Source organism: Homo sapiens, chromosome 10 (genome assembly GCF_000001405.40).
Source record: "Homo sapiens chromosome 10, GRCh38.p14 Primary Assembly".
Classification (NCBI taxonomy): domain Eukaryota; kingdom Metazoa; phylum Chordata; class Mammalia; order Primates; family Hominidae; genus Homo; species Homo sapiens.
Window position 1 is genome coordinate 46,481,426 of NC_000010.11, and position 256,847 is coordinate 46,738,272.

Here is a 256,847-nt window from a genome sequence, read left to right on the forward strand (position 1 = left end):
ATTTTTAAAAATGAAACATTTTTGTTTGCCTTTTGAATAAACTACCAAAAAAAGAAGGGAAAGACGAGACAGATTGTTTGGAAAGCTAAGTCTTCCCTCCATCAATGAGTAAAGGTTTATGCCTTTTATATTTTTGAGTCATCATTTTGGCTAAATGAATGACTTATGTTGACCTGGGATTCTATTTCATAATATTAAGTGTTTTAAACCTTAATAACATATTTGATAAGCTTCCCAAAATCAAATTTCAGCTTCAAAATTGTCTTTTCTGACCTCTAACTTTGAGGTGCTACAGAGGGCCCCTGAAGCATCCAAAAGAGAGGTTAACAGGATTATTTGACATGTTAAATTACATGAGAAGCATTGTCAAAATAAAAACTAATGTTTAACCTTCTTCAGGCTATATTTTAGTGAATGATATTAATATATGTTCCAAAATTATATGGGGTTTCTAAAATTCTAATATGTCTGAGTATATGCTATCAATCATAGTTATTATGTTAAGTTATTGTAAACCACAGAAATAACCAAATTTTCTTGTCAATTCTGTTTTTAACTACGCCTATTTAAAGTCATTTCCACAGTTATTTGCTTACTGCTGATGCTGTAAGATCTTGGTGTGTGTGTATATGTGTTTAGATGTGTTTACACATATGTACATGTATTGTGTTTTATGTTGTGTCTACATGGCAAAATCTGGCATAGCTGGCCAAAAATTCCTTAAAGAATTCTATTTAGATAAATGAGCACTCATATAAAATATACAGCAATGAACAAAAATTTTTTTCGTTCACATGACTTAAGTAAATATTGGATATATTAATTGGCTTCAAAATTGTTGATAACATAAAATTAGAAATGTCCCAAAATTGTCAACATATATTTTTTGCCTGGGTGAACTGATTAGACAGTTTATTTGCTTCTGTTAGATCCTTTAAGGTTATAAAGCTGTGAACCCAGCCTAAAACAGAATGATTTTTGTGCAATTCTTTGATAAGTAAGATTATTTTAATATTGTTGATTCAATAAAAACAGCTATAGCTTGTGAGTTATCAACCAAATACCCATTTATTTAACTTTAAGGCTCCTACTTAGGTAAACACTTGATATTAACAGGCTACCAAGTTGGCTAATAAAAGAACTTAATGACTAGCTCTAATACCTCAATTTTCATAGTAAACTCTAGATATAGTTGTTAAAAAAAATTAGATGATTATACATATAAACTCTAGATATAATTGTTAAAAAGATTAGGTGACTATAAATAGAATAAACATTTATAAATAAACTTTTCATGTAATCTAAAATCTTAAAGTTATGGTAAATTAAATAATAGGTACTCATTAAATGTCCGGTTCATATCCAAATAAGAAAAAACCAACAAATTGCTAAATAAATGCAAGTTTGTTCTTGGCTTCTTCAATTTTATAATAATACTAAATATATTTAGGTTTATTAATCAAAATATAAGTAATATGAAAAAAATAATTTATTTGAGAAAGACTCTTATGTGGTAAATTGTTGTCCTAAAGCAAAACGACTAGTTATTTAAGAAACAGGATGTATAGAAAAAAGCAAAAAAAACAAGTATGTCAACTATGGTCCAAGTAAGTCATAAAAAGGTTCATAAAGGGGGAAGTTATGAAATAAATTTTGTGTATGATCAAGTTGTTTATAATTAGAAGGGAATTATTTATAAATGTTTCTAAAGATTAAAATTTGATACTAAAAATACACTAATACTAAACCAAAAAAATGTGGCCCCCTATTTAGAACAACAAAGTTTTTTTGAAGTATTGGTCTGCTCTTAATAAAATTGCAAAAGGGTTTTATTTTTAATTCTAAAATCTGTTTTTTTTTAACAACAATCTTCTAAACTGCAGCCAGTGTCAGTATCTGCCACATTTCCTGAGATCTAATTAATTTCCCTAGTTTTGGCTTAAAAATATGGTCCTCTTTATTTACAATGGTAATTCATTCCTTGAGGTAAAGTTTTCCTTTTGAAATTTCTCAAATTTTTGTCTCAGAAGTTCAACTTCTGCTGTACCTTGCAGCACATGACTTGCAGCAAAAGATCCTTGCCTTCTGAACTTTCTCCCCTTGAAAAGGTGTATTTTTTGCTTGGCTGGGGTGATAATTCTCTCCTTCAACCTTTTTTGTCAACTCTTACATCTTTTTTTTTTCCCGCTAGTTCTACCTCTGCTATTATGGTCTGATGCTGAAGTGTTTCTCTTAAAAGCCTAGAAAAGCAATGTTTTCCTCCAGTATAATTTGATTCTATACTCTTGGCTTTTCTCAATATGTCTGAATTGTACCATTGTAACCAGGAAGCTTTTCCATGCTGTTACTAAGAGCCATGTATTTTCTTTCTCAAGAAAACTAGTTTTCTTGTTTACATTCTTCTATAATATAGTGTATACTCACAATCTTGGACATATTCTTCCTGTGTAGGATTAAAATCAAGTATATTTTTCATTAGGTTCAACTTCCAGGTTATATTAGTGAGATTCTGGTAAGGAGAAACAGTCATTCTGCAGATTTTCTTTTTAACTTTTTGGTTACTGAGCCAAAAAAAAAAAAAAAACCATTTTATCAAGATAATTTATTGTGTTGTCTTTATTAGGTTTTTGATTACTTAGAAAAACTGATATTGAAAAAGGTTAAGGTGTTTACATCCATGTAACTTTCTATATTGCTTCTGAAACCTCGACTATCACTTTAGTTAAGTGAATGACTATTATTTTTCAGTGATCTGTGATTCTGTTTCAATCAAATATTTTAAGTTTTTTACATCATTGACAAACTTCCCCAAAATCAAATCCTAACCTAAGTCTTCATGACCTAGAATTAACCTTGGGATTTTTCTAATTTGGTCCCTGGAAAGTCTCAAGAGATATACCTCTCATCTTGTAGATGGGGATATTAAATGGTTACTGTTATTTGGTAAATCATACAAAAAACATTGTCAAATGATAAGTGATACTAGATCTTCTTTTAGTTGCATTTATTGGTATGTTGTTGATATGAAAGTTCTGAAAATTCTGTAAATTTATAAAAATATCAGATGAGAAAAAAAGAAAAAAGTATAAACAAATTTATAGAAATATGTCTTAGTCATAATTCTGGTTATCTTAAAATGCTATATATAATAGAAATAACGAAATTTCCTTGTTGATTATAAACTTTCGTCAGATTTTTAACTATGGCTATTCTAAGTTTTTGTCATCCACAGTTTTGAATTCTTCTCTAAAAACATTTACAATCAGATTAATGGAAAAGATTCTAATAAATACTCTTAAATACAGGTTTCTGTTAACTTTAAGATCAATAGACTAAATAAAAATATCCAGATCTCTACTAAATAAATTGATGGGTTCATGAAACTAGTAATCAAGATCAATCAGGACAAAAATTAATTACATGAATTAAGTAATTGATAAAGATATTTTTGGCCAGGCATGGTGGCTCACGCCCAGCACTTTGGGAGGCCGAGATGGGTGGATCACGACGTCAGGAGATCAAGACCATCCTGGCTAACACAGTGAAACCCCATCTCTACTAAAAATACAAAAAATTAGCCAGGCGTGGTGGTGGGCACCTGTAGTCCCACCTATTTGGGAGGCTGAGGCAGGAGAATGGTGTGAACCCAGGAGGCGGAGCTTGCAGTGAGCTGAGATCGTGCCACTGCACTCCGGCCTGGGCAACAGAGGAACACTGGTGGTGAGCACCTGTAATTCCAGTTACTCAGGAGGCTGAGGCAGGAGAATAGTTTGAACCCAGGAGGCGGAGGTTATAATGAGCTGAGATCATGCCACTGCACTTCAGCCTGGGTGACCAAACGAGACTCTATCTCAAAAAAAAATAATATTTTTATAACTTTTATTTAAAACATTGTTGATTCTTGTCTTAAATATTTTGTTCTCCAGATTTAAGGAAAAAATTTCTCTTTATCTATAATTTACAGCAATTTGATAAAGTATACTTTTTTAAACAAAGATAAAAGCATTTGGTGTTTTCTCCTTACTTGATTCTTCCAGAATTCAAAAACTATTTGTGAGTATTCTTATGGCAATATGATTATTTGCCTAAGTGCAATGAAAATCCATTCTCTTCAGCGGGGCACAATGGCTCGTGCCTGTAATCCCAGCACTTTGGGAGGCCAAGGCAGGCGGATCACCTGAGGTCAGGAGCTCAAGACCCACCTGGCCAACATGGCAAAACTCCATCTATACTAAAAAAAAATACAAAAATTAGCTGATCATTGTGGTTCACACTTGTAATCCCAGCTACTCGGGAGGCTGAGGCACAGGAATTGATTGAACCTGAGAGGCAGAGATTGCAGTGAGCCAAGATCATGCCACTGCCACTGCATTCCTGGGAGAGTGAGCCTGGGAGACAGAGCGAGACCACATCTAAAAAAAAAAAAAAAAAAAAAAAAAAAATCCATTCTCTTTCTATAGCAGAATATAATTGATTATATTACCAAGGCTTTGACTAAAATGTCATATTTGAAGAATGCACAAAATGCCTGACTTCAAGGGTTACCAGCCTTACAATGAGTACATTAAAATTGTCATTTCCTGGCACAGGAACCTTAAAACTGTAAGCAAAATCTAAAGTCTGCCTCAGTTTGGCTTCCCAGTCTCAAAGTTTTAAATCTGAGGTTCTTACGTGATCAATGTTAAAAATTTTAAAACCTGTGTTTCTAAAGTTATAATATGCCTCTTAATAAATGATAACTCTACATTGTGTTTGAGTTCTTGCTATTTACCTATAGACTAGTATAGACCTAAATTCTTCTGGGTTCCTCTAATCCAACTTTCCCTCATAAAATTACCAAAACATGAACTGTTCTATTTCTAAAGCTGAAAGTAGACAAATTTTAAGGAACATGTCTCATGACTGATGTATGTGCCACACAGAAAGTTCACCAAAAGGCCTGATGCCATAACCAGAGGCATTCAAACTGCACACCAGAATGAGAAATTGATGTTTTTCATGGGATAGACAGCTTTTCCCAAGACAGTATGGTTGATCAGCAATGGTTTTGGAGAAAGATCTTGATCAAAAGGGAGCCATAAGAAAGAAGATTATGCAAATTGGGCCATTCCTATTACACCTGACTAAATCCAAATTGAAGGGCCCGGCGGGGAAAATTACTTGAGGCACATAGCACCTGCTCCAAGAATTACATTTTTCACAAGCTCAACTGCTGAAGCTTCCTGTTGTAACCTGAAACCAGTTTTATCTAACAGCTACTAAAACAATCTGCTGTGACTCTACCCACCACCATCCCTCACTAGTCAGAGCCACCAGCTCTCCAAAACTTTACTAATGCAAAATAACTTTCTTTCAAATGATACATAACATTTATCCTTTTTGTAAAACCTCCCATCTTTTCTTTGTTCTTTGAACAGACCTAAGACTACCCACTCTGTGTGTATGCCCCAATTTGCAATTCTTGCTTCCAAATAAAATGTTTTAAATTTAGACATTCATCTCTAATCTTTTATTTTATCTTTTATTTGACATTGACAAGCTCAAAGCTCCCTCCATTCCATTTCTCTGACATCTCTAGTGTGCCATCCTCACCTGCTTGCAGAGCTGGCTATAGGCAGTGGGAAGCAGGACAGCAGGGAGAAGGCACGCCCTTAGTTCATCAGCAGCACACAGACCCCCCACTCACATTCATTGGACAGAATTTAGCCACGTGGCCATATCAACCTGCATGTAGTCCAGCCTTGTACTCTGAAAGAAGAGGAAACTGGAATCTGGTAGACCACTAGCAGCCTTTCTATCTTTTTGCACTGAATTCTGGAGTATCCCTTGCCTTGTTCTTCTACATCACTAATTCTCTATGTATGTTATCATGATACTAATCCTAATCATTAAGTTATTTAGTTTATTTTGACAATCATATCTTTCATTGCCAAGATCTAATTATTTCATTTCTATAATCACTTGTTCTTGATATACTTTCATTCCTCTTGAGATATTTCCTTCTTCTAAAATCTCTTCTTCAGGCTGGGCACAGTGGATCACGCCTGTAATCCCAGCACTTTGGGAGGCCGAGTCAGGCAGATCACTTGAGATCAGGAGTTTGAGACCAGCCTGGCCAACATGGTGAAACCCCGTCTCTACTGCAAATACAAAAATTAGCCGGGCATGGTGGTGCTGCGCCTATAATCCCAGCTACTCGGGAGGCTGAGGTAGGACAATCGCTTGAACCCGGGAGACAGAGGTTGCAGTGAGCCGAGATCGCGCCACTGAACTCCAGCCTGGGCGCCAGAGAGAGATTTCATCTCAAAAAGTAAAAATAAATAAATAAATAAATAAATAAATAAAATCTCTTCATTCAATTAACTCTATTTCCTTGGTGCTGGTATTCAATTGTGACTTTTTTCACAATTGTTTATGTCTTGTTTGAATACTTGTCTTTGACCTAAGGTTCTCTGAGATCCTTCAGTGAGCATTATCTTTGTTACCTGCAAGCAGTGAAGGCTGTCTCCAGGGCTGGGGAGGTGGAGAGAATTCTACTGGGCTGAGTGTGCCAGTAGTTAGTGTTCTATGCATGGGAGGTCCCCAGTGCTTCTGGGGCTACCTTCACACTCCTACTCAAGTGCCCGCTCCCAAAGTTGCCTGCTGCTGGGTGAAGGAGGACAGAGCCAACAATCTCAACTCTGGTTCCTGTCAATGAAAGAAAAAAATCAGGCTTTTCGATAATTAAAGTTAGTTTTATTCAGAAGTCTCACTGAGGATTGCAACCCAGGAGAGCCTTTCACAGAACTTCTGCTAGACTGCTCCAAAGCAATGTGGCAGCCCACAGCTTCTATACTGGCAGTGGAGGTTTTGCATGTGCTCAGAAGTTACATTAGAGCAGAATCTCCTCAATGTTTGGGTGCACCTGGTTATAGATTATAGAAGCATAATCTCTAATCCTCTTGAACATTGTCTTATGTACAAGAAGAGGCAAAAGCTAGGATCATTGAACTTATCTTTTTCTTAAAATGTAGTGATTTAGGCAAGAGAGATGGCAGCCTGTGCTCTATCCTGCTTATCATCTTCAGGGCATTCTTCTGGAGGGCTGCACTCAGCCACTGAGTCAGGGGCTTCGTAAAATTCTGCTGGCAAGGAGAATGAACAAATGTGGTTTCGTATGTGTAGTATTTTGTCTCATATTCCCAAGAGGTTTGCCTGCTGTGGCTCCAGGGCCCTCTGCTCCTTCTACGTGCCTCTTCCCTGCTGGAAGCACTCCATAAGCCCCCCACACTTTCTCACTGGTCCTCCACTGCACACAGTGTGGGTTATAGTTTCCTCTGCTCACCAAATCCCTTCTTTCATCCTTCGAGGAGTCCTTGTATTTTCTGGACCATTAAGAGTAATGTGACAGGATTCTGGGGATGCAGGGAAAGAGATGAGTCATGAGTCCGGGATGCCTCTCAAGTCCATCTCACCGCCACCCCATAATATTGTTCAGAACAACATTCCTACTTCCAGCCAGAAGCCATGGCAAATATTTGGTGCAATTTTGAGAAGGAATCAGAGGCAAAGAAAACAGCTCCTTGGTGTCAGCTCCACTATGACTGCTGGTCAATGCATAGCAATTGGCAGAAGCACACCTTCTGTGAGGTTAAAGCTAAGGTGGGCAAGTGTGCCATCAGAAGGACATTGTAACACTGTGCCTTTATCCAAGAGTGATAGTGCCTCCCCTCTTAGAGAGAGCATCAGAAAAACAATTTAGAAATGTGTAACGCTGGCAATTCCAGTCTCCAGGCCTATTCGGAGGCTCCTTCTTCCCCTCACTGTTCACTCCTTGTGCTAGGATCTCTGTATTTCCCTTCCAATGCCTTTAGGTCTGGTTTCTGGCACTCCAGTCCTAGATTGAGCACAGGATGGGTCTAAGGAGCACCTTTGCTATCACACAGGGCATGGAAACCCGTTTCTTGGGGTGTCCCTCCAAACACTCCTGGTTCTCCCCGGTCGCACCATCTCCTCCCCAATGGCCGGTGCTCCCCAGTCACATTGTCTTCTCCCCGCAGTCCTCCGTCCCCAGGAGCATCCCGGGGCTTCCAAATGCCAATTTCACGTGCAGGTACTGTACTCACTTATCTTGCTGACTATGCCAAATTAAGTGTGTGTGTGTTTATGTGATATATCATGTGGGGTATGTGTGTGGCACATGTGAGTATGGTGTATGTGCGGTGTGTATGTGGTATATTGTGTGGAAGTGTGTGTGTTGTGTGGTATGTGTGACGTATTATGTAGAGTGTGTGTGGTATGTGTGGTGTGTGAGGTGTGTAGTGCGTGCTGTGTTATGTGGTGTGTGTGATGTGTGTATGCTGTGTGTGTATTTTGTGTGTGTGTTGTATTGTGTAGGGTATGTGAGTGGCATGTGTTTCACGTGTGGTGTACTGTTTGGGGTGTGTGTATGCTGTATGTGGTGTGTTTGTGCTGTATTGTGTGGTATGTGTATAGGGTGTACTGTATGGGGTGTTAGTATGTGTGTCTGTATGCGATGTGTGTGGTGTGTGGGGGGTGTATTCTGTGGTGTGTGTGGTGTGTGTAGTGTGTGGTGTGTGTAGTGTGTGTGTGTGGTGCAGTGTGTGTGGTGCATTGTGTGATGTGCATGTGTGGTGTGTGAGGGGGGTATATTCTGTGGTGTGTGTGTGGTGTATATGGTGTGTGTGGCGTGTGTAGTGTGTGTGTGGTCCAGTGTGTGGTGCAGTGTTTGGCATGTGTGTGGTGTGTGTGTGGTGTATTCTGTGGTGTGTGATGTGTGTGGTGAAATGGGTGGTGTGTGTGTGTGGTGTGTGGCGTCTGTGTGTGATGTGTGTTCTGTGTGTGTGTTTGAGTGGAGAGATCCTTCAACCTGAAGGATCCTGAGCCTTTCTCTTCAGGACAGGTGAGGACACCTTAGCTGGTGGCTGTGTTTCCTGCGCTGGGGAGTCAGCCGAGCGGAGCCCCACCATGGCTAGGTGTTACATATGTTCAGTATCACCTCTGACTTCAAAAAAGCGAGCACCCCCATTTCCAGGAATCGCCTGGGAACCGTTTCAAAGGAGTCGTGCCAGCCAGGACAGAGAGCTGGGAAGCGGGACCACAGGAGCAACTCTGAACAGTCATTGGATGCGCTCTCCAACCAGCTGCTCTGCTCACCTCAAAGCACACACCAAAGAGAGGGAGAGGCTCTGAGCCCATGCGGGTGAATCAGGGTGAGCCACGCAAATCTGCTGGCCCCTGGCAGTCATGGCAGATGCTGCCAGGAGGCCTCCCTCATTACTCGGAGTAGGCTTGAAGTCATGCTTTCCAGTGTGAGGTGCGCGAGCCAAGCAAAGGAGGAGGCCTGGTCAGGAGGGGGGAGTTCCCTGTGACAATGGAATGAAAAGGCTGCTGCAGGGCCCAGCTGGCCCTGGGCACGGTGTGGGGAGGGGAATCCGCAAACCAGGCAGAGCCCTCCAGCCCAGGGCGTTAGTTGTTGACCCATCTTTCCTCCCCACCACCAGACTGGGAGTCCTCATCCTTTGCGCTTTGCAGTTTAGGAAGCAATCTCTGAAGAGCACAAACCTATTTAACAATGATAAAACTTCGGCTTTAAAGGGCTGATGTGGCACACTGGCACTAGAGCCAGGACACATGAGGGAGATCTCTCTTCTCCTGCTCAGCAGCTGGCCTCCCTTCTGAGGGCCCACCTCGGACTGACTGGAGGACACCACTTGGAATGGCAAAGATGGGGGCAATGCAAAGGCCACAAGGATGGCTTCATAGACAGGATGTGGACTTGGCATTGGGCAGACCTGGATTTAAATTCCAGCTCTGCCTCAGTCTGTTTTCCATTAAATGAAGATACTTGTGCAAGGGTTCTGTGAGAATTCCAGTGGCTGAAGTGTGAAGCATTCCCCACTCAGGGTTGCACAGCTGGGACTGGGTGAACACTGTTAGTACCCTCACCCTGTGTGCTGCAGCTGCATCAGGGCCAGCTGCCCTTCTCACAAGCACCTATGCACAGATAGCCCCCATTTCACCCCAAAGGACAACTATTCAGAGAATTACCATCCATCAAGCCAGGGCACTCCAATCAGAGGAAGGTGTCACTTCCTGGTAGGACAACTAGAAGGGCAGGAGCTATTCACTGAGCATAAGAGGAAGGCATGGTACAGGTGGGGCATTTGTGGAGAGCAAGACAGGGAGCAGAGAAGTTTCTGGCAACATGCTGCTCCCAGAGGAATAGGGCTGCCACACCTGGTACCAGGAAACTGGGGAATGGCCACAGCTCAGCTCTGCCACTCAAGAACCCCACTTGCCACCTGCATAGGAAAAGACAACATTGTGGCCACAGAAGGGTGAGGGGCCCCACAGAACTGGGGATGCCAGGACACTTGGTCCATGGGAAGCTGCCTTTTGCTCTGGCCTGTGCCTGGAAGCAAAACCATCATCCATAACTCCATCTAAGGATTCTTAGAGCAGATACTAGCTGGACCACAAGGGGCAGCCCAAACCTTTCTGTTCCATCCCATGGCCTGGCCCTTGCTGGCCCACAGCTCACAGAATCTGCTGGGGCTCCCCAGCTCAGGCAGTACAATACTCTGTTGACCATACGCTGACAGGTCAGGCACTGCTCTTCCTAGTTGGACCTGATACTAGTCATGATTCACTCACCTATGCAGAAGCCTGTGCATGCAACAAGGCTTAGCCCTTCTCCCATGGAGATGAACCTTTTGTTCCTCCCTCCTGCTTTCACCACCCCCACCCTACCCAAAGAAGAGGAAGAAAACAGAGTAGCTTTGGCAACCTTTTCTACCCCTCTCCCAGGCAAGAAAAGCAGAAGAACAACCTGAAGAACCAGGCTTCTCTCCTATATCCTCCATCTCGCCTTCAGCCTGCATCCCTTCTTACTACCCTCTCTCCATTATAATTTGCTCTCTGTACATTTTAAATCAATCAAATTAGCAAAATAAATCATGAAAACCCTATACATTTATAAACATAGTAATATGTGATGCTCATAAGATGCAAGGAGATGGGTACTTTCATAGTGTTGATAGTAGGAATATAAACTGAAAATGCTTTTTTTGGTAAGGCAATTTAGCCATTTATATCAAAACATTAAAAATGTTCATCCCTCAGACCCAGGCATTCAGTCTCAGCAATGTATCCTAGAGAAATCTAAAATACAAAAGTCACAAAGCTCAATGCAAGAAAATGTTATCATCTTGCTAATTACAAAAGTGGAAAATTGAAAACAATTTCAATTTACAATATATGGAACTGGTTAAGTAAATATAGCAATGGGATACAACATTGGACAGGCTCTAAAACAGTGTTTAACCAGAATTATTAAACATTCATTTTGTAGTATGAAGTGACTATAGCAATGTAATACAACATTGGGTAGACTCTAACATGGTGTTTATTCAGAATTTGTTTTGTTTTGTTTTGAGACAGGGTCTCACTCTGTTGCCCAGGCTAGAGTGCCATGGCATGATCATGGCTCACTGCAGCCTTGACTTCCCCAGGCTCAGGCAATCCTCCTGCCTCAGTCTTCTGAGTAGCTGGGACTGCAGGCATGCACCACCAATCCTGTCTGTTTTTTTTTTTTTTTTTTTTCTATTTATTTGTAGAGATGGGATTTCACCATGTTTCTCAGGCTGGTCTTGAACTCCTGAGTTCAAGTGACCCGCCTGCTTTGGCCTCCCAAAGTGCTGACATTACTGGCATGAGCCACTGTGCCTGGCCTATTCAAAATTCTAAATGTTTACTTTGTAGTGTAAAATACATGTGGTAAATTTATTTTAATATGGATCCTATAAAATTTCATATACAGTATCAATCTCAAAGACATTTAAAGGTTTTTGTTTCAAATAATAGGAAATTGAATGAAAAGGAATAAAGCAAAATGTTGACTGGTTGTCATCAAGTAATAACTGTGTATTATTTATTTTCATTCATATATTCCTAAATTTTCTAAAAGGTTTATACTGTTTTGAATTTTTTTTAATCTTTAAGGAAATCAACTTTTATAGCTTAGAGTGGGTAAATTTTAATTAATATGTTCCTTTTGTCAGGAATATTTGCAATCTAAACACACTTTAAACTTTGGCTTTTCTCTTGTACCACCCTGTTGCCATTTACCAAACTATAGTATTCACAGCCTATATGTTTATTATTGCTTCAGTCCTCATTGATTGTATCCTATGGACTATGCACCTATTTAATCCTCATACAGAGTATACTCTGTAAAGTATGCTGTCTGACACTGAAAGTCAGAAAGTTTGAGTTGCTTGCTCAGGACACCAAAGGTCATCAGCAGAGGCTGCTTGATACTGTCAGTACTTTTCAGATAGTCACTCTATCAGGGCTTTAGTCCACAGTGCTCCTGTGGATGCTAACCCTACCTGGGATTGCTCTCCTTTTCCTTGAGCCCTCCTGTCTTAGGCTGTTTTGTGTTGCTATAACAGAATACCATACCCTGGGTAATTTATAAAGAGAAGAAATTTATTTGGCTCACAATTATGGAGGCTGTGAAGTCCAAGAGCATGGCACCAGCATCTCTGCTTTCATGTTGCATCATCCCATGATAGAAGGTGGAAGGGCAAGCAAGCACATGAAACAGAGAAGGGAGGGGGCCGAACTTGATCCTTTTATCAGAAACCCACTCCTACAATAACAGCATTAATCCATTCATGCAGGCAGAGCCCTCATGAGCTAATCACCCCTCAAAGCACCCTCCTCTTAATATCATCGCAATGGCAATTAAATTACAACATGAGTTTTGGAGGCAATGCTCAAGCCATAGCACTTCTCAAGAAGGGCACCAGCAGAATATGCTTGTGATCGCTCTGAATCTCCATCAGGTCATAGCATGGAATGAAGGTATCTGGTTTACTCAAGCATCCCTCCCACGGCCTGAGGTCCCAAGATTGGATTTTCTGTTCCCATCATTGGAAAGCAGAGGAATCCTTGTGGAAGTGCATCTGCCTTCACAGGACCACACCAGGAGCAGGAATTGTAAAATCCACCTCTGCTCTCCCAAGAGAGAAGGAGAGGGAGGGAAGGAGCACATTTGGCAACTGAGAGCATGCAACAGAAACCATTCCTTGGAGATCCTATGGGGCAAGCAATGGAAGGGACACTAATTTCCATCTGGAAAAGATATGGCCAGAGCTCTGACTTCAAACTCTGGAAGGAAGGTGGGGGCTGACCCCTATTGAGGATCTTCTGGGCACCAGATGCTGGACTGGGTATTTAATTCTAGTCAATTTATTGAGGGAATGAGACTCCAAAAGGTGAAATACCTTACCCACAGTCATGCAGCTGGTAGGTGACAGAGATGGAGCTGAACCCAGACTCTTCCTCTTATCCAGTCACATACCGAGACCCTGCATTGCCGTTGGAAGCTATTTGCCTTTCTTCTCAGCACTCTGGGTGTCGTTTGCGTGCTCTCTCTCTCTCTTTCTCTCAGTAACTTCAGACTAGAGAATGGGGTACCAAGGTCACTGATAAGGAAGCCCAGGGCCTGGGGGTAAATTTTAGTGAGTCGGCAGTCCTCAATACTCAGACAGATCATCTTCTTCATGATGATGAAGCACCATCAGGAGCTTACCATTTGGAGAGATAGGATGGCTTAACCCTGAATCTGTGCCTGACTGGGGTCTCATACCCTGGGGATTTTATAGTGTAAGCTCAGGAAAGGGATTCTGATGCCTGAGCAGAGAGAATGCCCTAATTAAGAATGACGGCCAGTTTGGACAATCTCCCTGAATCCCACCGACAAAAGAAACAATGGCTTCCCAATGACATGGGTCTCAAGATGGACTTGGGCAGAGCAGGAACATGCAGGGGGGTTGGTGGTCTTCCAGGAGGCAGGGATAAAGCCCCCAGCAGGAGGAAGGGCCCCCCAAGGCTCTCCTTCCTATCTCTATCTCTGGTCAGTATGAGACTGAGTCATTCACTTAGCTAAGGACCAGACAATTAAAGCACAGGAACAGATCCAAGCAGATGTATAAATCTATTATATGGTGAAGTCATACTATAGGTCAGTGAGGAAAGGATGAGTTCCTTAAAAAATATATTGACACATCTGGTTATCCATTTTTAAAGAAAATAAAGTTAAATTCCTATCACATACCATGTACAAAATTTCCAGATAGATTGAATAGCTAAATGTAAATAAATAAATAAATACACACACACACACACACACACACACACACACACACACATATATATTATATTATAAGAAAATGTTGTGTAACCTTACAATGAGGATTTCTACTTAAATAAAATAGGAAACCTAGGCGAGGTGTAATGGCTCATGCTTGTTATCCCAGCATCACTTGAGCTCACAAGTTTGAGACCAGTCTAGGCAACGTGGCAAAACTCCATCTCAAAAAAAAAAATTAGCCAGGCATGGTGGTGTGTGCCTGTAGTATCAGCTATTCGGGAGACTGAAGTGGGAGGATGGCTTGAGCCCAGGAAGTGGCGGTTGCAGTGAGCCAAGATCCCACCACTGCATTCCAGCCTGGGCAATAGAGCCAGACCTTGTCTCGAAAAACAAACAAACAAAACAAAACAAAACAAAACAAAAAACAGGAACTCTAGAGCCCATAAAGAGAAAAACTAACTTGATAAATTTGGTTACATAAACTTTTTAAACTCCTGATTTTGTAAGCCATTAAACAGTTTTTTACTAGACTAGAAGAAAATAATTGCAATACTTAAAATAGACAAAAGGTTTATATCCCTGATATGAAAAGTTTATGAAATTAATAATAAAAAGACGACTATAAAACAGATAAAGGACACAAAGGGCAATTAACAGAAGAGATTATACAAATGAACAATAGCATGTTACAAGACAACAGTGTTGGGATAATGCAAATTAAAATTCATCAGTTTAGCAAATGTTTAAAATGTTGGTACCAGTAGTCTAATTTTGATGACACTATAAATTGCTACAATGATTTTGAGAATTAACCTGACAGTTACTGCTGACATTTTAATCTGGATGCCCTTGGATGCCACTTCTGGAAAAGGCCAGGGATCATAATCAAAACATTAAGTTACTCTTACATCACAAGCATGCCCTGATCAGAACAGACACTGACCACAATAACCAACAAGACTGTAGCATACTTAAAAATAGATGTATACGAGTATGCTCCTTGTACAATTGTTTATGTTAGCAAACAAACAAGCAAACCTGGAAACAATCCAAAGTTTCATCTATAGGGAGAAGAATAACTAAATTATGAAGGATCATCAATCTGGAACCACTGCAGCTCTTTAAAAAAGAAAAAGAAGGTAAAACTACTATTATTGCCCTGGCAGGATATCCACTATAGCTGTAAAAAAAAAAAAAAAAAAAAAAAAGTTTAGAAAATAAAAATAAACAAAGGAAGTAATTCAATTGTAGCTCTTCAAACTGAGATGGTAATAACAGCAATTACTTAAGTACAGTGTAATTATGTCTTCCTGGGGGTTGGTTACATCTTGGCAAAGTTTATCACAGCAAGAATTGGTTTTGGCTTCTGGGGTTGGAGCCTTAGATTGGAGATAGAAAAAAAACCTCAAAGGAAGCATTCCTGTCCAGAAGGTAAAGTGATTCCCACCCCCCTCTTCCCTGCTACAAAAGGTCATGGCTTTGGGGGGCACTGAGGTCTGGCATCAACCCTTAAGTTTATTTTTCCCATAAGGAAAAGCACAGGAGTCTCATGCTAGCACTTTAGAGAACCAAGCATGTGGATCTACAGTTCCAGGGAAGTCCCTGACTCGGGGACACCCTTCTCCTGAAATCCCCACACTCAGTCAGGGCCCTGTCATGTGTTCCCATGGCCCCCAGTTCTCTTCTTGGTGGCACATACCACACGGGTCATTTATGTTAGGATATGTACCTCTTTTTCCCTCCATGAGACTCTCAGGGGGTCACCATCATCCCCAGCACCTAGACAGTGCCCAGAGCTTTGCATATACAGGGTAAATATTTACCACGAATAAATGAAATTAGTAAGGGGCTACAAGAACCCAAGATGATTGAAGAGATATACCAAGAAATGATCAAATGACAGCCAGAGTGTCAGTCACTCAGCTGGTTCCAAATGCCTAATAAAAATTAACTCCCTCTGTCCTTACCACAGCCCTATGAGGTGGCCACACTTATTGTGCTCACTTTATGATGGGGAAACAGGAGCATAGAAGTTGGGCAACTTTCCAAAGTCACACCGTGAGCGATTCCACAACAAGGGGTTGAACCCAGGCTGTCTGGGTCCAGAGGTCTTGTTCTTAACCACAGTGGGCTGCTGCCTCTTCTCCCTAAGCTAGTGCATCCTGGAGGTCCTCAGAATGACTTGAACTGGCCAGAGGGTAAACGTCTGCTGAAGGAATGAATGGGCAATGAATTTCTAGGAACCTGGGGCCCTGGGGTCTGGGAAGGCCGTTGCCTCCCCAAGGGAATGACACAGGGCCAGTCTGCTCTCCTTCTGTGTGGGCCCCTGGACACTGGTCTGGCATTGTCCAGACACCAAAGCACATCCGCATAGCATGCATCAAACAAATGGTGACCTGCTAATGAGGAAATGGCTAAAACAGGAAGCCATGACCAGAGTACATGCTTCATGCCTCCAGCCCCGCATTGGGTAATGGAAGGGCAATTACTTCTCCACCTCTTCACCTATACAGGGCAGACTTGCCTAGAAGTTCAGAGTCCTTCCTGCCAATTTGGCATCCTTTCTTCCAGAGTGTTCCCAGGCTAGGTGGGGATGGGAAAAGCCACAAGGAGCACAGCAGGATGATAGAGATGTGGCCAATGGGCAATGCTGGCACTGCCACCCTGGCCAGAAGAGCTCACTGTGGGACACTTTCTCATTGTTTACTAGGGAAGAGGAGGTTGGTTTGGAATTCATTTTGATTTGTTGTTGTAAATTCTCTTTGCTGTCCCAATTTAAACAAAAAAGAAAATGGAGAAGGGGAGTTTTTAATCAAATGGATTTTCACTTGGGTTTTATCATGAACCTGGAACTGCTTTGAAAGCTGAAGCCAGCTGGGCTTCTGGGTCGGGTGGGGACTTGGAGAGCTTTTCTGTCTAGCTGGAGGATTGTAAATGCACCAATCAGTGCTCTGTGTCTAGCTAGAGGATTGTAAATGCATCAATCAGCATTCTGTAAAAATGGACCAATTGGCACTCTGTAAAATGGACCAATCAGCAGCACTCTGTAAAACGGACCAATCAGCAGGACATGGGCGGGGCCAAACAAGGGAATAAAAGCTGGCCACCTGCTCCAGCAGTGGCAACCAGTCCCTTTCTGCACTGTGGGTGTTTTGTTCTTTTGCTCTTCATAATGAATCTTGCTGCTGCTCAGTGTTTGGGTCCGCGCCACGTTTAAGAGCTGTAACACTCAAGGGGAGGGTCTGCATCTTCACTCCTGAAGTCAGGGAGACCATGAACGCACCTGAAGGAGCAAATTCCAGACGCCCACCTTTAAGAGCTGTAACACTCACTGTGAGGTCCACAGCTTCATTCTTGAAGTCACCAAGACCGAGAACCCACCAGAAGGAATAAATTCCTGACACAGCTTGATTTTGTCTTTGGTGAGAATTAAGAAGGGTCACATCCACTGATGACCAGTTGGGGGATAGATTTACACTGGCTATGCCCAGTGGTACTCAAAGAGCCACAATTACTCTCACTGTGGAGCTTCCTTCAGTGACACCAGAGACCAGGAAGGGAGCTACCTAGGAGACCTCAGCCTGTGGAAATCAAACTGTGGTGTGAGCCCTCCTGTTAGCGAGCAGTGGTGCTGGCTGCCTTCTCACACTGCCACTTGGCAACCAGAATACAGGGACTTCACCGTGAGTTTGAGCTAAAACTTGCCTGCTAGTGAATCTTAGCATAGGTAATTTTGGGTTAGGAGAATTTTGGTTTCTCTGATGACTTGGTTGACATCTTTGAGATTCAGCAAGCCCCAATTCAGATTAGACTTAAAACTTATCAGTGCAAGTCAGACAGCAGTGATTACTCTGCTTGTTGAGACCTAGGGACATCCGTTTGAATTCAGTCCGCACCCCATGGACGAGCCCAGCTCAATGCCAGGAAGTTTATGAATTCCTGGGGCCTTCTAGTCTCATGGTTACATCTGCTGCCAAAAACCAGATCCTATGAAGTTAGTTCAGTTTAGTGATCTTCTCACCAAGCTGCAGGGGCCATCCTGTTTTGTACCATGGTGATGAGGCACAGAGCACACCCTCTTTTTACCTTCAAAGAAAGAAGCCAGACATTGATACAGGTTACTGTGTATGCAGCAGACTATCCTGAAGGTTTAGGGAGACAGAGTATTGATATCTCAGATCTGCAAACAACAGAACAGCCCCTTGGGGATCACTATGATCCAGGCAGAAGGCAGAATTTGTTTTTTAATCAAATCACCAATTAATGACTGAAAACAGTATCTCCTGGAACAAGAAATTATTATTCCTCTAGGCTTGAAACAATATGAAACAGAGGAAAGTTATTTGCAAAAATTGGCTGAATGTGCAAATTATGCTTCCACGTGAATAGCAAAGTAATTAAAACCATTTTCAGAAAGTGAACTACTTTCTTAAAACAGCATGCCGAAAGTGGTCCAGAGTTCAAGATTTTGAAAACAAAAACAAAGTTGGTACTTGAATTCACAGATTGAAGCTAACTAGAAGTCAAAGAAAAGACACACTGGATTATGAGAAGGAGCAGGGATCACAGCCAGGTGCAGAACAAAGTCTGAGCGTGCCTGACCTTCCCTGGAGGTTCCGCCCATGTCACCTGCCCACTGGGTGTTTCCTGTTTTGACCATGCATTCCTTAGACCTTCTGTTGTTAAAATTTTTTCTCCTTGAGAACTTTAACTGGCCAGAAATTAGAATCCAATTTTGAAAATACCAAGCTACTTTCATTATGACACTGCAGTTAAGCAAATATTACCCAAATTTGGACAGCCTTGTCCAAATTTGTTTTATATTGTTTTATATTTAGCAATATAAAGCAAAGTGTCCCATTTAAAAATTGGTAAAACCTTATAATCAATATGCATTAAAAATTTTTAGTATCACATCATTATTAATGGCAAAAATTTCCATTTATAAATAACAGAACTTTTGTTGATTGTATTTATTCTTCCATCCTGGGATTTGGGGTTTTTTCAATTTTGTTTTTTAAGTTTGTTTTTAATTTTTTTTTTTTAATTCAGAAAGAGACCTTGTTGCCACCCTCTGCATACTCAGAAAGGAACCCCAGTCCGTGCAGAAAGGGGCCACGGACAGTGGCTGTCCACCCAGGATGGGCCCAAGAAAGGAGTCGATGTCCTGAAACAGTCCCTGCCCCTTTCCTGAGTGTTGGGGGATGGTGGGAACGACGACCATGTAGCTCCTAACAAAGGGCGTCTGCCTCTGGGGGTGTCCTGGGGCGTGGCTTACTGAGGGCTTACTGAATTTTAAAAATTCAGATTTCAGCCAGGCACGGTAGCTCACACCTGTAATCCCAGCACTTTGGGAGGCCAAGGTGGGCGGATCACCTGAGGTCAGGAGTTTGAAACCAGCCTGGTCAACATAGTGAAACCCCATCTCTACTAAAAATACAAAAAAATTAGTTGGGTGTGGTGGCATATAATTGCTGTAATCCCAGCTACTCGAGAGGCTGAGGCAGGAGAATCGCTTGAACCTGGGAGGCAGAGGTTGCAGTGAGCCGAGATTGCATCATTGCAGTTCAGCTGGGCGACAAGAGCAAGACTCTGTCTCAAAAAAAAAAAAAAAAAAAAAAAAAATTCAGATGTCCAGCTTTTCATGAAAAAATCCAAAGTTCTGGTCACACGCTGGACAACAATAGCCATAGGTGAGCACCTGCTGCCCTGGGAACAGGCACGTGCCCTCCAGGTGGTGAATGACCCACTTCTCTCACCAGCTTCAATTGTGTCCATCTAGGACATTTGGAACTCTTCCAGGCTGCTGCACTCACCAATGGCACCTTCCTGGCCTCATGGGCATTTGAGTTTGTACTCCTGGCCAGGACCTAATGCTGCAGACCAGATAACTTCCTGGGTTCTTGCCCTAAAGGAGGAGCTGAAGCCATAAGCGCAGACCTCTAATGTGGCTCAGAGACACTGTGGAGAGAGGGCAGTCCAGGCCCAGGGTCTTGACGGTCCCGCCCCTGGACTTATTAGGCCCCCTCTGCATAGCTCATAGTGGCAGTGATACCAGACGTCACCTAAACCTTCCCACTCCTGCGGCACCCACTACCATTCAGCCTCAGGGCCATCCTAACCTTAACTCCAGGCTCCTCTCTCACATGGGACTATTCCAGCTCTGACTTTAGCTCCCATGAAGAACTGGCTCCCGAGTCCTGGCTCCCCATCCAGGACCCAGGTTCCAGTCCTCTCAATGGGCTCTCCCTGATAGAGGTCACCTTGGGTCTGGTGGCCTACCCCATTTCTTACAACATACACCCCACACCAGCCTTGGGCCAGCCACCTCCTTTGTGCCCCAGAATGGCTGTCAGGGAAGACCCTGCCTGTGTGCCCCAACCTGTGGGCAAGGCAAGGCCTAGGGCTCTGCCCACCAGGAATAACAGACCCAGCTAGGGAAAGGCAGGCTTTGAGATGCACGTGTGATGTTGACCCTCCCCCCGGGTCACCCCAATACCCGTCTGCCTGATTCTCTGTTGCCCCACAGGGTCCCAGAGAGTGCTGAGCTGCACATTTGACAGGCTATGTGCCCATGGGTCCAATGTGTCCATGGATGACCTGAATTCCAAGGCCATCAGGAAAAGCCTATTGTGTTGGGCCCCCAGGAAGCCAAGCCAGGCTGGCTACCCTGGGATCTTCAGAGGAGAGCAGCCTAGCTTGTACAGATCCCCTCCATGGGCCAGGCCCTAGAAATTTCACACAAAAAAATTATCCTTTTTTACAGCAACTCATGAGAGAGACCATGAGGATACCATTTTACAGATGAGAAAACTGAGAGTGAAGGAGGTGATGCAACCAATGAGTGACAGAACATGGACATGAAACATGTCTTGGCAACTCCAGTACCCAAGATTTCTCCATGTCAGCTGTCAGCCTGCCTGGCTCACAAAACCTTCATCCCCAGTGTAGAAAGGACTGATAGACAAGTTAGGGGCTTCTCTCTCACAGGGCCCTTGTGTGTGCCCACCCTTCACACACATACACCCATTCACACATACATACATACATCTGCACACACAAACACCTATGGGGTCCACACACATGCACACAAATACACGCACAAACACCCTGCATATCCACACATACACACAGGCATATTCACACATATATACGTGCACCTGCATACAAACACACACATAGACACAAACACCCATAAATATCCACACACACACAAACATGCACATACACACAAATACTCATACACAAACACCCTACATGTTCACACATACAAACTCCTGCACTCACACAAACACCTTCCATATCCACACATCCATACATATATATTCACACACACACACACACGCATGCTCACACACACGAGCAGAGCACTGGACCAGGAGCAGGAGCTGGGACTCTCGTCCCAGATCTCCCATCACACTTCTCAAGCCTTGGCTTCCTCATCTGTGAGATGGGGTTGTGCCGCCTGCTTCCCAGAGTGTTGCACAAGCAAACATGCATGACAGCCCAGGAAGTGAGAAGGGTGTATAGGAGGAAAGGGTCCTGATTTTTGGCAGAAGTTGCCCAGGGAGTAGTGAGTGCTCCACACCTTTGTATGTGCTGTACCTTCTCTCTGGAGCTCTTTTCTCTTCTTCTCTGGCTGGTGAACTCATCCTCACCTTCCAGCTCCAACAACCACACTTTGTGTTCCTGATGTCTCCCTGTAGTGGAATTCCTCCACCATCCTCAGTGTCCCCAGCTCCTGTGTGAGACAGGACTTCCTACACTGGAGTGGGACACGTGAATGAGGCTGCATGGCTCTTCGGAGCCGGATGAGTCCCGACTTCTCCTGCCACAACCCAAGTCCCTTCACAGACCCACAGCACAGTCTCTCAGAGGTATCTTTTAAGGCCAGACCCTGGCCTTCCCTTTGACAGCACTGATGCAAAGCTCCTGATGTGACTAGGAGTTTAAGAACCCCCTAAGTGCCCCTAGCTGCCTGGTATAGACCTGCCAGCCTCTGCCCATCCTGCTTCATCTGCTCTGACCTTTTGCTCTCTGGTGGAGTCCTTGCCATGATGGCCTGGGCCCAGTCTGGTCTGGCCTAGGGAGGCGCTTTTCTGCCCAGGCATCAGGGCCTGTCCTCACGCAGAGTTCAGAACACACAGAGGCACCCCATCACTCTCGAGGTAGGCCTCACACCTCGCAAGTCAGCCTCAAAAAAGCAAGTATGAGGCAGGATCCCCTTTCTGGCTTTGGGTAGGGGCTGCAGTTCCTCTTGCCATGTGGAAGCTTCTTAAATATTGTACTACAATATTTAAAAATATTCCCTTTGTTCTACATACCATTAATAGATCAACTCTTCTACAGCTCTGCAATCACTTCTGACTTGGCAAAGCTGAGCCTGAGCTCAGGGAAGGGCTCTGGCTTCAGCCTTGTGAAGCAGAAAGATCGTGGACTCTCGCACAGGACCCCTGTTTACATTTCTCTCAAGCACAGCCTCACCTTCTCAGTCCTGCTCCAAAAACACCACACAACTTCCAGTTCTGAGAATGCACCCTGTTCTCTCAGCCCTGGGCTTTCCACATGCTAACCCCTTCTCAGAACCTCCCTTCCTTCACTTCGATACCTAACTGATTTCTATTCTCCTTCAAAACCCCATTCTAACATCACCTCTTCTGGGAAGCTTCTCTGACTTCTCTGAGGCCCTCCCAGGCTATCATTTCCTTCCTGATAATGGCTCCTTATAGCACTGGCCACTTATATGGAAGTGGTGCATTTGAGTCTCTCCCACTGCACCATGGGTTTTCAATGGAAGAGTGTGTGTATCATTCCTCTTTGTAATCCCAGCTCTGTCATCACAAGATGGAATTCAAGCATGTACCTGGTAGTTGATCAAGCTCTATATTCATAGAGCCCAAACCCAAACCTAAACCAAGAAGAAAGAAGAAAATAATAGAGGCTAGTCTAGAAATAACATAGACCAGGCTAATTCCTTAATAATAAAGACAATAGAGAAAATACTTCCCCAACCCTTGCTAATGCCAATGGGAAAAAAATAGAGAAATCTTTAAAAACCAAAATTGGTTATTTGAAAAGATTAACAAAATTGGCAAATCTTTAACTATACTGACCAGAAAAAAGAAAGATTAAAATCAGAAATGAAAAAGAAGATATTACCTCTAACCTTCAAAAATAAAAAATTATAAGTGAATGCTATGAACAATTATATGTCAATAAATTAAATGACTTAGATGAACTGGAGAAATTCCTAGAAAAACACAGAAACCAAACCTGACTAAAGAAGAAATAGAAAGTCTAAAGAAACCTTTAACAACTAAAGAGATGAAATTAGTAATCCAACAACTAACTGCAAAAAGAAAGCCAAGCCCCAATGGCTTCATTGGTGAAATTAAACATTTAAAGAATAATTTGCGTTTTAAAAATATTTGCATTTAAAGGAGCTTTTAAAGAAAAATTATTATCAATTCTTCACAAACTTGCAAAAAGTTAGGCATAAACACTTCCCAACTCATTCTATGGGGCCATTACTATTCTGATACTGAAATTAGACAAAGACATCACAAAAAAAGAACACTACTAATACCTCTTATGAATATGGATACAATAATAACAAAATACTAGCAAACTAAATTCAGCAACATATAAAAAGGATTATACACAATGATCAAGTGCAGTTTGTCCCAGGAATGCAGGGTTGGTTTAACATCCAAAAAATCATCAACGTAATACCATATTATTAATTGTTCTATTAATACTATATTAATAGAATAAAAGATCAAAACCTCATAATCATCTCAATAGATACAGAAAAAAATGACAAAATACAAAACTCCTTCATAGTAAAAACACTCAGAAAGAATAAAAGAGAATTTCCTCAACCTAATAAAGCGTATATACTAAAAAAGCAGCAACAACAAAAAAAACATAGATAACATCACATTTAATGGGAAAGACAACATGCTTTCCTTCTAAGATCACAAAAGAAACAAGGATGTCTACTCACCACTTCCATTCAACATCATACTGAAGGTTCCAACTATTGCAATTATATAAGGGAAAAAAAGGCACCCAGATAGGAAAGAAAGATGTAAAATGGTCTCAATTGGCAGATGACACGATTTTTCTATGTAGAAAATCCTAAGCAATTCACAAAAAAATTAAAATATGTAAATGAATTCAGCAAGATTTTAGCACATGAGATCAGTTTGCAAAAATCAATTCTGTTTCTATACACTGTCAATGAACAAGACAAAAATGAAATTAGAAAAATAATTCCATTTACAATAACATCAAAAAATACTTAGGAATAAAGATAACAAAAGAAATCCAAATGGTATATTCCGAAAAATATAAAACATTGTTGAAAGAGGTCTTAAAAGATCAAAATAAATGAAAATACATATCATGTTTTTGGACCAGAAGACTTATTGTTAAAGATAGAAATATCCCAGAGTTAATCTATAAGTTCAATGCAATCTCTATCAAAATCCCAGATGACTTCTTTGCAGAAATTGACAAGGCAATCCTCAAATTTATATGGAAAATCAAGGAATGCAGAATAGCCAAAATAATCTTGAAAAAAGAAAAACGAAGCTGGAGTACTCACGTTTTCCACATTCAAAACTTACTAGAAAGCTACAGTAATCTAAACAGTGTGATACTAGCATAAGAACAGATCAATAAAATAGAACTGAGAGTCCAGAAATAAATCCATGATCTATCTACATACATCTATTGTCAATTAACTTTTTTTTTGAGATGGAGGCTTGCTCTATGGCCCAGGCTGGAGTGCAGTGGTGCTATCTCAGCTCACTGCAACCTCCACCTCCCTGGCTCAAGCAATTCTCTTGCCTCAGCCTCCTAAGTAGCTGGAATTACAGACACACACCACCACACCTGGCTAATTTTTGTATTTTTAGTAGATACGGGGTTTTGCCATGTTGCCCAGCTGGTCTCAAACTCCTGAGCTAAAAGTGATCCGCCTGCCTTGGCCTCCCAAAATGCTGGGATTACATGCATGTGAGCCACCAGGCCCAACTGTATTGTCAATTAATTTTTAACAAGAGTGCCAAGACCATTCAATGGGGGAAATAATAATCAAATAATCTCTTCAACAAATGGTGCTGGAACAACTGGATATCCACATGCAAAAGAATGAAGTTGGACTCCCATCTTACACCATATAGAAAAATTAACTTAAAGCGGGTCAACAACCTACATATAAGAGCTAAAGCCATAAAACTCTTAGAAGAAAACATAGGAGTATATCTTCATAATTTTAGCTTTAGCAATAGAGTCTTAGATATGATACCAGAAGCATGAACAACAAAAGAAGAACTAGATAAATTAGACTTCATAAAAATAGTAAACTTTCGAACATCAAAGAAAATTACCAACAAAGTAAAATCATACATCTAATAAAGGTCTGGTATCCAAAGCATTTAAAGAACTCTTACAGCTCATCAGCAAAAACACACAACTCAATTTTAAAATGGGCAAAGACTTGAATAGACATTTCTCCAAAGAAAATATACAAATGCCAACAAGCACATGAAAAGACACTCAATATTTTTATTAATTAGGGAAATGCAAATCAAAATTGCAATGAGGTACCAATTCACACCCACTGTATATATATGTAATAGGTGGATGGATATATATAATATTTATATATAATTATTTATAATATGTATATATAATAATGTTATTATATGATAAATTATATAATACATATATAATTTATTGATTTGAGACAGGCTCTTGCCATGTTATCCAGGCTGGAGTGCAGTGACACCATCACAGCTCACAGTGGCCTGAACCTCCCAGGATCAAGTGATCCTCCACCTCAGCTTCCTGAGCAGCTAAGAGGTACTACAGGCAGGCATAACCATGCCCTACTAATTTCTTAATTTTTTTGTAGAGACAGGATCTCACTATGTTGCCCAGGCTGGTCTCAAATTCCTGGCCTCAAGCTATCCTCCCAAAGTGCTGGCATTAGAGGCATGAGCCACTGCACCTGACTTAGGATGGATATATTTTTTTCAATGGAAAATAACAAGGGCTAACAAGAATGTAGAAAAATTGGAACCCTCAGACATTGTTGGTGAGAATGTAAAATGGCACAACTGCTGAGAAAAGTTTGGTGATTTCTCAAAAACTTAAATATAGAATTATGGTATGATCAAGCAATTCCACTCCTAGGTATATACCCAGAAGAACTGACACTGACTACTCAAACAAGTACATGTATCTTTATAGCAGCACTATGAACAATAGCCAAAAGGTGGAAACAACCCAAATTTCCATAACAAATGAATGGATAAACAAATTGTGATATACAATGGAATAATAGCCATAAAAAGGAATGATGTACTGATACATGCTGGAACATGGATGAGCTACCAATTTACAGGAAACACAGAGGACAGGGGACATGTTGAATAGCACCATGAGAGTGCAGTCAGCAAAATCCAGACTATTGGAAACTCTACAGATCAAATGACCTGGGTCTTGGGAGGGGGTAGGAAAACCTGTGTATTAACCAACTTTTAAAAGATGTATTTTTATAAAATAAGTGAGATTTAATTATAGGGTGTAGGGATATACATGTGGGTAATAATTAGACTATGAAGCAAAGGAAAGGAGTGTCTACTGTAAGTCAAGGTAGTGGTGACTTTGGAGAAGAGAGTGAGGAGGTGCCTCTGGACAAAGTTCTGTTTCTTAGTCTAGGTGGTGGTTACAAAGCTTTACTCTTGTAAAAATCCATTAAGCCATGCATTTGTTTTATGTGGCTTCTTATAGCTTTGTTTATTTGCAAATAATAACCTGGTTCAGAGATTCTGATTCACAGGGTGTGGGGCAGAGTTCAGGAATGCTTTTAAATTTTCCCGTGTTGTGTGCGCACACACACACACGCATACATATATATCTGTCTTCCACACCAGGCTGGTGCCTGTTTGAGGAAGGTCTGTGGCTTGCCTCAATTTGGACTTCCCAACCTCCAGAACTATAAGAAATAAATTTCTGTTCTTTATGAATTACCCAGCCTCAGGTATTCTTTTATAGCAACACAAAACAAACCAAGACAGCTTCTATCTCTCTCCTACTGACCTATGAGCAGGGCATGCTTTGTTTCTGTCTTTGCATTCAGCACCTAGCACACAGTAAGTGCTCTGTAAATGCTGATGAGGCTGGGCTGATACACAGGTGGACTGACAGTGGGCATACCAGACAAGATCCAGTGGCCCCTGAAGCAGTCAACTCACCCACAGCAATGCTGGAGGGCTATGAACTTCCCAATCTCACTGAGGACCACAGGAGCATTCCACCTCTACTGGGCAGTAAAATCCAGAACGCCGGCTGCAGACATTCCACTTAGAGTCATGCCAACATCCTCTCTGGGCCCCACTAGCTTAAGACAGAGCCACAGACACAGGCGTCCAGAATTAAGAGTCCATCTCAGCCCTGAGGCTGATTTCTCACTACACACTGACCCTGAGAAAAACTTCAGGGACTGCAAAAGGCAGCCAGAAACACTGGGAGAAGGGAGGGAAGAAAGCGCCTCTGAAATAGACAGAAACACTAATGCACCACCAGTGCCTCTTTCAGACATAAGCCAGTCCAGCTCCCCATGGGCAGGCCCAGGATCACACAGGACACTACAAACCAGGTCTCTGCCCAAGAACCAGGCTGTAGGGGCCACCAGAGCCTCACTGGAACAGGTTAATGCAGAATACAGTCATGTACGTCCAAACGGAGCTACAGGCCTTCCCCGTTAAAGACAGTGCCCTCCCCGGGGTAGAAAGGAAAACAATACTCCTTATCAGCATGACCATTGTATGTTAAGTCTTGTGATGCATGTTTGCAAGTTACTCCAAGTAACTATGGATCTTGTCCCCAACTCAGGCCAGCCAGCTGACAGGCCCTGAAGTCAGCAGCTACAGTTGGCTGATTCTGAACCCAGTGATGCCTGCTGTTTGCAGGGAATGAGATACTTACTTAATTATCTCAAATTTAAACACTCTTATATGTTTCCTTAATTTAAAAACCATACACACACAGAAGTGAGGACATCTAAAAATGGGATCTGCGTTACTGATGTGTAAGCCAGAAAAAAAGAGGAGTTCTCAAATACACTCTGAGCTGGACTTCACAGCTACGCCAGTTCCTCAAGTGGTTCGTGGAGGTGAGCGGCAGATGCAGGCCAGTCTTAGAATGTGAAAAATCTGAGAGCTATAAGACAATTCAAAAACAGACAATAAGTCAAATCCCATTGAATTGTGTTATTTTAAATATAAAGAAAGAAATGTACAAACATTTAACAGAAAATTAGATTCCCCCTGTCCCCACAAATCAAATCCAAAATTACCCATGTGAAAACTTCACGGCATTATCCACTTTCCACCAAGGCCTCCACGTGCTCGTTCTCTGGCCAGGCCTTGGTAGTGTGGACTGGTCACCATGTAAGGACAGCCTTCTGTGAGCTGCAGACCAAGGGAGGTGGCCTGGCAGCCTGTTGGAGGCCAGGCAAGGATAAAATTTACTATCAATCCTTTTTTTTTTTTTTTTGAGATGGAGTCTTGCTCTGTTGCCCAGGCTGGAGTGCAGTGGTGTGATCTCGGCTCACTGCAACCTCTGCCTCCTGGGTCAAGCAATTCTCCTGCCTCAGCCTCCCAAGTAGCTGGGACTACAGGTGCATGCCACCACACCCAGCTAATTTTTGTGTATTTTTAGTAGAGACAGGGTTTCACCATGTTGGCCAGGATGGTCTCAATCTCTTGACCTCGTGATCTGCCCACCTTGGCCTCCCAAAGTGCTGGGATTACAGGCATGAGCCACCATGCCCAGCCATCAATCCCTTTTTATGTATAAGAAATAGGCTCAGAGAGGCCAGATGGCATGGCCCAGTTTGCACAGTAAGGTGATTGCCTGTCACGGCCAAATAGCCACCACGTCCGGATAATCCATGGCCACTGGTTTCTGTGAGGTGGTGGAGAGGCGGCCTCAGCCTGAGCCCTCTGGATCGTGGGCAACGGGTGGTGTGAGGAAACTGTCCAGCAGTGATCTACTGTCCCTGCACTCCCACACTGCAGGGCCAGGGGTGCATCTGCATCCCACGCGGGGAATGCCTGGGCATGAGGCTTCAAGAAGCACTTAGCAGGAATGCACCGGGTGCTCAGAGGAGCCGCTGTCCTGGCAGGCTTTGCTGTCCACATTTGCCCCTTTGCACGGAGCCTGCTGTCCCTGAAGTGCTCTGACCTGTCCACAGGAAACCAGGTCAGGCACAAAATAACCACCCTTGTCTCAAAGCAAGGGCCCTAATGCCTCCATTCCTTCAATGCCTTTTCCTTCAGCCAAGGTCCCCTGCAGTCTTGTCCTGGGCACTGAACTGGGTGCTGGGGATGGGCTGGATTATGAGGAAGGAAGGTCTCTGCTCTCAAGAAGAAGTGGGTCCCCCATCCTAGGGCAGAAGGCACTGCCATCCTGAGTCAGCTTATCGCAGCTCAGATTTCACTCCCTCTGTGCTGGGCCCTGGGAATGGGGAGATGACACTGCCATGGCCCTGCCCTCAGGGGCTCCCCATCACGTGGGGAAGCCAGACACAAAGGTAAATTTGGGAGGAAGCCCCCAATGCCTCATAAGCTATCAAAAACCAGAGTCCACAGCAATGGGAAAAACAAGGCAAGGAAGGTAACCTGCAAAGAAACGAGGGCTGGGGAGGCAACACGCAAACAGCCAGAGGAGACTGTGAGGAGGCCCCCCACAGACTCATCACCTCAAAGCGGAGCCCCAGGAATGAACAGTCAGCTCTAGGACGTGCTAAATGCCCCAGGAGAGGCACGAACCAGGGGACCACTGACACCACTCGGCCTTCGGAGGTGAGAGGCGGCTTCCCAGAGGAGGGCATATTGGCTGAGCAGGATTTCCTCAGGTAGACACAGGGGGAAACCAAGCATCGCAACTGAAGGCCAGGTAACACAGATCTGCCGAAAGAGACATCATGATTTTCAAACAAGCAAACGAAAGGGATTCATTCTATTCTGCAACTGTCAGGCATACTCAGACCAAGAGTAATCTTTCAAATAAACCCCAGAAAATGAAATCACGTATGCCATGTTCTAGCCCCGCAGTGGAAAGTGGTTTAGCCTCTGGTCCCGGAGTCTTGCCTGTCTCTTCTCCCACCCACCTCCCCTGCCTCTCTCCCCTTCCCAGCTGCCCAGAAGGTGACTAACTGCATGTCCACTTTTTTTTCTGCTGATTCTTCCCATTTCTGATATTAAGTAGCACTTTCTCTGCAAGCAAAGCTACACTGATATAATACAGATGAAACTGGGAAAGTCCAGGCTAAATTTCAGGATACGTATACAGAAATGCGTTGAGATACAGCACCTCACTCAGCAACCATGCCTTATAGATAGTGCTAAGCTTCAGTCGCATCACAGAACTTTCTACCCTGCATGAGTTCTCTGACCTGGCTGTGAGCTTCTTGTGGGTGGGGTCTCAGTCATTCCCAAGCAGCCAGATGTGTCTCAGTGCCTGGCATACAGAAGGCATATGATAAATGTTTGCTGAATGAGTAATTCACAAGTAGGTCCATTGTTATAAATGAATGTTTTGGAAACACAAGCTGTCACTGAGTTCCACGTGTCGTGTTCTGCTTTCGAATGACCTGCCCTGAATATATCTCACATGCAGTCTTGCATATGCCTGATTCAGACTTTTGCTCACAGCTACGGGGAGGTGTTGAGCTCTGCATGGGCCAGCAGATCCAGGCAGAAAGACTTCCATGTCTGTACAGCAGCATTTGTTCATTGCTCCAATGGTTTATTTTCCCCTGGTTTTATTAAAATAGTGAAAAACACTAAAGTGGAAGGGCTTACACTCAAGAGCAACACAATTGGAATGACAGCATGGGTTTTCAGGGGTGCCCAAAGAAGTCCTTCCCCTCTGTTGTATGTCCCTAGGTCTTAAGCCACTACACTGAATTCATGTGTGAAGGAAAGGAACAAAATTCAAGGGTGTGTATGAAATGCTAGCAATATAGCCTTGAATGCTGTACCTGGATGTAGAGCAGGAAGCAAGGCTTGTACCGTCTCTTCCTTACCTCTCTGAGAAGGGACCCCACCCCAAATTGATCTGCTCTGGCTCCGACACACCCCCTACATACGACCCACTCTGTGGAGGCAATAGGGAAGTCCTGCTCTGTGTCTGAAAATGTCAAAGACAGCTTATTCCTGGGAAGCCATCAAATACGCCCTGCTCTGCTGTATATATTATTCAAGTACTCAGTAAACCCTTTGTTTCTGGAGAGCAAAGGCCACTGGCAGCCCAACCTCTGCCCAGACAAGGAGGGGACAGGCAGGGAGCTGGCAAGGGCACACAGGATCATGGCCAGAGGGTGAGCTCAGTGCCCAGAATCTGTCCCCATAGGAGCACAGGGTCCCCAGGCTTTCAATTCTCCAGACTTCGTTTCCCAGCCTATAAAATGCGTACAAAACTGACATCCTCTCGGGATGTTAAGATTCGATGATATTACAAATGTGAAAGCACTTTGGAACCCATAAACTGCTGTATCAATACTGGTTGATCGTGCTCTTATTAAGATTATTCTATTAATAACCCATCTCAAATTACATATCTGTAGACAGTGCGTTTGTGCATCTATTGGGCCAGCTGCTCTCCAGGCCGGGAAGCCAGAAAGATCTCATGGAGGAGCTGGTCCTCCTACTTCCTTCCCTTGCTAAGGCCAAACCTGCCCGAATGAGCTTCATCTAGAGGGCACCTCTCAGGCTCAGCACCTGGAGCAGCCCTCCATGTGGACAGCCGGGCCTGTCCAGCCCAACCAGAGGGGGCCGTGGATTTTGTCCATGGCTGTTTCCCAGACTCCATGGCAGTGATTTAGATGCCCCTGCCCCCTGGCCGCACGCTGGAACATGTGCACCTGGTTTCTCCCGGCACTGACCTACTTATCCATCAGTTACTCAACTGTCTACTGACGTGTTTATTGAGCATGTCCCAAAGGCCAGGTACCAGACCACTTGCTGCATGTGACATGCAGACACATATGGAACCAGGCCAGCCCTTGAACAATCACGACAAGTGTCCCAAGTGCTACAAAAGAGAAGGAAGGGATGATGTTGCAGAAAGTGGGGAGGGAGGGGCAGTGCTAACCTGCTCTGGGGTCTCTCTCGAAATTTCCTTTTGTTTGTCCTGCTGACCTTTCTATGCATGCTTTTACTCTGAAGTCACACCTTTTCTTAACCTGTAGAAAATTCTCGGTCATGTCATTCTACCACTCCTTCTACTGTATCTTCTCTACCATTCTCTCCACATTTTCTCCTTCAGAACATTGGTTGTTAAAACTCAGCCATTTTTTAAGTTCTCTTCCATAGTTTCATCTCCTTCTATCTGTGAGCTGCTTTTAGTTTTCCATTCGCAAATTGTATCTTTGACTAGCTCATCTATTGATTTAATTATCATAGTTTTTATACCTAGATTTCTACTCAGTTTTTTTTCAGAGCCAATCTGTTCTTAATTTATACCTTCCTGGGTTTATTTTATAATTACTTTTTATGAATGCTATTTCTTCTTCTTTGTGGGTCTTAAGATGCTTAAGGCTTTTTGGTTTTGAGATTTTTCTCATATTTCCATTTATTTGGCAGTGAATTCATCTCCTATTATTAGTTTTGTAACCTTTCTTAGAATTAGTTTTTTCACATGCTTCAAAATGTTCGCTTGCAATAGGAATTCTGTGTTTTGTTCTTCCCACTGCATTAACCTCCCAGACCCACCCGCACCCTCCCAGGATTTTGTCATTGCTCCCATCTGGCCTTCTAGAGTACCCAGTCCCAAATGAGGCTTGCTCTGACAGCTCCGAGGTTCTGAAATGCCAAAACGGAGGAGTTAGCCAGTCCAGTCATTGGCCCAGGGCCTGGCCCAGGAACTACCTTTGAGCCTCCCTTTGCCCCCTTTTGCCCTCTTAGGCATGCAGGTCTTGCTAGCCTTAGCCCTGGTAGCAGTTCCAGTATTTTGCAGCCACCTGTCACAGGTGGCTGGATCTGCCCTCGCTCCCAGTTCCCATAGCCCCTGACGCAAGTGAGATGCTTTGGGCTCTCAGGTCCTTTGCCCATGTCAGAGCCCAGAGGTGTGGTCTCACTATGCTGTGGAACCCCAGCTGACAGAACCACTCACTGCCCAGGGATCCTCAGGGAGGTTGAGAAGGGAAAGCAGATTGCTTTAAAGGCCGCCGTTATAAAGCCATAGCCAAAGCAGCTGTGGCCTGTGAAATGGACCTACGAGAAACACAGCAAGAGAGAAGGTGTGAAAACCAGGAGCGCCTCTCAGTCCCTGCATGAGGAAGCAATGTGACTGTTTGATGGCCCTGAGTTATGTGGGGGTCATACAGGCCCCTTAGCTATATCATCATTCCAACAGCACAAAGACATGAAAAAACCTACAGTTTGCAAGCAGCTGCCCCAGAGACAGACTGGCAACACCATGAGGCCAAATCATACAATTGCACAGAGAAGGCAGCCCTTCTGTGTGCCTGTGCAGCCTTCCTCCCTCAACTGGCATTGCACCTAGGGCAGGCCCTATGTCCAAAGTGAGCAGTGATATCAGGGTTACTTGCCCAGGTCACTGACCAGTAAACGACATGTATGTGTCACCGGTCAGTTGCTATTGGTATAAACACTTCTTCTGTAATATATATGGCCTAGTATCCATTTGGGATGGTTCCAAACCATAAGTTGGGGTTCTCCAGGTTTGGAATGGTGCATTTCAGAAGGTAAAAATACCAGAAATTAGACTACAAGAAAATGATGTGTTAGAGAGGAGTGTGGGGTAAGGAGACTAACAGCAGAGAGGCAGGCAAGATTCAACATTTTGAGATTTATTTTGTGTTATTGGCAAGCCTTCATAGGCTTTTTAGCAGGGTACTAACAAGGAAATATTTAGGAAGAAAACTGGTAGCCACATGGATGAGCTGTTGGAGAGAAAGAGACTAGAGACAGTGTCTGGAGTCAGGCCAGCCCCAGGTTCCAGTTTTATACTCCTCTGTAGGTGCTTTTGTTCCAACCTTGGTCCAGATTCACTCCTAAATTCATCAGGGTTTCCACTCCTTGAAGTCAAAGAGGTCTAATGAACACAGCACTTTATGCATATTACCTTTCTCAGCCATCAAATCATTACAAATTAGAACTTGGAACTGGAGAGAGCAAGTTACTTGCCTAAGGACACAGCTATTAGACAGGTGTATGGGCTTCCCAAGTGATGCACCAATCCTCCCTCTCCCCAAGCAGGATGCAGAGGGCAGCAAGGGAGGGGTTCCAAATGGGTGATGTGGTGCTCTCGCAGCAACCCAAGGCTCAGGTTCAGCTCTAGCCCTCAGTACTGAGCTAAAACTGGCCAGGTGCAGTGGCTCATGCTTGTAATCCCGTCACTTTGGGAGGCCGAGTTGGGCAGATCACTTAAAGGTCAGGAATTTGAGACCAGCCTGGCCAACATGGTAAAACCCCATCTCTACTAAAAATACAAAAAAAAAATTAGCCAGGTGTGGTGGTGTGCACCCATAGTCCCAGCTACTCAGGAGGCTGAGGTGGGAGAATTGCTTGAACCTGGGAGGCGGAGGTTGCAGTGAGCCAAGATCACACCACTGCACTCCAGCCTAGGCAACAAAGTGAGACCTTGTCTCAAAAAAAAAAAAAAAAAAAAAAAGAAAAGAAAATAAAAAGAAAAAAGACAGTACTGAGCTAAAACTGAAGACAGTTAGGGAGGCCCTGGTCATCCTCTCACCCCTTCTCCCTTCATGTCCATTCACCCCCAGCCCCAAGCCCAGCCAGTGGTCACTGGGGCCACACGTCCCCATCTTTGTGCTTTGCACATGGGTCCTCTGACCCAGCTGCCTCCCACCTGGATCTGCCTGAAGAACTCTTCAATATACAGCTTCTGTTATCAGACGCTCATTTCGGGGGGACAGCTGCCACAAGTGTGGCCTCTGCAGCCAGAGATCCAAGTTCAAATCCTGATTCTGCCTCTAGTGAGCTGTGTGATCACAGTCAAGTTATTTCACTTCTCTGAATCTCAGCTTTTCATCTGCAAAAGCTGTCCCAAGGTCATTTTAATAAATGCATACAATAGCTGCTGCGAAGCGCTCAGTATTGCTGAGAACTACTGGCGTCTATAAAGTTCTGAGTCAGGGTTAACAGCTGTGGCATGTATGGTAATTGTTTGCTTGCGAATCATCCTTCCCCTCAGCTGCCTGTGAGTTCCTCAGGGAGAGGAGCCATCTTTGATTCAGGGCTATGTTCCAGTGCCTGAAATAAGGCATACCTCGGAAATGCTTGTTAAACAAAGGAAGGAACGTGAGAGTGAATGATGACAACTCTCTTTGCCAAACATTCTACCAGTGACTCCTTTGCGAAAACTGGCTGCAGGATGGTGATTTTGATTTGCTGTAAACCTAGTGCCAATTGCTTCCATCTGAGCTTTAGATAGGTGAAGAGCCTCCCCTCGCCCCGGGAGTGTCACATCTATAGCCAGGGCACCGTGGATAATCCATTAACACGGATTCCCTCTCTGCAGCCTCAATGACCCTGTCAGTTCCCAGCTGCTAAGAGGTTGCCTCAGCCATGACCTGGGACCATGACCATCATACCTGATTCACCTGGACCTCCCACTTGGACACCCTACCTGGACACCCCACCTGGGAATCCTACCTGGACATCCCACCTGGACATTCCACCTGGACATCCCACCTGGACATCCCACCTGAACATCACAGCTTTTGCCTTCCTGGCTTCAGAAAACCTAAAGCCAAGCCTGGCCACACCCTGGGAGTAGCAGAGCTTTGGCCTCACAGAAGCAGCAGATGTGGAGCCAAACTTTACTGTGGCCTGAGGACCTGGCTTTGAACCTAGCTCTGCTAACTGACTTTATCACCTTGGGCAACTTACTTAGCCTTTGGGGACTTGATGTCCATTTATCTAAAATGGAAATAGTGCTAGCTATCGCTTCTTGAGCACTCATCAAATTGACAGGGAAAGGCCTCATTGTTATTTCTATTCAGCATCGCCTTCTCAGGAGCATGGGTCCAGGTTTCTGGAGGATACCTGAGGACCAGGAGCCCTGATGTGTGGGCCGCACGCCCACGTCCCTGCCCAGACAGGCCTCCCCTCACATTGCAATTTCAGTCCTTGGCTGAAATTCAGTCCCTTGGCTATTATACTGCTCCCAGGTGGGGAGGAGTTGAGAGTTAGAGACAGGAAAGACCAAGAAGAGGAAGGTGGGAGAAGACTCCTCTCTGTGTTTATAAAAATGCTTTTGGATGCCTGCTAGCATCAGAAAGATTTTAGCTGCCAATTAACAAACAGTGGCCACAGCTGAAGGTGACAAGATGTTCCTTGCATCTTAAGCTGATGCTACTGTTTGCAAGACATGAGCCTTACATTATGTCAAAAGGTGTTTACTGAATGAATGGATGAATGGATCCATCAGCTCACAGGATTAATTAAGATTTTCATCATCTGAATGTGAAATTATGTCCATGTGCAGAGCCTCCATTCCTGCCCAGCGGCTTCATCACAGCCAGGTCCCTGTCTCTCCTGGGTCCCCTCAATGGCTCTCCTTCCTCCCAGGTGTCTGGGGAAGGACAGCAGCAGTAATCCAGGGACAGCCTTTATAGCGGATGAAGCACTCTGCCAGACACCGCTGCCCTATCTCTATAGGATTCTCATCTCCACTGGGAGAAAAATACTTACTATTATAAGCTGCCTCAAATTATTTCCAACACCACTAAGGAACTCATGGTAAAATATAAACTCAATAAAGAGCTGGGTATGGCTCTTACCCTGAGGATAGGGTGCAGCTGCGAGCTGACTGTTCTGAGCTCTGCCTTAGAACAGAGTGGCAGTGTTTCCTAGTGCCCAGGTGACTCTCTCTGCTGGGCCTGCTGTGGCTCAGCCCTAGATCCAACAAAGAGAGGGCAGGAGCACAGCCTAGGCCTTCTTCTGGCATCCCAGCTCACTGTGGGTTGCAACTCACCAGTGGGTGTGAAATCCATCACGACTGAGACCAGTAAGTTTTTAATGAAATGAAATACAAAAAAAAAAAAAGTTAGAGTTTGTATATGCGTGCATACTGTGTCACACCGTAATTTGTTTTTTTTTTGTTGTTGTTTTTTAATTTTATTATTATTATACTTTAAGTTTTAGGATACATGTGCACAACGTGCAGGTTTGTTACATATGTATACATGTGCCATGTTGGTGTGCTGCACCCATTAACTCGTCATTTAGCATTAGGTATATCTCCTAATGCTATCCCTCCCCCCACCCCACAGCAGTCCCCAGTGTGTGATGTTCCCCTTCCTGTGTCCAACTGTTCGCACTGTTCAATTCCCACCTATGAGTGAGAACATGCGGTGTTTGGTTTTTTGTCCTTGCAATAGTTTGCTGAGAATGATGGTTTCCAGCTTCATCCATGTCCCTACAAAGGACATGAACTCATCATTTTTTATGGCTGCATAGTATCCCATGGTGTATATGTGCCACATTTTCTTAATCCAGTCTATCATTGTTGTACATTTGGGTTGGTTCCAAGTCTTTGCTATTGTGAATAGTGCCGCAATAAGCATACATGTGCATGTGTCTTTATAGCAGCATGATTTATAATCCTTTGGGTATATAGCCAGTAATGGGATGGCTGGGTCAAATGGTATTTCCAGTTCTAGATTCCTGAGGAATCGCCACACTGACTTCCACAAGGGTTGAACTAGTTTACAGTCCCACCAACAGTGTAAAAGTGTTCCTATTTCTCCACAACCTCTCCAGCACCTGTTGTCTCCTGACTTTTTAATGATCGCCATTCTAACTGGTGTGAGATGGTATCTCATTGTGGTTTTGATTTGCATTTCTCTGATGGCCAGTGATGATGAGCATTTTTTCATGTGTTTTTTGGCTGCATAAATGTCTTCTTTTGAGAAGTGTCTGTTCATATCCTTCGCCCACTTTTTGATGGGGTTGTTTGTTTTTTCTTGTAAATTTGTTTGAGTCATAATTTGTTTTTTGTTGTTGTTTTGCTATTTTTTGAGACAGAGTCTCTGTTGCCCAGGCTGGAGTGCAATGGCACAATCTCAGCTCACTGCAACTTCTGCCTCCCAGGTTCAAGTGATTGTCCTGCCTCAGTCACCCGAGTAGCTGGGATTAGAGGCACCCACCACCACACCCAGCTAATTTTTGTATTTTTAGTGGAGATGGGGTTTCACCATGTTGGTGAGACGAGTCTCAAACTCCTGACCTCAGGTGATCCACCCGCCTCAGCCTCCCAAAGTGCTGGGATTACAGGCGTGAGCCGCCATGCCTGACAGGTAATTTGTATTTCTAACTGTAGATTGTAGTCAAAGTTTGAACGGGTCAGCCATGCGCACAATGCCAGCCTGCCTACAAATGTAGACTGGGGCCTTTGACTCATGCCTGTAATCACAATATTTTGGGATGTCGAGGCAGGCAGATCACCTGAGGTCAGGAGTTCAAGACCAGTCTGGCCAACATGGTGAAACCCCATCTCTACTAAAAGTACACAAATTAGCTGGATGTGTTGGTCCACACCAGTAATCCCAGCTACTCAAAGGCTGAGGCACAAGAATCACTTGAACCCGGGAGGTGGAGGTTGCAGTGAATCAAGATCATGCCATTGCACTGCAGCCTGGGCGACAGTGTGAGACTCTGTCCCAAAAAAAAGAAAAAAAAAGAGTAGGTTGGGAAGCCAGTAACTAGGAACAGGCTCCATTTAATCCATCACAAAAAGAGGATTTGAGCAGAGAAGGCAAAGACAAACCCTTGGGCAGGCAGCATCTGCTCTGCTGGACAAGCTGTTTTCAACCATACCTAATGATGGAAGCAGGGACTACATTGTCCAAAGCAAGGATCTTGGGACCCAGTGGGGGCTCAACGCAGCAAAGGGCTGCTGATATGCTCATCTAAGATCCTGATGGGTGCCCGTTTCTTACAGAACTGTGTGCTCACAGCTGTGCTCAGTGGGCCACATGGTCCTGCCCGTCTGGCCAGCCCATCTTGGTTCCACTGTGTTCCTGGAGTCCTTACTGCTAGGCTCTGGCTGATGCTAGCCCCTGTGATGGGCTGCCCGCCCCACATTTCCCCTGGCTGGTCTCCACTCTCTCGGCTACTCCCTGCTCTGTCCCATAAAAGCACTCAAGGCAGCCTTCTCATCTAGATCATTCTTTAGGCCTGGAGTTCTTTAATCTGAGGGCTTTTGCACACCCTGAATTGGATGCAAAAGGGGGTATTTGTCCCATGTGTGTTTTTCTGGGAAAAGGACTCACAATTTTACCAGACTCTCAAAAGCATCTGTGCCCTCAGCAAAAGCCCCAAGCCCTGCCTCAGGAAGCCTGATCTGCTCAGGCTGGGTGACTATCTGTCCGTGTCTGTCCCCCCCAAAGTGGCGTTCAGCAACTGATGCTGGGGCAAACTGCCCTGCCATCTGCCAGAATGTAAAGCATCAGCTGTGTGGAGGATGGGCGGGGGGCTGGACCCCAGCCAGGCCCTTTCAAAGGCACTAGGGGTTTGGCTCTAGCATGCATCCCTGTTGTGGGTGGCAAAAACCACTACCGGGAGTCAGGCTGAGCTGGCTTAAATCCCAGTTCTGTCTCTGGCTCATTCTGCCTCCATAGGCACCTGTTTAACCTCTGTGAGGCTCTGATTTCTCATCTAGAAAATGCCGATAAGAAGATGTACCTTCCAGGATTATTGTGGCAATTAAATGAGATACTGTAAGAACAGCCACTTTACCGCCTATAAATGCTATTTTTTTTAATTGACTCAGTGAAAAACATTTTACCATTTTAAATACCCTCAACCCCTGAAGCACTGCAGCTCTTAGCTCTATGACCTCAGGAAAATTACTTATTTCTGTCAACTGTCCTACTTCTGACAAATGGGGATGGCTTCATGTTGGTGTTCGCAAGATGACAAGTCAACACGTAGGAAGCACTTGAAGCAGGGCCTGGGTCCTTGTACAGTCTTGCACTGTTATTTCTGCAAGAAAGGAGTGGCAGGTGAAGAGTCCCTCCCTTAGACTGTGCCTAGGAGCAAAATTGCCATTTCTGTCTGTCTTAGTCCATTTTTTGTTGCTATAAAGGAATACCTGAGGCTGAATACTTTATAAACAAAGGAGGTTTCTTTGGCTCACAGTTCTGCTGGGTGGAAGGTTCAAGACTGGGCCTCTGGTGAGGGCCTCAGGCTGCTTCCACTCATGGCAGAAGGTGAGGGGGAGCCGGTGTGTGTAGAGATTGCATGGTGAGAGAGGAAACAAGAGGGAAAGAGAGTGGTGCCTAGCTCTTTAACACCAGCTCTCACAGGAGCTAATAGAGTGAGAACTCACTCACTACCTCTAGGACAGCACCAAGCCATTCATGAGGAACTTGGCCCCATGACCCAAGCACCTCTCAATTAGGCCCCACCTCCAACAGTAGGGTTCAGTTGTTCTTCCTGCCTCCTGAGATGGAGTCTTGCTCTGTCGCCAGGCTGGAGTGCAGTGGCGTGATCTTGGCTCACTGTAACCTCCGCCTCCCGGGTTCAAGCGATTCTTCTGCCTCAGCCTCCCGAGTAGCTGGGACTACAGGCATGTGCTACCACGGCTGGCTAATTTTTGTATTTTCAGTAGAGACGGGGTTTCACCATGTTGGCCAGGATGGCCTCGATCTTCTGACCTCGTGATCCGCCCACCTCAGCCTCCCAAAGTCCTGGGATTACAGACATAAGCTATTGCGCCTGGCCTAGGGGTTCACATTTCAACATGAGGTTTGAGGGGACAGACATTCAAACTATAGCACTCTCTCTCCTTGCCTCTCCTTGCCGATGGGCCACCAGAAATCTCTCTTCCCTTCTTCACCAAACACTGCTCCACCTAGACAGTGGTGCAGTTGCCAGAAGGCACATGTTGCCTAGCACAGAACCTCCCATTCTGTCCGTTTTATTGGCACTGTGGGCTCAAATGCTAATGAAACACATGGCAAGACCTCGAATTCAGTCCCCATTTGGTTGGTGAGGAAGAGGCCCTACTCACTGACTTTGCATTCATCACCTCTGACCCCATCACGACCTCTGAGACAGAGCCAAGAAGCCCATTTTATAGATGAAGAAACCAAGCCTGAGTGGGGTAAGCACTTGCCCAAGGTTACACAGCTGGCAAAGGGCAGTGAGGTCTGCCTAGACCTCACTTGCTCCTCCATGCCATGAAGCTCTCTTATTCACCTCTTTGTTAGCAAATGTCTTAAAAGCATTTGAAGTGCCTGAAATGTCAAAATCCAGCTGGCATCCCCATTAGGGAGGGCTCATCCACTGAGTGGACAGATTATGGTGACAGGTACCTGCCCCGGTCTTCCCACACACCCCAGCAAGGGGTCATATGTACTCTCTTCCACAGATTGCACCTCCCGAGTTTTCTCTCTCTCACACCTCCCTTCTCACCACCATACCCTTGACCCAGTAATTTCTCAGACCCTACATGTCTCCACCAGCCCACGTGCCCATTAGACTCAAGGAGAGGAAACGGCAGAGGTTCAACCTAGCAAGCCCAAGCTCTGGGTTTTCTGGCTTTCCCTGAGTGATTGTGGCAGGGGGTGGGTCACTGAAGGTTATCAGCATATCACTGGCTTGACCCTGGGTGGGAGGCAGGGAGGGCTTCCCGCTTTGAGGCGCCCCACCCCCACCCCTGTGAACAGGGTAATTATGGATAGACTGGGCTGAGTGATGGCCTGGGGTCTCGGGCATCTGCAGGCTGCCCCCAGGCTGAAGCATGCCTGCCAGTGGCTTTTAGGCCCATATGAGCTGGAGGGTCCTTCCTTCCTTCCCAGGCTCACAGAACCCCTGTGGGGCTGCTGTGAGTCCTGTGAGGCCACCCACTAAGCTGCCACCCCAGCCAGGCAGCCTTGGTAGGAACAGCCCAGACCAAAGGGAGATTGGAGCCAGGAAATTCCACGGTGGTGGGACTGGCCTGCTGTATGCACAGATTCAGGCTCTAGGAGGCCCTGGGAAGGGAAGGGCCCTGCCCACACCCACAGTCCCTCAGGGCACCCCCTGGCTAGGCTTGTGTTTCCCCCCTAAGAAGACCTTTACAGAGCCCAGGCTGGAGTCCTGGACGTGGGTGCAGGAAGGGAACTCAGAGCTTCCAGGCGGGGCTGGCAGCCACACCTCTGCTGCTCCTCTGCCAGGCCCTGGCATGGCAGAGCCAGCCTGGGCGGGGAACGGCAAGAGGAGCAGGAAGCAGAGAGAGGGTTTCTGTGGGGGTGTAACCGCCCAAGGGGTTCTCCTCACCTGCTGCCCAGATAGCCGATTTATCATGACAGGAGAATTGTAATAGAGAAAGACTAATTCATGCAGAGCCAGCTGTATGAGAGACCAGAGTTTTATGATTACTCAAATTTTTAAGTCTCCCTGAAAATTCTGAGACTCAGGTTTTTAAGGATAATTTGGTGGGTAGGGAGTCGGAAAGTGGGGAGTGCTGATTGGTGGAGTCAGAAATAAAATCATAGAGTGTCAAAGTGGGATTATTTTGCTGTCTTCATTCGGTTCCTGGGTGGCATCGCAGAACTGGTTGAGCCAGAGTACCGGTCTGGGTGCCTGCTGGTGCATTGGAACACAGGGTCTGCAAAATAGCTCTAGCATTAATCTGAGTTTTTACAACAGTGACGTTAGCCCCAGGAGCAGTTTGGGGAGGTTCCAAATCTTGCAGCCCCTGGCTGCGTGACTCCTAAACCGTAATTTCTAATATTGTGACTAATTTGTTAGTCCTTCAAAGGCAGACTGGTCCCCAGGCAAGAAGCCAAGAAGCGGGGTTGTTTCAGGAAAGGGCTCTTATCATTTTTGTTGCAAAGTAAAACTATAAACTAAATTTCTCCCAAAATTAGTTCTACCTACCCCCAGGAATGAACAAGGATCGCTTGGAGGTTAGAAGCAAGATGGAGTCCGTTAGGTCGGATCTCTTTCACTGCCATCATTTTCTCACTGTTATAATTTTTGCAAAGTCATTTTCAGGGGGAGGAGGAGTTTCAGTGCTGGGGCTTGGAATGGCCTGGCATCCTGCCCCAAGGAGCCCAGGAACCCACCTCGGGCTGCAATGGGATCAGAGCTGGTTCAGGGGTAAGGGTCATGTCCAGAACACCCTGGGACTGGCATGGAAAGCCCTGGAGGAATGGCAGCAAGGGCCATGCGTCAGAGGCCCATATCTGGCCACCCATTTTACTCAACATGGGGCCAGAGTCCTGAGGGCAGTGACTTGCTAAGACCACACAGAAAGAATGGGGGTGAGTGGGAGGAGTAGTGTCTTCCAGATTGAGCCTGCGGACCAGAGGCAGCCTGAGGGTGTGAAAGGGCCGTGGCCAAAGAGCACTAACCCTGCTCAAAGGTGGCCCTCTTTGGGCCGGGTCTCACCAGCAGCCAGTGAGCGCTGTGGTTTCCAAGCAAGCTATTCGGAGTGCAAGCCGTCTGAGGAGGCCCCACATCCAAACACAGACACAGGCATGAGCGCGTGTGTGCATTCACACACACACATGAGCACGCCCATGCACACCCCGCACCATGCACACACACATACACACATTTCAACCAGAAGAATTTCTCTTTTCTCTCTTCTGTATCAGATTTTGATGACTGAAGCCAATAAAATTGCTTTTTTAAAAAGGCAGTGGCCACAGAAGAATGGGCACCTTTGGGAGTCAGAAGCCACTGCAACTCCATGTCAGGGCACTTACAGCTCTAAGATTGCTGAGGTCAGGAAGTGGCGAGCCGGGTTCACATACCACACACATAACTCACACCCTCTATACTACACATACCCCACACACAAACACACATCACACACACAACCACACACAATACATACACCCCACACACACACATCACACACACAGCCACACATATCACACACAACCACACACATCACATACACATAATTGCACATGATACACACACCCCACACACAAACACACACATCGCACACACAACCACACATGCCACACACACAACCACACACATCGCATACACACAATCACACACAATACACATACCCCACATACAAACACACATATCACACAACCACACACCTCACACCACATACACACCACATACATCACATACCACACACACCACATATAACCATACACATCACATACATCACACAACTGCATACAACCACACACAATACACAACCACACATATCACATACATCACAGTCACATACACACAACCACACAAAATACACACACCCCCACACAAACACACAACCACACATATCACACAACCACACACACTACACACCACCCATACAACCACACACATCGCATACACACAACCACACAGACCACACACAACCACACACATCATACAACCACACACACAACCACACAACCACACACGACATGCACACCACACATATACCACACAAACCACACAGAACCATACACATCTTATTCATCACACATCAATCACACACTACACACAACCACACACACTACACACACCCTACACACAAATCCAAAACCACACACATCATAAAACCACACATACCACACACCACACAACCACACACATCACATACATACAACACACATATACCACACACACCACATACAACCACACACATCACATAATCGCATACAATAACACACTGCACACAACCATACACAATACACACACTCCACATACCTCACACACAAATTCACAACCACATACGTCACACACACAACCACACACACCACAACCACACACATCACATTCATCATACATCACACAATCACACACAACCACACACCACACACAGTGCACACACCCCACACACACATCACATACACACAACCACACATGCCATACACATCACACAAACCACACACAACACCACACCCCACACACACCACACACACACACACCACATGAACACACAGCATCACAACTGCACACATCACACATACCAAACACATCCACACCACACACATACAACCATATACACCACACACATAATACATACCACATACAACACACACATGTGCACACACATCACAATCACACACACAACTGCACACACACACCACCACTCACAGTTCCCCCTAAACATTGCTCTTCCCCACTCCCCTGCCTTTGCACACGCTGTTCCCTCTGATGGGAAGCCCTTCCGTGGGGCTGTGACACCTCCCACCCCAGGATCAGTGACCCCTGTCTGCCCCACCCCTCCCTGAGATTCCCATGTAACTATGAGGGGGTTCCCAGGCAGCCCGGAAACTGGCACTTTTTCAAAGCTCTCAGGTGATTGTAATGCACAGCAGAGTTGAGAGCAACTGCACTAGACCTGTGCTGTCTCCAGTGGCTGCTGAGCCTTGGAAGCCGGGCTGGTCCCACTGAGACGTGCTGTGAGTGCCGGGTGCATGCCAGACCTCGAAGACGGAGCATGAAGAGAAATGCAAAATATCTCAGTCATATACAAATTAAACTTTGAAATGGTAACATTTTAGATATATTGGGTTAAGTAAAATATATTATGAAAATTAATTTCACCTGTTTCCTTTTGCTTTTTAATGAGGCTATTAGCAAATTTAGAATTGCTGTGTATACCTGGTCCGGGGGCTTGGCGGTGACAAGGTCTCAGGGTGTTCAGGGCTCCAAGGCCATTTGCCAAAATGCTTTGCCTCAGTCTGTCCTGAAAACACAGTGCCTCTGACTGCAGCGTCTCCTTGTCCATCAGAGGATCCCTGCGCTGGGAGGATCCGAAAGGACTGCTCCTTTGTCCCTGGGGTCACTGGGCAGGTCTAGGCCTACCCAGCTGACTGCCGACCACACACATCACACATACCACACACACACAACCACATACATCATACACATGCACACACACGTCACACAGCCCTCGATGGGGGGAGAAGGCAGGTCGCTGGAGCTGATGCCCTGCAAGCCCAAGCCTTGGGACTGGAGCTGAGCCCGGGCTCAGGGCTATGTCCAGATGGTGAAGGAACCTCGGTGGGCAGCAGGGAGGAGGAGGATGGAGTGGGGCCTGACTATCGCCTCTCTATAGTGCCTACAGAGGACCTGAGGCTTGTGAGAGTCAAAGCTGAGAGCAAGGGGCTGCGGCACACAGCAAGGATGGGCTAAGCCCTGGACTGGCTGTGGCCGGAGACAGGTCCAACCTGAATTCCTCACCCTCAGTGTGTCTGCCTCTCCAGGGAGCCCCTCACAAAGGTTCCTTCATTAGATCTTCGCAGCCCCCTCTGAGTTTGGGATTCCTGTCTCCGCATCATAGATGGACCCACTAGGGCCAAGGGTTGGAAAGTGCTCTGTCTGAGAGAAGCGGAAGTTTTCAAACCCAGTCTGGCATATCTTCAAAAGCTGGGGACTTGATCCCCCTTCTTGGCAAAACAGAGTCAAGAACTGGGCCCACTGGGTGATGGGCGATAGGGTCATGGATCCACCCTCTCTAGTTTTCTGTCCATTTGGATGTTTTCACCACAAAAAGGTTTGCAATGCTTTCTCTGGTGGGAAGAAGCTCCCATCCCCAACTCAGAACGTTCTGGACCGGGCTGGATTGAGGGGAGTCGCACTAACCTCAGCCACCAGGGCAGGAACCACAGGGAAGCTAGTGGTTCAGAGACCACCAGCCCTTTCCTCCAGCTCCCGGTCCTCAGCCTGGAGTTGGCCTGAGAGTGGCCCAGGACCAGGCCCCCTGGCAGCCCAAGTGTCCCGACCAGGCCTGGGACACAAAACTCCAGGAGCTGGTACCTTCTCATGTCCTGGTGGGGGGGGGGCATGGCTTCATGGGGGTCCTGACCTCTCACACTAATCCGCAGAGGCAAAGCTGTCCCCAGGCCAGCCAGCACATGGGAGAGACTGTCCCCACGCTGAGCCCCTTCCACCTGGCTGCATCGGGGCCCTTGCAGGCATTGATCTCCCAAAGGCAACGAAAGGGGCCTAATTCTGGCACCCTCTGTACCCTCAGGCTGCCCAGGCTCAGAGTCTGTGCCCGCCCAAGCTCAGAGCCTGCCCTGCAGCTGCAGGGTGACCCTGCTGGGTTGTCCAGGGCGAGGTGCACAGCACTTGTCTGAGGCCTTCTGGGTTCCGAATGAATACCTATGACCCTTTCTTCCTCTCATCTAGATTGAGTCATTTAGTACTCACCTGGTCTACTCGTCTCCATCAGAAGCCCCCCACAAACCCCCTCCCCACCTTTATGTGCTGTCCGGCCTCCAGTGGGTACCTGACCAACATCTAATTAGATGACTGAGTGGAGATGACATGGTATCAGAGTCCCCTCCGTGGGGCCTGCCATGGGTGTTTGGCCCACAGTGCAGTCTCAGACAACAGGGGACAGTGCAATGGGACAATTCAATGCCACCTCTGAGGACATGCTTGGGTGGGCTGTGGCAGAATCAGGGACTTTGTTTTCTTTCAACCCAAAATCCTGTGAGGATGCAATCAAGAAATGGTCACACCTGGGCATGAGGTTTCATTTTTTTTTTTTTCCTAATTTTTAGATTTAGAAATCTATGCATTTAAAGAGCAAACTGTCTAACAAGTTGTTGATGATTGCCACCTGTGACTTTAACAAGCACAGTCCATTCTGTTAATACTTGTTTTGAAAACAGAAATTTGTTCCCATGAGATTGAGTTACAGTATTAGGGAACAATTTGAGCATGATGTGAATTTCACACTTGCTTATGTGCAATGTGGTCTACAAGAAACTCTAGGTGAGCACAGAAAGTTGTACCCAACTGAACCGAGCCAAAATACACCCAGATGGATGCCTCAAATGCCCACAGCTCCGCATCCACCTCGTGTGTTATGAGCTGCATCCATCCACATCTGGTGTTACAGCTCCATGTCTGGTAACACACACGTCCACACACAAACTCCAGGGCTTTTTCAAGATCAAGTGTCATATTTATTGCAATATACATGCTTTTCTTAACCATCAAACGTGCAAAACTCAATGACTATTTTTATTAAGTTCCTATCTTTTTGTTTCTTATGGGCTACTGACAAAATTTTGGAGTGTTGTGCGGTTAACCCCACTTTTCCCATAAGCCCAGTGGTTTTTATTATGTGATTTTTGCATAGAGCACTGGTTTTTTAGGAACACATATATTGTGTTATAGCAGAACTAACTATGCATTCCTAAAATCTTCTTCCTATGCTTTTTTTGTTTTTTCCCTCTTACCAGCATTTTATTTTGAAAAATTTCAGGCCGGACATGGTGGCTCATGCCTATAATCCCAGCACTTTGGGAGACCGAGGTGGGCGAATCATTTGAAGTCAGGAGCTCCAGACCAGCCTGGCCAACATGGTGATACTCCCGTCTCTACTAAAAATACAAAAATTATCTGGGCGTGGTGGTGGGCGCCTGTAATCCCAGCTACTCAGGAGGCTGAGGCAGGAAAATTTGTTGAACCCGGGGAGCAGAGGTTGCAGTGAGCTGTGATCACACCATTGCACTACACACTGGGTGACAGAACAAGACTGTCTCAAAAAAAGGAAAAAGAAAAATTTCAGGTCTGTGATCAACACTATTTCCCTTCACTTACATTCATCAAATCCATCTATTGTTAGCGTACTGTGATTTAAGCCTTTCATTCTCACCAATGTTTTGTAGTTTTCAGTCTACAAGTCCTACACATATTTGTCAGATTTATCTCCAAGTATTTCACATTTTTTGATGCGATTGTAAATGAGGGTTTTTTTTTTCACCGAGCTTTTTAACTGTAGAGTCATGATTCACAAGCAGTTGTAAGCAATGATACAGAGAGGCCCACTGTACCCTGTACCCAGTTTTCCCCAGTGTAACATCTTGCAACACTGTATGACCACATCACAACCAGGGTGTTGACATGGATACAGTCAGGATACAGAGTGCTCCGTCACCGCGGGATCCCTCCCGCAGCGCTTTTACAGCCACATCTGCTTAACCCCTGGCAACCACTAATGTGCTCTCCATTTCTAAAATTTTGTTTCAAGAGTGTTACATCAATGGAATCACACAAAGATAGCTTTCTGAGATTGTCTGTTTTCACTCAGCAGAATGACCTGGAGATCCATCCGCATTCTGAGACAACAGTTCCTTCCTTTTGACTACTGAGCAGCATTTTGGGGCATGGATGTACCATGCTGGTCTAACCTTTAACTATCCAGCTATTGAAGGACAACTAGGCTGTTTCCAGTCTTTCTGGGGATGGTTTTAGCTCAGTCTTGAGCACTCTATTCCCCTGTTCTCTCTCCTATGCAGTTTTTCTCTTTGTTGTTGTTTTTTTGTTTTGTTTTGTTTTGTTTTTTGAAACAGAGTCTCGCTCTGTCGCCCAGACTGGAGTGCAGTGACGCCATCTCAGCTCACTGAAACCTCAGCCCCTGGGGTTCAAGCAATCCTCCTGCCTCAGCCACCCTAGTAGCTGGGATTATAGGCGGGCGCTACGACGCCTGACTATTTTTTGTATTTTTAGCAGAGACGGGGTTTCTCCATGTTGTCGAGGCTAGTCTCCAACTCCTGACCTCAGGTGATCCATGCACCTCCCATGCAGTTTTATCCAGGCTCTGCCTTACTCGGTGACAAGGTTTGGGGCAGAAACTTCAGAAAGAGCTCCACTGGTAATGGTTGCTTATTTTTATTCTCTTGGGTAATTGGAAGATTATAGTGTTCTGTGTCTTCTAGTTATGTTGCAGGTGTGAGTATTGTATGGTTTTATTTGTTCTTCCTGTTGATCTGTATAATTACATACTTTGCTTTCTGAAAAGTATATTAAGATATAAGTGTATGATAAAATTTACTCTTTTTAGTGTACAATTCTATGAGTTTTGACAAACGCAACCATGTTACCATCACAGTAAAAATATAGGACACTTTCACTCCCCAAATCCATCTGAGCCTCTTTGTAGTCAGCCTTTCCCTTACTCTCCAGCCCTTGGCAAGCTCTCCTTTATTTCCTATCCCAATAGTTTTCCCTTTTCCAGAATTCACACAGATGGAATAATTCAGATACGCAGCTGTTGAGTCTGGCTTCTTTCACGTAGCAGAATGCATTTGAGATTTATCCATCATATATATATATATATATATATATATATATATATATATATATATAATTAGTTCATTGTTTTTTATTGATAAGCATTCTATTACATAAATATACCAGAGTTTGTTCAAGGGCTTTGGGGTTGTTTACAGGTTTCGGTGATAATAAATAAAGCTACTGTAAACATTGGTGGATAGGCTTGTGTGCAAACATAATTTTTCACTTCTCTTGGGTAAGTACCTAGCAGTATGTTTGGTAAGTCATGTGGTAAATATTTGTTTGACTTTATAAGAAGCTTCCACAGAGTTTGACAAAGTGGTGATCCCATCTTGTATTCCTACCAGCAGTGTACAAGAGTTCTTAGTTGGTACTGAGAACCCTCAAGGCAGTTGGTACTGTTAGGGTTTTTTTAAGCCACTCCATTTTGTATGCATTGGTCTGATCTTATGGTTTTAATTTGCATTTCCCTGATAACTAAGCATGTTGGGCATTTTTTCACATAACTATTGGCCAGTCATATACCTCCTTTGATGAAGCATCTGTTCAAATATTTTCCCATTTTTAAATTGGGTTGCTTGTTTTCTTATTGTTAAGTTTTGAGAGATCTTCATATATCCTTAATACAAGTTATTTATCAGATATGTGTTTTGAAAATATTTTCTTCCACTCTATGGTTTGTCTTTTCATTTCCTTAACTGTGTCTTTCAAATAGTAGAAGTTTTGGATTTTGTTTTTCAGACAGGGTCTTGGTCAGTTGCCCAGGCTGGAGTACAGTGGCACAATCATGGCTCACTGCAGCCTTGACCTCTTGGACTCAAGTGATCCTCCCACCTCAGCCTCCTGCCTCAGCCACCTACGTTGCTAGGACTGCAAGCACATGCCACCACACAAGGTTAATTTTTTTATTTTTTATTTTTATAAGGATAGGGTCTCTCTATGTTGCCTAGGCTGGTCTCAAACTCCTGGGCTCAAGCAATCCTCCTGCCTTGGCCTCCCCAAGTGCTGGAATTACAGGCGTAAGCCACTGTGCCCAGCTTAGAAGTTTCTAATTTTAAAGACAGCCAGTTTAAACCTACAGAATGGGAGAAAATTTTTGCAATCTACTCATCTGACAAAGGGCTAATATCCAGAATCTATAAAGAACTCAAACAAATTTACAAGAAAAAAACAACCCCATCAAAAAGTGGGCAAAGGATATGAACAGACACTTCTCAAAAAAAGACATTTATGCAGCCAACAGACACATGAAAAAATGCTCATCATCACTGGCCATCAGAGAAATGCAAATCAAAACCACCACACCAGTTAGAATGGCGATCATTAAAAAGTCAGGAAACAACAGGTGCTGGAGAGGTTGTGGAGAAATAGGAACACTTTTACACTGTTGGTGGGACTGTAAACTGGTTCAACCATTGTGGAAGACAGTGTGGCGATTCCTCAGGGATCTAGAACTAGAATTACCATTTGACCCAGCCATCCCATTACTGGCTATATACCCAAAGAATTAGAAATCATGCTGCTATAAAGACACATGCACACGTATGTTTACTGCGGCACTACTCACAATAGCAAAGACTTGGAACCAACCCAAATGTCCAACAATGATAGACTGGATTAAGAAAATGTGGCACATATACACCATGGAATGCTATGCAGCCATAAAAAATGATGAGTTCATGTCCTTTGTAGGGACATGGATGAAGCTGGAAACCATCATTCTCAGCAAACAATCGCAAGGACAAAAAACCAAACATCGCATGTTCTCACTCGTAGGTGGGAACTGAACAATGAGAACACTTGGACACAGGAAGGGGGACGTCACACACCAGGGCCTGTTGTGGGATGAGGTAGGGGAGGGATAGCATTAGGAGATATATCTAATGTAAATGACGAGTTAATGGGTGCAGCACATCAACATGGCACATGTATACATATGTAACTAACCTGCACATTGTGCTCATGTACCCTAGAACTTAAAGTATAATAATAATTAAAAAAAAAAAGATAGCCAGTTTATTCACTTTTCTCTTGTAGGCCATGCTTTTGTGTCACATCTAAGAGATATTTGCCCAACCCTGGTCACACATTTTCTTCTTTGTTTGTATCTGTTAGTTTTCAATTTTACATTTAGGCCTGTGATCCATTTTGGGTTCATTTTTATATATGCTGCGAAGTATGAATCAAGATAAATCTTTTTTGTATATGACAGATGATTAAGTAAAGAAAATATATTTTATAGATGTGTGTGTGTGTGTGTACACATACACCGTGGAATACTATTCAGCCATAAGAAAGAATGAAATAATGGCTTTTGCACCAACATGGATGGAACTGGAGGCCATTACCTTAAGGCAATAACTCAGAAGCAGAAAGTCAAATACTGCTTGTCCTCACTTACAAGTGAGAGCTAAATAATGTGTGTACATGGACATACGGCATGGCATAATAGACAGTGGAGACTCAGAAGGGCAGCAGGGTGGGAGCAGGGCGAGGGATGAGAAGTTACTTACAGGGTTCAGTGCACTCTGTTCGGGTCATGGCCACCCTAAAAGCCAAGACTTCACACTATGCAATACATCCATGTACCAAAAGTGCACTTGGACCCCCTAAATTTATACAAAGAAAACAAATAAATAGGCTGGGCGTGGTAGCTCATGCCTGTAATCTCAGCGCTTTGGGAGGCCAAGGTGGGCGGATCACTTGAGGTCAAGAGTTTGAGACCAGCCTGGCCAACATGGTGTAATCCTGTCTCTACTAAAAGTACAAAAATTAGCCAGGCGTGGTGGTGCACGCCTATAATCCCAGCTACTTGGGAGGCTGAGGCAGGAGAATTGCTTGAACCTGGGAGGCGGAGGTTGCAGTGAGCAGAGATTGCGCCACTGCACTCCAGTCTGGGCAACAGAACAAGACATGCCTCAAAATAAATAAATAAATAAATAAATAAATAAATAAGTTGTTTGCATATGGGTATTCTATTTTTCTAGCACCATTTGTTAGCAAGATTATCTTCATTGAATTGCTTTTGCATCTTTGTTGAAAATCAATTGGCTGTGCATGTGTGGATCTGCTTCCGAATTTTCTATTCTGTTCCATTGATCTATGTCTATTCTTTACCAATACCACACTTAGTTGATTACTGTAGCTTTATAGTACATCTTAAAATCAGGCAATGTGTCTGCTGTTAGTTCCTCACCCCTGGCTGGTGGCTGTTTCACCTTTTAAAAGTCTGTGTCCCACAGTGACTCAGGCCCTCCTGAGGGCCAAGTTCTAGGCATTCAGCCTGGCAGAGACTTAAGACAAGACCACAGCCCTTTGCCCCTTTAACTAAGCATTGCCTGGGAGCCTTGCATTTCCCATCCTAGATATAAGCAATGTGGGAAGACAGACATGAGAGAGACAGTGCCCCTATCATTGGGAAGCTCACAATGGAGTAAAGGAGAAAAGATGAGTACTAAATAAGTCTTAAGAAAGAACGAAGAAAAGTGCCATAAACATTCTGCACCAAGGACTCAGAAGCTGTGGGAGGTGCTGTGTCCATCCTCCCTGCCTGTGCCTCCTGCTTCACGTCGGCTGCCTACCACTGTCAGTGCTGCATGGGGCCCAGGCCTGCGGATGCAAAGTTTCTTTCTCAATCTCTCTCTCTTTCTCTCTCTTCACTGTCTCTCTGCCTCTCTTTCTTCTGTTCCCCTCTCTCTCTCCTCTGTCTCTTTCTCTCCTCTGTCTCTCTGTTCTCTCTCTCTCTCTCCTCTCTCTCTCCCCTTTGTCTCTCCTTGTCTCTCTCTTTGTGTCTTTCTCTCTCTCTCTCTCCCTGCCCCACATCTCACTCATGCTGAGTCAAATCGCCTCGGCTTTCCCTCCTAGTCCTCCTGTTTCTCCTCTTTCTCCTCCCCATCAAGGGGATATCATGGTCTTTCTATGCACCCTAATTTGATTCAGGTCTCCCCGGGCTAAAACCCATCCAGGAGTGCCTTTAGCAACAGGGCAATGTCTGACTTTTCCCTGATGGTCCATGCTTTCCCCCGGGGCTCTTCCTCACCTCTCCAGCCTTCCTGCTTGGCCCGATGCAACAAAATTGTGCAGGAGCAACTGCTCCCTCTTCCTGAAATGCCTCCCCGCCCCTGCTCAGGTTCCTCCATCAGTCTGGACCTGAGCACCACCCTGACCATAGCACCCTCCACTCTGTAGGTGCTTGCAGGTTTTGATACTGGAGCACAGGCCGGGCGCAGTCACTCAAGCCTGTAATCCCAACACTTTGGGAGGACAAGGTGGGTGGATCACCTGAGGTTAGGAGTTCAAGACCAGCCTGGCCAATGTGGCGAAACTCCGTCTCTAGCAAAAATACAAAAATTAGCCACGCATGGTGGCGGGCACCTGTAATCTCAGCTACTTGGGAGGCTGAGGCAGAATAATCACTTGAACCTGGGAGGCGGAGGTTGCAGTGAGCCAAGGTAGCGCCACTACACTCCAGCCTGGGCAACAGAGTGAGACTCCATCTCAAAAAAAAAAAAGATACTAGGGAGCAAAGGCCACCCTGCCCCTGCCACACAGGAGGTACTCAGCCTCTTGGGACTACTTCCCTGACCCCCAATTCCCCAGGGAAGCTTAGCTGCTCCCACCTCAGGCTCCCATCACAGTTCTCAATCTTCACATTTGTTGGCCGTTGGGGTGTCTGCTCCACCTGAGCTTCAGGAAGACCAGAACAAGGTCTTTTGGCCGGTCTTCGTCAGCACAGGGCACGGCACAGAGTCGGCCTCAGGCATGTTTGCTAGGTGAGTGAATGAATGAATGATACTGGAGTAGTGGGCTTCTGCCTCACCTAGGGGTTCTGTTAAAATGCAGACTCTGATTCGGGGGCTCAGAGTGTGCTGAGATTCTGCCTTTCCATCAACTTGCAGGTGGTGCTGAGTCCCTGGGTACATGGAGGAGCAAAGACATGAACCTTTCCCTGCTCCTGGCAACTGGCTCCATCCTACTCCCTATGGGCTTCATGAACTTGCCTGTGGTTGGGGATACTTCCTGCCCTTATGGGCCCCAGAACCCCTATCTCTTAAAAAGGGAAATTTCCCTGGACATCTCTCAGTTGCTGTCCACCCTGTGAAATGAACCCAGGAAGCTATGGTTAGGTACCCTAGCCCGGTCTGGCCCAAATGCAAGTGTTCTGGCGGTGAACACTTAGCATAGGGTTTGGAGAGTCCCTCTCGGTGATGTGCTAAAGCAACCTATATGGCACCACCTCACCAGGGGGCACCGAGGCAAGCAGGATTCCCAGAAGTCACAGACCCGAAGAGAGAAAAAGAACCAGTCCCTGGGCTTGACATGAGACAAAGGAGACCAGAATGGACACACGGCAGCCACTCTCCTATCAAGTTTTCCACATCACCTTCATCCCCTCATTTCAGCCATACCAACAACCCAGCAAGGCAGAGGCAGCAGGCCTCCCATTTGCCTTACAATGGAGGGACTAAGCCCAGAGAGGTGTGAGCACCTCACTAGCATCATCTAGCAGTGAGTAGGGTAGGCACAATGGTACCTGGCTCTGAATGCCTGGTCTAGGTTCTGTCCCTCACATGGCACTGGGTTAAGAGACATCCTGAGACATGCAGGGATACCCTTGGGAGTTTGGAGGAGCTTCAGGCACCATGCATAGCCAATAAATCAGAATAAACAACTAGTCAGGAAAATCAAATGCTTGGATTTTATTATTAAAATATTTTCAAAGCTGATGAAATTGGAAAATGACGAACCGAGACCTGACTCTATTGCTCATCCCCAAGTTAAGAGAGCCAGCTTTCAGCTCACCTGCTGGGCAACTTGACAGAAAGAATGCACACACACACACACACACACACACACACACTCACACACATACCTCCCCTCCTAGACCTTCCAAGCAGGGAGTCTCGCCCGAGTAACACATACCCTTTACTCGCATTCTTCCCTTGATTTATCAGGAGAGAATGGTCAGAACTTAACAGAAAAAAAAGGACCCAGGCTCTTGGGTTCTGAGAGGGGATGGGGTGAGGCTGTCTGTCATGATGACCTTGACCTTTTCCTTCCTGCACCTCCAGATTCCCTCTCCCCTTCTTTAAGAGTGGAGGAGGTGGTACCTAGGGGCCAGGACCCTCCATTTCAGTCTGTACAAACCACTAATTCCTTCTGTGCCCTTAGGCAAGTCACTCGCCCTGCCTGGTCAATAAAGTCTCCTTCTTTACTGAAAAATACATCAGCTTGCCTCATGTGGATGTCCTGAGACATAAATGACAGATGGGAAATGAGGGGCTTTGTAAGATTTAAAATGCTGTGTCCCTGAGAAGGATGTTGCACTGGTTTGGAGCCAGGATCTGATAAACAGGAGACAAATGAAACACTGGAATAAAAAAATACTTGTAACTTATATGAAAAAAATAAACGTATGTTATTAATATACAAAGAGCTCTAACCAATCAATAAGAAAAAATCCTGGGAAATTGATATGAACATAGGCAGATCAGAAATGAAGAAATTCAAGTGCTTATGAACATATTGGAGAATAATAATAGCTTACATTTACTTGGCCCTTATTTTGAGCCAGGAACTGTGCTGGCACTTTACATGAATGATGCCATTAAATCCTCCAATCCAATTAATAAGGTAAAGACCCATTACCATCCTCATTCTATAGATGAAGAAACTGAGGTCCAGGGAGGTTCAGCAACTTTCCCAGCATCACACAGCTTGAGAGTGCCAGAACAGGAATTCTCACTCACGCAGTCCGGCAGACCACAACCTCACTCACAGGGAACAGATTGCAAATCACAATAACTAGGAAGACATTGTTCCTTCACTTATCAAATTAGCCAAAATATTAAAGTTCGATTAACAATCAAATATTGGCGTGGGTATGAGAAAATATGCGTTTTCATGTATTATTGGTGCAATCTTTCTGGGGAGCAATTTGCCAATACCGGTAGATATTTTACATGTACCACTTGATGAAAAATTTATCCTACAGATATACTCACACCTGAACATAAAACTATACATACAAGGATATTTATTTTTATATGAGAAAAAGGAACTCTCATTCATTGCTAGTAGGAATACGAAATTGTACAGAGATAGTTTGGCAGTTTCTTATGAAGCTAAACATAGTCTTACAGCAATGTTGCCCTGCGTATTTAACCAACTGAAGTAAACATATGTCCACATCAAAACCTGCACATGAATATTTATAGTAGTTTTATTCATAATAGTCAAAACCTGAAAGCAACCAAGATGCCCTTTGGTAGATGAATAAATGGCAGTATGCCCAGACAACAGAACATTTTTCAGCACTAAAAAGAAATGAGTTCTCAAGCTATGAAAATACATGGAGGAAGCTTAAATCCATATTGCTAGGTGAAAGAAGCCTGTCTGAAAAGGCTACATGCTACATGAAGCCAACTCTGTGACATTCAGGAAAACTATAGAGACAGTAAAAAGATCAGTGGTTGCCAGGAGTCCTGGGGAAGGTAAGAGGGGTGAATGGACGGAGCACAGGGGATTTTTAGGTGGTCCAACTATTCTGTATGCTACTGGAGTGGGAGATACACCACATGGATTTTCAAAATCCAGAGAAGTGTCCAACACAAAGAGTAAACTTTAAACCATGAACTTTAGGAAACAGTAATGCATCAATATTGGTGCATTAATTGTAACAAATGTACCATGTTGTACACTATGCAAGCTCATAATAGGAGAAAGTGTATGAGAGTGAGAAAGTGTAGGGGAACTCTGTATTTTCTGCATACTTTTTCTCTTAATTAAATCTCATCTAAGAAATAAATCTATTAAGTTAAAAAAAATGTGAGGTGTAACATAAAGTCCAGAAAAAGAAGTCTGGTTTAATTTTAAAAGGCACTTGTATACTATGCCATACAATATGCCCAGGAAGAAAATAAAGAAAATATTGTTATATGTGGCAGTATTATCTACAAGACATATCTTAATTTTTTTTTTCTTTTTTTGGCAGAGTCTCGCTCTGTTGCCCAGGCTGGAGTGCAGCGGCACAATCTCAGCTCATTGCAACCACCACCTCCTGGGTTCAAGCGATTCTCCTGACTGTAGCTGGGATTACAGGCACCCGCCACCACGCCCAGCTAATTTTTGTATCTTTAGTAGCGACAGGATTTCACCATGTTGGCCTGGCTAGTCTGGAACTCTTGACCTCAGGTGATCCTCCCACCTCAGCCTCCCAAAGTGCTGGAATTACACGCATGAGCCACCATGCCTGGCCTATCTTAAAGAATTAATACAGAATAGTATCTAAGTGGGATCTCACTTGTATGGAATATTCAGAGGTCTGAGCTTGTGATTACCAAGGAAGTTTGTGGAAGGCCCATGGAAATTATTAACATCTTCAGTGGTAATCTGCGGGAATTCCAGACAAGGGCGAGGATCAGACCTTCAGTTTACACAGTATTTGAAATTCCTATCATGAATAAAACAAAAGGCCGAGGTCTGTACTGTTTTAAATTCTTATCATAAGTACGTATTACTTTCATTTTTGAAAAGACAAACAAAATGACCGCCCTGGAGTCACACAGACTGGAGTGTGAATTCCAGCAACTGAATTCCAGAGTTGAAATGCAGCAGCCATCGTGGGGCTAAGGACAGCCTTCACTACGCTCTAAAGATGGCACAGCACAAATATGGAAAGAACCTGAATCCATGTCCACACTGAGCCACACAGCCCACCCAGAAGCCAGTTACCTCCTAAATTCTTCAGTGGGAAGGTGAACATTCTATAATAATTGTTTAGCTAACTTTCAGTTCAAAATTAACTTACTTGTAGCTGAAAGTGTCCTAAGGAAGACAGCAGCTCAGAGAGGCCTTGTGCGCATGGAAGGAAAGAGGAATGGGTGTTCAAGATACAGCCACTTCCTTGACCCTCTCCCCAAGAAGAAGGGAAGCCCAGCCCTTTGCGGGTGTCATGGGGTAAAGCCCCAAACTGAGGTTCAGCCTGGGAGGCTACGTCGGTTCTTGGCTTCACCCAGGAAGGAATTCAAGAGCCAGCCAACAGAGTAAAGTGAAAGCAAGTTTATTAGGGTGGATCACTTGAGGCCAGGAGTTCAAGAGCTGCCTGGCCAACATGGTTAAACTCCATCTCTACTAAAAATACAAAAATTAGCCAGGCCTGGTGGTGCACACCTGTAGTCCTAGCTACTCGGGAGGCTGAGGCTGAGGCAGGAGAATCGCTTGAACCCAGAGGCTGAGGTTGCAGTGAGCGAGATTGTGCCACTTGCACTCCAGCCTGCAAGACTCCGTCTCAACAACAACAACAACAACAAAATGATGAAGGCAGACCAAAGGTTTGCACCACCATATTTGCACAGAGGCTCAGAGGCACAGCTTAGGGGGGAAAGAGAGGAAGTCCTCTTCATCCAGCCCCTCGTGAGGATGAGCTGCATCTGGAGTCGAAGAGGTAAGTGGGGCCTGTCTTCCATTCCTAAGGCCGTGGTGTCCCCTGCCTGAGCCCCACCCTTCCCACCTTCTCCATCTCTGTCCTTTCTGGAAGCTTCCGCCCTGCTGTCCAGGTTGGCCCGAGCGCCCGAAGATGAAGAAGGGTGGGGGATGCGCAGGGACGGTCCTGTCGGTGAGGGTGGGACTGTCCTCGGGGCCTTGGGAGCCCTCCCCCGCCCCGCCCCGCCCCGCCCCACGGCGACTCCTCCCTCCCGAATCCCCTCAGGCTCCGAGGGTCCCGGCTTGGAGCGAAATGCCCACCAGGAGGCGTCGGGTCCTGTCACGGGCCGCGCCGCCCAGGACCACGCCTGGCCCGGGACCCACGCCAGTCCGGGGACACACACCTAGCCGCAAACCAGACCGCGGGATCAGCCGCAAGCCACCCTCTCCAGCGCCGCCCTGCACCGCAGATCAGGGTAGGAGATTAGAGTAGGAACGCGGAGGGGTGGGGGAGGGGTGGGCGAGGGGTGGGGGAGGGGTGGGGTGGGCGGAGGGGCCTATCTGCTCCCAGTCCCTATGACACAGGGACTAAGAGTACCTAAAGCCCTGGGAGAGGAGGAGGAAAGGTCAGGCAGGGACTAGGCGCAAAATTTAAGGCAACACTAAGTGATTCGGTAACCAAGATAAATCATATTTTAATTATTTTAAAGCAGTGTTTTAAAATAAAAACTAATGAAAAAATGATAAAATATCAAAAATTTCAATAAAGCAGCATCCGACTTCCTGCCCAGCTGTCCTACGGTATCCCAGGTGCCAGCCCCCTGTGTCCACACCCCTGCTGGTTCCTGCCCCACCCCTTCCCCCAGCCCAGGAGGCTTCCACCCCTTCAAGAATTGAAATCTTCACAAGAAGCCCTTGCCCATCTCCCTGAATACCCCCAACTCTGAAGAGAAAAAAAATCAAACCAAAGAGTTTTCCTCAAGAGTTGCAGGCTGGGCTTACAAAAGCCACAAAGCTTGTGTACAAAATGACACCCTTGGCCACCATCTCCCAGTCTGTTGACTGCTAAAAATGAGAAGTGAACAGAGAGAAGGCCAGGCAGAAGGCTGCAGGGCAGGGGCCAGGTGGGCAGCAACAGGGAACAAATCTGAGTGGAGGGGAGAATTCTACCCCTCCCAGGGTTCCAGCCCCAACAGAGGCTCCCTGCTTGGGCCTTGCTCAGGCCTGGGAGGGTGATATGCTTTGGCTGTGTCCCCACCCAAAATCTCATCTTGAATTGTAATCCCTATAATCCCCATGTGACAAGGGAGAGATCAGGTGGAGGTGATGGAATCGTGGGGGCGGTTCCCCCATGCTGTTCTTGTGATAGTAAGTTCTCACGAGATCTGATGGTTTTATAAGTGTTTGGTAGTTCCTTCTGCATTCATTTTCCTTCCTGCTGCCTTGTGAAGAAGGTGCCTTGCTTCTCCTTCGCTGTCTGCCATGATTGTAAGTTTCCTGAGGCTTCCTGTAAGTTTCCTGAGGCTCCCCGGGCCACGTGGAACTGTGAGTCAATTAAACCTCTTTCCTTTATAAATTACCCAGTCTCAGGCAGTTCTTTATAGCAGCATGAAAATGGACTAATATGGAGGGGTCAAAGACAGAAATCTCCTCCTCCAGTCCCTAGCCTTGGCTCTTGGACACGAATCCAGTTCCTGACAGCAGAGAAGCATACAGGTGGGACAGTGCAGTGTGTCCCCACAGGGGCTCAGGCCACACCCCAACCCAATTACAAGCCATGCAAGAAGATTCTGAAAACATGGATGAGGAGATGGCCTGCCTAAAGCCAGCAGATGGGTGCCACCCACCTGATGTACCTCTCTAGCAGCCTAGCCAGCCAGCCACCAACAAGGGCCACCAAAAGTTAGGACTGATGGGGTGCCCTTCCAGCCCGACCAAAGTCCTTCCATTCACCCAGCAGGGCCACTGACAACTGATTTCTCATTCTGGGCAAAAGCAATGGAAACTTGGCACAGCAACCCCAGGGAGACCTCCCTCTGTAAGGAGATGCTCAGATGTTTTGGTTTGTGTCCAAAGAGGGGAAGGACAGGTGGAGAGAAAGGGCCTAGACCCATGTAAATCACAAATGCCAAGACCCAGACACAGCCACAGCTGGGGGCCTGGTGGGGGGAATGGCCAAGACCGCAAGAAGAGAGACTACTGTATGGAGCCAGAAGGCGAAGGCAAGTAAATCCTTGGCACAAAGCAGGAGGAGGCAGGAACAAGTACAATGGACAGTGGGGAGGCAGACAGGTTCTGAATAACCCAGAACAAAGAGAACATGAAACCACAAAAGAAGAACAGATTAAAGAGAAATGGGGGATGGGGATGACAGAGCACCCAGGGCAGCGGGTGCAGGACCAGCAGAGGTCCCCCGACTGTCCTTGGCTGTGTGCACACAGAGGTGCTGCAGTCCTGGGGCCATGTTCATAGGATGCAGAGAAAGCACACTCTGTCTTTTCTCAGGAAAGCTGCAGGGAAATGAAAAGCTCCAGGCAGGACAGACTGGGCGATGACTGCATGGCTAAAAGCGCACACCTTAAAACTAGACACACTCCCCTGCCCTGAGCCCCAGATGTCAATGGACATATTCCCACAATTTTCACATTCCCTCCCAATAAAGTAGGGCCATGAAAGATGAATTTTAGGATATCCACTTGGGGAGCTCGTATTTTGGGGCCAGACCTTCCTCCTTGCTGGGCTATCTCGGGCTTGGAGTGGGAGAAGCCAGGCAGGAGTCCTGGAGAGTGACCGCACAAGTGAGCAAAGGCGGCATTCACCCAACTCTTGGGACAAGGCAGTCAGACCCCACCACCCATCCCCAATCCTATGGGCCCACGTCACTTTGGTTTCGCTTGTTTTTTTTTTTAGTAAACATCAGCTTTCCTCAGGTGTTCTTCTGCTTTATTATTCCCGTGTAGCCACAGCAACAGAACTGGCCCCATGTCTCTCAATCAGGGAGGTCCCCAGCCAGCTTTGGAAAGACACCCATCAAAAAGAGTGAGCAAACCTAAAGAAGGGTTCAATAGGGAAGGTACCAGCGGCCGGCTGCAGAGGGGCTCCATTCCCCTGACCCTCAGTCACTTCCCAGAAACCACACAGAGGAGCCCGGGTGTGCCAGAAACAGCCTTTCATAATACAAGATGGACAGGAAAGAGGCCAAGGGCAGGCAGTTCCCAATCTCCACAAGGGCAAGAAGGTAGAGTCCATACTTCTTTCTTGTCTTTTTCTTTTTTTGAAACAGGGTCTGGCTCCGTCATCCAGGCTGGAGCACAGTGGCACTATCTCGGCTCACTGCAACCTCCACCTCCTGGGCTCAAGCCATCTTCCCACCTCAACCCCCTGAGTAGCTGAGGCTACAGATGCACACCACCATGCCCAGCTAATTTTTGTATTTTTTGTAGAGATGGGATTTCTCCATGCTGCCCAAGCTGGTTTCGAACTCCTGAGCTCAAGCAGTCAGCCCACCTCAGCCTCCCAAAGTGCTGGGATTACAGGCATGAGCCACTGTACCAGGCTGAGTCCACACTTCTAAGCTTGCTGTTGCTCTCAGACTTGCAGAACAACCTATTAAACAGAAGTAGGTAAAAGTTGAGAAAGGGAAGTGGCCACCACAGAACCAGTTCTGCTGAGAACGAGGACTCGAGTCAGGCTATGCTACCCTCCTTCCATGGCCATGGGAAAAAGGGGTGTGTGCTGTTGGTGTGAGAGATCTGGATCTTAACAGATCAGACTTAAACTAATTTGCCCATGATGACCGTGTGGATTTGGAGGGACCTGGGAATCTCACAGACCTATGGGATGTCCCAGTGATATGTCCTGGGCTTCATACCAGCCCTGCCCTGCCTGACAAGTTGGATGAAAACTGATAAAGGACTTGTCATAGCTTCAGATGGCAAAACCAGGCCAGGCCAGAATGAAAAAGGAGAAGGAATTTAACATGGGCAAATGCCAAGCTCTGCATTTAACTAACCAAGGCTGCTTGGCGTGAACAAAACTGAGACAGAGCAATGCATGGAGAAAAGGGTTGGGCATTTGTGGGCTACAAGCTTGGCATGACATGGATGCAAATGTCAATGGGTGCACCCCCAGATGCCTGTGACTCCCTCTGGTGGTTTCTGTGCACAACTTCCCCCAAAATAGGCCCTACGACTCCAGCAGAAACCTACCCTGGGGCTCCTAGAGCTTCCTAGCCTGCCTGCCAGAGAGCAGAAGTGCCTGGAGGCTACATCTTCACCCCTGGGTAGTCCTTACTCTGAGGTGGGACTGCATCCAGGGCTCCCCTTTAGGGTCTGACTTGGACTGAAATCACACCCTGCCTTGCCTTCTGCCCCTCCCTTAACTTGCTCTCCCCTCCCTAATAACTCCAGCATCCTCATCTCAGCAGAAGCTTCTGGGGAACCCAGCCCAAGATGAGTGGTGAGGGCTAGGGTAGCCCTCCTCAATGCACTCTGGGAACTACATTTTCAGAAGCCCCAGCCAGAGGGCCAAGTCCCAGGCAGGGTGCAAAGCTGTGGGGCGAGGAACCTGGAAAGAGGCTCTGAACAAGGGACTTTTAAGGAAGTGGGATGTGGGCTGTGATCACAGCCAAGCTGGCAGGGTAAGAGGTGGCCCCTGAATGTGGCTATGAGAGGGGTGCCCAACACTACCAGCCTGTGTGCTGAGCACTAACTCAGTGCCAGGCACTACTTGGGTTATTCTATTTAATCTCCACACCAAGCATGTGAAGGAGGCACCATTGTCATCCCCATCTTACAGATGAGGAAGATGATCAAGGCTTGTAACTTGCCCAAGATCACATGGCTATAGGTGTGGATCCTATATATCCAGATTCAAACTCCAGCTTTAGCCCACTAAGCTACGGTGGCCAACCCCAGCCCAAAGTGTTGGGACCTGCGTGTAGAAGACCCCTTCAGCCCTTGTAAAGTTAGGATCTAGCATGTCTAAGGGGACAGAGACCCAATCCAGGTGACACAGGAGGTAAGATCACAGTGGAACAGGCCATCCCTGCTTTTCCACCACCACCAGCACTGTGACCTCAGACCAGCTCTACTCTATGAGTTTCTTGTGACAGTGATGGCAGCCTGGGGCCAGACAAGGGATGCGTGTCTTGTGTCCTGGACACAAGACAGGCAGGCCCAGAGGGGACAAGCTATATGAAGAGAGGCTTCAGCTGTCGGGGGTCCTGAATGCCATGGAAGGAGAGCAGGTGGGCAGAAGCAGGGAGCCCCTGGAGCAGACAGAGGGGGGATTCCTGCTGAGGCAAGGGGCTCTAGGACTCCAGGGTTTATGCTCCAAAGAACAGAATTTACCAGGACAAAATAAACAAGACCAGTCAGGACCGATGCCCCATCCCTGCTGGGGTCTGGCAAAGCTCTCACCTCCAAATTTGTATCTGTTTTGAATTCAAAGCCAAACAAACACATCAACAGTGAACTCCAACACCTCCCAGAGCAGGGCCTGAAAGGGACCCAGAAAGTCTGGCCAGAAATCTAGAGTCCAAGGGGAGGAGATCTGTAAACTAAACCGCTGGCCATGCTCTGGGGCCCTAAACCACTGCAGGCATCAGGGCTGTTCCAGGAGAGGGCACAGCAAAGGGGGTTGGGAGGGGTCTCCAGTTCCAATCAGAAATGAGGCTGCAGTCACTTCAGGTAGACCTGTCAGCAGCAGCTGTGCAACTGGGCTAGGGAGACAAGGATCGTGGTTTAGCCAGGAGAATCATCTGGGGCCCCAGCCAAGACACAGGTGTTGGATTTCAGCACCGCTCTGCAAATACTCATCTCAGTGACGATGAGGTGAGTGGGAGCTTGGCTGAGCCCAGCCCGGCCTGCCATCCTGGCAAGCCAGGGCAGCATGGAGGTAGCACAGAGTGGCACCCAGCCAGCGTGAATGCATAAGAATCTGCACGTGACACAGAAGAAAGTCTCTTCATGAAGTAGGTTTCACTGGTCCCAGCCAAACCCTGTGGCAGGTGGCCCTTTCTGCACCTGCTGAACATGCCATTCACCTTGACCCAGGTAGTGGCCTCACCCTCCTCTTGCTCAAACTGGAAACCTCAGCATCCTGAAATGCCTCCTCCCCAAATCCATTGCACACATGTGTGCCTGTGTATGCGTGTGTGTGCACGTGTATGAACCCAGCCCCCAGCTGCCCACTCCATTGCCCCTAAACAGGCCCCTCCTTGGTGTCACCTGGCACATCTCCACTGGAAGCCAAATGGATATTTCTAAACTGAAATCTGGTCCCACCTCAGAACCCCTTCCACAGTTCCCTTAAAGTTCCTTTCCTCATTTACATCAGGATCTTCACAATGGGGACCCCTGGTCACCTCCCAACCCAACAAACGCTCCAAATGAGCCGCCACTGCAGAAACTCATTATGGCCCAGGCAGGACAGGCACATCCAAGTATCTGACCAGGCTGTTCCATCTGCCAGGCAGGTCCTGCCCTCTCTCCACCCACCTGTCTAACCCCTGCATCCTCAAGACCCTACTTAGCTATGGCCCTGTGTGAAAGGTCCCTCCCCATGCACCCACAGCCATTTGTTCTCTCTCATGTGGCCCTAACAGGCTGGGGTTCCTGGAGACTCCATGGGGAGCCAGGCATGAAGATGGCATATACCCATGTGTCACTCCCCAGAACGTGAGCTGCCTGCCCTGGCACCATACACAAAGGGACTGACAGCCCCAGAATCCCAAGGGGTGCACCTATGCATATGGGAAAGGCATGTTTACGGGTGAGAATGGTCCATCGTTGGGCTTCAGGAGGCATCTGACCTGACGCACGCCTTTGTCACTTTGTCCTTGTGGCCTGTTGAAATGCCACTCCTGCTTTACAAATTCACCAACTGTTGCATGAGTCATTTCCACCTCAATGAGTACCAGGTCCTTGAGGATGGGGAAAAGTAAGCCACCACTGTGGGGGTCCTGGGCTCCTAGGTGCAGAAGAGGCTCCAGAAACAGGCCAGGTCGTGGGCCATGACCCCACACTAGCCCTCTGGTCCCTCACACGGGTGGATTGGGGGGCTGTGTCACGGGATCTTAGGATCTTCAAGACAAAGACCCAGGACAAGAACACAAGCCCACTCCCATTCTTCACAGGCCTCGAGAAATCTTTGGGCAATGAAGTCAGACTGTGCCAAAGCCCATGTTTCTGTCTCTCCAAGGCCCCTGGCCCCCACTGCCTAGCCTAGGTCAGGTCATGTGGGCAAGCGAGCCCCCACAGCCTCACAGCCCCTACCCCAGGGCCAGGGCAAACTCCTGCCCTGTCCCCCTCCATTCCTGCCCTCCCTCCTTCCACAAACTGCACCAGCTGGGGAGAAATCCTTCAGCCGACAGAATGAGGTGAAAATAGTGCAATTTTAGGCTTTGTAACTGAGATTAGGGCAGGTGGCCACCCATTCTCCCCTTCCTCAGGCCAGCCTCTGACACAATGACCCTGGAAGCCTGGCAGCCCTCCGTAATGGTCAGCATCCTCCCCTGCCATCCCCAACCCACACCATGAGCTCAGCCAGGGCAGGGGCAGCCTCTGTCTCATTCACCACAGAATCCACAGAACCCAGCACAGAGTATGAGCTCAGTAAATTCTCCTCATACATGACTGCACTGACTGGACCGGGCACATGCTACAGGGCAACACCCACGGCTCAGCTGGCCCTGGCTTTGGATCTCAGTCCCACCTCTTCAAGCTGTCCAGCGTGGGGCACATCGGCTACAGCCTTGCCAAATGAAGGCTTGCCAGGATGAAGAGGTGAAGACAGGACAAGCACAGTATGTGGCACACAGGAGGCCTCTGATAACATCAGTCCCCTTCCCTAAAGACCTGGGCAGTCCCTGTCACTGGGGCCTCACATTTCATGTCGAGAATTCACTATTTCTCAGCACTGATTTCAAATAAAGCCACCAAGAGTCTGACGAGGCAACATGGCAGAGTTCTGAGGGTGGAGTGAACAAAAGGTCATTTTTTACAGAAAACTCAGGATCTCCCCTCTGCACAGTGCTAAAGCCCTGTCTCAAAGTTCAGAGCCCGGAAGGTGCAGAGATGTGGCCCTTGGAAATCAAGCCCTTAAGAAAACAGCCCAGCTGTGTAGGGCCGGAAGCCCCAGGCTGCAGTCCTGTGGTCTGGAGGCAGCCAATATTCAGGTGAGAGATGTGCCCAGCTGCCGGTGGGTCCAGGGGGCACGGAGCCCCCACCGTCCCTGGCCCAGGTCTAGGACTAAGTCAGTGGGCCCAGGCCAGCTCCAAGGGCCACAGCTCCTCACTCGGGGGCCGCGCCGGAGCAGCCGCAGCAGCTGGGGCGCCGCAGGGACTGCATGACAGCCCGCAGTGGCCCCCTCCGGCCCTCCACAGACAGGCTGTCCTCGCTGGCGGGCGCCCGCTGCAGCTGCTCAAACTGCATCTCCAGGTGCTTCTGGATGGCCACACCGAGCACCTCCAGGTCCACCGCAGCTCCGTACACCTCCCATGTCATGCCCTCAGCATCCCATCGCACATCCCGCACAGGGGACGGCACCTCCTCCAGGCTGGACCCCAGAGTTACCTCTGGGAACACATGCAGGGCTGCAGGCGCTTCCAGGGACGGACTGGTGGCCACAGCCTTGCAGGCCGCCACTGGGGCCGCCTGCACACCAGCATCCTGGGCTGACAGCGGGGATGCCTCTGCAGGGGCCAAGTCATTGGCTGAGGTCATGGTCCACACATCTTTGGTCCTAGAGCCAGGCTCTGGGACTAACCCAGCGGGACCCCAAAGGTGGGCACAGCAATGGGAATGCCCAGGGAGCCCCCCAGACAACCTACAGTGGATCTTCACCCCATGCTGAGCCTGCAGCCCAGACTCGCTCACTGACGCCACTAGTTTGGGAAAGGCCAGGATCCCTGTGGCAGGTAGGGCATGGCAGCAGCCACCAGCCCTCACCTCCCTCATGCCACAGAGTAGAGCAGCTGGGGGCAGAGCATGGCAGGTGGTGGTAGCCAGCTGTTCAGCAGCTTTGGGCTCAGCCTGGGCACTGCTGCTGTGGGCAGTTGTGTCCCCCAGGTCTAGTGGTGGCACTGACAACTGACTCGCCCCCAGCATCCAGGCTGAGTTAGAAGTCTCATCCTCAGGAGCCAGGTCCCTTTCCAGGCCTGCAGGGGCCTGGCCACCCTGGCCAGAAGTACCACCTGGCTGCAGCTGAGCCCTGTGGACAGGGCTGCTGCCAAGGGCTGAGCAGCTGAGACTGGCCTTCCGAGCACCACTGTGTCCCCGCATCTGGGTGCTACGGACCAGGTCTGAATGGCTCCTCTGCATAGCAGCAGCACTAGGGGCCCGCAGGCGACACAGGTCACTGCCGCCCATGGTGGACACATTGCCCACAGTGCTGCTCCACCAGTGGCCTCCAGCACTGGGTCGCGCCTTGGGGCCAGAGGCCCGTGCTGGCTTCATGCTCTCAGGCGGGTTCCCCTCTTCCTCCGGGGCCTGGGGTCTGGTGCTGGCCTCGCCCAGCTGGGCCTGCCACACGGTGCTGCTGGCAGTCTTGCGGAGCTCTGGCCTCTGTTCCCGGCCTTCACCCAGCAGGCTGGAAGAGCTCTGGGACAGGGGCTGAAGGCGGGGGCTCAGGGGTGCCCAGGGACCCGGCTCGGGGCGGCTGGAGCTCATGGCTGCCTGCAGAAGAGAGAAAGGGAGGGAGTGGAGTTGAGTTGGGTGGCAGCACCTAAGCCGATTCTACTATGAACTCCCACAGTGCTAGGTTCACCAGGGAGCCACCTTCAGTCCCAGCCTGCCTGACTGGTCAGAACCATATGCAAGGCAGTGAGTGACAAGACACCAGACACTTCAAATCAAGGTCATCTCACATTAGACACAAGGATGACACTGCAAATTATCTCATCATCAGTCTCAAGCAGTTAGAATCTGCCCTAGGGTGGGGTCCTGGAGGCCGCCACTCTATCAGCTCTCAACTCTTTACTGGCTGGTTTGTGTGGGAGGGGAAGGGAGAGAGCCAAATCTGCTGGGGCTTTGGGGGTGAAACTGCAGCCCTAGGGGGTGGGGCTGTGGGATAACAGCTCTTGGTCAACCAGCACGGAAGCACTATGGCCTCTTAACGGGCACAGCTGGACAGGCCAATACTGGGCTACTTCCTCCTGGGACTGGCAGTATCCAACTCACTGTGGACAGGGTCTCCTTGGTACAGAGTGGGAGCTCAGAGAAAGTTCACAGGACGAGGGAGCAATGACCAGAGGACACTGAGAATCACCCTGGGCTTCCACAACCACCCCCATCCTCCTTGGCCTAGCCTTGCTGAGCTGGCATGTCTCTGGGGTTCCCTGACTCCTACCTCTAGCTCCAGGGGCAAGGAGAGGCCCCATGCATCAGCTTTTTCCATGAGGGACTCATTCAGCATCTGGTCATTGATTCCACAGCATCTCCTGAGCCCCTACTGCGTGCCCAGCTGTAGGGCTAGGGAACATGGGATTCATTCAGACCTTTCTGTACCCCTGGGGACGGTGCAGCAGTGAGATAAGATGCCCACCCAGTACCATCAATCAGACCTATCCTGCCTGACATTTAATCCCCTCTTGCCCAGTGTACCTGCATCCTCATTGTCCCCCACCCTCCGTACCATCGCTGTCACTTCCCCCAGCCATAAAGACCACCCTGGACCTGGCAGCTGCAGCCTAGAGCCAGTTCTGGCCCTTTCCACTTCTGCATCTCTTCCTGGGGCCCCTTTCCCGACCCTCCAGCCAGGCAGCCTTCATCCCTGACTGAGCATTGGGCCTGCATGGAACAGTTTGGCCAACTGTCAGCCTCCCCACAGGCCTGAAGTTGGCAAAGCCTGGCCTGTGGCCTGCTCCCCTCTGGCTGTCCAACACCCAGCACTGACCTGATGTGTCGTCGGCACTCAGAGGATTATCTGCTGTGTGCCTGACCAAGAGAACAAGCAAATACAAGAACACACCCACAGAGGAGGGCACTGAGTGCCAAAAATGGGGTCTGAGGGAGGGCACCACCAAGGCAGGAGAGCTCACGGAGGGTGAGAGATGAGAAAAGGCTTCCTGGAGGACCAGCCACGTAAGTCAGGCCTGGAGTGAGAGAAGCAAGAAGGTGTTCAGGTGGAGAGCGGAGTGGGCAGGAGGAAAGAGGCCATGTGTCCAGAGCATATGAGGGGAGCAGTGGGGTCAAAGTGTCTGGGCCACCTCGGCCCTGGCCACAGCAGTGAATTAGGGAGATCACTCTGGGACTCCTTGCCAGGCAGGAGAGGTGGGAGAAACAGGGTGGGGACAGGAGGCAGCAGCTGCATTTGGGCAATCCCAGCCCTGCCCTCCCAGCCTAGGCTGATAAAGACTTCCAGGCAACAACCTCCCCGACCAGGTGAGCAAGGCTACCCGAGAGGAAATTCGGGAAGGGCTGTGGGACTCGGTTTCTGTGTAATTACAAATGTCCTGGCAGCCCAGCACTCAGGAGATGGCTGGTGGCTGCTGAGCCACAGTGAGGATGATACTGGTGCTGTAGTCCCTGAGACTCCAGCTCTGCACAACTTCCTGCGATGATGGAAAGATTCTACCCTGTGCTGTCCAATAGGTAGGCACCAATGGCATGTGGGTACCAAGCACTCAGCAGGGGGCTACTGCAACTGAGACACTGAATGTTTAAGTTTTATTTGAATCTAACTGGCCACATGAGGCTAATGGCTACCGTACAGGACTGTGCAGCTCTGAACACAGCCCCGGCCTGGTAAGGATGTCCCATCCCAGCTGCTTCACGGGGCTGAAGCCAGACTTGTCCCTGGGAGGATCAGGAAGAGGAGGAGTAGCCAAGAGAGAAATCTGACCCAGACCCTGCCCTCAATGAGCTCTAAGATGGACATACAAACAAAGGAGGGCAATAAAGCCCGTAACAGCGATGATAATAACAGCTGCCAGGGCCTGATCACTCGCCAAGGGCCAGACACGTGCCACATCCTTTGCATACATTGTCTCATATAACTGTGCAAGCAACCTCTTGAGACAGTCATTATCTCCATTCTACAGACAGGAGAATTCCATAAGCTCAGAGAGGCTCAGTGACCCCCAAGGGCACACACCTGTGGGGCAGCTGAGCTCCTCTCCCCTTCGAGCACTGAGCAGGCCTATGCCTCGCAGCTCTCACCCTTTTTACTGATCTGGCCTGGCCCTGCCAATCGTGCTCATGACATGCCATGGAACAAGTCACTGAGTGGATCTCCACCTGCCCAACATGCTTCTTAGCAGCTCCTGAGGCTGCAAGAATGAGGAGGGCAGGAGGTGTTCCTCCTGACTGGGACAGCTGTGGTCACTGCCAGCCCCTGGCAGGGAGACAACCACTCAGTTGCAGGTCCAAGACCCCAGGGAGGCCCCATCTGGACATCCACACAGCCTCTGGCCAAACCCCACCACCCTCCCAGGGAGGGGGGCCATAAACAGCCAGGCCAGCAGCCTCTGGCCCCTGAGGAGACAGGTGGAATGAGGTCCTCAGACCCCCACCAAGACCCACTGAGAAGCCATGAGCAATGAGCATCCCACTGTGCCTGTCTCACCAGAGGGCTGCCCAGCACCCAGGGCTAGTCATCACCCAGAGACCCCCGTGTGGGCTATGTATCTATTGGTTCCCTTCCCCATTCCCCCTCCACAAGTGGCAGGTGACAAAACTGAGGCCTGGAGCAGCTCAGAAATGTCAAAGAACACACAGCTGAAAGTGGCTAATTCAGAACCCCAATGGATTGGCCTGGCTAACTACAACCTGGCCTTCCCAGCTCAGAAGGAAGGAAGGGCTCTGAGGGGAGTACTGGGGGAAAGAGGCTTCCACACTGCCTGTCACAGTGCTGTGGACTGGGCCAGAGGAGGGGCCTCCCAGGGAGCCAGGGGTGAGGAGGAAGGGGCAGGGCTCTGCTTCCAATGGGGGCTCTTCCCCTTCCTGTGCATGTACTCACAGGTGGACCCCTAACTTCTTTGAGCCTCAGTTTCTTCAATCTGCAAAACAGAAATAAATCCCCACCCTGCAGGGTTGTTGTGAAGACCAAATGTGACAGCATGTGCACTGTCTGCAATAGTGTTTGTTAACAATAATCTTCTCTTTCCCCTCCCATCAAGAGCAGCTTAAGTTCATGGTATAACAAGTATTAGTACTGGGGGCCAGAGAGGCCCTTTTCAGAAGCCATCAAGACACCCCAAAGGTTAGCCTCCTCTAGCTTCCCATCCTCGCTACCTTCATCCCATCCTAGGACCAGGTCACCATCAGTGTCCCCAGTCTCCCTATCACCAAACTAGGTTTCCCAGAGCCTATTTTAAATGTTAACCTAGGAGGCTACGCATGCATACAAGTCTAGAGTCTGCACTTTAAATGCCCAGAATGGCACACCCACCCTGCCTTTATAACAACACAGAAGGTTCTGGTTTTGCCCTAAAGGGACCCTCGGAAGATCTTTTAGGACAAGATAAAGAACAGGCATACAGAAGTATCCAAGACCTCTAGTATTCTTTGAACGATACCTTAATGTTCTCTCTCCTGCCCCATTTGATGCCGAAGTTGCTATGGTTGTGGCCGATGTCCCGTGGCCAATGCCAGGCTGTCCTGCTGCCTCAGGTTCCACCTGTCAGCAACTGGAAGATCAACCACCTATGTAGCAATCAACCAATGTCATTTTGAGTAAAAGCCCCCAGTTCTCAGACACTTCCAGACTAGCCCAAACATAGAGACCTTTGAGTCAACGTACAGAGTCCAGCTCCCGCCATGCTGCCACAGCAGAGGAGCCCAGGCCTTTGGGATATGCCCAGGGGACTACCAAGACCACCACAAGTGGGCTCCATCTCAGACAACACTGTGGCATCCATCTAAGTCCCCTCTTGGTTTTGTTCGTTCGTTTGTTTGTGAGACAGAGTCTCGCTCTGTCTCCCAGGCTCGAGTACAATGGCTCAGTCTCGGCTCACTGCAACCTCTGCCTCCTGGGTTCACGTGATTCTCTTGTCTTAGTCTCCCGGCAGCTGGGATTACAGGCGTGCACCTCGGCGCCCAGCTAATTTTTGTATTTTTAGTAGAGATGGGGTTTTCGCCATGTTGGCCAGGCTGGTCTCGAACTCCTGACCTTAGGTGATCCACCTGCCTCGGCCTCCCAAAGTGCTGGGATTACAGGCATGAGCCACAGCGCCTGGCCCAAGTCCCCTCTAGTTAAGTGGCAAGCATTTGGATGATGACTTATGTGTCCGGCAAAACCAAAACAGGAAAAGCAAACCTATATGATCAGGCAGGAAAACTGGTTCTATGTTAAAATATGGACCTTACCTCTCAAGGACCAGGCAGGAATGCACACAGCACAAACCCCCATTGCACAGTGGGGATACAGCACCCTCCAGGAGGTGGTTTAATCCACCCCAGAGTGAACGGGGCCTGATAGGAACACTCAGGGCCAACTCTGGGCAAAGCAGCAGGCAGCATTCCTAAAGGGAGGGTTTGGAGGAGACAAAACCTGCCCTTCACAATGAACGTGCCTTAAGGGCTACATGCCCCGGGTCACAAGCTGTGCCAGGAAAGGGTTCTGGGGTAACTGTGGGGTCAGTGGCCCCATGGATGAGGCTCTGCTCACCAGGAAGAGGCCTAGGCGCCCAACAGCCCCTGAGCTTCCTCCCCTGGGGAGGATTTGCCCACAATCCCTGGGGGGCACCTAGGTGGAGAGGGTGCCCCGGCCTAGAAGCAGCCTAGGCGGCCGGTGTGTCCCTATCTGCACGCTCACAAGCACTCATGCCCCAGCCTGGGACACACAGGCCCGTATGCAGTAACAGCGTCTACCCAGCTGCACTCTGCACGCCAAGCACAGGCCGCCCCTGCTGCGGGGCCAAAGGCCTGAAAGCACCGCACCACGCAGCCTCGCCCAGAATAGCTCCCCTCCCGCCCCTCCTGCACAAAGCCCACCCGGACTTAGGGAGAAGGGGGCTCAATACGGGCCCGAAACGAGGCTACAGACCTTCTCAGGAGCAAAGGCAGCGACTGCAGGCAAATGGGGCTGTGGGCCGGGGTAATGATGCGGGACAGGAGAAGCCAAAGGGCAGCAAGGCTGGGGGCGGGGTAGGCGGCGCAGTAGGCTGAGGGAGGGGAAAAGGAAGAAGGGGAGAGGGAGGAGCGATGGCAGCAGGGGTGGAGGCCGAAGGAGACAGGGTCCCGGACAGACTTGTGAAAATGGGAGGATGGGCAGAGGAGACGTAGAAGAGGGGACAGGACAGGACAATGAGAGGCGGAGCGCGGGGAGTGCGATGCGGCCACCGGGGGCTCTGGGCGCTGGGCAGGGGCCAGGATGCCGGGGGTCTGAGCGCAGGCAGCGGGAAGGAGTGGGTTCTGAGGCTCAGCAAGGGGGAGGTGCCGCCCACCACGCCCCCCGCCCCAACGGGAGCGCGCGGAGCCAGCCTCTCACCCTCTCGCCCGCCGGGGCCGCGCAGGCGGGGGAAGCGCTGCTCCTGCGGCCGCCACAGGTGCCAGGTGCCGCGGCCCAAGATGGAGCCAGAGCCGACCTGGCCTGGGCGCGAGACGCCGCCCGCCGCCGTCGGCCCGGCCCGCGGAGCAAGCGCCGGGTACAGGGAGGGGCCAGCGGGGCAGCTGGCACCGGGGCGGCGGGAGGGGCGGCGGGCGGAGACCTCGCTCACCTGGGCCCGTGCCACTCTGGAGCCTGCCACCGCCCCGCCGCGGCCCGGGATCTGCGTCCGCGCGCCCCCACCCCTCCTTCCCGACCCCTCCTCAGGCCGGGTCCCCACTGTCCTCGGTCTTTTCGGCCCCGCCCGCACCACGACCGCCTGTTCTCCAGGCTGCCCAGCGAACCCCCAAGACTCCCACTTCCCCGACGCAACCCCACCGTCCCGGGTGTATAGGCGCAGCTCCCCACGATTCTCCGGCCCCAGACCCAGCCCCTCAAGTCCACCTCCTCGTAGCCCCACCCCCTCGCTCCAGTGCCCCTCGCTCCAGTTCCCCCTCCGCACCACGCCCCGCATTGAGGTCTCCGCGCCGGCGGCTACCCCTTTCCTCTCGCCTTCTCCATCCTAGCTCCGCCTCTCACAATTCTCTGGCTCCAGATCCCGCCCACGAGACCCCGTTTCCTATAGGGCCCTTTCGTCTGGGATACCAGGCCTGGTCTCCACTAGCCTCGGACTTTCCAGCCCCAGGTCCCAAATCCTGGACCCACCGTCCCATCCTCTGAGCTCCACTCTCATGGACCCCAAACCTCACTCCAGTCCTTTGAACTCCATGATCCTGGCCTGGCCTGGCCCCCGGAGCCCTCCATTGCCCCTCAAGAGCCCAGCCTGGTAGACTCCTTCCCTAGGGTTGCATCTCCAGCCCCGCCCCTGAAGACTGGTAATCTACCACCCCTTTCCCTGCCCACGTGCCCCTACCCAGCCCGACTTGAGGCCTTCAGTCTCCCAGCCGCGGACCCCAACAGCGGGCGAGGGCAGTGACCGTGCGGGGATGAGCCACCTCCACTGGAGCCCGCCTTCTTCTCCGCAATTCCCCGCAGCACCACAGCGCCTTCCCGGTCCCGTGACGCCGGGGGCCAGCCCAGGCCCTGGGATCGCCAGGTTCCACACTATGAGGCTGAGGACCTGGGCCTACGGTTCCCTCAATATCCCCCAGTTTCCACAACCGCTGGCCAGCTTCAGGGCGCAGGACAGGCAGCCCCGGCCTCCCGCCACTCGCAATAGATTCCTGCTGTCCACCCAGGGCCACGTGGTATGAGGCACCTGTACTATCTCTGGGCCCCAGTATCACATAATTGGGTCCCAATGTTGGCACTTCTCCGTTGTCCCCTGTGCCGGGACCCCCAACTTGTTGGCCCAGCCCTGTGCTGAGAGGCCTGCGTTCCTCCCTTCCAGTGCCCAGGAGCCAACAGTATCTCTAATTCTCCCCGTTTGGGTAGCAAAGGACCTCAGTCTGCCCAGAGAGACTCAGACTGCCCCAGGTAGCCCTCTCCAGCGAGGTCTGAGAGCAGCTCTCAGATTCTGGCAGATGGCTGCCTTTGGCCAAATGCCCACAGGGGTGTCGACGTCAGACCCCAGGCTTGGGCCTCACCATCACACACTGCCTGGTAGGGGGATCCTGCTTAAAGGAGGCAAATAGGGGATTTGTTTGCCGAGGCCACTACCCACTTCTGCCCCTGTCCAGGAATTAGGACCTCTGCTTCCACATCTTAGGCATCTTACTCATATTCCCTCTTTAGTGAAGTCAGCTGAGCCCCAAGAAGGGATGGACTGCTTGTGGTTACACTGAGAGTTGGTGCCAGATCCAGGCCCCAAACCTGGGGCTCTCAGCTCCCAGGACATCTCAAGAACCAAGAACCTCACTGTGTGTTTCAAGGAAGCCTTCTTGGGGCTGGGTGTCAGGAGATGTCTGCCATGCAATCTACCTGTGAACACAGCTGGCTGGCCCTCACCCCAGGGCATCACTCCTTGTCCAACTGGCCCCCTTCTTCCATTCATGCCCTGGCAAGGAGGCTCCCCTGGCTGTGGCAGCTGTCCAGGGAGAACCCAGCATGGGGAGTCACACTTAAATTCCAATCTCAACTCCCCCACATATTCACTGGCTGTGCAACCCCACACCCAAGCAAAACTGTTCATCTCTCTGGGCATCAGTTTCCTCATCTGCAGAGTGGTAGTAATTATACCTACCTAACAGGGCTGGGGGAAGAGGGTGTTTGTGAACGTGTCCCGTGGAGTGTTATCGCTGCTATCAGTCACTTGATCAAATATTTACTGAGCTCCTCCTGGGTCAGGTCCTGGAGGTACAAGCTGCACTGCATGGGGGAAGGAAGGGATGGATATGTGTAGATTGCTTTGGTAGAGAGCAGCTCAGGCCTGAGGACCACATGGGCCAACTACCATTTGCTGAGACTCTGAACCCTGACAGAAGAGGAATGAGTGTGGGGTGCACTCAGGGGTCCAGCGGGGGCACACTGGGATGTTTGAGGCACCACGTGGACAGGTGGGTTGCACATTACAGGATTGGAGGGGTTTTTCTGTTTGTTTTTGTTCCTTGAGATGGAATTTCACTCTTGTCACCCAGGCTAGAGTGCAATAGCGTGATCTCGACTCACTGCAACCTCCGCCTCCCGGGTTCAAGAGATTCTTCCGCCTCAGCCTCTTGAATAGCTGGGATTACAGGTGCCCATCACCATGCCCAGCTAATTTTTGTATTTTTGCTAGAGGTGGGGTTTCACCATGTTGGCCAGGTCTCGAACTCCTGATCTCAGGTGATCCGCCCCCTCTGCCTCCCAAGATGCTGGGACTACAGGCGTGAACCACCATGCCCAGCCAAGGACCGGAGTTTTTCAGAAGTCTGGGTGTCATGGACATGGGGTGGTTGCTGAAGTCACAGGGGTGGATAAGGTCTTCAGGGAAAGAGTAGAGTGAGGAGAGGGCTTAGGACCCATTTGTGAGTCACCAGGTGACAAAGGATGGAGGAGCACCCAGAAAAGATAGTGGGAAACTGGGACATCATGGTGACACAGGGCACTTGGAGCAAGCTCCTTCAGTGAGGTGGCAGAGGCAGAAGCCACTGGCGTGGGTTGGGGGATGAGCTGGAGGAGAGAACCAGAGATGGTGCATGTGCAGATGCCTCTTTTAAACACAGCCATAAAGGGGAGAAGAAAGGTGTCACTTGGGAAGGAATGTAGGGTCAAGAGAGGCATTTTTTTAATGCTATTTTTTTTTGTTTGCTTGCTTGTTTTATTATCTGCATCCTGTAGTAGGTTTCTTTTATTTCAAACAACAGAAAGCAAGTCTGGTTAAGTTAAGCAAAAAGGGATGGCCAGGCGCAGTGGCTCACACCTGTAATCCCAGCACTTTGGGAGGCCAAGGCAGGTGGATCACTTGAGACCAGGAGTTCAAGACCAGCCTGGCCAACATGGTGAAACCCCATCTCTACTAAAAATACAAAAAATGAGCCGGGTATGGTGGCGTCTGCCTGTAATCTCAGCTACTTGAGAGGCTAAGACAAGAGAATCAGGACACTTGAACTTGGGAGGCGGAGGTTGCAGTGAGTCAAGATCGCACCGCCATTGCACTCCAGTCTAGACAACAGAGCAAGACTCTATCTCAAAAAAAAAAAAAAAAAAATTAGCTGGGCAGGGTGGCATGTTTCTGTAGTCCCCCTGTTCCCAAGGCTGAGGCAGGAGGATAGCTTGTAGCCGAGAGGTGGCGGTTGCAGTGAGCAGAAATTGTGCCACTGCACTACAGCTTAGCAACAGAGCGGGAGTCTGTCTCAAAAAAAAAAAAAAAAAAAAAAAAAAAAAGTTAAGCAAAAGGGGATATGTCAAAAGATCGCAGGGATCTCCAGATGCTAATGCTTTCAGCCATGTTCTTCAAGGCAGGAGCCAGGTGACTCCAGATCCCAACAGGAGGAACCACTTGCTCCCCAGTGCCACCTCCACAGAAAGGATTCCTGTCCATGGTCCTTGGTGTGTCTCTCAGCTCAAGATTCAAAATCCCAGTGGAGTGGCAGTTTGTTTGGCCGAGCTATGGCCACATGCCCTCTGCCCTTGGATCGACATACCTGGAGGAATACCTGGCCCAATGCCTCTCTAGGATCACCCACTGCCCCACCGAGACTGCTCACAAGACAGTTTTCCCCAGCAGGGAGGTTGAAGCCTGAGTGACCAGAAACAAGTATCCACTGCACATTGTAACGAACTGAGCACATTTGACTGCTAGGGAGAAGTACCCATTGAGAAGGAGTGGACAGGAGATACAGGAGCCAGAATTGCTACTGGCAATAAGGTCCTCAATGGGCTGAGATTCAGGAGTTCAATAGGAGGAAAGAGGTGACTTCTTTATGTAATAGCAGAGCAAGAAGAAATGATGGGGGTAGTACTGAGGTACCGTAGTCTCTCTCCTCTTGGGAAAGAAAGTTGCTGGCAACCTTAAATCTACATCCTCACATCTCTGGATCTAAACAACCCACAAATCAAGTCTTACTGCCCCTACTTGACAATCCTGGACCAGAGAGAGAGCTCTTCAATTGACCAGCCTGTGTCACTGCTCTTCCCAAAATGGTGGGGCCCTGCAGTAGGGCTGACAGTGGGTCACAGAGACTAGTGAAGAGTGGTTCCCCAAAGGAAAGGGCAAGACACTGTTGCCAGACTAAGGGAACCTGATACTGAGCTGTCCCAAAGCACAAATTACCGCTGGGGACAGCCTCTGTGCAAGCTTTGAGGAAATGCTAAGTTGGGATGTATCAATGCCTAAGGAAGAGAGAGCTTTGATTCAGTTAAACAGCATCTGCTTTTCTAGCAAAATATCTCTAGGGTACAAGAGACCCCTCTAGCCAAAAGAGCCATAAATGAAAAGGCTGTCTTTTTGTCTGACAAAAAGACACTGACTCCCTGGGACTTAGCATATAATAGATGTTTGCTGGCTGGCTGGCTGGCTGGATGAATGAATGAATGAATGGAAGGCAGTTGATTCAGAAATGCCTATTACTACCTCAATTTAGTTCCACAGACATTTTCCTGAGTCCCTAATAATAATTATCAGCTGCAAGCTGACAATATAGGCTAAATCAGAGGTGCCTTGGCCCCAAAGCCTACATGATGGGGGATTCAGGGGACCTGAGACAGATGCCCAAAGGACAATTAGGTCACAAGGATTGAAGGGAATAGAAGGGGCTGGAGTGCTCAGAGGAGAGGCATTGTAGTAGACATCTGTTGCTTTTTCAGCTCCCCACAATCCAGCCCCCATTTCATTTGGGGGATCATCCCGAGACAGAGACTGCTAATTGTCCCCCAATACTTATTGTCCCCTTCTATAGTAATAGAATTCCTCTAACTGAGTACATAACTGCCCAGAATAATGACCACATTTCCCAGGCATCGTGCACCCAACATGCTGTAGATTAGGTTCTCAGCAGTGAGATGTTAGCAGAAGTAATTTTTGCAATTTCTCGGTCATGCACTTCAGAAGAAATGTGCCTCGCCCCTTTCCCTCTCCCCTGGTAGGAATGAAGTCATGGTGTGAAGCCAGTTTATATCAATCAGATGAAGCTAAAACCCTAAGGATGTCAGAGTGACAAAAGAGAAGGAGCCTGTGTCCCAACACACTGTGGTTGCCTATCAGCCCTGGACTAGCTCTAACTAGGTTTTCCATGAAAGAGAAATTAACCTCCAGTCTATTTCAGTCACTATTTGGGGTGAGTGCTCTCTTGCAGAAGGAAAGCCTGTATACTAATTATTAGTGCTGTATACTAATTATTAGTAAAGGCTGTATACTAATTATTACCAAGAAGGGCTGTGTTGCTGGTAACAAAACTGAAAACATATTTTAAATGCTATACATAAATATGATGATCTGGAAACCCTGTTTATGCCATGCCATAGCAGTCGATCAACTGATTCCTGCAATACCTTGCAAAGTCAGCTCTTGCTCTAAAGGAAACAGTTGGAAATTTCAGAATGCAGGTGTTTGCTGGATGCTTCTTGCCACTCTCAACAGAGTCCTACATGACCCAGAAGAACGTGGACAGAGCTAGCCCGAGGAAGGCAGATACTGAAGAGAATACAGCAGTGCTGAAAGAAGCTCCCTTTGCCTATGGGCTATAACCTCAGTTTAAAAAGTTTTCAGACCTAAAAAAAAAAACTATTGCTTGTTAAAAACTCCATATTTGATAGCTTGATTCTTATATCTTGAAAGATTTTTAAAGTAGAGTGTAAATATAACTGATGTTATGAAATTCTGTTTCATGTTCTGTAGAGCAGTTATATATCATAATGTAGGCAGAAATCAGCCATCATATCATATCATATCATATCATATCATATCATATCATATCACATCATAATGTAGGCAGAAATCCGCCATCATATAATTGTGAGCAGAAATCAGCCATCATATAATTGTGAGCAGAAAAATACCTAATTGGATTCTGTAAATGGGTATATTTTGAATTATGCTGTACAGTGCTTGCCCAAAAAAATACTGTGCCTGAAAATGGCATCAATTTATTAATAAAAAATATGATTTAAGTGATTTTCTAACAACATTTCAAAGGCACCTTTATGGTTCTCAAAGTGTTGCCATATAATAATATTCCTTTAGAATAAAATTATATTTATTTAAAAAAATAAAGAGAAAAATCTATTGCTTCTGTACCACAAACTGAGGCAGATATAGAATAATTTTCTGAAGAAGCAGGATTAGCAGGAGACGAGACTATGGACCCTAGTCTTTCTCAAACACTTGATTACGTTTCTCAACCTGACAATGACAGCCGCTCGGCCACAAAGACCAGATCAAGGAAGCTGCCTTCCAGTCCAAGTTGAGTGTTTTCGCTGGTCTCAGGTTGAGAGGGAGGTGAATAGATATAACATACAGGCTGATAAATAAAAGGCCACCATTTTTAGGCTTAAATACTGCTAATCTAAAGGAGGTTGAGCATCACTAAACCAAAAACCCAGAAATCCAAAATGCTCTAAAATCCAAAACTTCTTGAGCACACATGATGCTCATTGGAGCATTTCAGATTTTGGATTTTCAGATTAGGGATGTTCAGCCAGGATAATGCAAATATTCCAAAATCTGAAATATGAAACACTCTGGCCCCGAGCATTTCAGATAAGGGATACCCAACCTGTACTTGCCCCAGAGGATAACTAGCCACAAATAGGCAGAAAGCCAACTGAGATTTTAAGGGGCATGTGTTACCAAAGAACCATGAGTCTGGCTGGTACAAGTCTGCATTTTTGACTCCTTAAATCAACCGACCCCTACCCACCAAACCTGCACCTGCAAAAAGTGGGCTGCAAAAGCTATGCAGCCCAGGCCCAGTGTGGTGGCATGTGCCTGTAGTCCCTGCTGCTCTGAAGGCTGAAGTGGGAGGATTGCCTGAGCCCCAGGCACTCGAGTCCAGCCTGGGCAACACAGCAAGACCTTCTCTCTAAAAAAAAATGTTTAAGCTGTATAGCCCTAAGAGGGATACACCGTTTGATGCCCTTTAGTTGTGCCATGGAAGGCAGTGGACAAAGAGGGGACCACCAAGGTCCAAAGATGTCTATCCCAGGGAATACTCCTGGAGAGAGGCGCTGTCATCCAAGGACTCTGCTCCACTCCCTGGGAGCCTTCACAATTTCTGCCCACCAGGATTTGGTGGGTGTGTTTTTCCCTCTTCTGGATGAGGTTTCCCACCATGTTTATCTTATTTTTACTGGCTGTTGCATATTGGGTGTAAGGAGGCAGGCAATGTATGTAAGGGTTCCGGGGCAACACACCATAAAGAACTGCATCCAGAAGCCTGGTGTGGTGGCTCACACCTGTAAACCCAGCACTTCGGGAGGCCAAGATGGGAGGATTGCTTGAGCCCGGGAGTTCGAGACCAGCCTGGGCAACATAGTGAGAACTTGTCTAAAAAAACAAAAATAAAACAAAAACCACATCAGATCTGATGGTGCAGGCTGTCCCTCCACAGGTCCCAGGCTTGGAGCTGGACATAGGCACTGGATGCAACTTTAGGGTTGTCTCCCCTGGGGAGGGGACACATGGAAATTTGACTGGCCAATGGGACAGGCTGGGGCTGAGATTGCTAATTGCCCCCGATCACACTCATCTCCTATGTTTAAAGAATTCTTGTTTTTTATCTGGAGATACGGAAATCCAGAAAAAAAATACTGTATTTCCTCACTTCCTAGAAGCTATATTTGGCCAAGTAACTGACCAGCAGCATTGAAGTAGGGAGAGGTGACACTTTTAACCAGAGGGGCGAGCCCTCCTCTTCCGCCTTTTCCGTTTCCACTGGCTAGGCAGTGGAGGTGATGGTGAAACATCTCACATCACAATACCTAGGGATAGAGAAGCAACAAGATGGGGAAAAAAAAACCTGGGCTCCCAGGCTGCTTACCTGCAGGCAGGTGAGGGAGAAAGAAACTTCTATCTTGCTTAAGCCAATCTTATTTGAAGTCTCTCTTCCAGCAGTTCAACATATATTCCACAAAGATATTACTCACACTCTACCTCCTCTACGCTCATGTGGGTCTTAGAGGAGGGGTGTATGCTAGGCCTCAGCCAATCACTGTATCAGTTTCCTGGCCAGAGATTGTTCAGGATAAGTGTGTACCCCACTTAGATCCAATGATAAATACTTTATCTGGGAATCTGGAGAAAGAAACTCATTCTATTCCCCAAGGGAATGTGGCGATGAAGCCACCATCTTACATGAAGCCGGATACTGGAGCCGCCCAGAGAAGGACAAAGTGAGGATGTGCAGAAGCAAGTTCCCGAGAACATCCCGGGAGCCTTGACCTCAGTGAGGACTAAGGCTAGTCTCATCCCTTGACATCTCAATTAAGGAAGACAATACATTTCCTTTTTTAAAAACCAATTTGCATTATATTTCCATCCTTTGCTACCAAAAGTGTCCTTAGTGATACGCTGGTCACCGTGGGAGGGTTACAGAGGCAACATGGAAGGGGGATGTCTGCTTTGGTCTCAGACCACCTGCAACTTGTTTGGGGGAAAAAATGGGTTTGTTATAAGGATGCATGAGGATTTGAACCAGAATTGAAAAGTCCTCAGGAATAGGCGAGACAACTTCAGAAATAGCCATTGCTCCCTCTCTTCATGGAGCTTCCTAGACAGGTTTCCTCCTGACTGTGCTCTGCCAGCTCTTTCCACCAACTGGCGCCCTCTCCTGATGCTGAATTTCTGCTGCTTTGAAACTGAGTTGCCACCACGCCAGCTCCTCCTAGTGGCACCTCTTCACATATCCTTCATGCTTCTTCCCTTGCAGCTGGCTGTCTCGCTCCTGCCCTGTTTCTCAACTTCCAATTTAAAAAAGAGAAATTGGATAGACATAGGTCATCTTTAATGCCAGAGGAAAACTCACAAATCCTGACCAGCCTGATTCAGAGCCTGAGTCAGGTGTTTGCTTGCTCTTGTCCAACTGTTACATGATCTAAAATAGGGCCACCTGCTGGCTGTCTCCTCCTCTAGGGCTGCGGGCATGGCAGGTACCACCACTGATGTGTCTTGTATGCCTACACAGAATTATTGTATTAGGCAATACTCTTCTGACTTCAAGAGGCAGAAACCCAACTCAAATTGGCTTAAGCACCAAAGGGACTTTTCACTGTTTCTTGTAAGTCAACAGTCCAGGGTAACCGGGCTTGGCCAGAGCCCCTAGCTTAAATGATGTCATCAGAACTGGCACCTCTCTCTTTTAGCCAGGCTCTCCCTACATAGTGGGTCTTGGGAACTCCTGGATTATGTTTATGTCCTCACAGCTCTAAGTCCATGGACAAGAGTTTAAGGAACAAGGACAGTGCCAAGTTAACTGTACTAGCCATTACTGTTTTGTTTTGTTTTGTTTTGTTTTGTTTTTGAGACTGAGGCTCGCTCTATTGCCCAGGCTGGAGTGCAGTGGCGCAATCTCGGCTCACTGCAACCTCTGCCTCCCAGGTTCAAGTGATTCTCCTGCCTCAGCCTCCTGAGTAGCTGGGATTACAGGCCCCCACCATCACGCCTGGCTGATTTTTGTATTTTTAGTAGAGACAGGGTTTCACCATGTTGGCCAGGCTGGTCTCAAACTCTTGACCTCAAAAGATCTGCCCACCTCGGCCTCCCAAACTGCTGGGATTACAGGTGTGAGCCCAGCTGCCATTACTGTTATTATGGCTCCCAAAAGTTGCCCACAAATTCCAGGTTCAAGTCATAGTAAACTAAGGTAGGCCACTGCCCAGCTCCTAACCACTCACTGAGGCCTGCAGCATGTGATGCTCTGACTGGCCAGGTCTGGATCAAATCTAGCTCTGGAGTTAAAAGAGAAATGGGACCACTGAATTTTGTCACCAGAAGCAGCAAGAATAGATGCTGAGCAGGCAAAAACAACAAATGTCCTCTGCAATCTGCAGCATTGGTTGTTGAATGTTACACATACCCCTCTTGACATAAACACAGCTGTTAAAATATTCTTTCTCAAGATAAGGCAGTTATACCATATACCACCAAAACCCTACTCACTCCCACTGCAACAGAAGACAGCGCAGAACTCAGGTTCTCAACCAGTTGCTGCATTCAGGTTCAGAACCCCTGGAGGATGTGCTGTCCTCTCCGAACTGTGGTAAGTGAAGCTCTGAGGACATAGATAGCAGGACCCAACGGGCCTCTTCCATGTGCCTCCACCGGGGTGAGTAAATTCCAATCAGTCCCCAATGAGTCTGGCTTATTTCACTCAAGATTCAAGTTTCAGAATGAAAGCATCTGACTGGCCCAGTTTGCATCATGCACCCACCCGCTGACCAGGGGAGTGCAGAGCACAGTGCATCTGTTGGAGGCGGGAACATGGTTTCTGTTACTATGAGCGAGAAGTAAGGATGCTGGGCTAACGTGGGAAATCCTCGCTGAGTGGATTTCTCTGCCTCGATAATGACATGGACACTGCTGATGAGCTAGCTGGTGGGTGTGGCTGGGTCACCAGGCTCATATGTGGCAGCCAGGCAGCTCCAGATAGGAGGGGGTCCCCAGTGTCTGGGAGCTGTGGACTCCCAATTCTTGTCTTGAGGCCCACTGGCACAGTCCTCACTTTGGAGAAATTGGGGCACTGTTTATGCCAGTTCAGGCTTAGGCCCTGGCTCCTCCCTGGTCTGATCATGACCTTGCTTGAGGACTATGTGTGGACACTGCTGATTGCCGACCTGTGTCAGGATAGTCTGGGTTATGTTGCAATAGCGACCTCACAAAAATAGCAGTGGATTAACTAAACACAAGTCTATTTCCCACCCTTGCTCTATGCCTATCACAGGTTTGGCAAGAGGGCTCTGTTCATCGTGGAGGACTCTTGGCATTTGCTTTTACAGTCATCACATCAATGGAAAAGAACTTGGGGAACAATGTACCAACTGTCTTTTTTTAAACTTTTATTTCAGAATCAGAGGGTACATGTGCAGGTTGTTACAAAAGTATATTTTGAGGCTGAGGTTTGGAGGACAAATGAATCCATCACTCAAGAGGAGCATAGTACACAATAGGCAGTTTTTAATCGACTCTTGACCCCCCTCCCTCCCTCTCTTCTCTTGTATTCCCCAGTGTCTGTTGTTCCCATTTTTATGACCATGTGTACCCAATGTTTAGCTCTCATTTAACAAGTGAGAACATGCAGTATATAGTTTTCTGTTCCTATGTTAAGTCACTTAGGATAATGGTTTCTAGCTGCATCCATATTGCTGCAAAGGACAGGTCTTCCTTCTTTTTGTGGCTGTGTAGTAGTCCATGATGTATATGCACAACATTCTTTCTATCCAACCCACTATTGATGGGCACCTGGGTTGATTCCATGTCTTTGCTACCATGAATAGCGCAGTGATGAACATATGGGTGCATGTGTCTTTTTATGCACCAACTTTTAAAGCTTCCACTAGAAAGTGATACATCTCACTTCTGCTCCCATTTCATTGATCAAAGTAAGTTACACATCCTTAACTAACCCCAAGGGTTGTACCATCTGCCTAGAAGAAAGAAAACCAAATATAGTGGCCAAATACCCACTTCACTAATGACAACCACTACCCAATTTCTCTCTCCTCTTCTTCCAAAACAGAGCACCAGTTTTGACTGGGATGACAATTGTCTAGCTAAATATATTTACTTTTCCTTGTAACTTCCTTGTATCTGGGGTTAGTTACACGTGACCTTGTTCTAACCAATGAGATGTAAGAGGGAATCACTAGGTAGGGGTTTCTTGGAAAGCTAGATGTGATGCCTTGAGACGCAGCAGCCATACTGTGAACTTAAGGACAGAAACCACACACTCCAGAAGGTGAAGGAGGATGATGAGGGAGCCTGGGATCTTGATGAAACCCTTAAGCATCTGTGCCACCCTGGGCTGCTGATCTCTGGGGTGCTGGCTACATAACAACAATAAACCCCTATCTGATCCACTGATGGTCAGGTGTTCTGGTATTTCATCCAAACACGTTCCTTACTATTTACCTGCTCTGTATTTGAGGTTTCTCAGTCTTCGGTCTTTCATGTACAGATGATTTATGGTGCAATGGGAAGAACTTTGAATCATTCGACACTGGATTCAAATCTGGGGTTGACCGATTTCTAGTTGTGTGACCTTGGGCGAGTTGCCGAACCTCTTCCAGCTTTAGTTTTCTCATCTGTAAAATTGGAATTGAAATCCCGTGGCATTGACAGCCATTTCTTATGTCCTCTTCCTTCAACCAGTCTCCCATTATAGGACTGAAAAGGTCAGATACTCACTTTCTTGGTCTCCTTGAAACCAGCATGGCTGTGTGTGGGTCTCGCCAGTGAGCAACAAGGTATGGAGGGTCAGTGTGCCGGAGGCTTTCTGATAAGATGAGGGATGTGAGTGAGGAAATAAACACTTTCCCTATCAGATTCCTTTCCTTCTTTTCCTGCCTTTGAACTTGGTGTTAGAAGACACCAAGCCATCTCGAAACTTGAAGGTGGCAGAGCAGGTGACACATCCAAGGAACCTGGATCTTAGATGATGATGTTGAGCTGCCAAGTCAAATCTGAGGCTACCCAACCACAAATGTCTTGCTAAGTAACACCATTTCTCCCCATTCCAAGGAAGGCCTTTTTTTTTTCACATTCTGACACCACTGTCACTTCTCATATCTGATTTGATAGTAAAGAATGGCTTCATGGTTTGGCAGCAAGTTTTGCTTATACAAAGAAAGTGGTGCAAAACAGTGGTGCATTTCACAATCAATGACATCTTAGAGCTAATGAAATAAGAAAGCAAATCTTCTTATGGTGTAAGCCCTATTTAGGCTTATTTAGTCAGATTTAGTCAGATTTACTGTAAATTGTAACCAAAAGATTTCCTAAGTGATAAAAGTACCTGCCATAGGCCAGGCATGGTGGCTTATGCCTGTAATCCCAGCACTTGGGAGGCCGAGGCAGGCAGATCACCTGAGGTCAGGAGTTCAAGATCAGCCTGGCCAACATGGTAAAACCACATCTCTACTAAAAATACAAAAATTAGCCAGGCATGGTGGTGGGCACCTGTAATCGCAGCTACTCAGGAGGCTGAGGCAAGAAAATCTCTTGAACCTGGGAGGCAGAGGTTGCAGTGAGCTGAGATCGTGCCATTGCACTCCAGCCCGGGCAACAAGAGCGAAACTCCATCTAACAACAACAACAACAAAAAAAAAAACCTGCCATAGATGGTGGTTGTAAAGAATAAATAATTTTTTAAAAAGAATGAATGAATAAAACAACGTAAGTAAAGTATTTGGTGTAGATTATTTATTTGGTCAGCATTTCAAAATCCTTATATAAATTATTTTGTTCTACTATGTCCAAATGTAAACACACATGTGTGTGTGCAAACCCAAGAAAGGTGTATGTCCCTAAAATAAGGCCAGGTACAAATTTGGGCCACAGACGGCCCAAAGCAGGTGGGCAATCTTGTATCATTGAAGACTTGTGATTGCAAATGGCAGATACCTACTCAAGCTGGCATTAAGTACACATCGGAATTTGTGGGCTCACCTAAGTGAAAAACCAGGTGGTGTTCTAGCTTCATGCCTTGTCTCATTCACCCATCACCAGCATCCAGTATCTCTCTCCCTCTCTTTCTCTGGGTACGACCTATTCAGCTGACCCTGTCCTCAGACCAGCTTTTTTCTCATCATTTGAGATTCTCTCATTAAATTCAAGACCCTCGGGAAGAACCCTTGCCTCTGTCCAGCATTGTCAGAAAAATCAGCCTTGCAGCTCATTGGCTCTGTGTTTCCCTGAACCAATCTCTGCAGCCAGGAGGAGGGACCTGTGGAGGAATCAAGCCCAGCTGGAAGAAGAAGAGGGTGGAGTCAACCACACCCAAGAGGAGGGAAGGGCTTTCCCAGAGGGCACTTTTGACTGGGGCACCACTGCAACAAAAGAAGGATAAAGTATGCTGTGTGAAAACCTCAGATGTCCCCCACAAGCCTTCTCTCTTTCCCCTAAACCCACTACCCCTTAGCACTTTATTCCTCCCACAGCAGCAGAGGCTGGTCCAGAGAAGACCAAGGCCAGCCAGTAAGGAAAAGTGACAAGATCATCCACCTTCAGCCACAACTTTGAGGCATGTGGAGAGGGGACAAGGGGTGTGGCCCTGCCAGCTCACAGCTCTAGTCTCACCAAAGGAATCAAAAGAGAGTGACAGTGTTTTGCTCAGCTTTTGCTGCTTACAGAGTCTCTATGGCATCATCCAGAAGCATTTATTTTTCCCTTCCATGTCTGTGGGTTGGCTGGGGTCTGCTGGCTCAGGCTGAACTCCTTGATCTCAGGCTCCAGGTGGGGTTTGGACCTGCACCACAGAGCACTCATTGGCCTGGAGCCAGCTCTCCCTGGGCCATGCTCATCTCACCGCCTTGGCTAAAGCACAGGAGAGCAAGGCCAGCCGCACGGTGCAGTTCCAGCCTCTGCCGCATCATCTCTGCCAACTTTCCAGTGGCCCAAGCAGGTCATGTGGCCATGCTCAAAGTCAAATCATGGGGAAGCATGTGTCCCACTGATATGGTTTGGAAGTTTTTTCCCCTCCAAATCTCATGTTGAAATGTGGCTTCCAATGTTGCAGGTGGGGCCTGGTGGGAGGTATTTGGATCATGGGAGCAGATCCCTCATGAATGGCTTGGTGCCTCCTTTTAGTAATGAGTGAGTTATTGCTCTGAGTTCAGGCAAGATCTGGTAGTTTAAAAAAGTGGGCATCCCTTTTCTTGTTCCCTTTCTTGCCACTTGACACACTTGCTCCCCTTCCACCTTCTGCCATGAGTAGAAGCTTCCTGAGGCCTCACCAGAAGCAGATGCTGGCACCATGCTTCCTTTACAGCCTGCAGAACTGTAAGCCAATTAAACCTCTTTTCTTTATAAATTACCCAGTCTCAGGAATTCCTTTATAAGCAATATAAACAGTCTAATGCACCCACCATGTTGCAAGGCTGTGGGAGTACAATACCAGTACAGGGAAGAGAGAACTTGAGACCAATCGTTTAATTGACCACAGAAGGTAACCAAAGAACAGCCTTCCCACAGGCTCAGCACTTTTAACTGATTTTTTTATGGAAGTGAAACCTCAGCCTTGAGCACTAAAGCCCAGTAAAATGGTCTCGTTCAAGATCTTGGGATCTATTTGAGGGAACAAAGGAGGACATGTGAGAGCCCCGAGCTCCCTATGGAGGCCACACTTGGAAGGAGCAGGTATTCAGCAGAGATCATTCCCTTCTAGCCACTGTCCCCGCAGTCCCAAGACAGTCATCAGAAAGGCCACCTAGGTAATAATCAAATCTGCAAACTTGAGTTAAGTCTCCCCATCTCCCATGGTGAGGGCCAGCCACAGACAGCCTCTGCCCTTGGAGAGGGTGCCATGGTCAGCCTCCTCTCTCCTCTCTCACTGCCCGTAGCAGACTTCTGAGGTAAGAGCATGAGCAGAGGAAGGGAAGGGGATTTGGAAAGTTCTGTCTTGACGGTCTCGTAAGATGCCTTACCTCTCCAGATCTGGAAGAGGTTTCATGCTCAAATGGGCCCTTTGAAAGGAACCCTCGATCCTTCACCCCTGACACCCACTCCAGAACCAGAGTGCCCTTGACCTGAGCAAATGAATCAGAAGCCACTTGCTCCCTCCTCTACCCCTAGAAAGTTCACCTCCTACTTCCTTCCACTGTGCTACATATGCCCTCTGGGTAGGGCCTGTGGTCAGGACTGAGATGATCACACACCGGCTCTTTCATTCACATGGCCAATGTCTGGTTGTGGGAAATATGTACACATTCCACATCCTGACAAGTCCCCAGGCACATGTCAGTGACAATTCCCCATCACACTCTGAGCCACACTCGCACTACCAGTGGCGTGTCATGTGCCCAAGATCCACAAACCTTTGGCTGGCATCTGAGGGAGCCTGGCTGCTTCCCAACACAGCAGCTGCCTACTGTCTTCATCAGAACCAAGAAGCCACAATTGCCTGTGCACCTCCACCAGCAGTCCGTCTGCCTCCCAAACTCCAGGGGACAGAAAGCAAGCTCTCAGAGCAGAGTTGAATCCCCAACTCTCTGGGCTGGAGGGGAGGCTGTCCTCTGCTCCACCTGCCCCCTCTCTACCTGAGCACAGCCCCCTCCCCGAGCACACCCCCCTCCCCAGCCCTGGCCAGCCGTAGGAGGTGGGAGTCCACATCACAGCCCCAGCCCTCAAGAAAGGAATCTGGCAAATCCCCTCCCTCCCTCACTCTCTCAGCCCTTCCTCTCACTGGGGGACAGTTGTCCAGCAGGTTCTCAGCCACCTTTGGAAATCTGCGTCTTAGTCTGTCACCACTCTTTGGAGTTTGATAGCTAATTTCTTCATGTCTTAACCGACACATCAATTTAGCATATTAATACATCAAAAAACAAAGTCTTTCCGCCCTCTTATGGCTCATTGGATGCATGCCTGGTGACTGAGCACATTGCTGTTCCTGAAAAAAAAAAATGTGGGTCAGTTGTTAGCACAGAAGCTGGCGGAGGGGCAGGAGTGAGCCATGGAGGCTGAGCAGTAAATTAATTGTTGTTTGCCACAAATGGCCCTTGCTGAAAAGACCCCATCCCTAAGGGGGGTCAAAAAACTTTAGGACAGCTGAGTGCCCAGAGGTGACGATTGAGGAAGGACAAGCCTTGCCTCAGTTCCTGACTTCTGCTCCATGCTGAGGGGCAGCCTTGGTGGTCAAGAGACTGAAGCTGGAACAGCTGATGCCAACGCCGGCTCAGCTCCTTGCTAACACAGTGGCCTTGGCGGGCTCACTCCCCTCTGCCGCCCTCTCTCTCCACCCCTCCAGGGGCAGGGGCTGCATGCAGCAGGATGCAGGGGCTGCCAGGACAACATAGGTCCCCACCTCAGCACCTGTGCTGGCTCCATCCTCTCTGGCTCCTCCACGTGGGGCTTTCCATGGCCCCAGACTTAGCTCCTTCTGCTCAACAACTCCTGCCAGAAAGGAGGTGTCTCTTCCCCAGTACATCCCACAAAATTCCAGTGTTGATCCTGATTAGCCTCTCGCGGGGGCAGGGGGTGGGGTCACAGGGACATCCCTGAACCTATCACTGCAGCCAGAAATGAACTAGGCTGAGCAGCCAGGCCTGGGTCATGGACAAAGCGCTAGAATAGGGGTGAGTAGGGGAGTGCCAGGTACTGTGTGGACAGGGAAGGGGAAGGAAGTTGTTCCCTCCAGAGGGAAGGCAGAGTTCTGGTGCTGGTTGAGAGGAGGCAGGGGAGCAGGCCTGCCAGGCAGGGGAGCAGCAGGGCAGGAAGCAGAAACCACGCCCAGGGGCAGGAGCGAGCCACAGGCCCAAGCCCACCCTGCCAGTCGGAGTGACTGTCTGCAGGAGGAGACACAATTTGGAGCCAGCATGTTTCAGTGGGGGACGAGAAGTTCTGATCCAACAAGGAAAGATACTCCCTCCAAGCTCCTCAAAAGAAGGGGCTGGAGGAAATTAAGTCTGAGGCCGCCATAGCAGAACCAAAGAGCAGACAGGATGCTGGCAGGGGAACCCTCCCCCTCCTCACAAAGAAGGACCTGGGCTGACCTGGTGCAATTTGCATGAATTGAGAAACACAGTCTTCCACATGCTTCTCAGCGTGGCCTTTATCCTGCTATGGCCTCTGTGTTCCTCAGTGATGAGAGATGACACTTCCTTAGACAGGGATGATTCTTAAGGTTAATTGAAAGTGGCCTTTCTCGTAATCATCTGCTGCAATGAATTATTAATCACCTGCAGGCATTTGCAGGTCTTTAAACTCTTGGACTTCCTGCAGCCCTCCTTGGAAGTGCTTTTGCCATGGAAATAAAACTTCCGCTTGGCCATGAAAGACAGAACCCATGTCTGCTGCTGTTTCCAGGCTTCCCAGCTCCACAGACACGGGGAAGAACAAGGTCTGAAAACAGGAAGCAGAGCCAGAGCTGCTGCCAGACCCTGGATGCCTTTCTGTTCTGGGGAGCTGGCTCCAGGCCAGCCAGGTCTCAGAGCCCCCGGGCAGTGGATGGAGGGGAGGCTGCCCAAAGTGCCTGTGGCTCTTTGCCTGATTCACGGTCAGCGCCACAGGAGAGGGTCTCCTGGGTCCTTGCCCTACAGCTGCTCACTGGTGAAGAAGGAACGAGGGAGCCAGGTGCCAGGCCTAGATCCACCACTTAGTGGGTGGGCCAGGAAACCTCTTTGATTCAGTTTCCTCATCTGAGGAGGAGGTCATGACCCTGCAGGGCAGACATGAGGCAGGGCTCCATGGGATCGTGTACATCAGGCCTGCATCTCAATGCTCAGAACATCAGGAGCAGCAAGAAGGATGAGCTCCCTCCTGCCACCTGCTTTTATCTTCCCGTGGAGGAAGATTGACTCAAAACTCAGTGGGCTGGCTGGCAGTGTAAGGATTTTGCAGATAGAGCTGACAACGTGATTTTGCAGACCCCAGAAGCTGGTCTGCAGGACCAGGGCAGGGAGCTCCTGTTGGGCCCTAAATTGTGAGCCCAGGATGTGTATGATGCATGGACAATGTGGGCAGAAGCTGGGGCAGCTCATCCCAATGGCAAGAGCCCTTCATCTGCCATTCAGCACAGCCTCAGCCCTGGAGGTGGATAGTGGCGATGCCAAGCTGAATAAGACACGGCCCCCTGCCTTCATGGAGGCCCTCGGCTGCCAGGAAGAGTGAGGCAGCAGTCTCAGGCACAGAGTCCCATATTCGGCATGGTAGCTGCAAGGACCATGAGGACAAGGAGGGGATGATGAAGGGTTTCACAGAAGGCAAGATGCTGGGGGTTCATCTTGAAACATGAGCAGTGGAGAAGGAGGGTGGGAGGGGCATTGAGTATTTCAGACAGGGAGAGAGCAGCATGGTGGGAGAGCCCAGTGCATACGCAGAGCCGTGGAAGTAGCTGCATCAGTCTGGGCACAAGCACTGCATAGAGATGGGTGGTGGGGGGGATGAGAATGGGAGGGGAGCCTGGAAGACAACAGCTGGGAAGGGGAGTGGGTGCAGCATGGAATCTGAAGAGCTGAGAGGAGGCCCATGCAGAGCTCCAGATGAGAGGTGATGGAGGGCTGGGCAAGGTTTTTTGCCATGATAGAGATGGACAGAGGAGGAACAGCTGTCAGGACTTGGTGACACAGAGAAAGATGGGGACTTTGGAAAAGCACAGCATGGGGGTCGAGAGATGGCAGCTCTGGGCCTGGCACTCAGGAAGTGCCAGAAGGGATTCCCTTTTCAAAAAACATCCCACTACCCAACTCCACCCCCAGAACAGCCTGAGTACAGCTCGGGCGCAATCATGGAGGCAGCTGGTGTGGATGCCATGCCCCATTGGGGTGGTCAGGTGGGGGTGCATGGCAGCTGGGGGAAGGGGTCAAGATAGCTGACGGGTTCCATGTAGGGGTCCCCTGAGCCTTGCTAGCTGCCTGAGTCCAGTGTTGAGGCACACTGAACTCTAGACAGAGGAAGGGGAAATGTAAGCCACCCCTCCCAGGGTACTGCATGGACAACATGGTCCACACAATGGTCCTAGAGATATCAAGTCCTCATCCCCAACCCCGTGACTACATAGCAAAAGGGGCTTTGCAGGTGTGATTAAGTTAATGATCTTGAGATGGGGGTGGTGGTTATCCTGGATTATCTGATGAGCCTCTTATAGAGAAACGCCACACTCTGAGATGAATTCAGAAGTCCTTTATTAGCCGGCAACCGAGAGACGGCTAGTGCTCAAAATTCTCTCGGCCCTGAAGAAAGGGCTAGATTTTCTTTTATACTTTGGTTTAGAAAGGGGAGGAGGAGCCTAGCTGAAGCACTCTTACAGAAGCAAAACAGGCAAAAAGTTAAAAGACAAATGGTTACAGGAAAACAAACAGTTCCAGGTGCAGGGGTTTTAAATCCATCACAAGGCGATAGATGCGGGGGCTTTGGGTACCATCAACCGGACACAAATGTGGGGGCTTAGGGTACTATCAACTGGGCAAATTCCTGGGAACTGCGGATATAGCTTGCCACAGTATCTTATCCATTAATTGCATTCTTTGATGTGCTGGGAGTCAGCTTGCACAAGTTAAGTCCTTGAGGAAGGGGGGTGGGTAAGGGGCTGCAAGTGAAGGAGCCAAAATGGAGTGTGTCTGGCTCTCTCAGCTAAGGGACAGTCAATTCAGGTTAAAACAAGGTAGGGTATCACACTTACAAGAGGGAGGCAGAAAGAGTTGATGTGAAATGACCTGGAGTGGGAGAGGTTAGAAAAGGCTGTGCTGCCGGCTTTGAAGACAAAGGAAAGGGCCACTAGCTAGCAGCCTCTAGGAGCTGGAAACGCTGGGAAACAGCTCCCTTGCCTCCAGAAGGCACAGGCCCTGCCAACCCAGTTTAGATTCCCGACCCCCCGAACTGTGAGATAACATGCATGTGGCTTAAACTACTCAATCTGTGGTACTTTGTTGCAGGGGCAACAACAAACATACAGACATCTAACTCAGACCCGAGGCCTTGGGTGGGACCCAGGCCCCATTTCCTGAGACACCTGCTCCCACAGCGACCTGGGGTAAGCAGAAGTGGGGGAGGATTCTCCAGACACCCCAGACTGTCTCCAAGTAGAGCGGAGATCTCGCCAGTTAAGCGCACAGCTGAGGACAGTTACTGGGTGAAGTGGCCTGGGTCTCCGCCTTCTCATGCCCCCACCGCCCAGACCCTAGAAGGGGAGTGGCTGCGGCCTCTGCACCCTGGCGCTGAGGGCTCCCAGACCCGGCCCAGTGGGGCACCCCAGTTCACCACCCTCCTCGCCTTAGGTGAGCCAAAGCCCAGGCAGGGTGGAGCCTCACGCACACTGACTGCCCCCTAGGACAGGCACAGGTGACGCGGGGGTGTGGGACCCAGGCTATGACTCTGGACATAACCTTCAAGGCTGTAAAACGAGAAGGTCCATCCCCCCAAAACACGCACTCCCCCACAACCACCCCCTCCCCCCCCCCACACACACACACTCCCCTGCACCACAGATACACACATTCCTTTCGCTCCCCACTCAGACGCCTCGAGGCCTCGGCGGGGGAACCATAGGGGCGCGACCAGGGCGCGCCGAGGTGTGACCAGAGAGGACACGCAGCGACCTTACTCCCGCCTTTCCCGCAAGGCGCGTTCGCCAGCCTGGACTAGTGGGCACGGGCCCTGCGTTCTAATAATCACCATAATAATAGGCGCTGGGTGTACAGAGGGGACCCAGGCGACGCTGGCCTCCATCCGATAACCACCGTAACAGGGGCTGGGCCGCGCCGCTCCTCCGCTCTAAGTGCTCTTTACATGCTTCTTAAGTTACCGGCAGGCCAGCCGCCCTTACGAGAGCCCCTCACGGACATTAACCCAATTGAGAAGACTGAACCCAGCTTACGAACGTTAAGTTGTCCCAAATCGCAGGGCTGGCGAGTGAGGAGCCTGAATTGGAACCCAGGAGCTTCTGGAACCCGCTCCAGAATTGCGCTCTCGACCGGTTTGTCCGCTGAGAGCGAACGGGTGCGCGAGCGCCGCATCCCTGCCCAAGGCCATCAGGCAGGCAGCGCTGGGGCCGGGGACCCGCGCGGAGACTCCACCCCGGGATCCGGGAAGGCTCCCCCGAGCCGGGGTCGGAGCTGCGGCTGGAGGGGCCTCGGCTTGAGGAGGATCTGGGAGGGCGGGGGCTCAGTCCTGGCCACCAGGTGTGAGGGGTCGGGTGCGGAGCCCTGTGTCAGACGCGGCGGTGAAGGCTGTAGCCCTGCTCTCCGGGATGGGGGTGGTACTCTCACCCCACCCTGCCCCAAGCCGCAGGGAGCCCCTGGCGCCCCTGGCGCCCGGGACCCGCCCTGGCTGGAGCCCTGCGGTTTCCGGGAGCTCACGGTCGGCTCTGCGCCCCTCCACCGCCGGGCCTGGGCCTGGGCCAGGGACGGGCTGGGGCGGGACTGCGGCCTCGGGGCGCTGGGTCCCTGCCCCTGCCGTGCACTGCGCGGCTCCCCGCGCCGCAGCTGGGCACCAGCAGCACCACGGACCGCCCCTGTGCTCGCCCGACGGCGCCCCGCGGCGCTTTAAGAGACGGCCTGGCAGCCCAGCCCCAGCCGCCCAGACCGGCGAGACCAGCCTGCGGGAGCAGCCCCATGGCGGGTAAGCGAGCCTCGCCTCCCCAGCCCAGCCCCGGCCCCTCTGCGACCCTTCCAGCACTTGCCTCCGCCCCGCCGCCCCCGCTGGGGTGCAGCGCCTGCCCTGCCCGGCCTCGGCGCGCTCTTGGAGGGGCACTGGGATGGAGTAGACGCTGAGGCCCGCTCTTCGCGGTCAGTTGCGGCTTAGGAGGTGTGGGGGGTCCGGCCTTCTCACCACCCCACCCAGTGCAGATCCCTGAGACCTGAATGCCCCGCGGCCGCACGTCACCCTAAGGGAGGCACCTTTTTGGCCCGCCCCAGGTGGCCAGCGGTTGGAACCCAGCGTCTGAGCACCCCCGGGGCGAAGCCTCCTAGGTCCCGCAAATGCGGACGTGTGAGGGCCAGCAGCAACGGGGTCTTGCCCCCTTTTCCTCCCCACCTCGTCCACCGCGTCGCACCAACTCCCCTAAGCGCGTGCTCACCTTGATAGAGGGCTAGGGGAGGGAGCGGGTGTTAGAGAAGAGTCCAGCCTTGCAGCAGGTTCCAGGGCCCCAGAGGGTAGAGGTTTGATTGCAGACCAGGGGGAAGGTACCTTTCAGGGCTTTCCTTAACTGACTGCGTCCACACCCCAGCTCCCCTCCTGGCCTCAACAGGAGCCCAGGGGATATGGAGGTTCTGGTGAGGGCAGGTTTGATTTCTACTCAGAAGCGCAAGGAAATGGCTTCTTTAAGCCAGAATCCCAAGGGCAGGGCCAGCTGTTTTCCAAGGAAAACTAGAAGGTTCTGCCCAGGGCTCTCAGACCCTGGGGTAAACGGCTTCTCCTCTGAGAGCTGGCGGAACCTAGCCAGCAGCATCCCTCCCGGAACCCATCCCCAGCAGGCCTGCTCCTATCACTCCTGAGATCAAACCCAGAGGCAGGGTTGCTGCCCTAGTTCTGCCCCAGCAGGCCAGGGCTGTGAGGGAGAGTGGCTTTCCCAGGCAGGCATCATAGTACTGGTGGTCTCTGCCCCCAGAGCAGCTGGCCCTGGTGATTGGGGGCACCATCGGGGGGCTGCTGCTGCTGCTGTTGATCGGGGCAAGCTGCTGTCTGTGGAGAAGGTTCTGTGCCACCCTCACCTATGAGGAGCTGCCTGGGACACCAGCCATGGCCACCACAGCTGCCTCCAGTGGGCAGCGGGACAGGCCCTGCCAGCCGCATGCTAGGACCCAACTGAGCAGGTGAGGCAGGATGTGGGGCCAAGTGCGCCCCTGGAATTTCCCTCAGGGTGGGGTCGAAAAGGAAAGTTCTGTTTATGGGGGTGCCTCTTCTATGCTGCTTCGGTGCTGGGAGCTATCACAAAGAAACCCCAGAAACCTCACATCAGCTATTAGGCAGGTGTTATGAAACCCATGTTCCAGGTGAGGAATCTGAGGCTCAGTGCACATAAGCAACAGGTCCAGAGAACACAATTAGTAAGTGGCAGAACAGGAATCCAAACCCAGACTGGCTGACACTGTCAGGTGCTGTGTTCCTTCTTCAAATCCCACTGCTGTGTGTGTGTGTGTGTGTGTGTGTGTGTGTGTGTGTGCGTGTGTGTGTGTGTGTGTTGCCTGGTATGGGCCCAGAAAATGGTGCCCTGGCCTCCTCCTGGCTCCCGATGGCTTTTCTTCCTCCAGCCCCTGGTGCTCAACCGTCCTGGCTGAGCGCTCTGAGACCACACCATTGACTTGCCACCTACATGTTGTCTCCCTGACTCTGGACAGGCCACCAGCTGTGCCATTCGTGGTGCCCCCAACCCTTCAAGGCCGAGATTGGGTGCCCCTGCACAGTGGAGAGTGGGCCGATGCCCCATGGGACCCCTGCCCGGCATCAGAGCTGCTGCCTCACACCTCCAGCGGCGGCCTTGGTGAGTGTCCTTGCCAGGGCTGCCCAGAGGTCAGGGTCTGCTCGGGTGGCCCCATCTGCTTTCACCAGCTTGGCTCCGGAACACAACCTGAACCAGCCAGGGATGCCAGGGACCACCCAGGGACCACTCTTTCTGGGTGCTTTCATTTATGAAGTGCTTGCTGCACCCCATGAGGGTAAGATATGGCCTTGGGTGCTGATTTGGAGTGAGACCTCACCATGACTCTGAGGGGGAGGAATTATCACCCCATTTTACATAGTCTTAACTGAGGCTGTAAGCAACAGATTGGAATTGGAACCCAGGCACGCCATGTACAGAACTTGTGCTGGGTCCCACTCTAGGATGATGGGTTGGTTGACCAAGAGGACAGAATGGTAGGGGCTGCAAACACAGCTTTCTGCCACCTCTTTGCCCTGAAGATCTACCAAGAGACCATCACAGGAACCACCCAATAATCACCTTGGCCCTTCTAATTTGAAGAGGAAGAAGAAAGGCAATGTTTTATCGCTGAGTCATTCCCTAGACGCCATGGAAGGGGGCTAGGCCAGGTGATGGGCACTGTGTCCTTGAAACAGGTCCTGACCTCCAAGGATGGGGGCCAATCCCAGGGGGCAGGACTCTGCTGGATCCCCAGCCTGGCCATGCAATGCCTTCATGGTGAGAAGGCTTCTTGGAGGAGCTGCACCAGAGAGAGGGGATGTGTTTAGCCTGGTGAGGAGAGTGGGGCAGATGTGGTCAGGCTAGCTGAGGCTCAGCAGAGACGGATGGGCCAGGATGGGGATGGGTGCCCAGAGCTTGCCACTGTCTCCCATGCCCCTGCCTTCCTCTGGCCTGCCAGCCCTCCCACCCTCTGTCATAGGAGATGCATGTATGGTGGGGGCCATCAACCCAGAGCTGTACAAGTTCCCGGAGGACAAAAGTGAGACCGACTTCCCCGACGGCTGCCTGGGGCGGCTGTGGTTCTCGGTGGAATATGAGCAGGAGGCTGAGCGGCTGCTGGTGGGCTTGATCAAGGCACAGCACCTGCAAGCCCCCTCGGAGACCTGCAGCCCCCTGGTGAAGCTCTACCTGCTGCCCGATGAGCGGCGCTTCCTCCAATCCAAGACCAAACGCAAAACCTCCAACCCGCAGTTTGACGAGCACTTCATCTTTCAGGTACAGCCTCTGGAGCAGGCAGGGTCTGGTGCCCTCCGCGTTGCTGGGAAGGTGCAGACCTACAGGAGAGCCCAGCCTCCTGTACCAGCCAGGGCTCTGCAGCCCCCGGGACCCTTGATGCCACCAGCTCTGCTTTACCTAGTCTGCTAGGTTAAGGCCTATAGGAGCTGATCCCTGATAGAGGGGCAGGGGAGAGATTTGGTGAGTGGTGACCAGAAGCCTGGGCTTCCCTGTCCTGACTACCTGGAAGAGAGTGGGTGAAAACACAATTTTAGAGCAACTACTGAATGCCAGGCCCTGGCCTATGGGGCTCAGGGGAATTATCCCAAAGGCCTGAAGCACTATGGGGTTTCTGGCAAGTTTATCTAAGGAAGGCAAAAGACAGGCCTCAGCGTGAATGCAGAAGCTTCCTGTGCTGTCAGAGGCCAGCGCGGGGCCCGAGTGCCCTCACAGGGTAGGTGTGGTGCCTTGCTGCACTCTGGGCTGGCCGGCTTAGGGTCTGGAGGTGGAGAGTCTATTGGGGCACCGAGCCAGTTTCACAGGGGCCTGGGAGCCTTAGCAGGTGACTGGGGGCCCTTAGGGGAAGGAGTCATCGAGACCTGCCAAGAGGCCTTGGACAAACATGTTCTCAAGAGCTGGGTGGCAAGCTAGCCAAGAGGTGAGGTTCAGCCAGTCAGCTTTCAGGAGGAGTGTGACTGCGGAGGCCAGGGCCATCACTTGTGCCTTCCGCCCTGGCTGAGAGCTGGGAAGAGGGGTGCCATCGGGCCTGGTCCCGGGCCGTCTTTCTGAGGCCAGGGCTGTGAGAATTCACAGGTGAATCGCTCTTCTCAAGACATCAGAATCCAAGGCTGCAGCCTTGCTGACGTGCGACACGTCATGCTTGCAGGCTAATTTTTCTTAGCTCATCACTTCCCCACTCTATCTCGCCCCAGCTTGATCCAATCCCTCTGTGGAAAAGGGAGAAGGGGAAAGAAAAGAAAATCAATATTAATGGGCCATCTGCTGGAGGTCAGACACTGTGATTGGGGTTTTACAACCAGAGAGGAAGACCCATAATCCCCATTTCACAGGCGAGGAGGCCAAATCTCAGGGAGGAGAGAGCTGGCATGCCCAGCTCTGACAGCAGAGACAGGCCGGTGCCCTGGGCTCCTGGGCCTTTGCTACAGTGCAGGGTGGTGGCGGAGCCACACTCACCGTGCAGCCATGTCACTTGGTGCTCCGGTTAAACGGCAGATTCCAATTCATGAATCTGGGCTGGGGCCCAAGATCCTGCATTTCTAACAGGGCTCCAAGTGGTGGTAGACGCTACAGGTCCTCGGACCACACTCTGTGTACCAAGGTCCTGGCACCTACCCCCACTTTCCAGGGGTACACGGCTCTGCTGCTGAGAAGGGTCCCCTGAAAATGCCTAGGTTTGGGGGATGTGGGTCCCTGGTTGAGACACCCGTTCCCAAAAGCACCCATGTCCAGAATAACAAGTCACACCATCCCATCCCCTACCCCCACGCCTGACTCTGGCTGGTGTCCTTGTCCCCCCCAGGTGTCCAGCAAGACCATCACCCAGAGGGTGCTGAAGTTCTCCGTCTACCACGTGGACAGGCAGAGGAAGCACCAGCTCCTGGGCCAGGTGCTCTTCCCCTTGAAGAATGAGACCCTAGTGGGGGACTGCCGGCGTGTCATCTGGAGAGACCTGGAGGCCGAGAGCCTGGAGGTATGGTCAAGGTCACCATGCCTATGCCACTGAGCATCAGCTGGCAGGTGTGCACAGGGCCCAGCACCTGCTGGCGGCATCAGCCCTCAGCATCCTGCACACCACCCTACAACAGTGACTCAGGGAGGAGGGCCCAGGCCCCAAGCAGCATGGGACAGGTGGGAACGGACCTGCCCCTGGGCAGGGAGGGCCTGCTTGAGGTCCTGTTGTCACACTGGCCATCAGACCCCCTGGAGCAACCTGAAATATCCACATTTGGATTCTTATCTAGGTTAGACAGCTGTGAGAGATGACACCACAAATGGTCCAGCCCAGGGAAATGTTTCCTCCAGCCCACCACCCCCAGGAAGGCCCCAGCTGGCTCAGACCTGGGTGTGACTCCTTAGCTCTGGTCCACAGGACTGCACAAGCCCCTTAAACTCTCCAGACCACAGTTGCCCCATCCTTAAAATGGCAGTGGAACTCAAAGGGGACCATGCGGGTGTGTCGCATGGACCGCTAGGAGGAAGCGGGAGGCTCTCTGGGGGTTCTGTGACCCCTTCAGCACTTGCCAGAGTAACAGGGTGGGGTGCTTCCATCTTGGCCTCCCCAGCCCCCCTCGGAGTTTGGCGACCTCCAGTTCTGCCTCAGCTACAACGACTACCTGAGCCGCCTGACGGTGGTTGTGCTGCGTGCCAAGGGCCTCCGGCTCCAGGAGGACAGAGGCATTGTCAGTGAGTTCCTCCCTTTCCTCCTGGGGAAGGTCCCACCCACCGAGCTTACAGCCTGGGGCTACAGTCCAACCTCATCCCTGACCATCCAGTTTCTGCTTGCATACACCTATCATGGAGCGCTCACTACCTCACAAGACGTGCTGTCCCTCGGTCGACAGTTCTGGTGCAGGAAGCCTCTTCCTGTGTTGAACCCAAAGCTGCATCTCCTTGGCCTCCCCTACGGAGGGTTCTAACCCAGCCGCAATACCAGGCCCTGCCCCTCCTGTTTCCCGAGGCAGCGTCTTGGCTCTTTGAACTGTCCTGCCTGCCTCCACCTCCACCTTTCCATCAGCGGCATGGGTCCAGTTCCTCCAGGGTGAGGCCCGCACCTCCCTCCCCACAGGGGAAGAGCCCCCGACTCAATGGGCACTGATGCTTGGCCTCCCAGAATACAGGAGCTGCAGAAGGGGAGGCCTTGGTTCACCCCACATGTCCCACCCCATTTGGGCTCACCCCACACATCCCACCCATCCCAGTGAGGTGGTGGTCAGCCACCTGTTTGTGTTCACATCTGGGGTCACCGTAAGCCAGGCAGGATCCAGACCTTCCACTGTGACTCTGACCCTCACCCACCAAATCTTAGCCCTCTGTACAAGGTGTTTAAGGGGCCCCAGGGGGCCTGGGGGCCCAGTGAGCAGCCCCCCAACAGGGAGGGACAGGCTTGCGGTGCTAGGCTCTGGTAAACCAGGGCCTGCAGGAGCCGTGGGTACTTTCCTGATGCAAAGAGGAAGGAAAAGGAAGGGAGCGGAGCCCCGCCTGGGCCGCAGGGCAGTGCACTCCTCAGCCGGCTTCCTCTGGTCACGCCGGCGGGGCCGCAGCACTGTGTGAGGGGTGGGGCCCTGGCACCTAGCTTGGGCACGTGCCCTCCTAGCCGGACCTCCCACAGGCAGGGGCTCTGCTCCCACCTGCCTCTGCCAGCCCACTAGTGCTCACCGTTCCCTAGGTGTGTTTGTCAAAGTGTCTCTGATGAACCACAACAAGTTTGTCAAGTGCAAGAAGACTTCAGCTGTGCTGGGCTCCATCAACCCTGTGTACAATGAGACCTTCAGCTTCAAGGCCGATGCCACCGAGCTGGATACCGCTAGCCTCAGCCTGACTGTGGTGCAGAACATGGAAGGGGACAGTAAGGCCACACCCTACCCTGGGCTGCTGGGATGGGGACCACGAGGGGCTGCCGAGTGTTCAGGCAGAGTGAGTGCCTCCTGTCCTGACCTCAGAAGGAGCTGTACGAGCTCCCTCCCTGGTTAAGGAAACTAGTGCTCAGAAAGGCTGAAATATTGCCCAAGGCCTGGGTTTCAGGCCCAGCTTTAGTCCAGTTGAGCTCTGTCTGTGGCACCCTAGAAACAGGTTAAGCAGCCGGGCATGCTGGCTCACATCTGTAATCCCAGCACCTTGGGAGGCCAAGGTGGGTGGATCACTTGAGCTCAGGAGTTCAAGACCAGCCTGGCCAACATGGTGAAACGCTCATCTCTACTAAAAATACAATAATTAGCTGGGCGTGGTGGCACACCCCTGTAATCCCAGCTACTTGGGAGGTTGAGGTGGGAGGATCTCTTGAACCCAGGAGGCGAGGCTGCTGAATCTGTCAAAAAAAAAAAAAAAAAAAAAAGGGCCGGGCACGGTGGCTCACACCTGTAATCCCAGCACTTTGGAAGGCCGAGGTAGGCAGATCACGAGGTCAGGAGATCGAGACCGTCCTGGCTAACACAGTGAAACCACGTCTCTACTAAAAATACAAAAAATTAGCTGGGTGTGGTGGCTGGTGCCTGTAGTCCCAGCTACTTGGGAGGCTGAGGCAGGAGAATGGCATGAGCCTGGGAGGCGGAGCTTGCAGTGAGCCGAGATCGCACCACTGCATTCCAGCCTGGGCAACAGAGCGAGACTTCGTCTCAAAAAAAAAAAAAGAGGTTGGCTGGGTGCGGTGGCTCACGCCTATAATCCTAGCACTTTGGGAGACCGAGAGGGGTGGATCACGACGTCAAGAGATCAAGACCATCCTGGCCAACATAGTAAAATTCCGTCTGTACTAAAAATACAAAAGTTAGCTAGGCGTGGTGGTGCACGCCTGTAGGCCCAACTACTCGGGAGGCTGAAGCAGAAGAATCACTTGAACCCGGGAGGCAGAGGTTGCAGTGAGCCAAGATCTTGCAACTGCACTCCAGCCTGTCCACAGAGCGAGACTCTGTCAAAAAAAAAAAAAAGAAAAGAAAAGAAAAAGAAAGAGGTTAAGCAATGGCCTCTGCTGCCCTCTCCTGGAGCAAATCACCCGAGAGAGTGGGAGGGGCCAGGCCTGCCACCAGCCCAGGGACCTGGTGCTCTGACCTTCCTCGTGCCCTCCAGATGAGACTTTGGGGTTCTGGGCGAGTTCTGTCAGCCAGCTCCCACACTGCCCCACACCCCAGCACCCACTGCCACTCTGGGGAAACAGAGCCATCAGGCCGTGGCTGGCCACATGGCCTGGACTTAAGACCCTTCTCCACGGTGGCCAGTGAATGTTACTGCTGAATGTACTCTCGGATGGCCGAGGCCTTCTTTCTAGAGGGGCCCTTTCCTCCCTCAGCTCTTTGGCATAAGGTAGACTTAATACGGCCCCACAGAAGGGTGTGGGGCAGAGCTGGTGGCCCTCAAGGAGAGAGTCTTTCAGGGCTCTCCTTCCTCCCAATCTCCCAGGGGGAGAAGCAGCCCTTCCAGCTGCAGAGCAAAGGCAGGGCCCCTTTGGGGCCTGTCAGCTCCCACTCAGAGAGGAGGGGAGTTGCTACTTCCTCCTGGGGAGGAGGAGGGAGGAAAGGAGGTCACTGGGGACGGGGCTTCTGTGCTCAGGAGCACACCGGTGCTCTCCCTCCCCTGCAGAGAGCCAGCAGCTGGGCCGAGTGGTGGTGGGCCCCTACATGTACACCCGCGGCAGAGAGCTGGAGCACTGGGACGAGATGCTCAGCAAGCCCAAGGAGCTGGTGAAGCGCTGGCATGCGCTCTGCCGCACCACGGAGCCCTGACCCTTCGCCCAGCACCGCGGTTCCGCTTTGGGAGCCGACCATCCTCGCAGTTGCATGTGACAGCCACAGCCACACGCATGGACGTTTCATCCAACAGCTCCCCGAGCTGCCAGCCAGCCCGAGCCAGGAGGACGTGAGTGCTGATATGCAGGAGAGAAGAGGGGACAAAGAAGCCCTGGCCCGGTCAGCGGCTCTGGCCATACAGCCTTCCGACACACTCCCTCCTCCTTATCTGCGGGGCTGCCTGGGCTCGGAATCCCGGCTCCTGGTCCTCACAGCCCTGATTTGGACCAGAATCTCAGATGCTCAGAAGAAAGATCCTGTTTAGTGATGACCCAGCTCTACCTGCTGAATGGACCTGCAGGGTAAACTTGGGTGCCTCCATCTGGGAAAGCTGATGATGTGTTCATGCAGTCGATGACCCTCACTGCTTTTTCAGCCAGGGTTTCTCTGCCTTCTGCCTGGCAGAGAAAACACACTGCTATGGGGAAAATCACAGGGAGGGCGCTGTGACCAGCGCACTCAGGCACCAAGTGTCGGCATGGCTCACTGTGCTGGGTGAAGGCCTCCCCGAGCATTAGGTCCTCCACGGGGCTGTGTCAAATGCCCTCCCACATTGTGTCAAGTCTGCCCATGGCCCACCCTCCCCACAGTCCAAAACCACACAGCCCTGGTTCTCCAGCTGTTCTGCTGCTGTTTCTGTGCTCTCCCTGATTAAGAGCATTCAGTTCCTGGGCTCTCCCTTTGAGCAGGAAATGGTGAAAGCATGTGGCTATGGTATAGCCCACAGGGCTGAGATTGCTGTGTTGCAGTATTGATGTAAAATTTGTTAAGAAGGAAGTACCCACAGATCACTGCCATCAACTCCCCAGAAGTTGCACTCAAGCTAGTGAGCAGCCCTTGTGCTTGTCACAGTTACTGTAACAGGTAGTGTGTATTTGCACCTGGCATCGTGCAGCCTGCACGTCAACACGTTGTTTTGTGTAACTAGAACAGCACATGGAACCACTATCTCTTTCTCTTTTTTCCTTCTTTTTCTTTTTTTTTTTTTTATTTTAATTTTTTGAGACGGAGTTTCCCTCTTGTCACCCAGGCTGGAGTGCAATGGCGTGATCTCGGCTCACTGCACCCTCCACCTCCCAGGTTCAAGCGATTCTCCTGCCTCAGCCTCCCAAGTAGCTGGGATTACTGGCGCCCGCCACCATGCCTGGCTAATTTTTTTTATTTTTAGTAGAGACGGAATTTTACCATGTTGGCTAGGCTGGTCTCAAATTCCTGGCCTCAGGTGATCCACCTGCCTCAGCCTCCCAAAGTGCTGGGATTACAGGCATGAGTCACCGCACCCAGCCCGACCAGTATCTTTTTCTTATGCAGTGAAACAACTTTAGCAAAAGAGGCAATGAATGTTATACTGAGTTTCTACCTCTTTAACTCCACCTCCAATTTCTGTCAATCTACAAACACAAGTGTCGCCTCGCAGTGTTTCGTATGAACAGAATATCTTGTGTTTGCTTTTTGTCACTTATTTCACTTGCACATTTTTTGTTTGTTTGTTTGTTTGTTTGTTTGTTTTTTGAGATGGAGTCTTGCTCTGTCGCCCAGGCTGGAGTGCGGTGGCGCGATCTAGGCTTACTGCAAGCTCCGCCTCCCGGGTTTACTTACACCACTGTCCTGCCTCAGCCTCCGGAGTAGCTGGGACTACAGACACCTGCCACCACGCCCTGCTAATTTTTTGTATTTTCAAGTAGAGACGGGGTTTCACTGTGTTAGCCAGGATGGTCTCGATCTCCTGACCTCATGATCTACCCGCCTCGGCCTCCCAAAGTGCTGGGATTACAGGCGTGAGCCACCACGCCCGGCCCACTTGCACATTTTCAAAGTAGTCCGCAAAGCTGTAGTTTCTAATAGCTTCATAGCTCACATGTAATAGGGGTTCTCTGTGTGTTTATAGAGCAGGCTACTACAGTGGAACTGTTTCTGTTTCATCTGACATCCGGATAGATGCCAGCCACCCCCACATTCCAAGGTGAGATTTCTGACTAGCAGTGACTTTTCTAGGGCCGCTTGGAAAAGTTGATAAGTATCCTTTTCTGCAGGACAGAGTAGACTGGTATCTCTGACTCATCCCTGAAAAATCTAAATGGCAAGAGACTAGCTGGCTCTCTGCTCTGATGGGGAGGAGGTTGTTGTTTGGGCTGTTCTCTACAGACATAGTCAGGGCAAAAAGCATACGCATGCTTCCCATGGACCAGAGAAACCTGGCCTGGGTTGTCTCAAATCCTGTCCACAAGGCAACTCCAGAAGAAAGAAGCCCTTTACATTTCCATAAAACACTTTAGAATCAGCTAGTCAATTTCCACAAAATAAAGTGCTAGAATTTGATTGGATTTAATTGATTATGTAGAACAATTTGGGGGCCATTTGACATCATTAAAATATTCAATCTTCCTATTCATTAACATGGTATATCTCTTCACTTTAAGTCTTTTGTATGTTTCTCAGAACTATTTTTGTGGTTTTCAGTAAAGTGTTCTTGCACATCCTTCAATAGATTTATTCTTAGACGTTTTATATTTGTTTATGGCTAGTATATACAGATTCTGTTGCTACAAAACTATGTTGACCTTGTTATCCAGTGAGAGGCTTTGTGACATTCATTTAAATTGTAATAATTTGCAGATTATTTTTGTATAATCATGTCCTCTGTGAATGACAGTTTTATTTCTTCCTTTCTTAATCTTTATGCCTTATTTAGCTCTTGCCAAACTGCAGTGGCTGAGCAATTGGACAAGATAAAGAAATAAAAGTGATCCAGATCATAAAGAAAGAAGTAAAACTATATCTGCACATGACATAATCTTGTCTATGGAAAATCCTAAGGAATCCACACACAAAAAAACTACTAGAGCTAATAAGTTTGGCAAGGTTGCAAGATATAAAATTGGTATACAAATTGCAGTGGCTAGGACCTCCAGCAGAATGCTGACTATAAGTAGTGATAGTGGGTATTCTTGTCTCATCCTCAATCTCAGGGGTGGTGGGTGTGGCATGTGGAGAGTTGTCAATATTCACCATGAAGTTTGATGGTTGTTATAGGATTTTTAATGTACTCATTAACATATATTCTCAAGCTGTTAAAAAGATTTTTTTAATTACAAATAAGGTTAAATTTCTCTCAAATACTTACTCTGCACCTTTTGAAATAATTTTATTTTTCTCCTTTATTCTTTGGATGTGATGACTTATACTAATTGACTGTTGAATGTCAAACCAAACTTAACATTCTTGTAATAGAAACCAGCAGGGTGTGTACACTTTTGTGTGTGTGCGCAGGTTTATACACATAAACACAACAATACTTGGACTTATTTATTTAAAATTTAGATTTATTAGAGGGAGCATGGCCATAAAATAAAATAAAATAAAATTTAGATTTAAGTCGAGCTCAGTGGCTCACATCTATTATCCCCGCACTTTGGAAGGCCAAGGCAGGTAGATTGTCTAAGCTCAGGAATTTGAGACCAACGTGGTGAAACTCGGTCTCTACAAAAACCACAAAAATTAGCCAGGTATGGTGTCACATGCCTGTTGTCCCAGCTACTTGGAGGGCTGGGGCAGGAGTATTGCGTGAGCCCGGGAGGTTAAGGCTGAAGTGAGTCATGTTCACGCCACTGCACTACAGCTTGGATAACAAAGCGAGACTCTGTCTCCAAAAATAAAATAAGTAAATAAATAAATAAATAAAATTTAGATCAATTTGCTGTTATATTTTTATATAAACTATGTTTATGACATAAGTATAAACAAAAAAATAAAATAAGTAAATAAATAAATAAAATTTAGATTAATTTGCTGTTATATTTTTATATAAGCTATGTTTATGACAGACTTTCCTATAATATTCTTATCATAATGTTCTTGCACTTGAAAGAATGTGCATTCTGCAGTTGTGTGCAGGTGTTATGTGTATTTCAACTGGGTCAAGTTTGTTAATCAGGTTGGTCAAATTATCTACATCTTTACTGATATTTTTGTCTGTTTTTCTATAAATTACTGAGAGAGGATAAAGCCTGCCACTGTTATTATGAATTTGTTTATTTCTCCTTTGAGTTTTGTTAGTTTTTGTTTTATGCATTTAGAGGTTGTGTTATTAGGCTCATACCCATTTAAAATTGACGTTTTCTGGTAGAGTGAACCTTTATTATGTGAAATGGCTTTCTCTACCACTCACAATGGTATTTTTTTCACTTTCCCCCTTATTTTTGAATTTTCAATGTTCTTATAATGATGTCATGTCTCTTGAATAGAGTTGTTTTAATCAAGTCTGTCAAATTTTGTCTTTTGTGTATTTCGTGAATTTACATTTATTGTAATTACTGATATAGTTGTGTTCATAAATACCATCTTACTACTTGTTTCCATTTGTCTTACCCATTTTTGTTTTTATTTTTTCTTTTCTGTTGCTTTCTTTCTGATTATTTTTTTAATTCCGTTTCCCCCCCTACCATTGGTTCTACTTACACATTCTTTTATAATTTCTTTAGTGGTTTCCTCCACAGATTACAACTTCTGTACATTATTATAATCTAATACAAATTTTACTTTTTATTGTTTCCCAGACAATGCTATGATCTCACAATACTCAATCTCTATTTACCTCCATTCTACTCTTGCATGTATATTATTATTACTCATTTTAATTTCACATATATTTTACACCTAACGAGACATTATTATTATTGCTATGTGCAGTCAATATTCATTTGTATTCACCCACATATTCACTCTGTTTTTTTTTATTATTTCCTGCATTTCTGTGATTCTATCATAGATCAGTTTTCTTCTACCTGAAGAATTCCCTTTAGTATTTTTTGTGTATGCACATCTGCTGGCAGCAAATTTTCTCAGGTTTTTTTGTGTTTTTTTGTTTGCTTGTTTTTGAGACAGGGTCTCACTCTGTCGCCCAGGCTGGAGTGCAGTGGCATGATCATGGTTCACTGTAGCCTCAACCTCCTAGGTTCAAGCAGTCCTCCCACCTCAGCCTCCCGAGTAGCGGGACTACAGGCAGGCACCACCATACCTGGCTAATTCTTTTGTATTTTTTGTAGAGAAGGGATTTCACCATGTTGCTCAGGCTGGTCTCAAACTCCAGAGCTCAAACAGTCTGCCTGCTTTGACCTCCCAAAGGACTGGGATTACAGGCCACCTCACCCAGCCTTTCTCAGTTTTTGAATAGAAACATCTATTTCAAATTCATTTTTAAGTATATTTTGTGAATATAGGATTACAGGTTGACACTTTTTTCTTTGAGGAACTTCAGAATGGCACTCCATTATCTTCTCACTTCCATCATTTCTGTTGACAAGTGATTTTCAGTGCTATTGTTTCTCCTTTGAGAGTAATGTGTCAGTAACATGCACTGGCTCACGCCCGTCATCCCAGCACCCTTGAGCCCAGGAGTTCAAAACCAGCCCAGGCAACAGAGCAAGATCCCCCCCCTCTACAAAAGAAAATGACAGGAGGGAGGCAGGAAGGAGGAGAGAGGGAGGGAGGGGAAAAGAAAAAAGAAAAGAAGAAATGTGTCCCTCCTACCTGCCTCTAGCTGCTTTTACTGTTTTTTCCTTGTCTTTCATTTGCAGCAGTTTAAGTATAGTGTGCCTGGGTTGGGTGCGGTGGCTCACGCCTATAATCCCAGCAGTTTGGGAGGCCAAGGCCAGTGGATCACCTGAGGTCAGAAGTTTGAGACCAACCTGGCCAACATGGTGAAACCCCGTCTCCACTAAAAAATCCAAAAATTAGCCAGGCATGGTGGCGCGTGCCTGTAATCCCAGCTATTCGGGAGACTGAGGCAGGAGAATCGCTTGACCTTGGGGAGGCGGAGGTTGCAGTGAGCTGAGATCGCGCGCCACCGTACTCCAGCCTGGGTGACAAAGAAAAACTCCGTCTCAAAAAATAATAATAAAAAAAAAGTATAGTGTGCCTGGATGCAGTTTTGTTTTTATTTATCCTGCTTGGGGATCATAAAGCTTTATCAGTTTTGGAAAGTTCTCAGGCTATATTTATTTAACTGTTCCTTCTGCCCCATCTTCCTCCCTTCTAAGACTCCAGTTACATATGTGTTAGGCCTGTTCACCACCTCCCACAAGTATCTTATGTTCTTTGCTGTATTTTCCATACTCTTTGTCTCTGTTCTTCAGCTTAGAGTTTTTATTCTGTCCTATATTACAGTTCAAAGAATGTTCCTTCTGCTAAATCTAATTGTAGTTAACCCATATGCTAAGTAGTTAATTTCAATTATTGTATTTTTAAGTTTTAAATTTCCATTTCATTCTTTCTTATAGATTCCAGTTCTTTGATGAAAGTCTCTATTCCACCCATCAAGTCTGTGTCTGATAACACCAATATCTGGGTCATTAGTGGCTCCGTTTTGTTGTGTCTGTTTTCCCCTCCTTCCTGTTTTGTGGTGTGTTTGATCACTTATTGTTGAATGCTAACCATTATAATAAATTTTAGTGGCTCCAGGAAACATGATCTGAAAACAATGTCTGTCTCAAGGGAGGGTTTACCATGTCATCTGATAGACAGAGTGGGAAGATTTTACCTTAATCCAATGGTACCGAACTGACTAGAGTCTATGTTGCAGTTTTTGGAAGGCTTCATCTCCATCTCTGGTTTGCCCGTCTATCTAGAGTGTGGTCCTCCAAGGATTCCAACTGAGTGTCTGATGTGATTATTAGGCTTCTTTTCCTTGGTGGGTCCTGAACTCCAACTTTTATCTCATTAATATGACACTGCCAAAACCTGCTGCTTTTCATAGCCTTTCTGCATAGCTTAACTCAGCAGATGCCTCAAGGGGAAAGTGTTCCTTTTCTGTGTCTCCCTTCTACATGATATCTCGGCCCCTTCAGTTCCAGCTGCCTTGACAACCTCAGTCTCCATTTCTTGTCTCTCCAGCTGAAGACGACTCTGCTGCCTTTGCTGCCTCTTAGCTATGGCCGTCTGCCCAAATGCTCGGCCTCTTAGCTAAAATCAGCACGTTTCCTGAAGGGAAAAGTAGTTCACAGAGGGCCAGCTTGCCTCCTTGTGTTTTTCTTCTTTTGAGATTATGACCCTTCAAATGTTTGTTAACTGGGAAGCTTTCCAAAAACTTTTTAAAAAAGTTTTCTGTGTTTTATTCAGCCTTTCCAGTTGTTCTTGGAATGAGTGTTGGTCTGCCTCAAGCAGAAAAAAAATTCTCAGAATTCTTTTCTCAGAAAAAGGATTCTCAGCAGAGAGTGATTTTATACAGGGAATGGGATTAAACAATTCTTGGGAAAGCTGGTGAAGCCAACGAGGGAACAGTTACTTTTATCAGTGTGCAATTTTTTTGCTATAATGGTGCATAACAACTAATCACAACATGTCAATGCCATACTTAAATAAGCACTCATTTCTAACACATCTGTGGGTTGGCTGGAGGTGGTCTGAGCTAGGGTAGGCAACTCACTTTTTTTTTTTTTTTTAGGGTTTCACTCTTGTTGCCCAGGCTGGAGTGCAGTGGCGCCATCTCAGCTCACTGCAACCTCCGCCTCCCAGGTTCAAGTGATTCTCCTGCCTCAGTCTCCTGAGTAGCTGGGATTACAGGCATGCGCTACCACGCCCGGCTAATTTTGTCTGCCTTCCTTCCTTTCTTTCCTTTCTTTCTTTCAACGGAGTTTTGCTCTTGTTGCCCAGGCTGGAGTGCAATGGCGTGATCTCGGCTCACCGCAACCTCTGCCTCCCAGGTTCAAGCGATTCTCCTGCCTCAGCCTCCCAAGTAGCTGGGATTACAGGCATGTGCCACCACGCCCGGCTACTTTTGTATTTTTAGTAGAAACGGGGTTTCTCCATGTTGGCCAGGCTGATCTCGAACTCCCGACCTCAGGTAATCCGCCTGCCTCGGCCTCCCAAAGTGCTGAGATTACAGGCGTGAGCCACTGCGCCAGGCCTAATTTTGTATTTTTTAGTAGAAACGGGGGTTTCTCCATGTTGGTCAGGCTCGTCTCGAACTCCGGACCTCAGGTGATCTGCCTGTCTCGGCCTCCCAAAGTGCTGGGATTACAGGTGTGAGCCACTGCGCTGGGCCTGGCAACTCACTTTCAAGCTGGCTGGGCTTGGCTCCTCACATTTGTGCATTCTGAACACAGGCTGCAGGGACAGCTGCTACCCCCAGGGAAAGCTCTTTTCATGGTGAAGGCAGAAGCATAAAAAGGCAAGCTGCATTGTGCAGATGCATATCTGTGTCTCTCCTTATGTTATGTCATCCAATATCCCATTGGCCAAAGCACGTCACATAGCCAAGCTCCAAATCAAGGGTCAGAGAAGTAAATGATATCTTTTTCCTGAGGGGAACTGCAACACTACAGGGCAATGGACACAGCCACAGGGAGGGGTGAAGAATTCAGGTGGACAACGCAATGAACCATGCTGATGTTTCCTGGAGCTGGGATCTTCAGGAATTTGTGCTTCGCTGTGCCCATCCAGTCACCAAGGAGGAACCCCCCTACTGCAGAGCTGCTTTTGGGCCTCGATGCCATTGTTGCCAAACTGACATTCCATGATGAAAATGGACTGTAATTTGTACAGCTATTTGCCAGTTACGTTTTTTCTATTTTGCACTGTGGAAATCTTTGCCCAAATTACTGCAAGAGTCTCGAGCATCCTGCTGTCATAAGTGCAGAGTCAAAGGAAGAAAACGATGATTTTTTAAACCATCTTTCTGCTTTCTAGTCTCACCTGAGTGCCTCACATTTGGCAGAATCAACCTGGAATCCTGCTCATAAGACTATCAGGGAAATATAATTCCCAGACTTCCATTTCCAGAAAAATGTAATAAATACTTTTAAAGGGGATGGAGATGGTACCGTGTGCTAACCCCACTCTGAGACAAACCTGGGTCACAGGAACCATAGGGAAGATGTCTGCAGTAGAAGGGGACCTCGAAGTACTCAAGTACTTGGCTCACAACAGCACTATTCACATAAAGCCTGGCCTGCCCCTTGGTGACCTCCTTCCCTTACGCCTCTAGACTCTACTAGGTGATCAGAAATCCCTGCAAGCTAGTTGGGGAGGGAAGAGTGAAAGTGAAAAATGGAGAGGAAACACTGCTACCCGCCCAATGCCTGGAGCCAAATGCAAGCCTGGGCCAGACTTGGGGGAGGAATCAAGAGGAAGCTTAAACTTAAAATGAAATCGAAAGTTTAGACTCCTACATGGGATTGGACATTTTAAATGCTGAACAGAGCCTATTTTTATAGCTAGAAGTTACAGGACACATTTTTGGTTAACTGAGAATGATCCAAAAATCATGTGAATTTTGTGATCCAGAAAGTCACAGAACATGCCCTAGATTTTATCCCAGGGGCAGGGAGGAGTGACCTGCAGAGTAAGTTTGAATTGGTAAATAGAAAACAAGAATAAAATAGTTTGCTGTTTACATTCCATAAGCCTGGCTCTTTCAACATCATGGGTATATTTCTTGGTTGAATTTAGTATGCCACTATGACGCCGGATTGTGATATTTGCCTAGGATGTTTTGTCCTAACATTTAGTATGGAATCATTTGCCCAAATCACCTGCCCCTCTCCACTTGTAGCTTTATTTCAAGATGTATGTTTCTCAAAGTGGAGTGACTGCCAGAGTGGGAGAAAGGAGCTAGCCCTTACCGCTGTAGTAGGTCTTTGTACATCAGCTTGGTAAATCTGCAAGGCCCCCCCCTTCCCCCTCCCCCCAACCCCCCCTTCCCCCCTCCCCCCCAACCCCCCCCCACCAGGAGCCTTCCCCACGTGTGGACAAGAGAGATGGGAGGATCCGGGAGGATGTGCTGTTTCTCAGGGTCCCACAGCTAGAAGGTGATGGAGCTAAAATTTAAATCAGATTCCAAATGTCTAAAAATACTGTCATTATCACATATTACCAGAGACACCTCAAAAAAGACAGAGACGCCCTGCAGGGCCGCAACATTCCCGCAGCCTGGTAGGGTCTGTTGGGGGCCCCATGCCTGTGAGAGCCGCTCCTGTCGGTGCAGCACCGGGGAGGCTGTGCATTCAACGAGTCCTTCCTCCCTTCTCCTTTCATTCCATTGCTGCCTTCCTTCCTCCCTTCCCCCTCCGCTCCTTCCCCTAGACCTTCCTTCCGCCCTCCCTACCCCCCGCACGTCTCTCCCTACCGTCCTTCTTTCTGTGTGAATTATCTGTTCATCTCCATTGCTGCAGTACCGTCTGGCAAATCATCTGCTTGGATCCTCCTGGCTTTTTGAGAATCGGCTGGCATCAGGGTGCTGACTGACAAACTTCCCGGGGTCTGGGCACTGTGGGGACGGAGCCTGCAGACGGCGGTGTCCCCGCTAGGAGAGCCGTGGGGACGTGATTAACAGGTCAGGCCGGGCCGCGAGGTGGCGGAGGGGCCGCGCTTGCGGGCGTGGGGCGCTGGCAGAGCGCGATCCGCGGCCTGTGGCCCGCAGCCGGACCCGAGCGACAGCCTCCCGCAGCGTGTCTCCAGCGCCCTCTACTGTTCAGCATCCTCCCTGCCGCGAGGGGAGCCGCGGAAGGGGATTCTGGCTGTGCCCACAGAGCAGGTATTAAAGGATGGATTTGGAGGTGCGAGGCCATACATTGACAACCGGTATACCATGCGTCCCAAAACCTTCCCTTGTGTCCCCTTCCAAACACTACCTCTCCCTCCCCACCAAAATAACCAACGACCTGATTTTTATGGCAAACACTGCTTTTACCACCTAACCATGCAACTTCTCTCTCTCTCTCTCTCTCTCTCACACACACACACACACACACACACACACACACACACACACACACATATATATATATATATATATATATATGAAGCCTGTTGTGATTTTGATTGGGATTGCATTGAGATTTTTTTCTTTTTCCATTTCTTTTTTTTTTTTTTTTGAGACAGAGTCTTGCTCTGTCGCCCAGGCTGGAGTGCAGTGGCCTGATCTTGGCTCACTGCAAGCTCCGCCTCCCGGGTTCATGCCATTCTCCTGCCTCAGCCTCCCGAGTAGCTGGGACTACAGGCGCCCGCCACCACGCCCGGCTAATTTTTTGTATTTTTTTTTTTTTTTTTTTTTTTAGTAGAGACAGGGTTTCACCGTGTTAACCAGGATGGTCTCGATCTCCTGACCTCGTGATCTGCCCGCCTCAGCCTCCCAAAGTGCTGGGATTACAGGCGTGAGCCACTGCGCCCGGGGTTGCATTGAGTTTATAAGTCAATTCAGGGGAGAATTGACATCTTTAAAATACTGGGTCATCTAATCAGTTCACATGGTATGTACTTCTGTTTATTTACCTCTTCTCTCATTTCTCTAAATAATATTTAAAGTGTCATGGACATCTTTCATTAAATTTTTCCCCAGACATTTGAATTTTTATGCTACCATAAATGGTATTGTTTTAAAATGTTTTATTTTCTAACTCTTGCTGGTATACAGAAATAAAATTGGTTTTCCTATTTTGACCATTTATTCAGTCATGCTAAACTCACTAATTCTAATAACTTGTCTCTGGATTCTTTTGAGTTGTTAATATACATACATAGTTTTGTATCTTAGGTCCAATCTTAGTATTTTTATTTCAACTTTTTTGCCTTATTACTCTTGTTAGGAATACCAGGAAAGTATTGAATACAAGTGATGATAATGGACATCTTCGTCTTATTTCTGTTCTCAGAAATGTTTCCACATTTCATTATTAAGGAAAATATTTACCATAGTTGTAGCTCCTTGAGATAAACAGTGTTAAAATTTTTTGGCCACTCTCCATTGATTTAATGTATAGTTTTCTAAAAATGAAATATTTTACATACTGTTTCTGAGTAAGATTTTTTACCCAATGCGCTGTAAACACCAAAATCATATATTTTTATATAGTTTTACTTGGCTTACCTTGTTTTTTTGCTTTAACTTGAAAAATATTTCCCTGTTAGGCCAGGCGCAGTGGCTCACGCCTGTAATCCCAGCACTTTGGGAGAGCGAGGCGAGAGGCTCACCTAAGCCTGGGAGTCTGAGACCAGTCTGGCCAACATGGAAAAACCCCATCTCTATTAAAAATACAAAATTAGCCAGGCATGGAGGTGCATGCCTGTAATCCCAGCTACTCGGGAGGCTGAGGCAGAAGAATTGCTTGAACCTGAGAGGTGGAGGTTGCGGTGAGCCAAGATCGTGCCATTGCACTCCAGCCTGGGCAACAAGAGCAAAACTCTGTCTCAAAAAAAAAAAAAATCCCTGTTTATTCTTTTTTTATAATCGTTTTATTGAGATATAATTCACATATACGATTCATCCATTTAAAATGTATAATTCGATGGTTATTGGAATATTTACATTTCTGTTTAATTCCCTCAATTAATTTTTACATCAACTTGTCAACTTGTATAGGCCATCCCTCAGGGACTTTGTTTATTGTTGAATTAACTCTGTATAGTACATCTTCCCAAACAGCAGGAGCACAGTAGAGTGTTCCACTACTTCTTGTCTCCTTTTATTTCCCTCATGATATTTAAATCATTTCCTTTCAATAAATTAAGCTCTTAAAGTTTTTGGTTTTATCTGTGAGCATGATTATTTTTATTTAGAATTATGTATTACTGTTATATGGTAATATAATTTTGTAAATTTGTTATGTGTAATTAATATATTACTAGCATATTTTTTATTTCCTGGGATTATTTTTCTTAATATATATTCTAGTTATTCAAAATAGTGACATTTTAATTTATTTAAGACTTCTTGTTACGATTACATACGTATTTTTATTCTCAAATCATATAGCCAGCATTTCTACTGCTGAACAAAATGCTTTGAAATATCAATAATACATATATCTGACTTTTATCTAGAATACATATGTCTGATCAGTAAAAAGACAAACAACCCAATAAGATAAATGTGCAGATGACTTGAGAGACACTTCACAAATGAAGGTATACAAATGGCCAATGAGCACATGAAAAGTTGTGCATCATTAGTCATCAGTGAAAGAGAAACCAAAACCAGGAGGTTCCACTTTACAGCCTCTAGAATGGCTACAGTGAAAATGACTGACATCTCAAATGTTGACAAGGATGTACAACAACTGGAAGCCTCCATTTTGGCTGCGGAGAGTGTAAAATTGCACAACTTTGGAGCACTGTTTGGCAGATTCTTCTCAAGTTAAATATATACCTATCCAATAAACTGACAATCTCAGTCCTAGCTATTTAAATCCCTGCCCCAACAAAAACTTATGTCCACAACAAGACTTGTTTTAAAAATGTTTTTAGCAGCTTTATTCATAATAGTTCGAAACTGGAAAGAACTCAAATGACCTTCAACAGGCGAATGGATAATATATTCACACATTGATATATTACTGAACAATAAAAAAGAATAAACTGCTGATTCACATAAAAATATGGATAAGCCTGAAAAACATTCTTAGGTTAAAAAAAGCCAGTTACAAAGGAATATATACTGTATGATTTCATTTACATGAAGTCCAAACAAAGATCAAACTAGTGTATAGTGATAGAAATCAGAATAGTGGTTGGCCATCATGGATGGAGGAGACTGACTGGAAGTGGGGATGAATGAAAATTCTAGGGTGATGGAAATGCTCCATATCTTGTTTGGGGTTCAGTTACATGAATGTATATATTTGTCAAAACTCTAAATTGTACACTTAAGACCTGTGCATTTAACTATACGTTTTCATGCAATTTTTTTTTAAATTCCAAGAAAAAGGATCTGATTGACCCAATTTGAGCCAGGCATCCTACTGCCTTGCATAATCAGTTTTTGCCAAGGAATCCAAACAAGCAGTATAGACGTGACCTAGAGAAGGGGCACCAGAATGGGCTTGGCTCCCACCCACAAAGTTCCAATATCTCCTACATGATGTCAGTTTTGGGGACCAAAACCATATCATCTTTTTCTATTATTTGGATGTGATCTTTTTATTTATGTATGTTTGTTGTTGGTTTTATTTTTTTAGAGACAGGGTCTCGCTTTGTCATCCAGGCTGGAGTGTAGTGGCAGATCATAGCTCACTGCAGCCTCAAACTCCCGGGCTCAAGTGATCTTCCTGCCTCAGCCTCCTGAGTAGTGTGTCACCATGCCTGGCTAATTTTTTTTTTTTTTTTTTTTTTAGTGTTTTATAGAGACAAGATCTTGCTATGTTGTCCAGGCTGGTCTCCAATTCCTGGCCTCAAGCAATCCTCCCATCTCAGGCTCCCAAGGTACAGGGATTACGGGAGTGAGCCACCACACCAGAACTGATCTTTCTAACACAGGGAAATTGTATTCTTTAGAAGTGGAGGAATATTTCCTAGTAATTTGATCAAGTAAAAATAATTATAATAAAGAAGGTAAAATCAAGCCCTAATTCCCCATGTAGGGGAATAATATCATTTTGGTAAGATTCTTCCAGACAGTATGATTAGGATGTTACATAAATCAAACTGTGCTATATACAGTATGCAGAGAAGGAAATTCCTTAGCTTGTCTAAAGTCTGATAGTGTGAAGAATTTGCTGACCTGCTCTCCATGCCTGTCTGAGCACGAGTGAAGTGAATCAGAGAGAGATTGCAAGATGGAGAAAGGAGGTACAGTTGGAGAGAGTGGAGGGGGCAGGAAAGACCAGACAGAGCTGCATCTCCCATGAAAACAACTGTGTACATAAGATAGAGTGAGTACATAGAGTACATAGAAGAGTGAGCTCTGAAAGAACTCTCACATGGACCCCAGAAAGAGGAGTACTCAACGCCTGCTGCACAGAAGGCATCAGCAGTTAAGTACTGGCTAGAAAAGCGGAGTCCATCAAAGGAGAGGACCACAGTGGTAGCTGCCTGGTAAGTACCACTGTCCCCTTTCCTTCTTTTCTCCCTCCCCAGCTCATGGAGGAGCTAGGCCTCAGGAAGCTGGGAAGGAATGGGGAGAATTCACCTCGGTGCCAGTTCACGCCCTCCCTCCAGCTCCAACAGCTGGAGTCAAAGGAAAGGAAGGGTGCACCTATCTCCTCCCCATTCCAAGTCCCTTTAGTGACTAGCTGGACATGCTCTGGAGAAGAGCAAAATGAGGTTAGAATTTAAACAATACCAGACTTTCTAAAACACAATGCCTGGGAAGTTATGTGAGGCATGTGAGACATGAGGGGATGGAAAAGGGATTCAACAGAGCATAGTTGAAATCAATGATTTAAAAAAACAAAAAAACTGGCTGATGGCTCATACCTGTAATCCAAGCTCTTTAGGAGGCTGAGGCAGGTGGATTGCTTGAGCCCAGGAGTTCCAGACCAGCCTGGGCAACATGGCAAAACTCCATCTCTACAAAAAATACAAAAATTAACCAGGTGTGGTGGCACATGCCTGTAGCCCCAGTTACCAAGGAGGCTGAGGTGGGAGGATAGCTTGAGCCTGAGAGGCAGAGGTTGCAGTGAGCTGAGATCATACCACTGCACTCCAGCCTGGGCAACAGAGTGAGACCCTGTATCAAAAAAAAAAAAATTTCCATAGTTAATACCCTTTAAATGTGGACTGCTAAATAAAGCTAAAGCTAAGGAACATTAAAGAATACTTTATTAATTGAAAAAGCATGCTCTTCTTAAATAGTAAGCCTTAACCACTGAAAACATGTCCAAATGATCCATAAATTCAAAGCAATCTCATTAAAAATATCAATGGGATAAAAATGATTCTAAACTTATCTCAAGAACAGATGGCATGCCCACTAGGATGGCTATAATCAAAAAGTCAGATAATAATAAAAAGTGCTGGTGAGGATGTGGAGAAATCAGAACTCCAATGCATTCTCATGGGAATGTAAAATAGTGCACCTGCATTAGAAAAGTTTGGCAGTTCCTCAAATGGTTAAACCATACAACCCAGCAATTCCACTCCTGGGTACATACCCAAGAGAAATGAAAATATACATCCACACAAAGACTTGCACACAAATGTTCATGATAGTATAATTAAAAATAACCAAAAAGTGGGAAAAACTCAGTTGGCCATCAACTGATGAATAGATACATAAAATGCGGTATATCCATACAATGGAATATTATTTGGCAATAAAAACAATGAAGTAGTGATACATGCTACATGTGTGAACCTTGAAAACACTATACCAAGTGAAAGAAATCAGTTACAAAGGACCACATATTGTATGATTCCATTCATGTGAAATGTCAGAATAGTGAAATCTATACAGCCACTAAGTAGAAGAGTGGTTACCTAGGGTTGGGGGAAAGGGGGTGGGTATGGAGGAGCGACTGTTAGCTCCTCTTAAGGAAGAGCTGTGGGGTGGTATAGTTAATGTAACTATGGATGATTCTTTTGGGGGTGATGAAATGTTCCAAAATTGAGTGTGCTGATGGTCACACACTCTGAATATACTAAAAAACACTGCAACATATACTCTTAATGGGGAATAAAAAAGAACAGATGGGCAAAGATGTCTGAGAAAAACAATTTTAATGAAGAAAAATATAGGGGTACTTTTCCTATCAGATGTAAAGTTATAATAATTCTAACTGTATGGTTCTGGCTCAGCAATAAATATAGAACAATGAAACAGACCAGAAAGTCCACAGGTAATGCTAGCAGGAATAATAATTTCATATTATAATAAAGATCACATCTATGTCACTGATGGGAAAGAAAGAAATCAATAGTGTTGGGACAACCAGCTGACCATTTTAGGAAAATGAATCAGTTAGATCCATTCATACCATGCACTAAATTTTAGATAATTAAAGATTTAAATACAAATATAACAATCATAAATGTTTCAAAAAATTTTTTGAAGAAAATGTGTATAATCTTATAGTAGAAAAGAAGCTATCTAGGCATGCCATAAAATCTAGAAACAATAAAGAAAAAGATTGATGGGTTGATCCACGTAAATATTTATGATTTCTGCATGTCAAACATATATAACAAGCTTGGGAAAAATGTCTGCAACACATGTTAAAAATTACTAACTTTATAAGGAGAACATACTAATTTAATAAAAGGCTTCTCCCACATAAAAATGGTCTAAGGTAAAATATGAAAAAGCAAACTGCAAATGACTGATAAGCATATGAAGCAAATGTACAATCACTTTAGCAATAAAATAATTCAATTAAGGCTGGGAACAGTGGTTCACACCTGTAGTCTCAGTACTTTGGGAGGCTGAGGCAGGCAGATCACTTGAGGCCAGAAGTTCAAGACTAGCCTGGCCAACATGGCAAAATCCTGTCTCTACTAAAAATACAAAAACTAGCTGGGCATGGTGGTGCACACCTGTAATCCCAGCTACTCAGGAGGCTGAGGCAGGAGAATCGCTTGAACCCAGGAGGCAGATGTTGCAGTGAGCCAAGATCGCACCACTGCACTCCAGCCAGGGTGACAGAGTGAAACTGTGTCTCAAAAAAAAAGAAAAAGAAAAAAGAAAAAGAAAACCTCAAAAAAAAAATTCCAATTAAAACAGATAACCTTTTTTAAACCTAACAACTAGTCTTTCACTTATGCCATTCAGTTTAGAGAGAGTGTGGAAAACTTCTGATAGGAATATATTTCAGGATAACCTTTCTGAGAACATTTTAAAAGTAGGATTCAAGAGCACACACAAATGATGGAATCCTGTGTAGTTGATATGATTTAATCTATGTTGATTGATTTGGAAAGACGTATATGGCAAATTGTGGAGTAAAAAAAGTACACACTAGATACTGGCCTATATGGAATGGTCCCATTTATGTAAAATTGTGTATGTGCATGCACAGATCTGTCTTCTATCAGGGTATCTGGAAAATGTTCAACAAAATAGTAACAATGGTTATCTGTTTTGTTTTGTTTTTTCAGAGACAGGGTCTTGCTCTATTGCCCAGGCTGGAGTACAGTGGTGCAATCATAGCTCACTGTAGCCTCTAACTCCTGGGCTCATGCCACACAATCCTCCTGCCTCAGCCTCCTGAGTAGCTGGGACTACAGGCATGTACCACCCTGCGTGGCTCTCGTTATCTGTTGATACTGGAATTTCTGCTTTTTTCCTGGTACAGATACATACATACAAGTACTTTGACCCCAAAATTCTATTTTCTTAGAATAAATTCCCAGAAGGAATGAAAGATGTGTGCAAAGACTATCAATGAGAATGTTGGCCAGACGTGGTAGTCTACACCTGTAATCCCAGCACTTTGGGAGGCTGAGGCAAAGGGGATCACTTGAGGCCAGGAGTTTAGACCAGCCTGGGCAACATGGCAAAAACATGTCTCTACAAAAAATACAAAAAGTATCCAGGTATGGAGGCATATGCCTGTAGTCCCAGCTACTCATAGGAGGCTGAGGCAGGAGGATCACTTGAGCCCAGGGAGGCTGAGGCTGCAGTGAGCCATGATCACACCACTACACTCCAACCTGGTTAACAGAATGTCTCTAAAAATAAAATAAAATAAGATGTAGATACATGCAGGAGGCTGAGGTGATGGATCACTTGAGCCCAGGAGTTTGAGTCCAGCCTGGGCAACATTGAAAGACTATATATTTTAAAGTAGACACATGTACAAAATCATACATGCATAAAACAACCGAAGGAATATCTATTAAAATGTTGGCAGCAATTAGCTTTGGTTGGTAGAATAACAGAAGGGTTACTTTTCTCACTTTCATTCATCCATATTTTCCAAAGTTTTAAAAAAAAAGAAACGGCCTGGTGCAGTGGCTCACGCCTATAGTCCTAGCACTTTGGGAGGCCAAGGCAAGAGGGTCGGTTGAGCCCAGGAGCTCAAGACCAGCCTGGGCAATGTAGGGAGACCCTGTCTCTACAAAAAATAAAAAATCAGTTGTTGTGGTCTGCACTTATAGTCCCAGCTACCAGGGAGGCTGAGGTGGAAGGATTGCTTGCGCCCAGGAGGTAGAGGCTACAGTGAGCCATAATTGTGCCACTGTACTCCAGCCTGGGTGACAGAGCAAGACTGTCTCTCAAAAAAGGCAAAACAAAACAAAACAAAAAACAAGGAACATGCGTTTTTGTTTAAAGGAAAACATTTTTTTTTTAAGTTTATAATTTTTTTTTTTTTTAAACAGAGTCTCACTCTGTCACCCAGGCTAGAGTGAACTGGCGTGATCTCAGCTCACTGCAAGCTCCACCTCCCAGGTTCAAGCAATTCTCCTGCCTCAGCCTCCCAAGTAGCTGGGATTACAGGTGTGCACCACCACGCCTGGCTAACTTTTGTATTTTTAGTAGAGATGAGGTTTCACCATGTTGGCCAGGCTGGTCTCAAACTCCTGACCTCAAGTGATCTGCCCGCCTCAGCCTCCCAGAGTGCTGGGATTATAGGCGTGAGCCACTGTGCCTGGCCTTAAGTTTATAATTTCTTAACATGGTGTTTAATTAAGCCTATTCACAAATATTCTTAAATAACACACCAAAATAATTTACTTATACTCTAATAGGAAAGATTCTACATTAGGATGCAGAATCTGAAGGAAACAATCTTCAATTTCTTGACTTAGACATTCTTGGTAACAGACCCACACAGTAATTAGGTAGCACTTATGTATTGTGATATTACCTGGGGTGTTTATAAGCTCATCCTTTAATAAGCTAGACTAAGTGCAGTAAATCAGCTCACTCTGCAACCAACCAGTCCCACCTCCTAACTGCTCCTGAACTGCAAAGACCAAAAGCCTCAGAGAAGACATATTTCCCAAACTTTCTTGCAGCTAAAGCTCTCAGCGTGAATCATGTTCCATCAATGAAACACACACACATGTGCAATATGGAAGATGAGTGAAATCCAGGCTATCTTCCTGAAGCTACTGTTCCTGGCAAGTGTAGCTGTGGGGACTGAGTTTTGGGCAGCAGCAAATAACTCCCAGCTTCCATGTGCTTGAGAGTCAGTTGCCGGGATGCCAGCAGCTGCATCCTCAGTCTAAGATTGCAGCCAATGATGATGTTTTCATGAATCCACCGTTCACGTGGCAGCCTCCTGGAGCTCAGACTGATGCCTGCTCCTCCAGCCTTCCAATACCTTTGCAAACACCTGAATTCCACATTAATCTCTCTCTGTTTAGAATACCCAGAGTGGCTTGTGTTTCCTGGGCTGAACCCTGCCTGGTAAGTCCATTTTAACAGGCTTCTAGATCTTTCCTCAAAAACTGTAAAGCTGATGATTGTTTTGAAAAAAATCACGATTTCTTAACAACGTGGAAGCAGAGAGGTCACCTTTAGCAAATGTATGCCTTAAGTGGGTAGAATTCACTTCTTAATAACAAATCAGGTTCAAGACCTCCAAAGACATAATGACAATTAATTGGCAAACCTCATCCCCTCTCACACATTTCTCCCCTGTTGACATTAAATCAAGGGCCAGAATTAAGCTACTGATAAAGACGAACACTTTATTCTAATTGTTCTATGATTCATGACCTGTGTTCCAACACCTAGAAACCCATCAGGATACAAATATATCACTTAAAATAAGGCACATAGGGATGGTTAGTTTTTCTGTCTCATTCTATATTGTTCTGAGAAATTACAGATATTTTCTTCTAAGAAAGGCATGATCAACTATTCAAGTTTTGCTGAATCTAAGGTAATGTCAGAATACTCTTAAACAACTTACGGCCTCAGATCCCAGTAGTTTAGAATTCTAGGGACGATGTAAATTCATAATCACTGTGAAAATGTTATCCTATCAAAACTCTGTAGAAACATCTATGCTTTTGCAATAACAGCGTAAAAGACCTCTTCTGATGAGAGAGAGAGAGAGGGAGAGGGAGAGAGAAAGAAAAAAGAAAGAAAGAAAGAAAGAAAGAAAGAAAGAGAGAGAGAGAAAAAGAAAGAAAAAGAAAAGAAAGAAAGAAAGAAAGAAAGAAAGAAAGAAAGAAAAATTAGGGAGTTGGGGTAACCAGGTAATTTAGGCCAATGGATTCAACTGTGCCTTAAGCTGGTACTACCCTCATTTATGTGAGTCAATCAAGTCCCCCTTTTTTGCTCAAGCTACTCTGAGTTGGGTTTTTATCACTTGCAACCAAGAGTCATGACTAACAAACCCATCCTACTGTTACCTCTTTTGCCTTGGCTCTGTATTCCACACAGATTTAATCCTGGCGCTGATATAATTTTGTTTAAATATTTCTTCACCAGCTTGCCTGTGAACTTACAGAAGGCAGACATTTGTGTCTTTGCATTTCCAGTGCCTAGCACATGGTAGACATTCAGCGAACGTCTGCAGGGTGGATCATGCACCCAATGTTGTCAACTCATTTGATGATCAGCCCCCTTTCCCCCAACCAAAAAAAAAAAAAAAGATGTAAAATGAAACAGCACAGATCTTACTAGTGGGGAGAAAGGTGAATGCCTCTAACGCTGTTAGAAAAAGGATACCTCTGGGGAAACTAAGTGACTAACAAATAAAAATGATTCTCTAAAAATAGGAGAGCTGTCCCTGCAAGCTGAACTAACAGAAGATGAAGAATGAGGTCTCCCTGAAATGCCCACCATAAGACTGCCAGATATGGGACTGCTGGATGACACTCTGGCTACCCCACTGAGTTTTATGAAAACATAACAGAATAAAGACACTTACTTGTCAACTCAGGTAAAGAATACACACAGAAGGTGTCTTAGTCCGTTCTGGGTGCTATAACAAAATAACAGACTGGGCAATTTATAAGTAACAGAAACTTATTTTTTACAGTTTGAAGGCTGGGATGATCAAGGTGCCAGAAAATTGAGAATCTAGTGAGGGCTTGCTCTCTGCTTCAAAGATGACACCTTCTGGCTGTATCCTGTGGCAGAAGGGGACAAAGAAGCTCCCTCGGGCCACTTTCGTAAGGGCACTGATCCCATTCACAAGGGCAGAGCCCTCATGATCTAATCACCTCCCAGATGCCCCACTTCTGAATGCCATCAGAGATGAGGTTTCAACGTAAGAATTTTGGGAGGACACATTCAGACCATAGCAGGAGCAATGGGCTGATCCTGATCCCACTTAAATAGCTCATAACTTCTGTAGATAGCTCAGATTCCTCAGGACTGGAGGAAACAGTTCCCAACCTAAATAAGGGCTCCTGGAAATATGTGTTAATTAATGAAATACATACCAACAACTGTGAAGAGATGTTGGTGTGATCTGTTGACTCACCTGAAATGGTTTAAAGATTTCTTCCCAATAGGATGTGAAGAGCCATCTCTTCCTGGGGATTATGTTCTGGTTGATGTAGGGATTAGGTCTCCACTTGAGGACGAAGTGGGGAAGGGCACACTTAAGCGAACAGCTCTCTTGGTTGGCCTATATTGACTGGGCAGATTTTATATCAGAATTCCAAATCTCTGCCTAGTGTGGTTATAGTTGAGAGAGCACAGATTAGAAGGCGTCAACTACAGGCTCAAGTTTCATCACCCATTCAACGAATCATTGAAGGGAGCCAATGATTTTGTTTGAATTCCAGTCTCTCTAGATACAAAATGGAGTCAATTCTTTCTGTACCCACCTTATTAGTTGCTAGACAAAACTTTGGCAATCATTTGCTCTAATTCCCTTATCTACCCCACAAAGAAACTCATCAGTTAAAGCCTTGTTCTTACCTTTCTTGGTCACAGAACCCTCTGAGGATTTGTTGAAAGCTATGGATCCTTCTCCACAGAAACATGCATTTGTGTGTGTGTGCTCCCACAAAGGCATTTTGGCATATTATTTTTGAAAGAATCACAAAACTCTTGTGGTTCGTTCTTAGGGAAGCCAAGTTAAAAAACAACAACCACCTCTGAACCAAAGGAATTTTTAAAAACATACACAGGGTAAAAGAAGCTTGTTCATGTCATCATGAATTTATTTTCAGGCAATATGACAATCTATTAACACTCAGCATACTCTGAGCTTACAGAATAAGTACCACGCCATACTTCCTCATTAATGACTATCATTTTACATGAGCTTCTTCCACAATCACAATGAGAGAACAGATTGCTACATGTTTGCTGGTAAATACATTCAGTAAGGCACTCAAATCCTAGACACGAACTAACCACAGAACGCTCTTCCCTGCTTTAATAAATTGAAACATGATCTCATTTCCTTCACTTTCAATACTTTTTATAGAAAGACACGCTTGTCTTGAACTTGTCTAAACATAGGTTTATATAAACTAATCCATTATCATTATAGTTATAATCAAGGAAATGATTTCACATTGACGGTTTTTTAGGTAGGGATAAGCGAAAGCACTGCAGCAGTTTCTGAAGGAGTGTCTTCTCTGTGGTTCCCCATACTTAGTACGATGCCTGGAATGTAGCAGGGACTAAATACAGTGAACAAATGGGCAAACCTTTAATTCCCAGGGATCTGCTACATATTGCCTTGACTGGTAGATCATTTCTCCAGAAGAAAGGAAGAAACCAAAAGACAAAAACAATCTTTTTAAACCTCACAGGATTTTCTTAGAAAAAAGTTTTAATTTATCTAGTGCAATTCTCTTTGTAAAATATATTTCATAAAAAATCCAAAGCAAAAGCCCTGTCATTCATTTATTTCAAAAGACAAATCATTTCAGTACTTCTTCCTTGAAATGCCTGCAATTTCTTCCTCTGGCCTCAGAGACGGGCATTGGCTCCATGCTTTACCATGTCAGGATAAAAATCCAGGAGGGAGAAATCTTGTTGTAATGGATAGCTGTTTTCATCTAACACAAAAAGGCTCTGAATCTTCAATACACAAGGTTCTGCGCTGACTGCCAACAAGGAGTGGAACAGGTCTGCCACAACCATCCCATAGGTGATCTCTGAGGAAGGAACTGCAGAAGACGAAAACACAGAGCTCTCAAGATCGCTGCTAGCTTGACAGGAGCACACACATTGAATGGTTTCATTGTTTCTTTTGGTTCCTCAAGTCTCAAACCCATTTTAAATTTCTCCTCCCGGCCAGTAGCGGTGGCTCACACCTGTAATCCCAGCACTCTGGGAGACGGAGGTGGCTGGATTACTTGAGGTCAGGAGTTCGAGACATGCCTGGCCAACACAGTAAAACCCTGTCTCTACTAAAAATACAAAAATTAGCCGGGAGTGGTGGCACATGCCTGTAATCCCAGCTACTCGGGAAGCTGAGGCAGGAGATTTGCTTGAACCCAGGAGGTAGAGGTTGCAATGAGCTGAGATTGTGCCACTGCACTCCAGCCTGGGCAACAGAGCAAGACTCTGCCTCTAAATAAATAAACAGGTAAGTAAACTACTCTTTCTATACCTTCTCTTTCTAGTTACAAGCTATTGAGGCACTCCAGAGTGACGGCATGTGATCCCCCTGACACAAGAAACAGGCCCAGATAACACACCGTTCAGACCGACAGCAGTTCTGGTTATGCTGCAGTACATCAGACGAGTGCTCTTATCCATCCACAGTTCTTATCACAGTTACTTATGCATATATTCATTTTTTATATAAAAGAATCTTGAATCGGTCACTTAAATATTGAATCTCAATAATAAAAAATACTAAAAGTATAGCTAAATGTGTTATTTTATTTTGCATTTGTCCTACACTCTTCCCCTCACTTTTTTAGGACATGTAATCAAGACATTTGGGAGGTTGTTCAATACCAGAATGACAGAGCACCATCGACCATGCTCAGACCGTACTAACCCCTTGACAATTATCACAGTCTTTCTTGGATGGGGACTACAGAGTCCTGGAGGACCAATGACATATTTTGGGGGGTATGATAATTCTCTACAATAACTTTTAAATTTTGTATTTTCACTGCAATAAACTAAAACATAACCAATATTAGTAATAGTCTGCATGGTCTGATGACCACTTTATGACCAATGACATTTTGACTTATGATCACAATCTAATTAATGCCAAGAAGTACAACTTTAATTGTCTCAAGAATGGACAAAACACTGAAGTATATGTGATATGAGAATTATGCTTCTCTAAGAGATAAAGACTAATTTACATTATGCAAAAAAGAAGAGATAGGCCGGACACGGCAGCTCACGCCTGTAATCCCAGCACTTTGGGAGACCGAGGCAGGCAGATCACCTGAGGTTGGGAGTTCAAGACCAGCCTGACTAACATAGAGAAACCCCATATCTACTAAAAATACAAAATTAGCCGGGCATGGTGGCACAAGCCTGTAATCCCAGCTACTTGGGAAACTGAGGCAGGAGACTTGCTTGAATCCAGGAGGCAGAGGTTATGGTGAACTGAGATCGCGCCACAGCACTCCAGTCTAGGCAACAAGAGCAAAACTCCATCTCAAAAAAAAAAAGAAGAGATAACACTGAAAATATATAAGTAACATTAAGAAAAGGAATGAAAATAGCCAAAAGAATAAAAATGAAATAAAGAAAATGGGGGAAAAAACGGAGAGAGGCTTCTAATTAAGATGTAGAAAGCTGGAAAAAGTGGCTCCTACCCTAACAGTTACTGGAAAAAACTGAATAAATATAAAATCATCATTTTCTTGAATACACATGAGAACCAAGGTTGTAAAACAGCCAAAAAGACTGAAACATAAGGAGACAGGTGCCTCCAGGGAGATGGAACAGGAGCACAGGTTCCCTTGGGGCAGGCCTTGGGAAGAAGACAGGTCCTCCATACAGGCAGGAAAGAAGAATGTGATTAATTTTTATTAATAAATTAATTGCAAAAAGCCAATGAACTGCCAGTGTCAGCAACATAAGGAACATCTGCATCCTCATAGGCTCTTCCACATAGTACGTCTCACCTCCACCAGGTGCTCATAAGACTGGGGGCAGGGCAAGACATCAGAGAAAGCTTCCAACTACAAAACACAAAGCACCATCTGGCCTCCCCTTTAAGGAACAAAAGCCTTCAATTGCTGGAGGAGGGACACCAAATCCTGTTGCCCCAGGGTACAGGTGAGGAACCAGTACAGATGGGGGAAAGAAAAAAGAAAAAAAAAAACCTCCATCCTGGGGGAGGACTGAAAAACCACCCTGGGTCAAGACCATTAGTGGTCCCCTACTGCTGGGGCAGGGCCAGGACCACACAAGACCCACTAAAGGCACAAGACAGAGCTCAGCTGCCATGCCACATAAGGGACAGGGCTACCAAGAAAGCGCCATGTGCAACATCCGTATAAGACTGGGGCTGGACCAGAATCAAAGAGGAACAACCCTGCTCCCACCCACCAGGTTAGGATGCACCAAATAACAACCAACAAAAGCTTGTGCAACTTGGGGAGGTGCAAGAATATGGAAAGAAACTTTCTCTGAGGCCCAGGTGCAGAGTGGAGGGCTATGCTGATGGTGGAGCAGGAATACTGGGGAACCACTTCCCACCATAAGCACAAGATAATTTGAAACCAGTGGTGACCTGAAGGTAACCAGAGAAACAACAAAACCTGAATCCAACTCAACTTATGACAAGGCTGACCATCCTGCTCACCCCTCACCTCCAGTAAAGGACCAGAAGAGGCATGCCTGTTTCCAGGTACAACTACTATTTACCTCAGTTTGTACTGTTCTACTTAATATATGCAACGTTCAGCATTCAACCCAAAATTACTAGACACCCCCAACTAAAAAAAAACACGAAAAACAATCTACTATTGAAAGATAAAGCAATCACAGAACCAGATTAGCTCATCAGCTTAGAGGATCTGAGGCTAATGAGAACAGGAATGGAGTTTGAATACCTGACAAATATATTATCTTTGCTTTATTCTTAGCCACTGACAACTAAGACATCATGGTTGAAGATCTTGCAAATCCATTCCACTGACACTGGACTATCTTCATATATATTATGTCATACACTCATTGACTTCATTCTTATAAAACTAGAGTTAAGTAAAATAGTTTTTGCTTACCAACAGGAAATGTAGGTTAAGAAGAAATTAGGTGCCTCCCACTGTTCATGTACTAACAGGTGTAAAGCAAGTCAACCTTCTAACTTACATAGGCTTATATTTCACTTAAGCTAAATTATCCTTCTGTTTTCATATGGACAGAAAAGCTCTTAATTTAAAGTAGAGTGCTCTTTCTGTTCCGATATACCATTTATACTCCTGAATAAAACAACTTCTTGATGGCACACTGATATATTGCCTATCACTCTGTTGAGGCAGTGTGCAGAAATGTTGAGAAGAATCTTCTCTATCAGTTTTGATTCTACACGGATGTAAACATTATGTCTTCCATCAACGGCAGTCATTAACGCTGGCCTACAGAAGAGTAAACAACACACGACCTTCAAAAAGATTTTCAAATAAAAGAAATGTTTAAATGAAAAATAATTCCAAAAAGCACTTGGTTTTTAATGCAGGATTAATTTTAATGCTTAAAACAACTCTAGGATGTTCTGTGACATCCTAGAAGGAAAAAAAGGTTTTTTTTTCCCCAAGAGCTTCAAATGATAAATTACTACATTTTATTTATTCTATATCCATTTTTAAATTTCAGATACTAATATAAAAATATATTAAACTGTTTTATAAATTGTTTTTAGAAATGAAAATAAAAATAATAATCACATATTTCACAATCACAATTTCAAGTTACTTTTTTCAACTGAATTCTTTCCTATCAGAAATAAACTGTTTTGCATATCAATAAAACTGGATTAACAATTTTCAGTGCATCCTACATCTTAATGCTATGTAGCTGATAAAAAGAATGAAGAACATTTGCAAGTGCTATTAGGGAAGGAGCACCAGGATAGACTCTAGGGAACAACAATATGAACAATATTCTTCTGTCCACATGCTTCTAAAGAAAGGGATACACATGTGCTGGGATGAACATAATAAATCACTGGAAGGACATACAAAAAACCTTCTCACCAGCATGGAAGCAGCACTGGTGGGAGAGGGTTGGATGGTGAAGGAGACTTTCACTCTTTGTTTTATAACCTCCTATGTAGTGTGCATTTTAACCATGGCATGTGGTACCTATTTTATAACTACATTGATTTTTAAAAAATAAATTGAGAACAGAATTCAGAAACAGGCTCATTAGCGGGGGAATTTAATGTAACAGAGCTAAAACATAACTACTGATTTTCCCCCTAAAAACCCACTTCCCCCTTTATTCACACGATGACTCTATGTTCCTTCCTCTTTTCACTCTACACTCTTTCCTCAGCCTCTCTCTCCCTCCATTATTTATTTCAACAAATACAAACTGAGTATCTATCATGGACTGTGGTAAGTGCTGGGTACCCACTAGTGAAAAAGACAAATCTGGTTCCGTCACTCAAGGAACGTAAAACTGTAGAGGGATAGGAAGAAATTGGGCATGCGCGGTGGCTCATGCCTGTAATCCCAGCGCTTTGGGATGCCAAGGTGAGGAGGACTGCTTGAGGCCAGGAGTTTGAGACCAGCCTGGGCAACACAACGAGACCTCATCTCTACAAAAAGAAGAAGAAAGAAAATAAGCTTTTCAACAGTGGTGCCAAGATGACTAAACAGGGATGGAACAGTCTTTTCAAAAATTCACGCTGGGACAACTAGATATCCACATGCCAAAAAATAAAATTATACCCCTTCCTTATCCCATATACAAAACTTAACTCAAAGTAGATAATAAACCTAAATGTAGGAGGTAAAACTACTAAACTCTTAGAAGAAAATACGGGAGCAAATCTCCATAACCTTGGCTTAGAAATGACACCTTTCTTAGATATGACCCGAAAGCACATGCAACAAAAAGAAAAACGGAATAAGAAGTACTGGCAAGAATATGGGGAAATTACAACCCTCATATTGCTGATGAGAATGTAAAATTGTGCAGCAATTTTGGAAAACAGCCTGGTAGTTCCTCAAAAGGTTAAACAGACAGTTACCATATGACCCAGCAATTCCACCACTCCTAGATATATACCCAAGAGAAATGAACACACATATCCACACAAAAACTTGTACACAAATGTTCACAGCAGCATCATTCATAATAGCCAAAGAGTAGAAACAACCCAATTGTCCATCAACTGATGAATGGATAAATAAAATGTGGTATGTGCATACAATAAAATATTATTTTGCAATAAAAAGGAATGAAGTAGTGATACATGCTACAACATGGATGGACCTTGAAAACATCATGCTAAGTGAAGCCAGTCACAAAAGATCACATATTATATAATATTTATATAAAATATCTAGAACAGGCAAATCTATAGAGACAGAAAGCAGATTCGTAGTTGCCATGGGTTGAGGGGCATGGGGAATGGAGAGTGACTGCTAATGAGTATGAGGCTTTGTAAAGGGCTGGGTAATGAAAATGTCCTAACTGGTTGTGGTGATAGCTACACAGCCCTTGGAATATACTACCGCCATTGAATTGTACATTTCAGAAGATTAATTTGATGGTATATGAATTTTAACTTCAGTAAAAATGTTTTTTAGAAAAGACAGTATGCAAATACAAATTACAGTAAGCACACCCAGGCTACTATAACAGAAAATAAAGAAGGGTGGTTAGGAGAGGCCTCTCTGATAAAGCAGCATTTAATCTAAGACATGAAGAAACCAGCCTTGTGGAGTCAGAGGGAAGACATTCGAGAACATCCTAAGGAGAAAAATCAAAATGTCTGAAGAACTGAAAGAAGGCCACGTGGCTAGAGTGCTGGACAACAGGGGAGTGGCAGCAGATGAGACTGCAGAGGAAACAAGCATAAGGAGATGACTGATGGGTGAAGCAAAGGGTAATCACACTGCCAACGGGTGGAGAATAAAGGGGAGGAGGCAAGGCCAGGAGGAGCCCCACCAAGAGACTGCTGGTGTGCTGGTTTGCGCAACAGGTAGTAGGGACTCAGATGAGGCCTGAGTGATTCCAGACCAGCAGGCACTGACTTTCCATTTTGGTTTCACAGTAATTGAGGTTCAGCTAGGGGAAGGTAAACAGGGATGCCACATGCCCCGCAGCATGTGGGATATGGTACATAATGAGAAACTGTCCTGAGAAAAATGTCAACAATGCCCCTGCTGGGATACACTGGACTAAGATGTTAGCAGTGGAGATGGAAAAAAGTGGATGAATTTGTGATATAGTTCTGAATGAAAATTCCTAGGACTTGCTAATAGATTAGATAGGGGAGGTAGGGAAGAGAAAATGATGCAACGATTGTGCCCAGGTTTCCAGCCTAAATAATTGGGTAGATGGTGTGCCATTTTCCAGAAAGTATAAAAACGAAGAGAACTAGATTTGAGTGTGGTTTTAGGAAAAACAAGAGTCTATTGTGGGTATGTTTAAATGTGAGATGGACATCAAGCAAAGAATTTGATACCTGACTACTGGAGCCTGGAGGAGAAAATCAGGGTGAAGATGTTAAGTACAAATACGAAAACAGCTGTGATCATCCAGGCAGAATGTACAGAAAGAATAAGAGGAAGGACACAGACGAGAGCATTTAAAGAGGGGGTAGAAAAGGCTGAGAAAGAAGGGCCTGAGAGACAGGTTAGAAAGCAAGGAGGAGGCTGTTTCAAGAAGGAGGAAGTGGACTGACATGCTGAATATAACTGAGAGCAGTTAGAGCGAGGAAAGAAGTATCCATGCCTCAGGCAACATCAAAAGTGTAACTTTGACAAAAGCAGCTTCTGCAGCATGGTAGGAGTAGAATGGAATAACTGAAGTGAAACTGAAGACATAATAGGGGAGAGAGAGTATATTTACAACTCTTTAACAAAGTTTGGCTGGGTATAAAACAGAATAGAAAAACGAAGGGATAAGAGGGAGATGTAATGTTAATGGATGATTTTGTTTGTTTTTTAATAAGAGAAATATGGGACTGTCTTTATAGGCTAGTAAGAATAATCCATTATGAGAGGTAATCACTGAAGATTAAGAAGGAAAAACAAAACAGGGTGCAGAAACCAAGGAAAAGTTCAATCACCACAGATAACCTTATAAGCCTAGCCCAGACTTCTCTTGCAAATTGCATTTCTTTACATCTAACCACTTTCCAACTTGTTACCTCTCAGGAACTCAAGCTCAATATGATCAAGATTTCTCCCAAGGTTACTTGTTTTAATAAATAATCTTATTGTTCACCCAACTGTCAATGATTTGCAATGTACCTGTGCTCTCTCTTTACCTACCAATCACTACATCTTGCAAACTATTTTCTGACCATTCTCAAATCTGTCCACTTCTTTTTATTCCTACCGCTTCCTCTCTAGTCAAGCCACCATCATCTCCTCTCCAAAATAAGGCAACAGCCTCTTACCGCTTCTCTGCACTAGCTTCATTCTAATCCACTCTCCAACGCACAGCTAAACTCACTTCTGATGAACAGAATTTGGTAGAAGTGATGCCACATGACTTCTGAGTCTAGGTCACAAAAAGGCTGGCTTCCACCTGGAACTCTCTTTCTTGCCTTTCCTGCTCTGAGGAAATGAGCTGCCACTTTGTGAGAACATTCAGGCAGCCCGTGGAGACACCCAAGTGAAGAGGAACTCAACTTGCCAGCCATATGAATGAGCCACTTTGGAAATGAATCCTCCAGCCCCAGTCAAGCCTTCAGATGACTGCAGCCCCAGCCTACACCTTGACTACAACCTCTTGAGAGACCCAAACATTTCCTAGTGCTGCCTAAATAGGAGCCTTAATTGTGGTTTGACCTGCTGGGGTTTTTTGCTTCCAGTACAGAAAAATAAATGTATTTCTTGTATTCCAAAAATGTAAATCTGAATATTCTGTAGAAACATTGTTAAAAATGGTATTTGAGTTTTATGATAGCTTGAAGAGCAGGAACTATGCTATCTACATGTTAATTTAATAAATGTCTGTGGCCTCGTATGAGACTCCATTGCAATATCTAATGTTGCTTCCATTGGAAAATCAGCTCCAAGTTACAACCAATGTAAAATATGATCAACCCACTCATAGTTTGGGACTGTTGTGCCACACAAATGTTCATTAAGTGTTTCTTAAATGGACTACCAAGCTTCTTGGGCACAATAAGTCTACTTAGATCAACTAGTATAACATCCACAGTACACATGTGATATGTGAACATACGTGGATTCCTAATAAATATTTGACTGAGTCTTAGAAAAATAATCAATGAGAGTTTTCTCTTATTCAGTTTGCTGATTGATTTATGTAGATGATTTTGGAGTCACATACTTGATAACTTGAAGGGAGTTTGTTAATTTCAATATTTTCTTTCCAAGGAAACCACATAATCTGGACTCTAATAATTTAAAGGCTTTTAGGCTGGGCTTGGTGGCTCACACCTGTAATTCCAGCACTTTGGGAGGCTGAGACGGGTGGATCACCTGAGGTCAGGAGTTCGAGACCAGCCTGACCAACATGGAGAAACCCTGTCTCTATAAAAATACAAAATTAGCCAGGCGTGGTGGCACATGCCTGTAATCCCAGCTACTTGGGAGGCTGAGACAGAAGAATCACTTGAACCTGGGAGGCAGAGGTTGCGATGAGCTGAGATCGCACCAGTGCACTCCAGCCTGGGCAACAAGAGCGAAACTCTGTCTCAAAAAAATAAAAAAAAAGGCTTTTAAATAAATAAAAAATAATAATTCTTGCCTTAACATGACCATTCAACATTCTAGTAAGACAACAAACTAGCACTACATCTTTAATGTGGTATAGTTTAGGAAGAGATCTTAAATACCCCATACTAGTTATGCCATAATCAGGTGATACTGATCTGTGAAGTCCTTCTCTTGAACAGTCATTTTGTAAACTAAAGATTCAAAGGCCCTCCTCCCCATAAGGAATAGTATTGAGCAACATTTTTGTCCAATAAATGCTTATGTTGAATAGAAACATTTGGAATGATATAAATAAGTCACCTATACATACTTTTGAGGGGCCTTAACTATTAATAAATCAATGTTGTTTGTTACATACCATGCATTTTTTGTTTTGATTTTGAGACAGGGTCTCACTCTGTTGCACAAGCTAGAGTGCAGTGGTGCAAACATAGCTCACTGTAACAATCGATCTCCTGGGCTCAAACAATCCTCCCGCCTCAGCCTCCCAAGTAGCTGGGACTACAGGCCTATGTCACCATGCCCAGCTTTTTTTTTTTTTTTTTGGTAGAGATGGGGTTTCCCTGTGTTTCCCAGGCTGGTCTTGAACCCCTGGGCTCCAGCGATCCCCCCACCACAGCCTCCCAAAGTGCTGGGATTACAGGCATGAGCCACCACACCCAGCCTACCATACATCTTAATTCAATCTTCTTTTCCACAAAAGCAACTTTCACAGTAATAGCAAAATTCATTCACTTATTTATAACAAACATAATATCTGTAAAGAGAAATAAGGTTTACAAATTAAGCTTCTATAACTTTTCTTGAAGTATGCCATGATAACATGTGGAATATATCTGAATTTAGTTTTTAGATACCGCAATATTTAGAAATAATCATAAGGAGCATAAAACACTGAGTGCTATTTTGTAAACACATGTAATTTATAAGGTAAAGAGAAAAATGTCTGAGCTTTTGACTACCTATTATTCAAAAAACAATGTGTTTTTCACTGAGCTGATTAGCAGTTTTACCATATAACATTTATTTGCTAGCTTTAATTTCTAAGGTAAAGGTGGGAAAACAGCTTAAATGTCTTACTAGCTTCCACAACAACTCAGAGGTGACATCATATGGTACTTTTAGCCTTTAAATTCTAATTATATGTTAAGGTGGGAAAATGAGTTATTTATGAGCATTTAGATTTTGGTTAAAAAGTAAACCAAGGAAAATGTTTCTTTGGTACAGCTGTTTGAAGACAATAAAATCTCCCAATTACTGCTTTAAGAAATTCCTATCTTTAAGAAATTCCTATAACGATTCCTGGGTAATTTTTGCTACCATAAATAGCTATCTATCACTCAGGGAAAATTTTGTTCTCTTCGACTAGCTCTAGTTAATTCTTTTTAGAAAGTAAGAGTTTACAGACTAGTTTTTCCAGATCTATAATAATTATTTTCCATCAAATTGGCTTGCTTAGTTGCCTTACCTATAATATATTTTCTTCATAGTAAATGGCAAGCAGCTAAAACATTGTTTGTAGATCCTGTTCTCATCTGTTTCTAGTTCCAATCCACATTTTGCACAGCCAGTATATATGATGTTGGGAAGAGAAGAAAAAATACTCTTCAGAGAACTGTGAGCATTTAGAGCTATCTTCTGAGCTGCTGTAAGAGGAAATGCCAGCTCTGAAATCTGGGCTTTAATTAGAACCACTCCTACAAACAACAAACAGATATGTTATAAATTATTGGGCCAAAATTATAACTTTAATTTACAAACATGGCTAATTTTATAGTTGATTTACAGTCACTTGTAGTAAAAGGATACACTGAGGTCTTGTTCTTCGTCTTCTTTACTATTTTCCTAGAATCTAAGGGCAGGGAGGTCTGGCTGCAACTGAGAGCAGGTTTACTTGGCTAATTTGGCTGAACATGTGATGTTTCCTTCCTTCCCCATCCTCTGGAATCAGGCAAAATAAGTTCAATACCTCCTTTAGAAGAAATCCCTTCGAATACTTGAAACTAGCTAACATGCCCTCTCTCCTTGCCCTGTCTTCTTTTAAACTGATCATGGTGAAAAGCCAGATAGGGGCCGGGCACAGTGGCTCACACCTGTAATCCCAGCACTTTGGGAGGCCGACGCGGGCAGATCACGAGGTCAGGAGATCGAGACCATCCTGGCTAACATGGTGAAACCCTGTCTCTACTAAAAATACAAAAAATTAGCCGGGCGCGGTGGCTGGCGCCTGTAGTCTCAGCTACTCGGGAGGCTGAGGCAGGAGAATGGCTTGAACCCAGGAGGCAGAGCTTATAGTGAGCCAAGATCACACCACTGCACACCGGCCTGGGCGAAAGAGCGAGACTCCGTCTCAAAAAAAAAAAAAAAAAAAAGCCAAATAGGAGGTGAACTTTTCTTCTTCTCTCTACGTAAAAATATCAATAGCCTGTTCTCTTTTAAACTTTTTTCCAACTTTCCGCTCACCATTATCATCTATATACTCTGGCTGTGGGTTATAAAAAGTTCTCATTTATTAATCGTTTCTCAGGTGACTCACAAGAAACCTCAAGCATATTCATAATTCACTGCTAATGGCTCATCCATTCACCAGTAAACAAATACTGAAAGTCTACTATCTCCCAGACATTATTTTTTCCTAATTTACTTTTGTCTTACTGTGTACTGGTGAGGTCTATGAGTTTTCTTGAGCATTATTCTCCCTTTCTCCATAGTCAATTTAAAGGCTTCTTTAAGCCTTAAGCCTTCAAATTTGTTCTTCTTCATCCACTTAGAAGTAAGAACACTCCAGGTCAAGAACTAATCACTCTAGTCTCCTACTGTTTTCTGGTTATCTCTTTCAGAGTCCAGTTAATGATGAGTCTTCTGTTCTTAACTTCATTTGCTTTAGTCTTTCAATGCCCAAAGACGGTTTCATCATCTCTTCCAATTGTGTCACATATCCCTACATGAGTTAGCAGGAGTGCGTAGCGATCGAATATGTAACAAACTGTAGAAGATTCAATACCACATCTTTCCAAAGACATGTTAAATCACTACAAAATTATTATTTTTTGTTGTTTTGAGACAGTCTCACTCTGTCGTCCAGGCTAGAGTGCAGTGGTGCAATCTTGACTCACTGCAGTCTCAACCTCCCTGGGCACAAGTGATCCTCCCACCTCAGCTTCCTGAGTAGCTGGGACTACAGGCACACACCACCACACCTGGCTAATTTTTGTATTTTTTTGTGGAGATGGGGATTTGCCATGTTGACCAGGCTGGTCTCCAACTCCTGGGCTCAAGTGATCCACTCTTCTTGGCCTCCCAGAATGCTGGGATTACAGGCTTGAGCCAATGTGTCTGGCCTAAAAAAATATGTAAAAAAAAAATTTCGATTTTTATTTTAGATTCAGAGGGTAGATGTGCAGGTTTGTTACATGGGCATATCATCACCCAAGTAGTCTCCTGTAGTAGGCAGAGTACCCAACAGTTAGTTTTTCAACCCTTGCTCTCCTCCCTCCACTCAAAAAGTCTTTTTTTTTTTTTTTTTTTTGAGACAGAGTATTGCTCTGTCACCCAGTCTGCACTGCAGTGGTGCAATCTCGGCTCACTGCAACCTCTGCCTCCTGCGTTCAAGCAATTTTCCTGCCTCAGCCTCCCAAGTAGCTGGGACTACAGGCACCCGACATCATGCCTGGCTAAGTTTTGTATTTTTAGTAGAGGCAGGGTTTCACCACGTTGGCCAGGCTGGTCTCAAACTCCTGACCTCAAATGATCCACCCACCTCGGCCTCCCAAAGTGCTGGAATTATAGGCATGAGCCACCCTGCCCAGCCTAAAAAATTCGTAATAATTCAATAATTTTAAAAGAATGTTCACATAATCCTATCATTTTGTAAATTTACACAACTCTTGAAAAGAATTAAAAGGTCACGCTGAATGTGGACTTTGCTTTCAAGGGGGTCACTCCGGCTGAGCACTGAAATTCTGCTGGCGGTAAGATGAGGTACTGGGTAAGCGTCTTCATTTCTTTACAAGGACTCAGGCCTAGCCTCATCCCCCTCTGGCTTTTGTTGAGCAAGCAGACCCTTCTAGGAAATGCTCCCATGCTGATCTCTCTTTCTCCTTTTATTTAACTATAAAATAGGTTAGGGAAAAGTTGCTTGTGTTTTCATATTCTCTCTCCATTTTTGTCTTAAAAACACATACACTATGACAGAAACTATGAATTCAGCCCTCATAGCTGAACATAAAGAGAATGAAAAAGGCTAAACAGGCCTCTGTGAACAAAGCCTCTGAAGGACTGATTTTAATGGCACAGTTTTGGCATGGCTTGCTAATGAGGAGCACACCTCCAGGACTTCCAAGAACATGCACAATTCCTGGCTGCGTCCTCAAACAAGTGGGGCTATAGCCTGAGAATCTTTCATCATCAGCGTGGTGGCCTCCTATTTTGTTGTTGTCCATGATGTTATTTATTTTTATTTTTAAACCTAATTCTAGACTTCAATCCCAGCAGATAACTGTTTTGTGTAAGCAGTAAATAACAGAGTTGACTTCTCCATGGCACCAAACTAAACGTCTCTGCAAAGTAAGGTAGCCCCTCAACTGTGTCTGGCATTCCTTCCTGTGGTGACCACCTCTATATGTCTGTGAAGTTGGAGAAGCAGAGCACGGGAGGGGCACATAAATATAAAACTGGCTTAGGAACTTACATGATGCTATAACATTACCAAGATTTTACCAGTTAGTATAAATCTAGAGTCTTTTATGACCATAGGCAACTTCCATTTTTGAAAATAGTATGAAATTTTTATAGTATAAAAGCTTATAAATTTTCTATCATCTGTGTTTACCTTCCAGAAATATTATTAATTTAAACTATCTGCTGGTATTAGTAAATGTTTCAGTGTAGAACTAAGAATAAGGAGTTCTTCTCTGAGAATGAAATCTCTGTATTCAATTAAAAGTTGGGTTTTTTGAGAGGTATTGTCTTTGTTTTCTGCCTGTATTCTCCTTAGCATAGTTTTATGATATAACAATGCTAACCTTCAATCATATATTGGAAAACATATTTACACATATATGTGAATTAACCCAACTAGTAACATTTTAATCTGGCATTTGGCCAAGATAAAGTAAGGATCTGAATTTCTGCTCCCACTTGTCATATAATAAAAAATAGGTATTTGCTCTTTGTCCCTGGTTCCTAGCACATAGTTCCTAAAACTACTGGAATCTAGTTCAGATATTTGCAAAGATTTATATTTCACTTTTATATAGACTTATACATTTTTACCACAAGTGGTAGCCTTTTTGCTTATATTAAAACTAGCAGTGGGCTGGGTGTGGTGGCTCATGCCTGTAATTCCAGCACTTTGGGAGTCCAAGGCAAGAGGATCACTTGAGTCCAGGAGTTTGAGACCAGACTGGGCAACATAGGGAGACTCTGTCTCTGCCAAAATAATAAATAAATAAATAGCTGGGTGTGGTGGCATGCACTGATGGTATGCACTAGCCTTCCCTTCCCTCCTCAGCTACCCGAAAGGCTGAGCGGGGAGAATCACTTAAACCTGGGAGGTGGAGACTGCAGTGAGCTGTGTTCACACCACTGTATTCCAGCCTGAGCAACAGAGCAAGACTCTGTTTCAAAAGAAATAAAAATAGCAGAATTTATGTATATAAAAATCTTACCTGAACACTTATCCTCTAGGTGGGTTGCTAAGTCTGATATCTTCACAAAGGAGGGTGCACTTTTTTGAAATTTTGCTTTAAATGTAATTGCCCTTATATCATCATCAAACAAGCACTCACAGGATGACCAAGGCGTTGTATGCAATTCTAGGTTTTCTAGTGTGTAATTGCGCTGAACAAAAAGATATTTAAATTCCCAAATATAACCTTAAACAAAAACAGTAAAAACAAAAGTCACCAAAAAGGAAAAAAAAATCTAGGCTTAGTATCAGATTAAATAGATTGATCTGATTAAGTCAGTTGAATACTAATCTTTTATCACTAAAGAATTTGGGTAAACAGAGACAAAATATGAATGGTGCATTAAGACAACAGAAGCATGCTAGAGATTATTATTATTATTTTTTTTTTCCAAGACAGAGTCTCGCTCTGTTGCCCAGGCTGGAGAGCAGTGGTGTGATCTCGGCTCACTGAAACCTCCACCTCCCAGGTTCAAGTGATTCTCCTGCCTCGGCCTCCTGAGTAGCTGGGATTACAGGTGCGTGCCACCACTCCCGGCTAATTTTTGTATTTTTAGTAGAGACAGGGTTTCGCCATGTTGGTCAGGCTGGTCTTGAACTCCTGACCTCATGATCCGCCCACCTCGGCCTCCCACAGTGCTGGGATTACAGGCATAAGCCTCCGCGCCGGGCCACCAGAGATAATTTTAATAAAATATTTTCTAAAGATTCCTTGCCCTCCTGAACGGTCATCATTTATAATAACCAACTGCTTTCTGTAAAGAAAATTCTCATGTATCTATCTATAGGCAAAGTTTTGTTTTGTTTTGTTAAAGAAAGGACACTGAAATGAACCCAAGTCTAATATTTCACTCATATTTCAATACTTTAGTTATCTTAGTTAACTTTTCTAGAACAAAAAGCATTTAGACACAATAGTACTTATTTTTAACTCTCAGTAACAATTTTTTTTTTTTTTTGAGACGGAGTCTCGCTCTGTTGCCCAGGCTGGAGCACAGTGGCGCAATCTCGGCTCACTGCAAGCTCCACGTCCCGGGTTCAAGCCATTCTCCTGCCTCAGCCTCCGGAGTAGCTGGGACTACAGGCGCCTGCCACCACGCCCGGCTAATTTTTTTTGCATTTTTAGTAGAGACGGGGTTTCACTGTGTTAGCCAGGATGGTCTCCATCTCCTGACCTCGTGATCCGCCCGCCTCGGCTTCCCAAAGTGCTGGGATTACAGGCGGGAGCCACCGCGCCGGCCACAATTCTAATACTTAAAGCCACAGTAACACAGACCTTGTTACTGTTATATTCTCTATTAGTAAATTCAACTTATCTGTATTATCATATTCTGTATTAGTAAATTCAACTTCAAAACTATAATAAAACAAAAGAGGGTTTCTTAGCACTCATTTTTCTGATAACATCAGCTGTCTTTTTAGTTTCTCACTTCAGGCCATAAATCTAATTTACTACACCTGCTCATCTCCTTAGTTTCTTTCACTAAAGATTTTTTTTTTTTTTTTGGTGGAAAATCATCAAACATCTCAGTAAATCTGTAAAGACAGAACATCACTAGCTAGAACTAAAGCATATATTCCAAGTTACTGCTTAAAACCAATCACTAAAATAGCTTTCTTGTCTTATTACAAAATACCTGATTAGAAAAGTAAGCTAAGAGAAGCCAAGTAAATAAACATATAGCAGCCATAATCTCAACACCCTAAATAAGCAGTTAACATTTTAGCGGACAACCAGTTGTTTGGGATTTTATTTATTGGGATTGACTTAATAAGTCAAATATAGTTTTATATGTATGTATTATTCTACATTGCTTTTAAATATTACATAATATGCCATTGTCCAGATACACCAAAATCTTAAAAATTATTACAGCAAACCTCTATTTTGAGGGACTCTGGTTGTTTTTTATTTTTCACAATTATACATGATACCATGATAAACCCATTTTCAGCTACATCTTTATACATAGTTATGATAAGTTCCTAGAGCTAAAATTATTGGGCTAAAAGTACCCCCAATTTGTTCATATTAATTGTCAGTTATCCTCAAGAAAGGTTCTGCCAGTTTGCATTTCCAATAGCTGATGACAGTAGCTGTTTTCCCATATCTTCTCAATCAATTTCTTAAAAGAAAAATAATCTATCATCATTACTTTGTGTGTTTTCAATTACTTGTAAGAACAATTTTTCCATATATTTATTGGCCATTTTTATTTCTTCTTTGGGGACTTGCCTACTCATATCCTTTCCCCATTTAACTCTATAGATATGTGTCTTTTGCTTACTGCATTATTGTCTGACAATGTAATTTTTTTTCTGTTTTTTTTTTGTTGCCTTTCAATTTTGTACATGGTGGTTTTTATGTATAATAGTTTTTGTTCCTGGATTTTATTTACCCTACCAACCTTTGCATTACAAATAATTTTGCCTATATTTTCTTCTACTATTCATTGTTTCATTATTTTTGTATTTGAATCTCTAATGTATCTGAAATTTATATTGGCACAAATATAAAGTATAAATTTAATTCTATTTTTTCTCACATTGTTAGCTAGATTTTCCAAACATTAACTATTCTTTTATTTTAAAAAGCATAAGGTTTTAATTTTATTTTTAATTATAAAATAAAATACATTTATTGTGAAATATTTAAACAGTAAAGATGAGGGAGGTAACAGGTGAAACAAGACTGACCATGTTTTAATAAGCTGGCTAATAGGTACCGAAGTTCATTATGCTGGCCGGGTGCGGTGGCTGGCTCATGCCTATAATCCCAGCACTTTGGGAGGCTGAGGCGGGTGAATCACCTGAGATCAGGAGTTTGAGACCAGCCTGGCCAACATGGTGAAACCTCGTCTCTACTAAAAATACAAAAATAAGCTGGGCATGATGGCACATGCCTGTAATTCCAGTTACTTGGGAGGCTGAGGCAGGAGAATAACTTGAACCCAGGAGGTGGAGGTTGCAGTGAGCAGAGATCATGCCACTACATTCCAGCCTGGGTGACAAGAATGAAACTCTGTCTCAAACAAACAAAAAAAAAAAGTGCCTTATGCTTAGTATTCTCTCTACTTTTGTATATGCTTGAAGGCTTTTATAATAAAAGTTTTTAAAAGTAAATGCAGATGCTCACACACATATGAAATTCAAACTAAAGGTATAAAGAAAAAAATTAAAGCACATATAATACTACTATACAGAAATAACTACGGCTAGCATTTTGCTATACATGCATATTTCCAGGTTTTCAAATGCACATATGTACTTATAGATACATTTTTATTAAAATGAGATACTATCATATATAAAGGGTTTTCTTGAAAATTTTTGTGTATTAACTTATATAAACATAAAAATATTTATTATATGATAACATAATATATTTTCTATACATGAAGTTTTACAATCCAATTTTTTTTATTTTTTATTTTTTTTTAAGATGAGAACTTGGACTCCTGGGCTCAAGCAATCCACCCACCTCAGCCTCCCAAGGTACTGGGTTAACAGGAGTGAGCCACCACACCTGGCCTATAATCTACTTTTTAAACTAAATAATACATTACATATATCTTTCTAAGCTAATGAACATACACATTTTTGGTAGTGAATATCTTTATGTATTCACCCAGATCACAAATGATTCCCTTAACTGTTTTCCCATCCACTGAAATAAGCTCAAGCTCTCATATTTGTATTGCGTGACCCTGTCTTCCTGATCACAGTTTTTTGAATCAAATTTACTCTGGGCAATCAGATTCTCTTTGCTGGGAATTTGGAAATGGGGTTGGTCTCTTGAAAAGAAAAGTAAAATCAGGAAAATAGAATTACTTAAGTAATCCTTCAAAATTGGTATTTTTATCTTAAAAAGACTGATGTGAGGTATTGAAGTAGATGTTAAAACTTTAAAATGATGGTTACAAATAAGGGGGGCTGGATGAATGAATGTACAAAGAACAACAACATCTTAATTCCTGGATTCATACGTTTTCAATACTAACCTAAACACCATAGAGTCACCTAGAGACAACTGTAATTTCTCTTCTATTAACCAAAAAACTATTAATTTTAAAAGAATATTCACATTAAACATGGAGCAATCTGCTCTGTTACAGCTCCACTATACCTGTGACCTACATTCTTGTGTAGCATGCACTAGACTCATGTTCTCAGCCAGGCTATGGTGGTCAATGATCATAGTTAGTCTATCACTGATACATGTTTGTCAGCTTGCTCAACCAAACAAACATCTGTCCCTGTTTGATCTTAACATAAAAGTCCAAAGTTAGACTTATCTCAAATCCTAGTCATAGCTATTAATGATTAAGAGAGACAATGTGATAGATCCTATCTACAAATAACTATTTGGAAGGCAGAAGTTTGGAGAGACATTAACTCTTTCAGGTAAAAAATAATAATATACTGAATCAATCTCTAAATTAATTTAGCAGGGAAAAATAACTCATAAGCCACAAATGAAACTGTCTTTGATTGTTACAACTAAAGGATCTCACAATAGCAAAGGGAAGACACTATACTATTTTAATGAAACATCAATTCCATTTAATTCAATATACCAGAAATAATTTATGCTTTAAAGAAAAATGTAATCATGGGTCATATTTTAACACTGAACATTCTAGGGATGGCTAACAGTGCATGCTTTTAAAACAACTATAATAAAAATATGAAACTGTAATTTATTGAACATTAATTGTGACTTGAAAGAGTTAAGGTAACTCCCTTGACATCTGCCTTATAATCATAGCATTTATTTATCAGAGTACTCTGGCTGAAAAAAAATTGTAGAAGCTTCTCCAGAATTAAATGTTTAAAGAACATTATTTGAAGGAGGTAAGATCTTCACTAAAAAGGTAAAGTAGTATATCTGGGAATAAATTTAAGCCTTTATTTCACCACCATTAATTAATGAAGACTTATTAGATAAATGAATTGCTACAAGAGGTACAAAATTTTAACAGAAGAAATTTGCAGAAGAATATTCAATCATGATCACTTGTATTTCAAATGCTGTCTCGTCTCTTAAGATTTTCTCCATCTTGGGCTCATAAACATTAATCATTTACCGAAATATAAATAGGTTAAATGCTTTTTGGTGTATTTACCTTTTTTCCTTTGAAGTTGAGGGTACCAGGCTGCTCCAGGACCCCATAATACAAGCGCATAATGTTGATCTTGGGCCTGTTCCACTGTTAACATAACTTTTTTCTGCTTCTGTCCTCTATAACTGTATACTGCCTCTGGAAAAGGAAAATGAGTATCTTAGTTGGCATTACTCTATCACACATGATACCATACTTTAATAGCTGATGATACATATATAGTGATAACCAAATGGTACACTAAGATGGTCTTGTATCTTAATTTTTTCATAATCTAAAATTAAGGAGGCAGTCAAAATGTTTACCTGTCAGTATAGGAAATCAACAACTCTTAGTACTGCGTGGACTAACACATCAGGTTGAAGGTGCTCCAATTCTACAAAGTCTATACTGTTCACCCTCTGAGGCTGTCTCGGAGGAAGATCTCTGAGGTAGGAATGTTTTGAGGACACATATGCCAGTAAGTCTTGAAGTACAACGTCACTAACTACGCTGGAATCTAAGGAAAAAAAACATGCATACAGACAAAAGATGGCAACATTATATTTTTCTTGACAAATAATATTTTTTAGAACTGTATTTTATGTTGTAAAGTATGATTAGATATAAAATATAGTTTTGTTTTCTCTAAAACATGTACAATAGCTAAGTCTTGAATCAGTTTAGATGTAAAAATAAACTTGATATTTTTAATCAATGGAAATGGAATTATTTACTATCCCCAAAAAACTTGTGCTGTTCCCATACTTCTTTACTTTGTTAATAATATCATTTTCTATCAATTAACCAAACACAAAATTTCTGTTCTTTTTTGACTCCACCACCCTGTAACAGCCAATTGGTTCCCCAATCCCTGGAGTCTGATTTGATCCTGCTTTCCCAACTATCCTAGCCTCTGCCGTTCTTCCTCAAGCCCCTTCTGAAACAGGCTCAGAGCCACCTCACTGGTTCTCTCCCTGAGTGTGCCTTACTCTTTCCACACGAGGCCTCCGTCCTCACCAATTTCCAGCTGCAAGGCTGTCTTCTTGTCCTACCCAATACCACATAGAATGATGACCACTATAGATTCACAGTGCTGCTTTTTTCCCTGAGCTCAGAGAGCTTTTAAGCATGTGCTACATTGTAATATTTTTCAAGTGTTGGATTGGTTATTTAATTCTTCAGTTACTATGTCTTTTAAATGTTTTTCTCTTTCCTGTCTCATTTTTTTTCTCACTTTTTATTAAGGTATAGTTTCTGTACAATAACATGCATATATTTTAAATGTACAGGCTGATGAGTTTTGCTGATTAAATTTTAATTTCTCTGAAGGTAAGAGAAGTATGCTTGAGTATGTGATTGATTGCCGACCAAAATAAGATATTGGCAATAAACACTTAAGTACTTTTTAGAAAGCAGACTTCATAAACTGATTTGTGATTCTTCTTTCCTTCCTTTAGACAGTAAAAGAAAAGGGATGTAACAGGTGAAACAAGACTGACCATGTTTTAATAAGCTGGCTAATAGGTACTTAAGTTCATTATGCTTTGTATTCTCTACTTTTGTATATGTTTGAAGGCTTTTACAATAAAAGTTTTTAAAAGTAAATGCAGATGCTCACACACACATAAAATTCAAACTAAAGTTACAAAGAAAAAATTAAAACCACACGTAATACTACCAGACTGAATTCTTCTTTCACAGTATTTCCAGCAAATCTGGAATCAGAAGAGTTGTATTCAAATTCTGGTTTTGTCAATAATGAGCTCTGTGAACTTGTACATAACTTCTCTGGGCTTCGTTTTTCATGAACAAGATAGAGCTTTTGGGGAACAAAAACATCTCTGACATCAAATTATATATTTGTCCCTGATTCATAAAAATTTACGTGGAAACACATGGTTATTTAGATTCCAAAAAAAGTCTACCTCATGGAAACACTGTGTTGATCTTTGACTTATATATTTAATAATATTCAAGATAAATTTATATTCCTGTCACATTATCAGAACTAGGTTTGTAAAACATGTAACACCTCACTATAAAGATGAAAGTACAGAAGTCTTTTCTTTTCAACTTTTACTTTAGATTCGGGTGTACATGTGCAGGTCTGTTACCTGGGAATACTGCGTGATACTGAACTTTGGGGTACAAGTGATCCTGTCACCCAGGTACTGAGCACAGTACCCAACAGGTAGTTTTTCAACCCTCTCCCTCTAGTAGTCCCCAGTGTGTATTGTTGCCACCTCTATGTCCATGAGTAGCCAGTGTTTAGCTCCCACTTATAAGTGAGAATACACGTTATTTGGTTTCCTGTTCCTCCCTCAATTCACTTAGGATAATTGCTTCCAACTGCATCTGTGTTGCTGCAATTTATTTATTTATTTATTTATTTTTTTGAGACAAGGTGTCACTCTGTTGCCCAGGCTGGAATGCAGTGGCACAATCTCAGCTCACTGTAAACTCCACCTCCTGGGCTCAGGTGATCCTCCCACTTCAGCCTCCCAAATAGCTGGGGCCACAGGTGTGCACCACCACACCTAGCTAATTTTTTTGTATTTTTTGTAGAGACAGGGTTTTGCCACCTTGCCCAGGCTGGTCTCAAACTCCTGGACTCAAGCAATCTGCCTGCCTCAGCCTGTCAAAGTGTGGGAATTACAGGCATGAGCCACCGCACCATCCTGATTTCATTCCTTTTTATGGCTGCGTAGAATTCCATGGTGTATATGTACCACATTTTCTTTATTCAATCCTCCACTGATGGCCACCTAGGTTGATTGCATGACTTTGCTACTGTGAATAGTGCTACAATGAATATTCAAGTGCTTATGTCTTTTTGGTAGAACAATTTGTTTTCTTTTGGATATATACCTAGTAATGGAATTGCTGGGTCAAATCATAGTTCAGTTTTAACTTCTTTGAGAAAACCCCAAACTGTTTTCAACAGCGGCTGAACTAATTTACATTCCCACCAACAGTGTACAAGCATTTCCTTTTCTACACAGCCTACCAACATCTGTCGTTTTTTGACTTTTTAATAATAGTTGTTCTGGGGCTGGGAGTGGTGGCTCACACATGTAATTCCAGCACTTTGGGAGGCTAAGACAAGAGGATCGCTTGAGCTCAGGAATTCAAGGCCAGCTTGGGCAACATGACACAACCTGGTCTCTACAAAAAATACAAAAATTAGCTGGGCATGGGGGCATGCACCTGTAGTCCCAGCTATTCAGGAGGCTGAGGTAGAAGAATCTCTTGAGCCTGGGAGATTGAGGCTGCAGTGAGCTATGATCAGACCACTGCACTCCAGCCTGGGTAACAGTGAGATCCTGTCTCTAAAAAATAAATTTTAAAAAAGTATTATTAGGTCCCACTTTTCAATTTTTGGTTTTGTTGCAATTGCTCGAGGGCTTCATCATAATTATTTCCCAGAAGTCCTTTCCAAAAACACAATATATTGATCAGAAATAAGAATCCTCTCATGAGTTGTAACCACTTGCAAAATCAAAACCAAATTGGTAAAATGAGTAACCAAATTGGTTTACTCTTTTTTTTTGTTTTGTTTTTTTGTTTTTTTGAGGTTTGCAGCTATTTTATTTGCAAGTATACATTTAACACAATGAAATAAACACTGATATATTGAAGCCTAGTTAATAGTAGTGTAACAATATGCATCATTTTGATGATTACATTATTTTAAACAACAAACTACACTGAAAAATTAATGCCAATAAAATTCTTGGTCATAATATTAAGAAATACAATATATAAATTGAAAATATGATTGCTTAAAATTTGAAAATGGAAGTGAACTCATTTGGACAGACTCAGAGTTAACATAATCTGAAGGGAGGGGAGCTCTGACCCAAATGATATCTTTCAGGTTAACAGAAGAAAAAAGAAGCATAGTTTATCTCCAAGGAGAACGGGCAGTTTGCTTCTTCAGCTAGAATATATTCCCAGTGTCCTCGGGCTTTGCAGCAGAATCACATCACCGAGCATGAAGACTTGCCTTGTGAAGCTGCCCCGTCCATTTTTTCTGCCTCCAAAATCATCCTTCGAAAAACATCAACAGCAGTCTGATTTTCTTTAGCAGAAGATTCCAAAAAAGCTGCATTCCAAGATTCTGCCAAAGCTTTCCCTTCTTCATAACTGATCACCCTTTCCATATGCAGGTCTTTCTTATTTCCAACCAACATAATAGGTATTTGTACTTTCCCCACCATATCCAACAATTTGCCATGGATAACTTTAATCACTTCAAAACTTTTGATTGATGTAACAGAATACACAAGAATATAGCCATTAATATCTATGGAGTATGTCTGAGGAAAGATAGAATATTCATCTTGCCCGGCTGTGTCTACAAGTTAAAGATGATATTCTTGTCCATTTACTGTGATCAACTTTGTAAAAGTGTTTTCTATGGTTGGATCGTAGGAGTCCACAAATTGGCCTTCAACAAATTGAATCGTCAATGAGGATTTCCCCACAGACCGGTAGCCCAGGATCGCGATCTTCCGGGACTTTGACTGCGGCATCTTGGCGGCCTCCTCAGCCCCGGCCCAACCACATCAACCGCGGCGGCGGCGGCTCCTGCTGCTGTGATCGGCGGCGGCCGCGCCGGGAGAGAGCGGCATACAGAGCAGGGGCGGCGGCGGGCGCGGCTGCCTCTCGCTCGCTAGCTCGTGCGCTCCCAACCGCCCGGAACCGACCGCGCGGCGGCGCCCCTCCCCCCCACAACACGCCCACGTGACCGGCCGGCGTCAGCACCGCCCCTCTTCGCGCCGTGGCCCGCCGCCTCCGCCCCCCGAAATACGCGGGGGGTGCGTCGGGGCGACGTTTTACTTTAAAGGCAAAAAAAGGGGACGCCGCGATGCCCCCAGAAAAGTCACGACTGAAACTCGCTGCGTCATGACCCGGTTTACTCTTTCAGAAGAAAAACAACTGCAATATTCTCAAAATGTCCACTGGTAGCCATTTCCCTACATCAATAAAAAAACTTTAGAATATACTTTATTTAGCTACTAACCTGTAAAAAATAAAGCACCATAAATTCCTGTGTATGTGTAAAAACAAAGATTGTGAAGTAACTTCTAAAGATTATCTAATTAGTTCAAGATTTTTCACATCATTCTACAAAAACCTGAAACTCTCTAGGGGATTCATAGAATATTCTCCATCCAGAATTTTGTCATAAGAGTTTTATGAAATTACTGAACTATTACTTGAATCTAGATCATCCTTAAAACCAGAGATATCTACATTTCCCAAATCTCTTGCAAAGCATTTGCATACCATGTTATTTTCATTATTTCAAAACATTCCTTCCCCTTCTATTCTATCAACATCTACAAGATATGCTGAATTTTACTTAGAAGCCATTTAGCTATCATTCATACACACACACTTTCCAAAATGTAACACCTTCAAATATACATAATAAAAGACTAAACTTGTATCTTTTACAGAAATCTCAAAATTAAAATTTAACTGACTTCAACTGGGCAAAACCACACCATCTCAGTTACTATAGGTTCATACTAAGTCTTGATAGCTGATAGGGTAAATTATTCTTCCCTGCTTTTCTTCTTAAAATGCCCTGCTGTTTTCAACCACTTACTCTTCTACATAAATATCATACAATCTTATCAAATTACATGAAAATCTTATTGGTCTTTAACTCATTGCCTCAAGAGATCCTCCTACCTTGGCCTCCCAAAGTGCTGGCATTACAGGCATGAGCCACTGCGCCCTTGAAATCTTACGAGGATTTTTATTGAACATGCGCTGAATTTACAAATCAACTTGAAAAGAACTGAAATCTTCACAATGTTAAATCTTCCAATTAATGAATAAAGTATATGTTTATTTCATTCTTTGTTAGTTTTTCTTCATTTAAAAATTTTTCCTTTTTTAGGTCTTGCACATACTTTGCTACATTTATTACTATTAGTACAAAATAATATTGTTGTCAATGGCAGCTTCCTTTGTTATTGTTAGTCGCTCTACTCTAGAAATGTGATTGACTTTTGTATGTTAATCTTATATCCAGCTACTTTGCTAAATTTTCACATTATTTCTAATAATTTGTTTGTAGTTTTCAGAGGGAAAAGGTATGTAAACCATCTATAATAATGGCAGTTTTATTTCTACCTTTCCAATCTTTACATATCTATTTTTCCATGTTTATTGCACTGGTTAATAACTCTAATATGGTGTTGAAGAAAAGTAGTAATAGTAGTATCCTAGTCATATTCCTGAATTTTAAAAGGAATGCTTCTAATATTTTTCCAATTAGGATGATAATTGTTCTGGGTTTTCTAAAGACACTCTTTATGAAGTTAAGGAAAATTTTATTCTATTCCTAATGAACAGGTGTTGAATTTTATCAAAAGCTTTCTTTGTACCTATTGAGATGATCGTATACAGCTCTTTTAAAAACTCTGTTTTGAACTAATGTAAGACTTACAAAAAAGTTGCAAAAATAGTACAGAGTTCCCTTATATTCCTCACTATGTCAACTAATGTGGGCATCTCACATATTATAAGTTATCTTAAACAGGAAACTAACGTTAATTAAATATTGTTAATTAAAATGTAGATGTTATTTAAATTTTACCAATTCTCCTATTAATATGCTTTTTCTATGTAGGATTTCATCCAAGATCCCACCTCACATTTAGTTGTTATTTCTCTTTGGTCTCCTCTAGTCTATAAGAGTTTCTCAGTCTTTTCTTTTTCATTACCTTGACACTTATGAAGAATCCTGATCAATTATTTAGTAGAACGTCCTTCCCTTTGGGTTTCTCCAGTGTTTTATGATTGGAATGAAGTTATGCATTTTTGGCAATTCCACAAAAAATATGGTGGATCCTTCTCAATGGATAATATCAAAGAATTTATGATACCATACATCTTATTACTGGTGATATTTACCCCAATCACTCAGTTAACTTGGTGTCTGAAGAGTTTTCTTATAAATTTATTATTTTCCCTCTAGTAAGCTGGTATCCTGGGGAGATACTTTGAGACTATGCAATGCTCTCTCTCCTCAGACTTTCACCTACTAATTTTAGCATCTATCAGTGCATTTGTGTCCGTGCAGTATTTATGATTGTGATCTCTGCCTGATGGTAATTCTCTATTTTTGTGTTTTGTATTTTTTTTTTTTCTTGAGACAGAGTCTCACTCTGTTGCCCAGGCTGAAGTGCAGTGGCATGATCACGGCTCACTGCAGCCTCAACCTCCTGGGATCAATCAATCCTCCCACCTCAGCCTCCCGAATAGCTGGGACCATAGGGGCACACCTCCAAACCTGGTTAATTTTTCTATTTTTTGTAGAGATGGGGTTTTGCCATGTTGCCCAGGCTGGTCTCGAACTCCTGGGCTCAAGCCATCCACCTGCCTCAGCCTCCCAAAGTGCTGGGATTATAGGCATGAACCACTGAGCATGGCCAGTAATTCTCTATTTTTTTTTCTTTTCTCTCAGATTTATTAATTGGAATTCCATTGGAAGGAAGAGCTTTCTCTTCCCCTCTGGTTAGTTAATGAAATAAATATATCTTTATATCAATAAGGATTTGTAAAGATTTTAATCTATGGGTTCTAATCCAATACTATCATTATTTTCTTACTCAAATTGCTTCAGCTTTAGCCAGTAGGTGTTCCTTCAGGTTGGCTCTTGCATTATTTCAACATGTCTTGTCTGGCACCACTAGACTTCCAGGCTTATCCTGAATTTGCCCTGACCCAGTCCTGTAATCAACCACTTTTAGCAGAGCTGGTTCCTTTCATTAGAGAACTATGTTGGCCAGGCACAATGGCTCACACCTGTAATCCCAGCATTTTGGGAGGCCAAGATGGGTGGACTGCTGAAGCCCAGGAGTCCGAGACCAGCCAGAGCAACATGGTGAAATCCAGTCTCTACAAGAAATACAAAAATTAGCCAGGCGTGGTAGTGCACACCTATGGTACCGGCTACTTGGAAGGCTGAAGTGGGAGGCTGGCTTGAGCCCAGGAGGCGGAAGTTGGAGTAAGCCGAGATCGCACCACTGTACTCTAGCCTGGGCAACAGAGCCAGACCCTGTCTCAAAAAAAACGAGAGGCCGGGCACGGTGGCTCACACGTGCAATCTCAGCACTTTGGGAGGCCAAAGTGGGCAGATCATTTGAGGTCAGGAGTTCAAGACCAGCCTGGCCAACATGGTGAAACCCCATCTCTACTAAAAATACAAAAATTATCTGGGCGTGGTGGCACGTACCTGTAGTCCCAGCTACTTGGGAGGCTGAAGCAGGAGAATTGCTCGAACCCAGGAGGCAGAGGTTGCAGTGAGCCAAGATCACGCCACTGCACTCCAGCCTGGGTGACAGAACAAGAGTCCATCTCAAAAAAAAAAAAAAAAAAAGAAAAGAAAAGAAAAGAAAATGTTTACAGATGAAGATCTGGGCACCAGGTATGCTCATTATTACTGAGGAGTAACTGCATCTGTGCTGTGCTCGCTCAATGGACAGAACTAGGAGATGTTTATGTATGTGTACTATCCCACCCATATACACATGCCTATATTTCTGTATCCATTTATCTATATTAAAAATCCTCAGTTTATAACGATACCTCTGGTTCGTTTTAACCTTCCCTTGTTTATAATTTCTTTCTCCAACAGTGAGAAATCCAGCTTTCCTTATCTGCAATCTATGTACTCATTTGTTCATTCTAGTATGTACATAAGGTTATTGCTAAGCCATTCGCCTTTGAGAAACATATTTCTAACTAGATTGCAGCATTTATGTACAGTCCTTTCTGTCATTAGCCTTATAGAATCCAGTCAATATACTCTTTTCCACAGCTACTTAGGTTTGTTCTTTTCTTCCCCACCCCCTTCTATGTAGTTATTTTATTCATTTGTAACAATATTAGGTTCATTTGTAACAATAATACATTCATTTGTTAGTGTCACTTCCTCCTGACCCCTGCTATCCTGTTCCCATTCCCCACTTTCTTCCACCCCTCTCCTACGTGCCCCCTGTAGGTGACCAATCTCTTTAGTTTCTGGTTTATCCTTCCTGCATTTTCTTTCCACAAATAAACAGAGGTATTTTCTTATTCCTCCATTCCTTCTTACAGGAGGGACAGCATACTACATATAGTTTTGGGGGGTTTATGTTTTCACATAACAGTATGTCCTGGGAATCACTCCATATCAGTTTGTAGAGATCTTTTTCATTCTTTTTGTACAGCTGCATAGTACATAGTGTTCCACTATGTGAATGCACCATAACTTAGTGAATCATTCTCCTATATATTTTGCAATTATAAACAATACTGCAATGAATAACCTTCTGATATGTATTTTCATATTGTTGGAGGTGTAGCTTCAGGGTAGATTCCTAGAAGTGGGATTGCTAGGTTGAAAGCTAAGTACATATGTAATTTTGTTAGATATTGCCAAATATCCCTTCAAAAGGGTTGTAGCAATTTGCATTCCTACCACCAATGTATAAGAGGGCACATTACCTCACAGTTGCGCCAACAGAATGTGATTTTTTTTTTTAATTTTGCCAATCTGATAGGTGAGAAATGGTATCTCCATGTAGTTTTAATTTGAATTTCTCTAATAAGTTATATTTGATAGCCATTTTTATATCTTTTTTTGAAAATTGACTGTTCATCTCTTTTTCACATTTTCCCTTTTGCCAGGCTAGAGTGCAGTGGCATGAATACAGCTCACTGCAGCCTCGACCTCCTGGGCTCAAACAATCCTCCTGCCTCAGCCTCCTACGTAGCTGGGACCATAGGCATGCACCACCACACCTGGCTAATTTTTTGACTTTTTGTAGAGACAGGGTCTCACTATGTTGCCCAGGCTGGACTCAAACTCCTGAGCTCAAGTGATTCTCCCACCTCAGCTTTCCAAAATGCTATGATTACCAGTGTGAACAACCACACCCAGACTTTGTCACTCAAGGTTTAAAAGTTCTTTATATATTAGGGATATTAGCCTTTTGTTGTATGTTACAAATATTTTCTCCAAGTTTGTCAGTTGTCTTTTGACTTTGTTTATAGTGTTTTGGTTATGCAAAATTTATTTTTCTGTAGTAAAATGTATCAGTTTATCTTCTACTGCCCCTGGATTCTGAGTAATATTAAGAAAAAGCCTTTCCCTACACCAAGATTACAGAGGATTCATTCAGGTTTCCTTCTTGTTGTTGCATGATTTTATTTTTTACATTTAGACTATTAATCCATATGGTGTTTATTACTGTTTGTTGTGAGATATGTGTCCAATTTTCCCTTTTTTCCAAATGGCTACCCAGTTGTCTCAGCACCATTTATTAAGAAGTTAGCTTTTATCTCACTGATTCCAGATACTATCTTTGTCATATATTAAATTGCTATATGTAGGTGGGTCTAATTCTAATCTTCTTACTCTGTTCCACTGGTCTACTTGTCTATTCATGCATCAGTACTTCACTGTTTTAATTACAGAGGCTTTATAGTATGTTTTAACATCTGGTAAAGCTAGTTCCCCTCCTCTGTAGTTTTCCTTTGTCAGTCTTTTCCTAGCTATTCTTGCATGTCTGTTTTCCCATATGAGCTTTAGTATCAACTTTTATATGCCACAACATATATATTTTCATTGGAACTACATTGAATTTACATATTAACTTAGGAAGAACTGACATCATTATAATGTTGAGTCATCCTATCCAAGAACAGGGAATGTCTTTCCATTTATTCATGTCTTCATTTCTTTCTGGAGTGTTTAAATTTTTTCCTCATATAGGCTTTGCATATTTCTTGTTAACTGTATTTTGAACTATCTTCTTTATTACTATAGTAAATGAGTTTTTCACTATCATTATGCCCTCTGTTTATTATTTGTGTATATTGTCTAATTACTATTATTATTATTTTTTTTTTGAGACAGGGCCTTGCTCTGTTGCCCAGGCTGGAGTACAGTGGTGCAATCACAGCTCACTGCAACCTCATCCCCCAGCCTGGGCTCAAGCAATCCTTTTACCTCAGCCTCCCAAACAGCTGGGACCACAGGTGTGTGCCACCACACCCAGCATTTTTTTCTTTTTCTTTTTCCTTTCCTTTTTCTTTTTTGTAGCCCAGGCTGGTCTTGAATTCCTGGGCTCAAGCTGTCCACCCACTTTCATCTCCCAAAGGGCTAGAATTACAGACGCAAACCACTGCACTCAGCCTAATGATATTTTTTAACATTAATTTTGCATCCTGTTATATCATTGAATTATCTTATTGTTTAAATTTGTTTTAACTTTGATTCCCTGGAGTTTTCAGGTATGTTATCAGAGCATTTGTAAATAGAGATAATTTTCATTCTTCTTTATCCATTCAAATGTTCAAATGCCTCTTCTTTCTTTTTTTTTTTTTTTTTTTTTTTTTTGGAGAGACAGAATCTCGCTCTGTCCCTCAGGCTGCAGTGCAGTGTACAGGTGCTCACTGCAACCTCCACCTCCTAGGTTCAGGCAATTCTCATGCCTCAGCCTCCTGAGTAGCTGGGACCACAGGCATGCACCACCACACCTGGCTAATTTTTCATCTTTTTAGTACAGACAGGGTTTTGCTATGTTGGCCAGGCTGGTCCCAAACTCCTGGCCTCAAGTGATCCGCCCACTTTGGCCTCTCAAAGTGCTGGGATTACAGGCGTGAGCCACCGCACCAGACCAGATGCCTCTTCTTGTCTAAGTGCATTAGCTGATAATTCTAGTATAAGATGAATAGTTGCAGAGATAGTGGACATCCTTATCTTTTTCCTGGTTTTAATGACAATGCCTCGAGTGCTTTTCTATTAAATAAGACATTGGCATTAGGACTAAGTATCTATTTTATTGATATAGTATTAATCATATTATAATGCTGTATTGATGCTATATTTATTTATTTAAGAAAAAAATTTTTTTTGAGACAAGGTCTGACTCTGGTCACCCAGGCAGAAGTGCTGTGGTACTATCATGGCTCACTGCAGCCTCAACTTTCTTTCCCACTTAAGCCTCCCCAGTAGCTGTAACTACAGGTGTGCACCACTACACCTGGCTAATTTTTCCATATTTGTAGTAGAGATGAGGTTTCACCATATCATCCAGGCTGGTGTCGAGCTCCTGGGCCCAAGTAATCCTCCTGCCTCAGCCACCCAGAGTGCTGGGATTACAGGCATAAGCCACTGTGCCAGGCTGATACTATATTTATTGATACTGAAAGGGAAAGTATCCTAGTATATTACTAGTTAACAGTATTATACAAATGTTGATTTCCTGTTGTTGATATTGTACTAAAGTTATATAAGATATCACCATTGGGAGAAGCTAGAAGAAGAGTTCATGGGACTTTATGTATTATTTTTGCAATCCCCTGTGATTCTATAATTATACAGATAATATTTATTTTAAAAACTTTTAAATTTGAAATATTATCTGTATGCTAATAACTCTAAAATTTGCCTCTTAATTTTAAACCTGTCTTCTGAGTCCTGAACTTTGTTTCCAGTTCTTATATGACATCTCCACTTGAATATCTCAAAGATATCTAAAACTTAACATGCCTTGAAACATAGCCCTTTTCCCCACAAACCAGTTCCCTCTCAGTCTTTCCCAATAAAGGCTACCTAGTTACTTAAACCAGTAATCCAGTAGCAGTAGATTGTCCCTCTTACCTGATCCCCAGACCCACATCATCAGAAAATCCTATTAACTCTATTTACAAATATATCTCGGCTCTTTAGCTCCACTGGCCTCCCATTATCTCTCAACTGCAGCTATTGTAACAACTTCCTAACCCTGATTCTACTCCATGATCAATCCTTCTCAACTAGAACCATGGCATTCTGTATCTTAACCCTTTGTTAGTTTCCTTCATAGCACTCATTATCACCTGCAAATATTTTACTTATATGTCTGTTTCATTCATTTTTTTTGGTCTGTCTTCCACATGAGAACATAAGCTCCAGGAGGACAGGCACCATTGTACCCCCAGTGTACAGTAAACACAGTGCCTGAAACAATGTCAACACATAATAAATATATATTGGATAGATGAAGAACTCTATTTGAGTTGTCTATGAAATATGTCAGAGTTGGTTTTCTGCTGATGGGCCACCCTAGTATATAATGAAACCTTGCCCATCCCAAACACAGTTCTTGTTATTCTAATTGTTGCTCTTCCCTTCTACTTGCTCTGCCTTTCTTTAAGAATTCAAAGATTGGAATTCCATGCTCTATCTTCCATATACATCCTATAACTTTCCTATTATTCCAGTTATCTTCTTGTATAATCAGTATATTTCTCTAGCTATTTTCTTGTATGATATTTCAGCATTTTATCAAATATATTTTGCTAGCTTATTATTTCTCCCTCTAATATTACTATGTTACTACTACATTATGTGCAGGTTCAACATCTTATATTCATTTTCTCACTTAATCTTCATAACAACCCTATAAGGTATATATGTATTTTTATCTCCATTTCAAAGAAAAGGAGATAAAGGTATAGTGAAGTGAAATAACTTGCCTAAAGACAAAGACTGGAAGTAAGAGGGCCAGGATTCAAATCCTGGTCTATCTGAGTCCAGTGACCAAAACCACAAGTTTATACTGTTTCCCTTACTTTGTTTTCTTTCTTTTTTTTTATGTTATTTTATTTCCTAGAGGAGGAGATAGCTGCTAGTTTCCTCATTAAACAGCTTCTTTTAAAGAAGAGAAAACTGGACATTAAAGAAGAAAAATAGCTTTTCTTAGCAGTGGTAGACAGGAGAATAAGGATTCAAACCACAGCTGTCTGAATACGAGACCAATACATTTTTATTACCTCAAGGATTCTTAATCAGAGGCTCAGAAGTTCCACAGAAGAACTTCAGAGGTCCACGGAATGCTTTAGAATTATAAGCAAAATTTTGTGCCTATCTACATAAGTCCAGTTTTCTGGAGAAATGGTCTATAGATTCTCAAAGAGGTCTCTGACTCCCTAAAAGGTGAAGAACCACCACTATACTGACAGCCTAAGAAAACGAAACATGAGACCCAATACTTCTTAAAATAAATGTGATTTACAATGTACAAGTTCATTTCTTAAAATTCTATTTTCATTCTTACTAATGAAAAGAAACCAATACTCTCCAACTGTTTAGAAAACATTTTGTAAAAGAACCATTTTAACCCTAATCTTTCCTAGTATGTTTTTATACTTTAAACACTAATACATTACTTCATTTAAAATGTGCCTTACATTCTTCAGGCTGAATAGATGAATAACTCCCAAGATTTAATAACTGACTGCTAAATGTTGATTGTAGTACTGTCTCACCAATCCATTGGTCCTCATGAATAACAACATCTAGAGAGAGAAAAAACATTCTGATCATGCCATAAATTCCTTCACAATGTGGTTAACCTACTAGTCACAGCAAAATATTATGCATGCCTCCCATATACCAAGCAACTAGAGATCAAATAGGTTAAATAACCTGCCTAAGGGCACGAAATGACAAAACAGCAAATCTAAAATCTAAATCTAGGTAAATTAACAAAATTTCTTCTTTATATTCAAATGATAGCAGTATGGAAGTCCACTGCTCTATATAAAAAAGGTTTAATAGTTTTTATTTACATAAGGAAAATGTTATCATGTATATTTCTGATACATCAAAAATAATTTTTTTTAGGACCAGAAGGCAAAGTAGTGGTTCCAAAGCCGTAGTGCCTAGGAGAGTAATAATATTCAGTATGCACTGGTCCCTTCTACTATAAATATATCTGAATATAACACACTTGATTATTTTTCCCTAAATAGCACGATAATTATCTTCCACATAAGTTAAAAGTGAAAGACTTTGGAGGTAGGGAACATTTTCCAATTGGAAAGAGAGAGCTGTATATCTAAGACGGATAGAGTAGAATCAGGTAGAACTAAACATACCAACAGGTAGAAACAATTGTAGGTAGAGCAAAACATGTGAGCTGTAAAGAGAAAGAGGGGAAGGGAGCTATCTCTAAGGCAGGATCTAATCAGCATACAGTGTCAGAGGTATAAACATATATTAACAATAGTGAAATAATTTAGAGATAATAGGAAAGAAAACCAAGGATGTATAAATTCCAAGTGATTACTTACAGATTTAGATTCCAGACCCTTTCCTCAGCTTTTGAACCTTTTATCTACAACTGCCTAATGGAAATTCCCACCTGGATATTCCATTGGCTCCCCAAACTCAGCAATGTCCAAATCTGCTTTTCCTTTCATAGCGCCCAACTCATTTATTGATGCTATGCTGCTAATCAAGTAAACTAAAATCTGAAGTCATCTTGCCTCTCCCTTCCCACTCCTTGCCACCAGCTCCCACCTACCCCTCTGCTGCTTAAATGTGCCCATGCCCCACCACTACTACTGTTTTACATTACACATTCCTTTCCCTCCCAACAGGTGCTTGTCCCGCCTGCAACCCATTTCTTACAATGCTAATGAGTCATTTATCAGAGCAGTAATGAGTTCAGGCGAGTGATATATCAGAGCATTAATGAGTTCAGGTGACTTACTAAAAAACAGTGGTTCCCCACTGCCTAGCCAGGAAGAGCTAGTACAGCATTCAAGACTTTTCATGATCCAACATTCAGGATGCATGTTCTTCAGAAAAAAGGAACAGACAAGAAATTTCAAGGAGAGCATTCTGAAAGCTAGGACTGTGAAGCCTATGTTGGATTAGTGACATGGTAATCACTAGTGGTGCATGGAGGGGATGGGTAGCCCACCCTGGCCTCCTGGCTCCTTCCTACCCTCTCACTGACATGCCCCAGCTCCTAGTCCTTATTCTGTTTGTCCTTTAAACACTGTGGTTTCCCAATGTTAAGCCTCCCATCTTCTTCTAATTCTAGTCAGTAGTCTCCCTTAGGTAATCCTTATTTTTGGCATCTCTTCATTCTATTGCTAGAAGTTATAATAGCAAACTGTCTACTGTGTTGGTATTCAACAAGGTCTGGAATACATCTGTTACTTCAAATTTTTCAGTATGGGCCGAGCGCGCTGGCTCACACCTGTAATCCCAGAACTTTGGGAGGCCGAGGTGGGCAGATCACAAGGTCAGGAGTTCGAGACCAGCCCGGCCAATATGGTGAAACCCTGCCTCTACTAAAAATACAAAAATTAGTCAGGCGTGGTGGCGGGCTCCTGTAGTCCCAGCTACTTGGGAGGCTGAGGCAGGAGAATCACTTGAACCCAGGAGGCAGAGGTTGCAGTGAGCCGAGATCACGCCACTGCACTCCAGCCTGGGCAACAGAGCAAGACTCCATCTCAAAAAAAAAAAAAAAAAAAGGAAGATTTCTGTTTGGGGGTATATATCAATAGGTAGTATAAACTACCCAAGCTATCCAACTAAGTTCACTGCCTCATTAGGACAACAGAAAAGTGTAGATTTCTTTTTTTTCCCAACATTTCCATCTGTTCCACACAAAAGAAACTTATTCAGAAATCGGTGAACTAGATCCTCTTTTTCTTAAAAAGACAAAAAAAATCTGATTTTTTAAAAAAATGTTCATAGAAATCATCTAAATGTCTTATAATAGGAAAATGGTTAAGTAAATTGCATTACAGCCACCAGAGAGAATGTTACCTAGTCGTTAACAACTATAGAGATGTTAGGAAAAAATACAGAGATTGCAGAGTTGAGTTTACACCTACCTAGGAAAAAGGAAAAGGCCCCTGAGAGGTCCCTGCTGACATTAATTGCCTCGGTAAAATGACCATGGTCCAGGATCCAGCCCTCTTTTACAGTCTGGGAAACTTAATTTTGTTAACACTCCAAAACTAGATTTCAGCTCTGCAACATAAGCTCATACTAAATCAATTAATGAAACAAATTAAAGAAAAAAAAACATTTTTTTTTCATTTACAATAATTGCCCCAAAAAAACAGTATTTCAGCCTGTTCTCATGCTGTGGGCAGCTCTACAACTAGAAAGCCAAATCACAAGCAAAGAGGTATTCAGCAAGCACTGAATCAGAACAGAGGGAGTTAGGTGAATTGAACCTCCAATAATATAATCACATATAAATAATATTAGCTAATACTGCCAGTGGGATGTGGCTATGCTAAGCCTGTTCATTACAATTTTGTGTTTACTTCTTTATAAAAGATTGTACTCGGCCGGGCGCGGTGGCTCACGCCTGTAATCCCAGCACTTTGGGAGGCCGAGGCGGGCAGATCACGAGGTGAGGATATCGAGACCATCCTGGCTAACACAGTGAAACCCTGTCTCTACTAAAAGTACAAAAAAATTAGCCGCGCGCGGTGGCAGGCGCCTGTAGTCCCAGCTATTCGGGAGGCTGAGGCAGGAAAACGGCGTGAACCCGGGAGGCGGAGCTTGCAGTGAGCAGACATCGCGCCACTGCACTCCAGCCTGGGTGCCAGAGCCAGACTCCGTCTCAAAAAAAAAAAAAAAAAGATTGTACTTGACAATCCTACAGGAACACCAAGTACATTAGCTAAGGTTCTCATTCCTCCTGTAAACTATTTGGTAGGACTATCAATATTGCTTCGAAGTTTTCTTTTTCTAAATACCGCCTCTGTATCACATTCTTTCTTTAGATATTTTATTAAGCTTAATCAACTTCCTCCTGCTCTAATACACCATGTGTCAATTTTAAATCAACAAAGAACACGTAACACAATGTTAGATGTGTTCGATGAAAACATATTCTGGCCAGGCACGGTGGCTCACACTTGTAATCCTAGCATTTTGGGAGGGCGAGGTGGGCGGATCACCTGAGGACAGGAGTTCGAAACCAGCCCGGCCAACATGGTGAAACCCCGTCTCTATAAAAATACAAAAATTAGCCAGGCATGGTGGCTTGCACCTGTAATCTCAGCTACTCGAAAGGCTGAGGCAGGAGAATCACCTGCACCCAGGAGGCGGAGGTTGCAGTGAGTCAAGATTGTGCCACTGCGCTCCAGCCTGGGTGACAGAGCAAGACTGTCTCAAAAAAAAAAAAAAAAATTAAATATTCTCTCTGGGTGCAGCGGCATGCGTGCCTGTAGTCCTGGCTACTTGGGAGACTGAGGCAGGAGGCTCACTTGAGCCCAGGAGTTCAGAGTTGTAGCCGATCAGGTGTTTGCACTAAGCTTGCCATCAATATAGTGACCTCCTGGGAGTGGAGGACCACAGGTTCCCTAAGGAGGGGTGAACTGGTCCAGGTTGGAAACAAGGGCATGTTAAAAATACCATGGGCACGGTAGCTCACGCCTGTAATCCTAGCACTTTGGGAGGCTGCGGCAGGAGGATCAATTGAGCCCAGGAGTTGGAGATCAGACTGGGTAATGCAGTGAGATCCTGTCCTTATTAAACAAACAAACAAAAAATTAAAAATAACAATTCAAAAATTCTCATGCTGATCAGTAATGGGATTGTGCCCGTGAGTACCCACTGCACTTGGCAACATAGCAAGACTCTGTCTCTTAAAAATAAATAAATTAAAAATTAAAAAAACAAAATGTTCTTTATGGTTACAACTATATAGTAAGAGTATAAATTCTGGAGTCTAGGAGAAACTATAGCTTTGCCACTTCCTAGATGTATGACATTGGACAAGTTACTTTACTTCTCTGGGCTTCAGCTTCCTCAACTGAAAAGTGGGGATAAAAATCAGTACCTTCCTCATATACTTGTTGTAATGAAATATGCATGTAAAATCTAAAACAGGGTCTCACAAACTAAGCTCCCAATAAATATGAGCTTCTATGTGTGATATATACACACATGCACACACATTTTAAGGAGAACAGAGAAAATAACTGGAAGGCAACACTCTCGAACTCTATTGGTGGTTATATGAAGTTGGTATAATACCAGTTTTTTCCTTTCCATATTTCCAAGTGTAATTAATATAATTTTGATAATAAAATAAGGCAACAGAAATCAATAACTGTTCCCACAGTAAAAACACAATGTGCACAGCATTATTAGACATTAGGTAAAGAAGCAGAAAGGTCTAACTCTGTTGCTCGGGCTAGAGTGCAGTGGCCCAATCAAAGCTCACTGCAGCCTCAACCTCCTGGGCTCAAGCAATCCTCTCATGTCAGCCTCCTGGGTATCTGGGACTACAGGCACGCAAAACTTAATTTATTTTTTGTAGAGACGGGTTCTGTGTTGCCAAGGCTGGTCTCAAATTCCTGGCCTCAAGCAATCTTCCTGCCTCAGCCTCCCAAAGTGCTGGGATTACAAGTGTGACCCACTCCACCTGACTAGGGAAGGCTTATTAAAGGAGGGGATAAGTGGAAAGAAGGGGCAGAGCTGAGAAGGATAGAACAGAGGCCCAGAAGTGGCAATGGGCAGGAGAGTGGACAATGGAAAGGAGAGCAATGCAGATGCAATAAAGGGATCAATTATGCTGAGCTCAGAAGAGGCAAATGACTAAAGAAAGAGTCTTCAAAGACTAAGTGGGAGAAAAACAAAAACAAACAAAACTTAGCTTTATAAAATAAGCTACCACTATACCATAATGACCTCACCCGTGAGTAAAATTATATCTCCAAGAAACACTGTAAATGCCCAAAATGCTGCAGTCCTCCACAGAAAAACCTTCTTCTTAGTTTCTGATTGATCACTTACTGTAACTGTTGCTAAAGGCACTTTAGAGCCAGAATTTGGTCCGAATTTTGTTTATTTCCTTCACATGGCATGGAGATAGCACCATGACTAAACAATTATACTTCTGGCTTTTAGAATCACAGTTTTTTATTAATGATGTTTTTTTAATACTCTTAAATTCAGACACATTTCTCCGATCCATTTCTACAGCAGAATCTCCTCCATTAGAAATCAACTTCATTTTCTTAGCTACTTGAAGGACTCCAGATAGAGCTTCAGACTGGCCCACTTTATCTTCAGAGGTACAGCTTCTTTTAATAGCACTTTTGTGGAAGGTATTTAGTTGGGAACACAGTATTCCTGAGCTACACAACTCAATATGTATCTCATTTGGTGGCAGTTCATCTTCAGAACTGAAAAGTTCTTGAGATCCTGTATGTTCTTCAAGACCTTTATCAGAGTTTATGTGAATGCGGCTATTTTCTGTTTTAGGACAAACAGGACTAAAAAGTTCAAGGGAATATGCTTGGTTTTGTCCACTTTCATATGCTTCTGTAAAACCATCAAGCTGAATCGAATTCTCTTCAGGTATTCTTATCTCCCCGTAACTTGCCTTTGGTTCAGTCTCCATGTTTACATTCCCTTTATTTACAGGACTCCGCCTTTTATCTTTCTTTTGAGCTAAAAAAAGCAACCTGGCTGGAGGTAATTATACTGAGAAATTCTTTATCAGTTGATATTTTAAGGTCTGAGACCTTCTTAACTGCTGCTTCAGACCTTGACTTATCTACTGAGTTCGAGGAAAATAATCCCAAACACTGGTTTTGTATTTCATGATATTCTGTTGGCACACACTCTCTTTGTACCACTTCAGGCCCTATATTAATTTTTTCAGTACTACAAACCAAATCCAACACAGCTGCACATTTATGGCCCAACTGAAACAAATTTGTGTTAAAGTTCTGACCACATATATCTGGCTGATGTTTAGGCTGTTCATCTCTAATTTTATTTTCACTGAGAAGCTTTGATACTTTTCTTCTTCGGTTAAATGCGGAACTGTGCTTTTAAATCCACATATTTGCATATTAGAGCTAGTTATGTCACTCAGTCTAGAGGAGTGAATCTTCTGGGATTCTATATTCTGTGTTTCAGAAACAGAATGTACAAAGTCATCTTTCACATGAACATGTCTATTCATACAGTTTGCTAAGAAATGACCACAAAGATCTGGAGAACCAATAGAATCTGGGACTTCATAGTTTTCAAGATTTTTGTGCTGTTTTTCATCCTTCAGATATAAAGAATGTTGACTGTATAAAAGCTGAATTTTTTTCCAGGGGTCAGCAACAGACATTAAAGAAGCTGTGTCTTCTGATACTGTCATTTTCAGTGAAGCAACTGGAGCACCCCAAAAAATGTGGACTTGAGATCCTCCACTCATGATTTCTGATAAAAATGAAAAATCCAAAATTAATATATTGTCAGCATATTTTTGCATATGGATATTAACTTAATAATGTACCAAAAGAAAATATAACTGAGTCAAAAACATAATTAACATAGGTGATTTTTTTGATATGCCATTTAATTATATAAAATTCATAAATACACAAGAAATTATTAAGGAGAAATCACAATATTCACAAAAATTTTTCACCTAAAGACTCTCTTTAGGCCGGGCGCAGTGGCTCACACCTGTAATCCCAGCTCTTTGGGAGGCCGAGGTGGGTGGATCACGAGGTCAGGAGATCGAGACCATCCTGCCTAACAGCGTGAAACGCCGTCTATACTAAAAACAAAAAATTAGCTGGACGTGGTAGCACACGCCTGTAGTCCCAGCCACTTGAAGGCTGAGGCAGAAGACTCGCTTGAACCCAGGAGGCGGAGGTTGCAGTGAGCCTAGATTGCACCACTGCACTCTAGCCTGGGCAACAGAGTGAGACTCCATCTCATAAAAAGACTCTCTTTAAGGGAAATAAAGCTAAGCACACTCACATCAAACAAGTTAATAGGTTTTTAGTATGTTTGTTTCATTTGAGATGGAGTCTTGCTCTGTTGCCCAGGCTGGACTGCAGTGTTGCCATCTAGGCTCACTGCAACGTCCACCTCCCAGGTTCAACCAATTCTCCTGCTTCAGCCCCCTGATTAGCTGGGATTACAGTCTGTGCCACCATGCCCGGCTAATTTTTGTACTTTTAGTAGAGACGGGGTTTCACCATGTCGGCCAGGCTGGTCTCAAACTCCTGACCTCAAGAAATCCACTCGCCTCTGCCTTTCAAAGTGCTGGGATTACAGGCGTGAGCCACCGCGCCTGGCCTGTTTCTTATGTTGTAAAAACTTGCCCCATTTAAATAACAAGTTAGTAAAGAATGGGAAAAGAGGCATTTGTTTAACTATATTACAGTCACCTTTAAATTAGTCATTTTGGGGCAGAGCACAGTGGTTCACGCCTGTAATCGCAGCACTTTGGGAGGCCAAGGGGGTGGATCACTTGAGGTCAGGAGTTCAAGACCAGCCAGGCCAAGATGGCAAAACCCCATCTCTACTAAAAATACAAAAATTAGCCGGCTGTGATGGCCCGTGCCTATAGTCTCAGTTACTCGGGAGTCTGAGGCAAGAGAAGCGCTTGAACCCAGGAGGAGGAGGTTGCAGTGAGCCAAGACCTCGCCACTGCACTCCAGCCTGGGCGACAAAGAGAGACTCCATCTCAAAAAAAAAAAAATTACTCATTTTTGGCCAGCCATGGTGGCTCACACCGGTAATCCCAGCACTTTGGGAGGCCGAGGTGGGAGGATCACTTGAGACCAGGAGTTTGAGGCCAGCTTGGACAACATAGTAAGACCACCATCTCTACAAAAAAATTTAAAAACTAAAAAATTTCTTAAAATTAGCTGGACATAGTGGTGGAACACCTATAGTCCCAGCTACTAGGGAGGCTGAGGTGGGAGGATTACTTGAGCCTGAGAGGCGGACATTGCAGTGAGCCATGATCACACCACTGCACTTCAGTCTGAGTAACAAAGTGAGACCCTTTATTTATTTATTTTGAGACAGAGTTTTGCTCTTGTCACCCAGTCTGGAGTGCAATGACGCGATCTCAGCTCACTACAACCTCCTGTCTCCCAGGTTCAAGCAATTCTCAACCTACCGAGTAGCTGAGATTACAGCCGTCTACCACCACGCCCAGCTAATTTTAGTTTTTTTTAGTAGAGATGGGGTGTCACCATGTTGGCCAGGCTGGTCGCAAACTCCTGACCTCAAGTGATCCACCCACCTTGGCCTCCCAAAGTTTTGGGATTACAGGTGTGAGCCAACGTGCCTGGCGAGACTCTCTTTTTAAAAAAATGATTAAGAATCACTACTATTGCTATAACTACATATTCCAACCTCATTTAATCCTCATAGAAAGAATAACCTTCATAAGGAATAACTGGTATATTAGCTGTTCTATTGCATGTCATTATTAGATTTACCACTAGGGGCCCCAAATAGCACAGCAAAAGCCTTCAAGTTCAAAATACATTAATATATCAAACCCAAGTGGAAGGAGAAATATATTATCTTGAAATGTTGGTTGGGACCAGGCGTGGTGGCTCACGCCTGTAATCCCAGCACTTTGAGAGGCCGAAGTGGGAGGATCACCTGAGATCAGGAGTCCGAGACCAGCCTGGCCAACATGGCGAAACTTCATCTCTACTAAAAACACAAAAATTACCAGGGCGTGATGGCACCAGCCTGTAGTCTCAGCTACTAGGGAGGCTGAGGCAGGAGAATCGCTTGAACCCGGGAGGTTGCAGTGAGCCAAGATCGTGCCACTGCACTCCAGCACTCCAGCCTGGGTGACAGAGTGAGACTCTGTCTCAAAAAAAAAAAAAAAACATGTTGGTGGGAATACTTAGATATATGCAAATCAAATGCATAACATTACCATGATAATGAATTCTCCTCCATCAGATCTTTGGCTTTCTTCTCCAATGGTTTCTTCCCTTTAGCTTCAAATCTTTATTTTATTTTATTTTATTTTATTTTATTTTATTTTATTTTTTGAGTTAGGGTCTCTCTCTCTCACCCAGGCTGGAGTGCAATGGTGCAATCATGGCTCACTGCAGCCTCAAGCTGCTGGGCTCAAGCTATCATCCAGCCACAGCCTCCCAAATAGCTGGGACTACAGATACATACTGTCACGCTCAGCTACAAGTCTTTAAAAATAAAACCAACCCCCCCGCCCCCACAAACTTGTTTGTTGTTTCTTACATCTCATTTCTCCTTTAATCTTCAACCACTTCTACTCCAACCATTTTGCTATAAAAGTTTTCACTATGGAAACCAATGACCTTCTAGAAGCCAAATCCAAAGGTCAGTTTTCAATACTTTTAGTACCATTTGAAACTGTTTATCAATCCCTCTTTTCTGAAACATTCCGCTTTTTTGACTCTGTGAGACCACCATATTGGAATTCTTTTGTACTTAAGACAGATATGTATTGGATTATTCCTTCAATCACTCACATAACAAACACTCAACATTACGTGCTGGGCATTATGCTAGGCCCTGGGAATTCAAAACAATAATAGAGAGCTTTAAGGAGCTTAATTTCTGAGAGGAAAAACAAACTGACAATTGTAAAAAGTGACAGGAGGCCAGGAGCCTTGGCTCACGCCTGTAATCCCAGGACTTCAGCGGCTGAGGCAGGTGGATCACCTGAGGTCAGGAGTTCAAGACTAGCCTAGGCAACATGGTAAAATCCCATAAAAATACGAAAATTAGCCAGGTGTGGTGGCACGCACCTGTAATCCCAGCTACTCAGGAGGCTGAGGCATGAGAATCGCTTGAACCCAGGAGGCAGAAGTTACAGTGAGCTGAGATCACACCACTGCACTCCAGTCTGGGTGACTCTGTCTCAAAAAAAAAAAAAAAAAAAAAAAAGTGATAGGAGCTACTACAGGATTAAAAGGAAGGGACAGCATCTCTAGAAGAGAGAAGCCTGGGGCAGTTCAACCAATGTGGAACTGCCCATTATCTGCATTTTTCATAGGCTCTTAGGACTACAGTTAATCACAAAATTTTGGAACTGAATTTTATTAATGTTCAGAAAAAAAGTCATATAATAAAGTCCCCGAGTCATTCCCCACCCCAAAATAGGGCCCAGGAAAGCTGCCCTAATTGCCTTACCCAAGGGACAGGCCTACTATGGGTAATCTCCAAAATGTTTAAAAGGCATATACGACATTTACTGCTTCTGTGTCCTCACTTAATATTTTCTCCTAAATGTTCTGCAACCTTTCATTTCCTATCTGTGATAAGACAATAATGAAGTCCAAATTGCCAAATAAGAACTCACAGTGCTTCACCACTGCAGTTGTGAAACTCTCTCCTTAGTTTCTAGAACATTACTCTTTCCTAAATTGTTCTACCTCTCCAATTTCTCTCTCTCTCTCTTCCTCCTTGGGCCACCTCTTTCCATTCCACACACCTCTAGAGAATTTCATCCAATCCCATTCATATAACTACTACATATCCAGCTGTGCTTTACATATCTATACTGAGCCAATCTCTCTCCCAAACTTCAGACCTATATTTCTAGCATTACTATATTTGATAGGATCACAGTAGAATCAAAGGCGAGATTCAAAGCCCTACTTGCCTTCTAGGCAAGGGAAGATAGTAGAGCATAAAGGGATGACACGAAGCAGTCCTGAGAATTCAGAGGATCTCCCAGGGCAAGAAATATCTGAGATGAATGTGAGATCCACAAAACACAAGGTTTTTTTGTGTTTTTTTTTTCTTTTCTTTTCTTTTTTTTTTTTTTGAGACAGAGTCTCGCTTTTGTCACCCAGGCTGGAGTGCAATGGCGCGATCTCAGCTCACTGCAACCTCTGCCTCCTGGGTTCAAGCGATTCTCCTGCCTCAGCCTCCCAAGTAGCTGAGATTACAGGCATGCACCACCATGCCCAGCTAATTTTGTATTTTTAGTAGAGATGGGGTTTCTCCATGTAAGTCAGGCTGGTCTTGAACTCCCAACCTCAGCTGATCCGCCCGCCTCAGCCTCCCAAAGTGCTGAGATTAGAGGCATGAGCCACCGCGCTGGGTGGCACAAGGTTATTATATATAACTGTTATTTCAGTGTGCCTTCACTTATTTGTCTAAATCAGGGGTGTCTAATCTTTTGGCTTCCCTGGGCCACAACGGAAGAAGGAGAATTGTCTTGGGCCACACATAAAATACAGTTAACACTAATGATAGCTAATGAGCTTAAAAAAAAAAATCGCAGGCTGGGCGCGGTGGCTCATGCTTATAATCCCAGCACTTTGGGAGGCCGAGGTGGGCAGATCACTTGAGGTCAGGAGTTTGAGACCAGCCTGGCCAACATGGTAAAACCCCGTCTCTACTAAAAATACAAAAATTAGCTTGGAGTGGTGGCACACACCTGTAATCCCAGCTACGCCAGAGGCTGAGGCAGGAGAATCGCTTGAACCCAGGAGGTGGAGGTTGCAGTGAGCCAAGATCGGGCCACTGCACTCCAGCCTGGACAACAGAGCGAGACTCTGTCTCAAAAAAATTCTCAAAAAAAACTCATAATGTTTTAAGAAAGTTTACAAACTCATGTTGAGTTGCATTTAAAGCCATCCTGGACCACATGCAGCCCCACAGGCTGTGGGTTGAACAAGCTTGGTCTAAACAAATACCCTTGTAAGTGTGGAACTGTTACCCTACCCTCCTTACCCCCCCCCCAAAAAAAAAAAAACTTGACTAGAAAGTGGCCCTATTAATTCAAAAAATAGTAAATTTTTAAAAAGTGTTTATACCAAAGGCTACTGCTACTAAATACTCCAATTTATAGGAGTTGTGAGTATGTGAGTAGGAGGATGGAAACTGGCAAGGGCAGGGGGAAACAAAATACGTATGATAGCCAAATTATACAGACAGAAAAGTTATGGACAACTGATTAATTTCAATAATTCTAGGATATGTTTTAGGTGTACTCAGAGGGTTAAAGGTCATTAAGATACCAGATGAAACTTGCAAGTACATCTCCATTACCGCAGTTAATAATTATACAATTTCTCAATCTGCAGAAGGCCGCTTCAGTCGGAAAAACCAATACAACCATAATCCTTTATCTTTAGAGTGGTCAGAGTCTGATGAATGGGTCAAAGATTTCTAAAACAGGATGAACTGTATCAGCAGGTTTTGTCTTTGCAGAACACTGCAACTAAAAAAAATGCTTATTACAAAACATGTATCATTAAAAGAGAGTGCTTTTCCCCTCTTATTACCAGGGAGTGAAAAAACTCCCTGTAGTAATGCCTTTTCATGTCTATTTTACCAAAAACACCAAAAAAATCATAAAGTTGCTCAATAGCATCAAATGACAAAGAAGCCACATGGGATTGTAATTAAAAGCAAGGGATTTGGAACAAGAGAGATGTGGGTTCAAATTACTACTCTGCAACTTACTCAAACTTGAAATTATTGAAGTTAAGTGATAGTTGCATGGGGTTCATTATACTATCCTTTGCTGGTGGTTAAAGAAAATCATCCTTTTATTCTTTGACCTGATTGAACCAAATTCAATTTGCTATCATAGTTCATTTGTGTTAACAACACAGTACTAATAACCCACGTACTGTGTATATTCATGCTGAACTCTTTTAAGAATTACTAAATGTTGGGAGGCTGAGGCGGGCGGATCACGAGGTCAGGAGATCGAGGCCATCCTGACTAACACGGTGAAACCCCGTCTCCACTAAAAAATACAAAAAATTAGCCGAGCGTGGTGGTGGGCCCCTGTAGTCCCAGCTACTCGGGAGGCTGAGGCAGAAGAATGGCGTGAACCCGGGAGGCGGAGCTTGCAGTGAACCAAGATCACGCCACTGCACTCCAGCCTGGGCAACAGAGCGAGGCTCCGTCTCAAAAAAAAAAAGAATTACAGGCCGGGAGCAGTGGCTCACGCCTGTAATCAATCCCAGCACTTTGGGAGGCTGAGGCGGGCAGATCACGAAGTCAGGAGATCGAGACCATCCTGGCTAAAAGGGTGAAACCCCGTCTCTACTAAAAATACAAAAAATTAGCTGGGCGTGGTGGCGGGCGCCTGTAGTCCCAGCTACTCTGGAGGCTGAGGCAGGAGCATGGCGTGAACCAGGGAGGCGGAGCTTGCAGTGAGCCAAGATTGCGCCACTGCATTCCAGCCTGGGCAACAAAGCCAGACTCCATCTCAAAAAAAAAAAAAAAAAAAAAAAAAAATTAGTAAATGCTTGTACCTAAATTTACTCTTTAAAATAATAGAAAATGTCCACTTTTTATGCGACTTATGAAAGGATATAAGATGATTTTTTTCCTCAGAAACAAAAGCAGTTGAAGTTTAAAGCTATCGCTCATTTAGTATCTCAAAGTAATAGCCACTAAAGCCAACCTGTGAGCAGACAACTGACTTCTCGACTCTCTTTGCATAACTTTTAATTTCCTTTGCAATTGTCTTTGGTATTCATGTGAGACATCTGTAATCACATTCTCATCAACAACTGAGATGCCTTAGGCCAGTGTGGGTGAGCCTCTCTTATTCTGGCTTGCAATACAACGGGAATTTCTCCCTTTCACTCTTGTTCCAGGGCATTTGCCTTCTCCCAATAAAGTCCAAGCACTCAAACAGAAAGTGAACTTTACTCTAGCTGGTTTTCTGGCCTTAGGAATAGGGTGAGGCCAGGTGCAGTGGGTCATGCCTATAATCCCACCACTTTGGGAGGCCGAAGTGGACAGGTCATGAGGTCAGGAGTTCAAGACCATCCTGGCTAACACGACAAAACCCCCGTCTCTACTAAAAACACAAAAAATTTGCCAGGCATGGTGGCATGTGCCTGTAGTCCCAGCTACTCAGGAGGCTGAGGCAGGAGAATCGCTTGAACCTGGGAGGTGGAGGTTGCAGTGAGCCAAGATCGTGTCACTGTACTCCAGCCTGGGCGACAGAGCGAGACTCCGTCACAAAAAAAAAAAAAAAAAGAAAAAGAAAGAATAAAAAGAATAAGGTGAACATGCCTTCTGATTTGCCCAGAACAGTCCTAGTTTAGGCATGCCCTTCTGGTGTCCTGTTTAGTCAGGATCTTTTTTCCTTCTCAAAGGGTTGGAGATAGACTATATGGTATTCCTAGTTAAGAACCATATAAACACATGAATAAATATTCTATTAATGAAGAATGTGCCTTCTAATACACTTTATCTAAAATATTATAACAGGATTAACAGGTAAAGGGAAACATTGCTCAGTTTTCCTGTTAAAATATTTAAATAACAATGAAATACTAATTGAAATAAGGTTGAATTTTGTCTAAAAACTATGATACACATTTGAGACTCTCAAGACTGAGGTAAGACTCAAATGAGGTAAGACAGAGAACCCATGTTTGGCAACTAAGGGGGAAAAAAAGAGGATCATGGCCGCCAGGTCTGTGTAATGAAGCTATGAGACAATGGGATAAGAGTTTTTTGGATCCAGCATTACTAGAAAATGTCTCAGCCCAGATGTCATTTGTCCAATGTCACGCCTAAGGTCGAAGAAGAAATCCTCAAATTCCTAAAATATCACACTTTGCCTCCCCATCCACACCATGCAACATCAAAAGGCCAGAATTTGGCCACGCACGGTGGCTCAAGCTTGTAATTACAGTACTTTACTTTGGGAGGCTGAGGCAGACAGGTTGCTTCAGCTCAGTAGTTCGAGACCAGTCTAGGCAACATGGTAAGACTATGTCGCTACAAAAAATTTTTTAAAAAAATTGCTGGGTAGGGTGGTATGTGCCTGTAGTCCCAGCTACTCAGGAGGCTGAAGTGAAAGGATCACCTGAGCCTGGGAGATCAAGGCTACAGTAAGCCGTGATTGTGCCACTGCACTCCAGCCTGGATGACAGAGTGAGACACTGTCTCTAAAAAAAAAAAAAAAAAAAAAAAAGTAAAAATAAAAAGGACTGAACTTTAAAACTAGTAATCATGAACTCACAGGTAGGTGCCAGGGGTATGCCTGCCAACCCCTGTGCTTGCTTTCATCTCCACCCACCTCCCACAAAAGATGAAAAACAAAACAAACACAATCAAGAAAAATTAAAAAAAAAAAAAAAAGAACTTTGCTACTTATGCCTTGACATTCCTTTGTGAAAAGTCATACTCAGCAAATAACAACTCCACTATCCCAATTCCCCAGGCCAAAAACCTTGGCATCATCACTGATATCTTTCTTTTTCCCTGTGCTCTACTTCCAATTTCTCATCAAATCCTTTTGGTCCTATCTTTAACGTTCATTCAGGGTTTGACCACTTTTCTCCACCTCTACCTGCTACTGCCTGGCTCAAATCACCATCCTTCTTCCACCACCATCCCCCTAGAAAACAGAGTTTACAAAAGGAACTTGCCCCAGGTCAGGAAGACTGCAGGTAGTGGAGGGAGTACTGGCATGTAGGAAATCAAACAGCAGAACATAAGTTCTTAACTACCACACTGACTCTCTGGTTTTTTGCCTTTGCACAATGTGGAGCTAGAATCCAAGTTAGAACACTGCCATTGAGTCATATGACATATGCTCCTAAAGCACTGATTTATCTAAAGAGGTATGAAAAGAATAAAACTTCAGCATAAAGGAGCTTCCTTATCAAAGAATTCCCATAAGAAAGTTCATTATAACTTAATGATGGGGTAAATAACTGGTTTTTAAGAAGACTTCTCTCCTTTTAAAAATTTATTTTTTATTCAGCTGGTAAGTACAAGAGAATTTTTTTTTAATTTAATTTTTAAACTGTCATATTGTAATTGTACATACTTATGGGGTACAATTTGATTTTTTTTTTTTTGAGATGGAGTCTTGCTTTGTTGCCCAGGCTGGAGTGCGATGGCGCAATCTCAGCTCACTGCAACCTCTGCCTCCCAGGTTCAAGCAATTCTCCCGCCTCAGTCTCCCGAGTAGCTGGAATTACAGGCATGCACCACCACACCCAGCTAATTTTTGTATTTTTAGTAGAGATGGGGTTTCGCCATGTTGGCCAGGCTAGTCTTGAACTCCTGACCTCAGGTGATCCACCCACCGCAGACTCCCAAAGTGCTGGAATTACCAGCATGAGCCACCGCGCCGGGCCACAATTTGATGTTTTGATACATATCCATGTTGCATAATGATCCAATCAGAGCAGTTAGTGTATCCATCACCTCCTGCATTTCTCACTTGTGAAAGAACATTCAAAAGCCCCTCTTCCAGCTATTTTGTAATAATATTTTACTCTTAACTATACTCACCCCACTGTGCAATAGAACACCAGAATTTGAGATCAGGAGTTTGAGACCAGCCTGGCTAACGTGATGGACTAAAAATACGAAAATTAGCTGGGTGTGGTGGCATGCACCTGTAATCCCAGCTACTTGGGAGGCTGAGGGAAAAGAATCATCTTGAATCCAGGAGGTGGAGGTTGCAGTGAGCCAAGACTATGCCATTGCACTCCAGCGTGGGCAACAAGAGAGAAACTCCATCTCAGAAAAAAAAAAAACAAAAAACCGAACACCAGAATTTATTTCTTCTCATTGTAACATTGGTTTATGTGTTATTATTGACAAAGGATCTTGCTCTGTCTCCCATGCTGGAGTGCAGTGGCACGAACACAGTTCACTGCAGCCTCAACCTCCCAAGCTCAAGCAATCCTCCCACCTTAGCCACCTGAGTAGACAGGACTACAGGCCCATGCCACCATGCCCGCCTTTTTAAACTTTCTTTTGAGAGACAGGGTCTCACTATGTTGCCCAGGCTTGTCTCCAATTTCTGGGCTCAAGCGATCATCCTACCTTGACCTCCCAAAATGCTGGGATTACAAGTGTGAGTCACTGTGCCTCGCCTTTTTTTGGTTTTGTTTTGTTTTGAGACAGGATCTCCCGTCATGCTTTATCACCCTGGGTGGAATACAATTATGGCTTACCGCAGCCTTGACCTCGTGAGTTCAAGCAATCCTCCCACCTCAGCCTCCCAAGTAAGTGGGATTACAGACAAGTGCCACCATGCCTAGCTAACTTTTTATATTTCTATTTTTTAATCTTTGTAGACATAGGGGTATCACTATGTTGCCCAGGCTGGTCTCAAACTCCGGGCCTCAGCATCCCAAAGTGTTAGGATTACAGGCATGAGCCACCATGACTGGCACTAATTTTATCATTACATACCTAGGTATGATTATATTTGTTTATTCTATTTAGAGTTCACTGAGTTTCTTGGATCTGAGAGTTTATGGTTATCATCAGATTTGGAAAATTTATAGTCACTGTTTCTTTTTCTTTTTTAAGGAAATTGCCCAGGCTGGTCTTGAACTCCTGTGCTCAAAAAATCCTCTCATCTCAGCCTCTCAAAGTGCTGGGATTACAGGCATGAGCCACCATGATGAGCCACTATTTTCTTATTTTCTTTTTCTTTTTCTTTTTCTTTTTTTTTTTTTTTTTGAGATAGGTTCTCACTCTGTTGCCCAGGCTGTAGTGTAGTGGCATGATCTTGGCTTACTGCAACCTACATCTCCCTGGCTCAAGCAATTCTCATGCTTCAGCCTCCCAAGAAGCTGAGATTACAGTCGCATGCCACCAAGCCCAGCTAATTTTTGTATTTTTAGTAGAGAAGAGATTTCACCATGTTGGACAGGCTGGTCTCAAACTCCTGATCTCAAATGATCTGCACCCCCCTCGGCCCCCCAAAGTGCTAGGATTACAAGTGTGAGCCACCCACCTGGCCACCCAGACGCTGTTTCCTAAAGTAATTGCCTTCTACCTTTCCCCACTTTTCTGGAACTCCAATTATACATGTATTAGGCAACTTGCTATTGTCCCAAGGTTACTGATGTTCTATTAACTTTGTTCTAGTATTTTTTTTCTCTTTGTGCTTCAGTGTGAATAGGTTCTACTGCTATACCTTCACATTTAATGATCTTTTTTTCCGCAGTGTCTAATCTGCTGTTAATCACATCCAGTTTTTCCCCCAGTTTTGGATATTATATCTGGTATTTTTCATCTTTAGATACTACTTGTGAGTCTTTTGGTTTTTTTTGCGACAAAGTCTCACTCCGTCACCCAGGTTGGAGTACAGTGGCATGTTCTCAGCTCACTGCAACCTCTGCCTCCCAGGTTCAAGCAATTCTCGTGCCTCAGCCTCCCAAGCTGGAATTACAGGCACATCCCACCACACCCAGCTAATTTTTGTATTTTTAGTAGAGACAGGGTTTTGCCATGTTGGGCAAGCTGATCTGCCTACCCTCAAGTCTGTAGGCATGATTCACCACATCTGGCTTGTGTCTTTTTATCTATCATTCATTTCTCTACTAGTCATTATAATACTTGTATTAACATATTTGGCTGATAATTCAATCATCAGAATTATTTCTAATAATTCCACATTTCTAGGTCTCTTTTCTATTGATTTTTCTCCTGGTTATGGGTCATTTTCCTGCTTTTTATTTGTATGCCTAGTAATCTTTCATTAATATATTATTAATGCTGAACATTTTAATTGTTAGGTGCTGGCATTTACTGTATTCTTTAAAAGAGTTTAGTTTTGGCACATAATTGAGTTACTTAGAATCAGCCTGGTCCTTTCAAAACCTGCCTTGAAGCTTAGGGTAGGTTTAGAAAGGCCTTTAGTCTATAGCTAATTTAACCCCACTTTGAAGACTCTAGCCAATGTCCTTTGTATGAAACAGTCTCTCCACTATGCCTAATGGAAACATAAACTATTCCCAGCTCTGTGTGAGCTCCTGGAATTGTTCAGTGTTCTGATTTCCAGTGTGACTTTCTCCAGCATTGCTGACTTCCACACTTCACATGTGCAGATGAGTGTCCAATCAAAGATTCTCTTACTTCTATAGATTTCTGTGTAGTTCCTTTTATTCTTGTTTTCTGCCCCACAAATTCTAGTTGCCTTGACTTCTCCAAACTCTCCTGGGCTCTATTTGGATTCCCCTACTCTGTGCTACAATCTGGAAACTGCCTATAGGAACCCCTGTAGGGTTCATATCAGTTATTTCCCTTCTCTCAGGGATCACTATCCTGTGCTGCCTGTTGTCCAATGTCTGAAAACAGTTGTTTCATGTATTTTTGTCCTGTTTTCTAGCTGTTTACAGTAGGAGAATGATTCTCGTAGCAGTTAATCCCTCTTGGGCAGATGTACTGACTTTATGGTATCCCTGTTTGTGTTTTTAGTGCTTGTTCTAGAGATTACATATGCATCCAGAAGTTACTACAGTCTCCTTTCACAGAGTAAGAAATGTGTGACAGTATAATTCCATCTCCTCCTTTTTGTTCTTTCATGGTTGTATAATCACATATATGCTGTAAAACCCACATCTTGTTAATGTGTATGTTTTAATGTTTTTTGAGTCCAGGTCTGCTGGAAACAAATTCTTTCCCTTTTTGATATGTCCAAAAAGTCTTTATTTTGCCATTATTTTTGAAGGCTATTTCTGCTGGCCATAGAAATCTAGGTTAACAGGTTGTTTTTTTTTTTTCTTTCAGCTCTTTATGGATGTCATCCCATTGTATTTAACATTCTATTTTTTCTTTTCTTTTCTTTCTTTGTTTTTGAGACTGAGTCTCGCTCTGTCGACAGGCTGGAGTGCAGTGGCACATGATCTCGGCTCACTGCAACCTCCACCTCCTGGGTTCAAGTGATTCTCCTGCCTCAGCCTCCCGAGTAGCTGGGACTACAGGTGTGCACCACCACACCCGGCTAATTTTTGTATTTTTAGTAGAGACGCAGTTTCACCATGTTGGCCAGGATGGTCTCGACCTCTTGACCTTGTGATCTGCCCACCTCCCAAAGTTCTGAGATTACAGGTGTGAGCCACCGTGCCTGGACTTCTTTTCTTTTTTAAATAGAGATGGGGTCTCACTACTTTACCCAGGCTGGACTCGAACTCCTGGGTTCAAGCATGTGCCACCATGCTCAGCTAAGACTCCATTTTTTTCTGGCCCTAAAACATGGAATAGCCATAACCCATGTTGCCATTCTCACATAACTAATGTGTCTTTTATTCTCCTGTTGCTCTCCTGTTGCTTTTAAGATCTCTTCCATCTTCAGTTTTCAGCAGTTTGATTATGATATGCCTATATATGGGATTTTTAAATTTGTTGGCTTATTTTTGTTTTGTATTTAACTTGCTTGGGATTTGCTGAACTTCCTCCATTTGTGAATTGATGACCTCATCAATTTTAGAAGTTCCTGAGCATTGCCTCTTCAAATATGTCTTCTGCCACGTTCTCTTCTCTCCTTCTGAAACTCCAATTACATATATGTTAGACCATCTGATATTATCCCACAGATCTAAAATCTCTTTTCTACCCCTCCCTGACTTTTTCTGTCTTTTCTCTTTCCAATCTGTCTTCATATTCACTGATTCTTTCTTCTGCTATGTCCATAAACTGTTAAGCCCATGTAATGAATTCATTTCTGCTAGTGTATTTTTCTTTCTCCCTTCCCTCCCCTCCCTTCCCTTTCCTTTTCTTTTCTTTCCTTTTTTTGTTTTCCCTGGTCTCTGCTAGTATATTTTTCACCTCTATTTAATAGAATTTCAACTTGGTTCTTTGGCATAATTTCCATGACTCTACAGAAATCCCCATCTTTTCAAGCATATCGTTAACCTTTATCATTCAATCATCTAGCATTTTTTTCATAATTATCTTTAAATCCCTGTCTGATAATTCTGATAAATCTGGATCATCTCTGACTATTTCTTCTCTTGACCTTTGGTCACATTTTCTTGCTTTTCTTGTGCCTTGTAACTTTTCATTACACACCAGACATTTTATATAAAAATAGATTACTTATTAAATTAAGTAATATTTTACTTCCAGAAAAAGACATGACAATTTTTCTGTTAGGACACTAGAAGGGAGTCTGAGTCAATCCAATATGTAACTGAGCTGGGTGTGGGCTATGATGCAGCTTTAATTTAACAGTTAATCACTGGCTTCAAATATTTAAGGACTGAGATCAAGCCTTTCACTTGAGCAGGTCTGGGATCTGAGCCTAGGTAAAATTACAGAGACCTGCTTGTGTTTCATAGCCAAGCCACCAGTTTTTAAAACTGTGGGAGTACCTTACATGTATACTAGAGTAGAATGATTAAGTAAATGGGTGGCTGATGGTAGGAGACAGATTTCTCACTATTGGAGCAGGAGTTTTCAGATAAGCAAGGGCAGGAAGTTAGAATCATCCATGTAGTGATTCAACTGGAACCTAATACATCAATATAAACTCATGTTTAGCTTAATTAGATACGGATGGATACATATAGAAATATTTATAGATATGTGGATATATACAGGGTAGTATAAATACATACATTTTCTGGCTCTGTCAGCTGAGATGGCCTACAAGCAAAAACACCCCAGTAGCAACATGTACACCTAGCACCTAGATCTTGGTTTCTCCATTCTCCAGTAAAAGGAACCAAGGCTCCATGGAGAAATGGCTAATTCTAGGATTGAGACAGAAAAATATACTAGATAAAGCATATACTAAAGCATATACTACATGCTTTAGTCTCTAAATATACTAGAGCATCTTGTAGTGCCAGAAAGTGAGAAAGTGCAAACAGACATACACACACATACACTGACAGTGGTATATCAAAAAGTCATACCAACTGAAAGAGCTCCCAGTGGCCAAAGCTGGAACAACTTGAACAATAAAATAAATAAAGCAATAATAAGATTTTAACCCAAGGTATAAAATATCCATAAGTCCATACTAATATTTAAAAAATTGAATGGATAAATAAATGAGGAAGAAGAGACAAATCTTCCATGCAGAAGAAATCTAAATAATTTATATAGACACTTTGCCCTTGAGGAGGGGTATCATAACTCCCCATGCCTTAAGTGTAGGCTGCGCATATGTAACTTCCTTCCAAAGAGTACAGTATGTAAACAGAGGAGAAAAAAGAGTAACTTTGTAGTAAAGAAATACACAAACACTACCTCAACCAGATGATCAAGGTCAATATCAACACTGATTAGTCATATTGACAGTATGTCCCCTTAATATGATGTGATGAAAATGGTACTGCCAAGCATAGTGGCACATGTCTGTAGTCCCAACTACTTGGGAGGCTGAAGTGGGAGGATTGCATGAGCCTAGGAGTTCAAGACCAGCCTAGGCAATACAGTGAGACTCTGTCTCTATTAAAAAAAAAAAAAAAATTAGCCAGGTGTGGTGGCATGCATCTGTAGTCCCAGCTACTCAGGAAGCTAAGGAGGGAGGATCATGTGAGCCCAGGAGTTCAAGGCTGCAGTGAGCTGTCATCATACCACTGCACTCCAGCCTGGGTGACAGAGTGAGACACTGTCTCAAAAAAAGGAAAGCAAATTGTACTTCACCTGCATGTTCTTCGTCCCAAAAATACAAAACCTCACTGTAACAATGACAAAAATACCAAACAGATATCAATAGAAGGACATTCTACAAAATACCTGAACAATACTCCTCAAAACTGTCAGTCATCAAAAACAAGAGATGAGAAGCTCAAGTCTAAGAAAATGCCAAAACCAAGAGGACCCTAAGGAGACGTGACAGCTAAATGGGATCCCAAAACATTAGGTAAATAAAGTATGGACTTTAGTTAATGAAAATATATCAGTATTAGTTCATTAATTATAACAAATATACCATACTAATATAAGGTGTTAAAAATAGGAAAAACTAAAAAAATAAATAAATTAAATAAAAATAGGAAAAACTAGAGGCAGCATTTATGGGAACTCTCCATACTATCTTGGCAATTTTTCTTTAAATCTGAAACTGTTTCAAAAATTCAAGTTTATATTTTAAAAAAGAAAGAAAAAAAAAACTGTAGGAACTCTATCTCTGCATTAAGCGCGACGGTCAGAGTTTGGTTTGCTAGATTCTCCTTGCTCTCCAGTCGCACACCTTGCTTTCTGAAGCTCAGGTGCCCTCGTGCAGCCCTGCTCCTCCTCCCCAGCCAGCCTTCTGGAGGGCAGCTTCCTTACATTCTGTGAAGGCCTGAAATGAATTAGAGCAGTTTCACTCACCTCTTCTGCCCTGTCCCCAGTCCTTGGTGGCTGAAAACATGGACTGCCAGAGTGTGGGGTGAGAGTTATCTCTAGCTCTTCCCCTGCCTGCAGCATTCCAGAACTGAAAGCCTGGAGAGCCTCTGCTGGATTTTTCTCAGCAATCCTGCCTTCTAAGGGTGGTTGCCCTATACTTGGGAGAGGTTCCAAATGCCTCAGGTATTATCTATGCCAGTTCATCACTGGCCCAGGCTTTTGGCTTACTACTCCTGAACATTCAGTGAACATCTGTGGGTAGGAGCTGGAGTGTGGGTGCATACTTGCTCTTTGGTGCCAGAGTTGCTAGGGCTTCTTAGGATCCTAACCTGTCAAACCAGCCCATACGTGGCCATTAAAAATCTGATTTTAAAAAAATGTGGCTGGTTTCTCCTTTCCCCTCATCTATGGTGGATTCCTATTCCTTTGGTTGTTCCATCCTAGAGCAACCATGGGTTTCTTCTCCACTATGAAAGTTTGATTACTTTCTGGAGTTGGTTCATTTAGGCTCCCTTGTATCCTCAGCTCTTCGATGGGTTTTTAGAAACCGTACTTCTTATCCTGCTTTTATAGGTTTTCAGTTACAAGAATGGCAATATCTTGTAATTTTGTACATCTGAAGAGGAAGCTGAATTCTTTCCCCAGACCTCGAATGGTTCACTCCCTCAGTACGTTAAGATCTCTGCTCAAAAGTCATCTTTTCAAAGCAGTTTCCCGTATTACACTATCTAAAGATTGACCAGATCTCAGTCACCCTTCATGCCTTCATCCTGCTCTACTCTTCTTCCATTGTCCTCATTTCCATCTGAAATGTATTTGTCTCATTTTTTAACTGTCTCCTCCACAAGGGCAGGAATTTTATTTTTCTTATTTGTCAGTATAGCCCCAGCTATAAAACAATGATAGGGAGCAAATATGATTCTTTATAAATTATAAGTTTAAGCTTGTTTTAAAACTAATTAACTAAACAGAAAGTTATTGTTGCATATTATAAAAGAAAAAGTACTTTCATGGGAGATAAGAAGTTTTGAAGCTTACCAAAAAAGAACCTGTGTGATCAGTTCCATTCTGTCCTTAGACAACATATTATTCTTTAACATATATACTTTTTCCAGCTATATCGTTCTGTGTACACTTAGTGCTTCCTGATATCCTGCTATCAACCCAGGTTCTAAGCAGGAATTACAGATATTCTTCACAATAGAATAAGACAATTAACAATTGTTCTTAATGAATGGTAAAAAGAACAATATTCATTACTTGCTAATTATTACTCATCTTTTTTTGAAAATGACCCAAATGGCATCTGGAAACAGCATAACACTAAAAATTAGATTGCAATAGAAAACAAGAACAACGTTTTGATGATTAAACATAATAGAAAGGACTGTAGAAGGAGAACAGAAATAAGTAAGAAGGAAAAATTTAGATATTGCAGAAGTGATACAGTAAATCTTAGGATTTCAAAGATATTAATTAAATACCTCAGATTAATCAAGAGGCCTAAAGCACAAGCTAACTAGTCTTTTAAAAGAAACCAATTGGGCACGGTGGCTCACAAAATAAAAAAAAAAGAAGCAAAACACTAAAAAAATTAAAATTAATTAAAAATTATTTTTTTCCATTGCTAGAGATTTTCTGTCTAGACATCAATGGCAAAACTCCACATAAAGCAATACAGTTAAGAAAGACTACTTTGGAATCAGATCTTAATGTTAATCTCAGCTTCATCATTTGCCAACTATGTGACCTTTGGCAAGTTAACCTTCCAAAACAGCATCTAAGGTTTTAGGGACCATTGAGCCCTTCAACAAATATGTGAGTACTCATTCAGGACACAACAATGAATAAGATTAATGAAAATAATTCACGAAAAAAACTTAGAACACATCTGGTACCCAATAAAAGCTCAATAAAATACTATAACAATTATTATCTCAAATATTAGATAGGATTCCATACCCCCACTTAATGCAGAAATATAGTCGGTTTTGTTTTGTTTTGTTTTGTTTTGTTTTGTTTTGTTTTGTTTTTGAGACAGGGTCTTGTCCTGTTGCCCAGGCTGGAGTGCAGTGCTACGATCTTGGCTCACCACAGCCTTGACCTCCTGGGCTCAAGCTATCCTCCCACCTCAGACTCTCAAGTAGCTAGGACTACAGGCACGCACCACCAAGCCCGGTTAATTTTTCATTTTTTGTAGAGATGGGGTTTCACCATGTTGCCCTGGCTGGTCTCAAACTCCTGAGCTCAAGTGATCCATCCGCCTGAGCCTCCCAAAGTGCTGGGATTATAGATGTGAGCCACTGCACCTGGAAAAATATAATCTTTAATATTAATAACAACAAGTACATTATCATGGTTAAAAATAGCTTTTTGACTGTAGTTATTGGTGTAACTAACTTCACTTCTGCTGGGACCACATTTTGGAAGCAGGCCAACTTCCCTTTCTGTCTTAAGTAATTTCTTATCAGTCCTTTATAACCCTTGTGTCGTAATACCATTTACTGGGGGAGAGGAGAGCACCTAAAATATAATCCTTCCAAATAACCTGGTAAATAAACACAAATGACACCAATTCTGTCATCATTACATCACAACCATAGAATATAGATGAGTTCAAGGATCAAAAATAAAAAAGTAAAAAACATCTAGAGGCAAAAGATTTGAAAATCATGTATCTAAATTTGAAAATCATGTCTAGTACCCAGAATGTATAAAGAACTCTTACAACTCTACAACACAAAGACAACACAATTTAAAGTGGGCAAAGGACTTAAACAGACATTTCTCCAAAGAATATATACAAATGGCCAACAAGCACATGAAAAAAGGCTCAATGTCATTAGTTACTGGGGAAATGCAAATCAAAACAAAAAGATACCACTTTACACCCACTAGAATGACTATAATAAAAAGTTTTTAATGGAAAACAGTGTTGGCAAAAATGTGGAGAAATTGGGACACTTGTTTATTGCTAATAGGAATATAAAATGGTACAGTCACTGAGGAAAACAGATTGGCAGTTCCTCATTAAGTTAAAGACAGAATTACCATATATGATCCAGCAATTCCACACCGAGCTATATACCTAAAAGAATAAAAACAAATGTTCACCCCAAAAAATTGTACATCAGTGTTCATAACAGCACTATTTACAATAGCCAGAAAAAGCAGAAACAACCCAAAAGTTCATCAACTGATGAACAGATAAACAAAATGTGATATATCCACACAATGAAAATTATTCAGCCATAAAAAAGAAGGAAGCAGTGATCTATGCTATACCATAGATGAACCACAAAAATATTATGGTAAATGAAAACATGTGACAAAAGGCCACATACTGAATGACTTCATTTATATGAAATATCCACAAAAGGCAAATCCATAGAAACAAAAAGCACATTTGTGGCTTCCAGGGGCTGAGGGAGGGAGGGAATGGGGAGTGACTGCTTAATGGGTATGGGGTTTCTTTTTGGTGTGATAGAAAAGTTCTAGAACTAGAAAGTAGTGATGGCTGTAAAACATTGTGAATGTACTTAATGTCACTGAACTGTATACTTATAAATAATAAATTTTATGTATATTTTACCACAACAAAAAAGATGCTTAACAAAAAAAAAAATTAGAAATAAGTTCTGGGTAAAGAGAAGATGGAACATACATATATTTAACTTCATTTCTTCCCCAAATTGTGCTAAAATACTAATAAGGTTTTTGGGGGTTTTTTGTTTTTGTTTTTGAGATAGGGTCTCATTCTGTCACCCAGGATGGAGTACAGTGACATGATCTCAGCACGCTGCAACCTCCACATCCCAGGCTCATGCGATCCTCCCACCTCAGCCTCCCAAGTAGCTGGGACCACAGGCGTGCACCACCACACCGGGTTAATTTTTCTATAGTAGAGACGGGTTTTGCTATGTTGCCCAGGCTTCTCTCAAACTCCCAGATGCAAGGAGTCTACCTGCCTCGACCTCCCAAAGTTCTGGGATTACAGGCCTGAGCCACCACGCCTGGCCCTCATCAGGTATTTTTAAGGCATAAACAAAACTTAAAAGCTAGAAAGCAAATGCATAAATGGTAACTGACATAGCAGATCCAAGAAACCAGCAGTATGGAAAGCCAAAAACCAACCTTCGTCCACGGAATCTTCAAAAGGCTCAGGAACTGGTAACAGATAGCGCCTGTAGAAACAGGTGTGAAGGGAGCACTAAATAAAGAAGGCTGGCTGAAAGCTCCTTAGGAAACGCTCAATCTCTCAGTACCTTCCTAAATACCACATGGTTAGGTTACTATGCATTTCCCACCAAGGCAAAATTCTAGAGGATTATTCCCTCAGGAGGATTTCAGAGCAGGGAAACATAAAGCACATTGGTGCGGGGGAGGCTTAATGAAAACAGAGGCCTTAAGAAAACACATATGTACTGAATACTGAAATCCTCACTGCCCTACTTCCCTCACTCTCCCACAGAAGTGGCATACAGACCTCCTCCCACCAGACAGGAAATTAAAAGACCTCTCTCCCTTTTCAGAAAAGGGAAAAGTAATCAGAAGCTGACATGAAGGGTGCCCCAGCAAATGACACAGATAGATCACCCTAGAGTGAACTCTAGTCAACAAGTACCAATGAGGTACTAAGAGCTTCCAATCAGCTTTTAGAGGCATAACTGCAAATAGCCAAGGATTACCACTCATCTGAGGAAAGCATCTACCACAAAAAGAAAACAAAGGAAAACAAAAAATAGAAAAGGAACTTGGAGGAAACACGGACAACTGTGGGAAGAAAAAAACTTAAAATTTAAAAAGAATTTTATTAGCAGGAATTTCTGATGTCAATAAAAAATAAATAAATAAAAGGAATTTTATACCCCATCATTAGCGTCCATGGAAAGGATACAGAAGATACTACACTGTAATCCCAGAATTTTAGGAGGCTGAGGCAAGAGAAATGCTTGGCGCTTAAGAGTTCGAGACCAGTCTGGGCAACACAGCGAGACCTTGTCTACTAAAAATCAAAAAAGTTAGCTAGGTTTGGCGGTGCAGGCCTGTAGTACCAGCTACTGGGAGGGCTAGGGCAGGAGGATCGCTTGAGCCTGAGCAATCAAAGCTGTAGTGAGCCACGACAGAGCAAGACCCTGTGTCAAAAGAGTAGATACTCCATCCATGAAAAAAAATCGATACTTTTCCAAAGAGCTCTCGGAAATTAAACTTAGGAAAATTTATCAGAAACAATAAGGAATCAAAGAGATGGCAACAGAATCAAGAAGAAAAAACTGGAGGTCCAGTCAAGATAATTCAGCATCTATGCAATGGGGAATCCACGGGAGAAAACAGAGAGGAAAAAAAACCAGTGAAATAATTCAAGAAAATGTCCCAAAACTAAACAATGTAAGTTTCCTAACTGAAAACACTGAGTGAAGCCAGGCACGGTGGCTCACGCCCATAATCCCAGCACTTTGGGAGGCCGAGGCAGGCGGATCACGAGGTCAGGAGATCGAGACCATCCCGGCTAAAACGGTGAAACCCCGTCTCTACTAAAAATACAAAAAATTAGCCGGTCGTAGTGGCGGGCGCCTGTAGTCCCAGCTACTTGGGAGGCTGAGGCAGGAGAATGGCGTGAACCCGGGAGGCGGAGCTTGCAGTGAGCCGAGATCCCGCCACTGCACTCCAGCCTGGGCCACAGAGCGAGACTCTGTCTCAAAAAAAAAAAAAAAAAAGATTCTTGTTCTACTGAAGAACTGACTGTACCTAAAAACTACTCAGTAGTTTTTATACTTTTTAGTTGCCGTAATCAATCTTTCACTCTCACTAGGCAAGTTAGCAATTAAAAGTGAAAACTTTCTACCAGCTATACATTAACTCAGTAATGCTAGGACAAGCATTTTTCCATTTCACAATAGGTAGCCTCCAACTTATGCACAGATTGTGCTCTCCAAATTGAGTTATACTTTGTTATAAAACTTGTGAAACGTTTCCTCAAAGAAATAAAATTAGGAAATAAAGTTGGGATCCCAGGCAATAAACAAAGGGCAATTTAATCCATAGAGTAGAACAATTTATTCCTAAGAGCCATGGAAAAGGAAAGGAATAAATGTAACTGTGTCAGATGACTTTCAACCACTTATTTTGTGCTCCCCACAGCTAGTAAAAAAAAATAGCATTTATGTGAGATTAGGAATTGTGTAATACTTTGTTCTCTTCATCTTCGTATTCTGGTAACACAAACAGCATATAACACAGTACCTGCCTTCTATCAGGAGCTTAAAATATTCATTTAAGGAATAATAATGAGTATGAATATATAGCACTGTTCAAACCATACTGTTTCAATGGAGAAATACATTATCATGATTTCCAACTGAAAGAATGTCTTCCTTTATCTTAGCAGGACAACTAAAGTTTAAGCACCAAGAACAATAAAGTGTACGCAGCTATTCCACGGATGTAACTATCATTCCTCCTAGAAATCATATTTTGGTCACACATCACTCAGACTATTTCTAAGTATGTATAAATCATGAAGTTGAGTTTTAATAATATAAAACTTGACCTCCATAATGTCCCTGACTTCTTTTCCTTTATTAATACCTTAAATAAAAATAGCAGCCATCAACATTTTACCTGGGTTTTTTTTTTTTAATTTGCAGTTTCTATACTACTTCTAGTTAGTACAGAAGGTTATCAACAGCAAACTTCATACTATGGCCAAAAAAACAAAATCAAAAAAGTCATTAAGACTCAATATTCAGACAATAATCTTGATTAAAACCCAGTATTTCTCAACTGGGTGTGGTGGCTCATACCTGTAATCCCAGCACTTTGGGAGGCCAAGGTGGGAGGACTGCTTGAGCCTAGGAGTTTGAAACCAGCCTAGGTGACATAGCAAAATTCCATCCCTACAAAAAAATTTAAAAATTAGCCAGGCATGGTGGTGCACACCTTTAGTCCCAACTACTTGGGAGGCTGGGTTGGGAGGATCACACGAGCCCAGAAGGTCAAGGCTGCAGTGAGCCATGATTGTGCCAATGTACTCCAGTCTGGGTGACAAAGTAAGGCTGCCTCAAAAATAAGCAACAACAAAAAAACCCAATATTCCTCTGGCTCGAATGCAGCTACCTGTATTTAGATATTCCCAAAGTGAAGTTGACAAAGTTATCCAACACAATAACAGAAATTATTTTAGGTACCAAAAAAATTGCAAAAATTACTAAGAATTATTATTATTATTATTATTTTGAGACAGAGTCTCACTCTTGTAGCCCAGGCTGGAGTGCAGTGGCGTGATCTCGGCTCATTGCAACCTCCGCCTCCCGAGTTCAAGCGACTCTCCTGCCTCAGCCTCCCGAGTAGTTGGGATTACAGGCACCCGCCACCACACCCAGCTAATTTTTGTATTTTTATTTTTATTATTTATTTATTTATTTTTGAAATGGAGTTTCACTCTTGTCACCCAGGCTGGAGTGCAATGGCGCATTCTCAACTCACTGCAACCTCCACCTCTTGGGTTCAAGCAATTCTCCTGCCTCAGCCTCCCCAGTAGCTGGGATGACAGGCACCCGCCACCACACCCAGCTCATTTTTTTGTATTTTTAGTAGAGACGGGGTTTCACCCTGTTGGCCAGGCTGGTCTCCAACTCCTGACCTCAGGTGATCTGCCGCCTTGGCCTCCCAGAGTGCTAGGATTACAGGCGTCAGCCACCGCACCCAGCCAATTACTGAGAATTATAAGTTAAAATTACAGAATTTAGTAGACAATGTAGTCAATGTCCACAATGATACTGATATCTTAAAACCTGAGAAATTCACCTAACAAAAGAAGTCCCTTAATTTTACATTACTCTAAAAAAAAATTTGATCCCTTTAATATATCCCTAAGGGAATAAAGATTAAAGGAATAAAGATTAATTTATCCTAGAGAGCCAGAGTTCACTTCAAGCTTTAAGGAATAATTCACAATCATCCAAACATAAAATTCAGATGGACACCTTAAATGAGATATGAGTTTCATCTAGCATCAGAAATTACTCCAAAGGCATTATTTCTCTTAAGCACCCCTTCTGCTTTGAAATTCAATACTGCCAATGAAACCAATTAATTTTATTTCTTTGTAATGACTTCATAGGACAGGCATGGTGGCTCACACCTGAAATCCTAACACTTTGGGAGGCCGAGGCAGGAGGATCACCTGAACCCAGGAGTTAGAGACCAGCCTGCCAACATAGTGAGACCCTGTCTCTACAAAAAATAAAAAACAAGCTGGGCATGGTGGCATGCACCTGTAGTTTCAGCTACTCAGGAGGCTGAGGCAGGAGGATCAATTGAGCCCAGGAGGTTCAGGCTGCCGTGAGCCATGATGATGTCATTGCACTCAGCCTAGTCAATGGAGCAAGATTCTGTCTCAAAAAAAAAAAATTTTTTTTTAACTATAATGACTTTATCTCATGCAAATTTACAAAGGGTGTATAAATATTTGTTAAAACAAATATAAGAGGTTGAGTTGATAATCACCAGTGAGCGACAGCAGCAGAGACACACGGTCATCAGTGAAGGAGACAGAAACATCTCTAAACCACCCAACACAATTAACGTGGTGTCTTCCACATAGACTTTTTTCTTTTTTTTGAGATAGGGTCTCATTCTGTTACCCAGGCTGGAGTGCAGTGGTGCGATCACAGCTCACTGCTGCCTCAACCTCCTGGGCTCAAGTGATCCTCCTGCCTCAGCATCCCAAGTAGTTGGGACCAAAGGTGCGCCTCACCATGCCCAGCTGATTTTTGTATTTTTTGTAGAGACAGGGTCTCACCATGTTTCCCAGGCTGGTCTTAAGCCCCTGGGCTCAAGCAATCACCTGCCTCAGCCTCCCAAAGTGCTGGGATTACAGGCATGAGCCACTGTGTATAGCCTCACATAGATTAAGTGAGGTCACTGTATGTGAGGTCATTGTATAATATTTTTCAAAAATGTTATTTTACTTCCAAGAAATTATAAATACAATTAGTTATATCTACTCCTGTCACTTTAAACTTTATTATATCAATTTTTATTCACAAAAACATGCATTATTTCAGACATTATAATTAATGAAACAATTTTTATTCATTTGCTTTAAGTTCATTTCAAATCCAAGATTCATATTATAAAACCACTCTCCCTCCCTGAACTACACATCTCTAGTTAAATTTAGATTCAATAATGTTTTCCATGGAAATAACAAAACTCAAGTCCTCTGTATTAGTAAACTGTGTAATAAAATAGGAAATTTACTAAGGAAGAGCAAAGCAGGAGCCCTGTATGTCACTTTTAGATAACTATCCTCAATCTAAACTAAACACTTTCAATTCCAAGCGTATTTCAAAGTTTTAGGAGAAGCAGGTGGATGGAGTAAGGAGATCGTGAGAACTAACTCACTACTGCGAGGACAACACTATGCCATGAGGGATCTGCCCCATGACGCAAACACCTCTCACCAGACCCCACCTCAAACACTGGGAATTACAATTCAACATAAGATTTGGTGGGGACATATATACAAGCTCTATTAGGGTGACGGCAAAATTCTGGAACTAGATAATGGTGATGGTTGCATAACAATGCGAATGTACTTAATGCAACTGAGACTTTCATGCTGTGTAAATATAGATCTCAGTCAATAAAAGAAACAGTACACCAGCCTGGCCAACAACTGCTAAAAATGCAAAACTTAGCGAGGCATGCACACCTGTAGTTCCAGCTACCCTGGAGGCTGAGGTGAAAGAATTGCTTGAACCTGGGAGGTGAAGGTTGCAGTGACCCGAGATCATGCCACTGTACTCCAGCCTGGGTGATAGAGTGAGACCCTCACTTAGAAAAAAAAGAAAAAAGAAACAATAGCACTATATAACAGAAAGTAGACATTGACATCTCATTGAAGAAAGTCACCTTCTAAAATAAATGTTGATTATTTTGGTATCCCTTTAAAAATCTTACTGGGACTCATGCCTGTAATCTCAGCATTTTGGGAGGCCAAGGCAGGCCTTGAGGTCAGGAATTCGAGACCAGCCTAGCCAACATGGTGAAACTCCGTCTCTACTAAAAATACCAAAAAAAGGCCAGGTGCAGTGGCTCACGCCTGTAATCCCAGCACTTTGGGAGGCCAAGGCGGGTGGATCACAAGTTCAGGAGTTTGAGACCATCCTGGCTAACATGGTGAAACCCCGTCTTTACTAAAAATACAAAAAATTAGCCAAGCGTGGTGGCAGGTGCCTGTAGTCCCAGCTACTCGGGAGGCTGAGGCAGGAGAATGGCGTGAACCCGGGAGGCAGAGCTTGCAGTGAGCCAAGATCAAGCCACTGCACTCCAGCCTGGGCAACAGAGCGAGACTCCGTCTCAAAACATAAAATAAAAATAAACAAAAATAAATAAATAAAAACACCTTATTGTTAACTTGATAAGTAAATTATAAACATGTCAAAATGAAATCTTTTACTATAGTGTCAATCCTTGAGCTTTTCTATTTGTTAGGAATTCTCATAACACTCTTAGCACCAGCTTTCCAATGCTTAGTCTGCCAGGGCAGGAATCAATTTTATATAGTGTTGGGTGTCCAAGGGAGATAATACAGTCCTGGGTTCTTAGTTTCTATTTCTGGTTGGGCCAGTAAAGCCCCTTCCTCATCCCTCCTTTCCACTTATCACTACAGACAGAAACTAAAAACCATGGCTTCAGGCTGCTAAAAGCATACAATAAAACAAAATCAAACAACAAAATAAAAGGAAGGATGGACAGGCTAGGAAGTGAATTTTAAAATGGGCAGAATATTTGATTAAATTTAGCTTGCCAATATTGTGTTAAATTTTAATACAGGAGAGTAACATATTTATTTCTAATAAACAAGATCAGCAAAAGATGAAAAACATTTTAGATACCAAAATATACCTTGGTCTGCTGTAGCACTTGGGAATCATGGATCTCTCTTGTGGCACTCATGAATGTAGCCTTTTTTTTTTTTTTTTTTTTTGACAGTCAGTGGAGAAAGACAACATGGAAAAAAAAAAAGCCATGCCAAATGCAATAACAAGCCCATCAATTTCTGTTACCTCAAATGCAATAGAAAATACCACTTTTGGCCAGGTTCAGTGGCTCACGCCTGTAATCCCAGAACTTTGGGAGACCGAGGCAGGTGGATCACTGGAGGTCAGGAGTTCAAGACCAGCCTGGCCAACATGGCAAAACCCCCATCTCTACAAAAAATACAAAAATTAGCCAGGCATGGTGACATATACCTGTGATCCCAGCTCCTTGGGAGGCTGAGGTGGAAGAATCGCTTGAACCTAGGAGGCGGAGGATGCAGTGAGCCAAGATCACACCACTGCACTCCAGTCTGGCCATCAGGACGAGACTGTCTCAATTTAAAAAAAAAAAAAAAGAAAGAAAGAAAGAAAATACCACTTTTGCTGAACCTGATTACAGGCAAGGCCAAATTCAGTCACTTGCATAATAATATGCCCAACATTCGTTCACAATGTTCCTGCCTGCTCTTAACGGGCTTTGAGTAGAGCAGGCTCTCAAAAGCCATGAATTATATGAATTATCAAATTAAACAACAGTTTCCACTTAAAATAATAACATTTATTTTGGGAATATACAAACCAGACAATGAACTAGATGTTTTATACATACTATTACTCACTTTAGCCTCATAATACTTTAGGGATAGGTTAAGTAGCTTGCCTAAGGTCACAACACTATTACATTCAAAAGCCAGGATTCAGGCCGGGCTTGGTGGCTCTCAACTGTAATCCCAACACTGTGAGGCCGAGGCTGGTGGATAGCTTAAGCCCAGGAGTTTGAGACCAGCCTGGGCAACATGGTGAAACTCTGTCTCTACTAAAAATAGAAAAATTAGCTAGGCATAGTGGAGCACACCTTTACTCCCAGCTACTCAGGTGGCTCAGGTGGGAGAATCACCTGAGCCTGGGAGGCGGAGGTTGCAGTGAGCAGAGATCACATCACTGCACCCCAGCCTTGGCCACAGAGTAAGACCCTGTCTCAAAAAATAAAAAAATTACAATTAAAAAGCCAGGATTTAAACCAAGGTATGTCATACATAAAATCATTTTTTGCTAAAACACTCTTTTTTTTTTTTGAGACAGAGTTTCGCTCTTGTTGCCCAGGCTGGAGTGCAATGGCGTGATCTCAGCTCACTGCAACCTCTGCCTCCCGGGTTCAAGCAATTCTCCTGCCTCAGCCTCCCAAGTAGCTGGGATTACAGGTATGCACCACCACACCCGGCTAATTTTGTATTTTTAGTAGAGACAGGGTTTCTCCATATTGAGGCTGGTCTCGAACTCCTGACCTCAGGTGATCCGCCCACCTCGGCCTCCCAAAGCGCTGGGATTACAGACATGAGCCACCGCGCCCGGCCTAAAACACTCTTAAGTGTGGGCTGCAAAGGAAATATTTTCAGTTTACTTGGCAAACATTAATATTCTCTCTTGAATATAGCTTTTAAATGTTAAGGAATGAGAAAGAAGAACGTACTTGAAAAGAATATTACTGAAAAATGCAGTGAGATGTCTGGAAGAAACATGCAATGGCTGTGTGCCTACTATGTGCCACATGCTGTGCTGGCTATATTAAAAACTTCAACACAGCCGGGTGCAGTGGTTCACACCTGTAATCCCAGCACTTTGGGAGGCCTAGGCAGGCAGATCACGAGGTCAGGAGATCGAGACCATCCTAGCTGACACGGTGAAACCCCATCTCTACTAAAAATAGAAAAAATCAGCCGGGCGTGGTGGCGGGCGCCTGTATTCCCAGCTACTCGGGAGGCTGAGGCAGGAGAATGGCATGAACCTGGGAGGCGGAGCTTGCAGTGAGCCGAGATCATGCCACTGCACTCCAGCCTGGGCGACAGAGCAAGACTCTGTCTCAAAAAAATAAATAAATAAATAAATAAATAAATAAATAAATAATAAATAAATAAAAACCTCAACACTTCACTGTTACAGCAGCCTTGGGAGGGAAATATTGGTAATCTCTTTTACATATGAAGAAACTGAAACGTAGAGAAACCTTCAAGGTTACAGAAGTTGCAAGGGACAGAGTTGGAACTGGAAATCAAATTCAGCTCATTAATACCTATCACTAGTGCTTACTAGGGGGCATTTCAAATAGAATATTAGAAATCTCATCACATACAACTCAAACCAACCTATTTTTTCTTTGCTCAGGGAGTTGTTGTGAAAACTGAGAAATCCCTATAGATTTTTCTTCCAATAGCCTTATTTTAAATAATTATCCACACTTAGGTTATATATGTTAAGTACTGCCCATAAACTCCAAAAGTTGATTGCTATGAAAACCAAACAGGCATCCAGTAGTAAATGTGAAAATATAAGCAATTCTGTCCTATATACATGATTTTTTTTTTTTTTTTTTGAGACAGAGTCTTGCACTGTTGCCCAGGCTGGAGTGCAGTGGTGCGATCTTGGCTCACTGCAACCTCCGTCTCCCTGGTTCAAGTGATTCTCCTGCCTCAGCCTCCCAAGTAGTTGGGACTACCCGAGTAGTTGGGACTACAGGTGCGTGCCACCATGGCTAGCTGATTTTTATATTTTTAGTAGAGACGGGGTTTCTCCATGTTAGCCAGGATGGTCTTGATCTCTTGATCTCTTGATCTCGTGATCCACCCGCCTCAGCCTCCAAAGTGCTGGGATTACAGGCGTGAGCCACCGGCGCCCGGCCCTATACACATGATTTTGAACATACTGACAGATGGAGAAAACCACTTTGGAAAAGATACTTCACATGTTCTAGAGACGATTTAAACCATTAAGCATTCTATGAAGCTTCTGAAGGTCTGTCAGATTTCAAATGACAACAGTGAAATTTTAAAACAAGAACAGGAGAAGTCAGCACCAAAGCTACTTTAACATTAATAATAAGTGAGCCAATAAATAGGTCTATGTTTGCCCAGGCAGGTTTTGCTTATTATGTCAGTTGGAAAGCCAGAAGGAAACTGGTTTTAACTCTTAATATAACCTGTATCATGACACCATCACTTTACCAGAAATGTAGCTGATGTCAGCATAAGACTGAGACAGTTTACATTTAAAACTGTTGTTTCCTTTCCAACTATTTTCATAATTCATTCATGGTATAGGATTGAGACTATTTCCTTAAACAGAAAAAAATGGGTAATTAACATTGAGAACTTTCCATGTGCCAGATACTGTGTGAACTGTCTTAATTTTCATAGCCACCCTGCAAGATATTATCCTCATCTTTTTAGAGGAAGAAACAAGTTTCAAGAAACGAAGTAGGTTTTGTAAGGCCACAGCTATAGTAAAGAGGTAGAGCTGACATTCAAGCTTGGATATGAATTATTATAATTTCCACAGCACTACACAGCTGTCATTTTCTCTACCTGCAAAACTAAATAAATACTGTTAAAAATAAAAGATGATCTCCAAGATCTCTAAACATTAAAATTTTACAATAAACTGGTTGAGGTGACACATGCCTATATTTTCAGCTACTCAGGAGTTTGAGACTGGCCTGGACAACATAGCAAGACCCTGTCTCTAAATTTAAAAAACAAATTACAATAAGATAATCTTAGACCAGAGAAAGGAAAGTGAAATAGCTATTTGGATTATAAACTGTTTTAGTAACTCAAATGTAATGTGTGGTGGTGACAATATCTTTGATTCCTGGGAAGGTCATTGTGAAAGGGAATAGAAAATGCCTTGAAGTCAAAATATAAGGCTCTCAAATAGAAAAATAAATATAACATTTAAGTATTATCAACAGAGAACCAAGTTAGAAAAAACTAGTTATAGTCTGAAACAATGCTGTTTAAAAGACTGTAGTCACCAGTGTAAACTGACTCAGGCGACACTTCCCAGGGTCCATGCCGTGGACAACTGACTAATCTCTCTATAAATACTAAAAGATAATAAGGTTCCATAACCAAACAAGATGGGGAAATGCTGGATTTAATGTCAAGCCTGTTTCCATACTGGTTATAGGCTTGAGAATCCTATGGAGCAAGTCTTTCTGGATTTGAATCCCAGCTCTTCCATTCCAGCTTAGCCGTGTGACTTAAATTGAGATAGTTGCTGTAAAGACTGGAAACAATAATGCATGTGGGAGCCTTAGAACAGAGCCTTAGACAGTGCTCAATAAATGTTAAATCATTAATAGTAACATCATTTCCCAGAGCCTTTATTAATCTAAGTTGAGGTTCATTGTGAATTACCAACGGGATAGAGTTTGCAGTTTCTCAAACTTATTGGATGATGGAACCCACTTTTTCATAGAATATCCCTCGAGAAAACTGGTTAATGTCTTTAAAACAAACAAAACTCTTCGAAACAATAGAGAATTCCATCACCAAAATAAAATGTTGTTTTTTGTTTTTTTGGGTTTTTTGAGACAGGGTTTCCCTCTGTTGCCCAGGTTGGAGCGCAGTGGCACAATCACAGCTCACTGCAGCCTCAACTTCCTGGGCTCAAGAGATCCTCCCACCTCAGCTTCTCAAGTAGCTGGGACTACAGGTGCATGCCACCATACCTGACTAATTTTTTGTATTTTTTGTAGAAACGAGGTTTTGCCATGTTGCCCAGGCTGGTTTCAAACTCCTGGGCTCAAGCCAGCTGCCCACCTCGGCCTCCCAAAGTGCTGGGATTATAGGCGTGAGCCACCACACCCAGCCTAAAACGTTTTTAAAAACTGAATTTTTCTTCACTAAATTTTCCTTACCTCTTATCTGCTACCACCTGCCTTTGAGCAAAAGTTCTTTTTTGTTTGAGACTGAGTTTCACTCTTGTTGCCCAGGCTGGAGTGCAATGGTGCAATCTCGGCTCACCGAAACTTCCACCTCCCAGGTTCAAGCGATTATCCTGCCTCAGCCTCCCGAGTAGCTGGGATTACAGGCATGCACCACCATGCCCAGCTAATTTTGTATTTTTAATAGGGATGGAGTTTCTCAATGTTGGTCAAGCTGGTCTCAAACTCCCGACCTCAGGTGATCTGCCCACCTTGGCCTCCCAAAGTGCTGGGATTACAGGCATGAGCCACCTTGCCTGGCCACAGCTAAAGTTCTAACAGATGACACTCTCTGATGTTCACTAAAGACTTGGGAACGTTGTCTCTACTTCATAAACCCACTCCATAGCTGGATCCTGTATTCTGTCATACCCAGCAACTGCTCCTCCCATTCAATCTTCAATTCCACTATCCAGTCTTGAACACCAACCACTTCATGTCCCAGCAGCCACCTTCTGGTGTCATTTGTTCCCTATTCAGCCTAGACTCAATGGCCCACCACTTCAAACACTCTCGCTACTGAAATATCTTGCCTCCTTACCCTCTCTGTCACACTGACGCATAAAACCCAGGCCAAGACCAATCCAACTGTTCAATTGTGTGCTCACCCAGGCTGCTGAGCCCTGAGAGAAGGAGGAAATCATTCATACAAATATATATACCACAGCCGTGAAAAATCCATGATTCCATTTTTTCTAAGTATTCCCACTCAGCTTGCCCTCTCACTTCCCTCAGAGGCTTTCTTGAAATTCTCCTTTTCTCCTCAGTCCCCTACAATCATCATTTCATCCCCACTATAATCTCAGTGGATGACCTTATCCCCCCTTCACTGAAAAAAATAAAGTGTTGATATCCAGAATTCTCACTTGCCACCCAAACACTTCCCCATCTGCACCATCTATTGTTCCTTTATTCCTACTTCAGTGGAAACTGTATTCTCATCTGTACTGCAACCCAGTATCTTCACTCCATTCCCACTAACCTCAAAGACAATGTACAATCATTCACACACACCTCCTTTATTCTACATCTTCAACTTCTCCCTTCCTTTTTCCTTTTTCCATTTAGCATATAAACATGCTGAAGTCTCTCTCATCTAAACACAGCCTGCCCCTCTACCTACTATCTTGTATCTCCCTATGAGCAAAGCTTCAAAAAGAGCAAAGCTTTCTGAAAAGAATGTTTGCACTTACTGTCTCCACTCTCAACAAATATCCACGCTTAGTCCTCAGCAACCTGGCATTTATTTCTATCATGGAGACTCCACTGAAGCTGTTCTACAGAAGGTGGCAATCAGCTGCTTAACTCCAAAATCAAGGGACACTTCCCGGTCCTCATATTCATTCAACTGTGGGCTACATTTGACATTGCAGATGGCTCTTAAAATTTTTGTCTTCATTTAATAAATATTTACTGAAAGCTACTTTGTTGATAAGAACTTCAGATAAAATGATGAACATGACACAGTCACAAGCCCTCAAGAAGCTTAAAGTTTCTATGATAATTCCTACTCCTCCTTCCACCTCTCAGATCACTCCTTCCTTCTCTACTCAACCTTTAGAGCTGATATTCCCCCATGACTCCTTTCTTTGCTCTTCTCACATCCATCCCAGGATTAATGTGTTTACATTACCTATTCATTGATGTTGACGAAATTTTTATCACTAGCTTAGAATTCTTGACCTTTCATCCTCCTCAAACTGTCTAGTCTCAATTTTTTGTCCTCTTCCAAGTAAAACTTTCAGAAAACTATCTTTGCACACTCCACTTCCTCATATCCAATTCACGTTTTAACCCATGACAATCTGAACGTTTTAACCCATGACAACCCACTACACTGAAACTCCTCTTACAACGTCACCACTACCTCATGATGTTAAAATGGACGTGCTTATCATTATTCAAACTTTCAGGGCATTCTCAATAGAACTGACCCACTCCACTATCTAACCTGTACATGTGAAATTTGGCACAGCTGTATACTGGACCCTACTCTATTTCCCACACTCTATCCCTAGGTGTTCCTACCCATTCCCATTGTTTTAAATATGACTTATGCTGGGCGCAGTAGCTCACACCTGTAATCCAAACACTTTGGGAGGCCGAGGCAGGAGGATCACCTAAAGTCGGGAGTTCGAGACCAGCCTGGCCAGCATGGTGAAACCCCCGTCTCTACTAAAAATACAAAAATTAGCTGGGCATGGTGGCCCACGCCTGTAATACCAGCTACTCTGGAGGCTGAGGTAGGAGAATCACTTGACCCCGGAGGCGGAGGTTGCAGTGAGCCAAGATCGCACCACTGCACTCCAGCCTGGGCGACAGAGCGAGACTCTGTCTCAAAATAAATAAATAAATAAATATGACTTATAACTCTGGTCCACATCTTTCCTGAGCTCTAGCTTCATTTACTCAACTCTCCACTTGGCAACCCCATTTGGACAAACTCAATTTATCCAAAATGTCCTTAATTTTCCCACTAAGTCTCTTCCAGAACTACTGGAGTTATTAAAGCCAGAAACAAAGAGCCACACATGACTACTTACTTTTCCTCGCCTCTCACATCAAACTATCTCCAAAATATATTTTGGCTATTCAGTTATCTTCAACTCACTACTATGTCATAATATAGCTATTGTTATTTCTTCCCTAGAGTACTGACTGGTTTTTTGTTTGTTTGTTTTTGTTTTTTTGAGACTGAGTCTTGCTCTGTCGCCCAGGCTGGAGTGCAGTGGCGCAATCTCGGCTCACTGCAACCTCTACCTCCCGAGTTCAAGTGATTCTCCTGCCTCAATCTCCTGAGTAGCTGGGATTACAGGCACCCACCACCATGCCTGCCTAATCTTTGTATTTTTAGTAGATAAGGGGTTTCACCATGTCGGCCAGGCTGGTCTCGAACTCCTAACCTCAGATGATCTACCTGCCTTGGCCTCCCAAAGTGCTGGGATTATAGGCGTGAGCCACTGCACATGGGCTTGACTGACTTTCTAACCAAGTTCACCAATGTCACCTTGTCCCTACCAATCCAGTCTCCAGGAGAAAGCTAAAGTGATCTTTATAAATATAATATAAAATCACTTCTCAGACTTTTGGCTAAGATCAAGTGTAAATATAATATAAATATAAATTGAAACACATCACTCACTATTTAAAACCCTTCAATTGATATGCTGGGAATCTAATTTTAAGGTAGAACAGAGTATTCTCTTTCCCACAACAGAATGTTGCTCCAATTCTCTGGCAACTCATTCTGTGGGTCAGTGGCATTCAACTACTTCAGTACAAAGACAAACATAAGACACAGAAGTTAACTGGGTTAACTAAAGGTTACTAAACCTTTACCAAACCTTACTAAAGGTTACTAATTATTTAATTCCAAAGCAAATACCATAATTTATCTTTTTTTTTTCAAGACAGTCTCGTTCTGTTGACCAGGCTAGAGGGCAGTGGTGTGATCTTGGCTCACTGCAACCTCTACCTCCTGGATTCAAATAATTCTCGTGCCTCAGCCTCCCCAGTAGCTGGGATGACAGGCATGTACCAACACGCCCAGCCAATTTTTGTTTTTTTAATAGAGATGGGTTTTCACCATGTTGGCCAGGCTGTTCACGAACTCCTGGCCTCAAGTGATCCACTCGCCTCGGCCTCCCAAAGCCTGGGATTACAGGCTTCAGCCACTGCACTCGGCCTATACTTTTTTTTAATTGAGATAAAATTCACATAGCATACAATTTACCATTTCAAAGTATACAATTCAGTAGTTTTAGCGTATTCACATTTTGCAACCATCTACACTAATTCCAGAACATTTCTATCACCTAAAAAGAATCCCATACCTATTAACAGTCATTCCCAATTGCCTCCCTCCCCATCTCCTAGAAACCATTGATCTCTTTTCTATCTCTATGGATTTCCTGTTCTAAACATTTCATATAAGTGGGATCATACCATATGTGATCTTTCGTGGCTTCTTTCACTCAGCATAATGTTTTTAAGGTTTATCCATGTTGCAGCATGAATCTGTACTTCACTCCTTCTTGTGGCTGAATAATACTCCATTGTATGGATGGACCACATACTGGTTTTTGTTTTTGTTTTGTTTTGTTTTTTGAGACAAAGTTTCGCTCTTATTGACCAGGCTGGAGTGCAATGGCATGATCTCGGCTCACTGCAACCTCTACCTCCCAGGTTCAAGCGATTCTCTTGCCTCAGCCTCCCAAGTAGCTGGAATTACAGGCATGAGCCACCATGTTCGGCTAATTTTGTATTTTTAGTAGAGATGGGGTTTCTCCATGTTGGTCAGGCTGGTCTTAAACTTCCAACCTCAGGTGATCCACCTGCCTCGGCCTTCCAAAGCGCTGGGATTTCAGGTGTGTGCCACCACACCCAGCTGGACCACGTATTGTTTATCCATTCATCAGCTGATCTACATTTAGGTTGTTCCCACTCTTTTACAATTATGAATATTGTTGCTATTAACACTCATGTACAAGTATTTGTATGGACATATGTTGTCATTTCTCTTGGGATGACCTAGGAATGGAACTGCTGTGTCATATGGCAACTGTATGTTTAACTTTTTGAGGAACTGCCAGACTGTTTCCCATAGCATCTGTATCATTTTACATCCCTATAAGTAAGGAACCCTATAAGGGTTCCCATTTCTCCACATCCTCACCAACAGTTGTTGGGGTTTTGTTTTTTGGGTTTTTTTTTTTTGAGATTTTTTTTAAGTTATTATAGTCATTCTAGTGGGTGTGAATTGGTATCTCTATTATTATTATTATTATCATTATTATTTTAGAGACAGGGTCTTGCTCTGCCGCCCAGGCTGGAGTGCAGTGGCGCCATCACTGCTCACTGCAGCCTCGACGGCACAGGCTCAAGCAGATCCTCCCACCTCAGCTTCTCGACTAGCTGGAACTACAGGCTCAAACCACGCCTATCTCCCTATGTTGCCCAGGCTGGTCTCTAACTTCTGGGCTCAAGTGATCTTCCTGACTCAGTCTCTCAAAGTGCTGGGATTATAGGCAATGAGCCACCACACCTGGCCTCACTGTGATTTTTATTTGCATTTCCCTAATGAATAATGATTTCAACACCTTTTCATGTGTGTATTTCATGTGTTTATTTGGCCATTTGCACATTTTCTTTGGAGAAATATCTCTTCAAATTCTTTGCCCTTTTTTTTTTTTTTGAGACGGAGTCTCGCTCTGTCGCCCAGGCTGGAGTGCAGTGGTGCGATCTCCACTCACTGCAACTGCAGCCTCCTGGGTTTAAACCATTCTCCTGCCTCAGCCTCCCGAGTAGCTGGGACTACAGGCACCCGCCACTACACCCAGCTAATTTTTTTCTATTTTTAGTAGAGACGGGGTTTCACCATGTTAGCCAGGATGGTCTCGATCTCCTGACCTCGTGATCCGCCCACCTTGGCCTCCCAAAGTGCTGGGATTACAGGCGTGAGCCACCACACCTGGCCTGCCCATTGTTTCAATTGGATTATTTGTTTTTTTCTTATGGAGCTGTGATAGTTCTTCACATATTCTAAATACTAGACCCTTAACAGATACACAATTTGCAAATATTTAATCCCATTCTGTAGGTTGTCTTTTCACTTTCTTAATGATGTCCTTTGAAACATAGAAGTTTTTAATTTTGGCCAGGTGCAGTGGCTCACACCTGTAATCCCAGCACTTTGGGAGGCCAAGGCAGGCAGGTTGCTTGAGCCCAGGAATTCAAGACCAGTCTAGGCAACATGGTGAAACCCCACTTCTTTCTTTTTTTTTTTTTTGAGACAGACTTGCCCTGTCAACCAGGCTGGGGTGCAGTGGCATGGTCTCAGCTCACTACAACCTCCACCTCCCAGACTCAAGAGATTCTCGTGCCTCAGCCTCTCAAGTAGTTGGGATTACAGGCGCGTGCCACCATGCCCAGCTAATTTTTGTATTTGTAGTAGAGAGGGGATTTCACCATGTTGGCCAGACTGGTCTCGAACTCCTGACCTCAAGTGATCCATCTACTTTGGCCTCCCAAAGTGTTGGTATTACAGGAGTGAGCACTGTGCCTGGCCCCCATTTCTATAATACAAAAAATACAAAACTTACTGGGATGTGGTGGCACATGCCTACAGTCCCAGCTACTCAGAAGGCTGAGGTGGGAGGACCGCTTGAGTCTAGAGAGGTTGAAACTGCAGTGAGCCATGATGGCGCCACTGTACTCCAGCCTGGGCAACATGATGAGACCCTGTCTCAAAAAAATAAAAACTTTAAAAAAAATTTTTTAATTTTAAGGGCCAGGCGCAGTGGCTGATGCCTGTAATCCCAGCACGTTGGGAGGCCACGGTGGGCAGATCACAAGGTCAGGAGTTCGAGACCAGCCTGGCCAATATGGTGAAACCCCATCTCTTCTAATAATACAAAAATTAGCCGGGCGTGGTGGTGCGTGCCTGTAGTCCCAGCTACTTGGGAGACTGAGACAGGAGAATTGCTTGAACCCAGGAGGCAGAGGTTGCAGTGAACCAAGATGGCACCACTGACTCCAGCCTGGGCAACAGAGCAAGACTCCATTTCACCAAAAAAAAAAATTTAATTTTAATAAAGTCCAATTTATCTATTTGCTGTTTTTGAAACTGCATTTATGAGGAGATTTTGGGGAACAGGGTTAAATGGTGACAGAATAGTGTCCTTTGTGAGGATGTGAAATGGAATAATTTGGATAAATAAATAGGGTTTATGTATCATTGATTACTAATTCTTGCTACAGTATGATGAGGGCAATAACATGTTTGAAAATTTAACCTTAAAGTTTTGCTAATTCCAGTAGTAGCAAAATATTTATATAGCCCTAAATAAATTTTGAGGAATCAAAGGAGTGATACATAATAAGTGAATACATATAAAATGTTGATTGCAAACAAAGGAAAGATGATTGAGAGAATATAATTTGTCAGGGCATTTTATTTGCAGGACATAATAAAACTGGACAATAATATCTATCTCATACAGTCCTTGTATTAGATATATTAATCTTATAAAGTACATGAAAGAATGCTTAGCACATAGTATTTGCTATATGAGTATTATTTATTATCAGTAGTATTCTTATTAAGTATCTAGATTTAGAGCTACCCTGAGGCTCTACTGAATATAGTACGTAAGAAATTTCTCATTGTAACTTCCTCTTTTCTGTTTTGCACACATTTCTTGTAGGATTACCTGAAGAAATATTCTCAGTATTGTTCCACATCAAGATGGCCACTAGTAGCACTGAGCTTATATCTTACTAGCTAAGCTACTTTTTCAGAAAATGAACACTGTTTTCCTCAATAATTCCAACAAAATTTCTAGTTAAGTTTCTCATTAGACTAGGTTGGATCATGATCGTATTACAAAATAAAACATATGGTTAATGGGGTAGCATCTTTATTTTGGGCAGGTTGAGACATATTATGACCACTGCCCATGATGATTAGGTCCATTGCTCTCACATGGTGTGAACTAGCAGTGAAAGAGAGGTAGAACTTCAAAAAAGATTGAAATGCTGCTACAGAAGAAAAAGAAAATACTGAGGTCTCTGTAACCACAGATATTTATGTTATAAGAAATCAATACAGATTAAAAATTAGGTAAAAAAATTGATTTACTAATAATCTTGATCTTTAGCCACATTTCTCTGAAATAAATTTGCTATGATGCCGTGATGGGGATCAGCAAGCTACGTTTTCCAAGTTCCTTCAAGTGGGATCCTGCTACGTACTGCTATTGGGAGGTACTAGAGAAACATAGGCAAGAGAATGGAAGAATAGATCTCCTTTTCCTGTTTGTTTGCTGTCCTTGCTGATATTCTCCCAAGAACATCCCCTTGCCCTAGGAGCAGTAATTGTTTCAGTTTACCAATTTTTTCAGAGCCCCAGAAAGTGCCTCTTCAGAGGTAACAGCAGCAGTTGGAACATTTCTCTCCCTCAGAGGTCTAGCCTCAGCTCAGGAAGGCTTTTACTCTGAGTTTACAAATTTTAATAACTCCAGTCTCTTCCCTTTATTCATCTAAGCTTCTGAGGAGGTCCGTATGTGGCCACGAGATGGTGGTGATAGCTTCATCTTGCAGTCATTTTCTTTGCTTTCCACAGTGTTGTTACTTTTTTCTCCTATTTCCTATGTGGTCAATTTTTTAATATTAACTCATAGTCATAGTGTAGTATTCATACTTTATGTGAAATGAAATGTTTTTTATAATGTAGCCATGGCCTACCAATAGCATATTTTCTTTTAGATTTCACAATATATATTTTGCTTCAGTGACTTTATATGCTTTTTTGTTGCCCACATTAGTTTTTTATATACAAAACATCCAATATTACCCTGGTCCCATCATTTCTTCTGATATCCATTGTCCTGTGATTTCTCCTGGAAAGTGAATTGTTTATCTGTCCATTTCACTCTGTGAAGTCATACAGGTCTATCTATATAGAACTCCTGTGCTCCAATTTATTCCTTGTGTGAAACTGGGCAATTTTTTAATCTCGGAATATGTTTCTTCATATGCAAATCAGAGATAACACTTACCTCACAACATTGTTTAGAGCATTAAAAGAAATATAATATGATATCATTCACACAGAATTTCCCTGGGTGTGAATTGAACAATGTCAGTATTTCTCCCATTTAATGTGAAAACAAACTATATAAATAAACAAAAAAAAGTATAAAAGAAGAAAAAATATCAATAAAATTATAAAATGTATACATATTAAAATATTATCAAGAGTCCTATACAAATTGAGTTTTTCAAAAATAATAAGGATTGTAACTTTTATATTGCAGTTAATGCAAGAAGCATTATGAAAGAGAATCACATGTCTTGAGCAAAGTGATGTTAATAGTGTTTATGTTTGAGCCAGATGGAACTCCTCATAGGAGCACACAGTGCTCATCTCCTCCCAACTTTGCATTCAAAGAAATCATATTCGTAAGCCAAAATTGGTCATAGAGGAAATATTCAACACCACTAAATTAAGCAAACTAAAAATACAGCAGTTTTTCTCAGTGAACTGGTTGTTAAATACATACTAAATCACCGCTAGATGGCATAGGCCCTCATAAATGGCAAAATAAAAATGGGACTGCTTAGTTTCTATTTTGTTACTTTCTTTATTTCTGAAGAGAATGAGTTCAAATTTTAACAGCAGAGAAAAAAATATAGTTATGAGAGAATCAGACTTTCAAGTATGTGGGGCTATTTTAAGGAAGGACATAGATGTTCTAAATTTATCCTAGCCAAGAAAAAAAATGTGCTTGGTTGGCTACAGATGAAAATCATTAAAATCCTCCCATAGGATTATTGATCAGTCTAAACCAAGGGTCCATTTTTTTTTTAAAGGGTTATATTGTAAAAATGTTGGTCTTTATTGGCCTGTTTCTGTCTCAACTAACAAACTCTGCTGCATTAGTGTAAAAGTAGCCATAGACAAATAATGTAAATGTAAATGAATAAATATAATTGTGTTCTAATAAAATTTTATTTGTATATCAAAATTTAAATTTTAGCATGTCATAAGTTATTATTTGGGTTTTTTCAATGAGTAAAAAATGTATAATCTACATTTAGTTTGCTTGCTCTACTAAGTGAGGTGGGGGCCAGATTCAGCTTGAGGAGAGTAGCTAGCTATCTCTTAGTGTAAACAATATATATTATTTAGTATTCTTTTGAAGTGATCAACTTGGTTATAATCATGGTAAGCTGGCAAGTGAGTTGTAAGATAAGGACTATATTAGTTAAGGTTCTCCAGAGAAACAGAACCATAAATGAGATAGATAACTAAGACAGATGTAGACATAGAGGTAGAGATAGAGATAGAGACAGATGAGATAAAGATACAGATGATACAGATATAGACGACACAGAGATACAGATACTGATACAGATGAAATAGATAGAGAAAGAGACAGAGATAGCTAGAAGAAGATAATTCTTGGGAGGAATTGGCTCACAAGGATGTCGAGACTGAGAAATTCCACAATCTCCTGCCTGCATGATGGAGGCCCAGGAAAGTTAGTGATATAGTTCAACCTAAGCCCAAAAGTCTGAGAACCAGGTGTTCCAATATCAGAGGATAAGAGAAGATGGATGTCCCAGCTCAAGAAGACAGATTAAATTCACCCTTCCTCTGCCTTTTTGTTTTATTTGGGCTCTGAAGAGATTGAAGGATGCCCATAGATATTGGTGAGGATGATCCTCTTCACTCAGCCTACCTATTCAAATGCTAATTTCTCTGGAAACACAGACATACTCAGAAATAATGTTTTATCAGCCATGTGGGTAACCCTTAGCCCAGTAAAACTGACACATGAAGTTACTCATCACAGGGAGGTCTGGGACAATTCACGTCTTTGTTAATTTAAATAGACACATGAAGAAATTATTTTTTCTCTTTTCTTCTTCTTTCTCTTTCTTTTTCTTTCTTTCTCTTTCTCTTTCTCTTTCTTTTTATTTTTAACTAAAGGACATTTTGTAAGCACATGAAACCAGAGAATTGCAGTAGCCATATGACTACTATGAGGTGAGAAAAAGGAAAGTTTTTGCATCCTGCAGATCTGCCCCATCTATGGTCTTTGTGTTAACTGAGACAACAAATACGTTACTATCTAAGCTTCCTTTAGTAACGTCTCCCACTACCTTTATGTTAAAACATTTTAAAAGATAAAATTAAAAGTACAAAATTTTGTTCTTTTAGAGTGGAATAAAGTGGGCTTTCATAAGCTCAGATGTGAATTTTACAATGATTCTGGTCAAATTTTTCAGATAATTTTAGAAAATTGTCTAAAAATACTCTGTAAATCTAGTGTTAATTATTAGACATTATTTTTTCAAATGTTATTAATATTATAGTGTTAGATGAAGAAAGTATAATCACTAGGGATGAGTTTAATTTCTTTAAGAAAGACAGATATCAGGATCCTCTAATAATACATTAAATGCCCACTAAAGTCAGAGGTATGTATTTGACAATGTACCTTACTATATTCTTGTGGACAAGAAGGAGCAATATGGATTAGGTAATGGAATAATTTGGTAAATTATTTAATGGTTAATTGATATACTTACATATTACTAACAAAATGGTTTTAACCTGAAAATTTCATTTTTGTTTATATTCTGGTAACATTATCATCAGTGTTTTAGACATGTTCATCTGTCAAACACATGAAAAATGAAACAACTCTAAGGATTAGCTAATAGGTTGAATGATAAAATAAAAACCTATATAGATGTCTGTGCATTACAATTATGAAACAGCTTTTAGTTAATAAAACTAAATAGGAAAGACCCTTAAATATTACATATTTAACAATAAACCACACACACGTAATGACAATACTAGGATGAGAGACATATGTTTTAAAAAGCAAGATTTTACTACAACAAGCAGTGTTTAGCTAGCTATACTGTCAACCAAGGGTTGGCAAATTATGGCCTGCAGGCCATATCCAGCCAATAGACTGCAATAAATTAAATTTTATTGCAGCATGGACACACTCATTCATTTGCATATTGTCTATAAATGCTTTCTCACTGCAACAGCAGAGTTGAACAGTTGTATAGAGATTATATGGCCCACAAAACCTAAAATCTTAGCCTCTTTCCCTTTACAGTAAAGATTTATTAATCCTGCCTAAAAACAATTTAGCAGAGTAATTTGGTTACAGGAAAATAATGATTTTTCTCTTATAAGTTTAATGTCTGGACAAGGTTAATGAGAGCTATGTTTTTCTCCAGGTAGAGTATCCTGGACGTGCAGTTTTTATGCATATTTTAACTTGAAGACACTAAAGAGTGTTCAAATGTAGGATATACAAATGACATAGTGATTTAAAATAGTAGTGTCAACTGTGGCTAACAAAACTAGGACCATGCTTTTCCTAAAAAATGGAGGAAAATGGCAAGATAGGATAGTTTTGGCACATAAATTGCATCACATTTTTGAGAGTGTCATTTGAAGGCATGGTTTAGTCTAATCTTGGTTTATCTCAAATGTAAGTTCAGTAACATGGATGTTACAGCAAGACATAATTTGACTCTAAATCAGCAAGTACTTGCAAATATTCAGAACTATCTGGAAGTGAAAACGGCTTCCTCTGTAGACAGACAGCAAGTTTCTTATCCCAGAGCCCTGTAGGTAGACCATCTGTGCAGGTTATAATCAGGAGATTCATGAATGTGATAATGATGACATAGTCACATTGACAATGAGGCTTTTAGTCATACAGATTAAAGTAAATATATACTCTATTGTGCAAATCTCCTAGTAATTGAAAATAAATTTAATCTTGTGCTACAAGTAGATACAAAGTATTCCCAGTTAGATTTTACATGTATACATTTTGAAACTATTAATTTTTTAAAAATAATGCAATGACTTTTTAAAAAGTTTTATTGATTGATTGATTGATTTATTGATTGATTTTTATGGAGTCTCGCTCTGTCACCGAGTTTCGAGTGCAGTGGTGTGATCTCGGCTCACTGCAACCTCTGCCTCCGGGGTTCAAGCGGTTCTCCTGCCTCAGCCTCCCGAGTAGCTGGGACCACAGGCATGTACAACCATGCCCGGCTAATTTTTGTATTTTTAGTGGAGACAGGGTTTCACCATGTTGGCCAGGCAGGTCTTGAACTCCTGACCTCAGGTGATCTGCATGCCTCAGCCTCCCAAAGTGCTGGGATTACAGGCGTGAGCCACTGCGCCCAGCCAATTTTCTCATTTTTGATACACTAATTCTAAAGTAAACTTTCCCCTTTATTACTTGAAGATTTATTTCAGGTGTTTTTCAATTCTTCCTAATTTCAGCTCCTCAATTGAAATTTGGTTCACATTAATGATGCTTATCTGTTCTTGACACATAGAAAATACAAATATAGGACTTTTACTGAATTCTATTTTTTAAAAGTTCTAAGGAAAAAGCTATTACATCCACATATATGTGTAAAATGAAACGTAGACCTAAGAGCTACTGTGAATAAACAGCTTGACTTTTAATAAAAGAGAGTATATTAAATTTATGTTACAGCTAAGAATCTGGGAATTCTTGAGTACTGTCTGCTAGGAACACTATTATGTCAAAAATAACAAAAGGGGTTATTTGACATGATTTGCTGATCACTAACCCCACTGAGGGAAGCCCTCCAAGGTTTATGTGAGAAGTAGTCAGTTTGTTTTTGTCTTACTGGTGCAGAAGAAATGCTTTTTATTGCCCATGTTCTCCAAGGATGACACTGAGCTCCACAAAGCAACCACTGGGGAATATCAGATAACTAGCATGAATCTATTGTTATAAAACAAGCACGCTGTTTTAAAAACATATTTAAAGTAATTCATGAGTTGGATGTTTCTTGACAGGTATACTTTTCAGTTTAGGTATTTAAAAAGAAAAAGTCTGCTGTGTACCTTTATTTTCACTTTTACTTTGGTTGTTTTTTTTGTTTTGTTTTTTGAGACAGAGTTTTGCTCTTGTTGCCCAGGCTGGAGTGCAATGGCACGATCTCGGCTCACTGCAACCTCCACCTCCCAGGTTCAAGCAATTCTTCTGCCTCAGCCTCCCGAGTAGCTGGGATTACAGGCATGCACCACCATGCCCGGCTAATTTTTTGTGCTTTTAGTAGAGACGGGGTTTCTCCATGTTGAGGCTGGTCTTGAACTCCTGACCTCAGGTGATCTGCCCGCCTCGGCCTCCCAAAGTGCTGGGATTACAGGCATGAGTGACCGCGCCCGGCTACTTTGGTGTTTTGATGTCTATAGAAATGAGCAGTTTCTCTACTTCTTTCCCAGAAATTTATCTCCAATGCTGACATAAGCACAAAGACCTTATGTACTGTGCTGGGAAATATTTTGTGTCTTAAGAATAAAAATTTTCATTAGAGTTAGTCCATGCATCACACATATTATCCTTCCTGATAAGAGGAACACTGAAGCACAGACACTGTGTTGGGCTATAGTTCTTAATGGAAAAATTAAGCTTTTCAAAATGTTAGTCACTGCCATGCTAGATGTTTAAGTCATTTTTACAACCTGTTTTGATAGATTCTAAGAATCAGTCTTACATTATATTTTCTGTGGCTTACTGTTAAAATCTTATTCATAAAAATAACGGTTGTGCATAGAAGTAGTATATACCAACATCATAAACCAGAAAGTAATTTATATTTAACCCTCATAACAATACTTCAAAGTAGAAATTACCTCATATTGTAGAGGAAACACAGGCTCAGATAGGATATAAATTGCCCATATCACAAAATTAGTAAGTGATGGAGCTAGAATACAAACAAGATCTGCCTATTTACACAAATCAATAATTTTTCCTCTATAGCATGTTGTCATTACATGCCTTTGGTTTTCAGGTGAAATGCACTCAACTTCACATTTTAAAATATGCCACAAATGTACCCATAAAGTAAGTGAACATGACTATTGAGTGGGATCACAATTATTAAAAAGTTTGCCTTGGGAACAAAGACAGTATACTGACCGTCAGGGAACTGAATTCCATAACCAAAGGGGACATGTGCCATCTCCCTGGGCTCAATGGGGTTTTCCCAATGGATTCTTTGTAAATAGGTGTTGCACATATTTCTGTTTCTTTAAGCTTTCCTTTATAACTTCCAGACCTACTTCTGATGGTGTTGAATTTCTTTCAAAACCTCACCCTAGATATGGGGTCAGCTTTAGGCAAAACTGAGAGTTGCTAGCTAACAAAAGTAGCTAATATTTTAATGAAAAGTCTTATTATTAAGCTAAATGCCAAACGTTATTCATTACATGTATTAATCAATTATCACAATTTTATGAAGTAGATATGACCATCATTTTTATTTATCAGTTGAAGAAACTAAGACACAGAAAACTCAAATACCTTACCCAAAGTCATATTGCTTGTGGAGAAGTTGGCAATTCATCTTGGTTATCTTGACTTAGAGTCTGCGTGCTGGATGACTATTTTAGACTGTTACGTGTGCATGCAGAGCTCAGTGTTTGTCTGGTCCCACTCCCTCCTACCCTTCTGTCCCCTAGTGACTTCATCCTGTTCCCTACTTCTCAAGACTACTCCTTTTCTTGGACACTTTTTCATATTTCAGAACTAATCATTCTGTTTATTTTTTTTCTGCTCATCATGCCAAAGTTAGCAGGGCAGCTGAAATAAAGGAATTCATACTAAAAAATGGCATGCTCAATTTGTAAAATTTTCCAGAGTTAAATAGGTAGAGTGAAATGCGCAATTTCTTCTTTGAAGAAAACAATGTTGAATTTTACTTAAATGAATGATAAATATAATTTTGACATGTATTTGTGATCTGTATGAGTAATATCATATCCTATCCTGCTTCACATTCTCACACTCTTATACCATTAATGATCTCTACATCTATCCCCAATCAGCTACCACCTCTCTTCCTCAGCTGTGTTATGTCAGGTCTGAAAATTAAATTTTAAAAGTAGTTCCTAAGTTTTCAACATTCTTAAAGTTTTTTTCCTGGAAGGACATGATGAGTAACCTGACTGTCAGCAAATGCCTTAGGTATTAAGGAGAACAATCATAATGGCAATAGCTAATATTTTTTGGCAGAGCCAAGTTTCAGTATCTCTTTGCAACTCTGTGACATCATGATCATATTAATTCTTATTACAAACCTATGAAGTGGCTATCCACTTTATTTTAATTTTATAAGGGAAAAAACAAGTCCTTAGAGAGTCTAAGTAACTTGGCTCTGGATTTGAACTTCAATCTAGCTATCTCTATAACTTGACCTTTAAACATTATACCACCTTATATGTCAAACTTACCTTGAAAACCAACAAGTAAACCAAATAAATAAAACAATAAGAACAACCTATAATAAAAAGCCTTCTCAGCTGGGTGCAGTGGCTTACACCTGTAATCCCAGAATTTTGGGATGATGAGGGAGGAGGATGGTGTGAACCCAGGAGATTGAGACCAACCTAGGCAACACAGTGAAACCCTGTCTCTACAAAAAAAAAAAAAAATACAAAAATTATATAGGTGGACATGGTGGTGCTCACCTGTAGTCCCAGCTACTCGGGAGGCTGAGGTCGAAGGATTTCTTGAGCCCAGGAGGCAGAGGCTGCAGTGAGTCGAGATAATGCCACTGCACTCCAGCCTCAGCAACAGAGTAGAAACCATTTCTGAAAAAAGAAAAAGAAAAGGACTTATTATCCAATTCAGTATGTTCTATAACAATAAAAAAAATACCATTGAATGAATGGGGAAGAAAATTAGATCAACTGCTGTGAAGTAAACTTGTTTACTCCTGATCAAGAAGTAGCAGCAGATTATACCTCTGTGGTATTAGTAAAATACATCTTTGCGCTAGGCGCGGTGGCTCATGCCTGTAATCCCAGCACTTTGGGAGGCCGAGGCGGGCGGATCACGAGGTCAGGAGATCGAGACCATCCTGGCGAACACGGTGAAACCCCGTCTCTACTAAAAACACACACAAAAAAGTAGCCGGGCGCGGTGGCGGGCGCCTATAGTCCCAGCTACTAGGGAGGCCGAGGCAGGAGAATGGCGTGAACCCGGGAGGCGAAGCTTGCAGTGAGCGGAGATGGCGCCACTGCACTCCGGCCTGGGCGAAAGAGCTAGACTCCGTCTCAAAAAAAAAAAAAAATAATAATAATAATAATTAGCCGGGCGTGGTAGCAGGCGCCTGTGGTCCCAGCTGCTCGGGAGGCTGAGGCAGGAGAATGGTGTGAACCCGGGAGGCGGAGCTTGCAGTGAGCGGAGAGATAGCGCCACTGCACTCCAGCCTGGGCGACAGAGCGAGACTCGGTCTCAAAAAAAGAAAAAGAAAAAAAACAAAAACAAAAAACTAAATTCTGGCAGCTGGGGTAAAATTAATATAAGAAAAGAATAGATACAGCACTCACTTTTTCTATACCCCAAGTGTTTTAATTATTTCTATATTTGGAAATGAATTCATAATCTATTAGTCACATTATTTGAAATTTCAAATTATAATTTTATTTGTTTCAGATAAAAGCCTCGTCCTTTAAAAACATACGTTTGGATGAATAAACAAAGCAAGCTTTCTATGACTTTCATATAAACTACTTTCTCATCCTGTATTGCTCCATTGAGTTAGTGAGGTCAGGGTTTTGATAGAATGAGAATATTCATACAGTGAATTGCAGACATATTTGCAGGTTTTTAAAAATGATGTTGGCTTTGTCTAGGGCTGAGGGTGATGTTGCAGGGCAAGTGTAAAGGACAGAGTCACACAGAGACTCCTGAGAACTAGAAAGCAACCAGTGAGTGCCAGCATCTGAAGGGCAAGGAAGTGTCAACGTAGTTCCGTATAAATTTAGTAAAACATAAGGCAAGCACCCAATTGTTTTCCAACACAATATGCTAATTGGAGTGGCAGAATTGTATGGTAGAAAGAACATACAAATGACAAATATATTCACAACACTGTGCCAAGTGCAGTGAGAGGTACAGTGACATAAAGACATGCATTTTCAGACATTATAGTCGGTTTGAGGATTTAATATATTAATCATGTACAGAGATCTAAAATTTCCTTGAGTACGTATTATGCATGCTGAATGGTAGGAAATGTGTGCTAAGTATTTTATTCTGGATTCTCTCAAATAAAACTGACCTCATAGCTCTGAGTTAAGTAATTTTATATTTACCACATAAGAAAATTGAAGTACAAATGAGGAAATCGAGGTACAGACAGATTAAGCAACTTGTCCAAGACTATACAGCTGCTACGCAGAGCATCAGGGATTCAAATCTAGGAATGAGTGAAGAATTTTATTACTAATTGCATAAGTAATTACATACGTCTAAGCCAGTCATATATTCTTTGTTGGTTCTATGACCCAATATTGCAGAAAATAATTATAGAATTGGATTTTCTGTTTGAGTACAAAATTTGCTTCACAAAATTATAATTCTGTTGTTTAAATATTGAATGTATAGTATGAATTGTTATCTAATAGTAGTATCTGTTTTAAAGTCACATATTGGTAAACATTGCCTTAATAATGATTATGGTTGTCAGCACATGTTATATCAACGAATCCTTTCAAATAATTAATGTGGTAAGTGTAGACCAAATCAACTGATAATTAGCTAAGCCTCAGAGGATCTGAGTACTGTATCTATATTTACATGGCCAGTGAGTAGAGAGGTTGAGTCTTAATCCCAGTGATCTGACAGCAGTGATCTCATTTGTGTGTATGATTCCAGAATCACTGTGAGAGAATGTGAACCCATATTTAGACAATGCATAGTTCCCAGCAACTACTAGAGTCTTATCTTGCTCTGGGAGTGCAGAAAATACATTATGATAACTTGGTAATATTGTAATGTGAAAAGCGTAAAGAGAATAACTCACAAGAAAAATATTAAGAAGTTTTCTGAAGCACACTTCTGTTGTGGCTTCCAGATTAATGTGCTTTCAAATTCTAAGCAGTGTTTTCCACAGACAGATTTTCTGTGTAAGCAGAAATTGGCTTAATTTAAGGAGATACAAAGGATGGTACAGTATTTTGTGTTTACTACAGAGGTTGGCTGCCATTTGTTAGTGCAGTAAAATTTTGTAAAGCTGCTCCTCATGAGATTCTTTGAAATTCATTTATAACAACGAGACTGGATACTTAACATCTGCTGCAAATGTTTTCTAGGAGACTTAGTTACTCCTGTTCCCTACTTTCTGTAGTTTATTTCCATTCTATGATTGTTTATCTTTTGAAATAATTTCAACAATTGACTCTGTTTAATTTGTCTGGTTCTGAGAAAACATTAGCTAGATGACAAATTTAACAGTTTAATCCAACAGGCCTTGAGTGGTATATATCGGCATGTGTTACCAAAGGAGTCAAGAAATTAACTCCAGCTCTTAAACATTGAAAAAAGAAAAAGAAGGTAGGGGAGGGAATCTTGATAGCCACTTTGGTAATGACGCAAAGTGAGAGAAAATACCATCCTGGAGCTCAACGGTGAGCACACTTAATGGCAAAAGAAGTGAGAACTGACCATCTGCTCATCCACATGGTGAGATATGGACAAATACCTCTTCTTGAGAATGAATGAGTGGCTATATGAATGAATAGGTGAATGAGCAAATGAAGGCCTATCTGTGAATAACCAAACTGGAAACCCACAGTCAGTTTACAAGCCTCTTGAGGATATGATCATAACTTGAATAACTCACTGAGAGCTAACCCTTTATATGAACTTAGCTCATTTACTTTTGCATTTGTTGTTGAAGGTCCTTCGTACCCTGCTCAAAGGCTGAATTCTTAAAAATATACTACCACCATTAAAAAAGAACACAAGAAAATTTTTGGAGGTGAATAAGTATGTTCAGTACCTTGGTTGTGATGATGATATTGGTGTATGCACACATGTCCAAATTCATCCAGGTGAATATATGAAAGGTGTACAATTTTTTTATACCTCAATAAAACTTCTAAAAAATGATTTAAAACTAAACAGGAACAACAGCAAAACACTTAGGAAACAACAGAAGTTTCTGTCCCTGTTCTAAATGTTAACTTTAAAGGTTTGATTAGGAATTTATTTTTTAGTGCAGAAACATGATTTTCTTTTTCAAAACACAAACAGAGCTAGTTAAAATCTACACATTTCCCTTCATAAAGGCAGAGACCCTCATGCAACAATCATCTTTAGAAATAGAGGTCCCTGTAAAACCACAGTGCATGGTTTTTTGACTGTTTATGCATTAACAGCATTTTTTTGTTTCTAGCCTTGGAAATACATCAGAAATAGATCTCCTGACTGTGTTTGCATGGGTCCCTTAGAAATGACTTAAATATAAGCAAACCATATTACTTAAACAATGTTAAGCTATGCTGTAGCGCTGTATTACTGCTTTGAGAAATTCATATTGTTCAACTAAATATTGTAACAGTAATTCATGTTCATAGAAAAGTCAATCAAAGGTTTTCACAAGTTCGAGGCAGGAAAGGAAATAAAGGTCAGGCATTGTATTGCAAGTTCCCTATTCTAAATTGTAGTTCTTACAAATAGGCTCCTGAGGTTCCATAGCTTTAGCAGGACTCTTACATATGCCTTCATTGTCTCTTCTTTCAATGACATTCAGACATTTATTTCTTTCTCCCTCCCATTGTGTCTGACTGCCTCACACTGTTGAACTTGTGCCTCTCTCACCTCTTCCTTCTGTCTCTCTTTTTAATACCTTGATGCGGCTGCAACGGATGGTGGGATGCATTTTATTCAGCTCTCAAGGCAGTCAGAGTTCCACTTGAGTTCATGTAGCATCTGTTATAACAGGGTTAAAATTATAGAAAGTACATGATTTTATTCCCTTTAGCTGAAGGACAACAAAGGTGGATTTCCATATTTCCTTGTAAAGTGCTGCTTCCGAGAAAGCACATTTTGGTATCCACTAATCCCAAGTAAAGTGACTTGGTTCCTAATGTTGGTTTTGCCATTAGCCTGGTGGTTTTGTTAGGTTATTTATTTTCTTTAAGCCCATCAACCCTTCAGTTAGTCTCCATTCTGCCTACTTGTTGGTGAAATTTAAAAGGCCTCCTAGTAGCTCCAATAGTTACAGTATAATAGAAACAAGCAAATACTCGTTTTAAAAAAAATTCTATGAGGGTAAAAACACTTGGATTCAAAAGTGAGTTTGAACAATATCTACCAAGTGGTAATTAGGTATGCTCAGACTTTTAAACTAAAAATACACCACAAGACTACTGCACACTCCTACTAAGGTCCCAAGGATTATTGAAAAGTAGAAAGAAAAAAAAATAGTGGGAACTTCTTTTAGTTAAAATGCACATCTTATCAGTATTACTATAATAATAGTAATTGTGACCTTTAGTTTGAATTTCTTTTCTGGAAATATAAAGTCTTAGGGAATTGTGATATAAATCCCAAGGCTAAAATAGGTGTCCACTGATCATTCTGATTTTTATTTGATAATAGTCTTCCTAAATAGACTATTATTCTTATAAAATGGAAGGAGCAAGTTGGAAAGCTTAAGAAAACTCTGAAGAGCAGGCATTTCTAAATAGGAAGCTATAGGAGAAAAGGCTTATGACTATCCAAAGCACTTAGGCATCTGGTGTATTATATGGAATGTCTTTCTCTTTTTCCTCAATTATCAGAACAAGTTCAATGGTATTAAAACAATAAAAAATGGTCTTAGTTGGATTAAATAGGCCTTCAAAGGGCTCTCTGACAGATACGCTCATGAAATTATGACATAACTCTGCAAACTTAATCTATGTGAAACAGAAAACATGTAGAAGACACAAAATTCTAAGGGAAACTCAAGGATTTTCTAAGATTGCTTTACATAACTGCTTCTGTTTTCCAAACTTTACCTTCTCTAACAACAAGCCATGATATACCAGCGTCAAAGTCTAGATAGTCCAATGGCAAGAATGCTGACAAAGGTAGTTGTATAAGAATGAGTCATATTTTGAATGACAAAATGGTTAATATCTTCTTTCTTGCTTTTTTATATTGGCAATTTTTTCTATGTTTTAGAGGAATTGAGAATTAGAAGGTTATTTATGAGCGTAAGAGTATAGGCAAATTTAACTCAATTCATTAAATAGTTATTGAATCTGCAAAACATTGTGGAGGATATAGAAAATTGTTACAATATGCATCTTATCCTCAAGGAGCGTAATCGTTTTATTTCAGCTGGAGTTTTTTACCACTTAGATGGAGCTTAGCTTTACTGAATGTAGACCTTAAACACTCTTTATGCCGAGTTTTATTAGCTTGGGTTTATCGTATGGCCGCTGTGGCTGGCACAAAATTTACCAACCATAAATATTAGTATAGTTTAGTCATACTTTCACTTATTACTTAAAATTTATCACTGCTTTTTCCCATGGGGGTGTGGTTGAGCAAAGTGTTTTGAGCTGCGTTTATGCGTGCTTGATACCTGCTCCCTTTGATCCAGGTGATCTGGAGGGCATTCTCACTGGGGCGGGGATGCTTGCATGTGTAATTTTTTACTAAGAATTCAAAAAACAGGCCAGGACCAAACTTCTATGTTTACCGGGTTGTGCGGACCCATCTAGGCATTTTCAGTGCCTTGCTTTAAATAATTAAGCTACATTAACTGGGTGAAAAACATTTGAGTGGTATTTTGAAATACTAGGGGGATGTCAGGGTAGGATCTTGTTAGGTATAAATCTAAAGTGGTCCTTTACAGTCCTGGAAGTTTAGGGCCTTTAAAAAAGTTGAACTAGCAGAGGTTTTCGCTGAGGGGCCATTTGTAGTTGAAGTTATATTTGATTTAGGACTATAATATCTGGGATACAAGCTTTTCAGAGCGGGATACCTGAAGTATTATATAAGTATTAGGACAGAGATTTAGTTAGCATCGAAATAGGAGATTTTATTTGGTTGGAGAATGTTAGGATTTTTTAGAAAATTACGTTAATCGAGGGGCTAGGGTTGGAGTGTTCATGGTTAAATTATGATTTTTAGGGCTCTGACTAGGTTCAATTTAAGTATCTTGTTTTTGGGGGCTGGCTTACCTAATTTAACAATAAACTCAGAGATGGGGGGAGGGCAGATCTGCGGATTTAATCGGAAGCACTCCTTTAAATACTGCGTGAACGTACGTGTGTGTGTGAACGTACGGGTGTGTGAGAACGTACGTGTGCGTGAACGTACATGTGTGCGTGAATGTGTATTGATTATTATGGCCTTCAAGCATGAATGAATTAGCACCTTATGGTTTGGTATGTTGGCTCAGAATATTCAAGATAAGTCCAGCTACAGTCGATTCCGCAGGGATCAGGCTCCCGCCGTGGTAAGTGGCAGCATCCCGAAAACTAAAACATACCAAATGCATGACAGTGCTCCCATGACTAGTTATTAGGGTGATAGTCACTAGTACATTGAGATATAAGGTTTGCAAATATTTTCTCCCAGTTTGTAGGTTGCCTCTCCACCCTCCACCCTCCTGTTTCCTTTGCTCTGCACAAGGTTTATAATTCTAAGTAATCCTGTTTATCTATTTTTGCCTTTATTGCCTCTGTTTTTGCGTACAAACTAAATCCTCAAAAACCTGTATTATCATAGTTATAAGATTTATTTTGGTAAGATTCCAAATAGTTTAAAATGCTTTTGTTTGTTTGTTTGACATAATGGCATCAGATATAACATGGCATAATGTCATACCGTTACTCTTTCACTTAAAAATCGAAATGTAAACATTTTTAAATATGGCAAAAATGTACATTAGGAATACATTAAATGGTAAATAACAAACTGCTGTTAATCCCACATATAATCATGGCTTACTTTTATAATACTTTGAACATTATAAAGTGATTTTCTATCTCTTATTATATTTTATAATAACATGTGGGATAGCTGGAGTAGATATTATTTTCTCTGCCTTACATGTGCCAAAAACGAGAGAGGGAGAGAAGTGAAGTGACTTTCCCCATATTGCAAAGACACAATGGTGCAGAGCTGAAACTTTACTGATTATTTGAAATACTTTACAATTTTTCTAAAACATAGTGAGATCTAGGTTCTTAGTGTTATAACCAGCCCTATTTGAAAATTTCTCAGGATATTGGTTCATCCTTTATTAAAACAAACAAACAAAAGTAGGATCAAGTTAAGAAAAGCAGAATGTTTTGGTAGGATTAGAATCTCAAAATAATTATCTGAAGCCAATAAAGTGTTACATTATTTTTCTTGCTTTATTTTTAATTCTATTATTTTTCCTGTGTCTATATGATGATGTAATAACCTGAGAAAGACGGTTCTAATCACACATGTACTAATCACAACCACTCAACATAATTTTAAAGTAAAACTTAACCCGGATGTAAATTTAAAAGTTCTTAAAAGTATTCAACTTCTGTGTCTATACTTAAGACTCCATCGCTAGGTGTCCGTTGATTATGCAAGTAGGATTAACAATAATTAATTTATCAACCTAATCTTTAAGCAGTGCAAGCATTATTATTAGACTTTCTTAAATGGGCACTATAATATGTATCTTGATTGAGCTTACTTATTTCATAGAAGAATGGTATTTCTAAAATTCTTTTAGAGATTTTTGATATTCAATCTCAAATGTTTAATATATTTTCCAAAATTATCAAATAAGGATGAGCACTAGCATACTCTAATATTTACAGGAAAAATATAAACAAAAACACTTGGATTTCTAGGTTCTTTAATAATCTCAATGCCAGGATGAATTCTCTAAGTCTGAAAAAATTGCCATGACTTGGTACTAAGATCAATATCGATTCAACCATTATTTATTTAAAAAAAATAACTTAAATAAAAGTTGCATGTACCATTTTGTGCAGTGGTTCTCAACCCTGGTTATTCCTCTATAGTTTTAAAAAATGCTGATACCTGGGTCCTTGGCCCAGTGATTCAGCATAAATTAGTCTCACATGTGGCTTTGTCATCAGGAGCTTAAACAGTTTTCCAGTTTATATTAATGTGCAGCTGAATTTGAGAACAACTGCTTTAGTCTTTTGAAATGAGGCCAGGTGTACATATAAGGCCTTACTGTGCAAAGATTTAAATTTGGGGGACATTTTGGTCATATAAAGCTGGTTAATACAGATGAAGTTTAAAAGAAATAGACTCTTACTTACCAGATACACTAACACTTTGCAGGAATCAAGATCATTTTGAGAGAATTAAAAAGAAGAGAAAAATAAACTTCCTGAATCCTGAATTTATAATTACATGTTCTACCTTTCTCGTACTATACCATCTTGATTGATGCTTAGAATAAAATTCCAAAGAATCTGAAACAGCATACAAAATTATATTTGTATAATTTTCATGTTCAACATATTTCAGTGAATTTCAATGATTAAAAATTAATTATCCATGGGTGATATATATGATTATTCCATTGCCAAGACTGTTACATTAAGTAAGGCAGCTAGTTCCCAACAGATCTGGAAATCAATGTTGCAATCTGAAGAAGGCTTTTAAAGTCAATATTCTTAGGTACATATATAATTTTGTTATAATCTCCATATTATTGCAATTCAGTTCTACAGAAGACCTTTCTTGTCACATCACCAGTCCAGTGACACTGGTAGAGTGTATCAAAGGAAATGTGAATTGTCCTCTTAAACTTCCAAACCAAATAATAGAGTGAATTGATTTATATTTCAACCTTGAGTACGGAAGACATTAACAATTATGATCCATAGTAAAAATCCTGTTTTTATGCAGTATAATTTATTGAGACTCATTTAAAATTCACATAACATTTGATTGTATGGAAGGTGTTTACAATTGTAATTTTTGCAACATTGAAAATGCCAAATGTGTTTGATTAATATCAACTTCCTGCAGCCACACCTGTGTAATATTTATGCCTCTAAATTACTATTTGTGGTAATTAGCAGTTTTTCCATTGCAATTAACAAGCTTCAATCTCGAACATTGTCTGAGATAGCTTAACTTTTTACTTTTTTCTTAGTTGAAATGTTTTAATTATAGTTTACTTTGTTATTTTAGTTTTCCTTTTGTCTTCTTGGAGTTTAACCTCAATAACATTTTGAGTTGGTTCTTATTTATTTGCATCAAACCACTCTAAAATGTAATACAAATTATTATCACTCCAGCTACATGGAAAAACATTAACAAACCTGTGAATGACTTAATCATTTTAACAATTAAGACATTTACACACACACACATTTCTTCTAAAAAGAATGGTTAAAACTACCTATATACTGGAAACATATTTTCATATAACTTTGCTTATTATTATTTGTATTTATATTGCATAAATTATGTCAGTAGCTAGAATGACATGGATTTGACAAGAATAGAGAAAAGGTGGTTTCATATCCCAGACTCTTAAAACACACTTTTCAGTTTAGGACACAAGCGCTCTGAAGATATGTATATAGTCTTCATGTCTGGCATCTAATTCCTATGAGTTTCCTTCAATTAATACTAAACACATGTATAGAAATTGCCATAAACTGAGCTGTATGATGGTAATAATCCCCAAATGACAATTCAATCATCCAGATCTTTGGGTTGTCCTAATTCCATTATACAAGGTGGATCTAATGGTCATTAGATCCCTAGATATGAGGGATCCCTAGAAAAGTATTTTCTTAATCTTGGATAATAGTTTTCAATGCTTTAGTGAAAATTGCTTATGGAACTCTTCGATTTTAATCAATCTTTGAAAATGGCTCTTTCAATGGTTGATAAGGTAAGTCATCACACAGTACTTCTATATTGTAAAAAAAAAGCTAAAACAGTAATCTTAATATACATTAGGTATTAAATACCTCTTATTTCCAGATGTATACAATAGATTCCTTTTATATCTTAGAGTTAAAACCAGAGAAAAAAATTGTCTGTCTCCATAAACCATGCACTCTCTTTTGTTAGATAAAGAAAAAAGTGTAATTCATCTTTATCTTCTCTGATCTATTATGTGACTTTTAATTTTGATTTTAAAAATTGAACTTATTGATTTTTTTCTTGATACATAAATTATACATGTTCAGTGTCTATAGCGTACATTAAAAATTGTTTAAAATACGTATAATCTCAGCAAACAGAAAATTTATTTTTTTATTTAAAATATTACCTAACATTTTAATTTTCCTAAATATCAAAACTGTCTTATTAGCATACACTCTCAAAATAAATTTTATTCTATCTTCTTTAATAACATACCAGTTTTTCCTTTATATGTATTTTGAACATATATTTGCTTCACTAAATGCTATTTTAAAAGCATGGATTTCATTTGTTAGTATTCCATAACTAGCAATTATAAAGTTGGACATTTAGATTTATTTCAGTTTTCAATATTCACTTCTAAAGAAAGGTTACAATGAATATTTCTGTAATTAAGTCTAACCACACATGCAAGATTATTTCTTTAGAATACATTTTAGAAGTAGTATTAGATTAAGGCATTTGGCTTACAGTTTTAAAATCCCTTTAGAAAATGTTCTGTTATTATAATGGTCTATTTTTGTATGCCTTGTATTATAATTTGTATCAAATATATTTTTATATGCATGGTATATATAAGAAATGCAAATCTAATTAGATAAAGCAACAAATATATTACATAATTGTGAGATATAGTCTTTAAAGTTAATATATCTGAGAAGTCTCCTTTTTCTTTTAATCTTCACAAAAGTTTTTTCTTTTGTTCACTCTAGAAGATTTTGATGTATTGGTTTTGAATGACCAGGATTATTTCAGAAGGATTAAACTAATAAAATATTATAGGCAACAAGAGCAGTGAGGTGCTGAGAAGCATGTAAAACTGTGAGTCTATAGCATTTAATGGAAAGACTGACAGAAGGGAGCTAAAAATATATATTTTCGGTACCAGAGCCTACTTTTACAACTAATAATGCTGAACACAGCAAACTTGAACCTATTTAAATAATTAAAAAGCCTTAAATATGAATATTGTCAATACTAATGTTGATTTTAAATAGAATTCAAACATAATTGAGAATTTGCTTGACAAATTATACAACCTGCATCTTTACTATATTGAACACATTTATGTTGAAGTATTGTGATTATAAAAATGTTTATCTTGAATATATAATTTTCTTCTCTTGTATAACATGTATAATGTATGTAGTACCATTCATATTAGTATGTTTCTTCCTTGTTAACAATACAAAAAAGTACGTATATGATTAAGTCTTTTTCTTTAAGAGAACATTCAGAAAGCCTAAAAATAAATTTTAAGTGAAACACTAGCAAAACTTTGACCTTTATTAAAATTGTACTTCTGTCCCCACTTGAACCTGGTTCTGTAGTTTAGATTCTGATTTTATTTGTCGAAAGGGATGCCTATGTACTCAATGCAAGTGACATAACATCCTTCATTCAATAAGAATACAAATGCATGAATAAATACATATCTATTGCAAATAAAATAAAAATAGGAGAGCAGATAATTATTGAGGTATAATTTTTTTACTAAAGTACAACACTCTCTAGTCATAAGAGCAGAAATATATTTACCAGTATAGCATGTTAATAATGGGTATTTATAAATGCTGCCAACCATATTTTTAATCAACTTAAAAATACATTTGGTAGAACTTAAGTTTAGCTGCATAAATGAGAGTAATGAACTTAGTTACAGATTTTTGGACACATTTGCCACTTTAATTAAAAAGATTAGTAATCGTAACATTTAATGCTGCTTTATATTTTCAAAAGGATTAGTTCAGTAATGATTATAAATTTCCCTGGCATCTTTGCAATTATCATCATCCTCAAATTTATAGATGAGGGAATTTTCAGAAGAAAGTTAAGTACTAGGAATAGATTTTGAATCCAGTGGGTTTCAGCTACAAGACTGTTACAAGAGTATGAGTTTATAAATAGTTTCCAAGTGCCAATAAATGCCAGTGGTGGAGATAAACAGAAAAAGGTGATTTTATCACACCTGATTTAATGCTGTTTTTCTTTTATATTTCAACAGTCAGTGGAATCTTGGCAGTAACAAAAAGAGAAACAAAATTTACATTATTAACAGTACCGATAGAGTGACACTCTTTATCACAGTTTGAGAGAAACTTCAAGAAGTAAAAATAGGAGATGTAGTCTACAGACACTTAAGAAATTCACATTATGCCAGAAAGACTAAGTAGCCATTCCTCTAGAAATTGAAGAAAAATAGAAACTGGGTTTGATTAAATGACAGTATGAGTGCTACATATAAGACATTTTCTAGCCTTTCAGAGAAGGAAGTTGAGAGTACATGAAAAGATTATTACTGTTCCTGTTTGCCTTTGAAGATTACAGAGGAGTACAGTCAGCATGCAGAGACAATATTGTTGTGACTTACAGTTTTAACAATGAATTCTATTGCTAGAATTTCCTTTTTTAAATGTTTTCTATAAGAGAATTCTTACAGTTCTGATTATTATTTCCAGCAAGAACCTTAGAACCTTATGTTTCTGTTAGGTTCTTCTTAATCACGTACACTACGAGGAGATGGAGGGAATTTCGTTATTCTATTCTAAAACATACCCCCTTCCAATTTAAAAATGGAACGTTTTTAAATGGAAAATGAAAATAATAAAATGGTCAGTCATCTAAACCATGATTAATGGATTCTCTAGAACTTAGCTTCTTCTCTTCCTTCCTCTGATTACCTTCCTTTGGGCATGTCACAGCTCCTGATGAACATAGACAATAGATAAGACAATTAACCACATTAATGTTTCAAAACACTTTATTATTTGTTTAAAATTACAGTTTGAAGTTAAGTTGGGGAACCAGATGCCACTTTTACAAGGGGAAATAATAAATGGTGTGTTTTAATTATGTATGTGGCCCAATTATCATGAGTAATAAGTGAAGCAATATTTTTAAAGGTTAAAGAAGTTCTGTATATATTAGAGTGGAGAAACTTTAACGTTCTAAAACTGAATAAAATCTTTCCTTAAGAAGAAAGATTTTGTATTCAATTAAATATTATAATTAGTTACAATATATGGGATATCTGTAGGAAAAAATTGAGTAATCTACTTTCTCAAAGTTTTATTTAAGGATATTTCTTTCCACATTAGGTAGTTCACAGATAATAGTGGTTTTGTTTTCACAGTCTTTCTTGTCAAGTCGAAATTCATACAGCAATTCATGTGAAAAAAGTGATTGACTATCCTTTTACAATTTACTTGATAAAATCTAAGTAGCCAAGAATTCAAGCCTAGAAGACTCTGACCAATATTATCCTTTATGCTAAGAAATAATATTCCAAACCTATTTCTTAGGCTATTAACTGCCATTTGACCCTTTATAAGCTGTTATGTTTCAATTTATTCAAATAACATATAATTGTCCAATAAGCTTGCATTGCCTCAGTACCAGATCTATAAAAGGTTAATGGGCTTTAAAAAGGGAAGAAATCTTCTGCAACAACACGGATGAACCTGGGAGACTTTACATCAAGTGAAATAAGCCAGGCACTTAAAAACAACTATGACATAATCTCACTTATATAGAGAGTTTAGATAAGTAAAACTCATAGAAACAGACAGTTAATTGGTAGTCATCAGAAGCTAGGGCATGGGGAAATTGCAGAGATGTCGGTCAAAAGACACACAATTCCAGTTAGCCAGGAGGAGTAAGTTCAAAAAATTGATTGCACATCATGGTGGCTACGGTGAATAACAATACATTTATATTTGAAAATTGCCAATAGAGTAGATTTTAAGTATTCTCACCACACACACAAAATATAGTAAGTAGGTGAAGATGTTGTAGAGGCCCAAATTCGGGCTCATGTACCTGATGCTCAATTGAAACCAAACACTGACACACCAATGCTTGGGGATAGATAAAAGTTTATTCCATTTGGCCAAAGTGAGAACGGGGCAAGATCTCTCAGACATGTCTTAACAATAAGACGAAGCAGAGGGGGCCGGGTGCGGTGGCTCACGCCTGTAATCCCAGCACTTTGGGAGACCGAGGCGGGCGGATTACGAGGTCAGGAGATGGAGACCATCCCGGCTAACACGGTGAAACCCCGTCTCTACTAAAAATACAAAAAATTAGCCAGGCATGGTGGCGGGCGCCTGTAGTCCCAGCTACTAGGGAGGCTGAGGCAGGAGAATGGCGTGAACCTGGGAGGCGGAGGTTGCAGTGAGCCGAGATCGCGCCACTGCACTGCAGCCTGGGCCACAGAGCGAGACTCCGTCTCAAAAAAAAAAAAAAAAAAAAAAAAAAATGCAGAGAGGATATTTTTGCAGCTAGACAGTAAGAGAGGGGGAGTTTTAGGGAACCAAGGGGAAAGTCTGTGTTTCTTTAATCTCTGATAATATCCTGAGCAACCAGACTTCTGGGCCTCAGCAGTTAGTTGCAACATCCTTATAGGCATTCATTCCTTCTGCAAATGTTTTTTGTTACCTTAAAGTTATCTTCTCCTGGTTGACAAAGAAATAGTAAATCAGCAGTTTGCAATTGTATTGTGAGAACAAGGGATGTTGGCTTTTATGCAAGCAAGCAAGGGCCTAATTCGAATTTTTGTTATCTCAATCACTAAAAATGCTGAGGTATTGACACCTCAAGGGGTCCGATTACAAGGTAATGCATATAATGCGTATGTTTAGCTTGATTTAGCCATTCCACAATGTATGTATACTTTAAGACATCATGTGGTACACCTTAAATATATACAATTTATTTTCAGTTAAAAAATAAATAATTCAAAGGAAAAAACATTAATTGGAAGACTCACAAAGATGAGATAACAGGGAATGATAAAGAAGAGGAAAAATGTCAATATAGTTTCAAATAATGAAACATAAAAAATGGAATCAACAGTGGTGCTTTTTGATATGATCTTGAAAGTTAGCAAAGGAAAAAAAATACATGAACAATCTAGATTTATAAATATTGATCTAGAGACACAGCAGAAAATAGTTCAGAATATGTTTGAATATAAGAGAATATTGTTAAATATCAGTTTGGAAACTTTATTTGGAAAATATTAAAGTATACTGAATAGTTCAATACTTCATAACAAAATTTCTTTAGAAGAAAAATATAGTCAGAAAGCAGCCAAAAACTAGTATTTGAACCTTTTGAAGTATCATTACAACTAATGTTTTGTGTACTATTTTGTTTTTGGAAATGCTGGGCCTAAGAAGAATCAGAGGAGAAACATATGAAGCCTTTTTACTTCTTTTTTTTTTTTTTTTTTTTTTTTTTTTTTTGAGATGGAGTCTCACTCTGTCTCCCAGGCTGGAGTGCAGTGGCGCGATCTCGGCTCACTGCAAGCTCTGCCTCCTGGGTTCACGCCATTCTCCTGCCTCAGCCTCCCGAGTAGCTGGGACTACAGGCGCCCGCCACCATGCCCGGCTAATTTTTTTTTTTTGTATTTTTAGTAGAGAACGGGTTTCACCATGTTAGCCAGGATGGTCTCGATCTCCTGACCTCGCGATCCGCCCTTCTCAGCCTCCCAAAGTGCTGGAATCACAGGCATCAGCCACTGCGCCCGGCCACCTTTTTACTTTTAAGTCAGGTGAGAAAAAAATCTGCCTTTTACTTTGTCACGGGTCCCAAAGAGGACGAGAATTTAAAAAAAAAAAAGAAGGGAGACCTGATCATCAGAGCGTATACAGTGTTGTGAAGACAGATGTAGTAAAATATATTATCTAAAAAAGGACTGAAGAAACTGAAATGCAACCTGCTAATGAAGATAGGTATGGAAAAGAGATATGAAATAAGTGCTTTTGGACAAGAAGATCACAATAAAAGGATTTCTGTGAAAAGACTAAAAACACAAAGTCAAATAAAATACATCACAGAATGTAAATAATAGACACCAGCTGCATGGGTTTTAAGACTTTGTTGAAGGAAAAATATAAAACTATAATTAAGAATGAGATTCTAGAAAAGTAAGAAACATACAGACATTCAGCAATATCTAATGGTTTAATTTCACAGAAAAAAATTAGGCATTTATTAGAAAGTGTATTTATAAGGAAACCATAGAATGAGAAGAATCCTTGACCCTCCTCAACTTTAACAATTATGATACATCAAATTCACTTTTGACGGCAGAAGTGATGATATATTTTTTTAAAGTAACCTAGCCTAAAATACGTCCTTAACCACTATCATTTAGACAATTTTTTACAAGCCCTTGCGTTGTGTACAGTAGCAAGCTCATAAGTGGAAACATTGGGCATTTAGAAGCAAACTGGTGATATGGAATTTTATTCTCTTTTTTTCTGTTTTTATTCTAAACAAAATTTTACTTCTACCTCCTACTAAGAAAGATCTCCTTATATTCATTTCCTATATGGTTTGGTATATGAATAAAGGGTGATAACAAATATAAACTAAAAGATGGGTAAATTTTTACATACACTTTCATAGCATTTATAGAGTAAGAAAAATAAAGGAAAGCAAAAAAACTGCAAACAAAACAATTGAGAAGTGAAAGTCAAGGGCTTTGACTCAGAGGAGCAGAATGCTGGGGTGAGAATCCTCATGACATATGAAAAGAAGGAACCCAGGACACACAGTAGACAATTGGCAATTGAGAAAAGGAGAAACATCTCCATGGAAACAGTACAGAATGATTCTTTCCTTGACCTTAGGAGAAAGAAATCTACCATAATTTTGTCAGACTAAGTAAGGATTTCTGTGGCCATATAAAAATGTGTAATGCAATATAAGAAAGTACTTTCCTCACATGTAGTTAAAGATGGATGATTGTTCTGATAAAAAATATGCTTACAGCTAAACTTGCTGCCACAGTTTAGGAAAATAAATGCCAGGCACTAGACTAAACCAAGGTGCTCATGCCATCCCTGGCAAATAGTAAGCTCACAGTCATCTCAAATAACTGCAAGATTAATAGATGTTTCAGGAAACAATAGATAAGTAAATTAGAGAAATGGATAAATGTGTAAAGCTTCTATGCTAGTTTATGAGTGTTTTAGCTTAGAGAGTGTTAGGTCAGGTCAGTCTGTCAGGTACTTCTCACAATTGAAACTGTATAAAATTAAAATACTCAGATTTCAGATTTCAGAAAAAAATGTGTACAGTGAGATGTGATGTACAGAATAAAATCCTTCCATTTGAAGGAATATATAATGGGAATACCTAGAAAATGGTCTGGAAAGAATCTTAATAAATTGATGCTACTCTTTTATTTGACTACTCCAGGTCAGGGAGCATGGATCATCTGTGAGCATGTCTACAAGGAGGACAAAGCGGGTAGTACTATGGGGTCTCTTGCATGTACCATGCACACTATAGTCTATGTGAATGCTGCTCCCCGGAATCATGTAGTGTACAATCTTCCCTTTGGCAATGGGATGGGTAATGGTTATGATGTGAAGCAAACTTTTTCTTTATACCCTATACATTTTTTTTTTGTTTTTGCAGCAAGATTTTTTTCAGATACCAATTTTATAATGAGTGAGAATGATAACGAGGGACAGAACTACCAGGTAAATATTCCCCCACGTCTTGTTGTTGTATAACATAGACATCCTGAATTAGTTTTAAAAAGAATGATGATTTTTTTTTTCTTCTCACAATGCTATTATTTTAAGGAGGAAGGCATGTGAAGACTTTGTATATAGAGTCAATAAGAAGATTTTAAACACGTGCATGTAAACTTGGCCGACAAGAGGCACTTGGATCTAGAGAGACTGGCAACATATAGCAGAACTTCAGCATAGCCTAGAGCTCTGTTACAGAAATTATGAGCTGGGAGAAGAGACAATGGTGAGCTGATGGAAGTCAGAGCAGCCAGGTTAATTAATTAGGACTCTCAATAAACACTAGAACAAAAATAAAGAAGACAGTAATCCGCTAGAACAAAATGGAAACCAAGGAGTCACTACCCACCCATAGACCCAATAACAATAGATGACAATTTTTGATAAGAAAATTAGAAGCAGGAGAGAAATTAGCATTTTATGAAAGAGGTTGTAGTCAGTTGGACAGATGGATGTTTAATACTTGAATCCTCTATTTACACATGCTAGTGTATCTTCCTCTCTGGATCTGTTTCCATATAAGGGATATAATAATTATTATTTCATACAGACATTTTGTTGTGTTGTTGATACATTTGTGTGAGGTACATGAATAATGTATCTAAGTGTCTTGTACAAATCCTGGCACATAAATGTTCATTAAATGATGGGTCTCTACCAACATCCAATATGAAAAAATATTTCCATTTCCCAGGGGCTTCAGAAGATGAGTATGAACTCATCTTAGAGTTGAAGAATGTATCAGACAGGAACAGGTCAGAAAAAGATCCCAATCTATGTATGTCATGTATTTAGGGACTCAGAAGGAGACTTATCTCATGATTAGATGGTGTGCATGGGCAAAGAAAGGAAAAAAAATGCTGCTATTTTCATAAAGGCTGAAAATGCAATAATTATGGGAAAGTTGCTAACAATGATTTTAGATGCTTGTCAAACCTAAACAGGAGGTCACCAGAAAAATGCTCTAAATCTCTTCACTGTGACATCCACATCTTACACTCATGCCCTTATTTAGCATAATTTCACCTGGAGCTCTATTGTCCTGAGATCCTAGAAAATGTAGTGTCTAGGTTTCTCCCTTGTAATTTAAACAATACTTCAGAAGTTAGAAGACATGAGTGGATAACAGGAAACCTGTTACAGGATACAACTTGATTAATATAGATATAATAAATAATGGTGCTTCCTAACCACAGTTAGGATAATAAATAATACATGTTCCAGTTAAATAATAAATGTTGTAGTCTTTATTACTTGAATTTCTTACAAGACATTTAAAGTTCATGAAGACAGATAGTAGATCTGTGTATTTTAATCATTTTTTAAGCATCCAGAACTTCAGTTAATCAAATCAGTAAATATTTCTTTTCTTAAAATGAAACAATCTGCACATATACAACTCCACTCTGAAGAAAGGCAATTATTTTCATAATTATAGGAATTTCTGCATAATTATGTAAATAATTGCCTTTCTTGAGAGTGGAATTGTATATGTGCAGATTGTTTCATTAAAAAAATGTATTTATTATAATTAAAAAAGGCTTTATATATACATAAAGCCTTTAAGGCCTTTTGTTTTTTTTAAAAAAGAAGACTGTCCCTCCAAAAGTGGCACGTAGTTCTACCTGTTGTATAATCAACACTTTACTAATTTATGGATTTAATCCACTGCTTATCCCCAAGATTTCCGAGATCCCAAGTCCAATATAGTCAAGGCTCAAGATCAAAGTACTTACGCTTTACCCTCACTACACCCCTTGCCTTTTATACTGCACCAAATACCACCTCCCAGAAGTTGCTGTAAAAAGAATAATTTACCTACATACATGACCATTAGGATTCTGCCTTGAAGCAGACATGCAGGAAAATATAATATTCCATCCCATGGCAACTTTTCTTTACTTGTTTTGTTGTAATATTTTTGTGTACCCTAAGAAATAGTCATTTTAATAGATTTTCAATTATAGACTAATATTTATCAGGGATTCATTATAAAATATGCTATGAATTTCCTTGATGTTGGGAGCAGATAGAGAGGAATATATGGTTCCATCTCTTGAACCTCCTCTGTGCTCTCTTATCTCAAGTTTATTTCATCAGTCAATTAATCTGCTTCTGTTACTGTGTCTCTGGCTCCCCCTGCCTTTCCCTGTCTCTCAAGCACTGTGGTTTATTATTCCTTATCACTCTAATAATAAATGCCAGAAGCTATGTTTCCTCACTAAGACATATCCTGGGAAGTCAATAAATACACGTTAAGAAGACAAGATTTCTCAACTTTGTTAAGATACAGATTTCTATCATTAACAATTCTGATTTAGCAAACATTTATTCACCCCCAATCTTTCTAACTTAGTTTATCTCCCAGAATTTTGCGGCCACAATTTGGTGTGTGAATAACTTATTGAACTTGCAACAGGTGGTGAATCATTAATGGCAATGTCAAGGCTTAAATCTTGCTCCACTGGTTCACCCATGGCTGCTCTCACATACCAAGCTAGAGTTCAATTAGAAAGTTGGAGATCAGTAACTCCAGAACACTGGCCAGAGGGTCAGAAGAGCTGACTCGTGGACATTCTCATTGCGGGTAAAGGATTCATTGGGTTTATTAGCAGTTTATGTCATTCTTTTCTAAAAATTAGAAGTACCAGTAGTCTCATGATTTAGGTAAATTTGCTGTTGATTGGGGTAGAATAGTAGAAGTATATTAATAAAAATGCCTTTTAAAAATTACAAAGTATTCTTTGCACTGCTGAAGTGATTCATGAATGAGAAATTTTGAATTACTACACATTAATATTTTTTCTAGCTCTCATACCTGTGTAAGTCTCAGAAAGGACAGAAGTGAACAGAGATGAGAATGCAACCCTCTCTTAGCAAATGATCAGGCGATTGTGTATTGTTCAATGATTAATTGATATTTTAAAATGTTTCCAGGAAGACTAAAACACTTTTTGAGAATTATGTTCTTAATTTTATACTCACAGCTACTAAAGCAAGAGGGTTTCTTAGTAACAAATTATTTTTACAGTAATCAAAGAAAGGTTAAAATAAGAGAGTAAGATACCTAAGGCCACATGGAGAGTAAATGCCATAGCTGGAAATTTGGCAATGGTTTTGTGATTCTCATCATTTTCTGTTTTGTTTTATTTTGTCTTCTAATACAGACTTCTCTGAATTATTTTATTTCTGACAGAGAGTAATATTAGACTAGGCCTTTATTTTTACAAAGCGTATGATTTGTATTGTTTAATAAATAGGTAGATAAATAAGTATGGACCAAAATAATGAGCAGTTATCATAAATGTTTACATATATAGAAAATTGTTTTTTAATGGATAACCTATATAAAATAATTTTTTAATAAACATGTATGGTTCAAGAAGGACATTTTAAATTAAATGTTCAATGCCATTTTAAGAATTTGATTCTCTAAAGAATGTCCACAAAATTTGATACCACATTAAAAAAAAATGCCAAATAAATATATCTAGAATCCTCTAGAATTTATTTATTGACGAAATCATAAGGAAAAGAATTTTCATATGTAATTTTTAAATGATAAGTGACTTGTCATTTCATTTACTTGGGAAATAGCATAATAAAGTTTTTAGGAGGTTTTCCTCTAGCTGGTAATTTTTGACAATTAAAAAACTTGACCCAGTTTTGAAAAATATTTGAAAATACTTGACCCTGCCCAAAAGCCACCTGCAAATAGCTTATTTGCATGAACATTAAACACAAGGGCTTTCATGTTCCTTTTACTTATTACTGGGATAACAAACCTCCATTCATTAAGCACAGCATCGTTTTTGTTGTGAATGAAAAATCAGCCAACTTTCTGCCACATCTGGCTGCTAATCTATAAGTTTTGAATAAACAGTAGACAGTCAATTGCCGGCATCCATTCTCTTAAACCACATGAAGTTTTTTTTTTTCTCCCCAGTCAAAATGCCATTTAATACAATTTCATTTCATTTTTCAGAACAACCAAGGCTTTAAAAATAGATCGGGTTTTATGGTGCAGGGTGCAAAGCATGTATTAGATAATCTAAGGATAAATCTGTTCATATACTAAGTCTCTCAGTGTCCAATTGCCGATAAAAGTTCAAATAGTCACTGCAGACAGGATAATTTCACTGTATCAAAAACTGGCATTTGCATTGAAAAGTCATTTCTACTCATTTTTGAGAAACCAGTAGCAAAGTTATTAATTTTATAAAAACCTAGACTCAATCTCAGTGAAGATCTTAATGGGTTTTTTGCTGGGCAAAAAGATGAGGGCAGTTTAACTGCGATAGCTACAAAACATGGCATATAAAACATTTATTTAATTGAAAAATAACAGCTACAGCATCCATAAAATTCAAAGCCCAGCATTAGCATTTTTTCCCACTGGTTCTAAATGAACCCCATCCTCCTTACTTTAAACCTTCAGAACAGTTGCCTATAGATAGAGTTATTAGTCAGACATTTGGGAATATCTTTCAGTGTAGCCATATGAAAATCTACCAGAGCACACATAAGAAAAGTCGTTCGGTAATGGAACAGACAGCTATGCCTCATTAAAATGCTTCACCAGATAAACTATAACAAGACTATTTGTTCTCATAATTTGTTACTTTTATTAATGAAGCCTCCCAATATGATGCCCCTCCCTTGTTTATTAGCAGCAATATCAAATTTTGTCCTCAGATTTATGCATATTTGGGTTCATTTCTTAACTTTCTTAAACTTCAAGTTTATTTAGCCCCCTGTTTCAACTAACATTTTGCTGAATCCTTATACATATTTATGCTATGTATTATTCCCAGCTTTAAAATTCCCGTTTTTAAATTGATATTAACTCCTCTTCTAAACCATTTTTTCTATATGTAATTTACATGTATATATATGAAATGGATACAGAATTTCCTTTTGTCTCAAATTTTTGTTTATTCCCTATTAAATGATGAGTATCCCTAAATTATAGAAGAACAGTTAAGTCTTTGCAGGTTTTAATAAAAAGTAGCCAGACCAGTTCTGTAACTAAAACCTTCACTGACCTCAATTACCTGTACTCTTATGTAAAGAGAGGACTAGACATTCTAAGAATTATCATATAGAAAGTGAATTAGTTACCTAAGTGAGAGTGCTTTTAATTATTTTCTCTTTTGTAAGGAGAACTAAACTTGCTTTAGTTCTCCTTCCAAACAGGAAGAGAGCTCAAAAAGACTGGGAGCAATTTTTAAGAAGGAAAGAATGGGATATCCCTCTCCTTCTGGCACTCAGCATTGCACCCATCCTGCAATGGAACCATACATGATGAGACAGTTTTGGGAAAGTTTGATAGGTGTCCTCAAGAGTTTCAAGATGAAGCTAAACATGGCCAGTTGTTGCCTGCTTCTTGCTTTCAAAATTCTGAAGGCTACATGCTCATTGAGGCAGCTTTTGATGGCAAGATGGAGAAAGAGAAAAGATGCCAGATTCTTCTTCCCACTTTAGATGAGTGAATATGCTAAATATAGGCCAAGTCCGTGCCACAGAAGATGTAAGAGGCTTCAGATACCCACTGGCAAGTGTTTGCAAGAAGTCAGCAGGAGAACAAATTACACAGGTTAACAAATAGGTAGCACAGAGTTACAAAGAATTTACAGATTCACTCCCCGACAGAAGCAGCATTTGGGTGCCTGCCTCTCAATAGAAAAAGATCAGATTATTAAAAAAAAAAAAAGCTTCTCTCTTTTCTTTTAATTCTTCCTGCTACAATTCTTGTTTTCCCCGTTACAATCCGAAGGGACCCATAAACAGCACTTCAAATGTGTCATGTCACCCTCTCCTGGCTGTAAGGTTTCCACTGAAAAGTCTGCTGCCAGATATACTGAAGCTCCATTGTATGTTATGTGTTTGTTTGTTCTCTTGGTGCTTTTGGGATACTCTCTTTTTCCTTGACCTTTGGGAGTTTGATTATCAAAAGCCTCAATGCCTATTGGCTCTGAGATGATTGCTTGTTTTCTGGGACGCACTTATAAGGAAGCAAAGAAGGGAGGTCTGGGCATACCGACATGCTTACCTGCCATGCAGATGCAACTAAGGAAAAGCTCCCAGATTTACCAAGTAAAAGTACAAGTTGCCCAGTTGAATTTAAATTTCATATAAATCATGAATAATGTTTAGTATATGTAATTCCTAAATATTTCGTGGGATATACTCATAGTAAACAATGTAAATTCAGCTGGGCATGGTGTGCTTTATTTGACAACTTTGAACTGAGTCTTCAGCCAATCCTACTGGGCCTCTTTCAGAGTTGTCCCAAATTGATGCAAAGCAGTTGCATGTTTGTATAACTACATTAGCCAGCCATGGGTCAATGGCTGCTCTCTGAAAGGAGGCACCACTTTGGGCGAGTTAGTTCATTTTAGTTTGTCTTAGGACAATATTTAGTGAAAGGTACAGGTGTGAATTGTCAGCTGCTGATGTTCCCCATGAGTGTGGGATCGATGTCTTCCCATGAAGATGGGGTCTGGATGATGAACCACAGTGTCTAGTACAATAATTTCTCTTATGTGAGCTTCAAGAGTGATATTGAGTTAATGTTTCTATATCCTACTTTTTTGTTTTGTTGTTTTGTTATGACTTTGTTCTCTTAACAATTAATTTTCCACCTTAGTGTTTCTTATACTGAGGAATTGTAGCTACTTATACTACAGAGGAATGCTGAGGAATTGTAGCTACACATGACGATTGCAATTTCAAGGAAAGGGAATTTATGCTGAAATATTTGAATAACTTCCCCTCTTAGTTTTTACTATGTCAAAAAAATTCATATAAATGTATCCCTTTACACAATTGGTCTACTGAAATTTTTGGTGAAACTAAAACACAGTATTGCCTTTTTTACTGTAAAAGAGAAAAAATTAAATAGATTTATGTACAGAGACACCTATTACAAAAAATATTTTTAAATGACCCTACACTGTATTTGCATAAAAGACTTAATTTGTCATTTCCTTAGAAATGAGAGGTTAGGGGCCAGGCTCGGTGGCTCATGCCTGTAATCCCAGCACTTTGGGAGGCTGAGGCGGGCGGAGTTCGAGACTAGCCTGACCAACATGGAGAAACCCCGTCTCTACTAAAAATACAAAATTAGCTGGACGTGGTGGCACATACCCGTAATCCCAGCTACTCGGGAGGCTGAGGCAGGAGAATCACTTGAACCCGGGAGGCAGAGGTTGTGATGAGCCGAGATCATGCCATTGCACTCCAGCCTAGGCAACAAGAGTGCAACTCTGTCTCAAAAAAAAAGAAAAAAGAAAAGAAAAGAAAAGAAAGGATAAGTCTGAAGAAATAAGGAGAAATAAGATAACTTGCTTGAGAAAGAAACATACACAAACTTGATAGCTATGGAGTATACTAGATAATCCATAATACGAACACTCAGGTTTGAGGAGATTCTATATAGCAGAAAAGGCCTATCTTCACAAAACTGCTAATTTGATAGGAAGTCTAACCTTATCTTTATATGGTTATTAATGTTAAAGCATGGAACTTTTAAAGGACCTTTTATTTTGTCAAACATTTACTTAAGCAAAGCACACTGCTCAGTGCCTGGCACTTTAAAATACTCAACAAATATTGCTTTTATTGTTCTTTTTTTTTATACTCATGGGAAAACTGCTATTTTAAATAATCTGTAATTGTTTACTATGTATTTGCAAGTTAAAGTATCTAAATGTAGATAGATTTTGGTAATTGAAGATAAAATAATAGCCCTAAAACAGGAAAAGTGAATGTAAAGTTGATCTCTTCCAGGGCTAGAGAGGTATGATAGAAGACAGTAGGGGCTGCGTAAAAGTGGAGACTGTGTATTCAACATAAAGATATTCAAATTCACTTTGAAAAAATAATCGAATTTTCAGGTAGCTGGACTTGAGTTGAGACAAGCAGTGGATCTGAAAGGCCATGAGAGACGTGTGGAAATGTTATAGTGTAAAACAGGGGTCCCAACCCCTGGGCCACAAACTGGTACCGGGCCTGTTAGGAACTGGGCCACACAGCAGAATGGGAGAGGTGGATGAGTGAGCATTACTCCTGAGCTCAGCCTCCTATCAGATCATTGGCAGCATTTGATTCTCACAGAAGCACCAGCTCTACTGTGAACTGCGCATGCAAGTGATCTAGTTTGATCCTTGTGAGAATCTAGTGCTTGATGATCTGAGTAGTGGAGCAGTTTTATCCCGAAACCTTCCCCCCAACCCTGTCCATGGAAATATTGTCTTCCACGAAACGAATCCCTGGTACCAAAGAGGTTGGGGACCACTGGAGTAAACAAAATTAAGGCAGTATTAAATACGAAGATGTCTTAGATGTTATTTTCTTGCAAGAGACAGAATCTTATTTAAATTTCCTTAGTAAAACAGAGGTTTAACTAAAAGGATACAAAAATATCTTGGGCTCAGAGTAAATAAGAAATCATTAGATAGCTGTTTGTTTTATATCTAGTTCCAAGTCTGCATGGTTTCTAGTTCCCATTCATCTGTTTATCATCTTCTCCAATACAGATTAATTTGGAAGGCTGTTAGTATTTGCTCCCTTTAACTTAAGTTTATCCATGGCTTTGGACTGCTGCGACAATTCTGGCCCAATGCTATTAGACTTCTCAGTTGAGATGCCTATAATTAACATACTAAAATACCTCATTTTCTAAATCAAAATTTTGAGAAAAAGCTTCATGTATTGTATGCTTCTCCTTGAGTTACACATCCATTCCTACTTTTCTGAACTGTAACCAGAAAGAACGGTCATGGGGCACAAATAGGATTGGGTTTAAACTCTCTGCTTTATCACAATGCCAGACTGATATTTAGAGCCTCTACATGTGGAAAAGCTTATGACACTCCTTCATTGTACAGTTCAAAACAAAATTATTTTGAATCTATAAAAAAAATACATACTGAATCTAAACAGCCAATTCTAGTTTACAAAGTTCTGGATAAGACCATTGTCTTAGTCCATTTTCTGTTGCTTATAGCAGTATACCTAAAACTGAGTAATTTACAAAGAACTGAATTTATTTTCTACAGCTAAGAAGGCTTGGAAATCCAAGGTCGATGGGGCATATCTTTTGAGAGCCTTCTTGCTTGTGGGGACTCTCAGAAGAGTCCCAAGGTAGCACAGGGTATCATATGGCAAGAGGGCTGAGTATGCTAACATGCTAGCTCAGGTCTATCTTCCCCTTCTTATAAATCTAATGGTTTCCCTCCCAAGATAACCTATTAATCCACTGACTTATCAATGGATTAATCCACTCATGAGGGAAGAACTTTCATGATCCAATCCCCTCTTTAAAAAGCTCGTTCTCTATATTGTCATATTTTGGATTAAGTTTCAACATGAGTTTTGGAGGGAACATTCAAACCATAGCAACCATGAAAGCTGAACCTTTCCAATTCTGTGCATGGATGTTTATATCTGGTATCCTAATTGCTGAAGCACAGTTTCAACCTGCCTGTTGAAAAAGTCCATTTGCAACCCAGCACAAGTCGATCACTTGCTCGAGCTAAATCTCATTTTGTCTCTCAAACGTTTTTCCCAAATTCATGTCATCCCTCTGCTAACAAAGAGAACAAAGGTTTGTAGATGTTTCCTCTCCCAAAGATAGGGTGAATAACTGCTTTAGGCAGAGAAGATCAAAGTGTGACCTTATTGAGCACTTTTATTGGCTTCAGACTAGGGTTTCAACAAGTTCAGACTCCTGTGGCTGCCTCACCATGTCTAAAGAAATTATGAATGATCCATCTCCTTAGTGTGATTCCCCACCCACCCACTCCAATCCAACCCTTCTCTCTACCTCTTTTCAAATATTTCTCTAAGACTTTTCTTAGACCAATATGACTTCCCTCTCACCTAACACCCTTTCTTTAGCAAGTTATATTTATGTCAGATTCTTAATCCATTCAAAGGGAATGATGATAAAGAATAAAAGAATAATAGTAAGTATTAAACTGTGCCATCTTGCCCTTCTCTCTCCCTGAGAATTTTTGCTAATTTAGTAGCCAGGGGAAATGATTGCAATATCTCCTAGTGATCTGGTGGCAGGGGGAGCATCTGGTTTGGGTGAGTCAGTCCCTGACTTTGTAATATGACCTGGTGAATAACTCAATATCAATAAATTTCAACCTGCTGCAGGTTGCTGAAGTTTTATAGAAACTTAGAAGAGCTATAAGCCACCATAAATTTGAGGAGCAACCTTAGGCTCAGAGAAAAAACTGGCTGTTATCTAGCTGTGAAACAAAACACATAATACTTATATAGTGAAACAGGACTTCAAAAGAGAACTTAGGCAAATGAGATTTATGTTCAACATTTTTGTGGTTAATTATTCCATGTTGCTGCTTAATAAATTTTCTAATTTTTAAGAAATACAATTCAAAAATGAAAGTTTTGATTATATTATAGGGTATTAGCACATGTTCAGAATTTTCAGAATTGGAGTTCTCTGCTGCCCTAACTGACAATGACAAAATCAAGGGTAGAAACTTAAGCTTATGCTTATTTCATAATGCTGGTCAAATTCAATTAAAATTAGTAATGTAATCTTTGAGTGGTTACTTTATATTTGTGTTCTCAAGCAGGGACAATTTTACTTTTCAGGGGATAGTTGTCAATGTCTAGAAGCCTTTGTGATTGTCAAAACTTGGAGAGGAGGAGGTACACTACTGGCCAGAGACACTGCTAAGCATCCTATAGCCCCCTCTGCATTAAATAATTGTCTGACCCAAAATGTCATAGTGCCAATGTTGAGAAGCTGTGCTCTACATTCTTCTTATTCCTTTATTAAATCATTATTATGTGTGAAGTGACTGTTACATAACTAGTAGTAAACAATATTTTATTGACCACTTATCACGTGCCATGCTCTATTCTAAGAACTACATACATTCATTCTATTTATCCTCACTATACTACAAAATAGGGTAGGCTATAATTCCATTTTACAGATGAGGAAATTGAAGCACAGAAGAGGTAACATCCACAATCACATAGCCTGCAGAAGATAGATCTGGATTTATAGTCAGGTAATTTGGTTTTAGAAGCCCATCCACTGTGGTAAAGGAAATCAAGTGCTGCTTATTATTTCCCTTGACTTTCTCCTATGCTCTTGCAACTCTAAGAAAAGGACCTTGGCAAATCTCAATCTACAGAATAATTCATAATTCTGGGAGCTCCACAGAAAATAAAAGTTATTTATTTATTTATTTATTTATTTATTTATTTATTTATAGCTGTTGCAGTGTTCTGCCACAGGTATAGTCAACTTTGTCTGCAAAGTTAAAATTTTTAAAATGAAAGAATTAACAATTCCTCCCCTAATTATATATATATATAAATAAATGTAGGCCTTAACATTAACACAAATCATTGAAGTTTCATGGGTCAAAAATTTAGGCAGATATGTAGTTTGTAGGCATCTTATACTAATTAGTTAACATACTACTTCTTTTATTTTTATTATAATATAAACTATATTCATTTTATAATATACATAAATAAAAATCAAATGCTAAATATAATAAAGTTTATTTTATATAGTCCAGCTCGCTAATGTACATTAATGCTTCAATGATAATATTAAACTTTCTTTTATTTTATTACATTTAGATGCAAACTCCAGCCAGGGTTCACATATTGATTTCACGTTCTAGTAAAAACTACAAATAAAAAACTATAAAGTCAGAGATTATTTCTTAATATATTGCATATACTTTCATCCAATGTAAGTCATTTCATGACACGTTTAGCTTTTTTTGTCATAGTGGTCTCATGTTTTAATGGAAAATAGTATGCAACAATTTTGCTCTGTTTTAGATGTGATATTGAAGTTTAAAACTTCACTAATAATTGCTGCAAATATAACACAACAAGAGAAAGCACTATAATCTATTGAGGCAAAACATAATATTAAGTAACTGAAAATGGCAGAAAACTATAGGGTATGATAACAATGCAACATGAAAAGCAAAGAGCTTTATTTGTGGTATTCCAGGTTGAGGGAGACATTCAAATGCCTATTAATTCCTATCTCTACCAATGATCACATTTATATGGTTCTGTACTGGCATGTTCCCTGAAGTCTACTCGTGCCCCATTAGTGGTAAAAGAATTAAATATTTAAAAATATTTACGCATATTATATTTATTAGAAAAAAATACTGACTTCCATTTATGTTGAGAATGTCAGCAAATCCAATCAACTCTTCTCAGTATTTCCTTTTTTCTTTATTTGTTGCTATAACCAGAGTCCAAGCCAACATCATTTCTTGCTTATAAATGTGCAATTATTTCCTACTATCTCCCTTTGCTTTCATTTCTGCTACTTTATGTTCTATTCTCCCCAGAGTAATCAAAGGGATCTCTTAAGAACTTGTCAAATCATGTCACTCCTCTCCTTAAAGCAACTCATGCCGCGCATTCATTTAGACCATACCCAAACACCCTAGTGTGACCTGCCCCATGAATCATATTCAGACCTCATCATTTGTATCTGTACTCCCAATTCACTTTTCTTGAGTGAAATAATCTTTTTTGTTGTTGTTCCTCAATCATCGTGAGCTCTTTCTTGCCTAAGGACATTTATACTAGCTCTTTCTTTTTCTGGAAACATCTTTTTCCCAAATATTGTGGCTAATTCTGCTGGAGGTTTCAGCTTAAATGACATCTCCTTGGCATTTCTCATGAAGTAAAATACAAGCTCCACAAGACAAGGCTGCAGGGGAAGTTAGGAAGGAACTACTTTTTTGGTTTTGCATTCTTTGAAATAAAGCATTATGGGCAACATATTAACAAAATAAAATATAAAAGGAATACCATAAATCTTCATTTTACATTTTTTCCTACAATTATTTTCTATATACCTACCATCTGTCATTTTCTATCTATTTGCTAAAAATTTCTCAGCATTTCCATGTAAGCAACATGCATATTAACTGGGTTGAATCCTCTGTGTCAGATTCTATTTTATAATCCAGAGTGTTTCACTTGCACCTTTTACTTCCTTAAAGTCCTAAGATAAACAGTTGCAAAGAGTCAGACTCTTTGAAGCTCTAAACATACTTCTGCTCTCTCCGTCCTAATAGCCAAAGGAGGGCTTTTCTGCATTTTCTCTATTCAAGTTCCTTTTGCTTTTCCTAAGCTTTGTAGTAAAAATCTGCACTCATGTTCTGCCATCTGCTTTTAGTATATTTTTAATTCACCCACCAATTGCCATTTTACTGATTATCCCCAGAAGGATAAAGCCATTTTTAGTAAAATTCTGCTTTAAGGGGAATTGATAGTTGTGGAGAAATAACTGCACATTGTTGAAGAGTATTTATTAGAACACAGTTCCATTGTATTTGAGGAGAGAAATGCATTACTGACTGCAATGTCTTGAGTCAAGAATTTAGCAAGTTTTTGGAAAAGACTTTCATAAGGTGGAACAGGAATCCACATTAAGTTCTTGAACACATAAGATTGAGTTGAGCAAATCAATCAGAGTTTGACAAAGTAAAGCGATGAATCTAGTTAAGGTAATGAAATAAATTAATCCCACTTGCCTCATATAAGGGTTTGAAAGCAGAAATAAATGCAAATAAAGGAATTAGAGGTAGAGTTACACGTAGAATTGCTGGCTCTATAATGGAGAAAAGTCAAGAAGAATTTGAGATAAATTTATTTGTTGGACAAAATACTACTTACAAAAGAGTTGGAGTTGGATTTGAGTTGTTAATATATAGGTGTGAATGTGTGTGTGTATATGTATGTATATATGTATATGTACATGTGGATTCTAGAGGTCTAGAACTTAAATTGTTTGGACAAAGGATATGGATTTTTACCAAGTGTTTATTTAATTGCATTCTAACAAAATAATATTCTTATAAATGTATGAGAAAGACCTTCTCTCCTATATTTACTTGGAAGATTACCAATTGTATTGACCTTTCCTAATTTAATAGATAAAATAACTACAATAATAAAATTTTTATTGATGTACTTACAGATTAAACAGTTTTCATATTTTTTATGTTTTTGTAAATTGTCTCTCATAGCTATTGCCACTCCTCACCTTTTTAAATGTTTATTAATTTGTAAAAATTCTCTTAAGGACATCCACCTTTGAAGTAAATGTTGCAAATATTTCCCAATGCATATTATTGTCTTTTAGCTTTGTTTATAATGAATTTTTACATTTTTAACTATAAGACTCACAAATATTTGTTGCATCAAACTTATTTATGATTTCCACGTTGGTCATTTTTCAATAGGCCTTCTCACCCCCAAATTATTATTATTTTAATAATGGTCTTTAAAAATATCAAATAATATATGTATTAGCTATTAAGTACAGTTAGACTTTTTTACTAATATAATAAAAATTTGCAAAATGATAAATAATAAAGTAATGGATGATTGTACAATGTTATGCCAATTTTCCATAATGTTGTTCTAATATTGTAATTTGCTTTCTGTCATACAGAATGTAATTTACTTACGGTACAAATTTTAGGTAAGAGTAGATTCGAGTGAATGAAGGCTGGATGAACAGTGATACTGTACCTAAACACAGGTTCTGTGCATTTTAAGAATCATTGCAGACATTTGAATACTGGCAAATCTTTGTTATATTTAAATAAAATTAATATATCTATAAATTTAGCTTATATTTTTTCTTTTATTTTTATTTATACACATATGTATATAATATGACTACAAACAGTCAAAATAATATAACCAATTCCCACATACACACCATTTAGTACAAAGGATAAACATTATCTGTACCATTCAAGTACTCTGTGCACCCTGTCTTAATTGATTTTACCTTCTTCCCCCTCAAAATATTATCTTGATTTTCTCTAACCTGTTGTCTTAAACAGGTCTTGAAAAAACTGTGGCTGGGCACACTGGTACACCTGCAATTCCAGCTACTCAGAAAGCTAAGCCAGATTGCTTCAGGCCAGTAGTTTGAAGACAAAAAGTGCTGTGAAAAATGTTGGCTAGGCAAAGGGATTTGGGAATACTAGGCAAAATGTTAGACTGCTAAATGGGTGGTTCTGACAGGCTTCATTCATTTTTAACTTTTAAGTTCAGGGGTACAAGTGCAGGTTCATTACATAGGTAAACTTGTATCATGGTGGTTTGTTGTACAGATTATTTCATCACCCCAGTATTAAGCCTAGTAACCACTAGTTATTCTTTTGTATCTTCTCCCTCCTCCAATTCTCCACCCTCCAAAAGGCCCCAGTGTGTGTTGTCCCCCACTCTATGTGTCCGTGTGTTCTCATCATTTAGCTCCCACCTATGAGTGAGAACATGCAGTGTTTGATCTTCTGTTCCTGTGTTAGTTTGCTAAGGATAATGGTCTCTAACTACATCCACATCCCTGCAAAGAACAAGATCTTGTTCTTTTTTTATGTCTGCATAGTATTCCATGGTGTTTATATACCACATTTTCTTTATCCAGCAGACCACTGATGGGCATTTAGGTTGATTCCATGTCTTTGCTTAGAGAAGGAAATAAAAGGGTGTTCCAGAGGGAATACCCAGTGCCAAGCTCTGGTTCAGGAGTGTGGCTGGGATCCTCTAAAACTGCAAGCAGTTATAACTGAGAGTTCTTGCTTAAAGTGTGGTTTATGTTCACCCATCTGGTTATAACTGAGAGTTCTTGCTTAAAGTGTGGTTTATGTTCACCCATCTGGTTATAACTGAGAGTTCTTGCTTAAAGTGTGGTTTATGTTCACCCATGTGGTTATAACTGAGAGTTCTTGCTTAAAGTGTGGTTTATGTTCACCCATCTGGTTATAACTGAGAGTTCTTGCTTAAAGTGTGGTTTATGTTCACCCATCTGGTTATAACTGAGAGTTCTTGCTTAAAGTGTGGTTTATGTTCACCCATCTGGTTATAACTGAGAGTTCTTGCTTAAAGTGTGGTTTATGTTCACCCTTCTGGGACTATACTTTTGAAGTCTATACTTTTGGAAGGATAGATGTTTGATGTTTTTTTTTTCTTTTAAAACTAGTAAGTCATTTTTGTTCAGTTTTTTAAGTGTCTATTTTATATATTCAAAAGTAAGTTGATAATGCTTTCTTGTGCTCATTATGGCTTAAATTTCTACTATGTTTATAAGTGCTGACCCTCTTTTCATCATCATCTTGTGTCTTTTGATCTATCTCCTTCTTTTTCTCTTTACTTGGTAAACAATCTGGCTGGAAATTTGTCTATTTAACTATGGTTTTTAAAGAATCAACTTTATTTTTTATTGTACTGCTTCCTTCTTTCTCTTTGATATATTTTTACTTCATTATAATTTACACTTATTTTGTGTGTTTATGTTTATATTTCTTATATAATTCCAGCTTTTGCTGTATTCAACAGTCTTCCTTTTTATGTGCAATTTTTCACTGTCATTAAGTTCTAAATAAAGTATAACTTCTATTTTTATTTTTCTTTGAGTCATAAATTACATGCAAGCTTCTGTTTAAGTTTGCAAACAACAGCATTATCTGGCTGCCTCTTTTTATTGGGTTCTTTCTTACATTTGGGTCAGAAAACATAGTCAGTCTAAAACAGTTTTCTTGACCTCTAAACATTTTGCTAAATTCACTTATTCAAAATTTTCTGCTAATCAGAATATTATGTAACATAATCAGAACATACCACATTACACTCTGATAATCAATTCACTAGAAAGATATTGTCCCTTATGTATTAAAATTTGTTCATTTTTTGGAATTCTCAGAAATGTTTTTCAAGAACACTTTCCGTTAACATTTTACAAAATTTAAAAATGCAAGTAAATTTATGCCTAATCGTACATTAAGTATGATTTTATAAGTGGCATATAAACAGATTGATAATTCCTTTCCTAGAGTGTAGAGATGCCCTATGCACTGCAAGACAGTCAAGGGAAGGAGTTGGTTTGGTTTAGGATGAGTGATAAAGCATCTCATGAAGTATCTGTATGCTCAGTTTTAGAAAATGGATCCCATTTCTAAAAACTGGATTCATTGACTACATTATTAAATTGTTTCAATGCTGTATTCCACTATATGTTGCATTCTATAGAATGTTTACTTAACATCTTTGGAATAATCATTAAGTAAACAAAAACTGTCCCCTCTTCCTCAAAACTTTCTTTTATTCCCATGCTTATCCACTGTCATCAAAGTACCACATCTGACAGAAATAATTTTAATTTCACCATCAATTGCTAGGATATTAATTTAGACTACAAATAGCTGCATATAAACATAAATGAAAAAATATTTTTCCACTCTCGTTGTTGAAACAGTGGGAGTCCTGAATGATTTGATAGCTGTACAATTAATCAAATAATAGACTACTGGATTAAATCTCAGTGAACTAAAAATATCTGTGCATAGCTGTAAACAAAATTAAATTAATATCCTCAGTACCTCTTATGCCTTTAATGCTATCAGGATCAGTAGATGTGATTTTAAATGACGATTCATATAAATAGGAATATACGTAAAATTTAAAAATACTAAGTGAATTTATACCTAATTGTACTACATTATTAAGTATAATTTTCTGAGTGTTACTCCTAACCAGTAGCAAATATGTTATATATATGAGATATATGATATGTGTATATATGATATATGATATATATGTTATGATATATATATGATATGTGATATATATGTTACTGGGTAGCAGGTACAGTAGCAAGTTTTCTTTCTTAAAAGAATGGTATACTCTGGGTCTAAGAATGACAAACAGATGATGTGGTGGTCACTTACCAGAGTATTTTATTTATACTGATCTGTACCCCTAGAATATTCAAAAATGAGGATGTATGAGATATATAATACTTTTTATTCTATTTTTCTGAGTTTTCCCTCCCAGTTAGGTTTTCGGAATACAAACATGGAGCAGTTACATGACATAAGGGCAAATAGTATAAGAATTATTACACTTTATTCATTTGTATCTTGTATACTTCCTCTATTGGGTAAATGGATAGATGCAATGAACTGCTAAATAATACCTGTTGAATCCAACCTGAGTGAAAACAAAATCTTATGCCTATTGAAAAGCATACAATGTTTGTAGTAGGGAGAAAGGAATATGATAGATGTCTGATATTTAAATGTAAAAACGTTGGCCGGGCACTGTGGCTCACGCCTGTAATCCCAGCACTATTGGAGTCCGAGGCACAGGCAGATCATCTGAGGTCAGGAGTTCAAAACCAGCCTGGCCAATTTGGTGAAACCCCGTCTCTAATAAAATACAAAAATTAGCCAGGCTTGGTGGTGCCTGCCTGTAGTCCCAGCTACTTGGGAGGCTGGAGCAGGAGAATCACTTGAACCCGGGAAGTGGAGGTTGTAGTGAGCTGAGACCGTGCCACTGTGCTTCAACCTAGGTGACAGAGCAAGACTCCGTCTCAAAAAAAAAAAAAAGTAAGAACATTATATGCTAACGTGAATGAAATATAAACAATTTTTAATTTTATATTATATACAATGGCAGATCATAGCTGCACCTGTAAGAGAAGATCAAATTAAAATCAGTTATCTGTTTGTTTATTCTCTTATCAGTGCCTGGCTTTCTAGAAAAATTTAGCGATTTTCATGGAATTCTCTGATAAACATTATGAACTCATTTCTTTCTATAATATGTTGGTAATATTGGCCGTATATAATAATTTAGAACCTCTTATTCTCCTTTATTTTTCTCAGAGCAGTCATTGCCATTTGACATGTTATATTTTATTTTTGTTAGTTTCCTATTTTACCATACAGCTAATTAAAATGAACTTTTCATTAATTCAATTACTGTTCTTTTCACTGTTATAGCCCAAGTATCTAAAACAGTGTCTAGCACTAAGTAGTCACCAGGTAAGTCTTTGCTGAGTGAATAAATCTTAGAAGGAAAGGAGAGAGAAAATCTAGATCCTTTATAGTATCCATGGTTTTCTACAAACAGGTAGAATGTAATATTTTATTATTTTGCACCATGTAAGTTAGAATCATTGTGGAACATCACATTTATACAATTCTTATTAGACTATATCTAGATCTCTTTTAAAATAAGCAAGCAAGCAAGCAAACAAACAGCAATGAAGATACGCTGAAGAAGTTTTGGGAGGAGGACCTACATCTTTACAGTTTCACCCACAACTTACCCATACCCTCCTTCAATGAATTCCTAGGGCTTCTTAGAAAATAGTGGATGCAATTCAGGAAGTGTTTGTTTTAAAACACCAAGAATGATGACTGTCCAAATTCAGAATGTGTTCATGTATTCCATAGACAATGACTGAATATCTACTAGGTTCTGAAAAATGTACTAGTTGCTGTGGTGGATAAAATAATAATAATACACTGTAAGACAGTCAGGGGAAGAGGTTGGTTTGGTTTAGGATGCATGATAAGATATCTCATGAAGTATCTATATACTCAATTTTAGAAAATGGATCCCACTCTTAAAAACTGGATTCATTGATGGCATTATCAAATTGTTTCAATGTTAAATTTCACTATCTATAGTGTTGGAATATTAGTCCAGTAACAATATGAAACCAAAGATACATCACTATCCAGTAAGGCAGTTTATATTATTACCACATAGTACAATGTGTTAACAGAGATCAAAGATAAATGAACACTTCCAACATAAAACGTATAATAATTTACTTCAGGTAACATATTTTTAAATTATGGGTATAATTATGGGCATAATCATAATTACTACTTAGAAATGTATTATGTGTATCATTTAACATTTTATATATAACATTTTGAATTTTTAAAATATTTATG

General features: G+C 42.7%; 2 protein-coding genes, 5 long non-coding RNA genes and 3 pseudogenes across 57 annotated transcripts, besides 20 other annotated features; 6 read left to right on the forward strand and 4 right to left on the reverse strand.

Moving 5' to 3' along the window:
* Positions 19,137 to 20,005: an enhancer, noted in NCBI's record as "NANOG-H3K27ac hESC enhancer chr10:47033702-47034570 (GRCh37/hg19 assembly coordinates)". NCBI's record gives its function as "activates a minimal SCP1, AML or CMV promoter by ChIP-STARR-seq in naive H9 embryonic stem cells {active_cell/tissue: H9 hESC(naive)}" and the evidence as "EXISTENCE:reporter gene assay evidence [ECO:0000049][PMID:30033119]".
* Positions 20,006 to 20,874: an enhancer, noted in NCBI's record as "H3K27ac hESC enhancer chr10:47034571-47035439 (GRCh37/hg19 assembly coordinates)". NCBI's record gives its function as "activates a minimal SCP1, AML or CMV promoter by ChIP-STARR-seq in primed H9 embryonic stem cells {active_cell/tissue: H9 hESC(primed)}" and the evidence as "EXISTENCE:reporter gene assay evidence [ECO:0000049][PMID:30033119]".
* Positions 33,360 to 33,859: an enhancer, noted in NCBI's record as "H3K27ac hESC enhancer chr10:47047925-47048424 (GRCh37/hg19 assembly coordinates)". NCBI's record gives its function as "activates a minimal SCP1, AML or CMV promoter by ChIP-STARR-seq in primed H9 embryonic stem cells {active_cell/tissue: H9 hESC(primed)}" and the evidence as "EXISTENCE:reporter gene assay evidence [ECO:0000049][PMID:30033119]".
* Positions 42,963 to 43,559: an enhancer, noted in NCBI's record as "H3K27ac-H3K4me1 hESC enhancer chr10:47057528-47058124 (GRCh37/hg19 assembly coordinates)". NCBI's record gives its function as "activates a minimal SCP1, AML or CMV promoter by ChIP-STARR-seq in primed H9 embryonic stem cells {active_cell/tissue: H9 hESC(primed)}" and the evidence as "EXISTENCE:reporter gene assay evidence [ECO:0000049][PMID:30033119]".
* Positions 45,681 to 46,649: an enhancer, noted in NCBI's record as "H3K4me1 hESC enhancer chr10:47021543-47022511 (GRCh37/hg19 assembly coordinates)". NCBI's record gives its function as "activates a minimal SCP1, AML or CMV promoter by ChIP-STARR-seq in naive H9 embryonic stem cells {active_cell/tissue: H9 hESC(naive)}" and the evidence as "EXISTENCE:reporter gene assay evidence [ECO:0000049][PMID:30033119]".
* Positions 54,396 to 54,897: an enhancer, noted in NCBI's record as "H3K4me1 hESC enhancer chr10:47013295-47013796 (GRCh37/hg19 assembly coordinates)". NCBI's record gives its function as "activates a minimal SCP1, AML or CMV promoter by ChIP-STARR-seq in primed H9 embryonic stem cells {active_cell/tissue: H9 hESC(primed)}" and the evidence as "EXISTENCE:reporter gene assay evidence [ECO:0000049][PMID:30033119]".
* LOC124902419 (uncharacterized) lies at positions 55,844 to 61,219 on the forward strand. The gene is made up of 2 exons (XR_007062138.1): positions 55,844 to 59,662; positions 59,927 to 61,219. It is a non-coding gene; the product is annotated as an uncharacterized LOC124902419 (long non-coding RNA).
* Positions 59,498 to 60,128: an enhancer, noted in NCBI's record as "H3K27ac-H3K4me1 hESC enhancer chr10:47008064-47008694 (GRCh37/hg19 assembly coordinates)". NCBI's record gives its function as "activates a minimal SCP1, AML or CMV promoter by ChIP-STARR-seq in primed H9 embryonic stem cells {active_cell/tissue: H9 hESC(primed)}" and the evidence as "EXISTENCE:reporter gene assay evidence [ECO:0000049][PMID:30033119]".
* On the reverse strand, positions 60,311 to 76,171 carry GPRIN2 (G protein regulated inducer of neurite outgrowth 2). Of its 37 annotated transcripts, none has more exons than NM_001385298.1 (6): positions 75,668 to 75,708; positions 73,950 to 74,104; positions 73,160 to 73,270; positions 70,537 to 70,735; positions 69,991 to 70,150; positions 60,311 to 69,317 (listed from the first exon to the last, which is right to left on the reverse strand). In NM_001385298.1, exons 5-6 carry the CDS (start codon positions 70,054 to 70,056, stop codon positions 67,935 to 67,937), a joined length of 1,449 nt encoding a protein of 482 aa, NP_001372227.1. In that variant the 5' UTR covers positions 70,057 to 70,150; positions 70,537 to 70,735; positions 73,160 to 73,270; positions 73,950 to 74,104; positions 75,668 to 75,708; the 3' UTR covers positions 60,311 to 67,934. The 37 variants fall into 37 exon arrangements, with proteins under 37 accessions (NP_001372227.1, NP_001372226.1, NP_001372228.1 ...); NM_001385297.1 differs by having other exon boundaries at positions 69,991 to 70,112; positions 70,612 to 70,735; positions 75,632 to 75,708; NM_001385299.1 differs by having other exon boundaries at positions 75,632 to 75,708.
* Positions 74,564 to 75,269: an enhancer, noted in NCBI's record as "H3K4me1 hESC enhancer chr10:46992923-46993628 (GRCh37/hg19 assembly coordinates)". NCBI's record gives its function as "activates a minimal SCP1, AML or CMV promoter by ChIP-STARR-seq in primed H9 embryonic stem cells {active_cell/tissue: H9 hESC(primed)}" and the evidence as "EXISTENCE:reporter gene assay evidence [ECO:0000049][PMID:30033119]".
* Positions 75,975 to 76,680: an enhancer, noted in NCBI's record as "H3K27ac-H3K4me1 hESC enhancer chr10:46991512-46992217 (GRCh37/hg19 assembly coordinates)". NCBI's record gives its function as "activates a minimal SCP1, AML or CMV promoter by ChIP-STARR-seq in primed H9 embryonic stem cells {active_cell/tissue: H9 hESC(primed)}" and the evidence as "EXISTENCE:reporter gene assay evidence [ECO:0000049][PMID:30033119]".
* Positions 91,896 to 92,657: an enhancer, noted in NCBI's record as "H3K4me1 hESC enhancer chr10:46975535-46976296 (GRCh37/hg19 assembly coordinates)". NCBI's record gives its function as "activates a minimal SCP1, AML or CMV promoter by ChIP-STARR-seq in naive H9 embryonic stem cells {active_cell/tissue: H9 hESC(naive)}" and the evidence as "EXISTENCE:reporter gene assay evidence [ECO:0000049][PMID:30033119]".
* Positions 92,658 to 93,418: an enhancer, noted in NCBI's record as "H3K4me1 hESC enhancer chr10:46974774-46975534 (GRCh37/hg19 assembly coordinates)". NCBI's record gives its function as "activates a minimal SCP1, AML or CMV promoter by ChIP-STARR-seq in primed H9 embryonic stem cells {active_cell/tissue: H9 hESC(primed)}" and the evidence as "EXISTENCE:reporter gene assay evidence [ECO:0000049][PMID:30033119]".
* Positions 93,419 to 94,180: an enhancer, noted in NCBI's record as "H3K4me1 hESC enhancer chr10:46974012-46974773 (GRCh37/hg19 assembly coordinates)". NCBI's record gives its function as "activates a minimal SCP1, AML or CMV promoter by ChIP-STARR-seq in primed H9 embryonic stem cells {active_cell/tissue: H9 hESC(primed)}" and the evidence as "EXISTENCE:reporter gene assay evidence [ECO:0000049][PMID:30033119]".
* Positions 97,568 to 98,445: an enhancer, noted in NCBI's record as "H3K27ac-H3K4me1 hESC enhancer chr10:46969747-46970624 (GRCh37/hg19 assembly coordinates)". NCBI's record gives its function as "activates a minimal SCP1, AML or CMV promoter by ChIP-STARR-seq in primed H9 embryonic stem cells {active_cell/tissue: H9 hESC(primed)}" and the evidence as "EXISTENCE:reporter gene assay evidence [ECO:0000049][PMID:30033119]".
* SYT15 (synaptotagmin 15) lies at positions 97,703 to 115,683 on the forward strand. 13 transcript variants are annotated; one of them, XM_047425825.1, is made up of 9 exons: positions 97,703 to 97,750; positions 98,739 to 98,943; positions 99,469 to 99,611; positions 100,450 to 100,766; positions 102,307 to 102,477; positions 103,070 to 103,190; positions 104,173 to 104,352; positions 108,174 to 108,248; positions 113,727 to 115,683. In XM_047425825.1, exons 1-8 carry the CDS (start codon positions 97,744 to 97,746, stop codon positions 108,221 to 108,223), a joined length of 1,194 nt encoding a protein of 397 aa, XP_047281781.1. In that variant the 5' UTR covers positions 97,703 to 97,743; the 3' UTR covers positions 108,224 to 108,248; positions 113,727 to 115,683. The 13 variants fall into 13 exon arrangements, with proteins under 13 accessions (XP_047281781.1, XP_047281783.1, XP_047281784.1 ...); XM_047425827.1 differs by lacking the exon at positions 113,727 to 115,683 and adding an exon at positions 108,978 to 112,748; XM_047425828.1 differs by lacking the exon at positions 113,727 to 115,683 and adding an exon at positions 112,564 to 112,748.
* Positions 98,446 to 99,325: an enhancer, noted in NCBI's record as "H3K27ac-H3K4me1 hESC enhancer chr10:46968867-46969746 (GRCh37/hg19 assembly coordinates)". NCBI's record gives its function as "activates a minimal SCP1, AML or CMV promoter by ChIP-STARR-seq in primed H9 embryonic stem cells {active_cell/tissue: H9 hESC(primed)}" and the evidence as "EXISTENCE:reporter gene assay evidence [ECO:0000049][PMID:30033119]".
* Positions 100,743 to 116,720, reverse strand: SYT15-AS1 (SYT15 antisense RNA 1). 2 transcript variants are annotated; one of them, NR_155739.1, is made up of 2 exons: positions 116,409 to 116,720; positions 100,743 to 101,713 (listed from the first exon to the last, which is right to left on the reverse strand). It is a non-coding gene; the product is annotated as an SYT15 antisense RNA 1 (long non-coding RNA). The 2 variants fall into 2 exon arrangements; NR_155740.1 differs by lacking the exon at positions 100,743 to 101,713 and adding an exon at positions 114,679 to 114,905.
* Positions 105,329 to 105,623: an enhancer, noted in NCBI's record as "tiled region #8617; K562 Activating DNase unmatched - State 25:Art". NCBI's record gives its function as "activates a minimal TATA promoter and a strong SV40 promoter by Sharpr-MPRA in K562 cells {active_cell/tissue: K562}" and the evidence as "EXISTENCE:reporter gene assay evidence [ECO:0000049][PMID:27701403]".
* Positions 105,329 to 106,213: a biological region, named in NCBI's record as "Sharpr-MPRA regulatory regions 2784 and 8617 duplicate 1".
* Positions 105,389 to 105,683: an enhancer, noted in NCBI's record as "tiled region #2784; HepG2 Activating DNase matched - State 5:Enh, and K562 Activating DNase unmatched - State 25:Art". NCBI's record gives its function as "weakly activates a minimal TATA promoter and a strong SV40 promoter by Sharpr-MPRA in HepG2 and K562 cells {active_cell/tissue: HepG2 | K562}" and the evidence as "EXISTENCE:reporter gene assay evidence [ECO:0000049][PMID:27701403]".
* Positions 105,593 to 105,776: a silencer, noted in NCBI's record as "fragment chr10:46962416-46962599 (GRCh37/hg19 assembly coordinates)". NCBI's record gives its function as "represses an EF-1alpha promoter that drives an FKBP-Casp9 reporter gene in an ReSE screen in phorbol 12-myristate 13-acetate-treated (for megakaryocytic differentiation) K562 erythroleukemia cells {active_cell/tissue: K562(+PMA)}" and the evidence as "EXISTENCE:reporter gene assay evidence [ECO:0000049][PMID:32094911]".
* Positions 105,694 to 106,213: an enhancer, noted in NCBI's record as "H3K27ac-H3K4me1 hESC enhancer chr10:46961979-46962498 (GRCh37/hg19 assembly coordinates)". NCBI's record gives its function as "activates a minimal SCP1, AML or CMV promoter by ChIP-STARR-seq in primed H9 embryonic stem cells {active_cell/tissue: H9 hESC(primed)}" and the evidence as "EXISTENCE:reporter gene assay evidence [ECO:0000049][PMID:30033119]".
* A 4,055-nt stretch (positions 116,721 to 120,775) lies between the features above and the next one.
* LOC105378289 (uncharacterized) lies at positions 120,776 to 130,729 on the forward strand. Its single transcript, NR_188197.1, has 4 exons — positions 120,776 to 121,090; positions 125,951 to 126,344; positions 127,667 to 127,830; positions 130,484 to 130,729. It is a non-coding gene; the product is annotated as an uncharacterized LOC105378289 (long non-coding RNA).
* SHLD2P1 (shieldin complex subunit 2 pseudogene 1) lies at positions 129,047 to 170,551 on the reverse strand (annotated as a pseudogene). Its single transcript, NR_027632.1, has 7 exons — positions 169,022 to 170,551; positions 163,751 to 163,858; positions 149,830 to 150,023; positions 149,528 to 149,662; positions 140,181 to 140,409; positions 133,305 to 133,420; positions 129,047 to 130,024 (listed from the first exon to the last, which is right to left on the reverse strand). The product of NR_027632.1 is annotated as a shieldin complex subunit 2 pseudogene 1 (transcript).
* Positions 131,768 to 132,611: an enhancer, noted in NCBI's record as "OCT4-NANOG hESC enhancer chr10:46935581-46936424 (GRCh37/hg19 assembly coordinates)". NCBI's record gives its function as "activates a minimal SCP1, AML or CMV promoter by ChIP-STARR-seq in naive H9 embryonic stem cells {active_cell/tissue: H9 hESC(naive)}" and the evidence as "EXISTENCE:reporter gene assay evidence [ECO:0000049][PMID:30033119]".
* LINC02637 (long intergenic non-protein coding RNA 2637) lies at positions 148,727 to 155,376 on the forward strand. Its single transcript, NR_187473.1, has 5 exons — positions 148,727 to 148,805; positions 150,964 to 151,030; positions 151,592 to 151,697; positions 153,384 to 153,704; positions 153,941 to 155,376. It is a non-coding gene; the product is annotated as a long intergenic non-protein coding RNA 2637 (long non-coding RNA).
* RHEBP1 (RHEB pseudogene 1) lies at positions 153,077 to 154,421 on the reverse strand (annotated as a pseudogene).
* On the forward strand, positions 167,523 to 167,851 carry RN7SL248P (RNA, 7SL, cytoplasmic 248, pseudogene; annotated as a pseudogene).
* A 65,544-nt stretch (positions 170,552 to 236,095) lies between the features above and the next one.
* On the forward strand, positions 236,096 to 238,132 carry LOC101927584 (uncharacterized). Its single transcript, XR_945927.2, has 4 exons — positions 236,096 to 236,164; positions 236,702 to 236,823; positions 236,924 to 236,988; positions 237,094 to 238,132. It is a non-coding gene; the product is annotated as an uncharacterized LOC101927584 (long non-coding RNA).
* The last annotated feature ends 18,715 nt before the right edge of the window (positions 238,133 to 256,847 follow it).

Bases quoted from the DNA above. Each gene is read 5' to 3' on its own strand.
- GPRIN2 (NM_001385287.1), bottom strand. From the start codon at position 70,056: ATGCTGAATGAGTCCCTCATGGAAAAAGCTGATGCATGGGGCCTCTCC. The intron at 69,318-69,990 runs GTAGGAGTCAGG...TCTCTTCTGCAG, and splicing joins CCTTGCCCCTGGAGCTAGAG to GCAGCCATGAGCTCCAGCCG.
- SYT15 (XM_017016750.3), top strand. The intron at 100,767-102,306 runs GTACAGCCTCTG...TGTCCCCCCCAG, and splicing joins ACGAGCACTTCATCTTTCAG to GTGTCCAGCAAGACCATCAC. The intron at 104,353-106,079 runs GTAAGGCCACAC...CCTCCCCTGCAG, and splicing joins GCAGAACATGGAAGGGGACA to AGAGCCAGCAGCTGGGCCGA.